General features: G+C 39.4%; 10 protein-coding genes, 2 long non-coding RNA genes, 3 other non-coding genes and 2 pseudogenes across 22 annotated transcripts; 6 read left to right on the plus strand and 11 right to left on the minus strand.

The window, feature by feature from the left end:
* Positions 1-3,054: 3,054 nt before the first annotated feature.
* Positions 3,055-4,205, minus strand: LOC132676095 (trace amine-associated receptor 6-like). The gene has a single exon (XM_060628261.2). It carries the CDS (start codon positions 4,148-4,150, stop codon positions 3,122-3,124), a length of 1,029 nt encoding a protein of 342 aa, XP_060484244.2. The 5' UTR covers positions 4,151-4,205; the 3' UTR covers positions 3,055-3,121.
* Positions 4,206-9,354: 5,149 nt separating this feature from the next.
* On the plus strand, positions 9,355-12,295 carry LOC132668025 (trace amine-associated receptor 6-like; annotated as a pseudogene).
* Positions 12,296-15,862: 3,567 nt separating this feature from the next.
* Positions 15,863-18,297, minus strand: TAAR5 (trace amine associated receptor 5). The gene has a single exon (XM_060614536.3). It carries the CDS (start codon positions 17,933-17,935, stop codon positions 16,922-16,924), a length of 1,014 nt encoding a protein of 337 aa, XP_060470519.2. The 5' UTR covers positions 17,936-18,297; the 3' UTR covers positions 15,863-16,921.
* Positions 18,298-24,948: 6,651 nt separating this feature from the next.
* Positions 24,949-29,805, minus strand: LOC132667643 (trace amine-associated receptor 4). 2 transcript variants are annotated; one of them, XM_060616693.3, is made up of 3 exons: positions 29,762-29,805; positions 27,574-27,691; positions 24,949-26,630 (listed from the first exon to the last, which is right to left on the minus strand). In XM_060616693.3, exon 3 carries the CDS (start codon positions 26,570-26,572, stop codon positions 25,529-25,531), a length of 1,044 nt encoding a protein of 347 aa, XP_060472676.3. In that variant the 5' UTR covers positions 26,573-26,630; positions 27,574-27,691; positions 29,762-29,805; the 3' UTR covers positions 24,949-25,528. The 2 variants fall into 2 exon arrangements, with proteins under 2 accessions (XP_060472676.3, XP_060472677.3); XM_060616694.3 differs by lacking the exon at positions 29,762-29,805 and adding an exon at positions 29,416-29,460.
* Positions 29,806-40,811: 11,006 nt separating this feature from the next.
* Positions 40,812-41,843, minus strand: LOC132666493 (trace amine-associated receptor 3). Its single transcript, XM_060614537.1, has one exon. The coding sequence runs from the start codon at positions 41,841-41,843 to the stop codon at positions 40,812-40,814; it is 1,032 nt and encodes a 343-aa protein (XP_060470520.1).
* An 11,942-nt stretch (positions 41,844-53,785) lies between these two features.
* Positions 53,786-54,767, minus strand: TAAR2 (trace amine associated receptor 2). The gene has a single exon (XM_060614538.2). The coding sequence runs from the start codon at positions 54,704-54,706 to the stop codon at positions 53,786-53,788; it is 921 nt and encodes a 306-aa protein (XP_060470521.2). The 5' UTR covers positions 54,707-54,767.
* A 24,305-nt stretch (positions 54,768-79,072) lies between these two features.
* Positions 79,073-81,457, minus strand: TAAR1 (trace amine associated receptor 1). Its single transcript, XM_060616702.3, has one exon. It carries the CDS (start codon positions 81,455-81,457, stop codon positions 80,453-80,455), a length of 1,005 nt encoding a protein of 334 aa, XP_060472685.1. The 3' UTR covers positions 79,073-80,452.
* Positions 81,458-81,459: 2 nt separating this feature from the next.
* Positions 81,460-171,921, minus strand: VNN1 (vanin 1). Of its 5 annotated transcripts, XM_078447324.2 has the most exons (11): positions 170,453-171,421; positions 155,515-155,626; positions 144,870-145,013; positions 135,608-135,857; positions 134,158-134,288; positions 120,386-120,578; positions 119,418-119,709; positions 118,612-118,973; positions 110,775-110,945; positions 109,518-109,696; positions 106,500-106,840 (listed from the first exon to the last, which is right to left on the minus strand). In XM_078447324.2, the coding sequence occupies exons 4-11, from the start codon at positions 135,818-135,820 to the stop codon at positions 106,825-106,827; spliced, it is 1,557 nt and encodes a 518-aa protein (XP_078303450.2). In that variant the 5' UTR covers positions 135,821-135,857; positions 144,870-145,013; positions 155,515-155,626; positions 170,453-171,421; the 3' UTR covers positions 106,500-106,824. The 5 variants fall into 5 exon arrangements, with proteins under 5 accessions (XP_060472680.3, XP_078303450.2, XP_078303451.2 ...); XM_060616697.3 differs by lacking the exons at positions 106,500-106,840; positions 155,515-155,626 and adding an exon at positions 81,460-81,572; XM_078447325.2 differs by lacking the exons at positions 155,515-155,626; positions 170,453-171,421 and adding an exon at positions 171,810-171,921.
* LOC132667645 (vascular non-inflammatory molecule 3-like) lies at positions 171,531-181,756 on the minus strand. Its single transcript, XM_060616698.3, has 7 exons — positions 181,464-181,756; positions 181,219-181,349; positions 176,954-177,146; positions 175,451-175,742; positions 174,275-174,648; positions 172,839-173,012; positions 171,531-172,169 (listed from the first exon to the last, which is right to left on the minus strand). Exons 1-7 carry the CDS (start codon positions 181,674-181,676, stop codon positions 172,041-172,043), a joined length of 1,506 nt encoding a protein of 501 aa, XP_060472681.2. The 5' UTR covers positions 181,677-181,756; the 3' UTR covers positions 171,531-172,040.
* Positions 181,757-193,649: 11,893 nt separating this feature from the next.
* On the minus strand, positions 193,650-200,481 carry LOC132675334 (uncharacterized). Its single transcript, XR_013555770.1, has 5 exons — positions 200,214-200,481; positions 199,954-200,042; positions 199,351-199,520; positions 197,066-197,506; positions 193,650-194,301 (listed from the first exon to the last, which is right to left on the minus strand). It is a non-coding gene; the product is annotated as an uncharacterized LOC132675334 (long non-coding RNA).
* A 1,022-nt stretch (positions 200,482-201,503) lies between these two features.
* Positions 201,504-204,497, plus strand: LOC132668026 (splicing regulator RBM11 pseudogene; annotated as a pseudogene).
* Positions 204,498-208,519: 4,022 nt separating this feature from the next.
* SLC18B1 (solute carrier family 18 member B1) lies at positions 208,520-235,448 on the minus strand. Of its 3 annotated transcripts, none has more exons than XM_060616699.3 (14): positions 235,213-235,448; positions 233,909-234,048; positions 230,026-230,121; positions 229,004-229,077; positions 227,587-227,734; positions 224,598-224,754; positions 220,028-220,164; positions 216,683-216,784; positions 214,602-214,693; positions 213,379-213,474; positions 210,585-210,659; positions 209,805-209,898; positions 209,664-209,713; positions 208,520-208,975 (listed from the first exon to the last, which is right to left on the minus strand). In XM_060616699.3, the coding sequence occupies exons 1-14, from the start codon at positions 235,253-235,255 to the stop codon at positions 208,909-208,911; spliced, it is 1,371 nt and encodes a 456-aa protein (XP_060472682.1). In that variant the 5' UTR covers positions 235,256-235,448; the 3' UTR covers positions 208,520-208,908. The 3 variants fall into 3 exon arrangements, with proteins under 3 accessions (XP_060472682.1, XP_060472683.1, XP_060472684.1); XM_060616700.3 differs by lacking the exon at positions 235,213-235,448 and adding an exon at positions 234,939-235,132; XM_060616701.3 differs by lacking the exons at positions 227,587-227,734; positions 229,004-229,077.
* Positions 235,449-243,896: 8,448 nt separating this feature from the next.
* Positions 243,897-245,869, minus strand: LOC132667649 (uncharacterized). Its single transcript, XR_009605282.3, has 2 exons — positions 245,659-245,869; positions 243,897-245,538 (listed from the first exon to the last, which is right to left on the minus strand). It is a non-coding gene; the product is annotated as an uncharacterized LOC132667649 (long non-coding RNA).
* Positions 245,870-246,081: 212 nt separating this feature from the next.
* Positions 246,082-248,873, plus strand: RPS12 (ribosomal protein S12). The gene is made up of 6 exons (XM_060616703.2): positions 246,082-246,204; positions 246,327-246,377; positions 246,562-246,678; positions 247,734-247,836; positions 248,263-248,364; positions 248,784-248,873. The coding sequence occupies exons 2-6, from the start codon at positions 246,364-246,366 to the stop codon at positions 248,844-248,846; spliced, it is 399 nt and encodes a 132-aa protein (XP_060472686.1). The 5' UTR covers positions 246,082-246,204; positions 246,327-246,363; the 3' UTR covers positions 248,847-248,873.
* LOC132668130 (small nucleolar RNA SNORD101) lies at positions 246,906-246,978 on the plus strand. The gene has a single exon (XR_009605488.1). It is a non-coding gene; the product is annotated as a small nucleolar RNA SNORD101 (small nucleolar RNA).
* Positions 248,093-248,169, plus strand: LOC132668147 (small nucleolar RNA SNORD100). The gene has a single exon (XR_009605506.1). It is a non-coding gene; the product is annotated as a small nucleolar RNA SNORD100 (small nucleolar RNA).
* LOC132668142 (small nucleolar RNA SNORA33) lies at positions 248,529-248,658 on the plus strand. Its single transcript, XR_009605501.1, has one exon. It is a non-coding gene; the product is annotated as a small nucleolar RNA SNORA33 (small nucleolar RNA).
* Positions 248,874-288,358: the final 39,485 nt, after the last annotated feature.

Genomic DNA, 288,358 nt, shown 5'->3' on the forward strand with positions numbered 1-288,358 from the left:
AATCAAGTGCCTACAGAAGATGAGACTCTGGTGACCAAGGATTTGCTGCCATACCACATTTTAGTTAAAATAGAAGTGTAATACATTGGCTAGTTTCTTTTAACTGCTCTGGAGAACCTGGGGAAAGAAAATGATGAGCTTGAGAGTCTTTGAATTCTTTGCTCAAGGCCCATATGAAGGATTGGAACATTCCCTGAATACTTTGAAAGAGTCCCCTCTCTGCCATAGCCATAGGACTGAGTTTCTGAGAACCAAGCCCCAGGCCCAATTCTATAGCTGGCTGAATTACCATGCAAGCTGAATTCTCAAACTCCCAGAGCATCTTTTGCTAAAATTCTGGCATTGGTTAGGAAATAAAGATTCTAGATATTAGAATGTTGACCTATGGCAGGTCCTGATAAAACTGATTACCCCTGCCCTCTAATTCTCACAAGCCTTTCTCTGCTGGAAGAGGCAGCTGGTCCACTTCTGCCTGAGGAGGTCACTCTCCTTTGTTTCAAAAAGCTATAATGGCCTTCCCTGGGGAAATTGCCTTACGGTCCACCACTGACCCTCCTCAGGACTTCCCCTAACACCTTTTCTTGCCTCCAAGAAATATTAAAAATATTTTGATAACATTAAGATGTAACTCTTAAGATACTTTAACCACTTTTAAGAGGTACTTCCTAAAATATACCAATGTAGCTACAATTCAGTTTCCTTACGTAAGACAAAATATGCTAGGGATATATACTCGAAGAAAATCCTCATTTGATTAAAACAAGCAAACAGACAAACCTGACTCAGTACTCAAGTAAAACAGATGTTGTGAAATAGTAATGTCAATTTTGATACGTTAATTTTTCATCACAAACACCGCAATGATAAAGATAAATGACACAGTAATCCCTCCATATATACACACATTCTCCATTATACATAAAGTTAGACTTTAAAAGAGCATATGGAAATATACATATGTAGGGGCCATATTACTTATACTGTTATGTAATCTGGGGTTTTACAATCAGGGTGTTTGGGTTTTGTTTTATTTTTATTTTATTTTATTTTATTTTTAATGGTTTTTTTTTTTTTTTTTTTTTTTTTTTTTTTTTTTTTTTGAGACAGAGAGAGACAGAGCATGAACGGGGGAGGGTCAGAGAGAGGGAGACACAGAATCTGAAACAGGCTCCAGGCTCTGAGCTGTCAGCACAGAGCCCGACGCGGGGCTCGAACTCACGGACCGCGAGATCATGACCTGAGCCGAAGTCGGCCTCTTAACCGACTGAGCCACCTAGGCGCCCCTGTTTTATTTTGATTTTAGTCAAAAAATATATTGTGGTTGTTTTTCCATGTCAATTTACACAGAACTCATTAGCACTTTTTAACAGTTTCATAATGTTCCATTACATAGGTGGAGCATAATTTATTTAATTTATCCCATATTGACCTTGGCTTTTCCCAGGTAATAATTAAAAGTTATACAATGAACGTTATTGTCATGTTTGCTTTATGGGCTGGCTCTTTTCTTAAGATTACTTTCTAGAAATGGAGCTATAGAGTCAAGTGACATGTATGTTTTAATTTTTTTTTTAATTTTTTTAATGTTTCTTTTGAGACAGAGAGAGAGAGAGAAAAAGAGAGAGAGAGAGGGAGTGCAAGCAGGGGAGGGGCAGAGAGAGAGAGGGAGACACAGAATCTGAAGCAGGCTCCAGGCTCTGAGGGGTCAGCACAGAGCCCAGCCGTGGGGCTGGAACTCATGAGCCGTGAGATCATGACATGAGCTGAAGTTGGATGCTCAATCGACTGAGCCACCCAGGCACCCCTTAAATTTTTAATTCCCCTCAGAAAGGAGATACTAAGTTATAGTCTCCCAAGATGTATGTAATTATAATCTACTTGCATGAAAGTATCCAATTTCCCATACTCTAATATCGGGTATTATAGAAACTTCAAATATTTGCCAAATTGGTATATTATGCCATATCACACATTCATTAGCATTTAAAAGTTATTTTTAGATTTGCATTTTAATGTGTTTATTAAACATTCGTATATTTTTTCTCTGTGGAATCACCAGTCATATGCCCAGTCAGGTGTTAACCTTGTCTTACTGTTTTGTTAAAGCCTTTACATGTTTAAATCTATTAACCTTCACCATGTGTGCTGCCCAGACTTTTCCAAGTGTAACTTTTTAATTTTTCCCGAACTAGGCTTCGTTTCCTTTGAATTAAAAAAAAAATTAAATTGAGTGCTTGAATCTATACAGATGTTCAGTCATGATTTCTACCATGAAAAATTCTAAAAACACTAGTTTTTTTTAACATCTGGAAATACTAGTTTTGATTTTGTTCATGATATGAGGCAAGATGCTTAACATTCTTTTCAAAAAGCTGTATGCCACACCATCACTTCTTAAATAATCCATTCTTTCTCCATAACTTGCAATGCATTGTTATTTTTGTCATCAACAATGTACTACTTTGGATATTTTTTATAGAAAAAAAAATGCCAGAAAAATGCCCTCCACAACAGCAGAAAGGTGAAATAGCTCACCGCGCAGGGTGAGAAAACGGTCCCATGAAAGAACAATCACCAGTGTGGAAATTGCATCATCTGTTCAGAATTATTCCGTAAAATATGCCCCAAAATATAAAACACGAGTCCATTTCGGAGTCTGAAATAAGCCTCAGAGAACTATAGGAGCTACAGAAAAAGACCAGACCCAAGAAACAAGCTGCTTAAAATGGAAGTCAAGTGCTCAGAGTCCAGAGATGACAGGGACAGCAAGACTTTCACAGGGAACATGGAACCAGGCAACCTTTGAAGGTGACACAAGGGTAAGCCTAACGAGAGGCCTTGAAAAGGAAAATAATTAACAACTGACAAAGCAGGGAATGCACAGATTTGAAGACACTAGAAAATATGAACTTATGTCAGCCGTTTTTTAGTAAACATATTTCTTTCAAATGCTTAAAGGTGTTCACTGAGAAAGTAAAAACATAAAATTATGCTCCTGAAACTGTGGCATTATTTCTCCTCTGCAGTTTGATGGGTCATCTTCATACAGCGTGATTCATGCCACAGTTCTGGGGAATTTCGCACTCGAGCAACAGATTCCTCGATTTGAAATTTAGGATCATTAAGAAAACAGGCTTATGGTTGAGGAACTGTCTTTTAATACTTGACCACTTATAATGAGTTTTACTGCTCTCCTAAACCAAGGGTAAAATAAAGCATAGATCAAAGGATTTACAGCAGAGTTATAATAAGCGAACCAGCAAAGTATCTCATAGACATAAGAAGGTGTTATAAACCCCCCAAAAGAATCAATGAATGAATCAATCATGTACGGTAACCAGGAGATCAAAAATGCTACCACCGTGATACCCAGGGTTTTAGCTGCTTTTCTCTCTCTCTTACTCACCCTGGTTTTGTATGTCCCTGATGCTTCTGTTTTGCTACTAATGTTTTCAATCTTTATAGCCTGTTTTCTAGCCACAAGAAAAATGTTACTGTACAGCATCATCATTACAAAAGTAGGTGTGAAAAATAATAGCAAATCTATCAAAATCCAAAACTGATTTATAAGTGGCCGACAACCGCCTACGCAGCTGAGGGCACTTACTAATTCCTCCAGCCCGTCATCATGAACACCTGTGAAGAACACGGCACCGCTGTATACAAGGGGCAGGATCCAGGAGATGCCGATGCATGTCCCCGACACGGACACCGTGAACTTGGTAGGATAGACCAGAGGCTCAGTAACAGCGATGTACCTGTCGATGGAGATGAAACACAGATGGAAGAGAGAAGAGTAACAAAACGCCACATCGAAGCAACTGTGCAGGCTACAAAAGCTGGCCCCAAAGTACCAGCAGCCCTCCACAGACCTGACCATGCTGAAGGGCATGACGGTCACCCCCACCAGAAAGTCAGCACAGGCCAGAGAGGCGATGAGAAAATTGGTTGGCGAGTGCAGCTGCTTGAAATGCAGGATTGAAATCACCACCAGGAGGTTTCCAAAAGCGGCCAGCACAGCCCCCAAGCTGAACAGTGTGTAGAGAATGAGCCGGGGTCCGGGCGAGTAGGGGGCTTTCGCGCAGGATCCGGTCACGTTCTGGTAGCAGAGCTGCTCGGATGCAGCGGGGGGGGACGGGTTGGTGCTCATGGTGCTGCTGCAAACAGCTTGTAAACGTGGAGAAGTTCTGCCCTTGGCCAGTCGCACCAAGCAGAGCGGTTTCTTATTTCCTAAGGCGGAGAAAAGATCTTTTTAACTGATACCCCTGTTGTAGTTATCAGATATTATCACTGTGCCCTGTCATATGCATTTTATTTTAAGCTCACAACATATAAAATAGTACTATGTTCAATTTAAATGCTCAGTAAATCTTAGCTATTAGTATCGTTTTTATTTTTACTCTTTGGCATGTAGTAATTGGCATGTAGAGCCAATTTTTTTAATCCAATACGAATTTTACTTCACGTAAGACTGTGGCAAATTTGCTTTTGCCACAAAAGATTTTGTTTATCTTGCAACTTATCGAACGTCTTTTATTACCTGCTCTTGATATAGGGGATATTCCTTTTTGCCAGTTAGCGATAATTGTGTGACTTGTGTTTTATTAGTTACCTTTTACTGCCACCCCCCACAAAACTGTCTGTGACGTTAATGACAAAAAAGATCCCAAGAAGCACCACCAAATCCCATGTCTCAAGTCATCGCAAATCAACTGGAGTCCCTGTAGTGCAAGGTGTGAATAGAGAGCAGAAACTTAATATTCTCCACTTAAAATTCATATTTTGACATAGAATAGCCTCCATACTAAAACCCAACAGAGACTATGTGAAAAACATAAACGAAAGGACACCTCACTCATATAAATAAATGCAAAAATCCTGAACAGAAGTTTAACAAACCAAACCTAGAAATATATGAAATGACAATGCATCATGATTGGAGTCGATACAAAGAAGGGAAGTTTGCCTTAACATTAGAAAGTAAAATAATACAATTCTCCATTTTAACATATCTGAAGGAGGAAAGCAAATTATATAAAGTTCAACACTTATTCATTACTGAAAAAATTCTTAGCGGAGAGCCAGGGTGGCTCAATTGGTTAAGCATCCGACTTCGGCTCAGGTCGTGATTTCATGGTTCATGGGTTCAAGCCCCACGTCGGGCTCTGCGCTGACAGCTTGGAGCCTGGAGCTTGCTTCAGATTCTGTGTCTCCCTCTCTCTCTTTCTGCCCCTCCCCTATTTGTGCTTCTCTCTCTCTCAAAAATAAATAAATAAACATTTAAAAAATTTTAGCAAAATAAAAATACAAGAAATCTTTGTAGGTATAAAGGTCTCTACTGAAAATGCCTATTACATATAATATACTCCAAAATGCTATTTGAGAGCATTCTCTTTGAGTGACAAGGCAAAGATGCTTCCATAATCACAAGATTCAGAGGGTAAGTCCTCCCACAATACCCATAAATTCATGTGCAGTCCAATCATTCATGCATGCATTGTTCATGCTTATTTATTTAGCATCTATTTGTATCAGGGTCTTGAAGATACAAGAATAAGCAAGGAATATGTCCTGCACTTCGGGGGGGTATCCATGTTAATATGAGAGACAGACGTATAACAGTAACAGTTCACTGCGCTCTGAGTTAAAGTTGACACATGTAAAAAGGGTAAAGTGAAAAATGACATCAGCAACTAATAGAATTGGGTGAATACATAGAATTCACTGGGGGTATAGATTGAGAGCCAGATCTAGAAGGCTCTTAATACCTTCCAGGAAGGTATTAATGTAAAGAACAGGGAAAGTTTCAAAACTCTGCACAGCTTTGAACACCCCAATGATCATTTTAGATTTTATCCTATGACTAGTGCATGCAGGTAAAGAAAACATATTTATTAGCAGGTGAAGATCTCAACTACCACAGAAGGTAATTTTCTTGATTTTTCTGTAACTTATCTTTACCTCTCTTAAAAACCCCCATGTCATGGAATGCAGTAGACTTAAGTTCAGTCAATTTGGGTTTCCCACTCTCTTCTCCCAGAGTAGGTATGTAGTCTGCCTCATTTCCATACGAATCGATTAGGATTGTGTCTGTAGGTGTCTTCTAGGATGAAATGGCCATCTATCTCCAAATGGAAAAATGAATGTATACGCAACCCGAAACTCTGCATAATGTGCTTAACAATAGCCACCTCTAGACTATGAATCCGATGTCTCTTCTGTGTGTTCCAGACCACCCACGTGTGGCACAGTGAGGGGCATGCTGCTTTAGCTTTTTCAGATTTCACAGCCAATGTACCCTCATCAGTCTTTCCTCTATCTCCAAGAAAAATGCCACTTTTGTTGAAATTGAGATATTAATTGGGGGTCTTAGTTCTCTGCCTTCAAGGCCTTCCTTTTTGGCGCCCTCAGCTAAGACTTGGAGATTTGAGTTATGTCAGAGTAGTCTGTCATTTTCTCTCTAGTTTTCCTCCCCTCCTTCCATCATCTCTCCCCTCCCCTCAGCCTCTGCTAATTACTTTCAGGATATTGAAAACATGCTGAAGTTCTCTTTCAACTCTGTCTCATCATAGCAATCAGGTATTTCTCAGCCTACTATAACTGCAGAGCACCTACCTAACGTCTTTGTATGAACATTCTTACAATTCGGATAATAGCTCATTATCAGATTGTTATGGCTTTTAACAATCTGTTTTACAGAAATCCTTCCTAAAACATTACAGAAATGCCGGAAAAACCCACAAGTATCTTCGTGAATCACAGGGCACAGATTCAGGTATGCAAAACATGCTACCGTATTGTTAAGGCGACTATCACTATAACAGTAGCAAACAGCTTTTGAACACTTGCTATATCTAAGTGTTTTATACGTATTAAATCATTAAATTGTCACAGCAAGAACACATGAAGTCATCATGGCTATTTTACTGAAACACTACAAGTTAATCATGTGCCCAGGGTAAACGTCTAGTAAATGGTGAGCTGGGGATTTGCATCCAAGCAATTTAGCTCCAGATTTTGTGTTCTCTGTGCTCTACAATTATAAATTTACCTCATTTCTGAGCCAAGCTCCCTAACCTCCAGGTGATAGAAACTTCCTGTCAATCTGGGTTTTCTCTACCTTCCCTACTCTGTCAGTCACCCATCAACAGTGATTCTGTGGATTAGAGATCTGATCTGGGTGACCATCTACCTACAATGATGTCCAATAAGATGCCCTTCCTGGTCTCTGGACTTTGGTGCTCTTCTGTCACAGAGTAGTCATTCCTCATATCTGACAGCAAGGCTCCTTTAATTCTTACTTTTATCGGCCAATTCCAGTGCCTTTCTCAGAAGAATTCAGCTACGCTTGTGGCATCACAGGCAGTCAAACATTTGGTGGGGTTTCGAGGACCTGTCATGACTCCATGGCACCCTCAGGGGCTCAGGAATTTTTACTGTCCTTGTACCATGGAGAGCAGTGGGGTGCTCTGTGGTGCTGTCTCAAGCTGTATGCTCACACAGCCTATGTAGCCATTTCTGCCCCGTGAGCTCTGCACAAGGAAGGAGAATGAGTTTCCCTTGCACTTGGATCTTTTCCCCTTAAACCTACCTGACTATATTAGTTTCCTGTGGTTACTGTAACAAATTACCACTGCCCCTGATGGTTTAACACAACACAAATTTATTCTCTTAGAATTCTGGAGGGCAGAAACATGGAGTCAGTTGTACTGAACCAAAATCAATGTGCCTACATAGTCTCACGCCCTCTGGAGGGTCTGGAGGAGAATCCATCCTGGCCTCTTCCGGCTTCCGCTGGCTGCTGGCACTCCTTTGCTTCTGGCCCCAACACTCCAATCTCTACCTGTGTGGTCACACTGCCTTCTTGGTGTGTGTCAGCTCCCTGTGCTTCTTTCTTATAAGGACACTTGAGATAGCATTTAGGGCCCTCCCAGTTAATCCAGGATGATTCTTCCATGTCAAGATTTTTAATTTAGTCACATCTGCAAAAATATTTTTTTCCAAACAGGATTAACAGTGGCAGGTTCCAAGTATTAGGATATGGATCTCTTTCAAGGGGCCATTATTCAACCAACTGCACTGGCATGTCAATTTTTGCCCTTTCTCAACCCTCTCCCAGAGAGGGAGATATGGGCACTCCTGTCTCAGAGATCCCCACTACTTTCTCCCTTATTTTGGCCATCCAATTATCTTTCCTACTCTTATTCTGGAATACAGGGAAATTTTGATAGTGTGCATAACTTCCTCAAATCTAGTGACTATCAGCTCTTTCTTTTCTGAACAGGGCTTTGGCTTTTAAGGTTAAAGTGCTTGGGAAAAAAAAAATCTGTCTTGCTCATTTCAACTAAATCAATTAGAGCACAATAGATGTTCCAAAGAGTTTTTTCCAAGTTTATCTTTTCTAAACTTTATTATATGGAAATTTTAAGTTTATGTTAAATCTTCCAAAATTTTCCATTTGAAACTATGAAAGTATTCAGTATTTTTTCTAAATTTTTATGGTTTTGAATTAAAAAAAATTTTTTTAATGTTTATTTTTGAGACAGAGAGAGAGAGAGAGAGACAGAATACGAGTGGGGGAGGGGCAGAGAGAGAAAGAGACACAGAATCTGAAGCAGGCTCCAGGCTCTGAGCTGTCAGCACAGAGCCCAATGTGGGGCTCAAACCCACAAGCTGTGAGATCATGACCTGAGCTAAAGTTGAATGCTTAACCAACTGAGCCACCCAGGCACCCCTATGGTTTTGTATTTTATACTCAGATCTGTCCCAGGGGAACATCTATCTATTTAGATACAGATATAAATATAGATATAGATATAGATATAGATGATATAGATATAGATATATAGATATAGATATAGATATTCAAGTGTTTGTAGAGGAAGGATATAACTTTTTTCCTCCAAGGTAAATGTCCAAACATAATTTGTTGAATATATCATCTTCTATAAATATATGACATTGTAAGTTTGCATTATAACCAACAGTGACAATATTTATAATATGTTATGACAGGCAACTATTCCCACATGATGTTGAAGAAGTGAAGTGAAATAAACATGTTGTAAAGATAGTTATTGTTATAAATAAATCATTTTGTCAATTTCACAATGGAGAGATGTCCTAAGGAGAATGTCCCTTAAACATCAAATCTCAGGCTTGAGTCAGATCTGAATTGGATGTCTGATTCCCTTGCTGTTGGAAGAGCATTGGCGAACAAGAGGAACTCAGCTCCTCGCTAGAGCATGAAACAGAGGGAGCTGAGGAGATTTAAGACAAGAACTCCAGCAAAAGAAAATGTTGGAATGAAAGTTGGTCGGAAAACACAAGAGTCTAGGGGAAGGCCAAGAGCACATGACATTAATAGAGAAGAGGAAGAAGAAAATGAGCATTGAAAGTAACAGGGAGGTAACTGTGAAAGGTGAAAATACCAAGAAATCACACCCCCAGAAGGCTGGGAAGTGGAAAAGTGACAGGACAAGAAGTGGGCAGAATCACCAGTAGGAAGTAGGTCTGTTCACCACGTCAGTAAATCTGTCTATGGCAGATGCTTGGAAAAGCTCACTTTAAGCAATGTTTGATTAAATCTGAGGAAGACTTTTTTCAAATTTGATGTCATATTCATACACCGTATCCCATGTCATAAAACACGGAAAATTCCCAACATCTCACAAATACCTCAATTTTAAGTTTAGGCTGATCTTGAAAACACATTTGTGGTGGACAAGCTACCCTGTAGTTCCTGAGCAGTTAGGTTGTTTGACTTCTCTCCAAATCTCAGGGTAAATAAAACCAAAGATTTGGTCCTGAAGTTTGAAATCCAGGTCTAAAAGTTTGTTACCAATTTGAACGAGTCTTCTCCTATTTTATTATAATCATTGATGCATTTGAGTTTAAGTCAACTATCTTAGTATTTTTCTTCATTCTTCACATTTTGTCTTTGTTCTTTTATCATTCTGGACTCATTTTAAATTATTATTTTTATTATTCACTCTTTCTCCTATGAAATTATAAATTGGACTAACATATTATTCTGTTGGAATCCTGGAGTTTTAATATGTATCCCTGATTAATTAAATTCTCCAAAAAGTTAATAATTTTGCCAAGTCAGGGCAATGCAAAAGCTTGCCAGGAATTTCAATATATACTTTAACTCCATTTGTCTTGGCCATTTTATTGATACTGCGGTCATTTATTTTAATTCTGCGTATAATTTAAGTCAAAAAGACATTTATTTTTACTTTTAGCATTCATTTTATTTTCTGATATTGACACTCTGTGGCACACTTCGTTACTTCCCACACTACAGTGTTTCCTCTGGGATTGTTTTTTTTCTGCCTTGAAAACTCCTTTAGCTTCTTCCTTTTGTGTGGGTATGCTGGCAATGGAGATTCTTGGGTTTTGTTTATCTAAAAATATTTTTATTTTGCATTCAATTTTGAAAGGTATTTATGCTAATTTCAGAATTCAAGGTTGTCAGTTATTTGTTATAAAGGCTTTAATGATCAGGGCACCTGGGTGTGTAAGTCAGTTAAGGGTCCAACTCTTGATTTAGGCTCAGGTCATGATCTCAGGGTTCGGTTCCTGAGACGGAGCCCAGCGCTGGGCTCTGTGCTGACAGCGTAGAGCCTGCTTGGGATTCTCTCCCTCTCCCTCTCTCTCTGCCCCTCTCCCTCTCATGCACACACACACACACACACACACACACACTCAAATTAATAAAGAAAACATGAAAAAAGAAAAGAAAAACATTCTTAAAAATCACTGTCAAAAATAACCTACCAAGTTCACACACCTTATGCTATAGGGATTCCATGCAGGGATTTTCCCGTTGATGGCATTTATTTATCTGGAAGGACTACATGTCCTAGTAAAGCAATGCTGAGATAAGGATAAGAAGAGGTGATCCTTCAGTCCCAGAGTTACATACCGTGTCAATGACTGTTGCAAAGAGAAATGCTAAAGGTAGAAAATAAAGATATTTATGACTAAAAGGAAATTTTATCAAATTAAGGCAACCAAATGTTTTTTAATTGACATCAACCCCTCAGTAATCTTTTATTATATAATTTTAATTTTATTATAGAAATCAAAAGATTTACCATAAAAATGGGAGATTGAAAAATATAATAAACATCCTATCTGATCATTCCTTTAGACATCCTTGTGGATTTTTTCCCAGATGTGTTGAGAAGTAAAATCCCACTTCCTCTGTGAAAATGAAGAAACACAGAATTCTCCACATGTAAACAGCAGCATCAGGAGCGGCACCTGTCCTCACCTGCAGCCCAGAGCTCTGCTACCAGAACATGACTCTGACCAGATCCTGCGTGAAAGCCCCCTACTCGCCCGGACCCCGGCTCATTCTCTACACACTGTTCAGCTTGGGGGCTATGCTGGCTGTTTTTGTAAACCCTCTGGTGGTGATTTCAATCCTGCATTTCAAGCAGCTGCACTCGCCAAACAATTTTCTCATCGCCTCTCTGGCCTGTGCTGACTTTCTGGTGGGGGTGACCGTCATGCCCTTCAGCATGGTCAGGTCTGTGGAGGGCTGCTGGTACTTTGGGCCAAGTTTCTGTACCTTCCACATGGGCTGTGATGTGGCATTTTGTTATTGTTCTATCTTCCACTTGTGCTTCATCTCCATCGACAGGTACATCGCTGTTACTGAGCCTCTTGTCTATCCTACCAAGTTCACGGTGTCTGTGTCAGGGGCATGCATCGGCATCTCCTGGATCCTGCCTCTTGTATACAGTGGTGCTGTGTTCTACACAGGTGCTTATGATGATGGGCTGGAGGAATTATCTAGTGCCCTCAACTGTGTAGGAGGTTGTCAGACTGTTGTAAATCAAAACTGGGTGTTGATAGGTTTTCTATCTTGCTTCATACCTATTCATAATAACTCTTTATAGCAATATTTTTCTTATGGGTAGACAACTGGATAAAAAGGTTGAAGATACTGGGGGCAAAATAGAATTTTCATCAGCTAGTTGATTTATATCCAGAGTGGCCAAGAGAGAGTGAAAAGTAATGAAAACCCTGGGTATCACTGTGGTAGCATTTATGACTTCATGGTCACCATATAGTGTTGACTCATTGATTGATTCTTTTATAGGCCTCATAACCCCTCCCAAAACTTATGAGATTTGCTATTGGTGCGCTTGTTATAACTCAGACATGAACCCTTTATGTTTTATTTTACCCATGGTTTCGGAAAGCCATAAAAGTTGTTGTGAATGGTTGACTTTTCAAGGACAGTTCAGCTACCGTGAATTTGCTCTCTGAACAAACGTAAACAATTGGACTGGGAAGTTAAAGAAATCTTTACAATTTCTAAATGAAACGAGTTTTAAAAATCAACTAAGGCCATTAATGAGGAGAAAACAAATTACTCTTCAAATGTAATAGGGTAAATGTATTTATGAGTAAAAGGAAATTTTTTTTCCACTCGTTAAAATGTGAACTTCCTTGTCACTTCTCCAAAAGCATGTACTTTATTAATAAGTGTTAAATTTTTATTTACTAACTACCTCAGAGCTCAGCATATCCCACTTTCTAAAAAGATTTTTCTCCCTCATTTCTTTCAGTTCACTGACTCTTCCCTTTGTTCTGATACGTCATCTATAAACATCTTCATTCTTTGATTCACTTTCCTCTTTTCTAAAAAGCTTTTTTAACTCTAGCAACCAGTCAAAACTTTCACCTGTGAATTGCATCCCAAGGTTCTTGCTGTCTTTTGGTTTGTTTCATTTCCTGAGGGAGCTTTTGGGGAGCAGTTACATGTCTTGTGCTTAATGTCTGAGGAGAGAGATCTGAAATATTTATCTATAAATTGTGTGTAGACTAACACAGCCACTGTGTCTGATTTAGAATTAGTGGAGATCTCTTGGGGGTTGGGGGGCATTTGCAAGCATAGATATCGTTTTGACCAAGCTGTTGTGATGGCCAGACAGATTACTGTCATCTTGTGTAATTATTTCCTCCCCCAATGTAGGAAGCAGAAGCCACTGTACTTCCCGAAACGATGATAGGATGATTATTTCTCTGCTCTTCTCGCTACTGCTGTTACAACTCAGAACTGTGTAAATGGTTGGTATGGATAGGACTGTATGCTATGCTCTTGTGTTTAAACACATTGAACATTACTTTCCCATTCAGGGTAATTCGTTTTTGAAAGCAGTCTTTAGTTCTTTCTTTTCTATAACAAAACTTAATTTCAACAGAAAATTTGCTAGTTTTAGGAGATAAGTGATATATACATCAATAAAGACTGACATATTCACCTTGTTTTTCATTTTTGACATATGAACCACATGCCCACATTGTACCAAGTCAGTGCTAGATTATGTAGAAATGGTTATGTTTCAGAATCTGTAACTCTGGCAAGAAGCAATGTTGTTAACTGTGAAAATTTTAAAAGGATAAACACTAGTTCAACTAGATCAAGATTAACATCGATAGTGACAAGTCATGTTGATAGCAGTGTGCCCTTGTCATGATGTGATGAGAATGGCATGTTATTTCAATGTTTTTTCCCCCAAAAAACCTATAACCTCAGTGGAATCATGAGAAAAATCATTACACAAACCCTCATAGAGGATCATCCTACAAAATGCCTGACTAGTGCTCCTGAAAACTGTCAAGGTCATAACAAATAAGGGATAAAAGAAACTGTCAAGGTCTACAGGAGCCTAAGGAGACATAACAACTAAATGTAACGTAGTGTCCTAAAGGGGAACTAGAACAGAGGAAGGACATAAGGAAAACCTAAGGCAATCTGAACCATGTATGGACTTCTTACTGATACATTAATAATACTATATCAATGTTGGTTCATTAATTGTAAGAAATTTATGATACTAATCTAAATTGTTAATAATAGGAGAAATGGGGTGTAAGGTATAGAAACTCTGTACTATCTTTGCAGCTTTCCTGTAAATTTAAAATATTCTAAAATAAAATGTTTATTTTTAAAATATAGGGCACACAATTATGTGAGGACAGTGAGCATTGATCCTTATACTACTGATTCATTGATCCATTTCACAAATACCTTTGAAAACTTAGCATTCTGGGTTCTGGTTCAGAGCTTTAGGAATACAAAACAAAAACCTTAGACTATCTTGTAGAAAAAAATGGTATATCAACAATTTTTATGGTTTGGAATGCATGGAAGTTTAAATGATAAAAGATGTGTTTGAGAAGCACGAAAGAAAGGAGAACTTGGCTTCTGGAAGGAAGATCAGGGAGACTTATTAAAGAAGTGGCACTTAAGCTGGGCCTTATGAGATTCAGAGTTTTTGCAGGAGGGAAAGGATGGAAATGGATTTTCAGGCTGAAGGAATGGCATGACCAAAGAAACTGAGAAAGTGCACAGAGTATTCAGGAAATATGGAGATAAAGCAGCTAAACAACTACCAAGGGAGTCGTCACCCTTTTGACCTCCCTGAGGTTGGCATTCAAGCCCCTCCACCTCTTCCTCTCCCTCCATCTTCCCAGGCATCCCCCACTTTAATTTGGAGGCATTCTTACCTCCACTGCTTTGCTCAGGTTTTGACTCCTCTGATTCTCATTGTCTTCTGAGCCAACATTTTCCAAATCCAAATGAGGTTTTATCAGACAGTCATCCTCCGAAATGCTCCAGGGGAAATTCCTGCATCCCCAACATTTTGGAATTGCTGCATACAATAGCCTGCTCTTGGAGAATAACACTAGACATGACATAGTAAAGACTCCGAGAAGTCCTGTTTCAACAAAAACCTGTTTAACGTCTTTTAAATATGCACATAAAAATTATTTATGCAGAGTTCCACCTTGTGATATAGCAGGGCTTCCTTCTAGGACAGACAGTGCCATACTCAGTGGATTGTGAAGAGGTGTGGATTTCTCTCTAAGAAGAGGAAAATGTGTTTTTAAATTTTTTTTTAAATTTATTTTTGAGAGAAAGAGAGAGAGACCGAGAGAGACAGAGAGAGAGACAAGAGTATGAGTGGGGAAGGGGCAGAGAGAGAGGGAGACACAGAATCGGAAACAGGTTCCAGACTCTGAGCCATCAGCACAGAGCCTGACATGGGGCTCGACCTCATGAACTGCAAGATTATGACCTGAGCTGAAGTCGGACACTTAACCACCTGAGCCACCCAGGTGCCCTGAAAATGTGTTTTTTAAAGTAATGACTGATTTATACTTTGCAATTTTTATTTATTCCTATATCTAAGGCACAGTGTTCCTTGATATCTCAAAATTGCATATATTAGAATAAATTTTAATTTATACTTCTTTTTAAATTTAATTATGTGATAATACCAAAAAGTTAATTGGAAAAGAAAGAATAATTACTTCGAAAGAAAAAAGAAGCATTAAAAAATACATCGAAAAATATGTTTATAATAAATAATTGTTTTGAGAGAGAAAGAGAGAGCATGAGTGGGGGAGAGGGGCAGAAGGAGAGAGAGAGAGAGAAAGAGAGAGAGAGAGAGAGAAAGAGAGAGAATCTTAAACAGTCTCCACACTTAGCATGAAGTCTGACTGGAGACTCCACTCAAGGATCATGACCTTAGATGAAATCAAGAGTCAGATACTCGATCGACTGAGCAACCCAAGTGTCCCTACAATAAATAATTTTTTAATTAAGAAAAACAATAAAGTCAATAAAAGTTATCTCTCTAGCCAGAAACAAAGGAAGGAAGGAAGGAAGGAAGGAAGGAAGGAAGGAAGGAAGGAAAGAAGGAAGGAAAGGAAATGAATTCATTTCAGCTAACTTCCATGACAAAATAAAACATTAATTTTTTTATTTATGGAGATTGATTGATTTATGTTCGTATATATATTACATCTATCTATATGTTTGTACTTTGGAGACCTCAAATTAACTTACAAATAAGTTTTCCAAATCAGCAATTATTAATTTGAAAAATAGTCAGTAAGAAATGTGGGAGTTATTAGAGACCTGTAGGAAAAGATTTAGGAAGAAAAAAGAGGCAAAATGTACATAGAAGATGTCAGTACCTTTACTAGTAATAGGTCCTAAGAAACACTTGGTTCAGTGTTGAAAAAGCATGTGGCTTAAGTACTTGTATTTCCAAAGAAAATCATATACTGGTGTCCCTGGAAAGATAGTAGATCTAACTTAGGTAATTTTTTTTTTTTAAAGGAAAAATATTACAATGGCCAGATGTGGATCATTATCACTTTACAAACATTTCACCATTTCCAAGTTTTAATAATTAAAGAAAAGCGAGAAAATATTCCTTCAAGAATACAATACATTTACTCAGTGATCATTGAAATGGACAAACGTAGTTTACAATCCTGTTTAGGGAGACAGGGATTCTAAAGAGGAGATTTTGAAAAAGAAACACTCCCAACACTTGACTACAATTATGAAAAGTGATGTCAAACAGCGTTTTCCAAAGTTAAATTATTATACAATATTTGAGCTTCAGGTTACCTGAACAAACAGTACAAAACCCTAATTTTCCAGCTGCAACTCTGAGATGGGGAGAAATTCAAAGGTTGTCAAAATAGTCTCACCCAAGCACTGCCAGGAGGCAGAACCAGTATGAGAACTCAGAAATCTCCACCTCACGCTCTTTTCTCTCCACCTCTGTATCTCAGTCTCAAGGAAGTGATAACAAGGAGCCAAATATTTTCACAGAAGTTCAACGCAGCCAATAAATACTTGGTTGATTTCATTCCCTCCTTTTCTACAGAAACATTGAATAAAGAGAGTGCTACATTCTACTACAGAAACATTGAATTAAGAGAGTACTATATTTCTTTTCAAATTAAGAGGTTGTTTTTTCTCCTCCACTTAAACCATGGTGCCCTAAAAGCATGCCCACAAACTCATGACACCGCCCCTGCCACAGAGCACTCATACTTCCTGCAGGGACCTACCCCTCGCCTGCATTCAAAGAAGTCACTCTTGGTACAAGTCAATAGTGGGTGTCCGAGGTGAGAAGATCTCTCGACTCAGGCAGAGTTTCAGTGCCTTTCTGAACCACCGGTAGGAGAAGACATAGATGATAGGGTTGCAGGCCGAGTTGAAGTAAGCAAACCAAATAAAGATGTCAAAGACCAGTGGTGGTGTGACGAAGTTAAGGAGGCTGTCAACCAGCGTGTCAATGGTGAAGGGAAGCCAGCACAAGAGGTATATGCCCACGGCAATGCCGAGGGTCTTGGCAGCTTTTCTTTCACGTTTGGCAGCCCCAGCCAGATTTTTGCTCAAGGTGCTGATCTGCTGAGCCTGCCTGATGGCAACCACAAAAATCTTCACGTACAAGCTGATCATGATGAGGCAGGGGAAGAAGAACATAGGAAAATTTAACCAGCCCCAAAACTTATTGAAGAGCAGTTGGCAACTGCCCACACAAGGCATCTCTTCCAGCCACTGACTGAGCGCATTCTCTACCACATCTGTGTAGAGGAAGAAAGCTGTATAAGCTGCTGGAATCCCCCACCCTGCCAGGATGTACCTGATGGCCACCCTGACTGTGAACTTGGAGGGATAGATCAAGGGCTCACAGATGGCACAGTGGCGGTCTATGGAAATGAAACAGAGGTGGAAGATGGAGGTGAGGCAGAAGAGGGTATCCAGATAGGTATGCAGGCGGCAGAGGAAGTCTCCAAGGAACCAGCAGCTCTCCACGGAGCGAATGGTACTGAGAGGCAGCACTAACAGACCCAGAAACATGTCAGCCAGGGCCAAGGAAAGCAGCAAGAAGTTAGTGGGGGTGTGAAGCACTTTGAAGTAGGACACAGCAAACACCACAAACAAATTTCCTAGGACCGTAATCAACATGCCTACTGCACCGGCCAGGTAGATGGCCAACCGGATGCCCAGAGGATGGACTGTCCTGGGGCAAGATCCATTCACCTGGTAGCAGAATGCTGCGGGGTGTTCTTCAGCACCTTGGTTGAGGACAGCACTCATTTATGATTCCTACTCTTCCTTTCTCTCTGGGAACTGGCCACCTGTACCACCCAAAAAACAAACAAACAAAAAAACAACCCCCCCCAAAAAAACCACAAAACAAAACAAACAAACAAACAAACAAACAAACAAAACAAAACAGAAAGATGTGGAGGAGAAACTGAAGGGCATTTTGTAACCTAGTACAATTTACTTAGGTACTGAAGCTAATATTGCCCAAAAATCAGTATAATGTGAGATTTAAGGTCTCATAAGAGTCACTTCTCTGCTAGCTCTGGTTTCTCTAACTGGGCACTTTTGAAATTAGTGTAGACTGTATCTTTAAGGGCAAAGAAGTAGAATGTAATCTAACTGTTCCCTCAGAGACAAAGCAGGCTTTGCCACGGTAGGTACTATACAATTATTGAGAGGCCATCTCTTCCATTTTGATAAGTTGACCTATTGTCAAACATAAAGGGAGATTTCAAGTTATCAGTCTGAAACAAGGAAGAATTAAGTCTTTGTAATAAATCATTGCTTGGGGAAAGAATAACATCTGGCTCCTCTCTTCAAGAATTAAATAAAGCAACAGTAAAATCAACAGATCGAGCTGTTTAATTACATGCCAACCAAGAAAATAATTCAAAACACAAATAATTAAAAGAGTAGAGAATTACCAATTTCAGTTTGCATGCGGCACAATTCCTAAAGAGAACACACATTGTTCATACATCCTGGAAGAACTATCTGTTGTGAAAAAGTATTTTTCTATCTTAACACCGGTCTGCAATTTTAAACAAGTTCCAGTAAATTGAATTCAAGGTTTCTAAACTACTTACAGAAGTAGGAATCAGGATCACTTCATCAGAAGTCCTTCTTGTAGCAGGTGAACACAGGTATGTAGAATTCTCTTCCATCAGCAAAGACGACAGATGTGCAATCGGTTAATGATTTTATACGCCAAATAGAAACTAGTCCTCAGGGTGGTATGCCATGCAAATGAGTGTTGGAAGTGCTCCAAGGGACCTAGTTTGCACTATTCACAAGTTTCAGTAGTTTGAAGCTTCTTCTCAGCACGAGATCATTTATCTTGCCAATTAATTAGATGAAAATTGAAGACACCAGTTTTATATATCCTTTTGTTTAATTTTATTTTTAGTGAGTTCTGTATATCCTTTCTGCTTTATTTTGTATTAAAATTTTTTTTAATTTGTTCATTTTTGAGAGGCAAAGAGAGACAGAGCATGAGTGGGGGAGGAGCAGAGAGAGAGGGAGACACAGAATCCGAAGCTGGCTCGAGGCTGCTGTCAGCACAGAGCCTAACGTGGGGCCCGAACCCACAGACCACGAGATCATGACCTGAGCCACCTAGGCACCCCACTTGCTTTAGAATTATTCGTGCACAGGGTGTCTCTGTGGCTCAGTTGGTTAAGGGTCTGACTTTGTCTCAGTTCATGATCTCACGGTTTGTGAGTTCGAGCCCTGCATCAAGCTCTGTGCTGACAGGTCAGATCCTGGAGCCTGCTTCGGATTCTGTGTCTCTCTCTTCTCTTTGCCCCTCCCCCACTTGAATTCTGTATCTCTCTCTCTCTCTCTCAAAAATAAATAAACGTTAAATATTAAAAAAAATTATTTGTGCACATTTCTTTCAACAAAATAGTTGAGAATAATTGATCATAAGCCCTTAGGTTCACTTCGTGTTGGTTAAAGAAGTCACAGTAGATGAAACAGTTCCCTGAATACAGCCGAGTTAGATTCTTGTTCTGTTACCCCCTCAGTCATCCCTTACCCTTTTCGTCCCTCTGCCTCCCCATTGGTAAGAGTACCTACAATTAGACTCATATGTCCATACTTTATGTGGATACTACCAAGAAAAATAACACATTCGATTATATTCTGCTCTTTCTGATTTTTGGTACCAAACCTCCAGGGGATGGGATGCCTCTTTATGGCCTTGGAGAGATCATTCCTCAAAATAAATCAAACCGGTGTTGCAAAAACCACATAACTGTAAAGGTGACAAAAGATTACATCTACCAATGGGGCCTGTAGTAGGAAGTATAGGGGTCGAAGGATTGAAATAAAAAAAAAAAAAATGAAGGAGGTTGACAGACACCTCCACCTTCTCCACAAAGCCTGGGCCAAACCCAGTGATCGTCACTGGAAACTTGCACTGTATCCAGTCCACGTGCATAGAAATAGATTTTTAACTCCAGAACTTGATCAGACCAGGAAGGATCCTGCGTTATCACATACCGTGACACCTTTTGATTCATAAATCATAATCCACCCTGCAATTAGGCAGAGATTCCCATGGCTCTAAGTCTAATCTGACCAAGAGTTTGTGAAAAGTAAGGACAAATGTCTTCCAAATAAAAGAAGGCCTAAGAAGGAAACTCTCAAAAAGGGTCTTGTGTTTTGTTTGTTTGGGAGATATATTGCATCAAACCTGAAATGCAATATGCAAGCACATGTGTGATTCCTCTGTCAGAGATTACCTAACCTTCTGTGCCCTGTTTTCTAATCTATTAATTGAATATAATACAATACCTACAACCACAAGTTTGTCATGAAGATGGATGAGTGTTAAGAATGGTTCCTGTCACATGGCAAGCTGGACAGACAAGAGTGGGAATAGATACTAGTCCCGATTCTGTGTTAACCCTCCCAAGTTAGGGCTCTGATTCCCTCTTCCAAACTGACTTTCAGAAATACACTCCAGGTACATAACAACTGGGAGCAAAACTAATTGGGGTTTGGATCCTCTAGATTTTCTTGCTCATCTTGAGATTCATTGATGTTGCATTTGTATAGCTTTCATCAAAGAGGCTTTATATTTTAGAAACAAGACAGAAGAGAAAGTGGAATATTTATAAGGTAGTCAAAAGTGTTGTTTAGATTTAGGATCTTAACAATTAGTTTTGCTATTTAACAATGCTAAAGCTACTAGAGTAAGCTATAAGACAAGAATATTAATGTTCTCCCCTCTCCCCCAAAGCAATGTCTGACTCCCTTGAGATAAGCTGTGAGTGTTGGTCCAGGAGAGATAAAGGTTACTAGGAGATATTCTAGAAAAGAAAATAATCTAACTGATGATACCCGAGGGACTCATAAATGCTAGCAATATTTGAGACAGGCAGTCAGTAAGTTTTTAAGAATTGCTTCTATTCATATTTGCAATCTGAAACAGTAATCACCTTTGATGACTAAGGTCTAAGAAAGTGAGGTTTTTCTTTTTCTTTTTCTTTTTCTTTTTCTTTTTCTTTTTTAACAGAAAGAATAATAAAAGCAATTCCCTTGAGGACACAAATAAAAAAGCAATTGCAGAACAAGATTTCCTGTTTTTCGTAGCCCCTCTGCAATCCAGTCAAGATCAATTAAATGCATATGAAAGGGAAAACCTACGTTAGCAGTAGATGAGGCAAACAAATGTGGGCTTTAACAAGAGATACACCAGGTTTTGAATATTATGATCTTGGAAAAGTTGCCTAATCTCTTGAACAGGGGATTTAAGCTAGAGGTTATAGAGAGTGCTAGGAAGATTAGGTAGTTCAGTGGTAGGAAGCATCTCCTTTACTCAATGTGATGACACATTCCTTCGGCCTAAAATGCAGTCTTCCCTACACCCCAAGCCAGGCAAAATTTTCCTCCTCCATATTCCGTAACTTATTGTGCCTGGCTCTATCATAAGATATATTACCATGCAGGGTAATTGAATGGCTATGTTTCTCCTATTAGACCATGAGCCCCGTAAGGCCAGGATTTCAGCTTTATGTGTCTCTGAACAAAAAACACTCAGAGTAGTACTTGGCACATAGTAGATGCTTAGTAAATGTTTATTGAACTGAGTGGCTTTTAATATAGGCTGTCCATGGCAGCCACCATCCTCCTGGGATAATGGCTGCTCTATTCAACCTCAATACATTCTGGAAAGAAGAGCACTGGGTTTGTAATAATAATGGAATGATTCACTTTTCCTTGGACTAGCCACCTTCCACTAGGGAAGAGAAGGTGGAGCTGTTTTGAGAAACAATTGAGCTGATGTTCATGGACATCCTTTGTAAATTACAGAAGTGCTTTATGAAGGTAGGGAGTGATTATGACTGCAGCAGAAGCTTCCATATGCTCTTTTATTTCTCCTCTATTTAGCTATGCTTTTAGTGGGCAAGAGAAAATGTGGCCTGTGGCCACAGATCCGAGTTCCTTGATACTAAGTCAACCATTTTGTGTAATTCTAATTTTTGTAATGTTTTGTTTATTTTTGAGAGACAGAGAGACAGAGCACGAACTGGGGAGGGGCAGAGAGAGAGGAGACACAGAATCTGAAATAAGCTCCAGGCTCTGAGCTGTCAGCACAGAGCCTGACATGGCACTCAAACTTGTGAACTGTGAGATCATGACCTGAGCCGAAGTCAAATGCTTAATCAACTGAGCTGCCCAGGTGCCCCATCCTTATGCTATGCTGAGGGTCAAATGAGAAAATGCATATATACCGAGTAAATGGCTGTCCTTCTCATTCAGTCTCTCAGTTCTAGCAGTGCAAATAACCTTGTTGAATCCCGAAAAAGGAAGAGAGGCTCATCATGGAAAGCAGATTGTAAAATACTCTTTCCATCATATGGTGCTCTATCTATTGACCCATCTGACCCAGGAAGGAGGTCTATATTGGCCTAAAGACCAAGGAACTCCCCTGTTTCTTTGAGTCTTCAAAAGGAAGGAGTACCATTAGCCTCTGGAATGTCGTGTTTGGGATTAGGGGAAGAAGAAATCTCCTCCTGAAGGATTAAATGACTGTAGTCATTAAAGAATAAATCAATACTTTACCAAGCATCTCAAAACCTAATTCTGATTTCTAATACTGTCCTTTGATGATGATAATAATAATAATAATAATAATTTGCCAAAACATCTCAGGATCTAAATATGCTATATCTAAATTATTAAGGTACAAGTACTGGCCTCAGGAAGCTATAAATATTCAACAGAACATGTAGATGCAGAGAGTATTGGGAATTCTCAACTGAATAGAGATGTTATTAAATGTATTTTGGAATAATGAGTAGTTCCTAAATAGATAGTCTAGAGTGGGGATAGAGTCAAAAAAGCAAAAAGGTTCATAAACAGCATTTAGGATTTATATATATGTATATGGACATTAGATACTTTAAGTATTAAGATGTCCTGCATGGATGTGTGATATCATTTAGCCAGGTCAAAGAATGGAGGGGGTTTGATTAACCAAATATTCTGATATTACTATAAGAATTACTGTAGGGGCACGTGGGTAGCTTAGTCAGTTAAGCGTCTGACTTTGGCTCAGGTCATAATCTCACTGTTTTGTGAGTTCAAGCCCCACATTAGCCTCTCTGCTGTCAGCACAGAACCCACTTCAGAGCCTCTGCCTCACCCCCCCACTCTCAAAAATAAAAGAAAATAAATTACTGCAGTAAAATGCACTTAATATTAAAGCCTATGCTAATGGTAACAAGATTTCTCTTTGCAACATACCAGTGTCTGAAAGTTATGAAAAGCAACCTTACTTCCTGCAAAAATAAGCAAAAGTTATAAATAAATCACATCAGCCACATACAAACTATTTGCAGATATAGTCTATTTGGCTGGAAGAGTCCTTCTATTGAACATCTCCATTTATGAAATTTCCCAATCTGTCAATCCATTAGATAATCAACAATATTTCTACATAAGCAAAACTTTCAGTAAAATACTTCCGCCACTGAGGCATTAGGAAAGGAAGGGAAGATCTGACTTCTATTCTCGGGAATCTCACTATATGAGCATGAAAGCTTCATTTTGAGTGTTGCAAATGTTTCTGAGTCAGTAAGTCCTTTTCCACTATGTGCCTTTTCTGGCTCTGTCCCCCAGTTCCCCAGTACAACATCGTGCACATGTGACCAAAGAAAACAGGAATTAAATTCAGTTCAATTTCTACTTTACAAATAGGCTTTTTCTTCCGTCTTCTTTCCCAAGAGAAGGAGTCCCTACTTGCCTAGAATTCTTTGCTTTGTAGTTGTTTATCTTGGTGGATTTGAGTGACTCCCATGTTCTTCAAAGTTTATATGTTTTAGTTATCCAGTGAACATGTTCAGAGATTTTAATGGGAAAGGAACCATTCCAGGCACTGTGGGATACAAAATGGAAAATATAAAGACATAGTTTCCCACAGAAGAAGCTTATAATCTAATGAGGAACCAACACACCGGTGCATACTCAACTCTGGCACAAAGCAGGAGTCAGAGAAATGGGTTTGGGGTGGTGGGTGTGCATAGAAGGAAGATGCTGGTTACATTGAGTTTGCGATCTTGGTAGAACATTCAAAATGGCAGTCTATTGGTAGTAAGAAATGAGGGGCTTGAGTTTGGAAGAAATAATAGGCTGCAAATAAATATACTTGAAAGATATATAGACATGAATATTGAAGCTGTGAGGTTAACTAAGGTTAAAGCAGGATTTCTTAACCATGAAACTATTGAAGTCTTAGGCCAGATAATCCTTTAGTGTGGGGGATATTCTGTGCATTGTAGACTCTTTAGCAGTGTTCCTTACCCCTACCCTCTAGATGTCAGTAGCATCCCTCCCTGGTTGTAAAAACCAAAAACATCTCCAGACACTGAATGGCCACAAAGGGCAAAACTGCCCCTGATTGAGAACCACCAGATTAGAGAGACAGAGGGATGGTATGAAGGATGAAAAGAAGGTTGTAAAGGACAAAATAAGTTTATGGGGTAGGAGAAGCAAGAGCAAGACAAAAAAAAAAGACATGAAGAGACATGTGCAGCATTAAGTATTATCTTAAAACTATGGGGTAGGGAAAGAACTTCAGTTGTGAATGAAACTCAACCTTAGTGAATAATTAGTATGTACACACAGACACCCAAAGACATGGAAATACCACCTATGTGTATATACACAGGCTGTAAATATATACAGCAAATATAATTACATATTGAGAGGGAGAAAGAATATATTCCTAAACTCTTATTTATTCATTCTTCTCATTCAGTAAGACAGTCCAATTTTACCAATATATTACAAAATTCACTTCAATGCTTTTTGAAGAGGTTTAAGTCAGAACCAAAAAAATTGAAAGTAGCTACAACTGTCTGCTTCCTTCTCCCCTTCCAAGTCAATCACATGCTAAATAATCCAGACTCCCAATGTTCTCAAGCTCTCTCCCAGGCTCCCCTAAGATAGAATAGTCTCAAGAAAGATTTAGATAAACTCTGCATGGCTGTCAATAAGTGTGAAGACCAACTCTGTCTCCTCTTCTGATGTTCATAAGAAAAAAAAAATCTCCATTTGATTTAAGTCAAAGGAGTGAAATTCTAAATCTCTAATTTTGTGAATTCAGGAATCAGCAAGCCATGGGACAGAGTTTTTTTATTGGAGATGCCTTCCCCAGAACTCCAGAAATTAACCACTTTGGTAGCTCTGGTAAACCCAGAACGCTAGATCGATTGCTCCTACTTAGATAGATGTCCATAACACCAGCTGGAAGAATATGCTTATCCAGTAAGTTTATGGCCTTACCTTTGAGGAGGAGCATCCAACAAGATTCCTTACCAGGAAAGAATCTTACAGAATGGAGAGTATTGCCTAAGTGTCTGCAGGATATAGGCTTAGGGTAGAAGAGTCAGGGTGGAAGATGGTTCCCGTGATAATCATCCGCAATGCCTTGCGAAACCAGGGATAAAACATGCCATATATGATGGGATTGAAAGTGGAGTTGAAATAACCCAGCCAGAGGAAGACATTGTACAAATCTTCAGGAGTTGTGAAATTAATGAAAGGGTCTGTGATTGTCAAGATGAAAAAGGGCAGCCAGCACAATACAAACACTCCCATGACTATGCTTAAAGTCTTGGTGGCCTTGCTTTCTTTTTTGGATGATACTTTCATTTTGTTTTCTGACCCAACGTGTTTCCTGGTAGGACCCATGCCAATTTGCTTAGTATGCTTCCTGGCTATGCTGAAAATGTGTATGTAAATCCCCACCATTACAGTCCCAGGTAGGAAGCAGGCTATAAAGGAAGCCAACACCCCCCAGAGCTTGTTAAATATCAACACACACAAACCTGTGCAGTCAATGGCTGCAACAAAGTCTTCTGCACCAACTATGTTTAATTCTGAGAATACCAGGCCAAAGGCAAAAAAAATTGGAATAGACCAACTGATGAGTAGAAAGACCTCTATTACAGGGATGGTAATTTTGGTGACATAATGCAAAGGGTCACAAACAGCATAGTAGCGATCCACTGAGATGAAGCAGAGGTGAAAAATAGAGGTGGTGCAGAGCATGATGTCACAGCAGCTGTGGACTTTGCAAAAGAGGTCTCCAAAATACCAGCAAGACTCAATGGACCTGACCATACTGAAGGGCATGACCACACAGCTCAACAAAAAGTCAGTTGTGGCCATGGAGAGAATCAGGAAGTTGGTTGGGGACTGGAGCTGCTTGAAGTGAGCGATGGAAATGATCACAACCAGGTTGCCCAACATGGTCATCACTATAGCACCAGTCATGACAACATACATGGCACACACACTCAGCACAGACCTCACATTTCTAGGGCATGAATTGTTGACCAAAGCAAAGCAAAATTGGATTTCCGGAGGATTCCAAAGTTCCAGTGAATTCATCGTCTTTGTCCTGTGGGTACTATTAATCTTTTGCAAAATTACTGTGCTCCTCTCCTTTCTGTGAGAGAAAGAAGAAAAACAATGAAAATCCCTGGTGGGCAAATTTTCAGAAAGGCCCAGGTAGCTGCATTTCCAATTCTAAACTGAACTTCCTACCGACCAAGAGCACTGCTTCCCAAACTTTAATGTACATACAAATCACCCAGGGGTCTTTCTAAAATACAGATTCTGTTTCTGGGGTGGAGGTTAAGAGTCTGGCTCTCAGGAGATGCCAATGCTGTTAGTCTAAGGACTATCCCTTAAGTAGGAAGGGACTAAAGACAACTGAATGAATATCCAATGTCTAAGTAACCCAGTTAAAACCACCTAAGTAACCCAGGTAAATGCCCATGTTCTGGGCACTAATATGTAGCCCTTACTTAGGATTCCAAATCTATAGGCAGATCAAGAATTTTCTCTGTCCCACTTATATTAACCAATTTGATGGATAAAACCTGTCAAGAATTACTAGGACTTATGGAACTTTTATTTAATGTTTAGCTTCAAAAATAATTACAATCTAAAGATTGTGCTTCCCCCCCCCCCCGCCCTTAACTTCTCTTGTGGGTATTTGCAAATGCTTTGGATCCTGTTGATTAATACATACTATTCAGTTAAGGGAATATTTTTCTTTCCAATGTGAAGAATAAGTTTTTAGATTTTTAGAGCAATTTGTGGTCGACTAAAAATGTGCTAAAGTCTACAAAATTATACATGAATAATCTCCAAAAAGGGCAGGGGGATACTGAAATGATAAATTCTGTAAATCTCGTGTGTTACCTCCTTTCATTTAGCAACTCCATCCATGAATTCAAATTTAAGTTGAGGTCTCCTGGTCCACAGATTGCAAGACTTATATTGGGAACAAATTTGACACATGGGCGTGCTCACTGTTTAAACTGTCACGTTACATAATTTATGCTGTTGCCTTTAAAAATGTGAAAATAATGAGACTGACTCACCCAGAGTATGACAGAGGTTGGATTTGTTTTTCCAGTACCCGGACTGGCTGTGTAGTTCTGATGACCAAAGACAAGCATTACTGAGCTCTAAGGCCAGGTAGGTAGAGTGGACTTTGGCCTGAGAAGAAATGAAAACTCACTGGTCCATCGTAAAAACAAACCCACAATCATGTCCTCATGAGATTTACTTGGAAAACACACTAAATGAGAATACAATTACCTTTGAAAATAATATTTACAGTATTTGCTATTATAGCTCAGCCATTTTTTTTTCCAATGTGTACTATTTGAAATTTTAACATCATGGCACATTTTATTTGATCTGGATATAATAAGTTAATTTCTCAAATTAACATTTTTCTTTAGGTACGTTTTAATTTTGTCAGTCAAATATTGTGTAATGGCTTTGAACTTGAGAAACCAAACACAGGTAAGAAGGACAAAGACTTATTCAAATCCTTTTTAAACTGTAGCTTATCAATTTTGGAACATACAGCACAAATTATTTGGTTACTTATCACTTTAGCCATGAAATCTTAAATAATGGAATAATGAAATCTTAAATGCTCAATTAACTTCTTTAACAAATTAACTTTATTCTGCCTTTCATCTTATTTTTGTGAATTTAATTTTTTTCTTTAATTCTTTAAAAAATCATCCTTAAAGATAGCTGACAGGTACCAAAAAGTTTCTTAAGCATTTCACTGCATATCCATAGACAGACAGCATTCTCATACAAAATAGACACTCTTCAATTGTTTATGGTATAATTTTTGGAGTTTGAAGTTTCATTTTTGAAAATTTAATCCCTGAAAGAATTGAAACAACTTAACCTCCTAGGTGTGTAAAGTGAATATCATTTATTTCATCTTATTTATTTACTTTTTGTGGGAGGAAGCAGGGTATGAAACAGCTGTCCAAACTTAATAGCATTATCTCATGTTTCTGATGCATGGTTACCTATATTAGGGAAGTGTTTGAACTTATTTACTTACAAAGTCACTACGCATGTGAATTGTGAAGGTAATGTCAAAGGTAATAATGCTTTAAGCCCCTATCATAAACTCTTGGTCCCAAATTACAAAAGCAAGTAAGCAAATGCAAATATGGCTGCTGGTCTACTGCTTTGTTAAACAAGGAAATTGTCATGAAATCAAGTGCAGTCCGGCTTTTGTTTGTTATTTAAGAACATAACAGAATAGATTCCTTTAGGTTGAAGACTCACTTCCAAAAGATATACAGTAATTTTTAATAAGATTAAATAAAGTTAAGCCCACTAAGACATCTCACTTTCAACATGGGATATTATTATTACACTTCTTTTTCTTTTTACCAGTTACGTTTCCGGGGGCCAAATGCATGACAGCATTGTAAACAATCACCCAATGCAAGCATAGAAAATTGTTAGTTTTTTTCCTAAGAAGTAAAAAGAAACATTTGCAAACAACTCTGGAGAGGAGCAAGCATTGCATTGTCTTTTAGTTCAAATTTAATTATTTAAGGGAAAAGATAACATAATAAGGAAACAAACAAGGACTGAAATAATGATTTCAAAAACACAAAAGTCCCCCAGAATTGCAAAGAAAAAATGAAAAAGGACTCACGTAATAATTTTCCCCAAGCATTAAATACCTAAAATTCTATTAATATATATTTATTTCTCCAAAATAAGAAGGAAAATATTCATCTAGCTCAGTAATGTATTACAAATAAAGTGGAAATTTTAGGAAAGGACATATCAAACCTGTTTAATCAGGCCTGATTTTTCTTCTCTTGCTAGTGACATAGTTCAGCTGCTTTACTTCTGAGACTATTTCTGTGGGGAAAATGATTTTATCTTACCTTGACGTACATCACTTACGCAATAGTTTCCTAGGTAAGGGAGCTAAGAAAGAAAGTTCAAGAAAGAAAGCTAAGTTCAAGAAAGAACTGCTGTGGGTTTTCCTATCATGGCCTGTTTAGAATTTCGGTGATTAAAAAAAAAAAAAAGTGATCTGGCGTTATTTTTTAGACCAGTGTTTTAAGTTTGATTCCTTTCAACATAAATTAAAAAAAGGATGAATGTTTCTGATCTTTTTCTTCTTTTAATATATTCTCCTCTTGTTTACCAGAACTTGTCTGGCTAATTAGGTAATTTGGAGCTAAAGTCACTGTGAGATGAAATATCTGTTGTGCCAAGGTTTCTTACCACACTACTGCTCATTGTGTCTCGCGGCTCTCCTCTCTGCTGACACCCGACCAGAAAAGGCACTTAGGCTCAAGTTCTTATAGGTGGAGCCCTGGCAGGCTATCCTGTCATCAGTGTGTACACACAAAATATGCCTCCTGAGGCTGCATTACCTCCTTCTGTCCTGCTTTTGACAGGCGTGTCCCTTAACAATCTTCCATGCGCTGGGGGCAAAGCCATTACAGCAGGTCACCAGAGAATTGGCTCTGGGAGGGCGAATCAGTGTCCTATTGTCCCTTTGGCTTCAGAGGAACAGCATGGAATAGGCTAGCACAAGGCCAAAGTGGAGACAAATGAGAAAAAGTGAAAAGAAGGGAGGAAGGGGGGGGGATAAGGAAGCAAAGAAGAAAGAGTGAGAAAGGAGAGAATTTGGTTAAAATCTAAAAAACTGCTCACTCCACTTATTACCAAATGACAGGTGTTTTGAAGCACTGAGTTCTTTAATCCCTTAGTGAAAAGTTGACTCATTTATACTGTTGCAGGATTTCTGACCTCAGTACTGGGGATTCCTTGTCTAGTCTCTTCGAAGAATGAAGAAGGGGGCACAAAATGAGCCGCAGGCAAAAGCTTATTAGAGTATGAGATCAGTAAGGAAGAATAGTTTCGTAAAGAGAGCTTTCATAGCTCTGTTTAAAGAGAGGGGACATTGGAAAGTGAATGCCTGACGACTATAGGCAAGAGTCCTTGTAAGGTTCTGGTCACCCCTGCTTCCCTTCCCCCATATTTCTTCTCAGGTTCTATGCTTATTGGCTTGGTAATTAGGTGCTGGGTTGTCCATTCTTGATTGGCTCATTTCCATTGTCTGAGGGATGGTCTATGGCCATACCATTCTTTGTGAGTCATACGTTTTATGGTCTACTTATTTTGAGTTTACTTATCTTTGCTCAAATTCCTGAGGGAAACCTGAGGGGGAGTAGGTGGGGTCTGTTACATTCTTAAGAGGACCCTTACGCCTGAGGGGGTTCGCTGTGGTCAGACCTGCCAGCATTGCTCCAAAAAATGTGTTTTTCCCCACCGGGACCTCAGGTCCTATCCTTTCCCTCTCTCTCTGCCTACGGAATCCTATCTTTTCCTATCAGTATTTTTTCCTTATGCTACCATGCACGGGTCAGTGATATTCATACTGCAATGAAGTCCATAATTTTCCAAATGAGGATCCTAACCACGCAAAAAGCAAGAAGAACCATTGCTTCAAACCAACCAAACGAAAAGCGAAAACTTCTTTCACCATGTGGGTATTTTCATGATCCCTGGAGGAAGGTGCTTCTATTAGGGCACCATAGTTATAAACACTAAGCTTCAAGTCGTTTACATGGATAATTTTATCACCCATCAGGGACATAAAACTGTTATATCTAAATACTCAATGCTTTAGAGAGCATCAGAGTTTAGGTATTTAGAAAACATTGAATCAAATTATTCATATTTAGAACTAGCAAAAACTAACTTTATTCCATCCTCTGGGGATTTTTCTTTATAAAATGAAAACCCTTGGTGAATGGGGACAGTTAGAAGATGTTGGGTTTTCCTTCAATGCTCATCTGGGTTTATAAAACTTCTCTTTCCAAATGTCTTCCTAGGTATAGAACTAATAACTTCATGGCACATTTTTATAAATTTTCATTCTATCGGGCAGGGTCCATTCAGGAAAGTAGAAAGGTACATTGTTGTTTTAACAGAGAGAAATCAACTGTGAAGTTGTTTTAAGAGCTAGTGGAGGGCTTATGACCTATTGGTGGCTTTAAGAGTTTGTCCAGGTGAGGGGCGCCTAGGTGGCTCAGTCGGTGAAGCGGCCAACTCTTGATTTCAGCTCAGGTCATGATCTTAGAGTTCGTGAGATTGAGCCTGGCTTCAGGCTCTGCATGGACAATGCAGAGCCTGCTTGAGATTCTCTCTCTTTCTCTCTCTCTCTCTCTCTCTGCCCTCCCCTGATTGCTCTCTCTCTCTCAAAATAAATAAATAAACATTAAAAGAACAATAACAACAACAGTTTGTCCAGGCTCAAACCAAGACTCGAATGCTTCAATGGCGTTTGACTAAGCAAGATTATTTATCATGAAGATTACTCCTCAGTGAGCTTCTGAGATGATGAAGCATAAAGCACACACTTAGCTGCTACAGTCAGATTCTGAGCTGTCCGATCCATCATCCCAGCTCTCCTGGGGCACAGGGACTTTTGGAGCCCCAGAACTTAATTATTACTAAAAGAGCTTAATTTGCAAAAGGAAAAACAATTGCATCCTTTTGACCTTAAGAAGATCTTTTCTTTCCTTGGCATTAATCTACCAGCAGCCCACTCTCAGTGGCTTATCCCCCAAGTTGAATAAAGTAATATAGGATAAAGTATAAATAAGAATAAAGTAAGTAAAATAAAAGAAATAAGAATCAAGTTATAGACAATAAAATAAAGATCAAAGAATAAAGTAAAAAAGAAAAAAGAATGGAAGTAAGGAAGGAAAAGACAAACCAGATCAACAGGTACCTATAAATTGCACACTTGAATTTTCAGAAGGATTTCCTTCATACACTAAATAACTAATAGATCTAAATTAAACACAAGATTTACATGGTTCAGGTCAGGTATATTATACTTGAAAAACTTTGCAAAATATGTGTTCATCTGCCCTATGTTTTCTTTTCCCTAGGATTCAAATTTCCAGAGGACAGGGTTTAGTTCTAGCTTATCACTATGTTCTGTTCTGTATCCCTCTGGGTAGACATTGATAACTAAGCACTGTATTGAACCACAAAGGGAGAAGTGATATAATGCAGTCATGGAAATGCAGTAAAATAAACATCAAAAAGCAAACAACTAAGGTGTTTGCTGATATACTCAATAAATAGATATGTGCTTACATGGATATTTATTGCAGCATGATTTGTTACCACAGAAATCAGAAACAGTAGAAATCCAGTTACATACATTATGATACTTCCAAATAATGGAATATTTTTTAGAGCTTTTGAAAAATTAGGAAAAACTGTTTCCTGATAGAGAATGAGTCCCTAATATTACTAAGTGAAACAATCAAGTTGCAGAACAGCATGTATAGTATTTTGCCATCTTCAAAAAAAAAGTACGTGAGAACAATGTGTACATACATGATTGTGGATGCGCCTGTGTATTTCTAGAAAGATACACAGGAAAGTAATTGCCTCTGAAAAAGCAGTCTGTAAGCTGAAAGGACAGACTGGAGGGAAATTTATTTTTTAGTGCACAGTTCTTGCTTCCTTTTGCATTTTTAAATATGCACACAGTCTCTTTAAAATTTTTTCAAAAGATTTAAAAAAAAATTTAATGTTCATTTATTTTTGAGAGAGAGAGAGAGAGAGTGCAAGCAGGGAAGGGGCAGAGAGAGAGGGAGACACAGAATCTGAAGCAGGTTCCAGGCTCTGAGCTGTCAGCACAGAGCCTGACATGGGGCCCGAACTCACAAACTGTGAGATCATGACCTGAGTCAAAGTCGGAGGCTCAACCGACTGAGCCATCCAGGCGCCCCTCAAAAGATTCTTTTAAAGTTTTTCTTTATATCATTTAAATTTATTATTTATTTATTTTTATCATTTATATTTATTTTATTTATATCATTTAAATTTATTAATTAAAATTTTGCATATAAAAACCCTTATATTCATGTTTGTGAAGGATCTGTAATTCAAATTCGTAGTATTAATATAGTTTACATTCGGTTTCAAAGTAATATTTGTATATGTGTCATTTTCAGTATTTGTAATGTTTAAAAGAATTTAGTATGTTAGGGCATTTATCACCATAGCTTTGTGATTCCCACTTAAAATGTGTTTTTATTTTTTTTCTTTTTATATTCTTAAAACTTTTTATTGTAGTACAACACAAACCCAGTAAATGCACAAATATCAAGCATACAGCTTATGAGATTTTGAATACATATAGACCTGTATAGCCACAATCCAGGAGAGACCTAGAATATTTCCAGTATGTAGATGGTTCTCTTGTGCCCCTTTCTTTTTTTTTTTTTAATTTTTTTTTAAATTTTTTTTAATTTTTTATTTTTTAATATATGAAATTTACTGTCAAATTGGTTTCCATACAACACCCAGTGCTCATCCCAAACGGTGCCCTCCTCAATACCCATCACCCACCCTGCCCTCCCTCCCACCCCCATCAACCCTCAGTTTGTTCTCAGTTTTTAAGAGTCTCTTATGCTTTGGCTCTCTCCCACTCTAACCTCTTTTTTTTTTTTTTCCCCTTCCCCTCCCCCATGGGTTTCTGTTAAGTTTCTCAGGATCCACATAAGAGTGAAACCATATGGTATCTGTCTTTCTCTGTATGGCTTATTTCACTTAGCATCACACTCTCCAGTTCCATCCACGTTGCTACAAAAGGCCATATTTCATTTTTTCTCATTGCCACGTAGTATTCCATTGTGTATATAAACCACAATTTCTTTATCCATTCATCAGTTGATGGCCATTTAGGCTCTTTCCATAATCTGGCTATTGTTGAGAGTGCTGCTATAAACATTGGGGTACAAGTGCCCCTAGGCATCAGTACTCCTGTATCCCTTGGATAAATTCCTAGCAGTGCTATTGCTGGGTCATAGGGTAGGTCTATTTTTAATTTTCTGAGGAACCTCCACACTGCTTTCCAGAGAGGCTGCACCAATTTGCATTCCCACCAACAGTGCAAGAGGGTTCCTGTTTCTCCACATCCTCTCCAGCATCTATAGTCTCCTGATTTGTTCATTTTGGCCACTCTGACTGGCGTGAGGTGATACCTGAGTGTGGTTTTGATTTGTATTTCCCTGATAAGGAACGATGTTGAACATCTTTTCATGTGCCTGTTGGCCATCCGGATGTCTTCTTTAGAGAAGTGTCATTTCATGTTTTCTGCCCATTTCTTCACTGGGTTATTTGTTTTTTGGGTGTGGAGTTTGATGAGCTCTTTATAGATTTTGGATACTAGCCCTTTGTCCGATATGTCATTTGCAAATATCTTTTCCCATTCCGTTGGTTGCCTTTTAGTTTTGTTGGCTGTTTCCTTTGCTGTGCAGAAGCTTTTTATCTTCATAAGGTCCCAGTAATTCACTTTTGCTTTTAATTCCCTTGCCTTTGGGGATGTGCCGAGTAAGAGATTGCTACGGCTGAGGTCAGAGAGGTCTTTTCCTGCTTTCTCCTCTAAGGTTTTGATGGTTTCCTGTCTCACATTCAGGTCCTTTATCCATTTTGAGTTTATTTTTGTGAATGGTGTGAGAAAGTGGTCTAGTTTCAACCTTCTGCATGTTGCTGTCCAGTTCTCCCAGCACCATTTGTTAAAGAGACTGTCTTTTTTCCATTGGATGTTCTTTCCTGCTTTGTCAAAGATGAGTTGGCCATACGTTTGTGGGTCTAGTTCTGGGGTTTCTATTCTATTCCATTGGTCTATGTGTCTGTTTTTATGCCAATACCATGCTGTCTTGATGATGACAGCTTTGTAGTAGAGGCTAAAGTCTGGGATTGTGATGCCTCCTGCTTTGGTCTTCTTCTTCAAAATTACTTTGGCTATTCGGGGCCTTTTGTGGTTCCATATGAATTTTAGGATTGCTTGTTCTAGTTTTGAGAAGAATGCTGGTGCAATTTTGATTGGGATTGCATTGAATGTGTAGATAGCTTTGGGTAGTATTGACATTTTGACAATATTTATTCTTCCAATCCATGAGCAGGGAATGTCTTTCCATTTCTTTATATCTTCTTCAATTACCTTCTTGTGCCCCTTTCTAGTCACCTCTTCCCGTATGGGTAACCACTATTCTGACTTTTCTTCATCAAAAATTAGTTTTTCCTGTTCTTGCAATTTTTTTAAAAGTGTCTTTCTTTATTTATTTAGTAATCATTACACCCAATGGGGTTTGAACTCAATACCCCAAGATCAAGAGTCATATGCTCCTCTCACTGAACCAGCCAGACGCCCCTCCTGCTCTTGCTATTTTTATAAATGGAATCACAGTATATATAAATGCAGCGGTGCCTTGATCTTATATCAGGTAACCAAATATATATGGAACTGGTTCTGGGCTTTCTATTCCGTTCTATCCTTTCACCGTTATAACACTGTCTTACTTACTATAGCTTTGTAGTAGTAATCAATATTTGGTAGTGGAAGGTCCTCTTTGTTCTTCTTCAAGATTTTTTTCTATATCTTATGCATTTCCACATGAACATTTTACAATCAGCCCTTCAACATACACACACACACACACACACACACACACACACACACATCTTGATGGGCTTTTGATTGGGATCGCATTTAACCTATACATCGACAGGGAGCACTGTCATCTTCAATCCATATTGAGAATTTAAATCCATTAGTATGGAACATTTTCCTACTTCTTTAGGGCTTTTTCATTAAGTGTTTAAATATTAATTCAGTGTAGTCGAAATATAGTGTTATTTTTGTCTCAGGTAGATAATACAGGGATTCAGCAATTCCATACATTACTCAGTGCTCATCGTGATAAGTGAACTCTTTAATCCCCATCACCTATTTCACCCATTCCCTCACCACCTACCTCCTCTCTGGTAATCACCAGTTTGTTCTCTATTGTTAACAGTCCGTTTCTTGGTTTGTCTCTCTTTCTTTCTCTTCTTGTTTTGTCTTTGTTTTGTGTCTTAAATTCTGTATATGAGCGAAATCATATAGCTTTTGTATTTCTCTGACTGAATTATTTTGCTTAGCATTATACTCTGTCGCTGTCCATCCATGTCGTTGCAAATTAAAAAGATTTCATTCCTTTCAATGGCTGAATAATATTGATATACATGTATATTCCACCTCTTCTTTATCCATTCATGGACACTTGGGCCGCTTCCATAATTTGGCAATTACAAATAATGCTGCAATAAACAGGGATGCATGTATCCCTTTGAATTAGTGGTTTTGTATTTTTTGAGTAAATACCCAGTAGTGAGAATACTGGATCATAGAGTACTTCTGTTTTTAACTTTTTGAGGAAAAGCCATACTGTTTTCCAGACTGCCTGCGGCAGTTTGCATTCCCACCAACAATGCTCAAGAGGGTTCTTTTTTCTCTACATCCTTGCCAACATTTGTTCTTTCTTCTGTTTTTTTTTTTTTCTTTTTTTGATTTTAGCCATTCTAAAAGGTGTGAGGTATATCTCACTGTGGTTCTGATTTGCATTTCCCGGACGATGAATGATGTTGAGCATCTAGTCGTGTGTCTGTTGTCCATCTGGATGTCTTCTTTGGAAAAATGTCTGTTCGTGTCTTCTGCCTATTTTTTAATTGGATTATTTGTTTTTGGCTGTTGAGTCGTGTAAGTTCTTTAAACATTTTTGATACTAACCTTTTATAGGATAGGTCATTTGCAAGTATAATCTCCCATTCAGTAGGTTGTCTTTTAGTTTTGTTGATTGTTTTCCTTTGCTGTACAGAAGCCTCTTATTTTGTTTTATGAAATCTGTTATTAAATAATTAATTTAGCCATGATTTTTAAGTTGAAAGGCCAAGAAAAGTTTGTTAGGTCTATAAATGGTATTATAATTGCTAAGAATCTTAAATTACCGGATCGCTTGGGTGGCTCAGTCAATTGAACATCTGACTCTTGATTTTAACTCAGGTCATGATCCCAGGTCATGAGATTGAGCCTTGTGTCAGGCTTCATACTGAGCGTGGAACCTGCTTGGGATGCTCTCACTCTCTTTCTCTCTGCCCCTTCCCCTGCTCATGGTCTCTTTTTCTCTTTGAAATAAAAAAATAATAAAATAAAACAAAAGAATCTTAAAATTACCATATTTGTAAGTCATTAAGTCTACAAGAGTTTCTAAGTACTAGGAAAAGTTTTATGCATTAGTCTGACAAATTTTCGAAAGGGAAATTAAGGGGTGCTCTTGGCTAATTCAGTTGGTAGAGCATGGAACTCTTAATCTTGGGGTCGTGAGTTTAAGCTCCATGTTGGGCATGGAGACTACTTAAAATAAAATTAAATAAAACTAAAAAAATTAAAAAAAATTAAAAACTACAAAAAGAGAAGTTGAACATTTTGATAAATACAAATAAAATATTAAGATAATTCAATTAAATAGGCTGTATTTGCCCCTTAAAGATGTTAGAAGTTACTAACTGTGGAAATAGAGTAACTATATTCTGTTTATAAATTATAGTTTATATGTTACTATTAAATAAAAGTTATAAGTTAAATAAGATTTTTAAGGAAGAGCTACGTTTTTCAATATTATTATTTTGTAAGTGAAAGATTAATTTTAGAAGCCAAAATTACCTCAAATAATCTTTTCTTTTTTTTTTTTAAAATTTTTTTTTAATCTTTTTATTTATTTTTGAGAGAGAGAGAGAGAGAGACAGTGTGCAAACAGTGGAGGGGCAGAGAGAGAAGGAGACACAGAATCCGAAGCAGGCTTCAGGCTCTGAACTCTGAACGGGGCTCGAACTCACAAGCTGTGAGATCATGACCTGAGCCGAAGTCAGACGCTTAACTGACTGAGCCACCCAGGTGCCCCTCAAATAATCTTTTCTATACACAAAGAGGACACCATAAATCTCACATTGATGACTGATCCTAAAAATAAAAAGTTTGTCAGGTAGAGGAGGAAGGCAAATTGCCCCCAGGTAGGACTAACAGAAGAATGATTTATTGGACACCAACAATCCCTTCAGAGAAGTGACTAAATGTGAAAACACAAAGAAAGGCCAAGTTGGGTTTGGACAGACTTGATGTTTTTGAGAAGAATTTCAAAACTTTGTCTTAGAGCAATGAAAGCTACACTCACCATGTGTCTAGCAGGAAACAGATGGCACAATCAACCTGGGTGATTGAGGAGAGTTTAATAAAGGCACTATTTACAATGATGTGGGCAGCATTAAGAAAACCAGCAAGAAACAGCCTAGTATCCGGGGGCAGCAATAACATACAGTCACCACCCTGTGGGGCCCTAAGTGACAGCGAGAGGGAGTGGCTATGGGAACTTGAGAGAATAGTTGTATGGAGAGGGACTCCACATGTCCTTTCTTGTATGAAGTCAGCCAACTCCAGGGCAATGTGACAGAGAGGTTATCTGCGTTACCCTGATTTCAACTTCTGTCCATCCTTCGATCTCTTGCGGGTGCTTCTCATTGGTACAATGCCATTGGACACCCCACAGCAAGGGACCACCTTAATCCTAATCTTAATCTGTGCTCCCCACTAGTGTAAATAGAGGGAATCTAGCATAGAAACAATGGAAGATATTTAAGAAGAAAGTTGTTAACTTCAGAAAACTGTGTAGAGTAGATCAGAAAGCTGTGAAACCTGAGGCAAGAACACTAGTTAACACAGATGGGAGGGAAGGCATATGATGAATATTTATATCCTTTATTGAGGACTCAATATCTATATCAATGAGTAGAGACAGTTTTCCTATAGTCTTAGAGCTATTACATGCATTGCCTAGCTGAATCTATTCCAATAGATTATTCCATTTATATTTAGAATAGATTTCTATCTACAGTCAGCAAGTCAGTTGTAAGGTCTTCATCTGTGATAATTTTTTTAAAGTAATCTTTACACTCAATATGGGGTTCAAACTCAGGATCCCGAGATCAGGAGTCATATGCTTTACCGACTGAGCCAGCCAGGCCCCCTGGTCGTCAACTGTGAGGGAAGAGGTATACTTGGGTGGTGTCCACAGTCTTTTGGGACTCTCAGGAAGAAGGAGCCAGGCAGTGCTACTCATACCCAATCTCTCTCCCTCTCGTCTCAAGACGAGCAGTTGCACTGCATTAGTAAATATTTTGGCAGGCATTCAATTATGCATTTATTACACCCCTTTGCTTTTCTACCAACAAGTACAGGGAATGAAAACTGTAATGATGGTGAAGAGGAATCATCCTTATGGAATCATGTTGTCCTTCAAGGCACAAGTGGAGCCCAATGATTGTCCATAGCTGGACCTAGAACATGGATGTCAGGGTATGGGGAGAGAAGGGCTTAGAAGAGAGTCGGGAAAAAGCCAGAATTAAATTTGCCTATTCAAATTCTGAGTCTGACCTAAAGCTGAACTTGAGCAATCTGCCCTCCTTCTGCTTCTCCTCTTTTCCATCCCACAACTTAATCCAACGTAGGACAGGATGTGCACATGGTACATCCTGGTATCAGATAAAAGGAAGTTTCTGTTTTTTCTTAATGTTTCACGGAAGAATCACTGGAAGGATTCTCACCAAACATTAATGATCTGACTTAAATCATAGGCATTGTGGTGTGGATGAAATTTATTTGGCAGGAAGGCAGGGCAACTTACAGAGAAAATGATTCAAACGAGTACAGGGAGAGGCTTTGTGATTGCTGGCAGGTGGTGTAGACACAGCATGCAGAGGAAGAAGGTGGGGACAAAGAAACAGGAAGTCATTTCAAATATAAACCACGGAGTGAGAAATCACAAGGATAAAAGCTCAAATTGCATATGATGATTTGTAATCAACTGCTTCTCCAATGGGCAGCTCTTTGTAGTAAGCTTCGGGGTGTCAGGAAATGACTGAATAATTCATATAATGATGGTTAATAATTCTCCCAAGCCAAACAATAAAGGAGACTGACTGCTAGTTGGTAGTATAGACCAACCTTATGTCACACTTTCTCCATGGGTCCGCAGGCCTCAATAATCTATTTTCTGAATTCCTAGAGTGGAGTCAGCAACCAAAACCATTAGCACTTTATTTTCTTTATTCTTACATTGATTCTTTTATGGGTTTATAATTGTCTCATGTGTGTAAGTAGAGGCCAACCTATTCCAAAATGTTTTATTCTTCTTTTGTGTATTTTCCCCCAGTCAGATGGGAGTGTTGATTAGATAGAGTTCACAGTTAATACACGGCTGATGCCTGATGGGTCAAAGATACTGAAGGTAACTGTTGCGCACGTTCTGAGACACTTATCCGGATTACTGAAATTTAATAGTATCATTAATGCGAGGCATGAGGCCAAAATGATAAGTCTCATTTTCAATACTCTCTTCACTTTTGTAATAGCTTTTTTTTATTAATGTGCCTCAGGAAATAGGTTTGCAGTTCCTGAGTGAGAGCTAAATATTTTGCCTGACAATATGTACTTAAGAGCTTTCCGAAACCATGGGTAAAAAAACCCATGAATGAGGGGGTTGCAAGTAGAGTTGAAGTACCCAAGCCACACTAAAAGGTCAAGTACTATTATGGGAGTGGAATAGTCTAAGTATGGGTCTATCAAGACAGCAAGAAAGCAAGGCAGCCAGCATGCTAAAAACACCCCCATTACTATTCCCAGGGTCTTAGCTGCTTTCCTGTCCTTTTTCTTAGATAAGTTTTTTTTCACTTCCACCTTTGTGTTTTCAGGCATGTTGCTGATAACTTGAGCATGTCGTTTGGAAACAAGAAAGATTTTGCCATAAATACCAACCATGATGGAGCCAGGAGTAAAAAAACATGTAGTGAACAATATCGTCCCCCAAAATTTGTTGAACGTAAGTGCACAGAAATGGAAACAAGCAACAAGAATCTCGTAGCTCTGCATACCGGCAACGTTGGCCTCGGATAGAACTAAACTGAATGAAAAAAGAGCAGGTGCCGACCAGCAAAATGCTAACAGTCGCTTTATCATGGAGGTGGTCATTGTGGTCGCATAATGTAAAGGGTAACACACGGCATAAAATCGATCAATAGCAATGGAACAGAGGTGGAAAATGGAGGTTAGGCTAAGCATCATGTCAAAGCTTGCATGGAATTTACAAAAGCCATCCCCAAAATACCAGCAGCTCTCCACTGATCGCACCATGCTGTATGGCATGATGACAAAACCCAGAAGGAAGTCGGTGGTTGCCATGGAGAGGATCAGAAAGTTTGTGGGAGAGTGAAGCTGTTTGAAATGTGATATGGAGATCATTATAACCAAGTTTCCGAAGATAGTGATAAACATGGCTGCAGTCATAATTGAATACATTATCACTCGGACATGCAAAGAGCGGTTTACGGGAGGACAAGATTTATTCCCAAATTTTGGACAACCGGATAAGTCTTCAGGAATATAAATTGGATCCATAGTGCTTTATCACTTAAAAGTCCCTTTTCTAGGAAGATGAGTCTGTGTTTCCTCTCCTCTTAAAAATGATTCCAGGAAACTTCAGCTCCTAATTGCACACAAAAAAAGCATTAACTGCATAAAAAAGACATCTGTTATGAATTCATTTTAATTTCCATTTATTTAAATATTTAAAATTATGCCAATTGTGGTTGCGCTCTGAGTTATTTGCTGCATCAGGGCAGGAAAAGTTTCAACTACTTATTCTTTCCTGTTCTATTTTATTCTATTCCACTCATCCATTTGTTCATTCAACCTGGGTTTATCTATTGATTGCTCTGTTCTTTTTAAGGTATTGAGAGCTTCTTAAGAGTTTATTCCACTTGTATAGGGATCTGTAATAGTCAAACCCATGAAGCAGAGAATACAATAGTGGTTACCAGTATGGGGCAAGTGGGGAGTTATTGTTCAATGGATACAAAGTTTTAGTTATGCTACATGAATAAATTCTAGAGGTCTGTTGTACACCAGAGTGCCTATAGTTAATAATATGGTATTGTGTACTTCAAAATATGTTAAGAGGGTAAATCTCACATAAGTGTTCTTAACACTCACATGCACACACACACACACACGCACACAACTAAAACTAAAAAGAAAGGGCCAGAACTTGTTGGGTATGTCCGTTACCTTGACTATGGTGATGGTATCACAGGTGTTTGATGTCCAAACTAATCAAATTGTGCAGTTCTTTGTCTATCAATATACCTCTCAATAAAGCTGTTTAAGAAAAAAGAATTTATGGTCAACTTTTACCTTGAGCAACCACTTTTCTAGAAACTCCTTTGAACTACGAGTTAACATCTCTCATCATAAAAATACTTAATACACAAAAGCTAAGTGAAATCGCGGTGTTTTTCTTTAGGTATTCTTTCAATAATTTAAACTCTTCGTTTTAAAGAGTCTGCAGATGTTGTAAGAGTTATAAATGGCATATAGCTGTTGAAATACAAGGAAAACCACGTACCTATGGGTCAAACCATGCACCTGGGCTAACGCTTCAAAGTTTCTCTACTCTCTACTCCCTTCCTCTCCTCCCCTCTGTCCTTCTCTTCTGCCCTTCCTTCTTTGTTCCCCTCCCCTGTATTTCTTGAGTGTTGTCATTCATCTGAAATTCTAACTACTGGACATATATGCCATCCCCGAGTGACTCAGAAGTATCGCAAATTTCATATTCACAGACTTGGGTGAGTCAAACCTCACGTAACTGCTGTTGGTCACAGCGGGCTGAATAAGAGATGATGGACAAATTGCGTAAGTCCAACCTCTCAGTAAGTTATTGCACCTCCCTGCTCTTTACTTTGGGACGCCACCATGAAAAACCACTGGCTGGTTCTGGAGAAGCTAGACACCGTGCCTCTCACAAAGCATCAAGTCTACTTAGTGAGCTACAGAAAGGCAAGTCCAATCTTGTCCGAGTCAGACACAAGAGACACTCTTGCCCTACGTCAGGTTCTTCCAAGCCACAGAGATTCAACCATAGTGTACATTTGGCAAGTTCATCTACCTAGGCAGACTCAACTTAGTTTTGCCTTTAGAACCCTAAGGAAGAGCAGCACGAAGGGTCCCTTACTGGTCTCAAAGTGTCAGAAGTTTCTTTCATTCCTTCTGATTCTGTCTCTCTTTCCTGATTGACAGGGAAAAGTAAAGGAACCTGGTCATGACAGAAAAACCTGTTCGATGTGAGTTGGAGAAGCATCTTTTCCCAAGTCTCAGGAAGGTTTCTCTTCAGAAAGTCTTAGGGGGACCCTTCTTGAGCTGACTGCTCCATGTGGCTCTCCTGTTTGCTCTGGGTTAGGGACGTACTTACTTCCAAAGGAAAGGGGGCAAAATATCCTTGGATTAGGGGTTCTTCTTCTAGTGTGAGTGTTACCTCTCACTAGCTGTGAGCTCCCGGGAAAAGGAGGTGTGCTAGAATAGATGGCCTTTCAGAGGCTCTGAAAATCTGTGAATGATTGGTACCCGAAAGGTCCTTGGTTTTAAATTATCTTCTCCGAAAAAAAATAGAAAGTGGAAAAACAGAGAAACAAGATGAAAGGAAAACATAGAATAAAGGATGTGGCTCAATGCAGGAATTCATTGAATAGTACTTTCAGTCCTGAGGCACATCTGACCAAGATCACGGATTTGTTTCTCTCCACTGTAGACGCTCCTCCACTCCTCATTGCCCCTCTTTCTTCTTTGGTTTTCACCAAGGAAAGGTTGTGAGCATCTAACCTGGGCCCCATTTTAGCATATAAGTGATAGCAGTCGATAAACAGTTGTTGAATGTATTATCTGTGTTAAAATATACATCAGCTCGCATCTTGTCTTTTCTTGCCTTTGTAATCAACTCTAAGTAACAGCTAAATCTTATCAGACACAATTTTTTTAATATACTACCTTGAGGCAAGGAACCTGTCGGATCTCATTCACCCCTGGATTCTCCGCACCTTGGTTAGTGCTTGTGGCAGACACTAGGTACATATTTTTGAACAAATAAAAGTAAAAATAAATGGCAAATTATGTCTGTTTTAAAAAATATCTGCATTGTTCCAATTAAAGCAGTTGCTTCAATGTGCTTGAAACTCTGCTGTAAAGGAATAGACTAGACCCAGGAGCACAGTTTGTGAACATACCTTCCAGGATTCAATTGCTTCTGATGGTGTTGTAAAATAATCCCTCATTATTTAGACAACGTTTAGACAGGCAGACAGGAGGGATTGCTGTAGACATACTTTATTCATCCCTTAGGCTAGTGATAAGAGGACTAAAGATAGTAAGTTCAGAAAAATACAAAGATGTCAGTAAAAGAAAAAAAAAAAGCTGCTGAGCGTTTTAGTTAAATGCACCTACGAGGTGCTGGTGATGGTGGCATAAAACTCCATTGGTGTTTCATGAACACGTTAAAATGAGGTTATACTGGCCCTTTTCAGCCCCTTTTACAATGTTTAGAACCTTACCTACCGCTGAGGGGAGTTGAAGATTTTCTTCCTGCCGAAACTCACAGACTTTCATAAATTAAATACGATCTGGAAAGCACAGACTCACCATTGACCTTATACAGTATGTAAGTCCATGAAGGCATGAACGCTTAAAGTGTAGTGTTGCCCAAGAAACTCCCTGTCACACCTCAGTTGCCCATGTGACCTTAATGATGACAGCCGTGACATTGAAACAACATCATATGAGAGCTGTATATAAATAACTGCTCCATTTCTTTAAGGATTGAGAGGATTCTAGGAGGTGTTTTAACATGAGATCAAATTTTCCTCTATGCACATTACTATTTATATAAGGGAAACCGCACACACACATTCAGAAGTAGAGACCTCAAATGGAATGTTTACAAAGACATATCATGTGATTTTGTGCATTTGCCAGCTTCCTGGCTATCTTACATCCCACAAGATGACTTTGAAATCAGGTCAACCTTGTTTGATGATTGGCTGTAGCACTTATCAACCATATTACTCTGGACAACTTTTCAGTGTCCCTGAGCCTCAGTTTCCTCTTTTATAAAATGGGAGAGTTGGCTGTGAAGATATTTAAGACCATTAGCGTTATTTTTACCTTCCTCCTTGATTTTCTGCATAAGAATTATGGCATCTCCGCCAAGTTTTCTTTATTTTGTACTCCCATGTAATCTATTATGTTGAACCACACGCCTCTATGAAGTTGCCATTTTTGTAAGTTAAAATGTTAAAATATTAATACTTTTGTATAATTTACATTAGGTACATTACATTAGGGTTTTTTTTTTTCTTTTTTCCCCTTAGGTTTCAGTTCCAAGCACTGACTGATAACAAGGTTGGCATATCTCCAGTCACATACATGTGCAGGATGTCAGATTTTCTGTGCAAGATTATATCATGGAGTTAAAGCTTCTTGAAGAAAATCTTCATGTGAACACATGATTTTAGTCGGAGGAAAAAGTGGTCCAACACAAAATTTAGGTTCAGAATCTAATTTTCATAGCCTTAAAATATGAATATCATATAAGATGTAGTAGAAAATGGGCATTTATAATCCATGGTTCTAATAGAAGGAGACATACATTTGCATATGCTATTAACAAAGCACCAACTAACATAAGTACATAAGTGTCACCATTGCTAGAAAACACATTCTCTTCCGGAACCTAACTATTTGGTAAAGAACTTAAAATTGCTATCGCCTCCTATGTATATATGTCTGTGTACATATACATAAATTAACCCCAATTAAGGTTTTTCTCATTTTTAATTGTTGAAAAATGTCAGGTATAAAGGATCAACAAAGGAAGATATGAGCCAGTATTATTGTTCTGTAATACTCTGAGTCAAATTAAGTGTAATAAGGAGATTTTAAAGTTTCTCTCTTACTTGCACACAAATGTGGATGATGATCATGAATAATGTGCTTTCTTTTTCTCCTTTGAATTCTGATCGCCCTGGAGTTTAAGGCTGAAGTCTAAAGTATTTCAGCTGATCACCTAACTGCTTGAGAGAACCACGGAAAATTTCAAACTAGCCTCTCAAACCATAGGCTCTTCTGAATGCCTGCTCATGGTGTGCCAGTTAAGACAGCCTCTTATCAAAACGAGCACCAATTGGAAGGCCTAGAACTGACACTAAAAATGACTATTTCATTTCTCTTGCCACAAGTTAGAAAATAACGTCAATTTTCATATAATCTTCCAAGAAATTGGTCCTAAACTGCAAAGTCTCAGATATAAATTCCGTTTTTAAAGCTCCAAAATCATTCTTGGCCTAAAACCAAATTCCACCCGAAGAGCAGATTTGTGTTAATTTTCTATTAAACTTGTTAAATCAAGAGAGCAGGGCATAAATAGTGTACATAGTGTAACAGAAAAAAATAAGCCAAGGTTTGAAATTTATGAATTCATGATATTGGATCTTTTCTGGTTAATTCTTTAATATCTAACATAGACTACAATGAATATTTAAAGACTACAATCACAAAGACTCTTTGGAAGACGTTTCAGGGATGATAATAAGTAGGCTATATTCAAATGTAACACTGAAAACAAAACAAACAGAAGAAAAAGATTATTTTTTCTGTAAATCGACTTTACAACTATCTCTAGTAGTTTACACATCATGACATCAAAAAGTAAAAATGGTACCTAGCGTGTAAATGACTGGTTGACCCCAAGTGGCTCACGGTTCTTAAGTAAGCCTTATAACACCACGTAGCAGCTGGCAACGGGCAGAGATGACATCTTGAAAATGTTGTCTTCTCAAAGGCAGCTGGGATCAGGAAACATTTTAAATGACAGTAAACACACATGGAGAACAGACAGAACACCTTTCATTTCAGAGAGCAGGGGCAGAAAGAAGAGTGAAAACTAAGAGCAAAGGAAAACATCTTTCTTATAATTAGCTATAAATGATGGCATGTTTGAAAACCAGCAGAACAGAGGAAGTTTTACTAAAACTATGCATCAGAAAATGTGTCAGAAGTAGACAGCCCAAGAGGAATTGATCTAAATACACCTTTTATCAAGATCACGTGTACATTTTTCAGTGGATACAAGGGAAAAAGTCAGAGACAACATACCTTGGCATAATCCTGCATGCCATAAATTTACACTTTCAGCATCTGTCTGTCACCTGCCCCCCCTTCAGTCTGCAATAGTGTAGTCACTTTTGCCTACAGTTGTCTCCATGTTGCCCTACAAAGGCCCATTCCGTGGCTTGGCCAACCCCATTTCCTGATTGCCCATCCCTTCATCTCTGAGCACTTCAAGGCTCTACAAAAATATCATTTCCTTCCAGGAACCTATTTTTGATTCTCCCAGTTGGAGTTAATCTCATGAAATTCCAGACCATTGGGGTGGCCAAAGATCATAGAGATAAGTGGTTCCAATTCCTCTTCTCACAGCTGACTTCGAGTTCAAATACTTTTGTTTCCTTTTTCAGCAAAGTTCTTTTTTCTTTTAAGTTTTTTAAATAAAATTTCTAGTTAGCTAACAGTGAATATTGGTTTCAGGAGTACAATTCAGTGATTCATCCCTTACATACCACACCCAGTGCTCCCAACAAGTGACACAACTGTTTTTTTAAAATGACTTCACCCTGACTGTAAAAATTTTTCAACCCATTCTGTTAACCTTCCTACTCTTGCAACACTCAATACAGAGCTGTGTGTTTGGGGACTGTGCAGTAACAGCTTGTTGGATTAAATGCAAAGAAATTAATCCCAACACATGATGTTACCTGGTTAATAAGCATCTCCTCTCATGGTGTTAGAGACCTCTGGTTTGGGAAAGTTTAAAACATTAGGAAAACAATAAATGTTGTTTATACCCAAATAAACAGTATTCTAAATGAAACCTAGCTGACAATTAAAATTTTGGGTGCCTTAAAGTTTCTAAATTACTTGAAAGCCACATTCCCCCTATAACTAAGACCTTGAGGTAGATATTGCCACTAAATGCTGAAAAACAACATTATAATCTAGGTCTTTAGGCCCCTGTCTAGGGAACCTCCTACCACCTCTTACTTTCCCTAATTATGGCAACAAGTCATTTCTGACCTATGGAGAGCAAGAAAATCTACAGCGTCGTCTGCTCATAGTTTCTCCTACTAGGCCTCACCAATCAAAATATGGTCCCCAGACCAGCCACATCATCATCTCCTGGGAATATTTTGGGAAAGGAAATATCTTAAGCCATCCCAAAATGTACATCTTAGCAAGATACCTATGTTATTTGTATGCCCAACGAATTCTAGAAGAACAATTCCAGACAATAGAGAAACTGCATTTTTAGTTCGGACACTGTTTGTATCCGAAATGAATGAATAATTTTGAGGAGCAAAAAGCAACTGAATACCTTAAGTAAATGCTGCTGGCAAGAGAAAAATACCAAAAATGAAATATGTAGTGAATTAAGTAGTAGCAGTGAATTAAGTAGTATACAACAGGATTTGCTTCTTAAAATATAATATTAAAGAGGAGAAAGCATTTTAACATTATTGAAACATAGATGTACCTTACATTTATTGAATCATGCTTGGAATAATTCTAGAATTTCACAAAAACATTTCTTTATAGGCCACCACATAAAAATTTACAAAACTTGCCAGACAAAACTTAACGGAAAATGTAAGAAGTTTCGTTCACTTAAATGTCATAATAATTATCATTTTCCAGTTAGGAAACTACCTTACCTTTTTTATGGCAACAATTTCTGGTTTTCCACCAAATTGAGTTCTCTCTGTTCAATTATTTTGAAAAAGCAAACAAATTAGCAATATTTAAAAAAACAATGGTACATTTCCAATTCTTTTTATTGACTCAGTACCTTCCATCTCCTGAAAAGTTAGTTGTGAATCACTGAGTCTTTTCTGGTGACTTGGCAGGTATGAGGTCAGAAAGTTCTAGAAAGTGTAGCGTTGAGGATGGAAATATCTGATTCATATAAGTTTGCCTCTGCTCTCAAGAGACTTGGAGTGGGGAGCTCAGATCCAGGAGCTCTGAGAGAGTAGCTAACTGCAGAGCCCCAGTGGAATTGTTCTTCTAACTCTCTTTCTTGGAGGATATCAAAATATTCTGTGTATTTTTAATGTCCCGAGTATTTTCAGTTTCCTTTTTTTCCAAACGAAGGACTATTTCATATCAATTTCATGGTCCTTTGGGCTTCATTCTGTCAAGATAAGGTACCAAAGATAAGGTATCCTTTCTGTATATTAAAAACACATAAATATGTGTAGGCTAAATTAAACATTAGCTGATATCCAAAGGAGGGACAATTGACTCTGAAAAGGTTGCTGTTTACAGTTTGACTCCTGAATGTAATAAGATATTGGGGTAAGAGGGAAGTATTTATTTTTGCTTTAGTGATTTATATTAGTCTGACTAAAATCCTTAATAAAAAAAAAAAGAAGAAGAAAATCCAGCTAAGGTGCCACAAATCTTGAAAAAATCAGTTCAGCCAACAAAGAACATTGAATGAGAAGTCAGTAGAGCTGGGTTCTAGTTCCGGTTTTCATACTTAGCTGTAAAATTCAGGGCAAATCATTTAATATCTCTGGGTTCAGTTTTCTCATTTGCTGCCTACCGTCAAATCCTGGGTGTGGAAAGGAGGCTATTTTACTAACTCTGGGAAATGATGGAAGGTGGACAGTAGGTAGGAGGCTGGATCACTTTCTTCCACAGCAAACAAGTCAGGATGACTACATTCTGAAACGAACAAGTGCCATGAAAACCTATAGAGAAAATTATCTGTTTCAATGAAAGGGGACTAACTGAGCAGAGCTTTACACGGGGCTATTTGATGTTTTCAAATACGAATAGGATCTAGTAGAAGAAGGAAAAAGTATTAGAAGGAACTATATGGTGTAGGGCTACTAACATTTTCTTGCATCTGTAAGCACTAGCATGAACAAGAACCACCATCACAAACATTATCCTTTGGCCAAAAAAAAAAAAAAAAAAAAAAAAAAGCAATGTCTAACCCTCTCCACCGAATTTGTTGTAAGTTTGTCGACAAACTTACATCAAGATATTTAGTTTTCTTTTCTAAAGTCATACGTTAAGGAATTGGGAGGAAATTTAATACAAATTAATTCAAGATACTTCTACTTTCCAGTAAAACTAAATTCGATTTTACTTATTTTTTTTAGCAATTGGTCTTTTAAATAAAAACAGAACATCTGCGTGTGTGTGTGTGTGTGGGGGGGGGGGTGTTCAAATACCAAAGCAGCATAAACATCAGTACAGTAAAACCTTGGATCGTAACTTGCTCTGTGAGTGATCCGCAAGATGAGCAAACATTTCTAATAAATTTTAACTTGATAAATGAGCCGATGTCTTGCAACACAAGTAATACATGATGCCGAATATGACATGGTCACAACTGAGCCGGTGGTTCGTCTCTCACAATACACACTGTAGGATTGTGGGTGATCATCTCCCATGCTCAGACGCTCGGTCTCAGGCTGTGGTGTTTGGCAGAAATCAGTGATTTTTCAGAACGTTGGAAGCTGCCCACAACTGGCACTAGTGAATTTTTTGTCACTTCAAAGCACCTCTGGACAGTCCTTTGCTTTTCCATACAAGAATCAGCTTAGGAACGCTTTGCTTCATTCTAGGTCAGGTGGCCTGCAGATACAGACCCTTTCTTCTGCTGCCTTGTCAGTTACATTAAATACAGTATATGACAAGAGTTTATGAATACTGGATTGTGGTCAACATCCGTGCTAGCATACACAATGGCCCCCGTGCGGAAAAAGGTTAAAAAGAAAGGCAGTTATAAGGAGATGATCACAGTGGAAGTTAAGATGGAAATCACTGAGAAGTACAAACGACGTATGCAGGTTGCCGAAATTGCAAGATGTTATAAGAAGTCTATGTCTGCATCTTGTTTGCAGAGGAGGAGGAGACAAAGGAGGAGGAGAGGAATCGCTCGCTTCAAATGAGATTAGGGAGATGTGTAAAATGTGTGAAACAGCACAAAATTTTGTGGAAAAGCACCACCTGTACAAGTCTGTAGCAGTGCGAGGGATGAATCAGTTGAATGACCATGCAATGTCACAGTTCCCCGAAATCCTCCAAAGGAGGCAAAACCAAGTGTCACTGGATAGGTCCCTTGTTAAAATTGCATGAAAAGAAAAAGATTCCCTTGAGCCAATAGATAGCAGTGATTACGTTAGTGATAGTGAAAGTCGTCCTACACAATAACCCTCCTCTCTCTTGTTTCCCTCACACCAGCCATGAAGGTTTTCAGAGGTAAATGCAGACTAATTTGCTTACTTTTCTTTATATTTTGTACTTTTTTTATAATTTTGTACTATGTTACAGTATTGCAATCATTTTTATATGAATATTTTTGGGTTGTGGAACGAATCATCTGAGTTTCCATTATTTCTTTCGGGGAGACTTGCTTTGATATACAAGTGCTTTGGATTACAAGCATGTTTCTGGACGAAATTATGCTCACAAACCAAGGTTTTACTGTATTTCATTAAAAAGAATTGCCAAAAAGCCACAATAGCATCCAACACACCATATTAGCTCTCATCATTGCACCTGGCTTTAATTCCTCTCTTCTTGGAAAATCAGTGTTTCCACTTATTTTGTACTTGCAATCTCTTTCACCATCCCAAAGAATCTCCACCATTTCTCCTCTACTCTAAGGCTACGGGGAGGCACCAACCTATCAGCACGCTAGCAGGGATGGAAGGTCTAGACAATATGTGGCAGGGCCATCTTTGGGCAGGTAGACAAAACTAATATTTCAGCTGACAACAGAATGGTCACTGCTTAATTGTGATTTGTGCAATTAACTAAGATCAAAGTAAATTTACGGGCAATGATGTAAGCTTTTCCATAAAGAGGAAAAATTGCTAATTTGTTCATCAATATCGTTCATCAATTTCTAAATAAAGAAATTAGGGGCACCTGGGTGGCTCAGTTGGTTGAGTGTCCAACTTCATCTCAGGTTATGATCTCATGGTTCGTGGGTTTGAGCCCCGTGTCAGGCTCTATGCTGACAGCTCAGAGCCTGGAACCTGCTTCAGATTATGTGTCTCCCTTTCTCTCTGACCCTCCCCCGCTTGCACTCTGTCTCTCTCAAAAATAAATAAAGATTAAAAAAAAAAGAAATGAACCACAAAAAATTTTAGTGGAACGCAGTTCACTTACACACACACTCACATAACTAAAATTAAAACATTATAAGGCATTACTTACCCTCAATGCAAGCAACGTATTCTGAGACGATTTATTTTCTTCTGTTTGTTTTTCATGAAAAATGCTGTTTGCAGCCAGTGGTGTATTGGCACCTCTCATGCCCACTGACAAGAACAGGTTAACTTTTCAGGACTTCTGAGAGCCAGTTGACATCACATTTATAGCTTGATTTCAGCTAAATGAACAATATATATTCATTCTGCTAAATAAATATGTGTGTGTGTGTGTGTGTGTGTGTGTGTGTGTGTGTGTGTGTGTACTGGAATCATAATTTTCATACATATATATATATAATCTCTCTCTCTATATATGTTGAGTTTATATGTATATTTATAGTCAAATTCTGCAAATCAAGGCTTTTTTCTTCCTTTTCAGAGTCAAGTGTCAAACACTTAGCAGCACACCCCTGGTTGCAGACCACTAACTTCACTTCACAAGTTACTAATGGGCCTCAACTTATAGTTAAAAAGACGCTGAATAAAAACCTCATGGCTCATGAGTTCGGGTCCCGTGTTGGGCTCTGCACTGACAGTGCACAGCTTGCTTGGGATTCTCTCTCTCCCTCTCTCTGCCCCTCCTCTGCTCTCTCTCTCTCTCAAAATAAATAAACTTTACTTAAAAAAAAAAGAAAGAAAGATTTAACCTCACAATAGTAAATTCTAGTAAAGGTTTAACTCTCAGCTAACCAGTGACTGGTTCCTGACAGAATATGCATGTTTGAAATTATTTCTGTATTTATTTGCCTATAATTATTAGCTGTTGACATTTCAAACTACATCCGGTCAGACAAGAAAGAACAAAAAGCGAATGGAAGAATCACACAAAGTGCTCGTGGTGGTAAGAGGCAGCAGGAGTTTTTGAACTCAGTTTATGCTCTGATCCCTTCCAAATAGTATCAAGGTTGTGTGTTCTTTTCACACCATTCCTGGCTTTTCCTCGTCTTCTCTTTATCCTTCCAAGTTCCTTCCTCTTTTCTCCATAGAAGTAATAGGTATATGAAGTATTCTGAAGAAGAGGGATTTGGGTTCCAAGAGAAGACTTTTTTTTTCCCTCAAGTCTTAGAAACTAAAAGCTTGCCTTGGTAGCCAAAATCACGCACACACCTACACGCACGTATACACACATGCACACACATATACGCACATGCACACACATATACACATGCTTTAAGTGACTTTATTCTTCTACATTCCTGTGCTTTTGCCTCATTTCACTCATACACAAGTCTATTCAGTTTCTTTTTGGGTAAACAGATCAGTAGTATGGAAACGTGAGCTGAAAATTTTACCTAGTAAAATGCACTTCAGCGCTCTGCGAAACCAGGGATAGAAGAAACCGTATATTAACAGATTACACGTGGAGTTAAAATAGCCAAACCATGTCAAGGCATCAAACAGAACTACAGGAGTAGAGAAGTTCAAAAAGGGATCCAATAAAATTGTGAAAAAACAGGGAAACCAACATAGTAAGAAAACGCCCATCACTATTCCTAAAGTTTTGGCCGCTTTTTTGTCTTTCCTCATTTGATTATTTTGATTTTCGGGCAATCTATTGATTGCACGAGCATGTTTTCTTGATACCGCAAAAATCTTGCCATAAATCCCCACCATCACAGACCCAGGAGTGAAGAATCCTGCCATGAACAAGGTGGTCCCCCATAACTTGTTGAACATCACTGGACAGGAACTGGAACAGGCCACCAGTATATCGTAGCCCTCAATCCCGTCGGCATAGGCCTCCGAGAAGACCACCCCAAAAGCAAATGCTCCGGGAACCGACCAGCAGAGAAATAGCAACCGCTTGATGAGGGGAATCGTCATTTTCGTGGAATAACGTAAAGGGTAGCAGATAGCATAAAATCTGTCAATAGCCACAGAGCAAAGATGGAAAATGGACGTTATGCTAAGCATCAGGTCAAAACTGTAATGAATCTTGCAAAATGTAAGCCCGAAATACCAGCAAGTCTCCACCGATCTGACCATACTGTAGGGCATGATGGTGAGCCCCAGGAGGAAGTCAGTGACTGCCATGGAGAGGATGAGGAAGTTGGTTGGTGTGTGAAGCTGCTTGAAGAAAGAAATGGATATTATCATGGCGAGGTTGCCAAACACCGTGATGAATATGGTTGCGGCCATAAATGAATACATAGCAGCTCGGACACCCAGTGGCCTTTCATTTTCCGGGCAAGATCCATTTCCATATCCAGAGCAATCCAATATTTCCTTCAGAAAAAGCAAGAACACATGAAATTTTGTCAGATATTAATCAAATATTCTATATTTTATGTAAGGTTTCACAGAAGAACTCAAGAAAAATATAGAAGACTCAAGGAAGATAATTAATTTATGCTCAAATATTAATTACAATCTTTCTCATTTATTTATCTTAACTTTCATTTGCAACTTCACAGAATTTTAACCTGGGTTTAAATGATTTATTTGCTTTATACTTTCCTGGATTCAAATTATACCACCAACATTTAGTAAGCTCTTATTTTATTCCAGGGCCAGAAATGAAAAAGAAGGAAGAGAGAAGGAAGAGAGAGAGAACTGGGAGGTGAAAGGAGGGGAAGAGAAGAAGCAACAAGTTCATTATCTACTTTATTATAATTGATGCTCCTTATGTTCATAGAAAGAATGGATATATATTAGACAATACATTCACTTCTTCCTCAAATAAGTCCGGAACACTTAATCAGCTTTTATTTGAGTACAGTCTACTGCCTTGTGGGACCAGGATGTTATTATTATTTGAAAATTGTTTCATTCATGTGTTGTATTATTTTCATGGTGTTTTGATTTTGTTCATGCCAAGGTTGTTTAAAAGGGGAAGAATCATTTAAGGATGTCTAATGACCGGGTAGAATCATTTTCAGACAGTCATGGAGCCCTGACAAGCATCTCACCAGCCAGAGCAGCTGAATCAGACATGGGCAGAGGGCAGAATTGGACCACCCTCACTTCTTTGGGAAGAACAAGTACACCTCCATGGTGCTTTTCCTCAGAGCCTCGGGCAACGCGTATCACGCAAAATGAAAGCCGAATAAGTTTCAGTGTGTGGGTCGCAGAGAAAGCTATAGGAGCAGGTGGTTAGCGAGCTTCAGGACAGCTAGGCATCTCCACTCCTTCCTTGTGTTGGCCCAGTATCTTCATTTTGCATATAAAAATCTGCATGATGCCATTTCCATGTATATTTGGAAGGTAACATGTTCATGAATTAGGATAACTTTCCTTTTTTTTTAAAGTACGTTGGGGGAGAAAACACTAATACAAAAAGAATAGCTGTTAATACTGCCGAGAGTCTGTGGCCATCAAGGACTTCACACATATCAGACCTGGCCAGTTACTAACAGATAAACCAATAAATTCTCAGCCCCTGTGAGCACCATCAGACACTGAGCCACAACTGTTTACAGAGTGCCCACAACAAGCAAGACACAATGAAAGGAACAAGAAAGCTTGAGCCTCAGAGATTCTACAAAACAACTGAAGAGGCAGAACTTAAAACCTAAATGACTCTGCACCACGGATAAAAACCAACTGTGGAGATTAACTGATCTAAAAGGAGTCTAAGCAAAATGTGCAAAGGTAAAAGAAATGGGTGAGGGAATTTCAGGCTGGGGTAGACAAGAATGCTCCGGTGAGGTTGGGACTTTCCATTTGGTTCTCAGTGGGTGAGTGGGATTTAAACAGAAGAAAGAAAGCCGGTCATAAGCAGAAGAAAGGGTGAAGGAAGAGCTCAAGGTTGGTTGAAGATTTTTGAAAGTCATTCTCAGGGTCTCCAGAACATAACAGAGAAAATAGAGGGTTGGAGAGAGGATAGAGTGGGAGGCGAGAGGGTGTCTAGTTTCACTGTTGCCCCCAAGCCAGTGGTCTTAGCCAGTAGATAGTCAAGGAGCTTTCCCATTTTTATCAAAGTTAAGCAGTGATTTTAAAAAGAAAAAATAAAGAAAGCAATTAAGATAGCTGCAAGGAGGAGAATGAGTGCAGATCTGAAATTAAAAGCGTTCTCCAACTGATTCTCTTTTTGTTGAAGAATAACTGACATACAAGACTCTATTAGTTTCAGGTGTAGTGATTTGATATTTATATATTATAAAATGGTCACTACAATAAGTCTAGTTATCATCTGTCACCAGGCAAAGTTGCTACAATGTTGTTGAGTATATTTCCTATGCTGTGCATTATATCCCCATGTCTTATTTATTTTATAACTGGAAGATTGTACTTCCTAATTCCATTCACCAAGTTTGTCCATTCCACCCATCTCCCTTCTGATGACCATCAGTTTGTTTTCTGTAGCTGTGAATCGGTTTCTGTTTTGTTTATTCGTTCACTTGTTTTGGTTTTTACGTTCCACATATAAATGAAACCATATGGTATTTGTCTGGCTCTGCCTGACTTATTTCACTTAGCATAATACCCTCAAGGTCTATCCAAGTTGTTGCAAATCGCAAGATTCTTTCTCTTTTAAGGATGAATAATATTTCAATGTAAATATAAGGACCACGTCATTATCCATTCATCTATCAATGGACATTTAGATTGTTTTCATATCTTAAATATTGTAAATAATGCTGCGGTGAACATAGGAGTGCATATGTCTTTACAGATTAAAGTTTTTTTTTTTTTTTTTCTTCAGGTAAATACCTGGAAGGACAATTACTAGATCATATGGTAGTTTTGTTTTTAATTTTTTGAGGAAACTCCGTACTATTTTCTGTAGTGGCTACACCAGTTGACATTCCCACCACCGGTGCACAAGGGTTCCCTTCTTTCCACATCCTTGTCAACACTTGTCATTTCTTATCTTTTTGATAATGACCATTCTCACAGGTGTGAGATGATATCTCATTGTGGTTTTGATTTGTATTTCCTTTAGTGATGGTGAGCATTTTTTCATGTGCCTGTCGGCCATCTGTATGTTGTTTTCTTGGGGGAAAACAAAAAGTCTATTCGAGTCCTCGGCCCATTTTTTTATATTATTTTGTTTTGTTTATTTTTTTATTCTCTAGTTAGTTAACATGCAGTGTAGTCTTAGCTTCAGGAGTAGAATCCAGCCATTCATCTCTTACATATGATACCCAGTGCTCTGCCCATTTTTTTAGTTAGATTGGGCTTGTTGTTGTTGTTGTTGTTGTTTTTCTTTCTGTTTGTTTGTTTGTTTGTTTGTTTTGATATTGAGTTGTATGAGTTGGCTGTTCACCTTCCAACTGATATTCTGGATGTTAATTCTAAGTGTTGAATCCAACGCAATTTTATCCTACTTATCCTTCCTACTCTGGGGTTCTATCTCCCCCTATACAGAACGAATAGCCTAACTGTGAGATGGGACACATTTTAGCAATGGAGCTAAAGTTAGAGAAGGAGGAACACGACTGTTTACAACCACAGAGGAACACTACCAAACTGCACTTGGGGTCTCTGCCAGCTAATGCCCTAACGACTATTTACAGAAACGACAGACTTATTCTTGAAAGACAGTTTTGCCAAAACATTTTCATCCCCAAATTTTTAAAATGTGTACCACTGGTTCACAAGTTACACTCAGTTTTAGCAGCTACTGTAGCAGTTTCTATTACGTATGTAACATTCATCCTGACATTCTCATAGGAAAGAAGGTAGAAGGAAAAACAATAGGCAAGGAATTTCCCCCCCTTTTGGTACCAAGTTTTTTTAACCAATTACTTTAGTCACCCACGTGCTTACCAGTTAAGTATCAGCACAGAAGAAAATACTTTAACAATGCAGGCTTGAACTGCACAGATGGATTTACCTATATGTAGATTGTTTTCAGTAGTTAGTCTAAACGTAGTCTTTCTTTTTAATGATGTTCTTTTCTGTTTAATTTTTAATTTTTATTTTTGACAAAGAGAGAGAGAAGGGAGAGAGGGGCAGAGAGAGAGGGAGACACAGAATCCAAAGCAGGCTCCAGGCTCCAAGCTGTCAGCACAGAGCCCAAAGCTGGGCTCAAACTCAAGATCATGACCTGAGCTGAAGTCAGACACTTAACTGACTGAGCCACCCAGGCTCCCCTTGAATGATTTTCTTAATAGCATTTTCTTTTCTCTGGCTTACTTCATTATAAGAATACAGCATATATACATATCACATATAAAACATGTGTTAATCAACTGTTCATGTTACCAGTAAGGCTTCCAGTCAATGTAGGCTATTAGTAGTTAAGTTTTGGGGGAGTCAAAAGTTATACATGTATTCTTGAGTAGGGGTGCTTGGTGCCCATAACTCCCAAGTTGTTCAAGGGTCAACTGTACTATGAAATAGAAAGGAAAGTTCTATTTTGTTGGCTTATTTTTAAGCCACTTTACTTCTTAGAAAGGAAAGCTAAGAGAAATAAATAATTTCATTTTAATGAAAATGGCACACACACACACACACACACACACACACACACACCACAGAGTATTCTTGTGCTAAAGGCAACTCCATGACAATACATTTTAGGATTTAATTGCAAACTTTTTGTGTTCCTGGTTTAGTGACTTTCCTATTATAATCAGCTTACTGTCCATTTTTGAAAGTCATACTCAATCCTTTTAAGCTTCAGATCATAGGGCGCAGAGCTTACCTCCCTTTAATATTCAGGAAACTTACATAGCCAACAAGCTTTAGGAACCTTAATAAAGTTCTTTGAAATGCAGAGCATGATGTGTATGTTAGTATACGTCATGAAGGGTGTTCCTCATACCCCTGCCACAGAGCAGAAAGGGGCACAGTGGATGACTATTTGATGACTTCATCAAATAGGACTTTTAAGTAACTTCCCTCTAAGCATCATTGTCCTGTATGGTGTATTTGGAACGTTTCTTGCGTGTGACATCCATCAACAATTCAAACATTTCAATGGTCACATCTTTCACATCTTTTACAGTGATAGTCTGTGAATGCTAAATGCATAAAACAATTCTTTCAGGACTATATTCTTCAAGTATCATTAAACTTTTTTTAAACCAGGGCACCTGGGTGGCTCAGTCAGCTGAGTGTCCAACTCTTGATTTAGACTCAGGTCATGATCTCATGGTTCGTGGGTTCAAGCCTCATGTCAGGCTCTGTGCTGTCAGCATGGAGCCTGCTTGGGATTCTGTCTCTCCCTCTCTCTCTACCCCTCCCCCACTGGAGCATGTTCTCTCTCTCTCTTTCTCTCTCTCTCTCAAAATGAATTAAAAAAATTTTAAACCTGTTAATATAAGCATATATAGCTACATGGATGTTAATAGAATTAAAGCATAATCTTTTCTCCATTGTTGGTATATCTACAGGAAGAACAAAAACTAAAGATGCAGAACACAATGAATTGCTTGCACATTCATGAATAATTAATAAATACCATGCCTAAAATTTATTCCACTGTATTGTTAAAAATAAAAGTATTTTCTACACTCCTGAGAAAGTGATTAAATTGCAAGACCATGTCTGCAATAATAAAGTATTTTCTGATTTTTCTAATGCAATCTCTTGTCTCTTTACCTTATTAAATTGGTAAGTGCTTCCATATTAAACATTCCTCTGCTTTAGCAACCATTTTTTCAACTTTTAACAGACTTTAAAAGTCCTTCTTCCTGCCAATCATTCTTTCTACCTTTCTGGAATTATTCTGCCCTTATCCAAGCTTTTGTTTTCTTTCAGTTTTTCAATTTCTATCAAATATTCAATGGTAATGAATCTTAACATATTAAATAACACACATGAACAGCTTAGCACAATGCCTGACGTACAAAGAACACTATCAAGATGACTTTCTTTTCATCTTTCTTCCTTCTTTGTTGGGATGAACATTCAAGAATATATTTCACCAGAAAATATTTTTCCTACAAAAATAAAGGATTGGGGTTGTATGTAAAATCTGAGGTCTGCTTTAATCCTCTGCTTCACTTAGGTTAATGACAGTGATAATTTACTCAGCCATTTGTGAAGAGGTAACACTTTCCAGGATTCTATATCTTCTTCCCAAGAAACGTATTATACTGCAGAGCAACCTATTATCCCGTTCACATAATAAAAAGACTCTGCCTTTTATTAAAAATTCATACTGAATTGTACACCTACTATCTTTTATATTCCTACACATTCTCTCTGCACATGACAAAAATGCAAAAAAGAAGAATCAGGTCATGAATAATGCTGTTGCATAATACGAATGACAGTTTACTTCCTAACAAAACCTCAGGAAAGAGAAAACACATAGGTCTGTCCTTAATCCCTTCTCCACATACCTGTTGTATTGTAGATGAGGCCATTGTTAATCAAACTCCATCTAGCAGGACCTTTATTTCCTTGTTTCTTTTCTAACCACTGTGAATGTTTATACGGAACTAGAAGACCTGCACTATGTGAATGGTGCTATTCTAGAATTTACCAATTAATCTCAAGGGAATTGGGACTGAAATACTTAAGAGAGGGGGAAAAAAGCAAAAACAAACCCTTGCTTTCTAAAGTCTAACAGCTTAATAAGCCTAAACCACTCCTCTATCCTCTCAGGAGTCTCTGCTGCCTAAGTTGTCATCATCTGAACCTTTGGTCCCTAAGTCCGCTATTGCATAATGACTATAAAAACGCAGCTGACCTGTTGCATTTCAGGTGGCCCTAAGGAAGCTGATCCCAACCACACAATGATTCCAGTAGAAAAATGGACATGTGTCCTCCAACTCTTTAGGAAAATCTGAGATCGTCACAGTTCGTATTTGTCTCACATTCCAGCCACTGAGAAGAGGCCTTATCATCCATTGTTTTTCTTTTTCTTTTTTTCCCTAGCAAAAATGTGATTAGAAGAAAAATTCTCATCAACCCTCTTAGACCAGGAAGAATGGGGCAACTTGCTGAATTCTCTTATTATTTTAAAAGTTTCTCTGTGGATTTTTGTGGGTTTTCTATGTGGTTAATAATACTATCTATAAGTAACTATGGTTTTGTTTCCTCCTTTTCAATCCTTTAGGCTTTCAGTTCCTTATTCTTAACATATTGTGCTAAGACCTCTAGAACAGTGTTGATTAAGGTACAATTACAAAATGATGAAGCAGCTTTTAAAAAAAACTCATACTTGTTATGACTGTTAAAAGTCTTCTGTTCTTTTTCTAAGTTTTATTTAAATTCTAGTTACTTAACATATAGTGTAATATTAGTTTCGGAAGTAGGACTTAGTGATTCATCACTTACATATAAAACACCTATATAACTTCTCATCACGAGTGCCCTCCTTAATACCCATCACCCACTTAGCCCATCCTTTGCCCACTTCCCTTCCAGCAAACCTCAGTTTGTTCCCTAGAGTTAAGGTCTTTATGGTTTGCCACTCTCTTTTTTTTCCCCTTTCCCCTATGTTCACCTGTTTTGTTTTTTAATTCCACACATGAGTGAAATCATGTGGTATTTGTCTTTCTCTGACTGACTTATTTTGCTTATCATAATATACTCTAGCTCCATTCATGTGATTGCAAATGAAAAGATTTCATTCTTTTTGATGGCTGAGTAATATTCCATTATATATATATATATATATATATATATACACACACACACACACACACACCATATCTTCTTTATCATTCATCAGTCTATGGACGTTTGGGCTCTTTTCATAGATTGGCTACTGTTGATAATGCTCCTATAAGCATTGGGGTGCATGTGCCCCTTCGAATCAGTATTTTTGTATGCTTTGAGAAACACTGAGTAGTGCAATTGCTGGGTCATAAGGTAGTTTTATTTTTAACTTTTTGAGGAACCTCCATACTGTTTTCCAGAGTGGCTATTTCCAAGTTTTCGATCCCACCAGCAGTGCAAGAGGATTCCCCTTTCTCCACATCCTCACCAAATATGTTGTTTCCTGTGTTGTTAATTTTAGCCATTCTAATAGTGTGAGGTGATAGCTTATCATGGTTTTGATTTGTATTTCCCTGATGATGAATGATGTTAAGCATCTTTTCATGTGCCTGTTAGCCACCTGGATGTCTTCTTTGAAAAAATGTCTATTCATGTCTTCTGTCCATTTCTTAACTGGATTATTTGTTTTTTGGGTGTTGTTTGATAAGTTCTTTATAGATTTTGGATACTAACCCTTTATCAGATATGTCATTTGCAAATATCTTCTCCTATTCCATAGGTTGTCTTTAAACGTTGTTGATTGCTTTCTTTTGCTGTGCAGAAGATTTTTATCTTGATGAAGTCCCAATTATTCATGTCTGCTTTTGTTTTCCTTGCCTCTGGAAACATGTCTAGTAAGAAGTTGTTACTGCCAAGGTCAAAGAAGTGGCTGCCTGTGTTCTCTTCTATGATTTTGATGGTTTCCTGTCTCACATTTAGCTCTTTCATCCATTTTGAATTTATTTATTTTTAATTTTTTTGATATTTATTTATTTTTGAGACAGAGAGAGAGCATGAACAGGGGAGGGTCAGAGAGAGAGGGAGACACAGAATCTGAAACAGGCTCCAGGCTCTGAGCTGTCAGCACAGAGCCCGATGCGGGGCTCGAACTCACGCCCCGCGAGATCATGACCTGAGCCGAAGTCGGCCGCTTAACCGACTGAGCCACCCAGGCACCCCTTGAGTTAATTTTTGTGTATGGTGTAAGAAAGTGGTCCAGTTTCCTTCTTTTGTATGTTGCTGTCCAGTTTTCCCAACACCATTTGTTGAAGAGGCTTTTTTCCATTGGATGTTCTTTTTTGGATATTCTTGGATATATCTTTTTTCCATTGGATATTCTTTCCTGCTTTGTCAAAGATTAGTTGGCCATACATTTGTGGGGGTTCTCTATTCTGTTCCATTCATCTATGTGTCTGTTTTTGTGCCAGTACCACACTGTCTTGATGATTACAGCTTTGTAATATAGACTGAAGTCCAGAATCATGATGTCTCTTGCTTTGCTTTTCCTTTTCAAAATTGCTTTGGCTCTTTGGGGTCTTTTGTGGTTCCATACAAATTTTAGGATTGTGTGTTCTAGCTCTGTGAAAAATGCTGATGGTATTTTGATAGGCATTGCATTAAATATGTAGATTGCTTTGGGTAGTATAGACATTTTAACAATGTTTGTTCTTCTGATCCATAAGAATGGAATGCTTTATCACTTCTTTGTGCCCTCTTCAATTTCCTTCATTAACTATTCTATAGTTTTCAGAGTACAGATCTTCTACCTCTTTAGTTATTCCTAGATAACTTATGGGTTTTGGTGAGATTGTAAATGGGGTTAAATTTCTTTATTTCACTTTCTGCTGCTTCATTATTGGTGTATAGAAATACAACAGATTTCTGTATATTGCTTTTGTATCCTGTGACCTTGTTGAATTCATGCATCAGTTCTAGCAATTTTTTTTTGGTGGAGTCTTCCGGGTTTTCTACATAGAGATTATGTCATCAGCGAAGAGTGAATGCTTGACTTCTTCCATGATGATTTGGATGCCTTTTATTTCTTTTTATTGTCTGATTGCTGAAGCTAGGACTTCCAGTACTATGCTAAATAACAATGGTGAGAGTGGACAACCCTGTCACATTCCTTGACTGTAAAGAAACACCTCTCATCCTCCATTAAGGATGATATTAGCTGTGGATCCTTCATATATGGCCTTCATATATGATGTTGAGGTATGTTCCATCTATCTTTACTTTGTTGAGGGTTTTATCAAGAATGGATGCTGTACTTTGTCCAATGTTTTCTGCATCTCTTGAGAAGATCATATGGTTCTTATCCTTTCTTTTATTAATATGGTATATCAGCTTGATTGATTTGTGAATATTGAACCACTCTGGCAGTTTGGCAGCCCAGGAATAAATCCTACTTGATCATGATGAATAATTCTTTTTTTCATTTTTTAAGCTTATTTAGAGAGAGAGAAAGAGAGAGAGTGCCAGCAGGGAAGGGGCAGAGAGAATAAGAGACAGAATCCCAAGCAGGCTCCACGCTGGCAGCCCAGAGCCTGATACAGGGCCCAAACTCACAAACTGTGAAATCATGACCTGAGCTGAGATCAAGAGTTAGACGTTTAACCAGCTGAGCCACCCCGGCACTGCCTGCATGGTAAATAATTCTTTTAATGTGCTGTTGAATTTGATTGGATAGTATCTTGTTGAGAATTTTTGCTGCCATGTTCCTGAGAGATACTGGCTTGTATTTCTCCTTTTTAGTGGGGTCTTTGTCTGGTTTTGGAATCAAGGTAATGCTGGCTTTGTAGAATAAGTTTGGAATTTTTTCTTCCATTTCTATTTTTTGGAACAGTTTCAGGAGAACAGGTATTAACTCTTCTTAGATGTCTGGTACAATTCCCTTGGGAAGCCATCTGGCCCTAGACTTTTGTTTATTAGGAGGTTTTTGATTACTGATTCATTTTCTTTACTGGTTATGGGTCTGTTCAAATTTTCTATTTTTTCCTGTTTAAGTTTTGGTAGTTTATATGTTCCTAGGAACTCAAAGATCTTTTAGAGATGATATGGTTCCAAACTGTTTGGGAACTCCTGATTGTCTTTTATTCAGACACAAAAAGTAGCCTTACGGTAGTTAGTATTCATTTTTAGAAAATAAATACCATAGTTTATTACTTAGTCAAATCACTGAGACTTTGCTTTAATGGTTTCTTACTGTTTCTGAAAATCCAAATTCATATTAAAGATTTTTACAAATATATGTGTATTTAATCCGCAAAAAATAGGATTAGCTTTACTTTAGTCTGATAATGACTTCTCACTACTCTGAATTAGTAAAGCTCTCATTGCGGCAACTTGTCACTCACATGCTTTGTATTGAAAGTGTCAGTGTATATTGCACTGCTGTACTCTGTTTCCAGTTTATTCCTTATCCTTCCCCAACCCAAACATGTGCCAGCAAAGTAGATTTTAAACAAATAATTTTTTATACGACAAAAGAGAAAGGAATTAAAGGAAGGAAGAAAGGAAGGAAGGAAGGAAAGAAGGAAGGAGGAAGGAAGGAGGAAGGAAGGAAGGAAGGGAGGAAGGAAGGGAGGAAGGAAGGAAAGAAGGAAGGAAAGAAGGAGGAAGGAAGGGAGGAAGGAAGGAAAGAAGGAAGGAAGGAAGGAGGAAGGAAGGAAGGCAGGAAGGAAGGAAGGAAGGAAGGAGGAGGAAAAGAAATGAGAGAGGCATGAAAGGAGAAAGACACCCACGATACACTCATGCTCAAAACTCCCCAGCGGTTTCCTTTCTTAGAATAACATTCAAAGACCTAATTTTAGCTTAAAAGGTCAGCCATTCTGGCCATCTATTTGGTCTCATCTTCTGTAATTTTCCTTCTTAAAAAAAAAGGATCAGATATTTGAGAAACAAATCCAACTATGAGCTGTTTTTGAAGAGATGCATTGAAAACATACGGATAGAGACATTTTGAAATTAAAACAAAAATTAGAAAAAAATATTCCAAACAAATATAAATCAAAATAAAACTTGTGTAAAACAGATGAACATAAGGGAAGGGAAACAAAAATAATATAAAAACAGGGAGGGGGACAAAACAAAAGAGACTTATAAACATGGAGAACAAACTGAGGGTTCCTGGAGGGTTTGTGGGATGGGGGATGGGCTAAATGGGTAAGCGGCATTAAGGAATCTACTGAAATCATTTCTTCACTATATACTAATTTGGATGTAAATTTTAAAAAATAAAAAATAAAGTTAAATCAAAAAAAAACTTGTGTAGTTATATTAATATAAGACCATATATATGTTAAGGGCAAAAGCATTACTAATGAAAAGGATACATAACAAAAAAGAGTTCCGTTTACCAAGATGATGTAATGCATGTAAATTCAATCAGTCTACAAATCCATAAAGAAAAAAACTAACCAAACTACAAAGAAAAACAGACAAAATCCACAATCTTTGTGGGATCTTTTAACACATGTCTATCAATAAATGAAAGGATAAGTACCAGGAGCACCTGGCTGGCTCAGTTGGTCCAGCACGTGACTCTTGATCTCAGGGTCAGGATTGTGAACCAAGCGTTGAGCATGGAGCCTACTTAGAAAAAGAAAAAGAAAAAAACATTGTAAGGAGAAAAAGGATAAATACAAATATCAGTAAGATTTTAAATAAGTAAATAAGTACAATACAACAAAACAACTGCAGAACACATGGTCTTCTCAGGCATACACAAAACATTTATAAAAATTGATAAAATACTGGGATATAACATGAAGTCTCAACTAATTTCAAGGGACTGACATTGTATGTGCCAAGTTGTCAAAACACAGAGCAATTAAGCCAGAAACAAGCAACTAAGGAAACCCCTTGTCTTAGGATATTAAAAACATACTTCTAAATCACACATTGACTAAAAAGGAATCAAACATTGAAATTGGAACTTATTTTGAGCTAATCAATGAAAACAATGTATTAAGGCTTGAAAGAGTCATCTAAAAATAAAACTGAATGGGATAAATTTTCCCTTAATTGCTAATATAAAAGAAGAGAGACTGAAAATTAGCTAAATAATCATCCATATTAAGAAGTTAGAAAAAGAGCAGCAGAGAGGCTCAGTTGGTTAAGCGTCTGCGTCTTGATTTGGGCTCAGGTCATGATCTCACGGTCTGTGAGTTCAAGCCCTGCGTTGGGCTCCGTGCTGTCAGCGTGGAGCCTGCTTGGGATTCTCCTTCTCTCTCTCTCTTTCTCCCTCTCTCTCTCTCTCTGTCCCTCCTTTGCTCATACTCTCTCTCTCAAAAGGAATAAATAAAAACTTAAAAAGAAAGAAAAAGAACAGTGGAATACAGAGAGAAAAGGAAGGAAAAAATAATAAAATAACAGCAGCAATTGATACAGGAAACCAACATACAATAATAGAAAGGCTAAATAAAGCCTAGCTATTTTTGAGAAAGAGAAAGAGAAAATAAATAATATCAGAAATAAAAGGCATATGAATATGTGTAACTATATATTCAGCAAATATTTAAAAAGGTCATAGGACATCATGAACAACTTTACACCAAAAATCTGAAAACCCTTGTGAAACAAACTCCTGGAAAAATATGGCTTATAAAAACTGACTCAAGGAGAAAAGGAAGACAGTCTGTTCTACAGTGTGTGTTTCCAGAATACACATGAGCTCATATCCGACTGATCCGTAGTAAGATGATGTCAGCATAATTCAGAATTATATTTTGATTCTTATGTGATCTTTCCCAACACATGAAAGTTTTGAAATAATTATGACAGGCTTCCTTGCAACTAGAAAAAAAAAAGTCTTAGCAATATATAGAGGTCTTAGGGATCTTCCTGAAGCGAGAGGTAGCGGTTTTGGTGGTTTTGAAAACGGCTCTTAGCCACAGCTCTAATCCCTCTGGGGAAGCCGAGGGTACATATGAAAAGGCAGCAGTTATTTCCTCTGATGTTAACTTTTTTTTTTTCTAATTAATGATCCATAGCATGCCCAAGGTTAGATTTTTAATTTTATTTTGTTGTTAAACGGATCTCTATTGGAAACAAATGCGCTCACGGATCCAGAATTCAAAAGAGCGAGCAGAAGCCCCATCAGAGAAGTTCACTGTGAAGCTGAGTGCAGATTCCAGTGGAAATTTACTCTACTGATGTTTTTGTTAGGATTATATTTGCTTTTGTTAGGGCCCCAGTTCCAGTGCTACATGGGACTTGGGTGGTCTGCCAGTAATCCTATTTTTCCCATTAGCTCTATTATTCACAGAGCACAATTTTAATAACATCGGTTTCTCAGGTACCCACACATTGCATTAAAACAGAAACATCTGTGACTAAACAGTCTGTGACCATTAAAATGAATAGTTGGAAATGTTCTCATAAAGAATGTTTCAGGTCCAGATGGTTTTAATAGCAAGCTCTACTGAACATTCAAGGACCCAATGATTCCTGTCTTACACAAACTATCTAGAATACAGAAAACAGTCAGTTTGCGAGTTGATTTTATGAGGTTAGCATAAACTTCATATGAGGATGCCAAATCCTCACAAGGATATGCTGGATAGGAAAATCAAAGCTTATTCTTACTCGTAAACACAAATGTAACAGTCTATAGAGTTCTGAGTTATTTTTTTAAATTTTAATGTTTATTTATTTTTGAGAGAGAGAGAGAGAGAGAGAGAGCACAAGCAGGGGAGAGACAGACAGAGAGGGAGACACAGAATCTGAAGCAGGCTCCAGGCTCCGAGCTATCAGCACAGAACCCAACGTGGGGCCCGATGCAGGGCTCGAACTCACAAACTGCAAGATCATGACCTGAGCCAAAATTGGACCATGTAAGCATGGTTTGACGTTTTGACATTAGACATGACTTGCAGTCATTCACTACCATGTCAGAATAAGAGTGGATGATCCTTTTGTTATCTTAATAGACACATGATAAAATTAAAATCTACTTATTATTTTAAAAAATAACTTGCAGCAGACCAGGCGGAAAAGTGATTTCCTTAACCCAATTAAGGGTATCTCTGCAAAAAATGAAAAGTTTTCAAGAGACATCTTACTGATGAGACATGATTCTCTTGAGGATGAGGCAGACCTCCTGAAAACACTCCAAAATCATTTCATTTCCTTCTTTTGCTGAAGACTTTGGCCATGCAGAAAAGCAGAGGAAAAATGTATAAAGATTAGAAACAGGAAAAACTGTTATTATTGACAAATGATACAAATATCTCTGTAAAATATTCAAAATATATGTTTACATTTTTACAATCAATAAAAGAGGTTAACAAAGTTTGCTATATTTTTTAAAAAACCAGTGTACAGAAATATTGCTTCCTAACATCAAAAAAGGAGTAAAAATCATAACTTTTTATAAGTTTACCTTTACAACATAATCAAAAAATATATATAAAATACCTTGAGAAATAGATGTGAAAGTTCTTTATGGAAAAAGTTTTCAATTTTATTTAAAGGCATAAATGAAGCCCTAAATAAATGAAGAACCATACCGTATTCTGGGATTAGAAGAATTATTGTAATAAAGGTACTAATTTTCCACAAAATGATCTATAGAGTTAATACATTCTCTATTAAAATCTCAGAGGGTGTGCAAGTGCGTGTGTGTGTGTGTATGCAACTTGACAAGTTGTCTCAATAATGTATAAGAAATTATGAAGGTCCTCATAAACCTAAAGTCTCCAGATGAAGAAAAAGAAAAAGCAAGAAGAGAAGGAGGAAAAAAATGGGATGAAGGGAATTTTCCTTTATCTCATTCAAAGACTTAATATAAAGTTATAGTAATTAAGACAATGTGGTGTTGGTATAGGTAAATGAAGGCTTCAAAGAGCCCAAAAACATATGGCTTCCTATATATATATATATATATATATATATATATATATATATGGAAATGTGAGTTATGATACTGCTCACAACAGATTAATGGAGAATGGTTAGAGGTGCTAGGACAATTAGTTACACAGAAAAGATAAATGAGTGGTGCCTGGGTGGCTCAGTTTGTTGAGCCACTGACTTCGGCTCAGGTCATGATCTCACGGTTGGTGGGTTTGAGTCCTACATTTGGCTCTGTGCTGACAGCTCGGAGCCTGGAGTCTGCTTCCGATTCTGTGTCTCCCTCCCCCCACCGCCTTTCTCAAACATAAATAAACATTAAAAAAATTTTTTTTTAATTTCCCAGACTTTGAAAAAGAAAAGATGAATGAAATTGGGCCTTGTCTCAACCACACACAGCAATCAATTCCAGAATTAAGGTGAATTAAAAACCTAAATATGAAAGACAAAGCTACAAAACTCTTAGAAGGCAGAGGGGCTCAGGTGTCTTAGTTGAGGGTCCAATTCTTGATTTCAGCTCAGGTAATGATCCCAGGGTCGTGGGGTAGAGCCCTACGGCAGACTCCATGCTGAATGTGGAGTCTGCTTAAGACTCTTTCTCTCTCCCTCTGCCCCCCTCCACCACCCATGCTCTCTCTCTCTCTCTCTCAAATTAAAAAAAAAAAATGCTTAGAAGACATATAGGAAAATGTCTTTATGCTTTCATTGTATAAAAGGATTACCGCTGTCACCAAAAAAGGACAAAAAATAAATGCTTAATGAATCTGACTACATGAGGATAAAGAATTTGTTCAATACGTCATCAGAAAAAAAGCTGAAAAAATAAGCTAATAATTGGGGGAAGACATTTGTCACACGTGTACCTGGCAAAGAGTTAGCAACAAGAATATGCAAAGAACTACAAATCAATGGAATTTTTAAAAATAATGTTATTTTTCCTAAAGTGAGAATTAAGCTGTGTGCATGCTCTTAGTGATTTTTATGCCTAATATTTGTACCTTACATATACTGTGTCAAATATTCTGCGCAATATTGATTAAAAACTAATTTGCTTGTACAGACAGATCATTACACTGCAATGCGTTACATGTCGTAATAGAACTATGCCTGAGTGTCTTTTGGAGATCAGAGAAGAAAGTAGCACCTGGGTCTGAGGCGTTATCAGTTGAGCTTTAGCAAAAAAGTTCTGCTGTGGGAAGGCCTTGAGAATGAGGACATAAACAATTTGATGAAGGGCATTCTGAATAGCAGAAATCGAGTGTTCAAAGCCTGGGTTTTGAAAAGCCTGGTTCCAAAAAGACACAGAATTTTCAGGAAATGTAGGTAGCCTGGTGTGGCTGATATATAATATGCTTATAAGAGGGGTAGGAAATACAGATAGAAAAGTAGGCGGGACAGACAACAGACGGTCTTTTATGTTAGCCAGGAACTTGGGCGTTGTGGGGCAAATAATATAAAAAGTACTACAAAACACTTAAAGATGTTCAACAGCAGAAAGACATTTCGACAAGGGGCCAAACATGGGTTTTAGAGGAATCGGTGGCTGCTGCGCTGAGAGGCTACTGGACTAGAGAGGTCAAGACTTGAGGAATGGAACCAGTTGTGGGATTTATCCAGAGTCCATGGAGAGAAAGTTGCGTCCGGAATTACAATGCGTGGCCCATACTTGACAGGAAGTGGGGTGTAAGGATGAGGAAGAGCCAAGGATTCCTCCCAGACTCTCAGCTTGAGCAATTGCAAGGATAGCAGGTGTCTTTCAATGGAGAACATAGGAGAAGATGGGATAATGGAACAACTTAGTTTAATTAGGCACATACAGAATTTTGGCACCTGCTGAAGGGGAGCTTCCCAATAGACAAAGACACCAGTGTGTTTTATGTAAGTTGGCCAGACAAGAACAGAAACGAGGAGGGGGCAGCGAGAGTATAATCACAATGACTTTGAGGCTTTGTTATATCAGCTAAACAGAAAGAGATCTGAGCTCAAAATGGATAGTCGGGGATATATTTTTAAATTCTCTCTGCAGCATGGACGAGGCTGACAATGCCTAAGTGAATTGGAAATCATAATCATAATCATAATAACCAACTTGTTGACTGTGTGATATGAACCATGTACTGTACGTCGTGCCAATGTGTGATAAAATACAATCTCATTTCATTTCCAAAACCTGCATTTTATCTCCACAAAGATTCCAGAGGGACAGGGAACGTGTTGGCCTTGTTCCCGTCTGTACCCTTAGCAGGCAGCTAACACAATGGGCTCTAACAGGTGCTTAATAATTCATACTTGTTATATGAATGGATATATATAACAGGTGCTCAATAATTGGATATATATAAAACAGGAGCTCAATAATTCATACTGTTATATGAATGGATAAGAGATTTAAAATGAAAAAAATCTTCACAATACACTGAAAGTTACATACTACCCCTTTGTCAATAACAAAAATGAAATTTAAAGAGGTTTAGCAAATTGCTCTCTGCTGTTGAACATTGCTAAACAGTTGATAATCAACAGTATTTGAATATAAACTCAGGCTAATATGCTTCCAATGACATCACAAACCATGATTCTGGTCTCTTTTGGTTATGGTTTTATTTGATGATGCAAACAGGAACCAGGAAGAAGAGTTTAGGGGACTCACCTACCCAGGTCATGACTACCATTTTTCACTTTATCTTTTTCTATAGAACTAACCTGTCACATTGCTGTCCATGATCAAATGTAGCCTTGTGGTAATTCCGTATGTAGTCTACTACCTGGTAGTAAAATAGGGGTCACTGCCCTGTTTTGTTTTGTTGTGTTTTATTTTATTATTCCTTGTAATATGAACCGTGGAAGGAAAACCAATGGATGTTTTATGGGCTTTTCCTTATTCCCCAAACTTTCATAGTTTTCTATGCTTAGGACAATATACAGACAAGATGAAACCCTAAACCATTTAAAAAATAAAGCTAACGTATTTCAAGCATATGATATCACTGTTTGGAAACTCTTCTGTTTGTTCAAAGTCTTATGAGAATTGCTAATAATAGTAATTAAATGTGTTGATTGGATACTTACCAATGCCCACCGCAATTCATTTACAGTTTGACACTCTAAAGGTTCAATCTGAGTCCACAGTCCAAAGAGACAAGTGTAAGCAGCATCTCTTTTACTTTGTTTTCCTTTGCCAAACTTCCAGGTAAATAGAGACCAGAGGGCATCATTAACACATCTACTGTTCTGCCTTGGTCATGATGGGAAATAATTTCACACTGTAAGTCATTAGGGAAGCAGTTGTACTTAGTAGAGATAGGAAAACATTTATCAGAGAACTTTATTTGAGGAACCAAATGTTTGGGGAATTCTCAGACTATTAAGCAAAGGCAAAGTGTAAATCTGAGGAAGAAAACTTTAGTCGATGCAAGAAAGCAAAACAGTGACTTCTACCTTAGTCTATTTTCTTATTTGACGTAAATATGTTTACAGAGCTGGCATAATGAGCAAAAAAAAAAAAAAAAAAAAAATCCAAAAAACAAAGAATCACCGTCTGGAAGATTTCACAAGTCTCAGGAAAACCATTCAACTAACATCACACCTCAGCCAACCAGAGCTGAGGTGGGGTTAGTAACCGGGCAGAATAGTGGGTTTGGAAATTTCATAAATAAAAAGTTTTAAAAACATGGGGGTAATTGTCAGGTTGTCAAATAGTCATTTTAAAAACCTCCATCTATTATTATCATATTTTCATAAAAGAAAAGAAACATCTTAATCCTGAACATTTAGCAAGGCCATGATCTTAGATGAAAGAAAATCTATTAAGTTGAATAAGCATTCCAAAATGAAAAACTCACTACCTTGTTATTTTCTTATTTCACAATGATCTGTAAAATGTTTGTCATATCCAGCACTAATCCACAGACTGAGAGGACTTGGGAAGTCCTGAGTCAGACTGCCAAGGCACCGTTACTTTGAGAAAATGACATTAAAATGCCTAAATTTGGGGGCACCTGGGTGGCTCAGTCGATTAAACGTCCGACTTCAGCTCAGGTCATGATCTCGCCGTCTGTACTGACAGCTCAGAGCCTGGTACCTGCTTTGAATTCTGTCTCCCTCTCTCTCTCTGCCCCTCCCTTGCTCTTGCTCTGTCCCCCCCTCTCTCTCTCAAAAAATAAATAAACATTAAAAAATAATAAATAAATAAATAAAATAAAATTCCTAAATTTCAAAAGATAACTTGAGAAATAATCTTTCTTGCTGCTTTAAAAATGCCACATTCTAATCACTTATCTTTCTTCTCTCCTGTCCTTGAACAAACTTTCCTGGGGCAACCACCCTGTACCAAGGCCCTGTGGCAGGTGCTGGAGATGAACACACCAGGGTTTCTGAGCTCCTTTTAAAACATGGTATAGTATTTATTATCTCTCTAAGTTTTCACTGTACTATATGAACTGAAAAATTCAGAATACCTTTATCTTAAGGATCCAAGTCCATGGTTGTTAGAAGAAATGTAGCTCAAAGGACCTAGGTTGCTAGTTGAAACTAAAGATTTCTCAGTCTCAGTCCAAACATGCCCCAAAACTTCCAGGGTGGTTAGGGCTTCAAACATTGCCTTAGGTAGTAGCTGTAAGCTAAACGTAGTTAGTTTCAGAATACAAGTTTTAATAACTTAACTCTTCAAATCATTTCTATTCACAATGAATATGCATTTATTACCCAAATTAAACCCATCTAGGCACATCTGCTTAGAGTTGACTGGAGATAAAACTATGAGTCCTTGGGGGCGCCTGGGTGGCTCAGTCGGTTAAGCGTCCGGCTTTGGCTCAGGTCATGATCTTGCGGTCTGTGGGTTCGAGCCCCGCGTCAGGCTCTGTGCTGACAGCTCAGAGCCTGGAGCCTGTTTCAGATTCTATGTCTCCCTCTTCCTCTGACCCTCCCCTGTTCATGCTCACTCTCTCTCTCTCTGTCTCAAAAATAAATAAATGTGGGGCGCCTGGGTGGCTCGGTCGGTTAAGTGTCCGACTTCGGCTCAGGTCTTGATCTCGCAGTCTGTGGGTTCGAGCCCCGCGTCAGGCTCTGTGCTGACAGCTCAGAGCCTGGAGCCTGTTTCGGATTCTCTGTATCCCTCTCTCTCTGCCCCTCCCCTGTTCACGCTCTGTCTCTCTCTGTCTCAAAAATAAATAAAACGTTAAAAAAAATTTTTTTTTAAATAAATAAATAAATGTTAAAAAAATTTTTTTTTTTTTTAAAAACTATGAGTCCTTATAGTTTCCCTATAGTTGGCTCCACTCTCTGAAATAGGTTTCCTGGAAGGTGGAGTTTGTAGCCAGACAGACTGGGGCTCAAATCTGTCTCTAACTTTTATAAGCTTGATCCCCTTGGATACCTAATCATCCCGTCTTCATTTACTCCCTCTTAAAAACATGCATAGAGTGGCTTGTCTGTGCCAGGCACTGTGCTAAGCACAGGGTACAATGATGACTAAAACATACTCTCTTACTTCAGCAATTCAAAGTTCTCTGGGGCAAAGGACATCTTAACACAAGTAATAAGTGCACCAACAAGGAAGTGCGTAGGGTATTTGGGAGTTCAGGGAAAAACACTTACCTGATCTGGAAGGATTAAAGATGGCTTCCTGGAGAGGTTCCCCTCAAGATGAGTCCTTTAAAATGAGTAAATGTCAGCCAGTAAAGGGAGGTGGAGTTAGGGAGGAGGCATTCCAGGCATCAGGGGCTGCAGAAGCAAAGGCACAAAGGAGACAAAGCACAGGGACTACAAAGAGAGCTAGGATTTGAACCCAGGTTTGCCCGATTCCAGAGCCTGAAGACACCCCCATGTGTGGGGTGCTGTAGGACTCTGTTTTACGCCAATGTGTACCAGAGCTTACACAAAGTATCCATTCAAACTTATTAGATAGGCAGATAATAGTTATTTTGCAAATATCAGTATCATATATGTATATATAAATACATAGGTATGATACACACACACATTTTTATATAAATTATTTTCTAAAGAAATAAAAATCCCCATAGCCTCTCAAACATACTGTATGCCAAACATCGACACGCCACAGACCAGCAATCTAAAAATGTAAACACCAGGTTCAACTTCCTTCTGTGTATAGACCTGGAAATAAATCTTCTGCTATTCTGTGGCATAATTGTAATTTTGAAATTTATTAGGAACGAGGATGATGTAATTCTGCACTACCTTAAAAAAAAAACCCCACAAAACAACCTGCTATGGACTGTTTGCCTGTGTCAACTTCTCTGTGTACATTGCCTGAGCATATTCTGAGCGAGCATCACCGTAGCATATGCCAATAAAATGACAAGGATAATACTAATAATGTATGTTTGCTGAGCATTTTCGTGAAAGGCCCCATGTTCACCCAGTAATCAACAGTCAGTGGGGTGGGTGCTACCACTGGCCTCCTTTTGTAGGTGAGTGAACTAAAGAACTAAAGCTTAGAGTTTTTAAATAACTTTGTCCAAATAATAGCTGATAAATAGGGCTCCAGAATATAAACCCATAGTGGCTGGCTTCTAAGCTTTCCCTTTCCACCGCAGATCGTTTTCTTGGCATAGGACCCGAGTATCCACACTACTTATTTTACATTATTGCTCCCTGAGCAGCAGCCAGGGTTGAGAGGCTCTACTTTTTAACACATCGCATAGTGAAGACATTGACCAATAAACAAATCTTAGAGTTTATCATCTATCTATTATTGTTTATCTGACTTGTATATTTAGAAAGAAGACAGTTTACCATTGATAAACCATTGTGAGTGGCTTCACTTCAAGCTTCAAAGTCACTTAAGTTGATATATACGCTAAGAACTTTTAATTTGTATGAGTCAAGGATTTCTCTCTCCCAGGAAAAATCAAAGACAGAAACAAATTACATGCTGATATTTGTTATGACTTCACAGGAGAACCAGCCTCAACCAAGTTAAAATGGTGTATAAAATCACTGGGGGTGTAATGACTTGGGAAAGGGGTTTCAGGAGAAGGAGTGATGCAGAAAAGATGGTCGGGACCTGGCAAAGATAAATTTATGTCCTTTGAATACTTTTTACTGCTGACCATATACTCAATAACCTGTGTTGGAAAATGCACATATACCTTATCTTAAAAAAAACAAAACACTTCGATCTGATTCTTATGTCATCTAGATTATTTGAGTGCAGCATTCAAAATATCTCTTTGGAGAGTTATTTTATTAGTACACTTTATAGTCTGCTAAATTTAAAAACAAATCATTCTTCATACATCTTTACACACTGAAGTTAAAGTTCAAGTTCTTGTTGACAATGTTCAACTAAACAGAAACTATGACTCACCAGAATCTGCAATGGGTTAGAGTTCATATGGTTTGCCTTATGTTTTTGGCAAGTATTTATGACGCTTCAAAGACTGGATTATTGAGTTTAAGAATCAAGTTTAAATGGGAATGGGTCTTCTAGTCTATTGATCTCTTAAGATGGCTTTATTATTATCAATAATAAATAAGTTCCAACACACTTCCTTGCTAATGTGTCTATTTTTATCTCTTCCTTTGTGGTACTTTATAAAAATTCTCCTCTTTGAGAGGAGAGTGGAAAAGGAGACTGTTTTGATTGGAAATTGGCTGGACTTGAGGAAAGGAATGTTATGCCATTGCAGTCATTTTCTTGGCCTTTACCATAACACAGTATATCAAGTTAAGGTTCTTTCCGTGGATGCAACCAAGAATTATTCTCAAAGAGGATTTATCAGATGATTATCTGGGATTCATGGAATACACGAGAGACTGGAGAAGTTAATTTGAAAATGGACAGTGAGGCAGCTCCAGGGTCTGGTAAGCAAGAGCCCCAGCAAGACCAAGAGCAGTCTGATCATGATTTTACCATGTAGATGTCATGGAAATCCACATGTTTTCACTGTTTTCTACTAACGATTCTGCTAAAGATCACTGTATTTCTCACTCTGGTAAAGGTCCAAATTCCAAAGAAAGGCTTTCTGAAAATCTTAGCTTGGTTTACCAACCTGTCTATTTAGCTAGGGGGAACAGCAGGGGTCTATCTTTTCCCTATAGTTCCCACAAACTATATCCAGAACTATGGATCCCCATAACGATGTCGGAATGCTACATTTCTCAAAAGCTAATTGAATACCAGTTGGGAAATGGATTCTGGACAGCTAAAAGACAAAAATGCTTTCTTCATGACAGAGTGAAAGCTGGAGTAAAGCTGGAAATATGGAAAGACAAAATGAGTCTTTCTTCTTGTTTCACTGAGAGGGTGGGTTATGGGCTATCTTTTATTATGAGTATTAAAAACATAGGCTATGAGGCCATAATGTTGAGTAAAAAAGGTAGAATTATCTGAGTCATGAACTTGTCCCAAGAAAAATGTGGAATCAATATTAAAACCTGAGTATTAATTTAAAATAGATGTAAGACAAGGATGACTCTTATTACCACTATCAGTATTTCTTTGGAAATTCTGACTAATAAAGTATAACAAAGAATATAAATAAAAATCATAACTATTGGACAGGAGATAAAATTTAGCATTGTTTGAGGATAATATGACTATAGTGTAGAAGCCCAAACAAATCAACGGAAAAGCTAAAATCAAATTTACTGCATGCCAGCAATATTGGGTACCAGAAAACATAGTGGCTTAAAAAAAGATTTATTCACAATAGGCAAAACACACATACACAAAAGTACAAAATGTCTAGGAATAATTTTAAGAGGATTGTGTGGGAGCAAATGGAGAACACCACAGAAACTTGCTATAATGTACAGAAAGCCGTCTAAATGCTTTTGTTCCCTTCTTAGAATCTGACAGAATCGTCTCAGCTAAAAAAAAGTCAAGGTAATTTTTGACAGTAGGAGTAAATAATGACAATTTGTCTTATCATACACTCAATGAAAAGGTAACTTGTGTTTTTTAAATGTACCAGAACAAAACTCTAGTGAGATCAATGAAACAGAACATGTAGTCTTGAAACAGACTGTGAGAGCTAGAAGGATTTAACATATCCTCGGAGATCATCAAGTTTGTGAACACACATTTGCATGCAAGAAGGTGTGTTTTAATTTCATTTAAAATTAGCTGCCTTACCCTAACGTACTCATGAGCATAAGTCACTTTTATTAAATAAATAAATCCGAATCCCTAAGGTTACTCCCCATGCAACAGACTGCTTGAAGCCTGTATGAGAAACAGTTCAACTGGAAATCAGTGCTTGTAATTTAGAATGGTTGCCCACTCCTGTTAGGGAATCTTATTTGAAACTATCATTTGTTCTTTTTTTCTTTTTCTTTTTTTTTTTTTTTAACATTTATTTATTTTTGAGACAGAGAGAGACAGAGCACGAACGGGGGAGGGGCAGAAAGAGAGGGAGACACAGAATCGGAAGCAGGCTCCAGGCTCTGAGCCATCAGCCCAGAGCCCGACACGGGACTCGAACTCACAGACTGCGAGATCGTGACCTGAGCTGAAGTCGGACGCTCAACCGACTGAGCCACCCAGGCGCCCCTTTCTTTTTTTTTTTTAATGTTTATTCCTGAGAGAGAAAGAGGCAGAGCATGAGTTGGGGAAGAGAGAGAGGGCAGAGAGAGAGAGGGAGACACAGAGCCCGACGCGGGGCTCAAACTCACAAGCTGTGAGATCATGACCTGAGCCGAAGCCAGAGGCTCAACCGACGGAGCCACCAGGCGCCCCTGTTCCTTTTTTTCTTTGTGTGGATGCCATCTGTTTCTCTTTCGATGCAGCCTGGAACCCAACAAGTGGATTTGTCTTCCTAGAGCTTGTATTTTGAGTCCTGCCATACCAGGCACAACCTTTGAAATACAGTGAAATCCTTTCAGACACTTTCCTAACTTTCAGTAGCAGGTGACAGACAGAAACTTGGTTTCATTTCCATTATTAAAAAACAAAACAAAAAAAAGAAACTGAAGTCTAAGCGGTCAACAGAGAAATGGTCTAAAAAAATCTTTGTGCATCCATACAATGTAACATTATACAGTTACCAAAAAATTATGTTGTCAAGAATTTTAAGTTTTTTCAGGAGGTGAACTATGAGTGATATCTTTATTTTCATTTTGTTTCTATACGATATTTTATTTTTATTTTTTCCTTATTTTCCAAATTTCTGCAAGTATGAGAATCAAGAAAGCATATTATAAAAAGATGAAAATCAAAATATTTTAAAAGTGGAATATATATTAATAAGAATTCATGATAAATAGCAAATTATGTATAAAAAGTATTTAATATCATTTAATGTGTACTTTATTTGATCTTACAAAAAGACATATATATTCGAGCAAATGGATGACAAAGTAATTCTAATTTGCATATCCAATTGCGGCCCCATAATTTCCAGCATTGAACAATTGTCAATTCATGGCAGTTCAGCTAAGGGCAAGAAAGGCTCTTAACGTAGGGCCTTAAATTCTGGACTTGCAAAGCTTCTATGTAATAGTAAGCATGGCAAGGATTACACCCACTGTGTCCCAAAAAGGAAGTGAAATAAAAGCATTATATGTCACTATCCATTCTCTGGCTCAAACATTTGATGAAAGACCCCGCAATTGGTGCATGTGGTTAATTATGTTGTGTTCAAAATTGTGATCACCAGCTGTTTTGCAAAGCAGTAAACAGTAAATATAATAATTCTATGGATGTGACTCTAAAAATAGTTTATGCCTACAAGAGTCTTTTTGGAAAATTTTACCACATAGAATCATCTTCAGTGCTTTTCTGAACCAGGGGTAGAAAAATGCATAAACCATTGGATTGAAAGTAGAGTTCAGGTAGCCACACCAGACCAATGCATCATTTAAGGTGGGTGGAATAGCATAGTCCAGGAAAGGGTCCATGACCATGCAGACAAAGAAGGGACACCAGCATATTAGGAAAACTCCCACCACAATCCCTAAAGTCTTTGCAGCTTTCCTTTCTTTGTTTTGTGACATTCCATTTTTCTCTTCCAATCCAATTGCATCATTAATTGATCTGGCCTGTCCTTGAGCTATGAAGTATATTCTGGAATAGACACACAACATAATAGATCCAGGTATATAGAAAGAAGTCATAAAGGCCAGTACCCCAGATGTTTTGCTAAAGAAGACAGAGCAACCTCCTATGCAGTGAATGTACTTGTAATATACCTCTTCAGCTCCTTTGAAGTTGAGCTCCAGAAAGATCATTCCAAATGCAAAAAGAGCGGGGACACTCCAACTAATGAAGATCATCACAAAAATAACCAAGATACTGATCTTGGCTTTGTATCTCAGTGGGTCACACACGGCATAGTAGCGGTCAATGGAAATGAAGGACAAGTGGAAAATGGACGCCGAGCTCAGCATAATGTCAGTGCTGGTGTGAATTTTACAGAAGACTTCTCCAAAGTACCAGCCATGCTCAACAGATCTCACCATACTATAAGGCATGACCAGGCACCCCAGCAGAAAATCCGCGGTCGCCATGGAATGAATGAGCCAATTCGTTGGGGTATGAAGTTGCCTGAAGTGTGATATGGAAATAATGACTATCAGATTGCCAATGAGTGTGGTCAGAATTATGAGCACCATTAAGCTGTACAGGGAAGCACGGACATCATTTGACCAGCTGCTTTTCACACAAGAAATATTAATGACATTGTGGCAAAAGGACATCATTTCTGAGGGCTATCCACCAGCTTATTTCTTCCTTTGCATGTTGAGGAATCTTTCTTCAAAATCCATACTCAGGTTAGAGTTTCTTCTTTGCTTTCCGTAAACCTATTCCAGAAACCTGGGAGGGGAAAAAAAAAAAAGAGAGAGCGAATCATTGGCAATTTGATTCTTTTAACTTCTAACACATTTACCTATTACTTCTTGCTAAAAAACTAATTCTTTTTTTAAAATTTGTTTATTGTTTATTATTTTTGAGAGAGACAGAGAGACAGAAAGCAAGCAGGGAAGGGGCAGAGAGAGAGGGAGACACAGAATCTGAAGCAGGCTCCAGGCTCTGAGCTCTCAGGACAGAGCCCAACGCAGGACTCAACTCACAGACCGTGAGATCATGACCTGAGCTGTAGATGGCCGCCCAACCGACTGAACCACCCAGGTGCCCCCCCACCAAAATAGTTATTTTATTTATTTTTTTTAATGTTTATTTATTTTTGAGACAGAGAGAGACAGAGCATGAACAGGGGAGGGTCAGAGAGAGAGAGGGAGACACAGAATCTGAAATAGGCTCCAGGCTCCGAGCTGTCAGCACAGAGCCCGAAGCGGGGCTTGAACTCACGAACTGTGAGATCATGACCTGAGCCGAAGTCGGACGCTTAACCAACTGAGCCACCCAGGCGCCCCACCAAAATAGTTATTTTAGAAAGAGCTTTCATTTCTAAGCTTAATTCAATGGTTCAGTTCAATAATTTTTTTTAAACATCTACTTGATGTCGGATACTGTGCTAGAAATGAAAAGTTGAATTATTAGGTTAAAGTATATGAAACGGCACCTTTTTGAGGCCAGAGAAGGTCAAATGATGAATTCTTTATATGCTTAATCTATGGAAATAGTCTTTGTTCAAAAGACAGTCTTGAGGGAGAGCTTTATATTCTAAAGGGTAGATACAAGTTCCCAGAAATTTTAGAATTAAAATTTTAGAAATTTTAGAAGAAAAAGTGAAATATTTTACGTGTGCCTCTTGTACACAGGTAATATCCCCTAGTGCCTCCTTTTGCACTTGATAATATATAAGTTCTTTCTTTTTTTTTAATGTTTGTTTTTTTTTATTTTTGAGAAAGAGAGAGACCGAGCATGAATAGGGGAGGGGCACAGAGAGAGAGGGAGACACAGAATCTGAAGCAAGATCCAGGCTCTGAACTGTCAGCACAGAGTCCGATGCAGGGCTCGAACCCACCACCTGTGAGATCATGACCTGTGCTGAAGCTGGATGCTTAACCGACTGAGCCACCCAGGTGCCCCATATAAGTCATTTCTAATTACAGAATGAATTGCAATGGAAAGAAGCTTATATACCTTTACTTCCAGTTTGCAAAGCACTGAGATATAATATTCCAAGTGTTACTTCATTTAACATTTCACATCTACAGTGTAAACACTGTTCCTTATAAGGAGGACATGACACGTTTTGTAAGTGTAATTATACTGGCAAGAAATCGAGGCTTAGTTCACGAAACCATTAAAGCTGGAATATGATCTGAGGTCTCAATTACTTGTACAGTTTCATCGTTACCAATCCATATTTTCTTTCCACGGCAGAAAGCACCAACACAGATGAATTATTTTCAAGAATATTAAGCTTTTAGTTTTCATGTGAGGACATAGGCTGTCTTGAAAAGTGGTACCCGCCAGTGAAGTACTATATTGTGGTCCAAAGTATTAAGGATTTTAAGTATACGGACCAAAGTTATGGTAAGAAATGATGTGGCCCAGAGAAAAGACGGCTGAGGTGAGAAACCCAGGGAAACTGAGCTTCGGTGTGGGCTGTGGGCACAGCACTGGAGCCTGTTTTGGTTTTTTCTTTAAATCTCTGAAACTGATTAAAACAAAATTTTTTTCATGCAATCCCGATTTATAAAACAAATAAAAGTAAAATCTTGTTAAAACAGAGATGGCACTTCCTTCTTCCTCATGCCTCATTAAAAACCCAAGTCTCCATGAGACCGAGTTTAAAAATGTCCCTCTGTTTCTATATGATTCTGCAATTCTCAGCTAAATTCTGGAATTTTCAATATATTTTGAAAATATATGTATATATGTAGTATATATATACACAAATATGTGTGTGTGTGTATATGTATACACACACATACATATACACAGAGAGAGGGAGAGAGAGAGAGAGGGAGAAGAATGTGAATTTCTGCTGTCAATGAACAAACTGTCACTAGGTTGAAATGCTAGAAAACAGCAACAAGCCTGAGAATTCCAGGAGTCTGTCATCGTTTCCATCTCCTGCATTTCCCTCTGGGCTGACAGTTTAGATCAAGACTACATAGAAATCTAAATGCATCCAGGGGTGCCTGGGTGGCTCAGTTGGTTAAGCACCTGACTTTGGTTCGGTTCAGATCATGATCTCGCAGTTTGCAGGTTTGAGTCCTGTGCCAAGCTCTGTGCTGACAGCTCAGAGCCTGAAGCCTGTTTCAGATTCTGTGTCTCCCTCTCTCTCTGCCCCTCCTCTCCTTGTGCGCACTTTGTCTCTCTCTCTGTCTCTGTCTCTCTCTCTCTCTCAAAACGAAATAAAAAAACCTAAATGTATCCAGAACTAGAATTGGAGGAATAAAATATTTAGGTACTAAAATGCATATTTTAATAAATTTGAAACACCTCTCCCCAGTTCCTTCCTGCTCTCTATTCCTGGAAAGAAACATATTTATGCCAAATGAATCTGTAAGATGCATTTCCACAGACACCCAGGCCTCTTCCATGACAGAACAAATAGCAAGTTACAACTAGTTAGGTTATTTGAACTCAGTAACATTTGAATTATAATTCAGATTTCACGAAAAGAATGATGGGTTTTTTACTATGTAATTTAAATGTGCACCCAAATATACCCTATCACTTAAGTTATAAATCTTCTACATAGACTTTTTGTCTATTTCCCCCTTTTCCTTCCTTCTTTTACGTATGCTTTTGACATATTAAAGGAATCAAGCAACACACGCTAATCACTGTTTAGGAATGTTTGCTAATTAATTTCTGTCAGTCAAAATCACATCCTTACCTGGTATGCTAAATACGGATTCAGAGTCCAAAAAGAAGTAAGGGGAGGTGGGGGGGGGGGTGCAGGGGGAACAAACTTGCTGTTCAGTTTTTGAATATGAAATTCATAGAGGATGGGAAAGTCATCTGACAACTCTGTATACTTTGTTCTTTGTGAATCAAAATATTCGGTTCCTAGATAAAAAACAAAGGACTCAGAGGCTTTCTTCTCATAGTTGTACATACTGGTTTCAGAGAAATAGTGTTAAGCACAATATCTTGGAAATTGTTGATAAATTAATGACACTTGAATAGAAAAATTTTCCTGTGGGGCGCCTGGGTGGCTCAGTCAACGGTTAGGCATCTGACTCTTGGTTTGGGCACAGGTCAGGATCTCACAGTTCGTGAGTTCAGGCCCCACATCAGGCTTTGCGCTGACAGTACAGATTCTCTCTCTCCCTCTCTCTGACCTTCCCCCACTCGTGCTGTCTCTGTCTGTCTCCAAATAAATGAAAAATAAAAAAATAAAAGAGCTGTGCTGACAGTTCGGAGCCTGGAGCCTGCTTCAGATTCTGTGTCTCCCTCTCCCTCTGCCCCTCCCCCACTCGTGCCCCCTCTCTCTCTCTCACTCTCTCTCTCTCAAAAATAAATAAACATTGAAAAACACTTAAAACTTTTTCCTGCTTATCTTAAAGAATATTACACATAATTTATAGCAAGTATTGATTAAAGTGTTATAATTTGCTTTTAAACAGATTTAATTGCTTAAATAAATGGCGTATGATGATATTATGCGTTAAATGCTTACCTAAGAACATGACATAATAGTACTTTTGTTTCTTTTCTTCCAGCTCTAAGAATTTAGCTAACTAGAAATAATCATTACTTGTATATATAAATAATGCAAGATTGTAATATGGAAAGTTAATGAATCTCTTTGATCAGCTCGCTAAACAACCGATTCTGTACAAACGATCTGATCACCTAATGTTTGAAAATGGCATATGAATTAAAAATATACTGATAGGAGTTGTAGTTTAAAATAGATCTGTCTGACATGATAGGAACTCAGTGGTCGAGTGTTCCCACTTCCCGGTAAAAGACCATCAGCGCTAATCTCACCATGCCCTTGGTCCCTGGTTCCACCTCTAACGGCTCAGTCTCTGTTCTGTACAACTCCCTAATCTGCACCTATCTGCCATTACTCACAAAACCCTTCCAAGTGTGCCTTCTGGAGCTTGGGTCATCACCCTACTCCTCAAACTCCTCAAACTCCTCCCAAATATTTCCCTTACGTTGTTCCAACCAAAACCATCTCTCCCCTGAGTACACCTCATCACCTGGAGCCTTGTCAAAGGTGGCTGTTCTCTCTCCTGCATCCTTACTCCCCTTTGTACCATACAGCTTAGAAGAAAAGTAGATTCCCCTTGTATCGACTGCCACTGCAGATCGTTGTGCCACCATCCTTCCTAACCAATACCCCTTGAAAGTTTGAAGTTCTGTGTTCAAACTACACCTCCTTCATTTGTAGACATCTACAGACTCCCAAGTCATTTCTCTTTATTTCTTGCAAAGGTTAGCTCCTGACCTACCGCCACTCTCTCCAAGTTTACTCCTGCCAAAACTCTTGATAATTTTAATGTCACATAATGATCCAGGAATGAGCTTTCAGCTCCTTGACCCTTTGTCTTCCAATAAGTATGACCCCCATTCTATTTTATCTCAAACTCCCATGGCCATGCCCTGGAATTTGTCTTCATCAGTAATGCAATCATTTCAAAATATTAACTTCAAGCTCCACACTTTGTCTTCCTAATCCATGCTACTAGTGCTCTTCTTTTAACACTTTTTCAACCCCCTTGAAGCCCTTCATTCATTTATTTTATCATCTTTTCACTATTCCTCATTCCCTCAGGCTCATCTCGTTTTTTTTTTTTTTAATTTTGTTTTAACGTTTATTCATTTTTTGATAGAGAGAGACAGAACCTGAGTGCGGGAGGGGCAGAGAGAGAAGGAGACACAGAATCCGAAGCAGGCTCCAGGCTCTGAACTGACAGCACAGAGCCTGACGTGGGGCTCGAACTCACAGACCGTGGGATCGTGACCTGAGCTGAAGTCAGACGCTCAACCGACTGAGCCACCCAGGCACCCCTGTTTACCCAGTTAGATTCCAATAGTTTTTGACATTATCTTACAACTCCTCATTAACAAACTTTCCTAGCAAAACCTGAACCTTTGTCCAATCCAGTTCTCCTCTTGCTCTCCTCCTGCATTCATGCAGCTGAGTGTGGTGGAGAAAAACACACAAGGGGCCTCCTGTTAAATTCATGACAAGTATTGGCCACTAGAACTGCTCAAGGATCCTACCCCTCCTTCTATTACTTTTGTTCTCCTACTCTCTGAGATGACTGTTTCACACCTGCTCCCTCTTTCTATCTCAGATACCTTCTCTCTCATCTTCATTCTCTGATGGCCTTGATCCTGTTTCACTGAAAAAACACACCCGATCAGAAGAAAATGTCCACACTGTATCTCTTCACTTACCTCCCAGCCTACATCTGTTTGTATACTTAATCCTCTGTCTTATTAATGCAAATAACCAACCATGTCTCATTGCACATGCCCAGTAAACATCTCTTTGTACCTGTTCAAGGACATAACCTACAATTCTCCTCTCTTCCCTGGCTCTTTAGTATTTCCCTTGTAAATAATTACCTGCAGTACTCAAATATGTAGTACTCTTCCATAAAAAGAATAAATTCCACAAAAAGCAATTATTTTTAAATTCACTTCGAAAAACAAAACTTCTTCAAAAGAGTAATTTTCACTCCCTGTCTTCCTTTCTTCTCCTACTAACCTGTTTTCATTATTATTTGAGAGAAAACGGGGTGGGGAGAGGGGCAGAGGGAGAGACAGAGAATCTTAAGCAGGCTCCATACTCAGTGCAGAGCCCCTGATGCTGGGATCATGACCTGAGCCGAAAATCAAGAGTCTAAAACTCAAGTAACTGAACCACCCGGGTGCCCCTCTTACTAACCCTTTGAATACACTCCAAAGAGACTTTTATTGTCAGCACTTCATTAAAAGCTTTTTTCTTCAGCTAAGACAGCAGAAGAGATGATTTATTTTACATGTGTTACATTCAGCCACAGATGAAAACAGAATGAGTCCTGGAAGTCAAGGCTCCTTGGCAAAGGATCAAAAGGGACTGTTTTGGTATGAGAAAGGTGGGTTTCTCAAAGGTGGTCATTATGATCAAATGATGATGGATGTCTAGATCCACTGGATCAAGTTCTAGAAAGTAGGCGTGCAGTCCAACAATTTGTACAAACATCCCTGACCTCTGGCTTTCTTTATTTCTGTTCCTGTGACTTCCATGGGTGCACAAGCTGGCAGTTTACTTGGACCTCTGCCTCATCTTTCTTCTTTTTCGCTTCAGCCTGTTCATCCACTGCTTCTTCCACTTGGCTCTGTGGCACAGAGGTTTCCCAGAAGATGGCACTGATGCTGAGAGTGCAAAACAATTTTTAATCATGTTGTCCTCTGTTCTAAACCCAGTGATAAATGCTCAGACTTCATCTACTCATCATGCTCCGTATCTCAAGGTACTTCTTGAAACGATTTCTTTTCTTGGCTCCTAGGTCACCACTCTTAAAGCTCTGATACCTCACTGGTTGCTCTTTTCAGTCTTCGTTGCTAGTTCGTCCTTAAGTCACTTGCCCTAAGGCAAGTCTTTGATTCTCTTCTCTACTTAGAACAGCTCCCTACGTGATTTCTTAGACTCCTGGCTTTAGGCTAATCTGTATGCTGATGGGTCTCAAATAAATACCTCCAGCCATGGCTTCCTGCTTGTACTCTGGACAAACATCTCCTGCTGCCTAGAGGATATAACCACTGACCATGTTTAAAGCCTCAAATCTTCACAACATGTGTCCAGCTCCTCTTCCTTCCTACACATCTAGAAAATGGCAACTCATTCTTGAAAATCCTCAGTCCTAGTCCTTGAAGTAATCATTGACTACTCTTTCTTACACTCAACAATATAGCCAACCCATCAGTAGATATTTTGACACTTCATTGAAAATATATCCATAATGGAGCAGTTCTCATGGTCCGAGCCACCAAAACTGTCAAATTAGTAGCTCCTAGCTGGCTTCCCTGATTCTTTTCTTTTTTCCCTTCCTTTCTGTTTTACTTGAATACATAGCTTCTAAGCCAAGGAGTGGATTGGTTTCTTCCTCACCACTCTTTCGTAAAAGGTAAAGAATATGAGTGAATTATGTGAAAGGAATGGAAAGTATGTCTGACAGACAATGTTAAGCAGAAGAGAAATTCATTCTGTTTGCCATCGGTTGTAATAATTAGTTATAAAGTGAAAGGAAAGGAGGCCCACTGTGCCCCTTCAAAAGATAATCACGGAGAATAGAGTGGAAAAGTCATAGCTTTTAAAAATAAAACTGTTGGGGAGCCTGGGTGGCTCAGTTGGCTAAGGATCCAACTTCAGCTCAGGTCATGATCTCATGGTTCGTGGGTTTGAGCCCCACATTGGGCTCTGTGCTAATAGCTCAGAGCCTGGAGCCTGCTTCAGATTCTGTGTCTCCCTCTCTCTCTGCCCCTTCCCCACTTGCACTCTGTCTCTCTCTCAAAGATATATAACAAACATTAAAAAAATTCTTTTAATAAAGCTGCAATCACTGGTGAACAGAACCAGGGAGAAGCAGAAGTTACACAAGCTTAGATAAGGAATTTCTCAGCACTCCCAAACACTACAGGAAAAAGTCACCTGATTCCAAGGCACATTTAGAGAGATATCAAGACCTTTTGCCCCAAGGGAACTGGCAGCTATTCAAGGAAACAATAGTAAAATGAATGGCCTGGAGTTACAACAGTGCAGAATCTTCTGGTATGTCCTTAGCAAAATGCACAAATGTAGAAATGTACAAAATGTAGAAATACAAAAGCAGTTTCCAAGGAGGAAATGTAGAGCAGTTAAATTACCAGGGAATTCAAGGCAAGGACTGCTTGATACCTTAAAGGAAACTAAGAATAAATAGCTGTCCTTGGCCTAGATAGAAGCCAGTCTCAATGCTTTGTTGGCTTCTTTGGATTCATTTAAGTGACTTTCCATTTCTTCTAGATGGTGACTTTGTAGTTAATACATAATGCAAAATTCGGAATAGAGATATAAAACCTTGTAACCCAGGATTTCATTTTTTGTTCTAGAACTATCCATGGCTATTTATAAGAGAAACTTTGAGGTATATAGTACTCTGACTGATGTGAGGGAGGGAATTTTTAAAAAGTAATACGGACCTGGGGCATCTGGGTGGATCAGTAGGTTAAGCATCCGACTCTTGATTTTGGCTCAGATCCTGATCTCATAGTTTGTGAGTTTGAGCCCCACGTTGGGCTGCATGCTGACAGTGCAGAGCCTGCTTGGGATCCTCTTTCTCCCTCTCTCTCTGTCCCTCTCACGCTTGCTCTCTCTCTCTCTCTCTCTCTTTCTCCATAAATAAATAAACATTTGAATTAAAAAAGAAAAGAAAAGAGAAAACTACTCTAGAGGCAGAAAAATGAGAGCTTTAAACAAAATTTAGCAAAAGCACCCAAGAAGATCAAATTAGAGCACGGAAAAAGGTTCTGAAAGCAAAAGAAATTATCTCGGGTATTTTTAAAATCCGTAAAGAAGTTATAAAAGAGAATAGTCACAACTGAAGACCAAATCACTGACCTTGTGAATCAAGTGGAAGAACATGACATACATTAAGCTAAAATACAAAGAAATAGAAATTCACACATCCTTTTTCATAAATATTGGGTAAATGCCTTCCCTCTGTCAGATACCAGGTACTAGGGTGAAAAGACATAACAAAACTTCCTGCCCTTCAGGAACTTACATTCAGGTGTGGGTTGGGGGACACTTCATGTTCTCAATAAACATGAAATTAGATTGCAATAGTTACTAAGGAGAAAAAAATAGAGCAAAGAAGAGAGAACTGCAAGGTTTGGGGAGAGGATTGAGCTTCAGGATAAGGTAGCCATGGAAAACTTAAATAAAAAGCTGACTGAATAATATATATATATCTGAAGGAACCGAGAAGCTAACCACATGGATATGTAGGGGAAGCACAATCCAGGGAGGGGATATAGCAGACTCCAAAGTCTTGAGATGGGAACATGCTCAGTGTGTTTGCAAAATTAGCAGATGTCAATGGGGATAGCACAAAGCCAGCAACACAGAGAAAAAATAGATGGGGAAGCCACGGAAGCTGTACAGAGCTACACTGAATAGGGCCTTTTGGGTCACAGTAAGAATTTTAGCTTTGTTTGCCCTTGAGTGAAAAAAGGAAGTCACTGGAGGGTTTTGAACCCAGCAACATGAGTTGACAGGTTCTGACAGATCCACCCTGGCTACTGTGCTGAGAACAGAGGCAGAGGGTAAGGACAAAGATGAGATGATTAGGACGTTGTCACTATAACCTGGTGAGGGAAGATGATGGTTTGGACATAGCAGGGGCAGTGAGTGTGGAGAGTAGTGGTCAAGTTTGGAAATGTTCTAAAGATACAGCAGGCAGAACTTGCACATCGACTGAGTGTGGGCTGGGAGGAAGTTATCAAGGGAAATAGCAAGACTTTTGTTTTGAGCAGCTTGAAGGTGGAGGGTCCCGTTTAAGGAGATGAAAAAGATGGTGATTGGAGAAGGGCAAGAAACAGGAAGAAATCAGGAGTTGGGTTTTGAATTTATGAGGTTGGAGCTGTGTGCTGAAGAGTGTGGCCTTTCAAGTCCAGGCAGGTCTGGCCATTCACCTATTCTGTGCCCTTGGACAGGCTACCCAAACTCTTGGGCCTATAGTTTTCTTATGCAATAAATAAATAAATTAATTAATAAATTAAAAATCTATTTCTTGAGGTTTTATGAGGCTGGAATGAGTTAACATTTGTAAAGTGTTTACTTACAATAGTATCCTGTGCATAGTTTATCAAATAAGTAAACATCCAAGAAGAATGTTATAGACATGTTAAGGGAATATATAAAAAAGCATCAGGAAACTCTTACAAGAATACACATATATTTAAATCAACATTAAAAAGGTACATTCTAAAAGGTCACTATAGGGGCGCCTGGGTGGCTCAGTCGGTTAAGCGGCCGACTTCAGCTCAGGTCACGATCTCACGGTCCGTGAGTTCGAGTCCCGCGTCAGGGTCTGGGCTGACAGCTCAGAGCCTGGAGCCTGCTTCAGATTCTGTGTCTCCCTCTCTCTCTGCTCCTCCTCTGTTCATGCTCTGTCTCTCTCTGTCTCAAAAATAAATAAAACGTTAAAAAAAAAATTTTTAAGGTCACTATAGGCAGAGGGAAAGCAATGAGAAAAGGGGGATGAACAGGGAAAAATCAAGATGAAATGAATCAAAGAAGGGAGTATGTCATAAGGGAATGGACTGTTTTATTCATTGCTATAGCCCCAGTGCCTGGGAAATGTCTAGAACATTGAGCACAAAAATGAATAAAGGATTGAATGAATGAACAAATGAACTAAGGAGTTCATTAGTTCATTTCTGTGCCCCCTGGGGCCATTATAAAGTAGGGCACATACACTTAGCTTGGTTCTGATTTCAAAGATAAAGAAGAAAATCTTCTAGCCATCCAGTTAGAAATTCCTTCATTGTACATGTTAAATGTGTATGGTTCTTTGCATATCAATTATATCTCAACAATGCTGCTTAAACACACACACACACACACACACACACACACACACACACACACACATTTGTATAGGCATGGAAAATAGGTATGGAATGGTATACTCTAAATGCTTAATATCATTAACTCAGAGGTGGTAAGATTGAAACTCAAAAAAAAAAAAAAAATTAAACAACAGCAAATAAGAAAAATAATACCAAATTTTACCAACAAAATTTCCTGGGTGGTGAAAGAATAGGAAGGTTTTACTTTCTTCTCTATGTTTTCTACATATTCCAAGTTTTCTACTATAAGAATGTTTTACTTTCATAACCAGAAAAAAGTATTTAATAAAATTAAATGTATTGTCTATGAATTGCTTCAAACAAAACTTTAACCATACTTTAAAAAAAAAAACTTCTTGGTGAGTAATTATTAAGAAATTATACAATTTGTGCTTTTTGTGCTTATATAATTCTTTACATGAGTTATTTATCCACATTAGTCTTATATTAAAATTAAAGTTTTGCTAAATGCCCTAAAGTTTCTGAAATGCCCTCATATCCTGTTTTTGTTCTATACAGATTTAGAAATAAAACTAGAAATAAACTTGATAATAATTTTATTCTAAAAATAGGTTTGCAGCTCTCTAATTTATCCACTATTCTTTATTACAATACCAAAAGTGTTTTGTAAAACACTTATTTTATTTTTATTTTTTTCAATATATGAAGTTTATTGTCAAATTGGTTTCCATACAACACCCAGTGCTCATCCCAAAAGGTGCCCTCCTCAATACCTATCACCCACCCTCCCCTCCCTCCCACCCCCATCAACCCTCAGTTTGTTCTCAGTTTTTAAGTGTCTCTTATGCTTTGGCTCTCTTCCACTCTAACCTCTTTTTTTTTTCCTTCCCCTCCCCCATGGATTTCTGTTAAGTTTCTCAGGATCCACATAAGAGTGAAACCATATGGTATCTGTCTTTCTCTGTATGGCTTATTTCACTTAGCATCACACTCTCCAGTTCCATCCATGTTGCTACAAAGGGCCATATTTCATTCTTTCTCATTGCCACGTAGTACTCCATTGTGTATATAAACCACAATTTCTTTTTTTTTTTTTTTAATTTTTACTGTTTATTTGTTTTTGACAGAGAGAGGCAGAGCATGAGCGGGGGAGGGGCAGAGAGAGAGGGAGACACAGAATCCGAAACAGGCTCCATTCTTTATCCATTCGTCAGTTGATGGACATTTAAGCTCTTTCCATAATTTGGTTATTGTTGAGAGTGCTGCTATAAACATTGGGGTACAAGTGCCCCTATGCATCAGTACTCCTGTATCCCTTGGGTAAATTCCTAGCAGTGCTATTGCTGGGTCGTAGGGTAGGTCTATTTTTAATTTTTTGAGGAACCTCCACACTTTTCCAGAGTGGCTGCACCAGTTTGCATTCCCACCAACAGTGCGAGAGGGTTCCCGTTTCTCCACATCCTCTCCAGCATCTATAGTCTCCTGATTTGTTCATTTTGGCCACTCTGACTGGCGTGAGATGATACCTGAGTGTGGTTTTGATTTGTATTTCCCTGATAAGGAACGATGTTGAACATCTTTTCATGTGCCTGTTGGCCATCCGGATGTCTTCTTTAGAGAAATGTCTATTCATGTTTTCTGCCCATTTCTTCACTGGGTTATTTGCTTTTTGGGTGTGGAGTTTGGTGAGCTCTTTATATATTTTGGATACTAGCCCTTTGTCCGATATGTCATTTGCAAAGATCTTTTCCCATTCATTGGTTGCCTTTTAGTTTTGTTGGTTGTTTCCTTTGCTGTGCAGAAGCTTTTTATCTTAAGGTCCCAGTAGTTCATTTTTGCTTTTAATTCCCTTGCCTTTGGGGATGTGTCAAGTAAGAAATTGCTACAGCTGAGGTCAGAGAGGTCTTTTCCTGCTTTCTCCTCTAGGGTAAAACACTTATTTTAAAAAAGAGAAAGAAAGAAGGGGTAGGAGAAACAACTTTTTCAAATATTTAAGTCATGAGTCTTGAGAAGGTGATATCACTGGAAGCAATCTTTTCCATCTTAAAGAAACAGGAAGCATGGCAAATTCCATTCGTTTGCTTATCCATCAACCCATTCCAATTGAAAAGAGAAAAAAGAATCTTCAGCAATATTATGAGCAGGTAAATCAACTATACTGGAAAATTTTTCTGGTATGTAGACTTGCATAAGATGATATGTATCAAATTTAGGTCATCATAACTAAAAACTTCCTAATCTAATCAATCTAATATACGGCACGTAAACAGACACACACACACACACACACACACACACACACACGCTAAAGAGTGAAGTCATTTGGCAAAGGGCCAGGATTTTTCCCACTAAATAATACTTGTGCAAATAAGATTTTAGTTTTGTAATTGAGCAAATAGTAACAATAACATGCGATTTAATTTTAAAATGTATAAAAATCTCTGTGGGGATCGTTTTTATAATGCTAACACTAGCCAACATACACAGAAGGAATTTCCTTCATTTACGAGAAATGGAGATAAAAAATCATGTTTCAACTTTTCAGGTTTCCTAGGTCCTCATAGGTGAATTTTTAATAAACGTGAAACATTTTAAAAGCACAGGTAAAGCATGCTATTTAAAAATATGTCACTATTTTTTACCTTCTCTTACTAACTCAGGTTTTATGAAACTAAATTACAGAAACCTTGTTAACTTTTCTATTAAATAATTCTAAATTTTAATGTATTAGTAAGTACCAAACCATTTATAACTTTCCTGGCTGTCAGCATTTTCTCAGTGAAAGATTACCTAGGCCCTCGGGCTAGTCCCTATGAGCATTCAGACCTACCTTCTCAGGTAAGAGTGACCAGAGAGGGGACAAGCCGGCTGCAGAAACACTGCCTTTGGGGAGGAGGCCCCCTCCGCATGTGTCCCCTGGACAGCTACTGACTAGAGCCACTGCTGTGTTACCATAGGCCACAGTTCACCTAGACAGATGACGCAAATATTGAAATCTGGAAAAGATAAGCTGATAATAAATCTTTCTGAAGCAAGGTAACAGTATTATTATTGATACATATAACTGGGAAGTGCTTTTATTCTAAACCAGCATCAGGAAGCTGGCAATGAGCAAGCTAAATAGAGAAGGTAAATATTACCATTACTTTTAAAATAATCTCAAACATGGGCCACCAGTAACCACAGTCATGGGTGTTACCAGCATATATATAAAAACACGTGTCCATTAAAACGGCCTTAATTGTTGATTGATTTGAAAGAAAAGTACTCCTGTATTAGATATCTTTACAAAGGAAAAAACGAGCACTGAAAAAACGGTTCAGTTTCAAAACAGATGACACGCCTGCCCAAGGACTATTTTGAAAAATTAGAATGTACTTAAACCCAATAACATCTTACAGATAGAAAATAAGTTAGAACAACGGCTTTCCCAAGCTTTGTTTTAACCACAATAGGAAGAAACGTATTTTGTATCATGACTCAGTACACATGTAAGTATGCCTCCATAACAGAAGCAAACGTTTTCATTAAACAAAATGCTTACTTCATTCAACCCACTCTGATATTTTCTATTTTATCTCTTTGTTTAATTAGTGGGATTTATCCCCCCAATAATGTTACTAATCGCAATTACAGAAACACCGGTTTTGAGGGTAGGTGGTCACATACGTTCGGTCCATCAATTTTTTAATTCCTCTGTATAAAACTCCCAAAATGGAGCCAGATCCTTCAGTAGAGCAAAATGACTATCTTAAGTACAATTTCTCATCCATTTCTGTTTGTTACTCAGCCATAGTAAATCATAGGATTATTGTGATAGGCTACTGTTGGTCCCAGTTCTCCACTCTCCTGGCATCTACACTTGTGTCTTTTCTTCTCTGAGAATGGAAGCTACTACCCTGTCCTTAGAACTTGAGCTTTGCTACTTTACTTGTTTTAGCCAAAAAAATATGGACAGAAATAAAAGTGTGCCAGTTCTAAGCCGTGTCATTAGGAGAACTCTATATTTATGAATGTCCTCCATGCTTTCCCATGAGAAGACCAAGCCCCAGTGAAGCCCATTGGTCCAATGAGTTTCAGGGTGGTTTGCTATACAGAATTTTCATGGCAATAAATCACTGTGTTAATTGTTTTTCTGAAAGAAGCCACTGAGATCTATTACCCCATTCCCCCACCTTGCAGAAACCCTGACACAGAGAAACACTGATACCACATGATGGGTCACTTGTGATCTAAATAGTCACTAACAAAAACTGTGATAGCAAAAACAGAAACAGCATAAAATGAAAATTATGTTTTACATAAGTGAAGTTGACATTTTACTAGGCGATTATAACTCCTGCTTCAGAAATTTCTAGATATTAAAGGATGGTTCAAGAAATAACACCCAAGTTCACGGCTTATAACAGTGAATAGAAAATATCATCCATCTTTCCAAACATGAGTTCAGAGTTTGCCTCAATAACACATACATCTGTCATTTTGTGAGTGAGTTTTCTTTGCAAGCAAGCACAATGCCTCATGTATGGGAGTTTATGATGCTCTAGGAAATCAGAGATCTTATCTGCTTTGTTCATTACAGTCTCCCCATCACCTAAAATAGTGCCTGTAAATCATTTGCTCAATAAATATTTGTTGGTTGAATGATGTTAAATTACTAATTGACTTCATTTTTCATTTTTAAAGGTTTTTAAATCAGAATATTGCATGAATATGGGATTCTCATAATTTCACTTGTGTTAATTATAAAACTGCACTGAAAAGCCTTCTTTCCATTTTATGTATGTCACATTCTTTCTTTTAACCTGAACATTTATTTAACTGACTGACAATCACTGGTGGTAAGTGTGCAGGATAAAATATAATTACGATTCTTCTTTCCAGGAATATGTAGCCAATGGTGAGTTAGACATGCAAACAGATAAAGTACAATATAGAAAGTGCTGAAGAAAAACAGAAAGGTTGAGTTATGGGAGCACATAAGACAGATCTGGAACCCACACACGGTAGCTAGGAAAGGATTGCCTGCAGGTCGCATATAAACTGAAACAGAAAAGAAGGACTCAGAGCACTTCACAAACAGGCTAAATTTAGAATAGGGAAACATATGCAAAAACTTCATATTTAATCCTAAGAAAATAATTTCATAGCAGACAATTAAAATCTGTTAATCAGTAACAATCATGTTTTACATTTTTATTATCTTATTCCAGCACCTTTTTTTTTTATCAACAGAAGTGTTTTGACTGTGTACTATAGGCATTCAAGTTAGTTTCTAATTCCTTCTTGTTACACACACACACACACACACACACACACACACACACTTAAAAAATAGAAATTAGCAAATGTCTTCATTCTCACTATCAAAGCTCAATGAACTCCAAGTTAATGATTAGCTTTATCCCTCTTGTTTTATTTGCAAAGAACAAAACTAAGGTATCTTTGTTTGTATTGGGAATTACTTAGTATCATTTTTATAAATGGCATGTTTCTGTGGGTATGTTGATATTTTCAAAATATGTTTTTAAAGTTACTTCTATTATATGTAAATAAAACGCATTGAGCACTCATTATGAGTGGAATTATGCTAAGTGCTAAAGTAATATTTTCACTTAACCCTCACAATAACCAAATGGAGTAGATCTCATTATTCCACTTTACAGGTTATGATGAGTCTGGGAGAACTTAAGTAGCTTTTCCAATGTCATATTACTAGCAAATGGCAAAGCCAGAAATCAAACTAATATTTCTTTTTTCATCAGGGAAGAATGTAGTTGGTGCAAATACTCTTTTCCAATATGATGGAAAAAGATGAGTACTAAGGCCAGCTAGCACCATAAATGAATCAAATTTTTAGAAAAGATGATAAGTCATGAAATGTATAGGCAAGGAGTAAAGTGTCTGCTTTTAGATTCATAGAGGTTTTCCTTACCATGTAGGTGAGGAATCAGCAAATTGTTTCTGTAAAAGGCTAGATAGTAAATGCTATACGCTTTGAAGGCCATAGATAAGTGGCAACTATTCAATTCTGTCATTGTAACATGAAAGTAGTCATAGATGATACATAAATGAATGGGTGTATCAGTGTCCAATAAAATTATATTTACAGGAAATAGTTTACTGACCCCTGATATGGACTATAGAAGAGATATTATGGGGGTTCATATCATCAATCAAAGCAAAATAATGGGAATTCAAATCCATTTTACTGGTAAGATCCTTTTCTCCATTCTGCTAAAAATACAGAAGATAACTAGGGTAGAGATATCACTTGCAATGGGGAAAAAATCAGTCTATGGAGGCAAAAATAAGGAAAAGGAAAGACTTTATAATTCCATTTGAGTTTTACATTTGGGGATGTTTTCTACTGACGTAAAAAGAAAGCAAGGTTGTTACAGCAAGAAACTGTAATATAAGCCTCTTTACAAAGTTACCATAGGCATGATTGGTTATTACTTGGAAACTATTCCAGAATGGCCTAGACTTAAGGAGAAATCTCTGATATGCAGAGCCTTCCCCTTTCCTAAGCACCCCTAAATTTTTTACTGTAAATGTAGCAAAGATTTTTTTCTGATGGTTTCATTATTCTCAGATGCCCTCCCTCTTCTTTCCATTTTAGAACCCATCTTTCCAGTGAATGGTCATCAATGACCCCAACTTTTCAACAGCAAAACAAATATGGCTATGCCCAGAGATGCTTCCATTGAAAGAACTTAAACAAACCAGGTCTTCAATGCATAAAAGAATGTCTCAACTTATGGAATTTGGGGCAGATGGGACAAAGATCTTGGTATAAAGAATGTGGCTTCAAGCCCCTGAAATCACAGGATAGCCCTGGCATTGTCTAGGACGAAGCCTTTCCTTACATGGGACATGTATATGGTCAGGTAGGCAATACTCCTTCTATTGTGAAAGAAAACTGACCCAGCAAACTATCATGGCCTCCTGAAAAATATTCCACATGAATACAAATGTCTTTTACTATAATTTTTAATTGATTTTTAGCAAGCAAACCTATATGTATTACAGTTGACTCTTGAACAATGCAGGTGTTATGGGTGCTGACCTCTCATACAGTTGAAAATCTGTGTATAACTTTTGAGTCTCCAGAAACTTAACTATGAATAGCCTATGTTGACTGGAAGCCTTATTGATAACACAATTAACATATATTTTGCATGTTACATGTATTACATATTGTGTTCTCAAAATAAGCTAGAGAAAAGAAAATCTTATTAAGAAAATTTTGGAGAATAGAAAATACATTTACAGTTCTGTACTGTATTTATTTAAAAAATATGAGTATAAGTGGACCCACACAGTTCAAACTTGTGTTGTTCAAGGATCAATTGTATTTGGGTTTCCCAAGCAAGCTTTATATCATGAAAGATGCTGCTGTTCTGACATGAGTATCCAACTGGTTTGGTAAGACGCAGTCAATGATTTATGGAGTGCTTCCTGGATGCCAGACACGTACTGTCCTATTGCCTTTAAAAAGACTGATGCTCAAGGCAACTAAGGAATTTGGTCTCATAGCAGAAAGTGGCAAAGCCAGGAATCAAAGGAAGGTCTAACTCTGAAGTTCCATTTCTCTCTGCTGTCATTTTATTTCTCCCGTTTACAGACAACTAGACACACTCCGATTTATAAATTGTCTTTGGTGAGTTTAGTTAAAGTGGCTCAGTTTCCCAGAGGCTGATCATTTCTGGTGACACTGAGACTGAGTTTTAGAGCTTACAGTATAGAGAACAGACAGGGAATAGAACCGTCTCCCTTCCAAAAAAGGGCAACTTTGTACAATATCAATCTCTTGACTATATTTTCAGACAGTGTATAAGTACAGGATATGACCATGATACCTTGTGAAAGCATGAGGCCATCCAAGGGCATGGAATCCAGTAGCAACTGAAGCAAGTGACTCTACAGAAAATTCCATGCAAATCTCTACATTAGGGCTGAATATTCTATCTGAGGCCACTTCTATCTAAATACCTTAGTGTATCTGCATCATTTATATATTTTTTTAATGTTTATTTTTGAGTGAGAGAGAGAAAGAGAAGGAGAGGATGTGAGTGGGGGAGGGGCAGAGAGAGAAAGGGAGACACACAATAGAAAGCAGGCTCCAGACTCTGAGCTGTCAGCACAGAGCCCCACGTGTGACTCGAACTCGTGAACCACTTGTGAACTGGGAGATCATGACCTGAGCCGAAGTCCCACATTTAACCTACTGAGCCACCCAGGTGCCCCTGAAGCATTTATATCTTAAGGGCCTAGTACAGCCTCTGGGGTCTAGAAACCCAGTAAGTAATAGTTCTGGAAACTAATAATAATAAGGAGGCTAAATAGCAAGTGATGCTTCAAAAACTGTGTTCAGTTCGGAGTCCTGAGGATAGACCAAATGCTAGCAAGTCTCATAAATCTCTTAAAACCACTTTCAGAAAATAGGTTGACAGATAAATAAAATCATCCTGATGCCATAAACCCTGAATATTTTCATGAGTTTTAGAGGATTGTCTGTATATCTATTCTTTGGCCACTACAAAGAGAAGAATGGAATGTAAGGGGCATTCAGCTTATATATTTGAGGAAGGATATTTTCTCTTTTTGAACCTATCCTAAGACATGTCACCTTGAATGTTAGTTTCTTATTTATATATTTTAGGAAGGATATTTTCTCTTTTTGAACCTATCCTAAGACATGTCACCTTGAATGTTAGTTTCTTATTGAACTTGAATCTCTGAGCCAGATATTATATTCACTTGAACCTATAGAAGGCAGCCTTTGGGTTTTTATATCAGATCTCTACTCCTCAGGGCCCCAGAATGGAGAGACCCAGTATAAAGTAACTTCATCTCTTTCACCTTTTTTGTTTGTTTTCCCCATTGGAGGCGAGAGGAGGAATAAAGTAGGGCAGCAATTTAAAATAGTGAATTCCCCCACAGTGTGCTGCTCAGAACCTTTTCTCACATTTTAGGATCTTGAAGACAGAACCTGAACATACTGCTCGTGTGGGCACAGCCAATGCTTGGTTCATGTCAATAGTAATAAAGAGAAATTATAAGGAGGATGAGAAGGGTAAAGAGCAGTGGTGAAGGAGGAAGAGAAAGAAGAGGAGGGAACATAGGAGGAGGAGGAAAAAAAGAGAAAGAGGAAGAGAAGAGAAAGGGAGGGGGAAAAACTTACTGAACTTAGACCAGTCACTGGGCAAAAGGCATTACATGAAATCTCTCTGGTTTATTCCCAATACCCTCCAAATAGCTGGATAGGGAAAACTGAGATAATTACTACCTTAATGAAAATTTCAGCTAACATCCATCTATGGATCGGTGGGTTGGGGAATCTTATTAATTACAAGCTAAGCAAGGTGAAGTTATAACAAACTAAATAGTAGTATCAGAACATTTTCAAAATAGTATTTGTAATTGTCTTAATAACATCATTGTAATATATTTTTATCAACAGTCTCTGAAGATAATGCTCACATCTTTATTTCAGTTAAAATTAAATTATATATGTACTTAAGGAATAATTTCAGTGTTTAGATTTTATTTTATTTTTTTGCCATAGTGCTTTCATAATCTACCTCTAGAACAACTACTTTCCTATAACTAGGTACACAGTGGCAGGCAGGCTTTTCAATCAATTTTTATTCATATTGCAACAGCAAATAAACCCTCAGTAATTGTCTTTGATAGAACAAGATGAAATTTTATCATAGACAGAAAGAAAAAAATCAGCTGGTTCACAATGAATTTCAGTTAAGTCAACATTGCAATCTGTTAAAAGAGTATTTTGTTTTACTAATATTTTCACAACTCAATTCAAAGTTTATCCAATAAACATGTCTACAAAGCACATTGCCCAAACATTAACTTTTTATTAGGTAATCTACCACCATACTGACAGGTGGGCCTTATTTGCCTTGGCAGGAGTTCAAAGTTTCTAGAAGGTATTGATAGCTGAATAGCTACTAACACTGATAAGAGCTCTTACCATATTTCTGTGGCTAGACCACCATATGCAACTAATTTCAAAATAGAAAGATTAAAAGAGCTCACTCTACTGTTAACACCTAGTCATTGATGCTTCTAAACTTACCTCTCAAGACTGAAAAATTCCCACTCTTCATTTTGATAATCTTCTCCTAATTTTTCAAGGCAAATTTTTATTCTCCATGCCACGTCAACAAATATGACCAACTAAGTTCAATCTTTGTTCCAGGAGATATATATGCTTTAATATTAATCGTGTACTTTCACCTTAGCTCTCATCCTGCATTCTGTCAAAGTCTGAGCTATTAAAGCTATGAGACTATGTAGAATGTGGCATATCTTTCCTGTAAAGGTAAGGATGCAATTAAAATCTGGCTTTAATAATCACTAAGCAAAGGGGTGCCTGGGTGGCTTAGTTGGTTAAGCTTCCAACTCTTGATTTTGACTCAGGTCATGATCTCACAATTCGTGAATTTGAACCCACATCAGGCTCTATGCTGACAGCATGGAACCTGCTTGGGATTCTCTCTCTCCCTCTCTCCTTGTCCCTCTCCTGCTCTCTCTCTCTCTCTCTGTCTCTCTCTCAAAAGTAAGTAAACATTAAAAAATTTAAAAAAATATTCTTAAAAATATAATAATAATCCTAAGCAAATAATCAGTGTCCAGCTCACTAAGCAAATAATCAGTATCCAGCATTTGAATCAACAAGATTAACACTGAGTCTTTCAGAAAGCCACAGTCTAGTGTGTAAGAAACCATTAGTAACCTGTAATACTAGAAAAAGCATTGGACATAAAATTAAAAGATTCCCCTTTGAGGATCTGATACACCTAAGTAAGAAGAGCAGAAAACAACACTTTTCTCTCTAAGGTAAAAAATGGAAGAAGAAAAAAAAAGTACCTACTTTGTGAAATAATAGAAAATGTATCTGAAAATGTTTTGTAAACTATGAAACACCATATGTAAGACATTAGTGATGTCTTTGCATACTCTGGGTAAGAAGACACAGGCGAAGTTGCCTTCAGATTAATGGGAAGGGCAAGTAAAGTCTGAAGGAAGTGGTCATCTTGGTTTGCAACTTGCAGGCACATGGGGCTGTCAACAAAGTATGGGGTAGGAGGCAAGGATTATAGTCTCACTATACATTGGAAAATAAATGAGAAATAGCAGTGCTGGTGACTCATGGCAGACATTTATTGGGTGGAAATAAATGGAAGTGGAAAAAGAACGTAAGATGCATGCCTTTGAAGACTTTCATTAAATGATAGATATTACTAGTGCTAACCAATATTTATGAATCCCTTCCCTTTCCTGGACACACAGGGAAATTATGCGTTCTGTGCATTTCAATTTGGCAAGTCCATAGGACTTGCTTTGGCCAAGAAAATACGAATGGGAATGACAAGTATCACTAGATGAAAGCCTTTTTTAAAAATGTTTATTCATTTTTGAGAGAGAGAAAGAGCACACATAGCAGGGGAAGGGCAGGGTAGGGGGGACAGAAGATCTGAAGTGGACTCCACACTGACAGCACAGAGCCCAATGTGGGGCTCAAACTCACAGAGCACAAGATCATGACCTGAGCTGGGTTCAGATGCCCAACCAACTGAGCCACCCGGTCGCTCCTAGATGAAAGCATTTAAAAGACAGTGTGCAATTTCTCCATATTCTTCTGTCATGCTCCAGAAATTATGGGAGCATTGGTAATAAGGAAACAACACATAATGAAAAAGCCTGAGGTTCTGAGCTTTGACACAGAGGCTAGCTGCCCTGGAGTAGCCTTTGAGTGAGAAATGAATTTTCATCTTATTTAGCCAGGAGATTTTTGGTTTTATTTGTTACTACGCCACAAGCTAGCCTATCCTAATACACACGATAAAGAAAAAGTATAGCAGAGTGAAAGAAATTTGGTTTTGTAGTGTCTGTACTTAAAACACTAAACCTTGCGATTATGGCAGCATGCTACAGTATTACTCGTGGATATAGGTATTTTCCCCATCCAAGACTCGGTGATTACAAAAGCAAAATTAAGGTAATGCATTTGGAATACACTCAAGACATCCAGAATAGAGAATTGGAAGAATGTGGGGAATGCAAGGTTAATTTTTGATGTAAGAGCCAAGTGATAGATTTCAGTGCAGCTTTTGACATTGATAATGACTTTCTAGTTGATTGTTGCCATATTCAGAACACTTCAATTGTTATTTTCCATTTGTTTTATATTTTTATAGATTAGTAGAAAAAAATCCTTGCTGATTCAAAAAGAAAAAAAAAACAGTTAATATGTTGATGTTCTTAAGACCCTTTTTCCTAGTAGTGTCATTTCATGAATTAATGATTCTGGAACTTATGCTGTTTATTCTATGTTACTTGTTTATTAAGCTTTGTTTATTTTTGAGAGACAGAGAGAGAGACAGAGAGAGACAGAGAGAGAGAGAGAGAGAGAGAGAGAGAGCATGAGCGGGGGAGGAGCAGAGAGAGGGAGACAGAATCCAAAGCAGGCTCCAGGCTCTGAGCTGTCAGCACAGAGCCCAATTTGGGGCTTGAACTCATGAACCGCGTGATCATGACCTGAGCCGAAGTCAGACGCCCAACCGACTGAGCCACCCAGGCACCCCTATTCTATGTTACTTTTTAATGTGTATTCTTTTATAAAGTAGACTTCTAAGAAGTGAATGTAAAAGTCACAGGTGTGTATCAGGAGAAGATGATGTCACCACAAATGAGTTAATCCAACCAATTTAAATTTTACCAAGAGCAGAAATCATTAAATTATTTAATCTTTAGCATAGAAAATAATTGTAGAAAGTCCTTTGGCACAATACTTTTCATATGTAAATATTGGGAGTATATTTTGAAAGACATATTACATATATAGCAAAAAGAAAAGGAAATGGTCCTATGTTTTAAAATTATATAGAAATACATATAAATATAAATACATACTTATCATAATAGCCAGCATCCCAATTGATCTGCAAAGATCCTTATCTCTTGATATTCTTACCTTTGTGTGATTCTCTCCCACATTGTACCACTGTTGGTCTGTGTGACAAATAGCGTATGGCAGAAGTGACGTCACTTCCAAAATTAGGCTATAAAAGACTGAAATATCCACACCCTTCTATATATAGATATAGATATAGATGATATAGATATCAATGATATAGATAGATATAGATATAGATGTAGATATAGATATAGATACAGATAGAGATAGATATATTTGTCTATCTCATCACTCACTCTTGGAGACGCCAGTTGCTTTTTTGTGAAAAATTTCAGGTAGCCCATGCATAAGGAAAAAGGCCACAGCCAGCTTCCAGCAAGGAGCTGAGGACCATCAACAACCATGTGAGTGATCTTAACAGTGGAGTCTTCAGGCCCAGAGGAACTTAAGATGATTGTAACCCTGGGGACAGGTTTATTACGTTAAGGGAGACCTTAAGCCAGAAAACCCATTTAAGCCATTCCCAGATCCTGACTCCTAGAAACTGTGTCAGATAATAAATGTTTGCCGTTTTAAGCTGTTACATTACCAGTAATTTGCTGTGCTACAATGGATATGTGATATATTTGCCAAAATAGAATAGCAAAGAAGCCCTTAGGGTTTATTGAAGGCTTTAATATTTTAAACTTAACACTGTTACAACAATTTTCTTCTTTAAATTAAAATTGTATGAAGTATTGAGGCTTGCCATGATGATTGCAGTCCCTAAATACATAGGGGGTTATTTTCTAATGGGCCCTTTTTAAAAGGTAGTTAATATCACCCAAAAGTATAAGATGAATTTTACTCAAATATTATTGGATGAGATAGTATTTTTTTTAAAGTATCTACCACAAAAATGTTTATTTCAAAATGATATATTACTGGTATGGATCATGCTCTCCTTTGCAGAAGGGCATGCTTCGTATAGTGTGGGGCTGATCTCAGGGCTATGTGGATAGTCTACCGGTTGAGAGATGTTTTTGACTTAAACGATGTCCTTTGTTTCACTAAGTTGTATCAACAGATTCTTTTGTTACTAAAAAAGAATATTTAAGGACAGATCAATTACATGATTTCATCTGTGTGACTTTCTGCTTTCCCAGCATCCAGATGGTCTGATGGTTTCAGCATCAATTCATCAGCAATGCTTCTCTGAGAGTATCTAGTTGAGTCTCACGGAACCAGGCTAGCTGGATCTTCTTAACTAGGTAACCATTCTGTTTAAGCTTCAATTTGTGGTAGAAATGGAGAGGAGAGGGGATTAGAATTTGTACCGGTTTTCTAGGGCTGCCATTATAAAGTACCACGGATTAGTTTAAACAACAGAAATTTATTTTCTCAAGATTCGGGAGGCCAGAAATCCAAATCAAACTGTCAACAGGGTTGATTTCTTCTGAGGGCCTTTCTCCTTGGCTTGTAGATGGCCATCTTCCTTTGTGTCTTCACATAGTTTCACATAGTTTCCATAGTGTCTATGTCCTAATCTTCTCTTCTTATAAGAATACCAGTCATATTGGATTAGGGCCCACCCTAATGCCATCATTTTACCTCTTAAAAGACTTTATCTTCAAATGCAATCACATTCTGAGGTATGGAATTCAGACTTCAATATGTGAATTTGAGGGGGGACATAATTCAACCTATAGGAGACCTGAAATAGATTGTTTTGATAAAAAAACTAAAAGACCAAATAAGTAAAATCAATAGAACACTTAAGCAGAGCTGAATAACAGATATGTTATAACACAAGTAAGAATGAATTCATATTTATTATAAGTGACAAGGCTCAGAAGCCATATAAAAATTAATATAAGAATCAGTAACAACAAAACAATTAATCGTGGAGAATTTCTCCATGGAGCCTGGGTGGGAATCACTGGGGACCAGCTTGGAAAAAGGCTACTACAGTGAGAGAGGAAGTGGTTACATCATCATCATGAAGTTGATAACAAATGATATTTTTAAATGAGGAAGTATCAAAAATTGCTCTCTGGACCATTCAGAGGAGATCGGGTGCGTTCAGGGTGGTATGGCCATAGACAGGACCATTCAAATTGATGCAGGTATAAAGAGATTAAGGAACATATATTTGAGCATTGGTCTTTTTTGGAATTGGGTTGTTTGTATTAAAAGAGTATTACAAATGTTTTACGCAGAAGAAAAAAAAATCACAGTTAAAAAGCACATCAAAACTATTGTAAAATACGTACGTATGTGTTAAAGAAATGCAGAGCGAAAAAGTAATCAGATCTGGGTATGGCTGTTGTAAATACCATTTTTAAAAAAGTAAATTCATTGCCTGTAATGTTTAATTTTAAGAAAAATCATTCTAAGACAAGCTGGTGGGTTTGCTGAAGTTAAAATACCAGATAGTGTATTCATATGAATAGTTCTTAGTTGATCTCCAGGAAAAATTTGAAAATAAAAACTAATGTGCTTTCTCCCAGGAATTTGAGAACATACCAAATCCATCAAAAGGCTTTGTGATGTGGTATCTTACAGTGAATGGATATCAACCATGTTTATAAAAATGATCTTATTTGGGGTATTAATCTACTTAGCACATTTGGCCATACGTTAATCAAGGTAATCTTTGCACATGTGTGTGTGTGATGGTATATAATACAAAGCAAATAAAGATATTCTATTTCTCTTTTTTATGAAAGACAGAGGCAATTTGCCCACTGAATTTCTTTAAAGGCTTTTAATACTAACATCTGTAGTTATTTAATACTTCAGAGCAGGAGTTAACAAACTTTTTGTGGAAAGGGCCAAGCAGTAAATATTTGCAGCTTTTCTGGCCATCACTGGCCATAACTGGCCATAACAGCTTTTCTGTGTCATAACTACCCAACTTTGTCACCATAGCATAAAAATAGTCATCAGCAGGGGCGCCTGGGTGGCTCAGTCGGTTAAGCGTCCGACTTCAGCTCAGGTCACGATCTCGCGGTCCGTGAGTTCGAGCCCCGCGTCAGGCTCTGGGCTGATGGCTCAGAGCCTGGAGCCTGCTTTCGATTCTGTGTCTCCCTCTCTCTCTGCCCCTCCCCCCATTCATGCTCTGTCTCTCTCTGTCTCAAAAATAAATAAACGTTAAAAAAAATTTTTTTTTTTAAAAATTAAAAACAGTCATCAGCAATACTGCCCCTCCCCCATTCATGCTCTGTCTCTCTCTGTCTCAAAAATAAATAAACGTTAAAAAAAATTTTTTTTTTTAAATTAAAAACAGTCATCAGCAATACTTAAACAAACGTGGCTGTGTTCAATAAAACTTTAGGTATTAAGACTAAAATTTGAACTTCAGATCGTTTTCATGTATCACAAAATATTCTTCTTCTTGGGATTCTTCCTCTTTTTCAACCATTTAGAAACATAAAACCCTTTCTTAGCTAACGGGCTATGCAAAAATAGATCACAAGCCAGATTTGGTAAATGTCTTAGAGCCTCCTTATTACTATACTTATAGGCTGACAAGGTAGACAAAACACTAAAGAGACGCTGAAAACCACAAAAAACATGAAGGCCTTCTAACAAGTTCCTAGGTGGAAGCCCAGCTGCCTTCTAGAATACCTCATTGCTAGGTACGAAGCCAAAGCCAATTAGCTGATGTTGAATTCATTGAGAGACACGCTCTGAGAGACAGAGCATGAGTGGGGAAGGGGCAGAGAGAGAGAGGGAGACACAGAATCTGAAGCAGGCTCCAGGCTCTGAGCTGTCAGCACAGAGTGCAGTAACGGGGCTTGAACTCATGGACTTTGAGATCATGACCTGAGCTCAAGTCAGATGCTTAACCGACTAAGCCACCCAGGCACCCCGAATTCACTGATTTTCTAACTGAAATATGCAGGGTGACTGAACCATTGGAAAATGTTTGCACTTTAGACAATTAGAGTGATACAGTTTTAGCAGTCAATGTATCGTGCATGGTTTTCCTGTGACAGCCATTCACAGTTGTGATAGTTAGCACACGTGCAGTCCTTCCCATGATCCAGTAACTGGTCTAAGGACTTTAAGTGTATTTTTTTTTCCTCACCAAAAATCCCTAAAATGTAGGTATAATTGTTATTTTCATTTTATGGATTTTTACCTTTCAAAATTATGTCACTGTGTATCTGGCTTCTATTATCTGGTGTCTCTGTGTGTGTGTGTGTGTGTGTGTGTGTGTGTGTGTGTATGCGTCTAAAAACCGAGAAATATATATGTATAAATAATTGTATTCACTTGTACAAAAGACCATGACCACTCTTATCAAAAGCCCACATCCATGCTTCTGTTGTCACCCATCATTTTTTAAATCATGCAAAATAAAAAGGGAAATAGAACTATTTTACCAACTGAATGAGCACACAGTCAGTGCTGTAACTACGAGCATTACTCCCGGTGCTTGTGCCCTGAGGTCGGATGAAGCCTTTAATATCCAGTCCTTCTCATACAACCTCCCAAACAGAGTTACGGTCAAGACAGGTCCAGATGGCGGCTTCACGCTAAACAAGCGTCCATCACGTAACACCTAATGAAAGCACAGAGAAGTTAACCGGGTCTCCCTGGAAGTTCTACAACCCCACCACACACTTTTAAAATTCAGTGCAACTGGATGAAGAAACAGTAAAAACAATGGCTACCTTCTGTCAGAAATTTTGAAATGGTACAGATCACGGGAAAAATTGGAGGTGTGGAATTGGCATGGATTCATTTATTATTGAAATGGCTATAATCGATATCTTATAATTGACTTATCTGAGGAAGCATTCCATGAGGAAACAAGCATAAAGCAATGGGTTTGGGAAATCTAATGCTCTCAGACAAAATAGGCTCTTCCAAGTGGACAGAAGGGACTGACTGAGGGGGTTGAGCTGAGCCTCCGTCAACCCTGTCACTCGCTCACCACAGCCCCCCAACATGTTCATTGACCCAATGCCCCACAGTAGCTGTTCCTACAAGGAATACAGAGTAAGAGCAGAACCTGCAGGAAAGCCAGGGGAAGAATGTGGCTGGGCAGAGCTTATACAGTAAGGAACTATTTCCGGCCTTTAAAAAAAAAAAAAAAGTGTTTTGTTTCTTGACAATTTCAGCTACCATCAGATTCTCTCTCCTTAGCTTTTCCTTCTTTTTCCTCCTGTGATCACAGAAGGTCTTTACACAACAATGAAAGGAATTCCCTTTAATTTTGCTAGGCTATCACTGCTCTTCATGTGAAGGGGTTCCCTCTGGTGGGACTGGTCCTAAAACCCTTCTGGAGTCTTCTTCCTACTCAGGGGATCCGAAACAGCCAGCCTCCTCCCAGTAGTCTCCATAATATATATATGTATATATGTATACATAATATATATACATATATATATTATGTACATAATATATATATGTATATACATATATATATATTATTCTCAAGGACACTAATTATTATAGTAAGAATTTCCAGACAAAAAATTCAACCTGCTCAGTGCGCTTCCTGATTCCTAAGAACAATTTTATCCTTTCCAAATGGTGATTTTTGTGATATTTGTAAACACTTGAGTCGGTTTCATACTCAAAAAGTGCTCCCTCTTACATGAAATGAATTGTCAATATTCAGCAAAGATTCTTACCTGAAATTCCCCAGGTGCAAGCTGACTGTCACTCAGCAACACCTCAGGGAAGACATATTGGGTTCCAAAAGTGCCACTGAGGGAAAACATTTCAAACCTGGTGGAAGCAGATTCAACCGCATCACCACAAGTGCGTAAGTCTGGTGTTTTACACTTCAGCAGAGTACAAATCTAGGAAAGTAAATGCAAACCAGTGAGTCCTAAGAAAGCCAACTGATGCACCCTTCTGACCTACAAATATTGCCTCTGCTATGCCTAGTCTCTTTTGTTTGATAAAATAATGTTATTTTTCCATTCGATTAATTCAATTCATTGATGGATAGCTAATTCAACTAGTAATAAAAATAAACGACTTCAGACCCTAATGCTTTCTGCATCACGGTCAAACAGATTAAATCTCATGAAGAAACAATCAGACCCTTGGTCTATAGCGATGAACAACTATACCCTCATTGTTCTCAAGCTGGCAATGCTTTTAATCATTGACTTCCATTTTTTTTCCAAAAGGTTAAATCTAGTTTCATCTCTGCATTTTTGCCTATTTCCCGCAATAAAAGAAATTTAAAGTTGTAATGAACCCGAGAGTTGATCTAGAGGCAATCCCTGTGAATGGGAAAAGTCACACACTTTATATCTGAGCAAGAACTGAAATAGTTCTCACTGTACTACACAGTTATATTCTACTCTACTCTACTACATAATAATGTAAATGTAATGTACATGCAAATGTAAATGTAAAATCTAAGTATAGGAATCATCTCACTATGCAGATGCAAAGTCCCCAAAAGGAAGATCCATATTCATTGAACCTGTACTGCATCTTCCAAACCTTATTTCAAGCCACCTTACCTCCTGCCTGACTAAAACAACAGCTTTAACTGGTCTCCCTGTTTCTACTTTTGAAGTCAGAGAGTAAGAGCTTTAGAGCAAGTATGTTAAGATGGGATACAAATAGCTTTCAGATAAAGGAACAATGAATACATGCGTCTGTTTTATTCCCTATATCTTACCTAAGCCAAACTTAGTTTGTTTGTTTAAGACATGAACCCATAAGGATAGGAAAACAGGAGGCTAGAGCATGGCTTAATGTTGGAAGTTGGGACGGTTGATGCAAAAGTAGTGGCTGATTTCCCAAGCCTCAGGAAAGCCAAGTCCTAATCTGGCAATAAGAGAGCCACAAATCAACCCTATCTACATGGCAGAATACTCAGAAGATTCCACCCCTGGGAGCACCAGGTACCTCAGGAACTGGTAAAGTTGTGGTGGCTAATGTAAGGAAAATTGGTAGGAATTTGTTAAGGATGCCTCAGATTCTGAGTCCCCCACCATGGATGGGCAACTCTCCTTCCTCTATTCCAGTAAAAGATGGGGCATTTATTCCCAGAGAGGGTAAGGCAGACGATTTTTAGTAAAGGTTTGAAAAAACCTGGTTGAAGGGGATTACATGAATGAAATTTTGTTGAGATCATCCCCCTCCACCATGGATGCATCCAGCAAGGTCATTGCTCCCAACTGGTTCTCTAAACGCTGTCAGCAATGAATTTACCCTTCAGAAATAAAATTACCAGATAAATATAGGACAGGAGCCCAATTTAAATTTGAAGTTTAAATATACTAATAGTATCAAAAATGGTTTTTAGTGTGTAAGTATGTCTCAAATATTGAATGGGACAATCTTATATTTTTTAAATATTTTTTGTTTATCCAAACTTTGAATTTACTAGGGCACCCTGTATTTCAATTTGCTAAATTAGATAACATTATTCAGGAAGAGAATTAGAAGAATTTTAAAGACTGAGAAACCTGACCCATCCCAAGAGGAAGTCTCCAAATATACTTACTCAGGGTTTCCCCTAACAAAATGCCTGGTTAGATCACCCTACTTTGGAGTTTAAATGGGCAAATATCACTCATGCTCAGCCTTTCACTTAGTTTTTGGTAAGGTTAAAGGGTTGCTATATTTATGAGGAAAGCTTCTAACATGAAAGAGAGAGCAGAACAGGTAGATAAAAGAAACTTTAGGGAAAAAGAGACTATTTAAGGAGAAGAAGCTTCAAGAAAAAATTTTCTGTGGGGCACCTGGGTGACTCAGTCAGTTAAGTCTCTAAATCTTGATTTTGACTCAAGTTGTGATCTCACAGCTCTGGAGATTGAGCCCCCTTTCAAACTCTGCACTGGCAGTGCAGCGTCCGCTTGGAATTCTCTCTCTCCCATCTCTCTGTGCCTCCCCCACTCATCCTTATTGTCTGTCTCTCTCTCTCTCTCTCTCTCTCTCTCAAAATAAATTAATAAACATTTAAAAGAAAGAAAAAAAGAAAAAAATTCCTTATTAGTCTCAGAGAGATAAAATACTGGATCCACAAAACAACATCAACAGAAAAAAATTCATAAAGCAAAAAAAAATAGTTCTTGAAAAATAAAAACATGTCAACAAAAATAAGTGATTCAATGTAAGGCTTGAAAGATCAAGAGGAGTAAATGAAAAAAGAGAGAAAGAAAAAAAGAAAGAAAGAAAGAGAAAGCAAGAAAGAAAGAAAGAAAGAAAGAAAAGAAGAAAAGAAAGAAAGAAAGAAAGAAAGAAAGAAAGAAAGAAAGAAAACAAAGAAAAGATACAAAAATATTAGAGGACAAACCCAAAAAACACATGATTCCAAAAATAAGAGTTCCAAAAGAGGAAACCATGGAGGGGAGGAAATTCTATAAGGTTTCTGAGCAAACAGTAGGAAGAGGGATACACATACAAAGCAGAAGGAATCAAAATAACTCAAGAATTCTCAGTAGCAATACAATGACCTTGAATTTTATACCTAGGGAAATCCTCCATCAAATATGAAAGGAAAGGCATTTTCAGACTTTATATATATATAAGAAATATATATATATATATATATGTATGTATATATATATGAAATATATATTTGGTCTTTTTCTAGTGCCTGGCAAGAAGAGCTCTAAAATCCTTGGAATTTCCTTAGTGATGAGAGGTGAAATGTGAAAAGAGGGGCTTTTGTTACTAATAACAAGCCTCTTTCAACCACGACTGAGTTCATGTTAATGAGGAGATTTTTGGAGAGCCTTAAATAACCACAGGATGGAAACTGGTGACCAGGGAAACCAACCACCTGGTTAGAGAGTTGGAATTTTCAGTGTCGCCATCCCCACCCCTATATCTGCGGAGGGAAGAGGAGCTGGAGGCTAAATTAAGCACCAATGGTCAATAACTTGAATCAATCATGTCCATGAAATTAAGCCTCTATGAAAATCCCTAAAGTATGGAGTTCAGAGAGAATCCAGGTTGGTGAACAAGAATGCCGTATCTACATGATGGGAAGGTGGCATACCGCAAACTCCATGGGACAGAAACTCCTATGCTTGGGATACTCCCAGACCTTGCCATATGTGTCTCTTCATCTGGCTGTTCATTTGTATTCTGTGAAATGTCCTCTGTAATAAATTGTTAGTAGTACATAAAGCACTTTCCTAGGTTCTATGAGCCATTCCAGAAAATTAGCAAACCCAAGGCAGAGATCGCGGGAGCCCCTGATTTACTGTCAGTCAGGTCAGAAGCATGGGTGACAACCTGGACTTGTGATTGGAGTCTCAAATGGGGAGGGGACCAGTCTTGTGGGACTGAGCCCTGAGTCTGTGGACTCCGCATTAGCTCCTGGTAGATGATGTCAGACGAGTAAATTTCAGAAGAAACAGTTAAAAGATTCAAAAGTGTTTGCCTTCAGAAAGAAGGACAGGATGGATTAGGGAAGAAACCGGTGTTTCACAAGATTTTAGTGCTGTCTTCTTAGGTGTGCCCATGCATTACTTTTATTAAAATGAAGAAAGACGTGATAGAGGCAATCCAGGTGGTAGGAAGGGAGAGAACATCTGGCATATGACAAGGACTCAAGAAACAAAGGAGTTGACTCAGGAGCTGCTTGCAATGCAGCCAGTGTTCACGTGAGCAAACCTGGTCGTATAGGTCTGACAGTTAAAAGAAAAGTTTGTTACTTTTTTTAGCAGCAGCAACAACAACAATAAAAGTTAACATTCATTGAGGACTTTTTATGTGTAGGCACGGTGCTGAATTCTTTACATTTATTTGTTAGTTTATATATTTACTTATTTTTAATGTTTATTTCTTTACTTTGATCGGGGGGGTGGGGGGCAGGGAGAGAGAGAGATTGAGCACAAGCAGGGGAGAGGTAGAGAGAAAGGAAGGCAGTGCGGAGCCAGACGTGGGGCTCAAATTCACAAACTATGAAAGCATGACCTGAGCCAAAATGAAGAGTTAGACGCTTAACTGACTGAGCCACCCGGGTGTCCCTGTTTACATTTATTTATGAAATCAATGTTCCCCCAAATGCCATAAATAATAATAATAGCTATTATTATTATTATTGTCATCATTCTTCTCTCCTAGGATTAAGTTAGGTCCTCCAGTTGTATGGTTTAATTGTCCGTGGTACTTTCCTTTGGTAACATTTGTCCCAGCTAAAATCAACTAGTGATTTCCTTAGTTTTCTCTTCAATGCCTGTGTCCCCACCAGCATTAAGCTCTATGAAGACAGTGACAGTATCTGTCTTGCTCATCTTAATGTCCTCAGGCTGTACCAAGTGCTTGCACACAGAAAGCATTACATAAATATTTGGTGAATGAAAATGAATCCACATGTTACAGATGAGGAACGAGGGATTTAAAGAGGTTGGCCCAGAGCCAGGTGGCCACTATACAGTTAAGAAGCGATTTACCCAGAATTTCTGACTCCAGAATCTATGTTCTCACCATGTCATATCCCTAATTTCTTACCCTGTTGGGAAATAGTTTTACATTCTAGAAGAGACAGGCTGGTGATTTGGATGACTCTTACCTTGGTGGGAGGAAATGGAGAGGACAAAGGGTACAGAAAATAATCTCAAGAGGAAGATCTCCCAGGTTATATGGGGTAAAGGGAATGAACTTTTGTTTAGTTTATTCCTTCTTTATTAATTGATTTACTCAATGATTCTTTAAAATATGTAGGCTGCTTCTCCCACTCTCCTATAACCACTGCTATAAATTTTTACCCAATCTTTTACCATCCTCTACTCTAGAAAATTCTACAAGCACCTTCTTTCCCTATGTCCTTAAAATTCACTATAGAACATTTGGAAAATCTCCGTGGCAAGATGCAGAGTTATTGTACCCTTATTTCCTTTTTTTTTTTTTTTTTGTCTTCTCAGTTAAGAACTAGATGTTGGTGTTATAGAGATTTTTCTGGCATTAATTATCGTCACAGACTATGAAAGATTATGAATATAATCCAATTCCCAAATCCCTCATTCTTAATTCCAAGGCCAAACTTCTCTGAAAATAAAGGATTTTGTAGCACATTGGACATTGAAACCTAACTTGAACTAATATAAAGCTATCCTGTTTTTATTTAAGTTATTTAGGGTGCATAATCCCACGTTTTCCAGCAGACACATGAACACGTTTTATCTGGGGTGCTGCTCCAGACTCTGCTGGTGATGTCAGGTACCAGGGCTCCAGCTGAATGTCCCATAAATACTTTGAAACCAGAATATCCAAAGCTGAACTGAGCATCTCTCCACTGCCAGCCTGCTCCCCTCCTAACATCCTGAAACATACATTCACCCAGCTACTCTTGTCGGAAACCTGGCATTCTAGCCCCTTCATTCTGCTTTCCTGTTCTGTATCCAATTAGCTACTAAGTTTAGTCTTCTACATATTGCCAGGCTCCACACCCTGCTCTTACTCCTACTGACATAATCTTGATACAGGTTTTAATAGGACTATTTTTTAAATCTAACCAGTCTTTGTGCCCTCGCTCCCCCCTCCACAGTGCTGCCACAGCGATCTAACTCAACAGCAGATCTGATCACATCATTCCCTGGCTGAACACCTTCCCACGGAAGACTGGCACCCAGAGAATAAAGCCCAAACCTTAGGAATGACGGGTAAGATCCTGCCAAACGTGATCCTGCCTCTAAGCCCATCTTCCACCAATCCTTGCTTCTTACGTTATGCCTTAGTGACACTGACCCATATACCCTACTTCTTGACATGTCCTCACCCTTGCTCACACTCTCCACTCCACCTAGAATTTCCTCCCACTCTTTTTCATCTGGAGAATAGCATAAGCATTAGCTCATACATCATGTCTCCAGAAACCTCCCTGAATCCCCAAATCAGGCTAGGTATAGCTCCTTAGTATTTCCTACAACAAAACGTGCACTCTATGTTCTATCACATGCCGATTTGTACTGACATTACCTGGTCCTATGTCTTTCCCCCCTGCTAAATTCTTCAAGAGGAGGGGCGTGGCTTATTCGTCTTCATATCATTAGCACTGAATATATACACCTACTATGCAGTAGGCACTCAACAAGTGTCCAGGTAAAGATGCATTAAGACGGTGCTTATCACACAGCAAACAACATTTTGCACATTGGGTACAGTTCCAGCACTTATGCACAAGTATGTGCATCATTTCACATAATATGTCCTTAATAAAGCTGAGCGTAGGATGCCTGAGGTACCTAGCTCGGGTGGGGAGGTGGGCTTGGTGCTACAGGAAGTGTCAGGGCAGCCCTCGGGGTGAAGATAACACCCGAAAAGCACCATGAATGGTGAGGAGGTGGGGCCATCATAGATAAAGGAGACAACCTGTGCAAACATCCAGAGGTTCTGCAGATGCCGGCACATTGGGGATGAAGAAATGCCTCAACATGAGAGGAGCCCAGGGCACATGTGGGTAGAAGTGAGAGAAGAGAACAGAGAGTAGGAAGAGGTACATGTCAAGCATTTCTGAGTAGCTTTTTGGTGAGGAAGTTGATTTGCCAATGAGAAGACAGTGAGGCCTTTTAAGCAAGGCAGGGAAATAATCAGAAATGGCTTTTAGTAATTGGTATAATTAGAGTATGGGAAGTGGATGGGATGGAGCTGAAACTGTCAACAGGAAGCCCTGTTCAGATGTTGCACAGTGTGGGTGACATAGGATAGGAGCCAGATCAAGGAAGAGGAGAGCAGAATGAGAGGAACATGAAAGTTGCTTGTTGCAACTCACCATAGCTCTTCCTCTGATGTTGAGGGCTGCGAGATACCAAGTCTCTGCACCAGTAAACTACTCTACTGCATGTCTCAGAGGTCAACCCTAGATGTCTCCAGGACATACTTAGTGTCAAGTTCTTAAGTAAAAAAAAAAAGAGGGGGGGCAGGGGGCTGGGTGGCTCAGTCAGTTGAGCGTCCGACTTCGGCTCGGGTCATGATCTCGCACTTTGTGAGTTTGAGCCCCGTGTTGGGCTCTGTGCTGACAGCCTAGAGCTTGGAGCCTGCTTCAGATTCTGTGCGTCTCTCTCTCTCTCTCTCTGCCCCTCCCCACTCACGCTCTGTCTCTCCTGCTCTCGAAAATAAATATTGAAAAAAATTAAAAATAAAAATAAAAAGCTTTAGCGAACATATCAAGAAAATGGGTATGTTTGTTCAGGGAAGAACTATCACAGGTTAATCATCCTTTAAAATCATCTGTAATTTGATTACTGTATCATTTTAAATGCGGGTACTGTAAATAAATCTTCTGCCTTTTTCCAGCCAGTTTAAAATTGGACATCTAGGATTGCAAGTTTTGGCAAATAAGAATTCAGGATGCCCAACTAAGTTTGAATTTCAGGTAAATAACAAAATTTTTAGCGTGCATATATCCTCAAAAGTGGGACCCATTTTTTTTTCTTGAAGTGGGACACACTTACAATGAAACAATTCATTGTTTATCTGAGAGTCAAATTCAACTGGGTGTCCTATATTTTGCCTGGTTAATGCCCCTGCCAGCAAAACAAGCATTACCTGTAGATAATAACTCCCTTCGACAATATGTAGTCCATCAAATGCCCCTAGGGCATAAACTTCATCTGGTTTCTTCTCAGACATCTTGTAGCTTAGATGGCAGCAGAGTTCTTTCTGACAAACTGTGTAATTTCCTGTGACTCTTGTGAGCTCCAAGAAGGTGAATTCATCAAAAAACACAGTACTTTTAAATTCCTGATTTCCTGTGGAGAATGCTTTTATACTACTGGCATAAGAAGCCCAATTTACCACTCCAGGGTCGTATGAAGAAGAATTCAGTCGTGAGATGAGGAGTTTTCCCTCCTTTGTCTTCATGTCATAATGAAATGCTCTTGGAGAGTCAGGTGCATAGATGCCGCTTCCTGAAAGTGATGTTGGAAATGGCATTTGAAATAGAGAAGTGAAAAGGGATTGCATGATTGCTACTGCTATTTTAAAGTCACATTAACATTTAGTCTGGCTAAGCTAACTATTTCAGTAATTTCAGTAAAATATACTGACAAGGAAACAGGTGAGAGGAAATCCAACAGGGTTTGCTACTGAGAAGCCAATAAGAGAAACTTTCGGGTCAGAAGTGGTCAATCTTGAGGGGGGAAAAAAAGTGTGCCTGTAAGTTGAATAGAACTAAATAAATCTACAAAACAATTTAGACTGAGATGGCTTCTACGGTATGTCACCAGCCAGAGGTGCAAAAAATAAGAGTTGGAAAACATTATATTAAGGAGTACACGTTAGCTAGAAGAAATCATTATTTTGCTTTTTTGGTTATGGCATAAAGTTTGTACATCTTAGAGATTACACATTACCTGTCATCCTCTTGTGGGGGTGGTGTATGTTGGCTGCAAGGAAGTTAACCCCCATGCCCACTGCCCACGCCGAGTGGAATTCAATAGCTGATAAATGTGGCAAGACGTTCATCCACGCTGTTGGGAAAACTATGGTATCCACATGGAAATCTTTCACCAGAGTAACAGCGGGATCATGGAAAAGTATATCGAAGCATGTGAAAATGCCAAATCTTCCAAAGATGGTGTCGAAAGTCACAACCTCAGGCTTCTTTGGTACATTGAATTGATTCTCACCCATGAAAAGGTTGTACTGCAATAAACAGAAGATGAAGTGGGTAAAAGTCTCTTTTCAGAAGTTGGCCTGGGTGTCAATGTGTCTGAAAAAGTGCAAGCCAACATCTCTTAGTGCCAATTTCATCCATAACCACCGTCCTCACAGGGAAAAAGTGTTAGAGAATCAGAGATTACTATGGCTGATAGGAGCCTTTGGTTCAATCTCTACATTTTAGAGATCTGTAGAAGGGAATCCTTATGTATTAAGACCCTACTGAATCTTACAAGACCTAAGAGTGAAATAGGTAACTTCTATTTGCCAAGAACACCTAAATATTTTCTGTAGACAAAATTGCTCCTTTCTCTTCAAAACCAAGTCTATCTGGTAGGTAGTTTTTTTGTTCTAGTCTTGACCCATTGCCAGGGCATGTCCTTAAAAAGACAAAGTCTAAAAGGCAACATTATATTTCAGTGCAGGTACCTCCTGCTGATTCTCACATACTTCCAAAGATACATTCCTGTGCTCCTAAATGCATAGAAAACCTCTTGAGCCTCTTTATAGGAGCTTACCACGCCTAATCATCGTTTTCTATGCTTTGTCTCTACTCTGCTTCTAAAGTATGCTTCTTATAAACATTAATGTTTTTTCCCCTTTTTTCCCACTTTATTTTGTAAAACATTCAGTATCTGAACTGTGTGCAAATTAATTTTACCTTATGGTAGCGTGCCACCAGTTTTCCCTGAGAATCAAACACCACATCAGTGTTGTACTGGTAACGGCCATCGGGGGGACACTGAGGGTCACTGGCATTGCATGGCTTCTTGTCCCCAATATTTGCCACAACGTAGATAGAGTTGTGCTTGGCCAGGCAGCTGAGTCTCTCTTGCACTGGGGTGTGGCCAAACCTAATATGTGTTCATTGGAAGAGGAAAACAAAAATCAAGCTTACCTCTTAATAAAATTCAGCGTTATATTGCCTGAAGCTATTATGTGACATACACAAAACTAAATTCTAAATAACATAATAGAAGGGAAGGATTAAAACGAGAATAGACTGGAGGAAGTACACACTTGTGGGAATTTGGTTGTAGAAAACTGTTCTAGGATAAGATTCTAGGTCATGTATCTTTTTTCTTCACAGCATTTATCATCATCTATAATCAGTATTCATTATGTGTTTATCTTATGATCCGTGTCATATCTCATAGATATTTTGGGCAAAGATATACATCTTCTGTTCATTAACCCTGGCAGAAAAGAAGCATTAAAAAAATATTTCAATTGAAATAAGAACAACTTGGAATTAAGAGAATTTGGGGAAGATGGCTGAGTACAAAGCACCAGGAATCCATCCTTCCACGTAAATGATATTTGTGTTGGCAGAATCTAACTGAAATTTTGGAGTCTATTCCAAGGGTTGTGAGTTCCAGGGGGGAAGGCTTGGAAGGTACATAGATGCCGCTTCCTGAAAGTGATGTTGGAAATGGCATTTGAAATAGAGAAGTGAAAAGGGATTGCATGATTGCTATTGCTATTTTAAACTCACATTAACATTTAGTCTGTCTAAGCTAACTATTTCAGTAATTTCACTAAATTTCAGTTAGTTTCAGTCAATTTCAGCTCTTATCTCAGTAGTGGCTACCCATGCTCTACCCCACCCCAAGCCCCACGGCAGGCAGCCATGCAAGTGTTCCTGCAATACTGTGTAGGTAGTTTATGGGATCAGGTTAGACAATAGAAACCCTGTCCTCTAAATATCAGGAAACTATATTCTGATCACTGATAACTGCTTCTTATCCTGGAGGTGCAGACACAGGGACAGGTAGCCATTGTTGCATCTCCACCACTATAATGTTGTCAGTCCTTCCCCCACTAACTGAGGTAATTTCTAGAGGATTTAAAAAGCCAGAGTCTTCTTCTCTCCCCCTTCCTTAATTTTGCTTTTTTTTTTTTTTTCTTTCTTTTGGGAACCAGACATTGAAGGACTAGGATATACAAAAGCAATCATATATATATAGGAGATTTTAAAAAGTCGCCACATATGCTCAGGGTAAAATAAAAGCTAAGACAAGGCTTCAAAAGATTTTATACCTCAAGCTTATGCCTAGCACAGAAACACCTACAGCAATCAAAACAGTTTAACAAACAAAAGGCAGTAAACCCTGGGGAAGGGGGAAAATTTGATTTCCAAAATTATCACATTTTAAGATTCAAATACCAACTTGTCAACAAAAAAATCATAAGGTATACAAATAAAGAGGAAAGTGTGTCCCCATTCCAAGGAAAATAAGAATAAACCTACAGAAACTATCCTTGAGTACGACCAGATGGCAAACTTCCTGGACAAAGACAAAAACAACGGTTTTAAAGATGCTCAAAGAACTAAAAGCAAATGCAGAGGAAGTCAAGAAAATGATGTATGAACAAAAAGGAAATATCAATAAAAAAGATGGAAAACCTAAAATAAACCAAAAAGAAATTCTGGAGCTGAAAATTACAATGTTTAAAATAAGAAAATTTACTAAAGGGATTCAGAGATGGATTTGAGTTGGCAGAAGAAAGAATCAATAAACTTAAAGGTAATGCAATTGAAATGATCGAGTTGAAAGAATGAAAAGAGAAAAAGACTGATGTGAACAAGGCCTAAGGGAGCTGTAGGACACCACCAAGTGGACGAATATACACATTCTAGGAGTTCAAGAAGAGTGAGATAAAGGAACAGAGAGATTATTTGAAGAAATAATGTCCAAAAACTTTCCAAATTTGAATAAAGACATGACTATAAAGATCCAAGAAGTTAAATGATCTCCAAGAAGGATGAACTCAAAGACACCCATATCAACACACATTCTAATCAAATTATCAAAAGCCAAAGACAAAATAAGAATGTTGAAGGCCACAAGAGATAAGTGATTGATAACATACAACCAATCCTCAGTAAGATTATCACAGTTTTTAATCAGACACTGTAGAGGCCAGAAAGCAGGGGGCCAATATATTTAAAGCACTGAAAGAAAAAAACTTTCAACTAAAAATCCTATATTCAGCAACACTGTCCTTCAAATGTGAGGGGGAAATTAAGATATTCTATGCTAATATCTGACATAATTGACTTTAAATTAAAAAAAAGATTATAAGAGACAGAGAAGAGCATTGTATATTAATATTCACAATACAACAGAGAACTCTTAAAATTCAACAACAAAAACCATGATTTAAAAATGGGCAAAAGACTGGAATAGACTTTTCTCAAAAAAAAAAAAAAAAAAAAAAAGGCCATACAAATGGCCAATATTACTGGTAGGTCAGTTCTTTTTTTGATAAAAACCCTCAAGAAAGTAGGGATAGAAGGACCATACCTCAAGATCTTAAAACCATATATGAAAGACCCACAGCTAATATCATCTTCAATGAGGAAAAATTGAGAGCTTTCCCCTTAACATCCGGAACACGACAGGGATGTCCACTCTCACTACTGTTATTCAACATAGTGTTGGAAGTCCTGGCCTCAGCAACCAGACAACACAAAGGAATAAAAGGCATCCAAATCGGCAAAGAGGAAGTCAGACTTTTACTCTTTGCAGCTAACATGATACTCTACCTGAAAAACCCAAAAGATTCCACCAAAAAACTGCTAGAACTGATCCATGAATTCAGCAAAGTCACAGGACATAAAATCAACGCACAGAAATCAGTTGCATTCCTATAAACCAATAATGAAGCAACAGAAAGAGAAATCAAGGATTCGATCCCATTTATAATTGCACCAAAACCATAAAATACCTAGGAATAAACCTAACCAAAGAGGTGAAAAATCTATACACTGAGAACTATAGAAACTTTATGAAAGAAATTGAAGAAGACACACACAAAAAAGGAAAAATATTCCGTGCTCATGGATTGGAAAAACAAATATTGTTAAAGTGTTGATACTACGCAAAGCAATGTATATATTCAATGCAATCCCTATCAAAATAACACCAGCATTCTTCACAGAGCTAGAACAAACAATCTTAAAATTTGTATGGAACCAGAAAAGACCCCATATAGCCAAAGCAATCCCGAAAAAGAAAACCAAAGATGGAGGCATCACAATCCTGGACTTCAAGCTGTATTCCAAAGCTGTAATTATCAAGACAGTATGGTACTGGAACAAAAACAGATACATAGATCAATGGAACATAATAGAGAACCCAGAAATGGACCCACAAACGTATGGCCATCTAATCTTTGACAAAGCAGGAAACAACAATCAATGGAATATAGACAGTCTCTTCAGTAAATTACTGGGAAAACTGGATAGAGACAGGCAGAAGAATGAACCTGGGCCACTTTCTTACACCATATACAAAAATAAACTCAAAATGGATGAAAGACCTAAACTTGAGACAGGAAGCCATCAAAATCCTAGAGGAGAAAGCAGGCAAAAACCTCTGACCTCAGCTGCAGCAACTTCTTACACAACATGTCTCCAGAGGCAAGAGAAACAAAAGAAAACATGAACTATTGGGACCTCATCAAGATAAAAAGCTTCTGCACCTTGAAGGAAACAATCAACAAAACTAAAAGACAACCAATGGAATGGGAGAAGATATTTGCAAATGACATATCAGATAAAGCATTAGTATCCAAAATCTATAAAGAACTTATCATACTCAACACCCAAAAACAAATAGTCCAATGAAGAAATGGGCAAAAGATGTGAATAGACACTTTTCCAAAGAAGGCATCCAGATAGCTAACAGACACATGAAAATATGCTCAACATCATTCATCATTAGGGAAATACAAATTAAAACCTCACATCTGTCAGAATGACTAAAATTAACAACGCAGGCAACTACAATGTTGGTGAGGATGTGGAGAAAGAGGATCTCTTTTGCACTGCTGATGGTGCAGCCACTCTCAAAAACAGTGTGGAGGTTCCTCAAAAAATTAGAACTAGAACTACCCTACGATCCAGCAATTGCACTACTAGGTATTTATCCAAGGGATACAGGTGTGTGTTTCGAAGGGGTACATGCACCCCAATGTTTATAGCAACACTATCGACAATAGCTGAAGTATGGAAAGTGCCCAAATGTCCACTGACTGATGAATGGATAAAGAAGATGTGGTATATACAATGGAGTATTACTTGGCAATCAAAAAGAATGAAATCTTGCCATTTGCAACTACATGGATGGAACCAGAGGGTTTTATGCTAAGCGAAATTAGTCAGAGAAAGACAAATATCATATGAGTTCACTCAGATGTGGAGTTTAAGAAACAAAACAGATGAACATAAGAGAAGGGAAGCAAAAATAATATAACAACAGAGAGGGAGACAAACCATAAGAGACTCTTCTATACAGAGAACAAACTGACGGTTGCTGGCAGGGTGTTGGGTAGGGGGTTAAATGGGCTAAATGGGTAAGGGACATTAAGGAAGACCCTTGGGATGGGCACTGGGTGTTACACATAGAGGGTGGATCACTGGAATCTACTCCTGAAATCTTTATTGCACTATATGCTAACTAACTTGGATGTAAATTAAACAATCAATCAATCAATAAAAAAATTTTTAAGGGAATAAAAAAAGGATGTTATATTTTGTCAAAAGCTTTTTTCCGCATCTATTGAGAGGATAATGTGGTTCTTATCCTTTCTTTTATTAATGTGATGTATCACATTGATTGATTTGCAGATATTGAACCAGCCCTACATCCCATAAATAAATCCCACCAGATCGTGGTGAATAATTCTTTTAGTGTATTGTTTGATGTGGTTTGCTAGGACCTTATTGAGAATTTTTGCATACGTGTTCATGTAAAAATGTTGGTGGGGTCTTTGTCTGGTTTTGGAATCAAGGTAATGCTGGCCTTGTAGAAACAGTTTGGAAGTTTTCCTTCTGTTTCTATTTTTTGGGACAGCTTCAAAAGAATAGGTGTTAACTCTTTAGATGTTTGATAGAATTCCCCTGGAAAGCCTTCCGGCTCTGGACTCTTGTTTCTTGGGAGATTTTTGATTACCGATTCACTTTCTTTACTGGTTATGGATCTGTTCAAATTTTCTATTTTTCCCTGTTTCAATTTGTCAGTTTATGTTTCTAGGAATTTGTACATTTCTTCCAGATTGTCCAATTTGTTGGCATATAATTGTTCATGACATTCTATTATTGTTTGCATTCCTGTGGTGTTGGTTGTGATCTCTCCTCTTTCATTCATGATTTTTAAAAAAACTTTTAATGTTTATTTACTTTTGAGAGAGAGAGACAGAGCACAAGCAGGGAAGAGGCAGAGAGAGAGGGAGACACAGAATCTGAAGCAGGCTCCAGGCTCTGAGCTGTCAGCCACGGAGCCCGATGCGAGGCTTGAACTCACAAGCCGTGAGATCATGACCTGAGCTGAAGTTGGATGCTTAACTGAGTGAGACACCCAGGCACCCATATTCGTGATTTTATGAATTTGGGTCCTTTCCTTTTTCTTTTTGATCAGTCTGGCTAGGGGGTTATCAATTTATTAATTCTTTCTAATAATCAGCTCCTGGTTTCATTGATCTGTTCTACTGTTGTTGCTTTTCCTCGATATCATTGATGTCTGCTCTATGCTTTACTATTTCCCTTCTACTGCTGGTTTTGGGCTTAATTTGCTCTTCTTTTTCCAAATGTTTTAGGTGTAAGGTTAGGTTGTGTATTTGAGACCTTTCTTCCTTCTTTAGAAAGGCCTCGGTTGCTATATACTTCCCTCTTATAACCATCTTTGCTGCATTCCAGAGGTTTTGGACTGTCATGTTTTCATTTTCATTGGCTTCCATGTACTTTTTAATTTCCTCTTTAATTTCTTGGTTAATTCATTCATTCTTTAGTAGGATGTTCTTTAATCTCCAAGTATTCAGGGTCTTTCCAAATTTTTTCTTGTGGTTGATTTCAAGTTTCATAGTGTTGTGGTTTGAAAATATGCAAGGTATGATCCCAATTTTTTTATACTTGTTGAGGGCTGATTTGTGTCCCAGTAAGTGATCTATACTGGAGAATGTTCCACGTGCACTTGAGAAGAATGTGTATTCTTCTGCTTTAGGATGAAATGTTCCAAATATATCTGTTAAGTCCATCTGGTTGAGTGTGTCATTCAAAGCCATTGTTTCCTTGTTGATTTTCTGTCTATGTGGTCTGTCCATTGCTGTAAGTGAGGTGTTGAAGTCCCCTACCATTATGGTATTATTATCAATGAGTTTCTTTATGTTTGTGATTAACTGATTTATATATTTGGGTGGCTGCATATTGGAGGCATAAACATTTACAATCATTATATCTTATTGGTGGATAGACCCCTTAATTATAATATAATGCCCTTCTTTATCTCTTGTTACAGTCTTTATTTTAAAATCTAGTTTGTCTGATATAAGTATGGCTACCCCAGCTTTCTTTTGATGACCATTAGCATGATAGATGGTTCTCCATCTCCTTACTTCCACTCTGCAGGTGTCTTTAGGTCTATAATGAGTCTTTTGTAGGCAACATATAGATGGGTCTTGTTTTCTTATGCATTCTGATACCCTATGTCTTTTGATTGGAGAATTTAGTCCATTGACATTTACAGCGAGTACTGCAAGATGTGAATTTAGTGCCATTGTGTTCCCTGTAGCATTGGTGTTTCTGGTAATGTTCTCTGGTCCTTTCTAGTCTTTGTTGCTTTTGGTAATTTTTGTTTTGTTTGGTCTTTTCTCCACTCACAGAGTCCCCCTTAAAATTTCTTGCAGGGCTGGTTTAGTGGTAACAAACTCCTTTAGTTTTTGTTTGTCTGGGAAACTCTTTATCTCTCCTATTTTGAATGACAGCTTTGCTGGATAAAGAATTCTTGGCTGCGTATATCCTGCAACACATTGAATATATCCTGTCACTCCTTTCTGGACTGCCAAGTTTCTGTGGATAGGTCTGCTGTGCACCTGATCTGTCTTCCTTTATAGGTTAAGGACGTTTTTTCCCTGGCCACTTTCATAATTCTTTCCTCGTCTATGTTATTTTGTGAATTTGACTGTGATAGGTCTTGGTGATGGTTGGTTTTTGCTGAATCTAATGGGAGTTCTCTGTGCTTCTTGGATTTTGATCTGTGAACTTCCTCAGATTAAGGAAAGTTTTCCACTATAATTTGCTCACATAAATCTTCTGCTTCTTCTTCTCTCTATTCATCTTCTGGGACTCCTATGATTTGGATGCTATTCCTTGTTGACAAGTCACTGAGTTCTCTAATTGTATCATGATCTTTTGTCTTTGTTTCCCTCCTTTTTTTCTGCTTCATTATCCTCCATAATTTTATCTTCTCTACCATGGATTCGCTGCTCTGCTCTGCCCATCCTTGCCATCGTGGCATCATTCAAGATTGCATCTTGGTTATAGCATTTTTAATCTCATCCCGACTAGATTTTATTTCTTTTATCTCCACAGAGAGGGACTCTATGCTTTCTTCAAAAGCAGCTAATATTCCTATTATTGTGGCTATAAATCCTAGTTCATACATCTTTCTTATATCTGTATTGACTAAGCCCCTGGCTGTCATTTCCTCCTGTTCTTTATTTTGGGGTAAATTCCTTCATTTTTTCATTTTGGAGGAAGAAAAAAATTAATAAGATTAAAAATTAAAATTAAAAAATTAAACACAAAACAAAAAATCAAATAAAGGAAGCTAGATCCTAGCTGTTTTGTGTGTTTTAGTCTGCTTGTTGAAAGAAGCTTGATATAATAGAGTAAAAAAAGGAAAGAAAAAAAGGTAAGAAAAAATTTTAAATAAAATATTTTATATAATAAAATAAAATGAAATAGAATAAAAATTTTTTAAATAAAAAATAATGTAAAAAAGAAATAAAAATAAATGTTTCTCTTTCTGTATCCAAGAAAGAGGATGGAAAGAAAGAAAAAAGAAAACAATTTAAGCAAAAACAGATGGAAAGAAAAGGAACAAACAAATGAATCAGCAAACAGAGTGAACTCTGGATGAAGTTACATCCAGTTTCCTCTAGAACTGAAACTATGAAGCCTTCTATAGTCCATACACTAAACAGGTGGAGTGGTTTGTGCTGGTCTTCTAGGGGATGTGCTTGGAGGGTGCAGTTGGGCAGGGCTTGGTGTAATAGTTCCATTCGTCACTAGGTGGTGCTGCTTAGCTTACTGGGGTGGATCAGTGTGGCATGCATGTGCATGTGCACTTGCATGTGTGTGGGAAAGGTGGAAATGGCTTCACCCAGCTCCCTAATCTCTAAAACAGGAACTCTGTGCTCTTACCGACTTACAATCAAGCACCACTCCTTTGTCTGAGGCCTCTGTCCACTCCCCACCTCTACCTTGTCTGTGTCCAAGCTGTCCACCTGCCAGGTGACATCTCTTTCCAGAGTTTTATCTCAGATGGGGTTGTGTTTCAAAATCCCACACTTCAGAGACCCCCGTGGGTTGGACCCATCTGACTCTCTGGGGAAGGGTCTCGCTGAGCAATGGCCAGGTGTTGGCTTGCCCCAGAAAACATTTGTGCAATCGTTCAATAGCACAGATTCAGAGATTATGGCAAATTACAACACACAGCCAGTGCCAGATTTCACTGCACTCTGGAGTCTTTGTCCCAATACCAGCAAACGTGGCCACTCTCCAGCGTCTGCTGGGACCTTTGCCTATGGGGAGAATGTATGGCCTTTACCAAATGCTTTCCAAGCAAGGGAACTGCTTCCCCTGTGTGGCACATGGACCCCTCAGACCCCACTGCCTGCTCCTGGGAATTCACACTACTTCCTCACCAGAGTACCACCAGGCATTGAGCTCAGAAACTTCACACTCTGCACTCCAGTGTTTATAGAATCCTGGTGGTGATCCTCTCCTTTCTTCCCATCAACGGTTTTGGGGAACAGATTTCTTGATCAGGCCCCTGCAAGTATTTTCACTCTTTCCCTCTCTTTCTCTCCAGCTACTTTTGGGGGAGTACTTTTCTTGCACAATCTGATGTGCTGCACTCTCCCCCTTTCTCTTTCTCTGTCCTCTCTCTGCAAAAACAGCTCCCTAGCCTCTGTGGCTTTTCTCTCCCCCTGTTCACCTTTCCATGCCATGTACCTGCCGAGTTTTGTGGCTCAAGTTATGCAGATTGTTGTGTTAATCCTCAGATCAGTTTCTTAGGTGTTCAAAATGGTTTGGAGCTGATCTACCTGTGTTTCAGAAGTGAAACAAGCTCAGGGTCTCGATGCTGCTCCTGTGATTTGATTTTCTTTCTTTCTTTTTTTTTTAAGTTTATTTATTTTTGAGACAGAGAGAGACAGAGCGTGAACGGGGGAGGGTCAGAGAGAGATGGAGACACAGAATCCGAAGCAGGCTCCAGGCTCTGAGCTGTCAGCACAGAGCCCGACGTGGGGCTCGAACTCACGGACTGTGAGATCATGACCTGAGCCAAAGTCGGATGCTTAACCGACTGAGCCACCCAGGTGCCCCTCCTATGATTTGATTTTCATCAGAGGTGCTTGGCCAGATTATTATTTCCCTTTGTATTTCAGAGACTTGTTACAAGATGCAGAGCTTCTACTTGTTTCAAGGATGAGAACCTAGTTATGGCCAACAGGACCTGTCCTTTTATGGGCCTGCCTGGTCTTCACTGAGCTTTTTCTCTCAGGAAGTTTCTGCCCCTGGCAATACCAATTTCAAGGAGATTATCCCCCATGTTTTCTTCTAGGATTTTTATTGTTTAGGTCTTATATTTAAGTCTTTAACCCCTTTTGAGTTAATTTTTGTGAATGGTATAAGATAAAGGTTCAATTTTACTCTTTTGCATGTGAATATACAGTTTTCCCAACACCATTTATTGAACAGACTGTCCTCTCCCCATTGAGTATTCCTGGCTCTTTAGTCAACTGTTCATTGACCATATACACATGGTTTATTTCTGGGCTCTCGAGTCTGTTCAACTGGTCTATGTGTTTCTTTTTCTTGCCTAATTGCTCTGGCTAAGACTTCCAGTACTAATTAAATAGAGTACTGATACTGTCTTTTCTTGATCTTAGAGAGAAAATCTTCAAATTTCATCACTGAATATGATGTTAGCTGTGGGCTTGCTATTTATGGCCTTCATTATGTTGAGGTATGTTCCTTTTATACCCATTTTGTTGAAAGTTTCTAAAATGAAAGGATGTTGAATTTCGTCAAATGATTTTTCTGTATCTATTGAAATGATATGATTTTTATATTTCATTCTATTAATGTGGTGTATCATATGCTTCGATTACATGCGTTGAAACATTCTTGCATCCCAGGAACAAATTCCACTTAACCATGGTCTATGATCCTTTTAATATGCTGTTGAATTTGGTTTGCTAGTATTTTGGTAAGAATTTTTATATCTATATTCATCAGAGATATTGGGCTGTAGTTTTATTTTATTGTGGTATCCTTACCTAACTCTGGCATTAAGGTAATGTTGGCCTCATAAAATAAGTTTGGGACTATTCTCTCCTCTTAAATTTTTTGGATGAGTTTGAGATTAACTGGAATTAATTATTCTTTAAAAGTTTGATAGAATTTATCTGTGAACCATCTGGTTCTGGGCTTTCCTTTGTTGAGAGTTTTTTGATTACTGATCCAATATCCTTACTCATTATCGGTGTGTTCAGATTTTCTATTTCTTCATGATTTGGTCTTGGTAGGTTGCCTGTTTCTAGAAATCTATGAATTTCTTCTAAGTTGTCCAATTTGTCGGCATATAATTGTTCAGAGTAGTGTCTTATGATCTGTAGTACTTCTGTGATATCATGTAAACATAATGTCTCCTCTTTCATTTCTAAAAATATGGCGTGCTTCAGGAATTTGCATGTTATCCTTGTGCAAGGGCCACAAGGTTTTGTGTTTTGCTAGATAAAAAAGAGTTCTGGAGGTGGATGAGAGTGATAGTCGAACAACAACATAAACAGACTTAATACTACTGACTGCACATTTAAAAAGGGTTAAGATGGTAAATTTTATGTTATGTGTATTTTACCCCAGTAAAGAATATTAGAAAAAAGTAACCTTTTGTAGGCTAAGAAAAGGGAAATCTTGTTCAGGGAACTAGTCAATCTGGCTGGTGCAGAGGCATCCTTAAGGAAGAAAAGGGAAGAGGAAATTTAAAAAGATGCATTTGGGGGTCATAAAAGATAGAGCTCAGCACAAGAAGCTAAAAAGCTTATTTTAAATTTAATAGATAGAAAAGTACCATTAAAGGTTTTAAAGACAGAAGTAACATGATCTCAATTATTTTTCAGATAATAGGGCATTAGGGTATAGAATGTACGAGAATGGTGAGAGACTAAATGTAGGGAATTGTTGGGAAACTGTTGGAATAGTTCAAGTTAAAAGCAACAAGGGTTGGGCTAGGGCGATGCCAGACAGTATGGAAAACTGGAAATATTGGAACATTTGTTAATGTTTGATTTCTTTATTCTTTATCATGTTACCAAGTTGTCCCAGTAAATCAACTAAAATACAATCTTCAGAAGTGAGACCTCAGAATATATAACATATAGCCATATGTACTCTACTGGCACAATCCTTAAATATTAAATGGTTAATACTAGGTTATTGAAGAATAGCTGAGAAGGGTAAAATTACTGTTGAATGAATGGGATATTGGTGCCATCTGCTAGAGCTTTCTTTGAGTATCAAATCTATACCGTTAGATCTACAAATCGGTAAAATTAACATAAGCAATTATCTACAAAACATATCCTTGAAAAAGACCGATGAGGATGATAAACCACATGTAAAAATTATTATTTTAATGCATTTATATAAAGAACAACTATTTGATAGTTGTTCTCCCTGTTTTCTTCAATTAATTCCTGAACGACATAGATGTAAACACAACACATTGAACCACTTGAAACATATTTAGCCCAAGTCTTTTCAGATCTCCACAAATGGTAGAATAGTATATTGAGATAGAAGCCTGGTGTTTGGGATTTCTTAAACAGTCCCGATTACATATTTCCCTCCTGTCTATTAATCTTGAAAGTACATCAGATATTCTAATATATTTACATTTAAACCACATTTTTCAGACTGTTTACTCTATCCAGGAAAGGCTCCAAAATGCTTTGTTAGAAAATACACCCATATTACCTACTCACTCACTTCTTCCAAGTCTCTGTTTACATGTTACCATGGAGTCGACTGATGACCAAAAATTTAAGCCCCATGCTTTCCGCCGTATTCACCGGTCCTGCTTTTGTTTTTCTGTGTAACATTTACCTTTGCTACATGGCATAGAGCAGTAGATAGATAACAGATAGCTAAATAGATATTATCTTTTTTTCATTGACTATCTCCCCACAGTAGAATATAAGCTCCAGGAAGACAGAGATTTTTAATCTATTTTGTCTACTCTACTGTCCAGAATAGTGAGTGCCTGAACATAATAAGTACACACACAAAAAAAATGTTGAATAAATGAGTGAAGGCAAGGAATGGAGATGTCATTAGTTGATGGAAAAAAAGAAGGGCAACCAGATTTCTTGAAATGAGATGTCTGGAAGGGTCTGGTGGGGATTTCCAGGAGACCCTTGGAAATGTGGTTCTGGGAAAAGGTCATTCAGAAGCAAGTGACGTCAATGCCTAATGGAAGTGAACACAGTGTTGCCCTTTAACAGCCGAAAATCTGGCATGAGAGGTGGTCAAATAAAAAATAATTATGATACAATGAAATATGAAGATAGTAGACGATTAAGATAAATAATACTGAACTGTGTCAAAATCAAGGTGCCTCCATACGCAGTTACAGTGGTTAGTTTGCATGGTTTTGAGAGCATTTCCAAAACGGGAGTTCCTAATGATGTTAGCAATAGCACGTTTGGAAAGAAGTGAGTTAACAGAGATAATTCTCTTAAATCTATAAGGTATTGCTTTGCTTACGTTAAAAAAAAATAGTGCTGCTTTCATCATACATTGTATTTCTTTAGTTTACGCCAGACTTAAACCACTCACACAGTTCTAGGACACCAATAATTACCTTAAGCTCTCAGGATTTCATTCACATTAACCTCATTTAGCTATCTTATTGATGTAAAAGGGAAATTTTTAATCTCAAACTAACATATGACTCTATTTTGCCATTTTCTCGCAGTTTTCAGATTACAGTGCCCGCATGGGGAAACAATTTTTTGTTCACTGGTAAGAAGTCAGAGACTAGAGTTTGATTCTGGTTCTCCCACTAACCAACTACCCCCGTAAACCATAAGCAAGTTACGCTATTGTCTTCCAGATTCATTCTCTCAACGAAAATATATTCACCATTTGGTGGTTTCTATGAGACCTTCCAACACTGATCTCTGTGATTTCACAGTTCGTATTTGCTTCCCTAATAAATGTACCCGTAGGAGGTGAAAAACAATAAAATCATCTTGAGCTTCGAGTTGATAGTGAATCTTATGCACTGATCTTCTACAAAGTTCTCCCAGGTACAGTAAGTTCATGTTCATGATTGAATTGTCCACCATCTGTTTCTTTACCTGTTGGGATAATTACAAGGGATCCAGTTCACTCGAGGGTCTGGGATATCCTCCAAGTATGGATAGATAGTTTCTCTGTTAAAATTCCAGCCATAGATACCATCTTCTGGAGTCACAATAATATGTGCACCCTGTGAAAAATGTAGCTTAATTGAAATATTTCTCAATTGAGGAAACGATCCAAGAAGGGTTTATAAGAGGACCTGAGCAACTGAGTGGATGAGAAACAACGATCCAGGCTTTCTTTTTTTTTCCCCCTTTCAATCCTAATCCTTTGTTTTCACTATTTTTAGAATTTATTTTCTTGGCCCAGCCATTTTTATTGTCTAATCCCACCGTCGCCATTTCTATACAACTTTTCCATTCTTCCATAAACATCAATAGCCTTACATGTTTTCCATCCACTGCCGTTAACTGTAAACCCTGGTCTTCTCAAAATCACTTCCCTTTTCTGGACTTCAGTCAGATGTTGTGTCTGAGTGTCACCGGGTTGATTTATACTCAAAGTCTTAGTTTTACTTCCTCCTCCGTTCCAGCCTTCCCTGCTCCGTATCCTGCAAAAGTGACTCTGGCTTCTCAGAAGGAGGGCACTCAGACCCTGGTTCCCTGAAGTGTGCCAAGCCCAGAGGTACACCCCACGCTAACCAGGGCACCTTCAGACAGGGGAATCACCCTGAAAGCTACTGTAGCCTTTGAGAAAATGGCTGGACTAAGGGTGAAAAAGAACCTCAGAATTCTTGTAGCCTTTAAAATGTTCGCAAGTATGTATAAGAACGTGTGCTGATGAAGTGTGAGATGTGATGTGTACGTTATACGTATGTATTCACGACTCATCACACTTTACATATCCCTCCTCTACACCTGATCTACAAATGCCTTATTTAAACCATACCCATTCAGACCACGCACTTAAACTTAACCCTTCATTGAACTCAAGGACTTACTATGCATCAACATATACTTTTATCCTGTAATTAGAATGAAGTAGGAAGTACATAATGCATATTAATTTGCAACTTACTAACTTTATTTTGGTGTTATGAACTAATCTGAAAACCTGCACCCACTTAAGAGCACAAAAGTATACCAAGGCTGCTAACACTCTAAAGCACAGCACCTGGTCCTGACCCATTTATCTTCCACCCTTTATGTGCAGCAAAAGGACGGGAGCAAAGTTGTGGAATTCACAGCAAGTTCCTCAAAGGCCTGCTGAGCCTTAATGATGAGGAAGCCATTCTTTTCCTCACTTGGTCTCACTCAGGGAGGCATAATAGTGTCCTTGCTGTAATAATTTTGAGAAGGAGGTAGGACTCTGATTGTACAGCAAAAGTTGTTGGCTACCCTGACACTTACGTCATCCAAAAGTATAACTGAACTTTCCAGTGACCCTGTCTCCTAAGACCCCCAACTCTTCCTCTATATGGAATCTAGCACACTCGAGAGATGGTACCTGTTTTGCTGCTGAAGTGATCGCTCCCTCCAAAAGATCCAGATTTCGGTTCATTAACACCAATGCCTCTTCACGGGACACTGGTATTAGGGTGGTATTAGGCAATATCACGGCGTGTTCATAAACAGCTGCAATGAAGGTATCCAGGGAGCTGACTTTTAAGATACAGGAAACTGAAATTGCCACATAAGCCAGCAACTGGGGAGTAATCATGCTGAAGTCCAATGACTGCTGATAAACAGAGCAAGTCCTGATATGTACAGAGAGAAAACACAATAAATCATGTGATTCCCAGGACTTAGTACCTTACAAGTAAATTAAAATCTACTATAAGCAAGGCGTGTGGTTTTACATCATAGAGATGCGAACAAATCTTACATAACAAAGGACTCTTATTGTAGGGATTTGTGAGGATCCGATGAGGAAAGGTATGTTTCAGTTTGCCAAGCTTGTCATAATAAAGGACCAGAAACTGGGGAGTTTAAGCAACAGAAGCTTATTTTCTCACAGCTCTGGAGGCAAGAGGTTTCAGAGGAAAACAGATCTGGTTCCTCTTGAGGGCTACAAGGGAAGGCAAGGCCTCTCTCTGTGTAGACGGCTATCTTCTCCCTGTGTCTACACATGATATTCTCCCTCTGTCTACTCATGGATTCCTCCTGTGCGCACGTCTGAATCAAAACTTCCCTTTTTGACGAGGACAGGAGCATTAGATTTAGTGCCCACCTTACTCCCTAATGACCTCATCTTAACTTATATCTGAAACAATCTTATTCCCAAATGAGGTCACATTCTAAGGTACAGGTGGTTGGAGCCAGAATTGGTATGATCACATTAACTGTCATTGACTAATTGCCAGATGCTCCGGCAAATAACCAAGGCAGGCAGTTTTCCTACTTTTTAGACAATGAGACAATAAACCTGTGAGAAACTGACAGGACAAAGAACGCTTCGGGAGCTTCAATTAGTAAGGGCTTCCAGAATCTGGGCTAGAGTTGTAAATTAAACAAAAAGTAACAAGGGCTGTTCATACAGTCTTTTTGGCTCTAAATTTCCTATCTTTGGTAATGAGGATCTCTCTACCTCCTGGTACAGAGAGGTTACCTTTCACAAGGGAGATGTATTTCTTGTTTTATGGAGGTGAAGATGGGGGGTGCCAGAGCTGGTTTTGTTTTGTTTTGTTTTGTTTTGTTTTGTTTTGCCTTGGTTGTTTCTTAAGTCACTTTTGTTTAAAATAATCAACATGGGGCGCCTGGGTGGCGCAGTCGGTTAAGTGTCCGATTCAGCTCAGGTCACGATCTCGCGGTCCGTGAGTTCGAGCCCCGCGTCAGGCTCTGGGCTGATGGCTCAGAGCCTGGAGCCTGCTTCCGATTCTGTGTCTCCTTCTCTCTCTGCCCCTCCCCCCCTTCATGCTCTGTCTCTCTCTGTCTCAACAATAAATAAAAACGTCAAAAAAAAAATTTTTTTTTTAAATAAAAAATAAAATAAAATAAAATAAAATAATCAACATGCCGGGGAAAATGAGTGATGGGTGTTGAGAAGTGCACTTGTTTGGATAAGTGCTGGGTGTTGGATGTAAGCGATGAACTACGGGAATCTACCCCCAAAATCAAGAGCACACTTTACACACTGGATGTTAGCCAATTTGATGATAAATTATATTTAAAAAAAATAAATAAATAATAAAAATTGGAAAAAGATAGCAAAGAAAATAAAAATAAATAGATAAAATAATCAATATGCCAAAGTGGTCACGTTTTGGGGTGGCCTGTCCTTGGTCCCTATAGTTTCCTCCTCGGAAACTTCCCTAGAAGTTTCGCACATTCAAAGTTGAGCTGGCAGATTGTTTTATGTCACTAAACAGTATTTTAGTTGTAACAATGGGTTAGTGTAAATTAAATGAACTTTAGAAGGCTGTGCTGCTTGTGTATTTTCAGAGTGAAGCCGATGGTTCAAATAATCATATACTAGATACGAAGCATTTTTATGGAAACAAATAAAAAAACACAATGGTTAAGATTAGATACATTATAAAACTGGTTTTGAGTTCTGAGAGTAGCCAGTTAAAAAGATTTCTAGTTAACTGAGCCACCCAGGCACCCCATGGATCTAGTCTCATTTATAATGAACTGTTTTAGAATCTAATATCTATAAAGATGTGTTACTGAAACATAATTTTCTTTTTATAAGCACCCTCATTTTACCAAAGGTAGTCAAATTAAGACTGATTTGTTTATAAAATAAACGTAGTTTAAAAATATTGGCCTTGGGGGCGCCTGGGTGGCGCAGTCGGTTAAGCGTCCGACTTCAGCCAGGTCACGATCTCGCGGTCTGTGAGTTCGAGCCCCGCGTCAGGCTCTGGGCTGATGGCTCGGAGCCTGGAGCCTGTTTCCGATTCTGTGTCTCCCTCTCTCTCTGCCCCTCCCCCGTTCATGCTCTGTCTCTCTCTGTCCCAAAAATAAAAATAAAAAACGTTGAAAAAAAAAAATTAAAAAAAAAAATAAATAAAAAAAAAATAAAAATATTGGCCTGATTCTTTATAAAAGTTCAGCAAGAATAGCATTTGATCATACAGACTCTTTTAAATCTGCTTTGCTGGAATTTTTTATAAAGAACCTCTAGACTCAACTTTTAACAGGCTCTGAAGGCCAGAAGCCAAGTCACATCCTTGCCATCAGACTTTGCCTTTAATATTTATAGATTTAGGTTAATTCTTCTCTTCTTGAAGTCCTCAAAACATCCTGGGGTTCCTGCACCTGCCAAGAAGTGACCTTCTTTACCTGTAAGGTTGCTAGCAACCCCATAAGCAAGGTATTGGGCTGTTTTCCCAAGGAGCTTTATTGGCTCCCTGTCATTAATACTAGTTCCTTAAAGCTGTCTGGTAATATCTAAGTTTTTGCAGGTCTCCCTCAAATATAACATTCCAGTCAAAGCCTCAGTAGTACAGTCAATGTTTCCAATTATGTTCTGTTACAGGAACCGGTTCTTACTGAACTTATGCAAGTGGATACATTGCCATGAAAATATAAGAATATTCACTGAAAATTCTGAAGGGATCAGATAGAAGAAAAAGGTATATGTTTTAATTTGTTGAAAAGTTTTATTTTGTCAAATTGCTATAGGTCATAGTTAGCTTAAGAGAAAGTTAGTTAAATCTGGAAAAGCAAGACCTTAAAAGATCAGCAAAGTTTCAAACAAAAAAAGTCATAAAAAGTATAATCATCCTCAGTTCATTTAGTCTCAGGATATTAATTTGTGTTCTGCTTGAATCCAATTTCCCCACTAAACCAAGTTTAGTTTTAACGTCTTAGGGTTGTTAAAACAACCTGGTGGTGCCTGGGTGGCTCAGTCAATGAAATATCTGACTTCGGCTCAGGTTCTGATCTCATGGTCCATGAGTTTGAGCCCTGCATCGGGTTCTGGGCTGACAGCTCAGAGCCTGGAGCCTGCTTAGGATTCTGTGTCTCCCTCTATTTGCCCCTCCCCCAGTCTATCTCTCTCTCAAAAAGAAACAAACATTAAAAAAATTAAACAAAAAGCTTTAAAAACAATAAACCTATACTCAGAGTTCTTTCCATGAGTCTCACCGGAAATAAAACACATGTGCAGGAAACTGTTGTAAAAGCATCTGAGAAAAAGTATAACGGTCTGTAAATGATAAAGGACCTTAAAAATCCATGATTAAAGATGTGATTAGAAATCATTACAATGTAATTGGTAAGGAAATTTGGTTATTTTTCTGGTACATAACATTTTAAGATAATAACATACCAGGACATATCAGATTTCTAGGCGTTTCATACAATTTCCAGAGTACTGACTTTAGTAACATATATCTACACAAATACAAGACAGTTTAGTATTACTTATTTGATAATACCTCCTATGTAATTTAACATACCAAGAACGCCTAAGTAGTTTAATATCTCTCTTTTATGATGAGAAATAGAATCATCGAACTATTCCAGGGGCCCTCTGGAACATTTCAATTAGCTTGTAGTCAAAACACTATTTTACAGCTCAATTTTGGCGGGTGCCTGGCTGGTTCAGTTGGAAGAGTGTGTGACTCTTGATCTCAGGGTAGTGAGTTCAAGCCCCATGTTGGGTGTAGAGATAACTTAAAAATAAAGTCTTAAAAAAAATTTGATTTTGGGAAGGTCATCAAAAAATATCAAAAGTTTCAAACATTTAATTAAAGAATGATCATAGATCATTATAAAACTACTTATCAGTTTAAACAAAGTGACAATAAAAGATTTTTAAATTTTTTTTTAATGTTTATTTATTCTTTGAGAGAGAAAGAGAGAGAGCATGAGAGGGGGAGGGGCAGGGAGAGAGGGAGACACAGAATCCAAAACAGGCTCCAGGCTATCAGCACAGAGCCCGACTTGGGGCTGAAACTCATGAACCGCAAGACCATGACCTGAGCCAAAGTCAAATGCCTAACCAACTGAGCCACCCAGGCACCCTCTGACAACAGAAAATTTTAAAGGCACATATAGAGGATTACGTAGTTATAAACAAATCTTAGCTCTTTTAATATTAAGAAGACTCGGTTCTTGAATGATCAAAGATTTGATTAAAACAAAACACAAAATCTTTTTCTAGGCAGATTACATTAGAGGTAAAGAAATTTTTTATTACAATTTCTAATAAAAAGCAAACAAATCACCTAAGAAAGCTTTTTTCTTTTAACAGAGGAAAAAACCAAATTCTAATTTTCTTTCCATGAGTGTACTTGTGATACAAAAACTTATTCTTAAATAAATGTATTCTAATCTTAGCCATTTACAATTTTTTTTAAGTTTATTTATTTGAGAGAGAGAGAGAAAGAGAGAGTAGGGGAGGCACAGAGAAAGAGGGAAAGAGAGAATCCCAAGCAGGCTCTACACTGTCAATGCCAAGCTGGATACCTGGTTTGATCTCACAGTTCGTGAGATCATGACCTCAGCCGAAATCAGGAGTCTGACACTTAACCACTGAGCCACCCCAGTGCCCTAATTTTTAACAGCTTTAATCACATGCATTAATCACAACTTTTAACCCTTAGAAACTAATTTCTAGTGAAAACTAAGTAGTAAAAAATGTGAATTGTCTGTTTCTCCAGCATTTTTTAGATTGGCAATTTTCTGAATATATTTCATAGCTTCTAGAAACATGTCTTTCTTCATAGTGCAATCTTTTAATAAAGCACAAAACATGGTTGCTAACAGATCCAAATTTATTTTTAGTTTCTCTATAATAAGGAAATTATAAGCAGATAAACCTATGCTTAGTATTTAATGTTTATTATTTTATCTTATTTGGAAATGACCCAGATAGTCAATGAATTCAACCTAACTTATCACTTAGCAAAACGTCAAGGTTTCAACTTGCCAAAAAGATTTGGGAACGCTACTCAAAAAAAATTTTTGAATGTTTATTATTTATTTTTGAGAGAGAGACAGAGTGTGAGTAGGGAGGGGCAGAGAGAGAGGGAGACACAGAATCCAAAGTAGTCTCCAGGCTCTGAGCTGTCAGCACAGAACCCAACATAGGGCTCAAACTCATGGACCATGAGATCATGACCCCAGCCAAAGTTGGTTGCTTAAGTGACAGAGCCACCCAGGTGTCCCTGGAGAAACTACTTTAAAAGTTTACCTAAAAACCTTTTAAAAGTTATATCTCTTCAATTTACTTGTTCTTAACAGTCATGCGTAGGTTACCAATAAAAACTACATGAGACATTAAAATCTTCCCAAGCTAATTATATTTTTAAAACATTTTACAACAGAGGTAGTATCCACTTATTTGACTTGAACTAAACTGAGGCAGAATAAAAGTTTTAGTTTTAACGGTGATAATTTTAAAACATGTCTATTTTAATTAAACCAACCACCTTAAATTACCTTTAACACTGAATATTTTCCCAGATCATATGAACTTGAAAATAAGCGCTTGCCTTTAAACCAACTAAATAGGGCTCTTTTACAAATTAATTTTAGTAATACCATCCAGATGTAGGGAAAAAATCTCACACTTACAACATATGTGTTGTTAAAAGGAAAACCACAGGCCTAAAATGGAATTACTTAGGTTAAGGCTCCAAGTCTGTAAGCCACGACTAAATACCTGAACTAACTGCAATTTCAATTCCCCAGGAATGCAACCTTTAACCAGTCAACATGGAATTTCCTGGTCAGCACAAGAAGTTTATTGATAGACCTCTTCCATTTCCCTTAGGAGGGCAACCAAGCCTACAACAATGGATGCTTTGCTAGAAACTATCTTTTTCCACTCCACCTCTGCTTTCAAAAACAGTTCCTTTTCTGTAGCACTTTGCAGTTCCTTTCTAATTGTTAGATGGGACGCTCCCAATTCATGAATTGATTAATAAAGCCGATTAGATCTTTAAAATTTACTCTGTTGGATTTTCGTTGATTTAACAGTATGGACATACATACAAACATACTTACAGATGTAAACAAAGATCTTATCGTTTTTGTTTTGTGGAGAGAACATCATGGGTCTGATTTTGACATACCTTTTCTCTCTCTCTCTGTCTTCCTTCTGATGAGAAACTTTTTTTTTTTAGAGTTTGTATTTCAAAGGATGGCTTTTCGGTAGAAAATTGATATCACAAAGACATAGAGAAAGCATCCAAGTTTTCTCCAACGTGGACTTTTGGGGACATATTGTCCTCTTATCAGAGATGTTAGAGCCTGGGCACAAGAGCCATTTTAGTAGTTTGTATTTTTAAAAGACCTTTTCTCTTCTCTGCCTTTTTCCTTCAGTCTCAGGCAATTGTGGGCTGTGTTTACATTTCAAAGGTATGATAAAAATTTATAATTTTAAGGGACAGAGAAAGAATGCAAGTTTGTTTTGTTTTGTTTTGTTTTTTAAAGAAATGTGGGCTAATTGCTATTTAAAATTTATTTCTGTTCTTAGGACAATTTTGCTCCAATATCCTGATCTTTTATAATATCTATAAGCATTTTGAGAGGAATAGGAAAGATTGTGAGATTTGAGATTAGTAAAGATCGGTGGGTGTGACTTGCTTTTAGAGTTTTGTAGAGATTTATAAGATAAAGACACTTGTTTTTAATTCCCCCAAAGATTTGGATTGCACCCTGAATATCAAGGGATTGACCTGCCTCTTTTTTTTTTTTTTTTTTTTTTTTTTTTTTGAGAGATTGAGTGAGAGAGAGACAGCACAAATGAGTGAGGGGCAGAAAGAGAGAGAGAGAGAGGGAGAATCCCACGATGGGCAGAGAAAGAAGGAGAAGAGAGAGGGGGGGAGAGAAAGAAGCAGGACTCAAACTCATGAACTGTGAGATCACACCCTGAGCTGAAGTTAGATGCTTAACCAACTGAGCCACCCAGACGCCCATCCTGCCTTTTTAGCTAAACATTATATATTTATACCAGGGAGATGATTAACGAAAATAGGAATCAAAACCTTTATGCCTGTGTAAACTCTATATAAAGCACTCTAATAAAAGCCTTTTTCCCCCCCTAAGTACAAAATTTAACCTTGAGCTTTTATTATATTAAGCCTTGAGAATCAGCCTTCCACTGATTAATTGAAGGAGGGCCTAGGAGAAATTTTGGTCTTCTGCTTCCTCTATGAAGGGGGGCAGAGTTCCAGGGGGCCTTCTGTCATGCCTAATAACCATATATATAATCATGAGCTCAAAGAAACTTCCCTTAGCAACCAGTCAAGTTCTCTGTGAGTGAGGCTGTGACTAGCCATTAAGCCAATTCCACTAAATTAGGTAGGATCTTTTCTTTGAAATATTAGTAGGTTTCATGCCCAGGGTGGAGCCCCATGCAGGGTTTGAACTCATGACCATGAGATCAAGACCTGAGCTGAGATCAAGAGTTGGATGCTTAGCCGACTTAATCCAAGCTGGTAGGGTCTTTTGAAAGTGGAGGAAAAGGGGCATTCTAACTTAAAAAATCTGCTGCTGTTCAAAGTACATGAATACTCTATGGTTGTTGGGGGCAGGGTCATTGCATAGAAATGCCTAAAGGTGGCAGAGCCTGATTAGAGCAAAGCAAGCCCTACTGCCTGTCTCAGGTGCTTCTGCTAAATTTACTTTTTGGCTTTCAGCATTTATGAGTAATTTGTATACTTTGAACTTGAGATTAAGCTGGAATGCTGTCTACAAATCTTGTACGGAGTGGAAAGTTTAATTTCTGTTCTTTGTCTTGTTAAGCGAGTCCCTAAGGCTAGCCTTATACTAATAAGACAATTCAGAGCTTTCTATAAAGATTTTTTTTAATATAGCTAATTTAAAAGATTCATCTTCTGGTCATTGATGAGTAAGATCTTACTATTAATAGTGACTCAAACCAGTAAGTCTTTTCATGGCTTAACCAAAGATACAAAAGGCATCCCTAGAGAGGGCATAGTTGATGAAGTTCCCATGATCCAAAAGTCTACTCTCAAGAATAGCCTAAGAAAGCAAAGGCCTTGGGGGACAGTAGGGAAGAGTGATGTGGTATATCCTGTGTCTCCAGCCTCCCACAAAAGGTGCAAAGCTTCCTGACCCACTAATTTGTGTCAGCAGGCAGGTGCTGCCAGAATGGGATTTTTCTAGCACTTAACAAGCAATGAAAGTTGAGAGGACAAAGGTCCTTATGGTCTAGACATAAGACATTTTCTTATGACAAATTCCCCTGAGAGCTGGCACAGCTGGAGAAAGAGAGGGCTCCTCGTCCGTGGGTGTCTCAGATCCCCACTGTATTCAACTGGCCACTGAAGTGCACCCCAGTAAATGCACCCTCCGAATGCCAGACAGAATGTTCTCACTGATCACAAAGCCAAGCTCTTACCACATAGAACAACATGAAAGGAAAACCCTCATCCAGTTATGACACAGGGGATTCACAGCAAAGTACGTCCGAACTGACACTGTCTGATGAGAAACTGTGAACTCATCACTCAGTGGGATCAGCTTGCACAGCAGGCTGGTAGGGTCTATGCTTGAGTTCTTCTCTACAATAATCCCTTTTAAGGAAAAATAACACAAAAGACACAGACCAAGGGGGAAAAAAAAAGACCACCTCTGGGAGGAAAGGGATCACTAACCAAACAGTACTCTACCAAATTTTTACCGAGAGTCACTAAGCCAAAGAAACTAGTTCCAGAAATATTTTCTCTTACTAATCCAATCTGAGAGAGAGAAAGAGAGAGAGACAGAGAGAGAGAGAAACGCTGTCATCACTCTCACTCCACCAGACCTCACAGATTCCAGGAGGCTGGCATGGTAAGAAATCTTACCTTCTGCCGGCTGTACGTCAGATCTCCCAAGACCTCAAAGCTGCAGAATCTTCGGAGCAAATATCCAGCGGAAGTTGATCCAGCTGGCCACGCCAACCATAGGGGAGGAACAACTTCCTCTGCTTTCAAAGATTTCCAGCTGGTCTAAGAATTAAATGAACATGAGACAGATTAACGGGGAGGGGTGGAGGGGGGGGAGCCAAAGCTTTAATACGTGCACACAGAGTCCCAATAATGAAATTGAGTCCTAAAGAAATTACCAAGGCAGACAGTTTCTCAACTTTTTAGACAAAGGGGAAGTAAATCTGTGGTGAGGAATTGACAGGACAAAGAAACATAACTTTGGAAACTTCAATGAGTCAGGAATTCTAAACAGAATTTAGGGACTACGGTAGTAAATTAAATAAAAAGTAATAGCCTTTTTGGTTCTAAATGTCCTATCTCTGGTGATAAGAATCTATTTACCTCCAGGCACAGAGAGACTACCTTTTTACACAAGAGATTTGCCCTCTTGTTTTCTCACGACAAGGAGGAGTCAGACTGTTCTTTTTGCATTGGCTGTTTCTTAAGTAATTTTTATTTAAAATAATATGCCAAAGTGGCACACTTTGGAGTGGCCTGCCCTTGGTCTGAACAAAACTTATTTTTTTAAGTTTATTTATTTAAAAAAAATTTTTTTAATTTTTATCTACTTTTGAGAGAGACAGAGACAGAATGTGAGTGGGTTAGGGGCAGAGAGAGAGGGAGACACAGATCTGAAGCAGGATCCAGGCTCTGAGCTGTCAGCAGAGAGCCCGATGCGGGGCTCAAACTTACAGGCTGTGAGATCATGACTTGAGCTGAAGTCGGCCGCTCAACTGACTGAGCCACCCAGGCGCCCCTAAGTTTATTTATTTATTTTGAGAGAGAGAGAGAGAGAGAGAGAGAGAGAGGAGAGAATGAGCATGAGCAGGGGAGGGACAGAGAATCCTGAGCAGACTCCATAGGGACCAGGGGCTTGAACTCACAAATCGTTAGATCATGACTTGAGTCCACATCAAGAGTTGGACGCTTAACTGACTGAGCCACCCAGGCACCACTTTCCTCCCCAACCCCAACAAATCTTTTAGGTAGAGAGAAATCTTAATTAATACCACCAGACATCCAACCAAACCTGCAAGGATAGAGATGATTACCCGCTGAGAGGGAATATGTAACATCCCACTGCCTGGTGTTGGAATAAGACCTCCAGCATCTGGGGTTTCCCTGACAGCAACCCAGGTAGCAAACCCCAAAAGGAACTCAGCAGCACATCTTGCCCAGCCCAAGTGGAAAGAACCAGAAACAGGAGAAAGGAGAGGAGAACAAAGACCGAATGGGGTGGGTACTGCCTGTTGCATTTCTCTATGTACCCAATACCCAGCACAATACCTGGTACACAAAAGACCTAACAAATGTGCCATTTAAGGGATCACCCCAGGACTGCCACCAGCTTTCGATAGAACTTTGGATAATTTACTTCCCTCATTGGTTATCTGTTCAGTTGTTGCAGCTAATCCAGTTGTTCCGGATGATCTAAGGGAGGTCAATGCAAGAGAACCATGATTTAATCATGAGTGCCTATGTAATGAAGGGGTTTGGAGAGCTTTGGGGTTGACGAACACATGGAAGTATGGGGAGAGCAGCACGCTTGGAGAGGGCATGGAAACTCTGTGCCCCTTCCCCATACCTTGCCCTGTGCATCCTTTCCATGTATCCTTTTTAATGAAACTAATATTAAAAAGAAAGCCACAGGCCCCAAAATGGCATCACTTAGGGCCCCAAGTCAGTAAACCAAGACTTAATACCTAACCTGTATATAATTGCAACACCCCAAGGATGTGACCATTCACCAGCCAACACGGAATTTCCTGGTCAATTCTAGAAAATTTACTGATAGGCCCCTACCACTACCCTTAGGAAGACAACCTTGCCTAAACAATGCATTCCTTGGTAATAAATTCCTTTTTTCTTTCTTTTTTTTTTATGCTTTCTCTCTCCCTTCAAAAACTGTTACCTGCAAGACCCCCAAGACCTGACCCTCACTCCCCACTTGCTTGTACTCACCAACCTTTGTCCCACATCTTTCCGTAAGCTCTTCTTTCCAGCTTATCTCCTAACTCAGACAAATAAAAACCAAAAGCACTCCTCAGGCCCTGACAAGACCTCCAGCCAGCCCAGACCAACAAGACCAGTTTGAGCTTAACTTCTGACTTGCACCTGCACAGGAGGACCATAGAGTGACCTCCAGAATGACCAAAAACTACCTTTACCTCATTATAATACTAAAATCTCTGCCCAAGGAAGAGCACAGACCTCATTGACATAACACACAATGCACGTATAGGCATGTTTCTCTAAGGCATGTGCATGACCTTATGACTACCTCTACATACAAAGGGGAGGCTTCCTAATCTAAATATTCACCCTGAATCTAAGTAAAGAGAATCCATTCACCCTTGCTTGGAGAGTCACTGCATTGGAAGCCATTCCCTGTAATGTCCTTATTTACTGCAAATAAATCTTTCTTTGTGTGCCAACTCAACCCAGTTCAATTTCTGACTCACCAAGGAGCAAACTTAACGTTGGTTCAGTTACAAAACCTGCCTCTTGTTTAGCTCAAGGGAGCTCCCGTCTATTTGCTAGATGGAATGCTGCCTGATTCATGAATCATTTAATAAAGCTAGTTAGATCTTCAAATATACTCAGCTGAATTGTTTTGTCTTGTTTTGTTTTGTTTTAACAGATTTGGGGGCACTGTCAGGATCTGAAGCACAATTCTGACTGTATTTGGGAGCAATGAGAAACACAGGTATAATGCTCTGTGAACACTTCTGAGTTCACTGTCTTGCTTCTTCTGAGGGCCATTGGTAAGTCCCTCTCAGTTAAGCTCTGCTGTTTTTGCATTCGAGCTCCTGACCTAATTGGCTTTCCAGTCCATGGTCAACAGGTCGGTCTAGACAGATAGGAAGCTTTAATGGAGTGCCAGTCCTAAGCCCTTTGATCAGTCTGCAATTCCACATTGGGATTCCTTCTTAACTTCCACACTGAAGTCCCCATTTACTGGGGTTTCCCGGTTTAGTCCTTTCCCCAGTTCCCGTCTGCAGTCTCCATAATGAATTCTGCTGGCTTAGTCCACAGTGGGAATTGCTAGTGGTGGGCACAGCCTTCCCTTGGCCAGTCCACAGTGACAACTTTTGTTTACCGCTGGTGCATTAAGGTGCCCATGTTTGTTTGTCTTGTGTCCTGTGAACAAACACTTAGCTAATGGGATTCTTAAAATCAGAAGAGTCAAGCATGTCACCTTCTGGAACACCCGCTTATTTTATGTCTAAAAACTATGGTGCTGGGGGCTGTGATTATCTACAGAAATGGTAAAACTTTAATCAAAACAACATAGAATTATGATGGCCATGATGCAGAACGTTTCAATTAGGTAAGGCCATCTAAGGAGTACACTTGAAAGTAAAGGTTCCCAAAGTAAACAGAATGGGATACCTGTTTTAATTGGCAAGCAGACGCCTGCAAAAAGTTTCAAAATTTCAAAATAGTTTCATTGGAAGATCCACTGCAAAAGGATAATGAAAAATTAAATTTAGATGAGCTACCTGCCGGGGCCAAGGGCAGGCTGCCCCAAGATGGGCCACTTTGGCATGAACATTATTTTGAGTTAAAAGCAAAAGACCCAACAGATTCAGGAAAACTCTTTATCTCCTCCTCCACTGCCTGCATCAGGAAAACAGGTATTAACAGAGATTTCTCTCTACCTAATAAATCTATCAGCACAATAGGCAAGCATTGTTTTCCAAACATGTCCTCAGCTTCCTGCTGATGATCTTTCTTCCCTTTGTATCTTTAGGAATTTCATGCCTGTGTGGATTCCCTGTATGTATGAAATTAAATTTGATTTTCTCCTGTCATTCGTCTCATATCCATTTGATTCTTAGTCCAGCTAGAAGGACCTTGAATAGCAGAGGAAATTCTTCCTCCTCAACACATCTTTGTAAGTACAGTAAAATCTTGGTTTCTGAGCATAATTCATTCAGGGAATATGCTTGTAATCCAACGCGTGAGTATATCAAAGCGAATTTCCCCATAAGAAGTAATGGAAACTCAGATGATTTTTTCCACAACCCAAAAATATTCATATAAAAATAATTACAATTCTGTAATATAATACAAAATAATAAAATACAAAATATAAAGAAAAATAAACAAATTAACCTGCACTTACCTTTGAAAACCCTAGTGACTGGTGTGAGGGAGACAAGAGAGAAGAGGGTTATTGTATAGGATGATTTTCACTTTCACTGGATGTTGACTACAGTACAGTGTCATATACTGTATTTAATGTAACTGGCAATAAGGCAGCAGAGGAAAGGGTCTATATCTGCAAGCAGCCTGACCTAGAATGAAGCAAAGCGTTCCTAAGCTTACTCTTGTATGGAAAAGTAGAGGACTGCCCATAGTTGCTATGAAGTGATAAAAAACACACTAGTGCCAGTTATGGGCACTTTCTAATGTTCTGAAAAACCACTGATTTCTGCCAAACACCGTGGCCTGAGACTGAGCATCCAAGCATGGGAGACCATCACCCATAATCGCACAGTGAGAGAGAGAGAGAGAGAGAAAGAGAGAGAGAGAAGAACCATTGGCTCACTTATGATCATGTGGCATTCAGCATCATGTGCTACTCATATTGTAAGACATTTCTCTTTTATCAACTTAAAATGTAAGATAAAAAGATAATGTAAATGTAAAAATGTAAAAAAAATGTAAAAAAAAGATAAGCAAATATTATCTTGCGGAGCACTCACGAGCAAGTTACTCGCAACACGAGGTTTTACTGTATTGGATTTTAATACTGCTTCTTATAAACTGGACCAGATTCTGATTTCTTCTAGTGTTCTCCAATGCCTGGTTATGACTCTCCAAACTAACATTTTTTTTCTCTCACCTTTCTGACTTGAAATCGTTTAAAAACTAAAACTGCCTTTATTTCTGAAGCTCTACAAATAATATGAACAACTTGGTATAAATTTTAGAGAAATCACCACCATAGCTCATGTATAAACAATCTTCAGGCCTCTTGCTCTGTGGACCGCTCAAAAAGATAGCCTGACGGGCTCCTGGGTGGCTCAGTTGGTTAAGCATCTGACTTTGACTCAGGTCACGATCACGCTCACACGCTGTCTCTGCCTCTTTCAAAAATAAGTAAACATTAAAAAAATTTAAAAAAAAAAAGATAGCCTGACATATAAAAATCTTCTTGATTGGCTACCCTCAAAACTCAGAAATTGCTCTATAATTTGATACAAACCTTAACCATTGTTTTCTTTTGTTTCCATAAAAATGTCTCTTATTTAATATCTGGTTGTTTATACCAAAGGCCAAACTTTGAGAATATACCTTTATCATGACCTCCTGAAATGAGTTTAACTAAATTGACCTGTTGTCAGGACTAAGAGACTGGTTTGAAAATATGAAATCATCTACCAACTCAATTTATTAATGTGTGAAACTTCAGGGAAGTTTCAGACAAAGGGACTGTAGGGCAAAAGGGAGGCTGTCCCAAGAAGGGCCATTTTGGCATGAAGGTTACTTTGAGCTAAAGACACATCCAAATTGAAAGTGAGATGATACAGCACCACCTATCATGCTAATGGACATCAACAGAAAGCTGGAGTAGCCATACCATACTTATATCAGACAAACTATATTTTAAACAGAACTGTAGCAAGAGATAAAGTCACTATATCATAATAAATGGGTCTATCCAACAAGATCTAACAATTGTAAATATATGTGCCCCCCATGTGGTGACACCCAAATATATAAATCACCTAATCACAAACATAAAGAAATTCATTGATAACGATACAATAATAGTAAGAGACTTTAACACCCCACTTACAACAAAGGACAGATCATCTTAAAAGAAAATCAACAAGGGAACAATGGCTTTGAATGCCACATTGAATCAGATGGACTTATAATTATATTCAAAACATTTCACCCTCAAGCAGCAGAATACACATCCTTTTTGAGTGAACATGGAGCATTCTCCAGAATAGATCACATACAGACTCACAAATCAGGCCTCAGCAAGTACAAAAAGATTGAAGTCATACCATGCATATTTTCAGACCACAATGCTATGAAACATGAAATCAAACACAAGAAAAAATTTGGAAAGACCACAAATACATGGAGGTTAAAGAACATCTTACCAAATAATGAATGGGTTAACCAGAAAATTGAAGAAAAAATAAAAAAAAAAAACACATAGAAGCAAATGAAAATGAAAATATGACAGTTCAGAACCTTTCAGATGCAGCAAAGGAGGTCACAAAAGAGAACTATATAGCAATCCAGGCTTACCTCATAAAGCCTAAAGCCAGCAAAAGAAGGGACATAATAAAACATAGAGCAGAAATAAATTATATAGAAACAAACAAAAAAATCAGTAGAAAAGATCAATGGAACAAAGAGCTGGTTCTTTGAAAGAATTAATAAAACTGATGAACCCCTGGCCAGACTTAATCAGAAAGAAAAGAGGAAAAACCAAGAAAACAAAATCACAAACTAAAGAGGAGAGATCACAACCAACACCACAGAAATACAAACAAGTACAAGAAAATATTATGAACAGTTATATGCCAACAAATTGGGCAATCTGGAAGACATGGGTAAATTCCAGGAAACATACAAACTACCAAAGCTGAAACAGGAAGAAATAGAAAATTTGAACAGATCCATTACCAGCAAAGAAAGTGAGTCAGTAATCACAAATCTCGCAATAAACAAAAGTCCAGGGCCAGATGGCTTACCAGGAGAATTCTACCAGATATTTAAGAAGAGTTCATATCTACTCTTCTCAAACTGTTTCAAAAGAATAGAAATGGAAGGAAAACTTCCAAACTCAATCTACAAGGCCAAAATTACCTTTATTCCAAAACCAAAAACCCCACTAAAAAGGAGAATTATGGGCAGCAAAAATTCTCAACAAGATACTAGCAAATCAAATCCAGCAGTACACTAAAAGAATTATTATTCACTACGATCAGGTAGGATTGGTTTCTGGGCAGCAGGGGTGGTTCAATATTCACAAATTGATCAACGTGATACACCCCATTAATAAAAGAAAGGATAAGTACCATAGGATCCCCTCAATAGATGCAGTAAGAGTGTTTGACAAAATACAGCATCCATTCTTGATAAAGACCCTCAACAACATAGGGATAGACGGAACACACTTCAACATCATAAAGGCCATATATGAAAGACCCACAGCTAATACCATCCTCAATGAGGAAAAACTGAGAGGTTTTCCTTTGTAGTCAGGAACAAGACAGGGATGCCCACTCTTACCATATTTAACAAAGTATTGGAAGTCTTAGCCTCAGCAATCAGACAACAAAAAGAAATAAAAGGCATTCGAATCAGCAAGGAAGAAATCAAACTTTCACTATTTGCAAATGACATGGTATTCTATGAAGAAAGATCAAAGACTCCGCCAAAAAATTGTTAGAACTAATACATTAATTCAGCAAAGTCTCAGAACATACAATCAATGCACAGAAATCTGTTGTATTCAACGTGGATGGAACTGGAGGGTATTATGCTAAGTGAAATAAATCAGTCAGAGAAAGACAGATATCATATGATTTCACTCATATATCAAATTTGAAAAGCGTATTAGAAGACCATAAGGGAAGGGAAGGGAAGGAAAAATAAGATACAGAGGGAGGCGAACCATAAAAGACTCTTAAATACAGAGAACAAACTGAGGGTTGATGGGGTTGGGAGTTGGGAGTGGGGAAAATGGGTGATGGGCATTGAGGAGGGGACTTGTTGGGATGAGCACTGAGTGTTGCATGTAAGTGATGAATCATGGGAATCTACTCCTGAAGCCAACGCCACACTGTATGTTAGCTAACTTGACAATAAAACAAAAAAAGAAAGAAAAAAGTCTGTTGCATTGCTACAGACCAATAATGAAGGAGCAGAAAAAGAAATCAAGGAATCGATCCCATTTACAATTACACCAAAAACCATAAGATACCTAGGAAAAACTTAACGTGGTGAAAGATCTGTACTCTGAAAACTATAGAACACTTACGAAAGAAATTGAAGAGGTCACAAGAAATGGAAAAACTTCCCATGCTTATGGATTAGAAGAACAAACATGGTTAAAATGTTTATACTAGCCAAAGCAATCTACATATTTAATGTAATGCGTATGAAAATACCACCAGATTTTTTTACGGGCTGGAAAATAAACCCTAAGATTTGTATGAACCACAAAAGACCCCAAAGAGCAAAAGCAATTTTGAAAAAGCAAAGCAAAGCAGAAGGCATCATAATTCTGGACTTCAAGCTGTATGACAAAGCTGTAATCATCAAGACAGTATGCACAAAAACAGACACATAGATCAATGGAACAGAATACAAAGCCCAGAAATATTGTTGACCCACAACTGTATGGTCAATTAATCCTTGACAAAGCAGGAAGAATATCCAATGGAAGAAAGGCAGTCTCTTCAACAAGTGGTATTAAAACTAGACAGCAATGTGCAGAAGAATGAACCTGGACCACTTTCTTACCATACACAAAAAATAAATTCAAAATGGATGAAAGACCTAAATGTGAGACAGGAAACCATCAAAATCCTAGAGGAGAACATAGGCAGCAACTTCTTCAACCTTGGCCATAGCAACTTCTTACTAGACACGTCTCCAGAGGCAAAAGGAAACAAAAGCAGACATGAACTACTGGGACTTCATCAAGATAAAAAGCCTCTGCAGAGCGAAGGAGACAACAAAACTAAAAGGCAGCCTTTGGAATGGGAGAAGATATTTGCAAATGACATATCTTATAAAGGGTTAATATCTAAAATCTATAAAAGACTTATCAAACTCAACAGCCAAAAACCAAATAATCCAATTAAGAAATGGGAAGAAGACATGAATAGACACTTTTCCAAAGAAGACATCCAGATGGCTAACAGACACAAGGAAAGATGTGGATAAATCTTCAGCCACAGAATGGCTAAAATTAACACCACAAGAAACAACAGGTGTTGGCGTGGATGTGGATAAAGGGAACCCTCTTACACTGTTGGTGGAAATGCAAACCGGTGCAGTATGGAGAACAGTATGGAGGTTCCTCAAGAAACTAAAAATAGATCTACCCTACCATCCAGCAATTGCACTATTAGATATATATCCAAAGGATACAAAAACACAGATTCAAAGGGGTACATGACCCTGATATTTATAAAAGCATTATCAAGAATAACCAAACTATGGAAAGATCCCAATTGTCCATTGACTGATGAATGGATAAAGAAGATGTGGTATATAGGTACAATGGAATATTACTCAGCCATCAAAAAGAATGAAATCTTGCCATTTGCAGTGACGTAGATGGAGCTAGACTGTATTATGCTAAGTGGAATAAGTCAGCCAGAGAAAGACAAATACCATAGGATCTCACTCATATGTAGAATTTAAGAAACAAGACAGATAAACATAGGGAAAAGAGGAAAAAAAGAGAAAGGGGGAGGCAAACCATAGAGACTCTTAACTATAGAGAAGAAACTAAGGGTTGCTGGAAGGGAGGTGTTCCGTGGGATGGGCTAGATGGGGAATGGGTATTAAGGAGGACACTTGCTGGGATGAGCACTGGATGTTGTATGCAAGCGATAAATCACTCAGTTCTACTCCTGAAGCCAACATTACGCTATATGTTAGCTAACTAGAATTTAATAAAAATTTGATGAAAGGAAAGTAATCAAAATCCAGCAAATTCAGGAAAAGCTCTTTACCTCCTCCACAACTGCCTGAAAAGAATTTAGATAGAGGATCTGCTCCAGGACGTGAGCTATCACCTTAGATAACTATGTTTTGACATGAACTAGGTGTGGCAGACAGGAAGAAACCCAGCAAGACTTGTTTCATCAAAGTCCTGTTTGTCTCACATTTCCTGAGAGGCCTAGCAAACATTTGTTTACCCACCATTTACTCTTTCTTATCTCCCTGTGAATTTCATTCCTTCCCTCTGAAGTCCCAGGCCCCACCCTCTTCTCCTTACTTCACAGTGACAGATATACTTCATTTTGCCTGATATCTTTGGAATTTCCGTGTGCATGTGGATTCCCAGTACATACGAAATCAAATTCAATTTTCTCCTGTTAATTTGTCTCATGTCAGTTTGATTCCTAATCTGGCTAGATGGGCCTTGAGAGGAAAAGGAAATTCGTGCTCCCTGATATACCTACAGCAAAAGACAATTAGACTGTTGTAACTCTCATGGCTCATCTCTATCCTCTTCTGAGTACTCCATTCTACTAATCCTCTGTCTAAATTGTTCTCCCGCTCTGGAAAGACTACATAATTAAAAGCAAAAGTCTGCCAATTTAATGCTTTTACAGACACTCCTGTAACTACCTTCAGAGAAGGGCCCCCATGGGGCCCCCTCCCAGAGTTGAAGAAACTGAGGAATTTTCTTGTAAACTGCTATATTCTTCCCTTAAACAGCTAAGAGGGAACTGGCGTATATCAGAGCCTGCAGACAGGATTCTGGAAAAACTGTCAAAGGCCAGTGAAAGATGAAAATTCTTACCAGAATCAGTTCTTCTGAATCTCTGTCTGTGATGCCCAGTCCAGAGAGGAAAATGAAATCTCACTGTTGTCCCTTCATTTCCAAATGCAAACCCATTGTGTATTGTTCTTTTCTCTCCAAGGGATAGGAATTGCCTTCTTACTTGTCTCCTTTTGCATGAATAGGCTAGGCTTTCTGCCTGCCTGGTACCTGCAAGTTGTTTCTTTCTTTTGGCTGTCTGTGGGAGTGACTCTGGATTTGAGAAAGATAGGATCTTTTGCACCCTCTTTGGGGGCCTGCTGGACACCCATGAGATGTTATGCAATACTGCCAGAAATATTTAAAATTAAAACTATGTACCCATGCAGCATTACTTACAATAGCCAAATTATGGAAGCAATCCAAGTGTCCATCGATTGATGAATCGATAAGGAAGTGAGATACACACACACACACACACACACACACACACACACAATAAATGTAACTCAGCCATAAGAAAAGAATGACATTTGCAGCAAAATGGATGAATCTACAGGGTATAATGCTAACTGAAATAAGTCAGTCAGAGGAAGACAAATAGTATGTCATTTCATCATGTGGAATTTAAGAAACAAAACAAACCAACAAAGAAAAAAAAAAGAGACAAAAAAAAAAAAGAGTCATAAATACGGAGAACAAACTTATGGTTACCAGAGGGGAGATCTGTGGGGAGATGGGTGAAATAGATAAAGGGGATTGAGAGTACACTTATCACGATGAGCACTGAGTAATGTATATACAATTGTTGAATCACTATACTCTACACATGGAACAAATATAACACTGTATGCTAATTATACTGGGATTAAAAAAACAACAAAGCTATGTATCCAGAGGGAAAGAAAAAAAAAAAAAAAGAGGATAATGTAGTAGGATAGATGGATTAACCTATAAAGTCATTTAATTTATAACCCAGTTCTTTGAGGAATTAAAAACAACGTTCTTATAAATCTTTTACAAAACAAAAGTCAGTCTACAGGCTATTCAAATTCGCCTATTCTTTTACCAATCCCAAAACTTCTCTTCTTTACCTGAAAAACCCTGTAAATCATTGGCCTTAGAAAACCAAAGTCCTTCTTGGGAGAACTCCCTTTTTTTCTCTTTCCCTTAAAGTTACACATCTTAACATGTCTTTGCAATGTAAATATAGCCCCAAACTACCTGAGACTGAAGGGGAAAAAAAGAAAGAAAAAGAGTCTTTTTTAAAATAAACTGCCAGGGCCCCTGGGTGGCTCAGTTGGTTAAGCGTCCAACTCTTGATTTCGACTCAGGTCGTGACCTCACGGTTTGTGAATTGGAGCCCCATGTCAGAATACGACATGTGTATGTCTCACAGAATGTGGAAATGTGTGGCCTGCTTGGGATTCTTTCTCTCTCCCTCTCAAAAAATAAATAAATAAATAAATAAAAGTAACTGCTAAAAGGGCTCTTGTGCCCAGACCCCAACACAACTTTCTTAAGATTAATTTAGGAACAAATACAAATGTTAAAAATCTCCACAAATATTTGTAGCAAAATTAATTTTCAAAAGAGCTCTATTTAGTTGGTTTGAAGACCAGTGCTAATAAGGACTGACCATTCTAAACCTCCAAAAAAGATAGAAACTAACCCAAGTGTTTTTTTTTCAAGTTCATGTGATCCAGGAAAATATTTGATATGAAAGCTGGTTTAAGGTTGTTGGTTTGATTAAAATAAACATGCCTTCAGAGCTATCAGCAATAAAATTAAAACTTTTATTCTGCCTGGGTTTACTTAAAGTCCTATAAATCACTATTATCTCTGTTACAGAATATTAAAAAAAAAAATAGCTTGGAGGAGCGCCTGGGTGGCTCAGTTGGGTGGGCATCAGACTCTTGGTTTCAGCTTAGGTCATGATCCCAGGGTCATGGAATCAAGCCCCGTGTCAGGTTCCATGTTGAGGATGCAGCCTACTTAAGATTATCTCTCTCACTCTCCCTCCGCCCTTCTCCCCGATTGTGCTCTCTCTCTCTCTCAAAGAATAAAAAATAAAATAAAATAATTAACAAAAAAGAAAAATAACTTGGAAGACAGACTTTGATGTATCGCAAAGTTTTTATGAGTAACCTAAGCATAAATTGTTGAGAACAAGTAAATTGAATAAGCATAACTAAAATAAAAAAATAAATAAACTAAACTTTTAAATAATTTTCCTAAATCTTACTGGTCACCTAGAACCTTAAAAAGTTGCTGAGTTAGGTTAAACGATGAGTTCAGTTAAATTTGTTAAATATCGGGGCACCCAGGTAGCTCAGTCCAAAAAGTGTCTGACTCTTGATCTCACCTCAGGTCTTGATCTCGGGGTCACGCGTTCAAGCTCCACACTGAGCTCCATGCTGGGTATGGAGAATACATACGTACATATATACATACATACATAAATTCATTAAATATCTAGATCACTTCCAAATAAAACAAGATACTAAAACATTAATTACTAAACGTAGGTTTATGTATTTTTGACTTCTAGTTACAGAGAAACTAAAAGATGTCCTGATCTGTTCATGCTCCACTGGAAAATTTAAAAAGGTATATGCTTCTAAAAATTATGAAATATATTCATAAATGTGCAAATCTGAAGAATTGTGCTAAGACAAACAGTTCACAATCACTACTTAATGTTCACTAGAAATGAAGGTTTCTAAGACTTCAAAATTCTAATGAATGTAATGTATTAGACCACCGGAAATAATAAGGGAAAAAGCTTTGTATGTAAAGAAAATAAGATGGATGTTTTCAGTGAAAAAAAATTGTGAGATACAGAGATGCATTCTTGTTGAGGGAAAATAAAGTAATTTTGTCCTAAAGTGAGGCTGGTTATTTAAAGAGGGAAAACCTAGGACAAATCTGAGTTAAAGAAAGAAAATTATAGAAGGTTTATAGAAAAAAAAAGGAATTTGGAAAGAACTTTCAATATGTGATCAAGTTGGCTTCCGTGACAAGGCTGCAGCAACAGAATCTATAATGATTATAGCACAGCTGGATGAGGTCCATTCTGCTTCTGCAAAAATGGTTTCTCATTGCCAGGCTGTTGTCATCCTGATATCCGTATAACATGGCAACAGTCTGCCCCTGAATCAGAGAAATTGAGGTGGGTAGACAATGGCTGTAAATTAAATGGCTGTAAATAGTTGGGGCCATCGGAAACCCAAGATGGTTGCTTCGTTTTTGCCAGGTCCTTGACAAACCCCGTTTTTTGATTTTTGTGTTCCTTCGACCACTGTAGTGCATTTAAGATGACTCAAATTATACATAGACATTAGTGGGAAAGCCTCTCTAAAATTGCAAAAACAGTCTACCAAAATGTCTAACATGTCAGACCCATAATCCTGAAAAAAACTGATTTTTGTCTACAGTGTCCTCAGACCATCTCCTTGTAGACTCTTTGAACCCCTACCTACAGCTAGACTTCATTCAATGGCCACTTAGTAGGGGTTACCAATATGGCCTTGTTATTGTATGCATGTTTCCCAGATGAGTCGAAGCTCTCATGGGATGGGGGTGGGATGCTGCTGAAAACTGTGTTTCCCACTTTGAGTATACTTTCTTTAATCTCCAGTGATCAAGGCACCCGCTTCACTGGGTGAAGCATCTGAGCCTTAATGAAAACCTTGCAAACTTCTTGAATTCTATCAATATATAACCTTTTGCTGATTCCTTGCTGTCTCATGCTATTATGGCCACTACTACTGTAAGTCTCTAATGCCTTATGCTCAAGCCTGTCATCAACAGGGTAAAGAAGCCTTCCTGGGTCCCAATTCAAAGGATCCCGTTGGTCCCAGTTTAGAGCCCCGTGATTGGGTATTCTGAATATGTCATCAGAGCAAGACCTCCGGCCCCGTTAGAAAGAAGCTTACCAGGTGTTCCTGACCACTGACACGGCTACAAAACTAGAAGGTGTAGAGCCTTGGGTACATATTGCACAGGTGAAGAAGACTCAATCTGACCCCTGGTCCTGGAGACACTGGAGAGCTCTGAATCAAAGTGACAGGGAAGAGAAGTAGCTGAGGGAGACTGTTTCCACCCAAGATGCCAGATCGACTTCCTCCTTTAATTGAACATGAAACCCCTTGTCCTTCTTCACTCTTCTTCACTTCTTCCCCTTCCTTCACTCTGGAATTGGCTGGGAAAAATAACCCCCTCATCTTTATCTCCCAGGCCATTTCTGAGATGGTTAACCTCTGGAATTGAGAACAACAACCTTTTATTTCAGGCTAGGAAGCTGAAATCTAAATGACCCCCTACATCTCGTTGGTTGACTCCCCTGAATTTATATCATCAAGTTAGAAAAGGCCTACCAGGAGGCTCTCGTGATTCAGGACTCACTCCTTTGGCAGGTTCCGACTTCTCTGGCAAGGGATAAATATAAATGAGGCTGTGATCAGCAGCTCCTCTTTAATTCTTGAAATTGTTGCAGAATCCACTGCAAAAGCAATAGCTTCCCAACAAAGATCCTTAGACGGTCTGGCTAAAGTTGTTCTTGATAACAGGATAGCCCTTGATCATCTGTTGGCTGAGCAAGGAGGTGTCTGCTGTAACCAATTTCTCCTGCTATACCTGGATTAACACTTCTGCAGAAGTTAAAACTCCGTTACATAAGGTCACAAAGCGATCCATTTGGATTAAAAAGGTGACTCCTTCTGTGAGGTCTTTTTATTTGGTTTTGATTAGATTGGGCCTAGGGGACTGATGAGGAACACAAAGGCAAGAGAAATGTAGATAAAGTTAAATTTCCTTACAACCTGCAGCCCACTGATAAATACTTGAGACCTGCAGAGTGTGACATTCCTTAAGGAACTCACAAACTGCCTTAATGTTAATGCTTTGCTAGAGACGAAAAGCAACCTTAGCTTGACAATAGCCAGATCTCCAGGATCCTAGAAGGTTTCTTTAACATCCAGAAATACTTTTAGAGACTTCCATTATCTCTACCACCCCAACTCCAAAATATATAATCAGTCATGCCTCACAACCCCAGTGCAGCTCTTTCAATACCCACAGGTCCTGTCCCTGCGCTTTAACGAAAGCACCTTTTTATGCCAGATATTTATCCAGATATTTGATGCCCTCTCTTCATTCCTATTCTTATACAAAGCTGTCTTTCTTGGGCACAGGACAGTCACCTAAGTCACTAAGATGGTTGCCAATCTTAAGACTCCAATATCAGTTTTCCTCCTCATTGGTCACTGCAATCCCCTCCACATCTCTAGTCTAGTCACTTCTGGCCAAAAGACCTCTGCTTAGAGCCAGCTGAAACCAGTACGCAACTGAATTTAAAACCGTTGCAACCAGGGAGTGTTACGTGGGGAAGTCAGTTTTAAAGACTACATGTGTCGGAATGTTGCTTAGACCGTGATGGATTTCCACTTTATTATTCCTCATCAATGTCCCCTACTGAGTACTTAAGTTGTAATATTAGGTACTTCTGCTCTTGCAAATTCTTAGCATCTCCATGGGTTAAAATGGCAGTCTGTCTTTGGTCCATCTACTGGCACCTATTGTGTCCCGGAAAAAAAAAAAATAGGGAAGCAAAGAGACGTCAACATCACTTCAGTAAACAAGCTGGTGTTCGAAACAGCTTTTCGAGGGATGCCTCTGGTTGCTTTGAACACCAGGAACCCTCGACATTATTCTGAATGGGATGCAACCCAGGAACCAGGGGAGGGGAGGCAATTATGGTAACGAACTTATGCACTTTTATAGGAACATAAGATTTCCCTCTTTTTTTTTTTTCTTTTAAGGTTTACTCTTGACATATTGGATAATGATTGTGTAAATAGGCCCCCTCCTCCTAACAAACCTGGGCTACTGGAGGAATCACCGGCCAGTTCAAACAAGGAGAACATTGGCTCTGTTATTATCCCTCCTCCTTACAAACCCTAAAGACTCTCCTGCTCCCAGCCTGGCTGGACATAACAGGAGCAGAATCCCCCATCTTCCAGGAGCTTCTCCTACATCTGGCCTATATCCCCTTAGGGACGTTGTTAATGGAGAAATGGGCACTATTAGAACCCGCATCCCATTCTTCATGGAAGACTTGACTCATACAAAACAATTAGGATGATATTCTGAAAACTCTTCTCAATTTATTGAGGGTTTTCAACAAGTTTCTATTATGTTTCACTTGACCTGGCAAGATTGACATATATATATCAATATATAATGTGATATATATATATCACATTAGCTCATGGCTGCACCCCTCAGGAAAAGAACCTTCTGGGCAAGAGCTCAAGAATTTGCTGATGAGCTAGCACCCAGAGATAAAGATCATTATGTAGTAGGGTAATGCTGGCCCAAATACCAAACCACATTGGAATTACCAGGAGGGTAGGATGAGAAGGAAAACATGAGACCATATGATCACTTGTTCAATAGTAGGAATGAAAAAAAGGATTCTCTAAACCTGTAAACTTTGCTAAAATTCAGAAAATTACTCCAGGAGCTGATGAAAATCCAGCTCTATTTCGGGGTCATTTGGAGAAGCCATACTTAAATATATAAATCTGGACCCAACCTCACCTGAGTGAACAACTACATTAAACGTACATTTTATAAAAAATCAGTTGGTACCTGACATCTGTCAAAAATTGACTAAAGTGGCTTTAGGGCCTCAAACCCCCACCCAGTGTCTACTAGAGGTACCTCCTGGAGTTTTTTGTTTTAATTTTGTTTGTTTGTTCGTTTTGCTTTCGTTTTTTTGTTTGTTTGTTTTAGTTTTCCGGGGGGGGAAGGGTAAATTTTATTTTTTTATTTTTTTCTCCAATTTTAAAAAAAAAATCTACTTAGTTAACATGTAGTGTGATATTGGTTTCAGGAGTAGAATTTAGTGATTCATCACTTACATATAACACCCAGTGCTCAACAAGACAAGCGCCTTCCTTAATGCCCATCCCCCCTTTAGCCCATCCCCCACCCACATCCCTCCAACCACCCTCAGTTTGTTCTCTATTCTAAGAGTCTCTTTTGGTTTGTTTCCCTGATGGACTTATTTCCCTTAGCATAATACACTCTAGCTGCATCCACATTACAGCAAATGGCAAGATTTCCTTCTTTTTGATAGCTGAGTAATATTGCATTATATATGTATATACCACATCTTCTTTATTAATTCATCACTCAATGGACATTTGGGTTCTTTCCATAGTTTGGTTATTCTTGATAATGCTGCTATAAAAATCAGGGTGCATGTACCCCTTCAAATCTGTATTTTTGTACCCTTTGGATAAACACTTAGTAGTGCAATTGCTGGATGGTAAAGTAGTTCTATTTTTACTTTCTTGAGGGACATCCTACTGTTTTCCAGAGTGGCTGCCCCAGTTTGCACTCCCACCAACAGTGCAAGAGAGTTCCCCTTTCTCTGCATCCTCGCTAACACCTGTGGTTTCTTGGGTTGTTAAGTTTAGCCATTCTGACAGGTGTGAGGTGGTATCTCATCAGGGTGGTTTTGATTTGCATTTCCCTGATGATAAGTGGCGTTGAGCATCTTTTTATGTGCCTGTTAGCCATCTGGATGTCTTCTTTGGAAAAGTGTCTATTCATGTCTTCTTCCCATTTCTTAATTGGATTATTTGGTTTTTGGCTATTGAGTTTGATAAGTCCTTTATAGATTTTGGATACAAACCCTTTATCGGATATGTCATTTGCAAATATCTTCTCCCATTCCATAGGCTGCCTTTCAGTTTTGTTGATTGTCTCCTTCACTCTGCAGAGGCTTTTTATCTTGATGAAGTCCCAGTAGTTCACGTCTGCTTTTGTTTCCCTTTGTCTCTGGAGACATGTCTAGTAAGAAGTTGCTATGGCCAAGGTCAAAGAGGTTGCTGCCTATGTTCTCCTCTAGGATTTTGATGGTTTCCTGTCTCACATTTAGGTCTTTCATCCATTTTAAACTTATTTTTGTGTATAGTGTAAGAAAATGGCCCAGTTTCATTCTTCTGCATGTTGCTATCTAGTTTTCCCAACACCACTTGTTGAAGAGACTGTCATTCTTCCATTGGATATTCCTGTTTTGTCAAAGATTAGTTGACCATATAGCTGTAGGTCCATTTCTGGGTTTTGTATTCTGTTCCATTGATCTATGTGTCTGTTTTTGTGCCAGTACCATACTATCTTGATGATTACAGCTTTGTTATATAGCTTGAAGTCCAGAATCATGATGCCTCCAACTTTGCTTTGTCTGGTTTTGGAATCAAATAAAGTTGGCCTCTTATAATGAGGTTGGAACAAAGGTTTTCCTTCCATTTCTATTTTTTGGAACAGTTTAAGAAAAATTAACTCTTCTTAAAATGTCCGGTAGAATTCTCCTAGGAAACCATCTGGCCTTGAACTTTTGTTTCTTGGGAGATTTTTGATTACTCATTCACTTTCATTTCTGGTAACGGATCTGTTCTATTTAGAATAAATAGAATAAATAGAATAAACTTTCTATTTATTCCTGTTTGGGAAATTTGTATGTTTCTTGGAATTTATCCATTTCTTCCAGATTGCTCAATTTGTTGGCACATAACTTTTCATAATATTTTGTTATAATTGTGTGTATTTCTGTGGTGTTGGTTGTGATCTCTCCTCTTTCATTCATGATTTTATTTATTTGGGTCCTTCCTCTTTTCTTTTTGATAGTCTGGCTAGGGGGTTATCAATTTTGTTAACTCTTTCAAAGAACCAGTTCCTAGTTTTGCTGATTTGTTCTACTGGGCTTTTTGTTGTTGTTTTTGTTTCTATATCATTTATTTCCACTCTAATCTTTATTAGTTCCTTTCTGCTGAGTTTCCTCAGCATTCCTTTTTGCTGTTCCTTTTCTAGCTCCTAGGTGTAAGGTTAAGCTGTGTATATGAGAATTTTCTTGCTTCTTGAGGTAGGACTACTGGAATTTTTAATAATAGCAGTATGGTTTTAAGACAAGAAAAGGACTGAAGAGCTAAATTGCAGGGACAAATACAGGCTCAAATATTGGCTGCCACTATCACAGATTCGCCACAATGCCAGACTAACCAGGAGCCAAAGAAAAAGCAGGTATCAAACAAAGGACAAGGTAAGATCCCATGCTAGAGGTGTGGCCATCAGATATTGGAGCAAGGTAGAGAAAGCTAATCATACTTCAGTTTTTAAAAATATTTATTTATTTTTATTTTTATTTTTATTTTTTAAGAGAGAGAAAGAGAGAGCATGAGCAGGGGTGGTGCAGAATGAAAGAGGTTGAGAGAGAGAATCCCAAGCAGGCTCCATGCTGTCAGTGCAGAGCTGATAGGGAGCTCGATCTTGCAAACCTTGAGACATGACCGGAGCCGAAATCAAGAGTCAGATGCTCAACCAACAAAGCCCCTCAGGTGCCCCAAGCTAATCATACCTGAAAACAACACTTTACTAAACTTAGTCTGGAGATCCAAGAAAATTGGGTTACTTTCTTACCAATAAGACATCTCAGAATGAGGACTGCTCCAAAACAACTTATAGGACTAAGCTGTTTTGAGTTATTATATGGAAAACCATTTTACAGTGGACCTGTTATTAGATAAAGATTATAATACTTTATTAAATTATTCACTTGAAGCCAGGTTAATTCATAAATTACTTCATATACCGAACGTATGCTCCAAATCTAATTTAACTATAACTGAAAGCTTACCCCATGCAAGCCCTGGAGGCATGGCTTATTTAAAATATTGGAAGTCAAGGAGTACTGATGCATAGGGGCACTTGTACCCCCATGTTTATAGCAGCACTCTCAACAATAGCCAAATTATGGAAAGAGCCTAAATGTCCATCAGCTGATGAATGGATAAAGAAATTGTGGTTTATATACACAATGGAATACTACGTGGCAATGAGAAAGAATGAAATATGGCCTTTTGTAGCAACGTGGATGGAACTGGAGAGTGTGATGCTAAGTGAAATAAGCCATACAGAGAAAGACAGATACCATATGGTTTCACTCTTATGTGGATCCTGAGAAACTTAACAGAAACCCATGGGGGAGGGGAAGAAAAAAAAAAAAAAGAGGTTAGAGTGGGAGAGAGCCAAAGCATAAGAGACTCTTAAAAACTGAGAACAAACTGAGGGTTGATGGGGGGTGGGAGGGACGGGGGGTGGGTGATGGGTATTGAGGAGGGCACCTGTTGGGATGAGCACTGGGTGTTGTATGGAAACCAATTTGACAATAAAATTCATATATTAAAAAAAAAAGAAGAAAAAAATAAATAAAATATTGGAAGTCAAATATAGTGGAGGGCTTAAACCCCAAGTCCATATCAGGCCATATTATGTACTCCCACTGCAATAAAATTAAAGGGACACTCTTCCTGGACTCATATATCTAGAATAAAACCGGTAACTCCTTCATAGGAAACAATGAACAAACTAATGTGACTTCTTACTCTTGTGGACCTGTAGAAGATGTCAAATGACGATGTAGGTTGTATAATTTCTTTTCATTCTCCGTGCACCCATTTTAATAGACAATTCTTTTCTACAATGGGCACAACATTATACTGGACTTCAGAATCAAATAGATTGTTGGATATGTGGAGTTTTGCCCATGTCACGTATGTCTGGGTTACCCTGATGTGTTTCTCCTTTACAAGGCACTGCTAAGTACTGCTTATGCACTTATGTTTTAGATATAATACATAATCCTAACACTAGCATGTATTGTGATAATTCTATCATTAGACATAATGTTTTTTCTTGGCCCATGATCAGTATGACTTGGAACTTTCCAGGTCATAACCAGACTTTTTCATACCCTCCAACTACTAAGGTTTTAATTGAATTCACAAGCCCACTAGTTAATGCCCATCAAGGAGTGCCTAGATCATAAAACTCTACTTATCAATTTACCCAGGACAATATACATACCAAATCTGGGATTAATATTTATGGCTCACACCCCTTCATTGGACAACTCAGTCAAAAGGCATTTTTACACTGGAAACAAAGAAACCATATATATGATACCTGGACAAACAGCACACGACATTTGGGCTGGCTATCTCTAGAAATCTGTTCTCAAACCATTGTATTCCAGACTACTGATTGGTTTACTTCTGATTGGTTTGCTACTGATTGGACAGGGTAGCCCAGAATTGGATGGGTAGCTCCAAACGGGATCCAATGGTTATGTGGATCTAACCTATGGCCCTGGCTTCCTCCAGGATGGATAATAGGTCATTGCCCCTTGAGTCTTGCTTGGACTTATGGGTGTATTATCAAAACCATGACAACCCTGACTAATCTTCCAAATTTAAAACAACAATGGACACGATCAATACTTCACCGATATGATCACTTAATGTCCATCTTTGTTCCATCAATGGGACTAGAGAATGTCATTTGGCATATGGAAGCCCTTAATCAATAAACTGTAAAAGCACTAAATGACTCACAAAGCAGTATTTCCTTACTCAGTGCTGACATTAAGCAGATATGTAAAGCAGTTCTACAAAATTAAATGACCTTACCTGCTTTAACAGCTGCACAAGTAGTTACCTGTGCCATTATCAAAACGGAATGTAGTGTATATATTCCAGAATATTTAAAAGATATATTCCAGATTATCACAGACACATAACAAGATTGCTAAAAGATATGAATCCCCAAATTGGCACTTTACATCATCCTTCTCTCTCCCTTAATGATTGGTTAAACTCCTGGACGGAAGGAAAATTTCAGTCCAACTACCACAGGTCTCTTTATTAGGCTTCTTTTTCTCATAATAATATTGATCTTAATTTGTGGTCTCTTCCAGTGTCTCCCTGCCTGGTGCCTAAGCTCCTTCACTTCCATGACTTCAAGCTGACAGATGAAAGAGATTCATGTATGTTGTCTGTCTTGGATTTGACTGCCTCTGCCTTTCGTAACTCCTTTATATAAATTCCCCAACTGACCAATGTTGACCCATAGGTAGGGACATCTCTACATAGGAAAAGGTTACAGAAGACAAGACCTTCCACCTCAGCAATCTCAAAGATTTAAGGGTCAAAATTGTTGGGGGGGGTGTGGAGAGTGGGGGTGGGAAGAGAATAATGAAGAGACCAAAGGCAAAAAAATGCAAATAAAATTTCCTTACAACCTGCAGCCCATTGATAAATACTTGAGACCTGCAGAGTGTGACATTCCTTAAGGAACTCACAAACTGCCTTAATGTTAATGCTTTGCTAGAGACGAAAAGCAACCTTAGCTTGACAATAGCCAGACCTCCGGGATCCTAGAAGTTTTCTTTAACATACAGAAATCCCTGCGTGTTAAACCCCAAAATATATAATCAGTCACACCTCACCATCACAAGTGCAGCTCTTTCTGCCCCTGGGTCCTGTCCCTGGCTTTAATAAAAGCACCTTTTTTGCACCAAAAATGTTTCAAGGTTTCTTTCTTGACTGTTGCGCTCAACGACCCAACAGCAGGGACTATGACTTCAAAGTACACTCCAAACGTCGGGAATTATCCCACTTATAGTAATCATAATAGCCTTCCTGGTACCTGATATTCTTTCAAAATTTTTAAATGCATCAGCAAAGGAACCAAGGATGACTGACTTACAGGGTGCAAACCTAAACTCATAATCCGCAGATATCACAGAGGTAAAGAAAAAAGTCATGACCTGTGAACGCCACACAAAGAATCAACAAAAGCTTCAAGAACTTCAGAGCAGTGGCATTACTGCCTTAAATTTTGATCACATCTCTCAGGTAAGTTGAAAGTCTGATCAAAAGGAGGGGATTGTTAAAAAGAAAATCACAGACCCAAAATGGCATCACTTAGGTTAAGGCCCCAAATCAAGTAGGATGAGGGAGCCTGGGGCAAGCTGAGGGCAAAGTACAGGCTAACAGAACCCCCTGCCATCACTAGGTGGGATATGCGTGATATTTCTCAGACACCCCTGGCTGCCCAAGAACAGGGGAAAGGAAAGAAAGCAAATGGTTGACTGATAGAGATCACAGTCATGCAGGACAGGAGTCGCCTTCAGTTTACAGATAACTTAGTAAACTGCAAGAAAAAAGCAATCTTATCCGTAGCTTAATCTCCAGAAACCTATAGACTCTGTTTCCTGGAGCCCTACTATCACCCTCATCAAGATGGAAGGGGGTTTAAGTACTTGCCATGATGATGTGGGAAACAAAGGCAAATGAAAAAGTAAATCCCCTTACTGCCTATGGCCCATCGACAAGTCCTTGAAACAGACAGAGTGACCTCCCTCTAGGAGCTCAGCTGCCTCAAGGCCCTGAAAACCTTGCTTCCAAAATACCTTAGAGACTTACTCTATCCCTGACCCCCTCCCAGCCTGATGGTATATAATCAGTTACCCGTCACAATCCCAGTGCAGCTGTTTCTGCCCACGGGCCCTGTCCCCGTGCTTTCATAAAATCACCTTTTTGCACCAAAGACGTCTTCAAGAATTCTTCCTTGGCCATTGGCTCTGGACCAACCCATCATCACCCCAAAACCCCATCAAGTAAACCAAGACTTACTACCTAACCTACTGCAATTGCAACACCCCAAATGTTACCCCATGTAACCTGTAACCAGTCAACATCAAATTTCCTGGTCAATTCTAGACCACTTAGAAGGGCAACTTGGCCTAAACAATGCATTCCTTGCTAATAAATTCCTTTCTTCTCCTTCTCCTTCTTCTTCTTTTTTATTTTATTTTATTTTATTTTATTTTATTTTATTTTATTTTATTTTATTTCATTTCATTTCATTTCATTTTATTTTATTTTACTTTATTTTTCTACTTATTTCTTTTTATGCCCTTTCTCTGCCTTTAAATACCTTTTTCTTGTTTAGCTCCGGGGAGCTCCCCTCCACTTGCAGTGGGAGGCTGCCTGCCTGACTCATGAATCATTTCCAAAGACAATTAGATCTTCAAATTTACTCGGTTGAATTTTGTTTTTTTTACACTAGTAATCCAGTAAGTAAAATGTTTCTGAGTTCTAGTGAGCCACTAGGGCAAATTAACCAAACCGAAGGAGGGGGTCCTTGGACCCTCCTTTGTATAACCAGTCAGTCAGAAGCACAGGTGACCATCTGGGCTTGACGTCTAAAGTGGGGAGAGGGCAGTTTTGTGGGGCTAAGCCCCTCAACTGTGGGACCCAGCACTGTCTCTAGGTATATAGTATCAGAATTGAGTTGAATTGTAGGACCTCCAGCTGGTGTCAGACAATTGCTTAATGGTGTGGGACCCTCCTCCCCCACCTCAGAATTGGGTGTCAGAATTGTAGGTGGTGATCAGAAGTGGGATCGGAGTCAGAGTTATAGTATGTTATGTATGATAAAAGATAAGAAATCTGCCTCTGTGTTGCTACTGAATATATATGCCTAGATATTAATATTGTTAAAAAGAAGACAGCAGTTCCAAAATGGAGTCACTTATTCTAAACCCCGCCAAGACTTAATACCTAACCTAATTGGCAGCTTCAGCTTCTCCCAGAAATGTGAACTTTAACCAGACAACCTGAAATTTCCTGGGCTGTACTAGAACTTAATCCTTAAGCTCCCCGTAGGAGAGCCACCTGGAATAAAATAATGCATTGTTTGATAATAATTTTTCTTTTTCCACTCCCTCTCTGCCTTTAAAAACCTTCCTTTTTCTAAACCTCAATGGAGTTTTGTTTTTGTTTTTTCCCCCCTAGATGAAATGCTGCTGGACTCATAAATCACTGAATGAAGCCAATTTGGTCTTTAAATTTACTCAGTTGAATTCTTGTTATTTAATACTTACTGACTAGAACACTTTCAACTTTCTACAGACGTGAATCTGATTGGTACAGTTATTTACATTGTAAGAATGTATATATTTTTGCCACAGAACTTAATAAAACATTTATTTTTTTAACTATCAGTCCTAACCATTGTTCTGTGGCCAAACTGGCTCCCATAAGAAGAAAAAAACATTTTTGCTCACCTGTAGATTATACTCTGCTGACTCAGGAATACTAGCTGAAGCCAAAAGAAGGATTTCACTCTCCAAAGAAAGAATTTAGATGAGGAAGTCGCTGCTCTGAGGAGTGAGTCTATCAGAGCTCCTCATTTATAAGTCATGGTAAATAAAGTGGGGGGGGGGGGGAGATAGGAGAGAGACTAAAGAGGTCAAAGAAATAAAAATCATGTGGTATTAAAAGATAAGGATCAAAACAACTTCCAGAGAGACAGCTTGTTTGTTGAGTCATCGCGAGTAGGAGTGGAGAAACTCACAGGATCTGGTGATTCTGTAGTCTCCTCATGCTAGAGAAAGGGGGCAGAGGTCGCTTACATAACATGCATGGGGTGAAGGGTGGTGAGGAGGCTGGGGCCACCAGGTACTAATGCTGTCACCAGACAAATGTCTCGGAAAGAGAGGGAAGAATTCTAGAAAAAGCCAGCACAAGACCATCAGGACAGAAGATGCCCATGTCCCGCATGGAAGAGTCCGGGGCACTGGTACAATCTTGGGATCTGAATGTCATAGCCCCTGGAGAGGAAATCCAGACCTGACGGGAGCAGAGATCAAGGGGATTGTCTGCTGCTCAGAACATCTCCAGCCTCCTGGAACTGGGTTGAACTAAATGGAATGGAAATAAGCATCTGGGAGAAGCCTAGGAGAACAACTGTCATCGTCTGTGTGAAAAAGATGTCCCCAGCCCAGAGTGATCCCCACCCACTCCCGCATGAACCAGAGAGCTCCCTGCTCTCCTGTGTGTCTCTTCCCAGTGTTAATCAGTGACCACCTGGAAAAAAAAGAGCTCAGGGGTAACAGGGCTGAGAGACCAATGGTAACTGGGGGAAAGGTGACAGGGTGGCCCTTTCTAAGGAAGCTCCCAGTGTAACACAGACTGCAACAAATCTGAGGATCCAGGGGGCTTAATCAGGATTGGATAAATTTTAGGATAGAATATTTCCAGAAGGAGACAGGGTGTGGTCTGAGGGAGATCATTTTTTCTTTTTTGTTTCCGTCCTAAGGATCTGATTTCCATACAATTAGAACTTAAGAGTATAATAAACAGATAATAGAAGAATTTTAATCAGTTAACAAGTTGCTCAAAATTTTTTGAAAAGTTACTCATAATTACTTTAGGAGATGCCTTTGTTTTTTTACTTCCTATATCGTGATCAACGAGGATCCAAAGCCCTCTGCATACTTAATTAAGGTGCCCCCTGTGTATTTACAAATGATAGAAAAACATTCACATATATCAGAGTAGTTAACACAAAAGGAGTTTTCTAAGTCCCCCTCCATTTAACTGCATGTTCTGCTACACACACATATACTCACATATACTTACATTGCACCTACACGGATCCCACATGCAGCTCCCATAAATGAGTTGGTGCTATATATCAAATACGGAAAACGTAAAACATATAAAACCCATCCACTGCTTTTCACGTTTTAAGTTTGTTGTTCCGGCCAATTTGTGACATCTCTTCTAAACAGACATGAAGCTTTTTTTTTTTTTTTTTTCCTTTCCCTTTCTTTGCCAGGGTAATCCTGAAAGTGTGCCGGCGGAAAGGGATCATTCTAATCTCCGGGGTCCTTGCCCCAAGCGCGGAGGGTCTTTGTCAAACACTCTTCCGTACAGGGCCAAAACTAAGACAGGCAGAGGGGTTCTGCTTCGGCTCCTCAGACGTCCGTCTCTCAAGACCTGATCAAAGAGAGCAAAGGATTAACTCCAATGCAGAGCTTTGGTTTCCAGCCCAGAGGCCTTCTCAGACAGCATCATTCTAAAATAGTAACAGACAGGCACACGGGACTTGGTGTCAGAAGACCTGTGTGTCAGATCTAAAGGTCGAAGGGTAGAGAGATTTGGGTGAAAGTGCAGCAAATAAACTACCACACAGGTAGTTTAAAAAGATGACGTATAAAAAAAATTCTTTTAACTCATGAAGCACCGCCATTATTACTCTCATTATTGCTATCATTATAACAACTTCTCAAAATAACATACCCATGAAATAAGCTGTAGGTGCATTGCTTAATGTGTTTAACTTGGGCCTTCCACACCATTAAGAAAAAATTTATTTACTTATGCAAATAAAGAGAACATTAGCTGCCGTCGTCCATAACCCTACTGTTGCCTTGGATCTCAGCATCGCATTTATGTAGAAAAAGTGAACCCCAAATTCTCTGTCACAGCCTAAAGACATCTAGAACCACAATTTCTCTTCCATGTTAAAGCTTCCCGTGTCTTTAAAGCTCTGCCTGTATAATGTGAACCACAGCACTGCAACACTGTGTCACAATCTCAAAGATTTCCATGGTGCTAGTTTACCCCATCTGTTCCAAGAAATTGACCATCCTGAATTCCTCCTACCTCATAATACCTTTCAGGAGCAAGCTGACTTCCACTGAGAATGATCTGTGGGAAAACATAACGTGTTGCAAATGTGCCGCTGAGGGAGAATTCTTCCAACTTGGTGAAAGCTGACCCCACGGGCTCCCCACAAGTTCGCAGGTCACTGATTTGACACTTCAGTAATGTGCATATCTGTGTAGGCGAAGGAGAGAGAAGTAGTCAGAGATCTTGGAAATAGTTTCTCCATGAAAGACACAATCTCAAGGAATAGAGGAAGATTTGTTAGGTCGCATCTGTCAGGGAGGAAGAATTTCCTGTCCCCGTCAAGGTCCTTCTGGCCAGACTAAGAATTGAATGGACACGAGACAGATTAACAGGAGAACGTCAAATTGAATTTTGTACATTTGGGAATCCACACAGACATGGCAATTCCCAAGACAGGCAAAATGAGGTGCGCATATCGTTCTGGAATAAGGAGGAGGGCGTAGGGGTCTGGGACTTCAAAGGGAAGGAATGCAATTTACAGTAAGATGAGAAAGAATAAACATTTGGTACACAAATATTTGCCGGGCCTCTTAGAAACGTTGGAATGTGGAGGCCTTTGATCCAACAGGCCCTGTGAGGCTCCTCCCTGTTTGCCACACCTGGTTCCTGTCCTCACATCCTTACTTACCTTGATAGCTCCCTTTCTGAAGCAGATCCTCTACCTAAATTCTTGTAGGCAGTTGTGGGGGAGGTAAAGAGCTTTTTCTGAATCTTCTGGCTTTTAATTGCTTTTTTAATTCACAATAATCTTCATGCCCAAATGGCTCCTCTTGGGATGGCCTGCCTTTATCCCCTACACCTCTTAAGCAGTCTTTTCAAACTGGAGGTCAGAGGCTATTAGTGAATCCGAAAATCAGTTCAACAGGTCAGGACTAACTCCCTCCCTCTCTCTCTCCCTCTCTCTCTCTCTCTCTGTCTCTTTTAAATAAAGTGAAATGCAATAAATTGGATTTTAAAAGTCAGACTGCTATTGCTCATAATTATGGCTACTTCTAATTCTAATTGAAGTAATAAATAAAATATTTGTTTCAATTACCATCATGCATCTTGACCGCACAGCATCGTAACATGAAACGGACTTCTGATTCTGGACTCCTGTTGAAGACAGTTCGAAAAGCACTGTTCTAAAGTAACCTGACACAAAACGAGAAGGCATGGAGGTTGCAGCCTTTCAACTTGAATCCAGCTGGCTGAGAGCTCATCAACTCGCTTTATGTTTTACCTTGCAGCCAAGAGAAGACATTCTGTTCTTGCTAAGACTAAACAAAGTGTTCTGGGGGAAAACTTCAGTGATGACTGTAACGGGCTACCAAGTAACTGAATCCAGCACGATTTTTAAAGAAATGCAGCGATGATCCAGAAGAAAAACTAATAAACAATCCATTCTAACTTACGTCACTATTGTTTACCTGTAGGTAATATTGACCTTCTACTCTGTGCAGTCCATCAAAAGCACCTAGTGCGTAAACCTCGTCCGTTCGTTTCTCCGACATCTTGTAAGTTAAGTGACAGCACAGGTCTTTCTGGCAAACTGTGTAATTTCCTGTGTTTCTCTTAAGCTCAATGAAGGTGAGCTCATCAAAATAAATCATCCCCGGAAAATTCGACTGTTCAGACAAGAATGGCTTGACACTTCTGGCATAAGCACTCCAGTCAACAGCTGCAGGATAGGTGGGTTCACTTCGCGGCCAGGACTTCAGTTCGGACAGCATCAGCTGGCCACTCTCTGTTTCCATGTCATAGTGATACACTTTGACCGCTTCCGGTGCGTAGATTCCACTCCCTATGGCGACACAAGGCAACGCAAATATTGGTTCCGAATTTTGCATGGTTACAAACTCATAAAATCATCCCCCAGAGAAATTCGATATGGCTTTATGAAAGCATAAGCACTTTCAGGATAGTTAAGGAGATAGCTTGTTAGCCTGGCATTGTTCCCATTTGCCTCTGTGTCCTCCATTAGGTTCTGCTTACACTGAAATTATCAATTGACTTGGGTCAATTGACTTTTTTACTTAAACTACCTCTTTTTTAACCAACTTAACAAACAACTAGAAAATTCCCCAACACGAAGAATAATCTGAGCTCTCTGCTGACCTGTCTAATTTATTTGTGTTTAAGTTTCTTCATCTGGATCAATGAATAACCCAAGCAGTCAAGAGGGGAGCTTGTATTACCTTGAACATGGATGCAATGAAGGATAAACTCTGGTTAAGTCTAAAATCATTTTATCACCTTAACCACAAAGATTTATTTCACTATTACTGATGGATGCGGGCAGCAAAGTTCTTTAGATCTGGCTTTGTTTTTCTTTTTTTGCTTGTTTTTGTTTGTTTGTTCATGCGACTTGACTTCTCTTTAACTCCAATGTTCCCTCATGTGAAATTGAGATAATAGCGTTTACCTCCTTCCGTACTCATAGGGATAATGGGCCTTAAAACATATGGGCACTGAAAGCCAGGCTATTATTAATTTTGTGACATTAGAATTAATAAAGGAATTATTAAAGACAAGTGTGGCTTGGAAATCAATGAAGACTGTCTAAGACTATCATGGCCAGTCGGTGCAGGACACGTGTGAGTTACCTGTCATGTGCATGCTGGTGTTGTGGGTATTCGCAGCAAGCAAGTTGACTCTCATGGCTCTGGCCCACGCAGAGTGGAAGGGAACAGCCGACAGAAGGGGCAGTGTGTTGTACCACGCCACCGGGTAGAGAACGCTGTCCACTTGAAACTCATCCACCACCACCACAGCTGGGGTGTGAGAAAAAATGTCAAAGCAAGTGAAAATGCCAAACTTCCCAAAAGGAGTCTCAAAAGTCACAGATTCTGAATCCTTGGGGAAATCAAATTGAATTTCAGGCGCAAAAAGATTGTACTGTTAACAAAAAGCAAAGAAGGGGGAAATTCATGAGAAAACTACCAAAGAGAGGTGTTTCATACCCATCAAATTTTTTTCCCAGCCATGTTGACATGCATATTTAAAACTATTGCACATACATTTGCAGAAATCAAACCCAGTATACCACTGTCTAGGAGTTTTATTACGACGGTGCTGGTCAGAAAACTCCACCTTTCCACAACTAACGAACGAAATCATATCTAAAAACGATATTTGAAAGGTGACTATTTCTCTTAACATCACAGGTTGAAAATCTGAATCTTATAAACTTCAGATTTTTTGTCACTGTATTCTTTAAATACCAACAACACTGCCAGTGTGAAACCTAGCATGTAGTAATAAAATTAACTTTGTCATATCTCCCTTCGATACGGCTAGGTTTATAGAAGTGAAGTACATTTGAAGTTAGGCAAGGTAATAGCTCACACTTGTTAATCAGTGAGCCATTGGTAATTTTTTTCCAGCTTGATTATTGCTCCCCAATTCCACTTTGCCCCGGGTCAAGAGTACTTGCTCAGATACTATGTACCATGAGGCTTGATGTGTACATATTTGTGCTCTGACAACACCCCCTCCCCTTCAGTGAGGGTCACTTGCTCCTCTACCCTACACGCAGGTGGAAGCTTGTCCTTCGTCCTGCAGGGATCGGCTCAAGGAAGGCACGTAGCCTAACTGGAGTCAAGGCATGATGACGAGGTCTACAAGGCAGGACAAAAATACACTCTTCCTCTGGATTTTGCTCCTACAGAATGTGAGCTTTATGTTGAGCACCATGGGGTCTCTAAAAGCACAGCTCGAGTAAAAGCTGTAACACAAGTTAAGAGAGCTAGAGGAATAGCTGACGTCTTTTGAGCCTCTGAGGGACAGACTACATCTGATAAAGCTTAGTCATGCTATGAGTGTCAATGAATTGAGCCAAAACACTAACCAGGGTATAACAGCATTTCTCCTTCTTTCTCAGAGACTATTAACATCTTTGTGAGACTATGATCACATTCAATATTCTGCCAAATTCTACTCCATGCTTAATTCAAACTCAGAACCCTTATATGAGACCAGAGTAAATGAAACCCCCTTTTCAACTAAAGCGTAATAATCAAGAGACGCGTTCGTAACAGTTCTTTCGGCCATGTTCAAGAAATGAATGTACATATATACCACAAACAAACACAAGAAGATATTCTTACCTTATGGTAGCGTGCCACCAGCCTACCCTCAGAATCAAACACCACATCAGTGTTGTACTGGTAACGGCCATCGGGGGGACACTGAGGGTCGCTGGCATTGCATGGCTTCTTGTCCCCAATATTTGCCACAACGTAGATGGAGTTGTCTTTGGCCAGGCAGCTGAGCCTTTGTTGCACTGGGGTGTAGCCAAACCTGATTTAATAGATATGGCCTTAAACTTACTGTACTTGAGTGATTTCTAATCTTCCAGAACATACTTTATTTGCCTGTTACTTAGAACACAAGCTCTAGGTTAGGAATCAAATCAGAAAAGATCTAAAATTCCACATGCAACATAGTCTTCATATTTACGAAAGCTAACCTAGTTTACCTTGTTTATTTTTTACTGAAGTATAGTTGACACATTGTTACATTAGTTCTAGATGTACAGTCTAATGATTCGACAGTCCTCGATGTCGTGCTATGCTCACTACCAGTGTAGCTATCATCTGTCACCACACAACACTATGACGATACCATGGACTACATTTGCTATACTGTGCCTTTTAGTCCATGACTAATTCATTCCATAACGGGAATCCTGTATCTCCCACTCCCCTTTGCCCATCTTGCCCATCCCCCCGCCTCCCCTGAAGGCTAACCTATTTTAATGTGCCAGACTCTTAGTTGCAGTGTGAGACAGAAACACTGGAAAGATGGTGGAGGAAGAGGAGAAAGAAGAGAAGGAAAGCTTTCTCTTATAAAGTGCTTCTAGGCGGGCAAAGGAAGGGCTTGAAATGTAATACACTCTTTTAATGGGGAGGGCCTTTTCTATAATTCTAGCCATACTCTTACTAGGAAGCAGTAAATAGTTGCTCCTATGTCAATCGTCTTCTATAGAGAACAAATGCATCATTATGTACTTGAAATATTTCAGGAAGGAAGGGAGGGAAGGAGGGAGGAAGGGAGGGAGGGAGGAAGGAAGGGAGGGAGGAAGGAGAAAGAAAAGAAAGGAAGAGAGAAAGAAAAGGAAAAAGGAGAGAAAGAAAAAGAAAGAGAGAGAAAGAAAGAAAGAAGAAGGAAAGAAAGAAAGAAAGAAAGAAAGAAAGAAAGAAAGAAAGAAAGGTGGGAGGGAGGGAGGGAGGAAGGAAGGGACTTCACTGTGTTGGCTCAGTTTCCTTATCTGTCAGTATAACATAATTGCTTTCTGCCTGCCTGCAAGGGTGTTCACAAGAAACCCTGAGATAAATACAGACTATGAAATTGCTTCTCAAAGTATTGCCAAATCCATCTACATTGGGGACATTAACCAAGAAATAAGAAGAGATTGAGGTGACAAAATAGGTGGAATGATAGGTGGCTTCAAATATTTGAAAGGCTCTAATCTGAAGGAGGTGAGTCATATATATACAATGATAATATATAAAGTAATAAAGGCAGTACAAAGACTAACGTTATAGAGAGACAGATATGCAGAGGAGAAAAAAAATTTGGCAACCAGAACATTCTGTCAAAGGAGTGGATTCACTGGTCACTGGTGATTTCAAATACAATATGGTGCATCCAGGTGCTCCAAGTCTACCAGTTATCAGGGCTCAGATGGAAATGGCTGGCTTTGATTTCCTGCCATGTTAATTACCAATATGAGACCGTAAGCCTCCTTTTTTCCCTGATATGAAAAATAGAAATAGTTGTACCTGTCACATAAAGTGAATGAGACAATATGTCTAGTGTACCAGGTACAATTCCTGGAACCACGTAGATGCTCCATGAAGAAATAATGGCCATTATGGACTTTGTAACTACAGGGGGACAACCCAGGAAACTGATGGATTTACTGCTTCTAGAAGCCATTTGGGTTCTCTCCAGCATCTCTCAGCCTCTCTACAGTTGATGTGGACTTAATCTTTGAAGAGAAAGGGCAAATTTATGACAGTGATTGATTTATGATTTATGATTTATGACTACTGTTTCAGATCATTTCTTTTCTTTTTTTTTTTTTTTTTTTTTTTGCCCTCAGGAAAAACACGGCAACATTGTTAACATTGATATTCTTTAAAACTTTCAATAAAACTATCACCTATTTTCTTTTTTCTTTCTTTCTCTCTTTCCTTTCTTTCTGTTTCTTTCTTTCTCTCTCTCTTTCTTTCTCTCTTTCTTTCTTTCTTTCTTTCTTTCTTTCTTTCTTTCTTCCTGCTAAATAATTAGGGCATTTTAATATCTTCTATTACTCCTCATGGGTAATGCTCAAGGAAGCATGGGACAGGTCAGTATTGTCAATGATAGTATTTAAATACACACGGATAACCAGGTGGCCCTCTATTATCACCTTTAAGTATAAATATTACTAGGGAAGAAATGGTGGCTTTTTTTAAAACCAATATTACCGTCTTATTAAATATCGGATTTCTGTTTTTGTAAGTCAGGCTGAAAGCTTACCATTTGAGTAAATGTCTGCAACCCTCAATAATGTTGAAGTTTCATCAGTCATCTACCTTCCCAACTTAAAATAATTCATCTGAGATTAATTATCAGGATTCAGGACCTCTTTCCCCTAGGAAAGTCAGTATTATCAGCCCAGGCAAATAAAGTGAATTTTAGAATCAGCCTCTTGGATTATTGCAGATAATGAGTCCTTCCTGCTCTGGGGGAAAAAAAACAAACCTCATGATCAAGTAAACATTGAGTTATAGTTAATGCGGTTACTGTAAACATAGACGATGCAACACTTAGATTATTTTTTCAAAGGTGAAACTCCTGGGCGAAACTGACCCACACAGTAGAATTCCCATGTTGCAACGTTGGACTTGACCCCCCCCCCCCCACCCCAGTCAATTTCAAATGTTAAAATTATTGAAGACATTCTTTTTCTTGTACAATAGATACAGTTCGGAACAGATGCCTGCAAGTTTAAAATTAGCAAATTAAATTTTTTTTTAATGCATAGATTTTGCCTTTTAAAGGAATTACATATAAACTATTTTTAAAAGTAAATACATCTAAAATAATTTCATAAATCTGTCTTATGTTTTATACAGATGTTCCCTAAGAAAGTTATGCTTAAACGAAGTGCCTGGGTGGCTCAGTTGGTTGAGTGTCCGACTTTAGCTCAGGTCACGATCTTGCAGTTTGTGAGGTCAAGCCCCGCATCAGGCTCTGTGTTGACAGCTTGGAGCCTGGAGCCTGGAGCCTGCTTTGGATTCTGTGTCTCCCTCTCTCTCTGCCCCCCCCCCCCCCCCATGCTCTGTCTCTCTGTCTCTCAAAAATAAAATAAACATTGAAAAGTTATGCTTAAACTACAGCTATTAATAATTGCTTACATTTCTCAAAGACAAGAAAACAAAGAAGTTCAGATCCAATTATCCTTTATTTTTACTTTTTTTTTAATCGTTATTTATTTTTGAGAGAGAGAGAGAGAGAGACTGAGTGCGAGTGGGGGAGGAACCGAGAGAGGGAGACAGAATCCGAAGCAGGTTCCAGGCTCTGAGCTGTCAGCACAGAGCCCAATGTGGAGCTGGAACTCACAAACCGTGAGATCATGACCTGAGCCGAAGCGGGACGCTTAACCGACTGAGCCCCCCAGGCGCCCCCAGATCCAATTATTTTTGTGGAAAAAAAAAAAAGGAATCGTGACAGCTAACGTTGGAGGCAGCACAACTGTGTTTAGATTCTACGTGTATCACTTCAGTAGACACTCTTGTCTACTCTGTAAAGGAAGTAGGACAGGAAATTTTACTATCGCTGTTTCGTGGATAAAGAAACGGAGATGTGAAGTATTTAGGTGATCTGCCGCCCATCACACAGCTAGGAGGTGGTATTGTCTTGGAAACGATGTTTCCTTTTTCAAGTCCTGTGCAGTTTCCACCTGCCATCCTCATCACAGGGCAAATGAGAGTGATATCAGAGCTCTTTGGAAACATAAATTCATTTATCTTTTCACCATTCCTGCAAAGGAGGCAGGTATTCATGGGTGAGCTTACTTTATTTGGGGACAGAAGTCCCAGCTAGTACAACTTTTTCACTTTGTTGAAACCCCATGGAGTGTATTTATTATAAAAACTATGTACACACAGGCCGTTCATTAAAGGAAGCCACAATAAATAACCAACCAAGAATCATCATCTCAAGCCATGCCAGACGGCACACAGTATGAAGAGGCTCGTGGGTCCAGAGCCATAAATCGATTGCCAGAAAAGAGAACGAGTCAAGTTTAATGGATTTGTTATTTGTATTTTTGCAATATCACAATTTTTTTTGTTCAAAAATCAAAGGGTAATGACATTACCTCTGGGGATCTGTACATGGAATCCAGTTCACCTCTGGGTCTGGGATATCTTCCAGATAGGGGTAAATGGTCTCTCTTGTGAAAACCCAGCCATAAATTCCATCTTCTGGGGTAACAATGATATGTGCACCCTGCTCAAAACAAGTATGAGCAAAACAGTCTTTCACAAATTCCAAATACCCACGCTCTTTCCAAGTTTCAAATTTCCTCTACAATATCCCAGCCAGCGTAAGAAAGGACAATACCTGCCTGGCTGCCAGCTTAACTGCGTTCTCCAAAACATCTATGTTCTTGTTCATCAGGAGCAAAGCTTCTTCTTTGGAAACTGGTGTCTCTGTTCTGTTTGGTAATATGACAGCGTGTTCATACACTGCAGCAATGAAAGTGTCCAGTGCACCGACACATAGGACACAGATGGCAAATAGTGCCACATATTTTGGAAAATATGATGTAATCATAGCTAGAAGTTGGTGATCTTCGGTAAACTCAGATTCTCATATTTGGTATCACTGGAGAAAGTTTTAGGGTAAAACCCGGCTCGCTTCCGGGTATTTATATTTTCACAGAAGTAACATTACACAACACATTAAGAAAGAATGTTGTGCAAGAAAACTGACAGCCAGGAGTACAAAATGACATTGACTCAAGTGGGCAATGTTCTTGTTGACAGTGGTTCAAGGGTTATTCACCTCTAGAAGTGAAATTAGTGAGTGAATCAGATGAGTTCAAGCCAAAAACCACTGGCTGTTGAACTCCTTTTTTAAAGTTTATTTATTAATTCTGGGATACAGAGAGCACATGCATGAGTGGGGGAAGGGAGAGAGACAGAGAGAGAGAGAGAGAGAGAGAGAGAGAGTCAGCACAGAGCCCAATGCAGGGCTCGAGCTCATGAGCCGTGAGATCATGACCTGAGTAGAAGTCTGATGCTTGGCCAACTGAGCCGCCCAGGCACCCCTGTTGAACTCTTTTTTAAAATAAAATATATTTTCCTGGTAGCTCAATGGTTCCATTAATAAGGCCAATACTGAATTCTCTTCTAGAAGGCACCCAGCATAACAACAATGTGCTAAGAACTTATACATGTGGCTGTAGCAGACACAGAACAGAGCGTAAGACAAGCTCCAGTTTCAACAGAGCTCATAAAATGCCAAAGGAGAATAGATATACCTGCTTATGATTGGGTTCATAACCAGTGGCCCTCAATTTTTGCATTATAAAAGGATTTCAGCAGGAACCACAGTTGCTGGTTTCCCTCCGAAAGACTGTAAAATAGTCTGAAATGTAGGAAGTTTCTCTGACCACTTTGCAAAACACAGATTATAACCTGGTCAATAAGTTAATGAGTGCCCACTGAGTTGAGTCTCTGGGCATCTCCAGAATCTGGCTACTGCTGTAGAGCTCATGTGTTGAAAACCAAGAAGTTAGGCTTCAGATCATACAATTTCTTCATCTTTATAGAATTGGCCCATTTAAAACAAAATTTTTTAATGTTTATTTATTTTTGAGAGAGACAGAGTGTGAGTGGGGGAGGGTCACAGAGAGAGGGAGACACATATTCAAAGCAGGCTCCCGGCTCTGAGCTATCAGCGCAGAGCCCGACACGGGGCTTGAACTCATGAACCGCAAGATCATGACTTGAGCCAAAGTCAGACGGCCGACTGACTGACTGCGCCCAGGCGCCCCAAATCTGCCCATTTTTTTAAGTGAAGTCCTCTTCCCTAAATACTTGTACTATTACATCATCCAAAATCTCATTTTCAGGAAATGATTTCCTTGTGCCTCTAAAGAGCTGAACATCTTTAAAATATTAGATATAGGTGTCATCCATTTAACTGGACTCTCAGACATTTTCCTCTCCCGTTGCTCCCACATCTAATTCATTGTAAAGTTTCTTTTAAACATCTCTTCCTGCCCTGGGGCACCTGAGTGACCCAGTCAGTTGAGAATCCAACTTCGGCTCAGGTCATGATCTCATGGTCAGTGAGTTTGAGCCCCTCGTGCACGCTGTGCTGACAGCTCAGAGCCTGGAGCCTGCTTCAGATTCTGTGTCTCCCTCTCTCTCTGCCCGCCCCTCCCACACTCATGCTCTCTCTCTCTCAAATATAAACATTAAATAAATAAATAAATAAATAAATAAATAAATAAAAATATCTCTTCCTGTCCTGATTGTTTATGCTAAAGCAGGTCCTGCTTTTTAATTGATCTTCCTACCGCCCACAATGGCCAAAGTTGTTCATTCGACACATAGCCACCAGATGAATTTTCTCCGAAATCCAGCTCCTGTTATGTCACTTAAATTCCATTATCTAAAGCGTGATTTGCCATTATTTAAAACGTTAATTCTCCAAACGTGGTCCATGCTCCGTGAGGGGAAAGCAGGTTGATTTTGCAAGATATACAGATAAATACTTTTAATAGTTACAGATTAACTATCATGTTTATTAGATAATTTAAGACTCTTAAACCCATGGACAGTAGAGTTTAGGATGAGGCAACACAAAAGATGTCCATCCGTCTTAAAAGATTACCAAGTAAGTAAAATGGTATATGGTTAGTACGAAAATCATAAAGATAATGGCATAATGACATGATTTCCTGAAATGTGGGAAAAGCTGACATTGTTCAAGTTCTCCTACAACCTGGATTTATCTCTACAGCTGCCTTTATGAACACTTTATTCAGTGAAGTTGAATCATTCCCTGATCTCTGAACACGCCATGCACTACTCCACCTAGATGATTCTCTGCCCAATTCTCCCTGAAATGTCCTGGCTCGCTGTCTAAGCTCTAACTCCGTGTACGGTTCTCTCAAACCTACCCCTACTCCTAAGCAATATTTCTGAGCCATCAGAGCACATTTTTCTTGTCCTGGTGAATGCCACTCACCGCTTGCTGTTGTCTTGACCTTCAATTTAAATCCGATTCCGATATTTTGTTCTGTATATGTATGTCTTGTCTTCTTAAAAGATATTAAAAAAGAATCTTGTTGTATCTTTCCAGAACATCCATAATTATCTATAGATGATGCGTCCCAAGGTTGTGACTCCAGGAGGATAAGAAAGCGTCTTGCTGACTGATGAACCTCATCACTCCAGCCCACATGTGTAATAGGTAAGGAAGCCCGATACATGAATGATTGTTGAATGAAATCCGCTACCTGAAACTTCAGTCTGTTTCATGTTTGAACACTGCAAATTTTTAGAACACCCTTTCTTGCACTGAGATTTACATCATGTATCTTCTACAGTTTAGAACAATAAATCCAATCCTGCTTCTTGCTTCCTACTTCCAGACTATTAGATAATTCAAAGAGAGTTCTAAATTGTCTCTTAATTCTTTTATTTTTCTGATGCATTATCCTTATAAATTCCTTAAGAATGGGGCCACATTTTGATTCTCTCTGCTGCTTTTGTGGAGGTTTGTACTGTGCTAAGCTCTGTAAATGTTTTCTGATTTGTTAAACTCAATTTCCTGTCCTAGTTTTGGAATGAATCCCCTTTTTTGAAAGTGAGTTCATGTAAAGGAATTTTTTTTAAGATTTACATCTCTGATTCTAGAATCATTAATACTGGTACTTGCTCTCTCTCTCCGGGATTCTTTCTAATCATCTGACATAGAGAAACCAATAGGTTTTGGAGATTAATGCCTCTCATTTGTTTGGTTGGTTGGTTCTAGAGTTCAAAATCTTTCCATTCCAGTAACCGTTTTCCATTATCTGAATACTCCTTTCTTCTCCCAGTTTCCCCAGTGAGTTTCCATGTGTCCTTATACGCTAAAATGATGTTCATTAGATGCAAATTTTCATTTTGGCAAAAAAAAAAAAATGAAAGTGACATAGAAATTCTGTAAAACTAATGGATTGCTTTGTAATGAGAAAAAGGAAACTATTTTCATATTTCAAATTGAAATTCTATTGTCTTGGTTCACCTGACTGTGTGAATAGAACCAAAAGAAAACATATGAGAATTTCCCTTTACTCTCCAGTACCCAATTCCAGGAAATGTACCAACTTTTATTATATTGAAATCAACAGAAACCCGGATTAAATGTTATCAAATGTGGTTAGCAATGGCTTTGCCTCATATGTGTATAAAGAATAGGGATTGTGGGTGTAAGTTATTTAAACAAGGTGTTTCTATGTAACCTGAATGACAGTTTGAAATTCTTGCAGGATTAGGGAGAGTTTTGTATTAAAATAAATATAATTCTGCTTTAAAATATGTAAAGCACAAATTTTCAAGGGGAAAAGCACCCTAGAACAAAATCTCTAAGAATTTGTTTGCCCTCCCCAAGTCTTTATTTCTAATATCCATTGTTAATCTTCCTCCCCATTCCCATTATCAGAGTCCTAACTCTGTGGCCAAGCATTCCTCATACTTACAGGGTTGATCCCACCCCTGACACGTTAATCTTCAATCAGTATTGCAAACCATTTAAGTTCCCTTAACCATTGCTCCCACTAACTAAAATTCTTCCTATATGTATAGCAAATCAAGGCAGACAACCAGAACTTTCTCCCACTTGGTGCCATTTTCTCTCTCCTGTTCTTAGCTCAGACCACTCTTCTTATGATCCTTTTTAATACACTCGCTACTGCTCTGATCCTGGAATGATGTCTCGCTAAATCCTGCCCCTTTGACTCAAGTCTTGTCATTCTTTGTTGCTCATTTCTTCTCTGAACTTTTAATGTGCTTATGGTCAGAAGCCACATTTTGTTAGTTGGTGTTTTCATGCCATATTCGACTGTCTCTTCCCCATAGCAGATCTTTTCTATTGCATAGCTTCGACTACCTGTTATGCTGTCTCTACCTTTAGCTCAAACTTTTCTCCTGAACTCCAGGCCTGTTTATCCAACAAGACAGAGACTTCCCTAAGTTCCCAGCAAGCATCAGCCCACTTGCCAGCATCTTAGCCTATCAACTCTGCCTCTCCTCCTGTCACTGTAAATGACTGCCCACGCCCCTTTCCGTCCTTGTGCAGCGGATCCCAAAGATATATCTTTAGGAATCCTTCTCGCTTACTCAGCATCAATTTCTGCCTATTGGGTGGTTATAATCAGCATGCAAATACCCCATTATATCACCTATCTTAAAAAGGAACTCTCCTGATCTGACATTCCCTTACGGTTCCTGCCCCATTTCCCCGCTCCATTTTACAACGAAACTCCTTTACGGGCTTGTGCCCATTCTGTTTTAATTCCTTTCCTCCCACCGAGATTTTGCCCCCATGATTCCACCATCTCACCAAGCTCATCGTTGATCATCACGTGACTAAATCCATCGGTCAGTTTTCGGTCCCATCTGACTTGACTTATTAGCACACTTGCCATTACCTCATTCTCAATCTGCTTTCTCTCCCCAGGCTCTTCTGGGTTTCCTTTTCCTTCCTCCTTCTCAGTTTCTGCGCTTGTTTACTTTGGATGTTTTTGTGGATCTATTTGTCGTTTTCTAGTTGCTTCTTACCGCCTCAGACCTCTTAACATTAGTGCGTCCCGATCCCAATTTTTGGAAGTCTTCTGTTCCTATCTGCACTCGCTGCCTGGGTGATTACCTTCATTTCATGGCTTTCAACACCATAAATATATTTCAGTGATTCACGGATTTATAACTTTTCGCTCAGACTTCTCCCCTGGACTCCAGATGCCCATGGCCCACAATGTCTGCTCAAAACCTGCATTTGGCTGCATAGACACATCAAATCAACACAAACAAAATTGAGCTTTTAGCCTTCCCCTCCTGCCGCTCCTACAATCTTTCGGATCTCAGTTAATGGCTTTTCGTCCTCTAGTTTTTCAGGCCAAAGCCTTTGGGGTTCTCCTTACTTCTCTCTTGGTCTCTCACTGTACACATGTTGCATCAGGAGACCTTTTGCTATTGCAACCCCGGCCTGAGCCGCCATCATCTCTGGCCTGGATTACCCCAATAACTTCCTACCTGGTTTTGGTGTCTCTGCTTCTACTTCTGCTCGATAGCAATCCTATTAAAATGTAAAAACAACTGTGTCGGTCCTCTGCTCAAAATCCTTCAATGGCATCTCACTTCGTTCAGAGCAAAAAGCCAAGTTCTTGCCATGCTTACAAGCCCCACTATGATCCGGGCTCCTGTTACTCCTAACATCAACTCCTACTAACTTCCCCCAGGTTCCTGTGGCTCCAATTGTATTGGTCCCCTTGCTGCTCCTCAAGCATGTCGCGATGGGCTATTCTGCCGCCACTACCCTGAGAATTGTCTCCTACACGGCCACGCTGCATTTAGAATTTCTCTCTACTCCTTTCTACTCCATCCTGCAAACCGCTATCAATGATTTAAAGACTCTCTAGCTCACCATAATATTAGACTCTAAAATCTTTCAATGGGTTTTCTCTTAGCCTCAGGATACAGTCTACATTTTATTTGTGCTTCAGTGATCTGGTCCTTGGCTCATGTTCTTATTGTTTCCCCTTCCTCTTCCTCCTTTACCTGCCCACCCCACCCCTCCAAATCTATTGGACTCTTTTTGCAACATGCTATTCTCCCATGTCTTTGTATGCATGGCTAAGTCTACCTGAATGCCGTTACTGACTTGCCCAGCTGGTCTCAGTCACCTTTCTTGTCTTCCAAGGTAAAATGGACTCCTTCCTGGCCCTGATATTGGTCACAGCATTATCATATTCTATGGCTTTTATTATAGCATTAAACGAGATGCTTGAAAATGCTTTAGCCCAGTGTGAAGCATTTTCTAAGTGTTCAAATTTGATTATGACTCTGCTAAAGAAAGACAGTGATGATAGTGATGTTCTGTTTCCTCTCCCCGACTGTGATCCTTAAGAAAAAAACTTTTGTTCTATCATCACCATCCAGCACAAGGCCTCCCTGACAGATAGTAAGCATCCAAAAAGCTCTTTGGCTTAAGATCAAAGAGACACATACAAGGACGTTCAGAGAAACTACTTAAAATAGGAATTAATAGTGGTAATAACTGTAATAAATAAATAAAAAAAAATTCGAAAACCGAAGCATCTGTTGAACAAGCTAAACCACAGAAACAAGTTCAGGGACAAAGACTATTGAAAAATGATGACTCAGAGTGAGCTAAGGTTGCTTCTTGGTTCAGCTTGTTACTAAGAAATCACATAATCACTTGCTTGCATGTGGCCGCAAAGCCTGTGTTCTCACAGATGTGCACCCAAAGTTCATGGCTCCCACAGACCTTGTGAAGTAAAGAACACAGCAGATCAGAGGAAGCCAGACAATGGGCCTATTGCTTTTTTACTGGTGGCTGGGGGAGCGGTCCTGACAGCATGCGTGGAACCACCACTGCCCCACTTCTGCACATTTTGTTTGTTGCTACATCATGGAGTTTACCCAAGATGTTAGTGCAGTCAGCCGGGCCGTGCTTGCCCTATTTATCAATAAGAGAAAGGACACATGAAGATTGTTTCCATCCAGGCACCAGACAAGGTGCAACCAGGGAAACAGAATCCACACCAGTTATTTTCAGAGAACATAAGGATTCGGTTAAAGAGGTATTTGATGATTGAAGCACATGAAAGGAACACCTAGGTAACAAAGCAACTGCAAAAAGCAGCTACCACTCCTAGTGTTGGGGGGACAGAGGGAAGACAAGGTGTTAGGGGTGAGAAGCTTTCCAGAGGAGCCTGTGTTGCCGAGGCTCCAACCCCTGAGAAGGGTGTTCTCTCCAGCTGGAGCAGAGGAACAGATCCTGAGAGGACTGTCCCCAGGGAGCTAGAACTCACCTCTCTTGAGGGGACAAGGGCTGGTGCTGGTAGTTTGGAAGAAAGGCAATGACACTGGTTCTGAAAGAATGGGAACGAATTGAAAACTGGAAGCACCTGCTATCGGAACAAACTACTGGTCTGCTGCCAGGCAGATGGGACAACACTGACTGGTGAGCAAACAGAAGGAGGTCCTGTCGGCCCTCCTCCAACCTTCTGTATTCCTTTAGCTCCCCCTCTGGGCAGAATCTAATAGAGAGCCAGGCGGCCAAGGAGAAACATACTTGCCTAGTCCTAGCCCAGCATCACAAAGAAGAATACTGAAGGGTAGGTTTAGAGCTGAAAGACAATAGCTCAATAACGAACACATTCACGTAACTGTACACCATACAGCAGTGAAAATGGGTGAAATTAGACTGATGCTTATTTACATGGATTAAGCTCGCAGTTTCTTATATAGAAATCAGAAATATGCAATACATTTGCATGCAATAAATCTGCATATATACAAAGTTCAAAAAGATGCAAAAAGTACCAAGTAGGAATAAGTACGTGTGTAATAAACAACCAGGATGTCCTGGGAATGATCTAGAAAAATCTTAAGGTAGTTATGTCCCAAGAAAGGACCAGAATGTGATTGGAAGGGAATATAAGGGGTGCCTTCTTCGTGACACAAACTGAACAGCAGATCCACAGGTGATTGCTATGCAATCCTTTATACACCTCTGTGTGTCACATTGTCGTGGTTCTTAAATAACTTGCAATATGCGTTTGTTTTTTTTTAATAAGTGAATGTGTCCAGGGGCGCCTGGGTGGCTCAGGTCATGGTCTCACGGTTTGTGAGTTCGAGCCCCACGTCGGGCTCTGTGCTGACAGCTCAGAGCCTGGAGCCTGCTCAGATTCTGTGTCTCCCTCTCTCTCTGACCCTCCCCTGCTAGCGCGCATGCTCTCTCTCTCTCTCTCTCCCAAGAATAAATAAACATTAAAAAATTAAAAAAAAAAATCTATGGCTTCCAAAAGGAAGATCTTTCCCAACTCTGCTCCCATATCATAATGGTAAACTTTAGGAGAGGATGGTGCATAGATACCACCGACTGTGAATAGAAATCTTCCAAAAACAGGGGCGCCTGGGTGGCTCAGTCGGTTGAGCCTCCGACTTCGGCTCAGGTCACGATCTCGCGTGAGTTCGAGCCCCGCGTCGGGCTCTGGGCTGACGGCTCAGAGCCTGGAGCCTGCTTCCGATTCTGTGTCTCCCTCTCTCTCTGACCCTCCCCTGTTCATGCTGTGTCTCTCTCTGTCTCAAAAATAAATAAACTTAAAAAAATAAAAAAATTAAAAAAAAAAAAAAGAAATCTTCTAAAAACAAAAATGAAACCAACGCTGCCAGATTCCCCATCAGAACTGAGCATGTGATCATGTCACCATATTAGTTACATTGAGATAGCACACAGGCTTCTAGTTACGCTGAATACTCAAGCACTTTCCCTATGCTCTACTGGAGAAAATTACAAAGGTCTCATTTCAAGGGAACTTTGAATATAATGGAATTATTTGTTACCATTGTGAATAATTAAACCAAATATAAAAATCTTTGTATTTGGTAGTTTCTGGAAGGTAGGCTGACATGACTTGTGTTGGTCACAAGAAAATGAATCCCCATTCCCACAGCCTAAGCCACATGGAATTCAATAGCTGTCCAATGGGACAAGACATTCATCCAAACTATGGGAAACAGTATGGTATCCACATGAAAATCTTCCACCAGGGTCACAGCAGAATCATGGAAAACTATACTAAAGCATATGAAAATACCACCCTTCAAAGATGGTGTCGAAAGTCACTATCTCTGACATTTTAGGGGCATCAAACAGGCTCAGAATAGAGGTGGTACTGTTACAAAGCTAAAGGACAAAGTCAGAAAAACCTTGTTTCTTGAAGGCATAATTCACAGAAACCCTCCAAAGTTAGTAATAAGTTTGGCTATAGTCAATGGTAGGCACCCTATAGGAAGTGTATGAATCTGGTGATTGGAAGTAGATTTCCAAGGAAAACAGGGGAAAATGCAGTTTCTCTCTTTCTGTCTCTGTTTCTGTCCCATGCCCCCCACCTTATCCTTACTCCTTCCTCCCAGTTAGGAGCCAAACACCCTCCTATGAATCCTGAAGATTATGAGCTTCTTGAAACCTGAAGAACCTTTTTTATGTTTCCAGGTATCAGGGATTCAAAGAAGAATAGTGCACGTTATTGTCCTGAACAGTAAGTATCTGCTAATCAGATGAGGGATAACACCTCCCTCTTTACCATATGTTCCATCCAAAGTAATTTTAGAGACTCTTATCCAGCTTTCAAAATTGCTCTTGAAACTAAACATTTTATTCAACTCTCTTTTATTCCTTCCAGGTAAACTTCAAAAACTAACCTAGTTTAACACAGTAGTCAGGGTCAACAGTTTAATAAAATGGTCTGCAACGTAGGGAATGCCAAAGGTTAGGAATGAGACTATTAAAATGTCTCCCTACATTTATTGTCTATATAAAAAAATATAAAAAGAAAGTGAAATTTACTAGCATTTTAAGAATTGATGGACAAAGGTACTCTTAATAGGTCCATGTGTCAGAGGTCATGGGTCACAAATGGTCTCCAAGGTACCCTGAGGGGAGAACGATCCTTAATTTACACAGGATGACTGCAGATTCCTCACTAGCTCGTCCACATTCACTGCACTGTGCCATCCTGCAGTTTACATGGGCCCGGTTAAGTGGCTTAACCAACTAGGCTACCATTTTAACTAAATCAACATTTACAGAATAGAAGAATAGCTTAAAATGATTCTTGCAAAGAAAGTGCGTTAAAAAATGATACTAATGCGAACAGTCTCAAAAAAAAAAAAAAAAAAAAAAGAACAGCTGACATTTCTATTCCTGGTATGAGACACATTTTTGAGGAGAATATGAAAGTTTACTTGTATATGAAAAGAAATTGTCAAAACCCACAAAGCTATGAGGAAAGGTTTTGGAAGTTTTGTATTTTACTTATAAATGCAAAAATAAATAAATATATACATACCGAGGACTCATTAAAAAATTTTCTTTTTCCAGTAGGGATATATGATCAAAACATTTGAAAATCATTGGTTCAATATCACTCCTTTTGGCTGATATCTACATTTTAACTGGAACTTCCAGGAGACAATTTCTCTACTCAAAAGATTCCGAGGCTACAATTTAAGATGCTTAGAAAAAATATAGGGAGGAAGAAGGCCGTTCACACTGATATGTACATCACATCGCCATTGAAGTATAAAATGTAGTATACTTCCCTACCCCCATTTAGTATAAAATTATGCCATAGGGTTATTTTAGTCTTGAAACTCAGACTTTAACGTAGAAATTTTAGGATTTGACCTTAAACCTGTAAAAGGGTAATTAAATGAACTGGTATAGAAAATAAACAGAAAGATGATTTTTGTGATTTGAAAGATAATAAGGAATTTAACTTCTATGAAACTGATTCATACAGTTTGGAAACATCTTTGTATCCTTTTGATATTAAGTTGTATCCAGATTATAGTCAACTTACTGTCTTTTGTATCAATATTAAAATGATTTGTTTTCTTATATGCCAAAAAAATCTCAATCCTGGAATATTACACCTTTCTAATAGATCTTTGCCTACATTTTGTTCCCGAGTACTTTTTTTCTAAAATGCTATTTTCTTTAATTGCTCACTTAAAAAAAAAATCTCTAGCATTGTCGTATTATAGAGGTAATGAAGATCAAACTTTTTTTAATGTTTATTTATTTTTGAGAGGGAGATTGAGAATGAGCAGGGGAGGGGCAGAGAGAGAGGGAGACATAGAATCCAAAGCAGGCTCCAGGCTCTGAGCTGTCAGCACAATGCCCGATGCAGGGTTCGAACTCAAGAACCGCGAGATCATGACCTGAGTCGAAGTCAGATGCTTAACCGACTGAGCCACCCAGGTGCCCCAAGATCAAACTCAAACACAGCACTGACCACTCTCACAGCAGGGCTCCATTTTACATATCCCCTCCCTATTACTTATGGTCATGTGCCACCAAGTCCCCCCTCAGGAGGACATGTGGAGTCATGGGGACTACATGACTTTTTGTTCCCAATATTTGCCAAGACATAGAATTGTTCTTGGCCAGGTCGATGAGTCTTGCTTGTACTGGTGTGTGACCAAATCTAAATGAAATTTTAATTGAAACATTTCAATAAGTTAGACAGAGACAGATAAATACTGTATGATAGCACTTATATGTGGAATCTAGCAAAGCTGAACTCATAAAAGAAGAAGAAGAATGGTGATCACCGGGGGCTTGGGGGAAGGAGGAATTGGGGATACCATTTAGGGGTGCAGAGTTGCAGCTAGCAGATAAATATGTCCTGGAGATTCAACGCACTGCATAGTGATTAGAGTTAACAACATAACCTAAAAGAGTATTTTTTTCAGTTCATCCAGAAACAAACAGTAGTGAGAATCGAAGTGCGAGTCAATTTACAAGCCAATATAAAAACGATTCATGAAAAAGATCATCATTAAAAGCCATAAGTTAAACTTCATGATTTTTTTTTTTTACATCGGAGCTACTGCTCTGGCAATTCCTTATTCACTCTCCTGGGTCATTGGCTGTCTCCTCTCTACTGGATCATTCCACTGGCATGCAAATGTGCTCTAGTACTTAAAAAATAATAATAATAATTAAAAACCTCTCCTGAATCCACATGTCCCTCTAAATACTGCTCCATTGCTCAGCTCCCTCTTCTAGCAAAGCTCATAGAAAGAGTTGTCCATCTGGCTGTTTCCAGCTTGTTCTCTCTCATTCTTTCTTGAGGCATTCAAATCAGCTTCCGTTTCTATCATCCCACCTGACAACTCTTAACCGATGCCAACGATGACCTCCACATCTTACCTGATGTCATCCTACTTGTCTGCAACACTTGACACAGTTAATGACACCCTCTTCCCAGAAACACTTCACCCTGCTGATTGGACCCCGCTCTCTCCTTCTCCTGCTCAATGGCTGCTCTTCTCACACTCCTTTGCTGGTTCTTCCTCACCCCTTCTGAGTCTAAACATCGGAGTTTCCTAGATCTCAAGCCTTAGGTCTCTTCCCTTCTGTAACTCACTCCATAGGTGAACCATCATGGTGCTAAAAATCATCTGTGTGCTGACCCTGGGTTTTCTATCTCAGTCCTGACTTTGTCCTTCCATGCCAGACTTGTATATGCAACTGGCAGGCTTACATCTCCGCCTGGATGTTGAAAGGGCAGCTTACACGTAAGGTGCACAAAATTGGCTTCCTAATTGGCATCCCAGACTTGCTGTTCCTTCAGTGCTCTGTATATCTGTAAATGGCAATTCCGTGTCTCCGTTTGCTCAGGCCGAAAATGGGAGTCACCCCTGACGCTTGCCTTTCTCTCATACCCCCACAACAAATCCGGCAACAAATCCTGGCACCTTGACATCTAAAATATATCTATTCTGATCACCACACAACATTCTAAATAGTAATAGTCTGTTTACCTCTACCTTCTCTCGCTAAATATGCATAAGTCATGGGGGGGGGGGGCATAACCTTCATTTACTAAGCGCTGTATCTCCTATTTCTAGAATAATATCTGGCACATCATAGATGCTCGATAAATAATGGCTGAATGAGTGAAAATTAAGTGTATTCAATGTGACTATGCTGGATGACGATGCAAACCCATTTTCTGTCAAAATGCATTCCTTCTACTGTAGGGCTGTGACAGAGCTTTTTACCAACCATACGTAACATCCTTTCCCCCAAACTTCACTAGTTTCCATAGCTATTGTGATCTTTGAGTAGTCCATAACTTTACAACATGTGTTGTTGTTTTTAATTTTTTTTATGTTTATTTATTTTTGAGAGGGAGAGAGAGCACAAGCAGGGGAGGGGCAGAGAGAGTATGAGCTGTCAGCGCAGAGCCCTATGCGGGGCTCGAACTCACGCACCACGAGTTCGTGACCAGAGCTGAAGTCAGACGCTTAACCGACTGAGCCATCCAGATGCCCCCAATAACATGTAGTTGTTGTTGTTGTTTTCTATTTTTTTTTAACACTTATTTATTCTTGAGAGACAGAGAGAGACAAAGCACGAGTGGGGGAGGGGCAGAGAGAGAGGGAGACAAAGAATCTGAAGCAGGATCAAAGCTCTGAGCTGTCAGCATGTAGCAGGATACTCCCAGGGAGCCGTGACATGCAACACGGAGGCTTTTCTTTCCAGGAAGCAACTTTATTCCCTGCCGGCATGACTCAGTGGGGTTCCCACGGAGGAACTGAGCCCAGAATGACACATGGCATAGTTTTCTATATATTTTTTGCTACTCTGTCTCCCATATATGGTAACACACAAAAGTGCAGTTTGATCAGGTCTTGTTACAAGGTTGTGAGGAATGTTATGTATGAGGATAGCCAAGTTGCCTTGAGTTGTTTTTTTTTTTTCCTTTCCTTAGGGAGGGGACCCTACCACAAGCACAGAGCCCCATATGGGGCTTGAACCCAGGAACCATGAAAACATGACCTGAGCTGAAGTGGGATGCTTTAACCAACTGAACCACCCAGGCACCCCCAACGTATGTTGTTATTAACAGGAAACCCAGAACTTAACCCTACTGTGAGTTGAAAAACAAAGGAGTTGTCCCAATTTTCAAAACTTCTATGCAGAAAGACTGTCTAGCTATTGACCTCTTTTCTGGAACAAAAGAAAATTTACAAACACCATAGACAGCATCAACTCAGGACAAGAAGGATGGAGAGATTAACTGTCTTTAATCATGTCACCCAATATTTTCTTCTTTGTGTCTCTTTAGAGCTAAGAAAAGCTGTTTTCTGGTAACCCTTATATAAATGTCAGAAGAGCCAGGCATCCTAAAAAAAAGTATGGTATTCATAATCCTCTTGTAAAACCAAAAAAATGGCGGATAAATGTTTAATAAACTTAATCTGAGGTAAAAGAGGGAGAAAAAGTATGAGAGAGTAAGAGAGAGGATTTGACAGGAGAGAGAGAGTGCCAAAATAGAAATGTGTGACCTGTACCTCAGTAATTTAATTTTCAAGTCTTATTAGACAGTAAGATTCATACATTAAATATGCACTTATATATATTAAATATTTTATATTAGAAAGTCTCTAGATTATTTTTCCTCAAGAAAATTAGCTTTATGAGCCTAGGAAAACACTAAGTTTCAAAGCATAAGGTCTTATGATTCACGAGAATGTACATAGTAAGCTCTTTCTGCCTGAGAAGTAGATTCTGGAACAGAAAGTCTCCATAAGATTGAAGTTTCATAATTCCTTTTTTAATGTTTATTCATTTTTTGAGAGAGAGAGAGAGAGAGGCAGAGAGAGGGAGACACAGAAACTGAAGCAGCCTCCAGGATCTGAACTCTCAGCACCGAGCTCAATGCGGGGCCCGAACTCAAACCATGAGATCATGACCTGAGCCGAAGTGGGACGCTTAACCAACTGAGCCACCCAGATGCCCCCAAAGTATGGTACTTTCAATGGAGACCTTGGGCTACTTCCCAAATACAACCCACTGTCTACTTCAGAAATTAATTTATTACTTGACTCCATGAGATTCTCTTCCCCTTAGCTTCTAATCCTAGCAATAAATATCTTGTTTACATATTTTCTCCAAATTTAATAAAACTATTCATTTATAAATGATTATTAAATGGTATCTAAGCACAAATTTTTTAAGCAAATGCCAAGATAAAAATAACAATATCGTATGCCACATCTGTGATAATTCAGGATTTATCATGTCGCTGTGGTGAACATGCGCATTTTAGAGAATTGCAGCATTTTTTGCACAAACAATGAGGATATTTAAAATATCTTCCTGGGCACCTCGGTGGCTCAGTTGGTTAAGCGTCCAACTCTCGGTCTTGGCTCAGGTCATGATCTCACGGTGGGTGGGATTAAGTGCTGCGGTGGGCTTCGTGCTGACAGCATGGAACCTGCTTGGGATTCCCTCTCCCTCTCTCTCTGCCCCTCCGCTGTTCCCGTGCATACGTGCTCATGCTCTAAATAAATAAATAAATAAATAAATAAACATTTTTTTTAAGTTTAATAAATATATACCTCTGGGTGTTTTGACATGTAATCCAATTCACCTGAGGGGCTGGGATATCCTTCAGATAAAGAGAAATGGTTTCCCTGGAAAATTTCCATCCATAAAGCACATCTTCTGGAGTCACAGTCATTTGAGCATTCCGCTTAAAATAAGCGAAATCAAAATTATTTCTTCATATGTCACATAGTTCAACACTCCATTCTTCTACTCGCTCTCCTTACCTGCTTAGCTGAGTGCTTAATTGTTCTGTCTAGAAACCTATATTCTCGTTCATAAGGAACAGGGCATTGTCCTGGGAAACAAGCGTTTCTGTCTTATTTGGCAATATAACAGCGTGTTCATATACAGCGACTGGAAAAGCATCCAAGGCACTGATGTGCAGGATGATTAGGGCAAAAATTGCCACGGAGATTTGAAGAGAAGTGATCGTAGCCAACATCTAGTGAGCTCTGAAAGTGAAAGCAACATTCATTCAGTACTTCTAGAGAGGGAAGCATTTATATCACATAAAACTAACTTCCAGCTAACAGACTTTTCTTTTATAATCTTAGGAATATTATACCTAGCTACTTTTGTGGGAAAAAAAAACACATTTCAGTTCAATGAATACAATCAGAAACTATTACAAGGATTGCACAATATGTACTATTGATAAGATTTGATATCGAATTAAAAAAAAACACAAAATTCAAATATAAGCCCACTGTACCCTTTTATTGATAGAAAGAAAATAAATTAACTCTCGTGAAAAATCATAATACGATAAACATTTCATTTATTAAATTACAAAACCTTTTTTTTCTGCTCTATTAAATGATTTACATCATGTATATTTTTAGAAGAGGAGAACAATTTTAAAATATTTGCTACTAGGAAAATGCACTACGGTACAACATCGGGAAGAAAATTCACCCAAATTGACACTCTGGCTTACTTATTAAAGACTAAGAATGTGTGCTCCATAAAAGCATGATTTTGTGTCTATTTTATTCACTGCCAAATCCTCAGTGCCCAAAGCGTGAATTGTGTAGGTGAGGTTCTCTGGTGTTAGGCCAGAGGAGAAATCAAGGTCACTGCTTAGCTGGACCCAGCCCTAGGAGAACTAAACTTACTTCTTCCTTGCCTCCCTCTCTCTTTCCATTCTGCCCTCCCTCCCTTCTGTCCCCCCTTCCTATTTCCTTCCTTCCTCCCTCTCTCCTTCCCTTCCTCCCTCCCTTCCTCCCCCCCCAACCTTCCTTCCTTCACCTCCTTCCTCGCTCCTTTCCTCTTTCCCTCCCTCCCTCCCTCCCTTCCTTCCCTCCTTCCAAAGTACATACAAGGGAAGAAGTATCTCAGGCCAGTCATCATAAAGATAATCTCTGTTATAACTCAGAGAAGACATAACTTTCATTTTCTCAAAGATAAATTAATCACATAATAGAGTTTTAAGAATATGCTTTTCCTAGGACATCCATATTCTCACTCCCCTGCTCCCAATTCTACCATGCAAGAGGTTTTTCCAGTTGTTTTAGGGTTTGTTGTTGTTGTTGTTGTTGTTGTTGTTGTTGTTGTTTTAAAAAATCTGGGCCTCTTAGTAAAAGCCATTCAAATATTTTTGTAGAGTAGCAACAAATAAATTATTCTGTGCTTTCCCTCATATGGAGATAAAATTCTTGGTAAAGGAAAGGCCTAAGGGCTATAAACAAGTCTGCTCATATTTTCTGCTTTGAATAGAATTTTCTATTTAAGAAATAACTTCTTAAATAGAACAATACAAATAATTTTGAGAAAAATGGTCAAGCCCTTTAGTGGACAATGTGAAGGGAGAGATATGTTTGTGAATTTTTAGCAGATTGTACAATAGATTACTAGTATGTGATTGTACTGTATATATAGTTTGTCCACAGTTATTATATTAATATAGGTAATTGGTATATACTCTATCTCTATACAGTAGATTTTGAGTGCCTTTAGAGTTTAGAGAGCATATAAACCAAATGCCCACACTTTATAGGACAAGAATCTGAGGCACAGAGAAGCAGAGTAACTTAGAGACGGGTGTGCAACTTCTCATTCCTGATTCCAGAATCTTCTCCTTATATCCAAGAGATCATGCGTGGGACTGTGCTCTGATTTAATGTCTGCATCCCAGGGTCTGAGCCCCAGAGCCTTTTAAAGAACTCAATTCAAAGTGATCGCCTTAAGGAAATCTCACATGAATCTGCTAAGTGCTAGATGGGCACTTGTGGTCAATGCCTAGTGAAGACCCTTAAGCTTTTCCATCTCTCCAAGAACTATTGGGATCATGACCTACCTTCATGTGACTGAACTCACTAACTAATAATATTTCATTATCTCCTTTGCTTAGAAGTAGTCAGGTAAGCTGGCAAAGATAAGCTACAACCTTTTCTTTTTGAGGCTAGGAGCAGAAACAGCCATATCTGTCTTTCACCCCAGTTTCCTGGACGATGTTCTTCTTTGTGGCTATGCGAGAGAGAAATGGTGTTAAATAGGGCTTTCGGCTGCAGGGGGAAAGGGGCAACGGCTTCTGATGTGAAGCCGAGAGGATGACCGAGTTGCCTCTTTTCTCTGCAGCCTTTCAAAATTGTCTCATTACAATTGAGGTGTAACAAAAGCAAAGGCATGGAAAACAGCAATTAAAACATAGAAAGATCCTTGAGATAGAAAGGAAAAGTGAATCATCTTTACAAACATTTGCTATCGAGACAGTTGCTATTGCTTGAAATCTTCAGAAGTAAAAGATTCAAGACATAGAACTTCCAGAGTTCCCATTTTCATGTTCATTAAAGTGATTGATTAAATAAAGCTTAACTTCTTTAGTTTAGCTCAGTTATAAAATAACGTTACCTGTCACAGGAGCACGGATGAATCATAATTTACTGCTAAGAGTGCCTACCTTCTGATTTACCATTTTGTGATTAACGGTCTTAGTTGCAAGGGTGAAAAGTTACAATCGATTCAAAATTATTTGGTCAAGGAGTCACTCTAAAAAAACATGCAAAAAATAATTGTGAATCTGGTTGTCTCTAAGAACGGTGCTCAGTTGGGGCTAGGTTTCGCATCTGTAATAAGGGAAAAGAATCGAAGCGCAGTTTCTGCTTTGCACTCCCCTTCTTTGAACCTCTGTCTCTCACCTAAGAGTTCAGGTCATCATACCTGCTCTATCGCCTTTCACAAGGTTATTCGGAGAGCCAAAGACACAGGAAAGTCCTCCGTAAGATTACGATGGGATCACAAGCATTAACAAAAAGGAGCGCCAATGTAGCAATGCAAGGATCCTGACTGCTCAATGTTCTTTATTAAGTTCACAGAGCTACTGCTGTTCAGTTAAACGCATCTATGCCGTTCAGGGTGCTGTGCTGGGAAACAGCTGGGAACAGGTTGTGGACAGAATATCAAGCCAAGGCAGGAACAGCAGATGCACAACGGGGGGGGGGGGAGGGGAGGGGGGAGGAGGGAGGCGGCGGGGAGGGGGGTCGTCAGAGGCACAGCAAAGGCACCAAGACAGGAAGGAGGGAGCAGCTCTGGGCTCTGACACGGGCTACAGGACTGGTCTGGCCTCTCTCCCAGATACGAGATGATAATAAGTGAGTTAAGAAATAAAGGGTTGGAAACAGCATGTACAATTTTTGACAGCATTTCCTCCTAGGCAGCCTGGATGACACATCAAAATAGGAAGCAAGAAAAACAGAAAACTCGGGCCCTTCTTGTAAAACGATTTTCTCTGGATAGCGCATGCCAAAAAAAGAAGACGACAAAGATCCCGTACCCCCAAAAAAGGAACATGGAGTTAAAGAACGTTTCTGTCCTGCCCCCCACCCCCACTCCACCCCCTGGATTCTTGGCCCGCGTCCTTTGCAAGACAGTTTGAATCAGCCTCCGTGAAAGGGAAGGTCTTTTTTTGAGCAGAACCAGCCTGAACTTGACCAGAGCCGGTCTGAACTTCAACCGGTGCTCCTCTGCCCTGGCCTGGCGTGGGCGTTCTCTTCAGCCCAGCAATGCAACTGAAGCCAAGACAGGATCTGAGATCATAATGACGCACGACAGCCTCCTGCTCCCCGCATGCCCTGCTGGTTGGACAGAGCTAAACCACAGGAAGGTGCCACTAGCCAACTGGTTTTGGCCTACAACAGCAGCCTGCCCGGCTCCTTTCTGTTCTCGGAAGTTTAGGATGGAGGTGTGCTGAGCCGCAGAGAATAGGTAGCATGCTCCCATTCGGAGGGCCCCGACTTCCTCAGAAGAAAAACAGGACTGAGCTCTCTTATTGATGTCACTTGCAGATTGCTAACTTTTGCTATGATCCAACTCTGCCAAAAGTTCATCGCATTCACCAGCAGAGACCTGTAAAAACTCTTTGGTTGGTGCTATAGGCTGAATGTCTGTGTGCCCCCCCCCCACTCCCCCCTGCCTCCCACATTCATATGTGGAATCTTGATCCCCAGTACGATGGTGGTAGGGGGTGGAACCTTTGGGAGGTGATTGCATCATGAGGGTGAAGTCCTCACCAATGGGAGGTCTGCGGTTATAAAAGAGACCCCAGAGAGCTCCCTTGCCCCTTCTGCCCTGTGAGGACACGGTGAGAAGTTGGCAGTTTGCAGCCAGGAAGCAGGTTCTCACCAGACCTGAAATCTGCGGGGGCCTTGTTCTTGGACTTCCCGGCCTCCGGAACTGTGAGAAATAAATTTCTGTTGCTTATAAGGCATCCAGTCTACCGTATTCTGTTACAGCAGCCTGAACTGACCAACACAGCTGGATTCAAGGTCAGGGTGACCACTGCAAATCCAAAGGAAATGGATCAAAGTCATTTGTTTAATTGATGAGGCAGGTGAAGAAGCATGCATTTAAAAGGATATGATATTTGGGGTGCCTGGGTGGCTCAGTTGGTTGAGCGCCCAACTTTGGCTCTGGTCACGATCTCGATCTCGTGTTCATGGGCTGGAGCCCCTGCATCAGGCTCTGTGCTGACAGCTCAGAGCCTGGGGCCTGCTTTGGATTCTGCGTCCCCAACCTCTTTCTGCCCCTCCCCTGCTCAAGCTCTCTCTCTCTCTGTCTCTCAAAAAATAAAATAAAATGTTAAAAAAAAATTTTTTTAAGAAAGAAAGGATATGATACAAAAACAAAAGTGAAATCTCAGACACTTGCAGAGGAAAAAGATAGATGAAAAGAGAAAACTGTCCATCAAGCTGCAGTACATTTATCGTTTTGTTGAGTCATATGAAAGCACCACACTAATCTATCATAATTCGCCTTGTTGTTCTTTTTCAGTGAGCAAAGACATAGAAAAGCATGTCGGAGGGGCGCCTGGATGGCTTGGTCGGTTAAGCATCCGACTTCGGCGCAGGTCATGATCTCACGGTCCATGAGTTCGAGCCCCGCGTCGGGCTCTCTGCTGACAGCTCAGAGCCTAGAGCCTGTTTCAGATTCTGTGTCTTCCTCTCTCTCCGCCCCTCCCCTGTTCATGCTCTGTCTCTCTCTGTCTCAAAAATAAATAAAAATGTTAAAAAAAAAAAAAAGAAAAGAAAAGAAAAGCATGTCTGAGGCCCAAGATAACTAGTTACAGGTTCTGTCGAAGTGAAGCCCTCTGTTCCCCTGGATCCCATCTGCTTCTTTTTTTCCAAAGCCGGTGGTTCCTCCAATCACCCCTTTCAGTTTTGTTTTACTTTCCAGAGGATTCTGCCCTCCTACTCAGGGACCAGGAGAGGGAGTATTTGTTTTATCTAGCCTGGCAACTCTGATTCTGGGGTTTTCTTTCAAGCCATCGGAGGCCAGGTTTACACTGGCAAGATGGGACTGCATGATTTCTACTGAACGAAGGCCAAATGGCCAGGAGAAGCAACAGGGCAACAGCAGCTGGGAATTTCTCTCTCTGGGCCTAAGCTGACTCTTAAGTTCATGTCATATTCTTTTTTTTTAGCACATTATTCTTCTATTATCACACAGATCTACTCTAGAACTTTCCTCGGGGTGGAGATGACTACATTCTGTATGGTCCTGCGTCTAATTACTGCTAACTTCGGTGACGTGAATTTTCCTCACTACAGTTATGAGTCGTGATGGTATTGAGTAACGGTTAAGGAAGCCAGAGGCTTGAGTCACTTTCTAGCTGTGCAACCGTGAGCAAGTTATGTGCCACAGTTTTCTTCATCTGCAAAATAGTGATGGACTAAGTGATTTTTGCTGTTATTATTACTGCCTCAGGTCTACAAGACAGAGGCTTCATTCTGAGGGCAAGGCCCAGCGCATCTATGACCCACATCTTTAACTCTTGCTGATCAGTGGGCCACCTATCCCTGACTAATAACTGGTTAAAAGAACATGAACTAATCCACATTCTCTATTTTCTCATTGTTCCGTCTCTTTCCACAAAGTCCTTCTTTGTTCCATCTCTTCTGCGTCAGCCTGACCAGAATGGTTTCTCCTGAACTGATTCAAGTCTATTCCTACTAGATAATCTGGATGGCTTTCCTTCTAACACGACCAGAGACTCTCCCTCTGATCAATAGCCCTCTATGCCTCATTCTTTTGTTTAAACCTCACACGCAGAGAGAAAAACAGCTTACCAACAAGCTGGATTACTCAGGCGTCGCTGTGGGGAATTGGAAAATGGCCCCGCCACTCTAGAAAACAGGTTGGCAGTTTCTTAAAAAGAAACTATCCACTGCCTGGCCCCCTCTGGGATGACAGGCAAATCAGGGAGGCGGGGCAGGGTCACTGTGCCTCCTCTAGCCTCGTGTTCCCTGCTCTGGAAAAGGAGACAGGACAGCGTGGAGAATTTAGAGACCCCGATTTAGAAATGCTTTAGGAGATGTTTCTTCAGTTTCTTATGGGCCACACCAGTAACTAAAGTGACCCTGTGCCAAGACAGAGAAAAAAAAGCTGCAGGTTTGTGTTTGTCTGCTTTGAACACCCAGAATCCCAATCTTATGTCATAGCCCTGCTACACGGAATTCATTTACATGGGTGATCAATTAATGTGCAATATCTGCTTGGGAGTTCTCGCTCTTCTGAACCCACTAAACGTGGTCTTGAAAGCCGTGTGAAGATAAATTCACTAGCTACAGAAATGAAGACGTTGTCAGCAGATCTTACTGTTCTAGGCAGGTTTTGTGTTTTTTTTTTTTCCAATTAATAATGCTGCTTTACCTTAAGAATATGTTTTCTTTAAAAAAATGTGCAGCGGCATGCATGTAATCCAATGTGGCAGCCACCTTACCATGAGATGACCGGGTTGCTTCCTCACAGACATCCTTGTTGCCTCCCCACCATGTTCTGGATCCGGGGAATGGATCTCTTAGGAATGCATCGACAACCAAGTGACTCTGATTTTTATCACACAAATAGAAGAGGCAAAAGCCAACCAGTAACAGTGATAGAACAGAAAACAATAGAGGAAATGAGTATAGTCCAAAGTTCTCCAAGTGTACAAAGAAAAGGTATTAAGTTTCTCAGGATCCACATAAGAGCGAAAACATATGGTATCTGTCTTTCTCCGTATGACTTATTTCACTTAGCATAACACTCTTTCCAGTTCCATCCACGTTGCTACAAAAGGCCATATTTCATGGGGGAGGGGAAGGGAAAGAAAAGTTAGAGAGGGAGGGAGGCAAACCATAAGAGACTCTTAAAAACTGAGAACAAACTGAGGGTTGATGGGGGTGGGATGGAGGGGAGGGTGGGTGATGGGTACTGAGGAGGGCACTTTTTGGGATGAGCACTGGGTGTTGTATGGAAATCAATTTGATAATAAATTTCATATAAAAAAAATAAAAGAAAAGGTATTAGTATTATGTTTAAATGAAGTATTTATCTACACTGGTTTTCTCTTAAAAGCAAAAAGAAAGCTCTATCTGAATTCATCCAACAACTGATCTTGTATCCGTCACTTTTAAAATACATAATAATGTGACAGCTAATTTGGTATTCAAATTTATCTTGAATGACAAAAACTTAAAACCGATTGTTTTTGTATTTGTATTTGTCACACTATTGTTGAACCATTGTCAACAAGAAATACACTTTGTTTTACTACTGATGACGAAATCACACTAAACTGTAAATCAAAAGTTATTATCATGCTTCCCTAGATCATTCCCTATAACTCAAACTGTAAATACGCTGGGATTAGAAGTGAAGCTGTGAATTTTCTGAAGGAAACTAGGGCAAATATTTCAAAGTTGCAAGTTTTCCTAATGAAGACTAAATAAGCAGACTTCAGTTTCTTTTCATACCTTAGACAGGTATTTTTTCAGTCTAACTATGTTGTTTCTGAGATGTACTCTTCTGTGCATGTATCTCATAAACTGAGGACATATGACAGTGATACCAAAGGAAAGGTAACTGTCATAGTAGTCATTTTTGGATCATTCCCTTTTGATACGATTGTATGTAAATAGAGATACCTGCTTCTTTATTTCTCATTTATTAACTGTATTTAATAAAAATTAGTTGGCTATGCAGTATTATTACCCACTTCTTTTGCCACCTAGATTTAAGAGGGTATATTTAACATATTGAATCTCGATAAATTAATAAACAAGTAAATAGAATATTACATTAAGGTATGATATTTAACATGTATTGTCTAAATCAAATTTCCTATGTAAATAAGCGGGTTATTTGGGGCAAAAATGAAGTATCATACAACCCAGCAGTTGTATTCCTGGGCATTTATCCCAGAGACGTAAAGATTTGTGTTCACAAAAAAGAACCCTGCAAGTGAATGTTCATAGCATAGTTTATTTGTGTTTATAATCATAAAATGGAAACAATCCAGATGTTCTTAAGTGGATGAGTAAACATACTGCATATCCATACCATGGAATGCTACTCATCAATATACAGAAATTAACCACCAATATGTACACGATCTAAAGAGCATTTGGCTGAATGAGAAAAAACAATCCCAAAAGGTAACATACTATAGGATTCCATTTGAACACGTTCTTGAAATGATGAAATTATAGAACTGGGGAACAGAGTAGTGCTTGCCTAGGATTAAGGAGGGGGTGAGGGTGAGAAGGAAGCGGATATGCCTATAAAAGGACAACATGAAGGATGGGACTGTTGTGTATCTTGACCGCATCTTGGTTTTAATATTGTACCGTCCTGTTGCAAGATGTCACCACTGGGGGAACCTGGGTATGGAGCAAACCTGGTCTCCGTATTATTTCTGTGTATTATTTCAACCGCATGTGAACCAGCAATTATCAAGGCGAAAAAAAAAAAGTTTCAGAAAAACGATTTGTGAATTTTTATTTGCCCTTCTTATTTTATTTTCCATTTGGATTAATTTGCATGTCTATATGTATATATGATACCTTTTATTTATTATTCTACATTCGGTCTCATTTAAAAAAAAAAAAAAAGGTTTCTTTTAAGCTGGGTGTCTTTGTTACATTTAGAGGCATACAGATCTATAAAAATATAAACACACAGTGATTTCCCTGAGAGTTTTGACCCACTTTTTCATCAAAGTTCCTCTCTCTTTTCTCATGGTTTTAAATTTTTGTCATCTATTTTAGCATCTGCAAAATCATAAAATGAGGAAGTAGCAAAGGTGTTTTTGCACAAAGTGTCTGTAAATACACAGGTAGACGGCGGCAGGTATTGGAAGCATCGTGTTTGGGAAGGGGGGCAGAAACCTCTCGCCAGAAAGCCTGGAATCTTTGCGGTGACGGTCAACAGCGCTGGTGGCCCGGAGCCATGTGGCATGCGAGCCCCGCGAGCCCGGTCGCAGCGCCCCAGCTGGGAGCTGCAGGATCCATCGCCACAGTGATTTAATAGCGGCCCCGTGCGGCAGCGGCGGGAACTGCAGGTGTTCCGCGGCAAACTGGGCCCCTGGGCCCACTCTGGGGTGCAGCGGGTCAGGGGCACACTCCATCCCTGTTCCACTCCGGGAAGTGGGGCACAGGGGGCTGGGTGACCGGCTACTCCTTCTCACATGCACTGGACCACCCTCTGGAGTGCCCACAACGGAGGACTTCGGGGGAGAAGGGCAATGAAGATTTCCGCAATGAAAGCCAATTTTCCAACACGTGGTTGCTCTCCATCATCCCCATCTCCATCATCCTCTTAATTTTCTTTTCTTTTTTTTTTTTCGCTCTGGTGGTGTTGTTACAGGGCATCCCACCCTGGGTTATTTTTCCCCTTCAGGATTTGATTTGCTCCTATTCTTCCCCATCTCACTAAGAGGCACTCTCATCCACCCACATACATCCTCAAGCCAAAACCTTGAGTCACCCCTAAATTCCTCTCTCCCCTCCTTCTACATGAGCAGGTCCTGTTGGCTCCCCTTCCAAACACATCTTTTATGCTATATCTCCACCACCACCTCCATGGTCCAAACTACTCATGTCTCTCTCTCTCTCTGTCTCCAAGCTCCCGTAGATCTCCCTCCATCGTTGCTAGACAATGGCCCTCCTGAAACATGAATCAAATTCTGGCATCCCCTGTTGAGAAGCTAGTTCCTTCCTACCTTCCTAACATCCTCTGTTTACTAGATTTCAGCCACATGGGCCACAGTGTCATCTTTGACCATGACAAACCCTTTGGCACGGGCTAGGGAAGGCTCTCCCTCGGGATGACTGCCTTATTCTCATCCTTCGGGTCTCAGTTCAAATGTCTCACCTCCATGGAGAGGCCTTATCTAAATTAGAACCCCACACCTAATGACTCCAGCCACTTTCTCTTTCCTATCACCATGTTTTCCCCTTAATAGCAACTCTGTAAGATAACAGGAGAGTCTGGTATTTATTTATATGTTGTCCATCCATCAAGTTCCAAAAAGCAGAGATTGTGTTTATTTTGATCACAGTTCAATTCCTAGCACGTCACAGACTGTCAGTTTAGAGAAGTCATTCAATAAATATTTTTGAATTAATACACTTCTTCTATTTAAAAAATGGGGGGTGAAGGGATAAACGTGGCTACTACACCATGGAAACACAGCAGAAGGTATGAGAACTACACAGTAGGGATTCATCCACTTCAAGCAACAGCACGGATTTTACGTGAAGTCAGACAAAACCCTTCCCTGAAATATAGTAAGCAATCCTGTGGGCTTACTTGCTTGGGAATGGGATACATCTACCAGAAGTAGGTTTAAAAACAAAAAACAAAAAACAAAAAAACAAAAAACAGATGACAGAACTGAAATACAGACATTAAGGGAAATGAGTAATGTTATACTAAGTATTGTTTATAAATCCAGATCATAATTCATAAAGTACGTTACAAAAGGGAAAATCTAAAGTAAGGTTGTTCTTGTACCTCTCACACAAACGAAACTTCTAGAAGAGCTGAGGGCCTGGGAATACTATGCAACTTTTGCATGGGAGGAAGGAATTTTGCCTTTTGAAAAGAACAAAACTCTTAGGACCCAGATAAAGCATGCCTTTTAAAAACTGATTTCACAGTAACTATTCTATACATTTTGAGAAATCTTGGTACTACTTCGAGGCATATCAAATTAATTCATTTATTTCCCTGTTAATAAAGAAAAGGTATATTCACAGAATTAGTGGATTTAGAATAAAAAGTAAACAGAGGAATCAGGAGACCTGGAGTCAATAACCTCTTGACGGACAAATTCGATCACCTAAAAACACAAACTTGCTGATTCTCAACCGCTCTTCTCACACTTAATGTTTCACACATGGCTGGTTCAACGGGCCAGCTTTTCAGGAAAGCCCAACACAGGATTCTCCAAAAATATGTTGAGACTTTCAGGATGGTGGTGTAGGTAGGGTCTGTGTGGTTTTACGTGTAATAGTAAGAAAACCCCTTTCAACTTTGATGTTCAAGGCCAGGAGCCATCAGTCTCCCCACGGGTATCCATCCAGGATTCTTAGGGCTAGATTTCATCAGGTAAGAGAGCAGTTTGCTCTTCCTCTGTGCCGAGGATATTTTGGAGTTTCGATCTGCGTTGAAGGGAAAAAGAGGAGTACCTTACTATTTCTCATCTTAAAAAGACCCAGTACCTACACCTCTGCCTTCCCCCTTAAATGCCATCTACCAAGTGATGAGGCTTACAGTGCCCAGAAATCTTCTGCCTGAAGGAAGGGTGTAAAATGGCTATTTCTTTTCCACTGCCCTGGGCTGACTTTTCTTTTTTTAATGTTTACTTTTTTTTTTTTTTTAATGTTTTTGTAATGTTTATTTATGCTTGAGAGAGAGTCAGAGAGAGACAGAGCGTGAGAGGTGGAGGGGCAGAGTGAGAAGGAGTCACAGAATCCGAAGCAGGCTCCAGGCTCTGAGCTGCCAGCACAGAGCCCGACGAGGGGCTCAAACCCATGGTCTGTGAGATCATGACCAGAGCTGACGTTGGATGCCTAACCGACTGAGCCACCCAGGAGCCCCTAATGTTTACTTATTTTGAGAGAGAGAGAGAGAGAGAGCACATGATCAGGGGAGGGTCGGGGGGGGGGGGATCCCAAATAGGCTCCACGAGTCAGTGCAGAGCACATGAGGGGCTCCAACCCACGAACCCAACTGTGAGATCATGACCTGAGCCGAGATCAAGATCTCATGGGTAACCAGCTGAGCCACCCAGGTGCTTCGAGGGCTGATTTTTAAAGGGGAAAAAATAAGCCCAAGAACCGACCATACCTTCTTCTCTGTGCGTGCTCCCACAGGTAAAACAAGCCCATCGCCAATCCCTTTAACACAATGAAAGGGGCAGTTAATGCCAATGCTCCAAATCACACTTCTCTGCAAATGCCAGGAAGATGAAAACAAAAGGCTACTCACACTTGTCAGAGCCCAAAGACCTTGCACAGCAGCTGCCCATTCAAAGCCAATTTTCTCATAAAGAAATCCACCCAGCGTGGGTCCTATAAAAGCACTAAGAAAAGAAGAAAGTGTATTCAATAGTGTAAAAAAAAAAAAAAAAAAAAGAATTATTTCCTAAAGGCCGCATGATCCCTCAATCATAGATCTTCATTAAATTGGAACTGTAAGTACTGAAGACAGAAGCCAATTCCTGGACGGAGCACTGGGTGCGACAAAACCAATTCTACCCGATAATGATGATGTTTAACGCTTTTTAAACAATTCTAAAATTATAACTGCTTCTAAAAAGTTGGTGCCTTACATAAACATTTTAAAAACGTGACATGCACGCAAAAGAACCCTTATATGATTCTCTCTATTGTTCTCAATAATTGTATTTAAAATAACTCAAGTCTGGACATATTTATTGAGATATTCTACAGTTCCAGCATACATTTATTCCTCAGGAATAGCAAAGAATAAAAACAAAACAAATGAAGAATACTGAGACATGACCTGTTAAAGGAACTTAGAAAGGTCACTTAAGACAAAGTATATGGGGACCATTTTGATTAGGTGTTAAACTGCTGGTATAAACCAGTGATCTTGGAGTCAGAGGGTGTGGGGTTAGGACTCCAACTCTGCCCTAAATGAATTAAGTGCCTTTGGGCACCTCATCAGACCTCTCGGTGTCAGTTTCTTCAGGCAAATGCAGATAGTATTTTCCATCTTGCAGGTGTGAACGAAATGGCTACTCACCCAACTGACCACATGGCACTGAAGAGCCCCGACACAAGTCCCAAGGTACTTAATCCTTCTTCAAATCCATTTTCGCTGCAAAGAGACAAGAGTAGATCTGTTATGGACAGGGAAACCTGCGTGAAAGCAAAGAACAGTGTGTGACAAATAAATTAAGAGACTGGGAATAATCTGGGGGCACCTGGGTGACTCACTGGGGTAAGCATTCGACTTTGGCTCAGGTCACGATCTCCTGGATAGTGGGTTAAACCCCTGTGCTGGGCTCTATGTGGACAGCTCAGAGCCTGGAGCCTGCTTCGGATTCTGTGTCTCCCTCTCTCTGCCCCTCCCCTGTTCACACTTTGTCTCTCAAAAATGAATAAACGTTAAAAAAAAATTTTTTTTAAAGAGACTGGGAATAATCTGAACAAAACCAACAGACAGAACACTCCATCTCTAAGATAAAAGCGAATCTAATCTGAAGGAATTTTCATAGTTACATCTACTCCATGGTTTTCTAAAAATAATTTTACTGCATATCTAAAACATGATATTAAGAATCATGACCCATTTGCATGAAGTCTCATAAAAATACATAATTAAGAAATTCTTTTTTTTAATGTTCTATTTATTTTTGAGAGAGAGAGGGTGAGCAGGAGAGGGCCAGAGAGAGAGGGGGACAGAGGCTCAGAGGTGGGCCCCCTGCTGACAGCAGCAAGCCCATGTGCGGCTCGAACCCGCGAACCCGTGAGATCATGACCGGAGCAAAAGTCAGACGCTCAACCGACTGAGCCACCCAGGCGCCCCTAAGAAATTCTTAAAATGAGATGAACATGCAAAGAGAATAACGGGCAACTTTTAGAAAACACGGAGGCAACTCATTATTCCTCAGAGAATACTGAGTCAACCCAGTGGATCTCCTCCCTGCTCTAGTTCACGTGGTGTTCTTTACCATCATGCCTAGTAAACAACACCGATGGCCAAGTGACAAATACCCGGCGCGACACTGTGATTCATAATAAGAAATATATATCTGGTCTCCCTCCTGTTTGCAGCATAGAACCCATAACACCCTTGGAATTTCCTAAGTGATTAAAACAATTTCAAGTACCTTTTTTGTTATGTTCATGTGGTGGCTTTTAGGGGACTGGTTGCCCAGAGAGTCAACCATGTGATTAGAGGGGTTAGAACTTCCAACCCCAAGACCAGAACCCCCCACCTCTGAGAGGGGCCAGGCTGGAGATGGAATCAATGGCCAATGGTGAGTGATTTAACCAATCAGCAGTACGTAAGCGTCCACAAAAATCCCAAAAGGACAGGGCGAGAGAGCTGCTGAGTTGGTAAACCAGACCCTTTCCACATGCCAGTGTGCCAGGGCTCCAAAACCCACAAGGACAGAAGTTCCTTTGTTCAGGTTACTCTTTGTGTCTTTTCGTCTGGTTGTTGATTTGTATCCTCTAATCTCTTTTGTAACAAATCACTGAATCTAACAAGTACGCTGGATTCCTGAGTTCTGTGAGTCACTCTAGCAGATTAATTGAATCTAAGGAGGTTGTCAAGGGAACCTCTGATGCACGGGCCAGTCAGTCGGAAGCACATGTGAACTTGTAACTAGCACCTGAAGCAGAGGGCAATCTGTGGGACGGAGTCCCTCACCTGTGGGATCTGATGATATCACCAGACGGATAGTGTCAGAACGGAGTTGCATTGTAGGACACCTAGCTGGTTTGGGAGAATTGCTTGGTGGTGTGGGAGCTGCCCCCTCTCCCGACCCCGCACTGGAAATGGGACTAGAATCATTTTACCTGGTCATTGTGTGCCCTTGTATGAACCTTCTCCATGAGAAGGAAACAATGCTGAGGGCTTTCCGTTGTGCTTTAGCTTTTCAAAAGTGTTTCTGTTCCTAGGCATCAACCAAGCCAAGCCTCCATCCACAACTCATTTTACCTATCATTGTATAATATTACCATATATTACCTATCATTGTATAATATTACCATATACGGTAAAACCTTGCATTGCAAGTAACTTGTTCTACGAGTGTTCTGTAAGACGGGCAAACATTTCTCACAAATTTTAACTTGATAAATGAGCGACTGTCTTGCAACAAGAGTAGCATGTGACCATGAATGGGACAGGATCACAACTGAGGCAATGATTCTTCTCTCTCACTGCAAGACTGTGGGCGATCATCAATGCAATGTCACATTTCCTCAAAATCCTCAAAAAGAGGCAAAGGCGAGCGAGTGTCATTGGATAGGTTCCTTGTTAAAGTTGCACGAAAAAAAAAAAAAACAACAAGATTCCATTGAGCCAGTAGATAGCAGAGATTCCATTAGTGATAGTGAAAGTCATTCTACACAATAACCTTCCTCTCTCGTCTCCCTCACACCAGCCATGAAGGTTTTCAAAGGTACGTGCAGGTTAATTTGTTTATCTTTCTTTATATTTTGTGCTTTATTATTTTGTATTATATTATAGTATATAATCATTTTTATATGAATATTTTTGGGTTGTGGAGCGAATCATCTGAATTTCCATCATTTCTTAAGGGGAAATTTGATTTGATATACACAAGTGCTTTGGATTATAAGCATGTTTCTGGTCACAAACCAAGGTTTTACTGTATTTTCATTTCACTTACAGTATTATTGCATGCAGTATTTATATCAGAATATTGTGTGACATAAAATCATGAAGATTTGGTCTTGTGGAAAAAAAAAATCCAACATCCTACAAAATTGAGAAATTCAAGAAAGCCTGTGATGCTCACTGCTATTTGCAACACAGCTCCGCAAGCACAGAGGTAACTTACTATGCACAACTGAGAATCTCCGGGAAGGTTGGAATGATACTCATTCCAGCAGAGACGCCATTCAAGACTAATATCAGCACCAGCAGCCAGAGCTGACTGCAAAAGAGTTTTGGAAAAAGAAACAAAACAAAACAACATGAGCATGTTGATAGACACAGGGCTCAAGTTAAGGAGGGCAGGCTGAATCCCAGAGAAGCATGCTTCTGAGATGGCATCACTAGTCGGCCTCATTCTCATCTGATCCCACTTCATTCAGAGACAGCACCCTCTGGCTCCTCCCACTTTGAGGGGGGGTGGCGAATCAATTCACCACGATACCTCAATTTCTTTGGTCACATATATCACATGCCCTCTTATCACCATACGGAATCTTTTCAAAATTGGTTAAATGTTAACGCTGCTCCTTCAATCACTTGGCTTTGAAATTCAATGGACAGAAAAAAATGGCATAGAAGGGAACTGGTAAAGAAGGGCAGGAAACTAATTTGCTCGGCTTCCCACACTGAATGGCTTAACATCCATTACCCCCATTGAATCCTTGCAGCAATATTCTGCCAAGTAAGCACCATCATCAGCTCCTTTTTGGAGATAAGAACACTAAGGCTCTTGGAAGCTAAATGATTTGCCGGAGTTCACACACCTAGTAAGTGGCAAAGCAAAATGCAAACCCAAATGTGAAGGACTCTGAAATCTTTGCCCTTTCCATGTCACACTTGATCCCAGAAGCAGCTGAAAGCTCTAAGCTCCCTTTATTTTAGCAAATACATTACCCTTAACAAGCTCCAATGAGCCGGTACCACATGCTAAGAATAATACAGAAACAAACAAACAAAAAAAAGACTTGATCCCAGACTCAAGGATTGAGAAAGAGTAGGGGAAAAAAAAACACGTTTTAACAGCTATCAACCAAAGGGAGGCAGCAACAAATGCTATTTTCAAAATAAAGTACAAATAAGCGTGCAATTGAAACACAAAGGGAGAAGCGTTTTTCGCATTTGATCCAGATGTGATGATGCATTTTCTATCTGCTTGTAGCAGTGCCACCTTCTGGTAAGGTAGAATACTGCCAGTCCAACCCAACAATTCAATAGAGTCTTAAATCAAGGTAGTTATTTAAATAATAAGGTTCAAAATACGAAACCATACCAGCAGCACACAAAAAATTTCTGTAGTAATTCTTAATGTTATTCAGCCAAAAATACAGAAGAAGGAAAAAACATTACCTTTGAATGTGCAAGACCGGGATAGGTCCCAAGAGCATGTAGCATCCGGCTGTGATTATGTTTCCCAAAACCAGAAACCATTTCCTGAGATGCTGGTAAAGAGAAGGAGAGTCCGAAAAACCCCTGAGAGGTAAAGCCCCTCCACAATCAAAGGATATACACAAAAATCACTGAAGAACACAAGCCCTGACATTGAAAAATCCAAATACATCGAAGAAAATGAAACTTTACATTTAAGAGAAAATAGGTAGATGGTAAACAGAAAAGCGAGACAATATACCCCAAGATAGGGAGTTTCTAAGGACAAGGATTCCTTGGGAAGGGAGTGTATTGTAGATTTTACACATGATGAACTATCCCCAAAGTAACAATTTAAAAAGCAGCCATCCTGGGGCGCCTAGATGGCTCAGTCGGTTAGGCATCTGACTTAGGCTCAGGTTCATGAGTTCAAGCTCCATGTCGGGCTCTGTGCTGACAGCTCAGAGTCTGGTACCTGTTTTGGATTCTTTGTCTCCCTCTCTCCCTCTGCCCTCTCTTACTTGCTCTCTCTCTGTCTCTCTCTCTCAAAAAATGAATAAACATTTAAAAAAATAAATAAAATTGGGGCGCCTGGGTGGCTCAGCCGGTTGAGCGTCCAACTTCGGTTCAGGTCATGATCTCACAGTTGACGAGCTTGAGCCCCGCATTGGGCTCTGTGCTGACAGCTCAGAGCCTGGATGGAGCCTGCTTTGGATTCTGTGTCTCCCTCTCTCTCTGCCCCTCCCCTGCTCATGCTCTGTCCCTGTCTCAAAAATAAATATAAACATTTTTTTAAATAAAAATAAAAACACAGTCATCACAAGGAACCACCTAGTAGATACAGTACCTGAAAAATTCACACTATTTAAAAAGCACCCAATAAAATTACTCCTTTTAAACTACTTGAATGCAGGCTGAAAATTCTAGGAGTTAAATAGCTGCTCAGTTAAATAAGACTGTCTTAAAACAAGCTCCAATCACTGTTTAAGACACTTGCTTTTTGTCACCTGGGTTACTAAGTAATCTCTATGTAATTTAGGTTGTGATAAATGTTTATGCAAGTTTAACAAAGAGAGGAAATGCAAACAAGTAAAAAGCACTAAAGCCACAGAAGCTTGGTATTTGGTTAACAGTACTTACTAGTACTGTTTACCAGCATCTGGAGTGAATGGTTTAGACCTAAGCAAAGGAGAACAGAAGGGAATTTCTATCAGGATAGCTACAGGATAAGCAATGTACATTTATGTAGCTACTCCTTTCATTCCCACAGAAAAAAACTAAATTTTAATCTCCTCTCAGTCTGACCGAGCCCTAATTAGGGACTCTGCCCTAATTACTTTATTTTTTTAAATGCTTATTTATTTTTGAGAGAGAGCGTGAGTGGGGCAAGGGCAGAGAGAGAATCCCAAGCAGGCTCCGCACTGTCAGTGCAGAGCCCGATGTGGGGCTTGAACTCACCATCCGCGAGATCATGACCTGAGCTGAAATCAAGAATCGAACGTTCCACTGACTGAGCCACCCAGGAGCCCCCTGCCCTAATTATTAAGGCCAATCCGTGTATTTTGCATCAAGTGAGTTTCATCCTTTAGAGAGTCTAATCCAATAGTTTTTCAATAGCCTTGTTAGCACAGACCCCTTTTCCCCAGAAGAAGCAATTAAAAGTGAATGTTCTCTGAGTGATGGCAGGTTGGAAGACATGGGAACCTCTCCATCAACTCCAAAAATTGAATATAGTACAATTTAAGTGTTCTCGCCCCCTCAAGTAAAAAAAAAAAAAAAAAAAAAAAAAAAAACCAGAGAGATAATACGGAGGTGATGGCTGTGTTAATTAACTTGACAGAGGACATCCTTTCACAATGTATTTGGATCCCGAATCACCATGATGCACACTTTAAATATCTTACAATTTTACTTCTCAATTAAACAGTAATAAGCTAATTTTTAAAAAAAATTTGAATGTCAATTCTAATCAATGGACCTCTAGAGTTCCAGAAGTACAGCTGGAAAGCTCACCAATCTAAATACACAAAGGTGTTTCTCAAACGTAGGTTAAGTGTACGTACTGGTATTTTATCACTCAGTAAACCAAACAGCGGTGAAGAAATGGCGTAGGATAGTGCCAAACCCAGGAATACCAGTCCCACATAGCCAGCTGGTAAATTAAACTGTAAAAGAAATTTTTTATTAGAGTTACACCATTAAGTCATTTTTTACATAAACAAAAATCTTTTCTTTATTTATTTTTTTAATTTTTTTTAACGTTTATTTATTTTTTGAGACAGAGAGAGACAGAGCATGAATGGGGGAGGGTCAGAGAGAGGGAGACACAGAATCTGAAACAGACTCCAGGCTCTGAGCTGTCAGCACAGAGCCCGATGCGGGGCTCGAACTCACGGACCGTGAGATCATGACCTGAGTTGAAGTCGGCCGCTTAACCGACTGAGCCACCCAGGCGCCCCAATCTTTTCTTTTTTTTTAAAAAAAAAAAAGTTGATTTATTTACTTTGAGACAGAGAGAGAGAATGAATGGGCAGGGAAGGGCAGAGAGAGAGGGAGAGAGAGAATCTCAAGGAGGCTCCGTGCTATCAGTGCAGAGCCTGATGCAGAGCTCAAACTCATGAACCGTGAGATCATGACCTGAGCCAAAATCAAGAGCTGGACACTTAAGCGACTGAGCCACCCAAGTGCCCCACACATAAATCTTTTCTACACACTTCTTCAGCTCTTGTTATCTACCATGAGCCCACTATTAACACTTAGCATCCTCCCTAATTTTGGTCTTACTTTTTTAAATGGATTACTTTTTCTTTACGAGGGGGGAAAAAATCTAATCAGAGGTCAAAAGTCCTAGATATCTTGTTTTGTAGCATTTGATATTGTACGTATAAATTTGTTTCTATGAACCATAGTATTTTCACATATATTTTGACGTTTAAACCAGTGCTGCATAAACTTTATGTGCATCAGAATTACCCAGAGAACTTTTTTTTAATGTTTGTTTACTTATTTTGAGGGAGTGAGCATGAGAGCAGGGGAGGTACAGAGAGAGAGGGAGAGAGAGAGAGAATCCCAAGCAGCACAGAGCCAGACACAGGGCTTGAACCTTGAGATCATGACCTGAACAGAAATCAACAGTCGGTCCCTTAACTGACTGAGCCACCGAGGCACCTCCCAGAGAACCTGTTAAAAGGGTTTCTTAGTTGGATCCAAGGGCTAACATGCTTTGGTTCAAGGGATGGAAAAAAACAAAAAGGTTCTTAGGCTTCAGACCTAGAATTTCTGATTCAAAAGGTATGAGATGGGACCAGAGAATCTGATTTGTAATAAGCAACTAGGCGATGCTTACTGTCCACGGACTGCAGTATACTGATGTGAAAAACCCAGAGGATAATATCTATTCTATCCATTTCAAAGGGATGTTAATATCTAATTTAAAGAATCACACAGTATGACACTTTACAAAAGGCTTTTAAAACAGTAAGTTAACCACATCACTCTGTGATATTGTTACTATTACCAGCATGATACAAACACCTTTCTTTGGTTAACTGAGTTGTTTTCATTTCCTTAATTTCCTTAACTGATTTTCTTAAGTAAGCACATGAGATTTATAGAGGAGTCCATGTACATTTCAACAACTTTATGACAAATTAGTCCCTGAAAGATACGAGGAGGAAGAAAAAAGTCAGAGATGTCTTCTTCCGGTTTTACAACTGGTCAAGACAGCATGGAGCCCTCGCAGCCTAAAAGGCTGGGTCACCAGTAACTGGACAGTGAACTGTCAATTCAAACAATGATGTAAAGTCAGAAGAATGGCAATAGGATAAAAAAACTTTCTATAAAAAAACAGGAAAACTCAAAGATGTATTTTTTTTTAATTTTTTTTTAATGTGTTATTTATTTTTGAGACAGAGAGAAACAGAGCATGAGCAGAGGAGGGGCAGAGAGAGAGGGAGACACAGAATCAGAAGCAGGCTCCAGGCTCTGAGCCATCAGCACAGAGCCTGAGGCGGGGCTCAAACCCACGAACCGTGAGATCATGACCTGAGCCGAAATCGGACGCTCAGCCGACTGAGCCACCCAGGTGCCCCTCAAAGATGTATTTCTCAGTGTATTTAGAAAATGACACTTGTAAAGATTTTTTATGAAATAGACATGCGCAACTGGGATTTACCAGACATTGGCTAAGATATTTTTTCCTCGTGTGGGCAGAAATTCTTAAGAAGATACAAAAATGACTCCTGGAGAGATACACTCTTGATGTGACTGGAATGTGTCCTCATAAACACAAAATATGTTTCTTGTTACCTTATGGATGCTCACTGCTTAAACAAGATATTATATTATTTTCTAAGCCTTGGGCAAGGCACCAAAATGACAGTGTCCACGTTTATCTTTTTGGATATTTCACAAACACAAAACCGTCCCTAGTGCCGTTGAGGAGTTGTGTTTCTGGTAACTGCTTTTTTAATTCCAGTACCTCACATAAAGTCAGCATGGGCCACAATTAGATTTCTGCCTCGATAAACACATGTTAATCCTTCAGTATAATTAACTACCAGAGTTGGTCATATACTTTATCACATCATTGATAATCCTTTTTTCAGAAATATCTAAGAGTGGGGTGCCTGGGTGGCTCAGCCGGTTAAGCCTCCGACTCTAGCTCAGATCATTATCCCATGGTCATGGGATCGAACCCCACACTGGGCCCCACTTCAGGCTATGCACTGAGGACAGAAACTGCTAAAGATTCTCTCCCTCCCTCAGCCCTTCTCCCTCACTTGTGCTCTAACCTCTCTCTCTAAATTAAAAAAAGAAGAGAAGGAAAAGAAATATCTAAGAGCAAATCTCTACAACAACCCTTTACATTCAGAATTTATTTTCCAGTACTAAAAAAGAAGAAGAAGAAGAAGAAGAAGAAGAAGAAGAAGAAGAAGAAGAAGTCATCTCGGTTCCTTTCTACCATCCCAGATTAATATATTCCATAGTCATTCAATTATACGTAACAGCTTAAAAAGTAAGTGGACCCACAGGGGACCTGTTAGTGAAGAACATTAAATGAGCTACGGAGTACCCCAGATGCTTCACTGGAATTCAAACAAGTAGAGGAAAAGTGTCCTTGTCAAGCACTCAGGATAATTCCCAAGCCAGACATGTGATGACTCAAGCAAGACCTTGAAAAGGAGACCAATGTTTGGGCCACTCAGTGAAAAGCTTCTTTCACTTGCCCTGAGTCAGACCCCTGGTGAAAGGGATGTCACAGAGGGAGGGGACAGGCTGTGTTGGGGTGTAGATCTCATTCTGTCTCCTCACAGCCACTCGGAGTCTTTCTACAGAGTGGGGCCCCAGAGCAAGCAAGTGCACCCACCTTCTACAGTGCAGAGCTCTCTGACAAGCAGGCTACTCACCTTCTCCAGAACAAAGAGAGACAGAGTAGGATCAAGGAAGCCAAAACACGAGCTGAGGGAGTTGATGACGAAGGCTATAAGTGCAATCTTGGGTAACGTGATGAGTTTCCAGAACGAGTGTTCACCTGGATCAGAGTCTAAGGGTAAAAAATCCAAAAAAGAGTAATTAAAATTCTAACCTATTTGGAAAAGTGAAATTGGTAAGGCCATCTTTTATCTGGTAATCAAAATAACTGCACCTCTGAGTTTGCCTAAAATTGCATATTGTGTGCATTTGCGTATAAATTTTTCACACCTAGAAGCCACATTCAGTCTTCTTAAAGACAATTTCTCAAATTGATAAAGAATCCACTGGAATCAGAGTGTGAGGAGAAGAGGGGGTCTTCGGTTATAGGTTATAACTCTGAAGCAAGTTGAGGCCTTCCCCCCAATGAGATAGAGACTATATGAAGTTAGATTTGGTGCATGGGAAGAGCCAGAAGCTTTATCAAGGAAGGGAGAAATCTGAGTTCATCAAAGGGCACAGACAACTTTTTTTTTTTCCTGATGGCAAAGAAAACACCAGATTGAGAAGGGTGTTACTGAATCATGCATAAAGCACATGGGCATTCAAGGTCAACTGAGCACGGACCTCACTTCTAGCATCCCCCTTGCAGTAACCCAGATTCTTTACTGTTCCCAGCAACAGGAACTGTTGTATCCAAGCCTCCAGTCACATGCTATGATTCCTTTCTTTTTCTCCTGCTAATTTTTCAAATTCTATTCACTCTGTGAGGTCTGGCTCTGGCCTTAATCATTCCACAAATCTTACCTTCCTCTGTTTCCTACTGCACTTCTGCTCTGTACCCTACCTTTTAGCAACTAAACCACATTTCATTTTACATTGTTTACTATTGTCTGGTGATTTTCCTGTCTTCCCGTTAATTTACTGAGCCATATCTTTGCTGAGTCAGGTACCATGCAAAATGCTGGGCAGACAAAGACAAAGAAGACAAGCTCAGACCCTGTTCTCACAGAGAAGTTACAGTAAAGAGTGGAGAGAAAAAGGATGGAACTAGGAGGGAATCTTTCAAAGCACAGCAGATAGTTGGCTAAAATAAAACAAAAACAAAAACAAACAACAACAATAACAACAACAAAAACAGAGAAAGCCATATAAAGAAGGCTTTCCTCAAGTAGTAATATCTAAGTTGGTGCCCAAAGCATGAGCTTAAGATGAGCAAGCAAAGAAGGAGGAAAGAATAATTCAGGCATATTATTCCAGGAATGGTACATTCCAAGACTCAGCAGTGAGGAAAACTATTCTGAGTTTGAAGGAAATGAAAGAAGAGAAGCAAAGCTAGAGGATGGAGATTAGAGTAGGGGACACCAGCATGGTGGAGAGAGAGATCAGACTGCAGAAGCATGTTATGCAAGACTTTGTAAAACATGCTAACAGGCCTGAGAAATCACTACGGATTCTAACCGAGGGGTAGGAGTGAGATCTGTGGTTTAAAGAGACCTCTCTGTGGCCTTGTGGAGAATGGAGACAAGAGGACCAGTTAGGAGGCTGTTGGAGTGCCAGGCCAGAGATGATACTGGCCAGGTCTGGGTAAGGAAGATCTTTGAGGGTGAGGATTAGCCCCTGTTATGCTCTCATTTCTCCAAAAACACCCACCACGCTTCATTACTTAATTCTTGGTGAATAATGATCTAGCATGGAACAAATTCAAAGAAACACAAAGACCGGTTCAAGTATTTTAAGTGCTACATTTAGACTTTGTCAGGATACAAGGGATAAAGGTTAAACCATGATGTCAGTTTCTTAATTATTAGCCAAATATTCAATGCTAAACACAGTCCACGACGCTCAACCACAGAAAGTGCACAGACTTAGAAAGGGGACAAGCACTAGCATATGGCTCGGTGCAGTAGGGCCAGCAAGGAGACTCCATTTGGTGAGTATTTTGAACTGTTTATTAAAGATGTTCATTAGTCACCTTTAAGATATAAATTATAAAAGACCAACTTTAATTGGTCATATTTACTTGCATATAAAAGGTATTATGGATTTATGCTATAAGATAAATTATTATGGCAGAAATGGTCCCCTTCTCTAAATCCAAAGTGGGAAAGATGAGAAATCATAATGAGAGTACATAAGAACGTCCATAGCAACAAATACATAATGAGTTTAATTAAACTGTTGCAGAAGCCCAAGTAATGAAAACCTAGGCTGATCATCTGCTTTAAGAGACAGATGAGGAGCTTTTCCAAGCTACTCAATTACTCTCTCTGCTCCCCACAATTCTGACATATTCTTTGAGAGAGACATGCCCCCCTGGTTGACCTGGCCTGCCACAGGAAGCTACTGGTAGAGGCGAGGAAGCAGGGGAGGGAAATAGGGAACCCCTCAGGTGTGAAGGGGCAGGAAGCATGCTGATCACTGCAGCACTACTTACTGAGCATTTATTCCAATGACCGAGAAGCTTCAGAAGGATTTCCCAGAAGAGGTAATACCAGTTAAGTTTTGAAGGATGAGGAGGGATTAGAGTGGATGCGAAAGGGACAAGTTTCAGATCATGTGACTCCTCTACTAGGATCTCACAACAGCTTCCTCACAGCTTTCAGGATAGGGCTCACATTTCATAGATTTACAGATTTTTAATAAGAGGATTGGCACGTCCATGACTGTGCTTTAGAAATATTTCTTTAGAGCAGTACAGGAGAGGGGACTTGATGCACAGATACAAAGGATGAGAGAGAGGGAGGGACCAAAGTTGACTCTAGAATCATGTTGGCTACGAGTCTAGAATGCGGTAAAGGAGTGGGGTAGAGCTTGTAGGACACAAAATTCTACCAATATCATCAAAATAAAAGACAATTTAATTGTCGGGCTTCTCTCCATAAGCTCTCCCAAAACACTAATTTTATTTAACTTTTTTATTTTTTTAATGAACCATTTTTAAAAATATTTACGTATTCATTTTTGAGAGAGAGAAAGAGAGTGCATGTGTGAATCGGGAAGGGGCAGAGAAAGAAAGGGAGAGAGAATCCGAAGCAGGCTCTGCGCTCAGAGTGGAGCCCGATGTAGGGCTCGATCCCACACCCTGGGATCACGACCTGAGCCGACATCAAGAGTTGGGCTCTCAACTAACTGAGCCACCCAGGTGCCTCCCAAAACACTAATTATAAAAAGTACTCCTTAATGAGAACACCTAAATCTATACTTACATGCTTTTCATTATCAATCTCAGAAATCTTTTTATTAATACCAGTTTTTTCCATTCAATCTAAATAGAAGGTCCTTCCATAGATAACCAGAGTGTTTGCCAAAAAGTTTGTTCATAAAAATATAGCTAACTGGGACTTTGTTGAGTTCAATGAAAATGCCGGGAGATTTTAGTTGAGGATTAACAGAAATGAAGAGAAGTGACCATCAAGTAACTAGGCTGGTGGCAACCAGAGGGGGCCGCAAAAGATTGTCGGGGGAGGGAGGAGGCGAGGGGAACAGGCCAGGACTCCAGGAGAAACAGATATCGGGGCCGGTCCAGTGCCTAATCACACAAGTTCTAAATACCCTGCCCTACCATTAATTAATAAACACAGTCTTTCCCCCATACAGTGTGGTAAAGGGCGAACGTGACTCTTTTCCCTGCTCCATGACAATGTGACCTGGTGTCAGTGTCTTGATTATCGGTCCATTGTTCATCTGTGAACCAAGCAACCAGGACGCTCAACCACAGAAACCACAGTAGAAGAAGTAGTTGTACTTCTCACAAGTAGAAACCACCGTCTTACGTGTTTCAGCACGGTGGTGCCTCTCTAGAAACATTCTCTGGCTCTCTCCTCTCTAGCCTTCAAGTTAGCTCTCTAGCTCTGTTCCCTTCGTCATCGGATAAGTGTAAAATGCCAGCTATGTCACTAGGCAATCTTGCTTACAGTGAGAATAACCCTTGCCTGGTACAGAAGAAACTGTACATGAACCTGCACACCATGATTTGTGCCTCCCTGAGTGTTCTGACTCTTGTACCCGGCGCGTCCCTCGTGGTGATCCTGAGAGCTATGTCCAGGGAGTTGTTACAGGACAGGCTGACTCTTACGGGGTGTGAAGGTTTGAAGCCAGAGTGACCCCCATTACTGCCTGATGTGGCCCTGTGTCCTTGTACTTGGGCTGTGCTGCACAGGCAGCTGGGAGGACCACTGGGGAGAAGGTCAGGCCTTGCCCTCCCGTCTGGTGGCCTTCCAGGAAGACAGTGCCATGTGTGGCCCTTGGTAACTCGTCATTCTGAAATATTTAATTAGGTCCAAGAACACCTCTGGTGGACACTTTATATGGTGATGTTTTATGACAAGGAATTAAATAGTCGTTAGTTCTAAAGGTCAGAAAAAAATTGCAATATATAGAAATTCACATAAACTGCCTACAGCAACATTTCTCAAAAGAGAATCAGCTCTTTCAGGATACTCTAGAACTAATCTACCATGGAGCATACAAGATGAAAGTGAGTATTGTTAACTTGGTCCCCTATACATGTATAAAAATACTTCAATTTAAGATTCTTAAAGTGAGTAATAAATGCAGTCTTACCATAATTAGGTAAAATGTACATGTTGAGTGGTACCATCAGCAGAACTATGCATCCCAGAAAGATAAAAGGCACCTCATAGCCAAAGGATTGATACAAGAAGCCACCTAAAGGGGGCCCTAACACTAGTCCCAGGCCAGAAAAAATCTCAAGACTTCCCTAAAAATGGGGGAAAAAAAGAGAATTGAGTCAATACAGTTGGTTTGAAGAATTCACAAATAAAGATGTAATGGACGCTAATTGAAAAAAAGGCTATCCACTTCACAATTTACACACCCAAACCCACACAAACCCAAGATGAACCAAAACTTTAAACATGCATCTTGAAACCACAGAAGTACTAGAAAAATAAAATATGGGAGGAGGTTTTGTTTTTTTTTTTTATGGTGGGGAAGTTTTTCTAATTATGACATAAAACTCAGAAGACACAGAAGAATCATAAATCTGATTACATGAAAATGTGAAAAAACTATGGATGTTAAGCACATAAAAAAGACAAATGAAGAATAGTAAAAAAAAAAAAAAAAATATTGACAAAGGACTAATTTCCCCAAATATATCAAAAGAGCTAATACTAGTCAATGGGGGAAAAATGAACAACCCAATAGGAAAATGAGCAAATGCTACAAACAGACTATTGACGCGTGAAAGAAAATGCAAACACGTCTCAGGCATGTAAAAGAAAGCTCACCCTCATTTTAAAAAAACAAGTAAACGGTTAAACCACAAGATAACAATTTTTACCCATCACCCATCAAACACTCCGCTGGCAGGAAAGTGAGAAAAGAAGCACGTTTGGACACGGCTGGTGAGTGAACACAGGAGGGTAATTTGGCAAATCTATCAATATTACAAACGCACATACTCTCTGGCCCAGAATGCCATTCTGGGAATTGAATTTATATGGGGAACCGTAAAGATGTGACATGGTGCATGCACAAGCTTGTGTGTTATAGCACTGTTTGCACCAGGAAAATACGTAGACAATCTCAATATTCATCGACAATTTGAAGGAACTATGGATGTATGTTACCTCCATCTAGTGAAGTACCGTATACTGCTACTAAAGGGAGGTAAAGAGTAAGAAACTCTTCACCCATAGGCATAGAAAGATCTCCAAGATGGTTTCATTGTTAGCATATCAGCCAGGTTCTGAACAGCATAGAGAGTATGCGACCACGAGTGTAAAGAAAACAAAGGGGGAAGGAATCATGCCCTGCGTGTGTGTGTGCACTTGTGTGAGCGTGTACATACATGTTCATACACACATGGAATCACTCTAGAAGGAACCGATAATCCCTGTTGCCTTCTGGGAGAACGATGTTGGACTGGATGCCTGGACAACAGGTGGGTCTATGAAGCTTGAGGAAAAGTAACATATAGAATACATTCACTATATCCTCTATTTCCTTTTATAACTTTTGAATTTTGTACCATGTAGAAGGCGTTTATTAAAATTAAAATAAACAAAACGGTGTTATGGAAAATATTTTACCATTAAAAAACTCTTACAGAAATTGCGCCATTTTAAATCAATGTAGTCTTTAGGGGTGTTAAACAGAGACTGTGGTTTGCAACCTCACATCCTCCCTCAGACCTCAGAGAGGACACGAAAGTACTCCATTGGTAACTTTCAATTTCCTAAAGAATACAGGAATTCTCCATGTAATCACCATGAAGCCATCCAGAACAACCACCGTGTTAGGGTGTCAGTTTTTGGCCACAGTTTTTATACAGAAACTCAGTACGGCAACATTAATTTCCCCTGTCGACCAGAAAATCAAATGGACTCTTGTCGTCATCACAGGAGTTTCTTGGGCAGCACCTTCCAGAGTGTTCCACAGAACGGCAGCTCTTTAAGAGTTAAAAAGTGTGGCCATAGTCAAATTGAGTTGGGGAAAATATCTTTACTACAGGATTTCTCAGAGTCTTAATACACTCCCGTGAACTGGATGTTTCTAAGTTGGAAGGGACATATGCTCCAAACATTTTACCCACAAAACCTTATTTTACAGAGCATGTCAATGGGCTCATGTTCTCCAGAACCCTTTCTGAGAAATGTTGTTTCTGGGAAACGTAAGCAGTACACCTATCACAGTGGCCACCGCTGCGTGCCACAGGGCTGTACAACCCAAAATAAACCTAAGCAGGTAGCTAGCCGGCCGTAGATATAGATATTTAATTAAAATGGGAGTAAATAACGATCTCCACAGCAAATACTGTACTTAATGGCCAAAGCTATAGTATTAATATGGGCAAAGGAGGAAATTCTTGGTACTAAGCCGATGAGGCCCTGAAGTCTCAAGGACAATTATTTGTTGGGAGGGCTGCATTTGGTCTACTATGCAAACCACACGTCCTTCAGAAATGCATGGGTCCAGAGGAGACAGGCAGGAGAGAGCCTGCTTGGGGTGAAGGAGGCAGTAGCCAAGAGCTGGGACAGAAATCTGGTACGTCACCAATGCCAGGCGTCCAGGCACCTAGCCAACATATTATGTTAATACAATGCTACCAAGTTCTGGGTTGGGGGGAAAATAAGAAAGCACTCGGCAAACGGCACAGAGGCAGGGAAAGGCTTTAAGATCTCTAAGATTCCTTCCATGAATCTGGGAAGAGTAGAGGAAGGACATTAGTATATACTCAAGTGGCCACTAGGGATGACTTTTCTAAAGCAAAGGAATGCCTCCGGCAGCTCAGCCACAATCTGGGCTACGGAGAGACAACAAAATACTACTGGGCAGGTGTTGTTCTTTTAAGTGGTAGACTCTAAACCTAGGAAGAGACCTAAATAAGACTAATGGTATGTTCAGTGACAGCCCGCTGCTAGAAGCAGTAATTGGGGTAAAAGGTAACCAAAACACAGAAAATAGAAAAGAAAAAAAAAAAAAAAGGCAGGTCTAGAAGAATGGATTTCAGCTTTAACTTGGAAGGGCAAACAAATACTTTAGCCTACGCTAAAAGGAAAACAGGAAAAACGCGCAAAATACATACCAACACCGTGGCCACACTGTTTGGAAAAGCCTTTGCAAGAATAGAAAAAGACGCAGTTATTGCTGCCGCAAAGCTGACTGCGTCTGCTATTCTCACTAGAAAACACATAGCGGTAAATACTGGTCCTTCTGGAACTTGGTCCAACACACTAAAAAAGAACAAGACAATTCTCAAATGCCAAGTTGGTTTGTCGTTGTTGTTGCTATTTTTTCCTTTTTACCGCTACTCACTGAAAAGAGTAGTATCTCACACAGTTATTATAATAAATCTCTTCAGAATATGAATGTTTTCAATTGCTTTATTATACAAAGGGAAGTCTCTTTTTGGGGGGGAGATGGGTAACCATTTGATTCATAATGACAGTTTAGTCGCCCTTTTCTGATGCAATTGGCCGTTTAAATGATAACACTAAATTAGTTTCTCTGAGATATGTAGAATCACTCTGACCAGAACATATACAAAAGAAAGACTTCTTAGTTTCAGGTATCCCTCAGTGGTAGGATTCAAACCTTGGTGGGGAAAAAGGGGGGTGGGGCAGAAAATAGAAGACCATGCCCCTTCCCCTGCCAAAAAATAGAAAAAGGAAAAGGGAAAAAAAAAAAAAAACCACTTAGTTTGACACGAAGGCTTCCTAGCTTACTTCATCATAATCTTACAGCACTCTTCCTTCTCCTATGTTCCCCAAGAAGCTGTGTAGGCTCATCTATATTATTTGCCACTAGGCTGCTGATTTAAGGATTCTTAAGCTTAAGAATTTCCACAGCTATTTTGCCTCTATTTTCCCTTTTCCTGGAAATAGCAACGGAGGGAACCATTCTGAAGTGAGCATATGACTCAAGCCTGGCCAATCAGAGTACCCCTTCCCCTGCATTAACCTTGATGCAGGGATAGGTCACCAACAAAGATCAAGCCAGGGGCTCCATCCTGTGAATCTCCTGGAATTCCAGGAAAAGTGGCATTCTCTTCCTCTGGGAGCTGCTGGAGAATTCTTGCCACCACAAGCAGACAGCTTGTCCATGAACAAAGCACAAGAAGAGGAAAGCAAAACTGGGAGCTTGAGATAGATTTCCGAAGGCAGTATTTTAATATGTGTGTCCTGATGTTCTCTAGCTGATTCTTTATTGCACTTTCTCTGCTCGAGGCAAAATGTATCTGTGACTCCGAAAAGTGGGTTAAGTTTCTGTCACTCCCACTCATAGTAGTCCTAATGAACAGATTCAGAAGCCACTTAATGCTCAGTCCTTAGAAGACTCTGTCCTTCATTAGTCCCATCCTCTAAATCACCCAATAGCTACACGCTGAGCCCTCAACAGATAATCAATGGGACGGACTGATTTAAAGAATTCATTAACATTTTAAGCTGAAGATAAATTATGAAATCTGTTCAAGCTCCCAAACAGATCAGAGCATGACTTACCCAAAGAGAACTGTAACTCCTCCTGAGACAAACATTCCTGCCACAAACATAAATTTTGCTCCAATATGTACAAGCTATAATAAATGTCAGAGAAGAGTCGGTAAATCGACGACTGTTACAAGTCTACATCCAGATAAACACAAACCCACTGTATCAGGAAATATACAAGATTTGGGAAACATATGTTTGGGAAATATAGTTAATGTAATATTATAATAATTCTTTTTCTTTTTTAATTTTTTTTCACATTTATTTTATTTTTGAGACAGAGAGAGACAGAGCATGAATGGGGGAGGGTCAGAGAGAGGGAGACACAGAATCTGAAACAGGCATCAGGCTCTGGGCTGTCAGCACAGAGCCCGACGCGGGGCTTGAACTCACGGACCGCGAGATCATGACCTGAGCCGAAGTCGGACGCTTAACCGACTGAGCCACCCAGGCGCCCCTATTATAATAATTCTTTAGTGGAATGGCAACACACATTGCTTAAAAACATGGAAGAAGCAAAAAAATCAATCAACCCATTACGATAAGCAAAATAAGTCAGTCAGAGAAAGATAAATACCATATGATTTCACCCATCTGTGGAATTTAAGAAACAAAACAAATGAGCAAAGAGAAAAAAAAGAAAAGAAGCAAACCACACAACAGCCTCTTACTATAGAGAACAAATTGATGGTTACCAGAACGAGGTGGGGGCGGGGGGGGGGGGGGGAATGTGTGAAATAGGTGAAGGGGACTAAGGAGGGCACTTGTTGTGATGAGCCCAAGGGGTTATATAGAAGTGTTGAATCACCCCACTGCACACCTGAAACTAATATTACACTGATGTCAACTGAAATTCAAATAAAAACAAAAAAAAAATCAATCAACCCTATGAACGGAGTTATCAACAGGAGCGTATTTCATAAAATATAATGGTGGTTATTTCTGAATCAATGGAAATTCGAGGCCTATAGATTAGAATAGGTCATTACACAACTTTCAAAACTTAAAATGTTCCCATGAACTTTAATACTCACGTATTTTCCAAATACCAAAGATGCCAGCAAGTCAAATAAAGCATAACATCCAAAGATCATACCGGTAACTGTATTGCTGGCTCCTTTCTTTTCAGCCTTTAAAGAAACGAAAAAGGAAACAAAGTTTGACAGACAAATTAGCATCAGTGAGGAAAAATGGAGCTATCAGATCAGAGCATTGTTTTCTTATAACCTTTACCTGTGTAGCAATTTTCAAAGATTATTATTTTAAAATAAGCTGGATGGGGAAGGAAGGGAAACTATGGTAAAACCTAGTCTCTGACATGGAAACTATTCACTCAACACACCCCTAAAGAACTGTTAGCTTTACAATCTTGAGAAAGGAAAACAAAGCTGGCAGCAACGTACTTTGTGATTTCAAAAATAAATTGCAAAGCTGAAGTAATTAAAACAGCATAAATACAAACATATGAAACAGATTAGAGACCTTAGAAATAAACCCACACATATATGATCATTGATCTTCCACAAGGTGTCAAGGACACACAACGAAGAAAGGATAGTCTCTTTGACAAATGGCGCTGGGCAAACGAGACATGCACCAACAAAAGAATGAAGCCAGACCCCCATCTTACACCACTCACAAAATCAACTCAAAAAGACTTAAACGTAAGACCTGAAACTGTCAAACTCCCCAGAGAAAATATGGGGGAGGAGGTGCTTCTTGACATTGGTCTTGGCGATGGTTTCTTGGATTGGACACCAAGAGCTCGGGCAATAAAACCAAAAGTAGACAGATGGGATGAGAAGTCAGCTATCCATAAGCCAAGGAGAGAAGCGGGAACAGACTCTTCCCTCACAGTCCTCAGGAGGAACTAACCCCGTGAACACCTTCATCCCAGACTGGTGGCTCCAGAAGCCACCCAGTTTGTGGTACTTTGTTATGGCAGCACCAGCAAACTAAAACAGGTACCTCAGAGGGAAGGTATCATCGAAGGAGTCAATAAAGATGTAGAAAGAGCACTCATGGGTCAAGCCACATTATCCACGTTCTTTGCTTAATAGATATGATAAGTATTCTAGAGTTTGACATTACTTATATAATGGCCTCACAACTAACATTTACTGGCCCCCACTATGAGCCAGAATCTCCATTATTAAGCACTGTTTTACATGGTTTCTACCAACAATGAAATAAAGGATATATTTTTAGTGGGCCCCATTTTATAGATGAGGGTACAGACTTGCAAAGTTTATAGGGTCACAGAAGCCATGACAGTTTCCATCTTGAGCAGGTTCCCATGTTCACCATAGAGACGGGGATGGTGACTTCAGATATCCTAGAATCACATTCCACGGCAGCAGCTAAATATGACTTTTGGAATGTGGATCCTGCTTCACATCAGTAAGCAAGAAGAGCTATTAAAAGCAATTTCTGGTTCACATGTTATCCTGTGACAACAAAAGAGGATGCCAGAAAAAGGAGGACTAGAAATAGGAATCTTACTCTAGAATTTAAGAAGGGCCCTGTTTTTCCTTTGCCTAATTAGCTCTGGCTAGAAGGAAGGAAAACAGAGCATGCAGGAGGAAGGGTAAGTTTTTCCAGTGCATTTGTCAACCACAGGGTTCTAATAAGAAACAAAAAGGAAGAGCCCACTCTTTGTATCTAGACCTTTTAAAATTAGAGCGCTCTCTCCCTGCCTCTGTTTTCTTTCCTTCAGCCTTCCCTCTTGTAAGCAAAAAAACTAAATCAAAAACTTAAAAGTATAGCATAGGGAATATAGTCAATAATACTGTAATAACTTTGAGGATACCTGGGTGGCTTAGTTAAGCATCCGACTTTGGCTCAGGTTGTGATCTCGCTGTTCCGGAGTTCCAGCCCTGCATCGGGTACCCCACTGAAAGTGTGGAGCCTGCCTGTCATTCTCTCTCTCTCCCTCTCTCTCTCTGCACCCCCCCCCCACCGCCGCTCACTCATTCTCTCTCTCTCTCAAAATAAATAACTAAACTTAAAAGATACTGTAATAACTTTGTATGTTGACAGATGGTAACTACACTTACCGTGGTGAGCACTGCATAATACACAGAATTGTGTATTTGCTATGTTGTAGACGTGAAACTAACACGGTACGTCAACATTTTGTCAATTTTTTTTAAAAGGGATTGGAAACATTATTAACAAAATCAAAAGACACACATCTGTAATCTGGTGTTCCTTTGTGTGCATTCCACTAAGCAGAAGCTAACATTAGTTGCTCTAGTGCCCTGAAGTTTGAGCCAGCTGCCCAGTTTTCAGCCAGGAAATGCCCTGCTAACTGGGCATCATTCTACTTCCTCCAGCTCCTCTCTGCCGTAACTCTGCAGGCTCCACCCATCATTATATTTTCCAAATCCCAAAACTGATCAGTCTCGTCTATCTTGTTCTGATAACTTCTCACCGACTAATGTCTCCAGCATACGTGTAAGGACCCCTGCATTCTAGCTCTGTCTCCTCCCCAGACCTGCTGCCTCTTGGACCTCACTCCACCTCAGGCTCAAGCCACATCAAGTTGTCTGCTTTCCCGGAGAACGTGCTATTCCCTGTGCTAATCCCATGACTATCTCAAGTGATTTCTTTCCTAGAACACCCCTGCCTCTGTGGTTCACCTTGGGAGCTACCTTGCTGAAGACCAATGTTTTTTCATATTGTCTGACTCCCAACTGGCAGACAAGAGAGGGATATTTTCCCGATCTTTTTTCTGTCCTAATGCATCCAGTGCCTGCACACTCTAGAGTGGGAGACAGTTACCCCTCCCACTCCCACTCAGTAAATAGAACTGAATTGAGCCAGTCGCTGAACTTCTGAGTCTTGTCTTCATTGACAACATGATGGATGGCGTTCTCACTATGCTGCCTTAGGGAGTAGCTGCAAAGACCAAATGGGATAAATGTGTGGGAAATCACACTGAAAACTAAAAAGCACTGTATGGGTACAGAGTCACATTGTTCCTTTGGCAGAGAAACCATATCCATTCTCCTTGGTAACACGAAGAATGGCGGATGGGGCACCTGGATGGTTCAGTCGGTTAAGTGTCTGACTCTTGATTTTGGCTCAGGTCATGATCTCACAATTGGGGGATCAAGCCACTTGTTGAGCTCTGTGCTGAGCATGGAGCCTGCTCGAGATTCTCTCTCCCTTTCTCTCTGCCTCTCCCCTGCTCGCTCTCTCTAAATAAATAAACAAACATTCTAAACAATAGAAAAGAACACATGGGTATATCATCTCCATGCAACCAAGCCAGTTGCAAGCCATAATTTCATGCTCTGTCCCACTTACCTCCAGATTCCAGGTGGATTCTCTAGGGGTTAATTCCCTGTGAGTCTGTGCCATGAACTATAAACCCTAACACCACATAAAAGGCAATGATTACAAAGAGCTAATCAGTATTAACCAGAATTCTTCCTTGGGACAAACCATTGCCATTAGATACCATCAGAAATTCAAGTCAGAAAAAGGGAATTTAGTGGATCATGTCTTCCTAATTCCAAAAATATTAATAAGCAAAAAACTCCAGGAGACAGACTTCCTGTCTCAGCACAGACCTTTTGCAGTAACACTCAAATCTCAGTTACTCAAAGCACCCCCTTTGTTTCAGTTGCAGAAACCAAACAAAGATTTATAAAACTACATGGTAAGCAAAGCAATCCTCAGAAGGTCAGTTATATTTAGGTGAGTTATTTCCCTAGAGGATATTCTTTCTGACTGGATTGTTTTTATATCTGGTGTCAAATATTCTGTCAGAAGTCTTTCTGTTTACTGAAGTTCTATGCATCATCTTTACTAAATGCAGAGTTTCACATTTCACATATTGTAAAATGAAATAATGCAAAGGGCTTTTTTTTAAAAAAAAATAGAGTTCATAACAATATTAAAATGTCTCACCTCCTTGGGGAAAAAGGGTCCAAGGATAGAATAGCACATCATAGAACCCAAGTTAATGGAAGCTGCCGATATCAGCACAAAAAGCTGTTCTCTTGAAAGCTGTCTGGATGTCTCTCTTGTACCTCCTGGAGGGCCATCACCTTAAATGCAAACATGCTACAGTCACAGGCATGTAATTGGGACTGCTGATTGAGGTTGACACATGTCACTTCTGTGCCATGTGAAGATAACATATGCTGAGCTAAGGGCTATTTTGAACATACCACATTTGATAAAACGTCACACAAAATCTGGTACAACACTGTCATTTTGAAAACACCTCATTTTCAGGGCAGAATTTATCAAACCATCTGAAATCTGTTTTGCCTTCACTATTTCTTCCACCTTTGGTAAATTCCTTCAAGAAGGATGAGGCAACAAGGTGATATCCAAAGGGTGCTACTCTCTAAAGTATAAGGTAACTATAATGAAGTTACCAGCCTCATACGTTCCATGGACTTAACAGTGTTCTAAACATGTCACCTTAGCTGTTGGTTAAGCATTCTGGAGTAGTGTAGAAGTCAAGTGAAGTGTAAGGGGGAGAAAACAAGCTAAAATATTCAATTGGCAAATGACATCTTACAATGGTAATGCTCCTGGAGAGACAAGTCCCATAAATCGGTAAATCAATACACATTTTACACTAATAACTGGCCTTTTGCAACGATCATTTTCATACTTATTCCCAAGGCTAAATCTTCATCTAACTTAAAGACAACAGGTCAATTACTCAGTTTCAAATATTCAGCGAATCTATCAGTCATTTTTAAGTTCAATGGTTTGGAAAAAAAAAAGAAATTTAAGGAAGAAGACTATACTTGGTTTGCTCTACTTTTCAGAGGTTGTCATTGCGGTCCAAGAAAAAAAAAGAAAGAAAGAAAGGAAATCTGTGCAAGATGAGGAAGTCTCAAGAATCTTTGTAAAACTTCTGGAGTAGATGAGGAAGGGAAGTGAAAGTTAAAAGGGGAGGAACAACAATGGAATGTTTTACCTTTGTCTAATGGCATACTAATTTGAATGCATTTCCAATCACATGGTAATTTATAAAAGCAGCGCTACAGAGCAAAGTCTTGAGAGAACTCTCTCTCCCGGGCCCTGCACTTTAACCCCTTGCAGAGAGAGAAGCTCTAACCCGAACCCCACCCTCAGGCCCCAGGCTTTTCGAATCTCTCCGAAACAAACCAAGCTAAAGCTAATTCAATCGTGGGTAAAGGGGACAGGACCCACGCCACCGAGAGGTGTCCGTCCGTGCCGCTATCGGTCACCTCCGGGGAGGCGTGGGCCCTCGCAGTCCCCCGACGCGTCCATGCGCGGTGCGCGATGCGCGGTGCACGGTGCACGGACTCTGGCGCCGGGGCTCCTGGGTCCAAGCCCGCTCCTCGGACTCGACCTCGCACGGGCAGACGAGCCGGCGGCGCCTGTTCAGCCCGACCCAGGCATCGTCGCTTCCCAACGGGCAGCTCTGGGCCGGGAGCTGCTGGCAGCCGGGGCGGACACCTAGGGGCTCTGGGAGGCGGGGCGGGGGCGGGGCGGGGCGGAGGCGGGGGGCGGGGCGGGGTGGAGCACCGCCTTTTTTTTTTTTTTTTTTTTTTTTTCCCCTAAAAACTCAGGCTACCTTAGTAATTCACGACCTTGGATATGTTTGGGGTGGGGTGGGAAAGAGCTAATCTACATTCCAGGTAGCTGAACCCCCAAGTTTAAAATGAGTAAAATGTATTTCTACTAGCAGTAAGAAAGGAAGCGTATATAGGCACAGAAGAGCTACAGTGCCTGAACTGAAAGGTGCTAATGTGAATTAAGAAAATTAGTCCTCATGGGGCGCCTGAGTGGCTCAGTGGGTTAAGCTTCCGACATGGGCTCAGGTCAGTCCGACGTGGGCTCAGGCCATGATCTCACAAGTTTGTGAGCTCGAGCCCCGCGTGGGGCTCTGTGCTGACAGCTCAAGAGCTTGGATCCTGCTTCAGATTCTGTGTCTCCTTCTCTCTCTGCCCCTCCCCCTGCTTGCGTTCTGTCTCTCTCTCTCTCTCTCTCTCTCTCTCAGAAATAGATAACCATTAAGAGAAAAAAAGAAAATTAGTCCTCATCAACCCCGAACACACGGTATTTATAAAAGCAGTGCTACAGAGGAGAAAAGTCTTGAGAGAACTCTCCCAGGCCCTGAACTTGAACCCCTTGCAGAGGGAGAAGAAGCTCTAACCCGAAGCCCACCCTCAGGCCCCAGCCGTTTTGAATCTCTCTGAAACAAACCAAGCTAAAGCCAATTCAATCGTGGGTAAAGGGGACAGGACGCACGCCACCGAGAGGTGTCTGTCCGCACTGCTCTTGGTCACTTCCGGGTGAGTAAACGACGTAGTGGTTGTAATCCCTTAAATCATACGCGAGTAAACTTGAAATGAGTTGACTGGATTAACTGATGTGAAGCACCCAGAGTAGAAAAATATTTGCAAGAATTATGGTGAATGTCGAGGAAGCATAGCTGGGAGTACACCTGTCGAGGCAAATGGCCTGAGTTCCAAGACAAGGCACTTTCTTTCTGTTGGTGACTTTGGAGGACAAGGTCAATTTCTCCACGTGCACAATTGGGGCACTGATGCCTGGCTTGAGGGTGGCTGTGAGCACTGGTGATAAGGTCTGTAAAGTGCTTGGAGCTGGACCACAAAAGCCGCCACCTTACTGTCACCATAGCAACACTCCCTGCTGGCACCACACCCCACCTACACACACACTGAGGCTTCACTTATCTTCACCTTATTTACTACTTGGGAGAGCTAACTATCTGGGAAATTCTTGATTTGGGGCCAAGATAAAATTTAAAAGACTATCCAATGACGACCTTGTTCCAGGCATGGTGAATTTAAAGATGAGTAAGCCCCAACCAGCCTCAAGTAGCATACTTCCATCTAGCAGGTAAAACAGACATCTATTAATAATTTCTTATGATACAATGAACTCTGTAATAGAAGCATATTGGCAGAACTATTTACTTTGGCTCAACCAGTCCAGGGTGGCTTCCTGAGGAAGAGAGGTTACCTTGGGTCTTGAAGTTTGTGCAAAAATTCCTGGGTAGGTAAGGAGAGCCTCAGAGCCATACTAAACAGAAGGATTAGCATTAGCAAGGTTCCTTCCAGTGGCTTTCTAGAATCTTTATGATCTAACCCCTGCTGGCTTCTCCAATCTATGTTCCCTCTCCAATCTAACACCAAACTGTAAAGGAGATTTTTTTTTTTTTGCATTATTTTTTTGATGATTACATTTCCTTTTCTGTTCTCTTTCCAGACTGGCCCTCTTATTTATTTATTCTCTTCTACTTTTGATCTCTTACTGTTCTTGGTCCACCTGATAGGAGTTTCCCCCTACTTTATCTTCCAATCTTTCAGCTGGATTTTTCATTTCTGTTGCCATTTATTTCTATCTCCATTCCTTTTCCTCTCCCCTCCATCAGCAATCATTTTTGCATCCTTTAAGATTTTATCTTTAAGTAATTTCTACACCCTACATGGAGATTGAATTTACAACCTGAGATTGAGAGTCCCATGCTCTACCGACTGAGCCCGCCAGGTACCCCATTCTTATATGTTTAATACAGCTCTTTTTTTGTTGGTATATATTTTCACAAAATGTGTATTCTTTTTTTTTTTAATTTTTTAAAAATGTTTATTTATTTTTGAGAGAGAGCGGGAGCAGGGGAGGGGCAGAGAGCGAGGGAGACACAGAATTTGAGCTGTCAGCACAGAGCCTGACACGGGGCTCGAACCCATAAACCGTGAGATCATGACCTGAACCAAAGTCTGACACCCAACCGACTGAGCCACCCAGGCACCCCCCATAAAATGTGTATTCTTATTTTGCATCCATCTACCTTTCATTTATATAAAGTGTATTGTCGCATATATTCATATTCCTAACTTTCTCTTCACTTCTAATCTCTACTTCCTACCTTCCCTCCACACGGTCAGTATTACAGGTTAACATATCATATTAGTGTTCCATGGTTGCTGTCACAAATTACTACAAACTTGGTGGCTTAAAACAACAACATAGTCCTGTAGGCCAGAAGTTCAACACTAATTTCGCTGAGCCAAAGTCCAAAGTGCTCTCATCTCAATACCTTTAACTGAATCACATCTTCATGGACCTTTTTTTTTTTTTTTTTTTTTTTTTTTTTTTACAAATGAGGTAACATTTACAAGTTCCAGAGATTAAGATGTGGACACATCTTTGGGAGCCATTTATTAGTCTACCACAAGTATCCACTCAATTTTTTTTTATACTCATCATAAACATATGGACACATATGGAACTTTTTTTTTTTTTTTTTACAAACTAAAATGGAGTATTTTATTCCATTGGAATGCTATTCCCCCAGATAAATTCATTCTTGGAGGATCTTTTTATTGGATATAGAAATATGAGGAGAAAGTTGTTATCTTTTAGCCTCTTCAGGACATGTTTCTACTGCTTTCGGTCCCCATAATTTCTCAAGAGAAATCGGTATAATTTTGCATGTTACGTACCTTTTTCTTTTCCTGGCTGCTTTTTGGAATTTTCTCTTTGCGTTTCAGTAGTTCCCCTATATATGTCTAGATATGTGTCTATTTGTATTTATACTTCTATTTATTTATACTTCACTGAGCTTCTTGAATCTGTAAATGTGTGTGTTTCATAAAATTTGGGAAGGTTTGGGTCATTATTTTTTCAAATGTTTTTGTCTGTCTCATTCTTTTGCTTCCTGGAACTCCAATTGTATATGTGTTAGAAATATGCATTTAGTTATATAAATGTTAGCCTTTCAGATTTTGTCCCACAGATCATTACAGCTGTATTTAGTTTTTCTCTCTGTTCTTCAAGTTGGATGATTTCAGACTGATCTAGCTGAAAATTCATTGAGTCCTGCTTTTGTCATCTTCAGTCGACTGCTAGCCCTTCCGGTAAATGTCTCACATGTTATTTTTCAATTCTCAAATTTCTATTTGATCCTCTTTTGTAGTTTATACTTTTCCTATTTGCTCATTCACTGTGAAAATTATTATTTTTTTACATTCTGGAGCACCTTTTTAATAGATGCTTTAAAATGCTTGTCTGATATTTTAACATTTTGGTTATTTTGTTTGGTTGGTTGTTTTTGCTCCGTGCCAGCACAGAGCCCAACGTGGGATGTGAACTCACAACCCTGAGATTAAGACCTGAGCTGATATCAAGAGTCAGACACATAACCGACCGAGCCACCCAGGTGCCCTGGCATTTTGATTATTTTGGATTCAGTCTCCATATTGCCTTTTTTCTTATGTATGAGTCATATTTTCCTGTTTCTTAGTATATGTAATAACTTTGTATCATAGCAAGGACATCATGAGTAATATGTCACAGGGACTCTGGATTCTGTTGTATTCTTTCCAATAATATTGATTTTTTAAAAAATTTCACTAAGAGTTCACCTGCCTTGACTCAAACCTTGTATCTGTTTCCCTAGTGGGAAGCAGCTGAAATTGCCATGCATTTTGTTTGTCCCTGGCTGTGATTCTAGGAGTCTGCCCCATGCATGTGTAGTTCAAAAGCCAGCCAGAGATTTAGGCAGAATATTGGCCTCCACCTTTCTGAGTCTCTCTGGGATTTTCCCCTCCTCTCCATTTCCAGTAGCTGTGGTTGTTCTAAACTCTGCCCTCTGGGTTTTCAGGAAGCAAAACTGACAAATCTGGGCTATTAGTTGCCCCATAGGGCACTGACTGGGTCTGCCCTTATACTAGAAGTCATAAAAAAGGGAATTTAGCCACTGCTATTCTTTTTTTCAAGTGTTGATCACCACGATCCTCACCACCCCCCCACCCCCACCCCCAGTTCTGTCTACCTTTGGTTACTGTTCAGTGTCTTTAGGTAGCTGTTTAAAAAAATTTTAGGCTTACATTTGTTATCTGCAAGGTGGTTAGTCTTGCAGAACCTCCTAGTAGTTATGCTGTATTTTATTAAGCTAATAACCTGTGATGTATTGGGTGAAAAATCTCCCATACAGTCAGTTCGTTTGAAAAGCACTGCCTTTGAGACTTTTCATGAGTTCTTAGAACCAAGATCCCTAGAACCACCCTGTGTCTGGCATTCCTCAAATCTGATTGCTCAGCAAACCCTTTAATTCTCTGAGCCATCCAATAGCTTACCAGTAAATTCATTTTTTTTTTTAAATGTTGGCCATAGGTCATTCGGTTGTACCCAAATTACCATAATTGGTACAGTATTATCCAAATTTTCTACAATGAACACGCTTTGTTGTCCTAATACAGAAACAACAACAACAACAACAACAACAACCAATAACCGTCATTTACAAATAAAGACATCATCTATAACTTGGATACAGAGGAGGGAAGCTGGCATCAGCTATAGCTCAGTGTCATGTCATGAAGTCATATGATTTCAGAAAATGAATACAGCAGACCACATAAACGTTCGACATTTGTTCGAAGTTAAATTATTGTTTCAAGATGATGACATAGAATGTCCAAACCAAAAGTCTTAAGAACATCTCATTCTATTACATTTTGCAGCTGAGGTACTTGAGGATCAGAGACTAAAAGTATTTTGATCAAAGCTACAGACTCAGAAAATGATAGAGAGGAGAATCAGGGTCTGCTCTCTTGGCCACTGCTCTTTTTCATTTACAAATTACCTGTGTTGTTGGGTACATAATTAGATTATTCATAAACTTTAAGTATTATCTCTATTTATCTTCCTCAGTATGTTTAGTTTCCACAATCCTGCATCAGCCCTGTAGCAAGCAGCTATAGCACCCAACCAAGTCTGGGGAACAATAAAAATAAGGACTGAGAAAACATTCTTAGTAACACTTAGGAAAAGTTCGATGAGAATCACACAAAACCTTCCAAATATACAACCTCGTCACATAGGCTTCCTAGTTAGCGTTTCAATCACCTCACCCCCTTCTCCCCTATCACCATTTTCCCCCTTAATAAACTAGGTTTTCCAATTAAAGGCCTCAGAGATTAACTTTACAAGCTACTACCTACAGTCTTTATTAATTCATTCCATTCTTACTCGTCTAGTTCCTTATTTTCTTTCTTATTCTCTTCCCTCTTGCCAACCTTTCTTTCTCCTTTGATTTTACCCTTGATATGCTGGGATTCTATCCTCTTTGGCCCAAACCTCTCTTCAGCTACAACTAATTTTCTGCAGTATGTTTAAAACCATATGCTATGTAAGCCAAGACTAGACCTATATGTTCCCGAGCTGCAGCGGGATGATGGTTCCTGAGTTTTCTCCTATTTCTTAGCTCCCATTTCCATCCTTTGGGCTTTTTTTCTAGCCCCAAAGGTGGGGACATTTTTAAAGTTTTCGAATTAATAGTGGTTTCCTGGGATGCCCTAAGCCTCCAGCTAAGTCCTAAGAGATGTTAATTTATGCCTGCCGTTCTCCACGTGGCTTTCTTTTAGGTATGTCATCTACACAGTTGCTTCTTGAAACTTATTTCATTCGATGTGTTCATTTCAGGACACATTAGTTTACTGATTCCAACACGCAAATCATTCTACTAAGCGCTGTGTGGTTTAGGACAGGAGAAAGTAATAGTTAAGAACCTTTCCATATACAGTTATTTTCATACGAAGTTCTCTATAAGATAATAACTACAGGGGTAAACGCTTTAAGCAACCATTCCATGTAATCCTCGTAACAATATCACAGTATTATCACAATTTGGCTGGCTCACAAAAGGAAGTAATTTGCCCAAGGCTACAAAGTGAGCTGAAATTTGGACTCCGCTCAGCTAGCTGGTCCCCACCTCTCCAAGATGTAAAATCTTTAACGTGCCTTGGCCCAGCTTCTCTTCCCAGCTCTTGTTTTCCAAGGAAGCTTGTTGAAGTTCAACTCCAAGATCTTTTCTAGCATTTAATCTGTCCTACATCTCTTCCTTCTTTGACATCTGTTACAGGCTGAATTGTGTTCCCTCAGAATACACATGTTCAAGTCCTAATCACGTCAAGACCCTATTTGGAAACAGGGCTGTTCTAGATGTAATTTGTTAAGATGAGGTCATACTAGAATAGGGTGGGCCCTTAATTCAAGATAACTAGTAGCCTTAAAAAATGAAAAATTGGGGGAGGCACCCAGGTGGCTCAGTCGGTTAAGCATCTGACTCTTAATTTCAGTCCAGGTCTTGATCCCAGGGTCGTGAGTTCAAGCCCTGCATTGGGCTCCACACTAGTTATGAAGCCTACTTTGAAAAACAAAAGAAAAATTTGGACACAGACATAGATAAGGAGACCATCACGTGAATACTGGTGTTTCATACTGCCATAGCAGAACACCAAGATTTCTGGCAAGCCTCCAGAACCCAGGAGAAAGGCATGAACAGATTTCCCCTCACAGCTTTAGAAGGAGGCAACCCTGGAGACACCTGATTTCAGACCGCTTGCCTTCAGAACTGTGAGATAATAACTTTCTGTTAAGTCACCCAGCTTTCGATATTTTGTTATGGCAGCTGTAGCAAACTAATACATCTACACCTAGATCAAGAACCTAAATTTCTACTGCTCTTTTTCTGCCTTAAACTGCAATATTCCCTTTCTCCGTCTATCCAACTTTTTAGCATGATGAAGTAGAACCAGTCACATTGTTCCCAACTTGAGAGGTGAAGGGTCATCGCTGAATTCTGTGACCTCTCATCCACATCTGGGCAATCATCTGAATGGATGTAGGGTTGGAAGCATGAGCTTTGAAGTCCACTGGGCTCAAATACCAGCTTCAATATTTACCAGCTGTGTGATCTTCAGCAACTCTCTGAGCTTGCTTTGTTACTTTGTTAACGGGGGCTAAATAGACCACTGCCACATAGGCTCTCAAGGACGATCAAGGGAGAAAATACATGATAATTTAGCACACTACTTGGCATATAGAAAGTGCTAAACAAAATTACTTATTGTTTATTGTTCCTAAAGCAAACTTCAGAATTTAACTTTCATGTGTATTTCAGATGCACACTGGGGTACAGTCTAGAAGTATTATAATCAGTAACTGGCCTTTAGTCTCTATGTAACCATTGTCTTCCAACTGTTGGCAATATCTAAAGTTGAAAGGAGGTAAACTTAAACAAGTGAACTAGGAGAATTTATATTAAAGATTCCTTGAATCACCAGTGTGTCCTTTAAGCTCATTCCTGGGATTAGAAACAGCTATATTACTAGAACTTTAAAAAACAAAAAAAAAATTGTAGCTCTGGTTTTAAGGAGAGAGGTTTATAACTGATAGAAAAGGTATTTATAAGGTGAAATATTAAGGCATAGACCCATGATATTTTAGACTACCAGCTTCTAGAAGACAGAAACCAACAACATAAGCTAAAAGGTACTTGTTTTCCCCCTATGTAAATACATTGTTTGGGAATGATTATTTTCCCCTTTTAAGTATCTTGAGTTTTTACCAAATTCTCACATTCTAAGATTTGTTTTTAGGGGCGCCTCTGTGGCTCAGTTGGTTAAGCGTCTGACTTCGGCTCAGGCTCAGGTCATTATCTCACAGTTCATGAGTTCAAACCCCACATCTGGCTCTCTGCTGTCAGTGTGGAGCCCACGTCACATCCTCTGTCCCCCCCCCCCCCCCACCCTCGTGCACGTGCGTGCACACTCTCTCTCGAAAATAAACATAAAAAAAAAAGATTTAGGGGCACCTGGGTGGCTTAGTTGGTTGGGCATGGGATTTTGGCTCAGGTCACAATCTCACAGTTCGTGGGTTCAAGCCCTGCATTGGGCTCTGTGCTGACAGCTCAGAGCCTGGAGCCTGCTTTGGATTCTGTGTCTCTGCCTCGCTCTCTCTCTCTCTCTCTCTCTCTGTGCTCCTCCCTCACTCTCTCTGTCTCTCAAAAATGAATAAAAAGTTAAACTTTTTTTTTTTTTTTCCAATTTGGGTTTTGGGGGGGAGGGGAAGACATCTAATATGAAACCTAATGCTTAGCATATTAACTTTTATTAACTTTAATCACACATTTGCTGAAACTACCGCATTCTCTTTCAAAGATACAAATGCGGTATGATAACTTCCAAAACAGCCAAGGAGACATCTGTGCCTCTGCCCTTACTCTCCATTTCCTTCATCTTCCCTGTTTGGGATGCTTTTAATTGTTCTTGTTGTGTTTTCCTGTTTCAAATGTTGCCACAGCCTTCAATCCTTTGTCTTTCCACATCATCCCCACTCTCTGACCCCCATGCTGCTTTGTACCTTCCCTGTGGCCTTTAGGTATTCTAATCTTCGGTTCAAATCTTAATCCGGCCACAAACACGAGAGTGGCAGGAATAAATCTCACCCTTAAAAATCCTGCAGCCTTTTTTTTTTTTTTTTTAAGCAAAAGTTAACTAGGTAACTAAATCACCAACTAAGTGAGCAGCATCCTTTTAGGAGGAGTTATGAGTAGAAAACAGCAGCTCAACACTTTTAAAATGGAAATTTGAAAGCACACACAAAGCTAAAAAGAACTATATAAATGTATTAAACTTCCAGTCTCTCTCTGTTCTGGTTAACTCTGCCCCGCACCCATGTTACCCATTTTTGTTTTCTTCAAAGACTTGGGGAGTCTCACATTATCTGCTCACTGTATCCATGGTGCTGGCACTTATCAAACACCTAATAATTGCTGACAGTGATAGGCAAAAGATAGGATACAAGAGGCAGAGAGGGAAAGATTAAGACCTAAGGTCCCTGGGTGGGGAAAAACACAAGTTTTGGAACAATGCAGAGTGTAGGCCCACAGCGAACCCCCTCAGGCACAAGGGTCCTCTTAAGAATCTAACAGACACTACCCACCCCCCAGATTTCCCTCAGAAATCTGACAAAAGGCCTGACTAAAAAAACGAGACCACAACACTGTGTGACCCACCAGGAAGGGTTTGGCCATAGAGCACCCCTCATACAATGGAAACGAGCCAATCAGGAATGGACAACCCAGCGCCTAGTTATCAAGCCAATATGGGTAGGAGCAGAGAAAGAACCAGGGGGAAGGGAGGGCAACCAGAAGCTCATAAAGCAAGTACCCTTGCCTAGGGTCCTGGGCATTCACTTTCGAATGCCACCTCTCTGAAAGGAGGGCTTCCATACTTTTCTTCCTTTCTTACATTCTAATAAACTTTTGCCTGCTGCTCATTTTATTTTGTTTCCACCTCTTCATTCTTCAAAGCCGCAAGACAATGATGAACCCCGGGTATTGACGTAAAAAAAAATCCTGCAACAACAGGCTTGGGGGCTTATCAGGAGAGGAAGTTCAAAAAAAAAAAAAAAGGCAAAAGGACTACTGACTATATGCGGCCGTACTTCATATGTTTGCGTTTTGAAATGGGGACAGGAGAATGACCAATCAATGCAAAATTCAAAATGTTGCTTCCAGTAAAAGTCAGTTTCAGGGATCTCAGATTCCACTCCTAACTCTTCCAGGTCTGTACGGCGAAACTCATGCCGGATTTCTCAAAGACTACGTTCTCTCTTTACTATATCCCGAACCCAGTTCCTGTGTCTGGCGCGTCGTAGGCGTTTTAAATGCACCTAATAAAATGCACCTACTGAATCCCGATCTGCGCGGGTTTACGAATTTCGGGAACAATCTGGCGTTAAAAACAAAACAAAACAATTTTAGAACCAACTGCATTTAGGAACTGTAACCAACCACCTAACCAGAGGTTCCACTTTAGTCACACAACGCCGGTAAAGAATTTGCGGCGTACTTAGCAGTGAAGACGTGCCGGCTTTCGTTTCACAACAAAACACGCACAAAACGACACACTCGCAGACGTCTAGAGTAACTGAGAAGTAATGCGAAAGCGGGCCGTGCAGGAAGGCCCAGTTAATGGGTTCGACAGGAAATTACAAGGTACTGACTTAACGAGGAAGACAAGGAACCAGGGAGCTAAGACCACGCAGACGCGCGCTTGGCCCTTCTCGCGCTCCGTAGAACCCACTCTCTGGGCCTCCGTAGGCCACGCCCCTGGCGAGGAAGGATGATGTGAGGCTGCCCGCGTTGGTGCCTGTTGCGCGTAACAGTGACCGGCAGCGGAGAGTCGGAAGACTAAGAGTAATCTTGCCTCGGATTGGCCTCAATCCGGAAATAGAAATTCTCGAAGCCCGGCACCACCAGAGCCACCTCTTTCGTGAAAGGGAGTGCACATGCGCCTAGGGGGTGGGGGTCCTGGGAAGCCCTTAAATACCGTCATGCGGGCGCGCACGACCTCTTTCCCTGCCGCCGCCGAGTCGCGCGGAGGCGGAGGCTCGGGGTGAGTTGAACGGTACTGGGGTGGTGGTTGTGGTGCTTTTGGCCGGGATTGGGTTTGCGCGGGGTTGTTTGTTCAACTGGTGTCTTAATTTTTTAATCTTTTTTTCTTTCTTTGCATTACAGTGCGGTCAAGATTCGGCTCCATCCGTAACCCACCGCCATGGCCGAGGAAGGGTGAGTCCAGGGTCGGAACTGTGGGGGCGGGGAAGGGCATGGGCAGCGAGCCTGTTGTCGGGTCTCAGGGTCAGCCGCGGCCTCCTAAGGGCGCCTGCTGTGCCTCGTTTGTGATTTTTGAGTCCCAAGCCGTCCGGTGGTGCGTGGGGAGTTTAGTGATGGTTTTGACTTGCTCCGTTTTCAGCATTGCTGCTGGAGGTGTAATGGACGTTAATACTGCTTTACAAGAGGTGCTGAAGACCGCCCTCATCCACGATGGCCTGGCACGTGGAATTCGCGAAGCTGCCAAAGCCTTAGACAAGTACGTGTATCAGTCTCAATACTGTGGGTTGTTGGAACCGGAACAAAACTGCAGCCAAGGAGAGGAAGCGTGAAGTTCATGGTGTTAGCACAAAAGTTCTGAATGGCATCCGTCCTACAGGAAACCTAGGAAAAGGTATCAGAACTCAGATCTGTGTGGCCCACCTAAAGTATGTGGGTTCGTTTGGAGTGGGGATGAGCGCTTTATTCTTAAAGCAAGACTACAGTGTTTGAATGATGACATAAGTTGTCGGATACCCCTTCACTCTTTCTGTGAGTGAAACCTAACAGTCTGACAAACCTGTAGGTTGTGGGGCTGATTTCACATTAGGGGGCAGATAGGTATCCTCGAGTGAAACTAGAGGATTTCAAGCTAACGTTGCAGAAGCAACTGGACTTAAAAACGAGTTCAGAAAGTGGTAGCCGTAGAAACCCACGTAAGTACGAAATATTTGTAAAAACACCCGTTTAGGTTTTCAGTTATTTAAGTGGGCAAGACAACTGTGTGTGTTCACTATTGGAGTGGAGCATCCTTGCCCTTTAGGAATTTCTTACAGCCGGGTTATATTTTAAGATCTCTTAGTTCGCCTTGGTGTAGAGTGGCTTCTTGAACCCAGCGAAGTCGCACTCTGCCGGAAGCCCTTCAGGTCCTGGCGTGAAGCCCCTGCGCTGTTTGTACAATGGTAGTGCTGGGCAGTATTAAGTTTTTAGGCCGGTAGCCGGTAACGACTCCGGTATCGTAGTTCGTTTCTCATACCGCCTTTTAAACGTGTAAGTGGCTCTCAGGAAAGGATTTTTCTTTGGCCACAGATGGGTAAACCGGTTGTATGTGAAGTTGGTATTTTTAGGGAATCACTGCAGGCCTGGTAGTTCTAAAGACGTGTGAATATATATGCTTTTTGACCGGCTTCTCAAACTGAGGCAGTTATGTTGTTCTCCAGTGGGGGTGCTGCTTGTGTTCCCCCAGTGTAGCCATTGCCAAGATAATTCTCGTAAAGGGTCGGTAGTAGTAGGCTCAGATTCGAGTTGCGGTTTCTGTTGGATTGTGCATTTCAGGCGCCAAGCCCACCTTTGTGTGCTTGCATCCAACTGCGATGAGCCTATGTATGTCAAGTTGGTGGAGGCCCTTTGTGCTGAGCACCAGATCAACCTAATTAAGGTAAGCTGTCCATTTTTTTGAGTTGAGAGATGCTTTAGCGTCGTGAAAATAGAGCCAGTTAGGGTCATGTTTGGGTTAAAGCTATTATACCGGAGCAAGTTCTGTATAAAGATGGGTCATTTCTGATGCTGTGAAAAACATGGCTTAAACTTGGTATTTTGGGCTAGTTTATGGGAATGCTTCATTCGTGCAGAATGAGTTGCTAATTTGGGTATTGGTACAGAAAAAAGTGGCAGTGCTTCTGGGTGATTTTGGTGCTGTACATGATGACAACTGGCTCCCTCTACTGAACTGCTATGAGGAAACTGCCATGTCACCCTATCTGACTACAGCTACCGTCTCTGTTTGACTTACTGTCCTTATAGTATTAATGTCTGCTGATATGGTGATCTTTTTTTTTTTCCCCTCTTAATTCCGTCCCAATAGGTTGATGACAACAAGAAACTAGGGGAATGGGTCGGCCTCTGTAAAATTGACAGGGAGGGAAAACCCCGTAAAGTGGTTGGTTGCAGTTGTGTGGTGGTTAAGGTAAGTCCGTTTTTATCTCTGGGTTGAAGGTTGTGCTGGGAAACTGCATAATTCTGTACTCAGTTTTAATTGTTAAAGTCCAGAACTTCAACGAAAAAGATGTGTGATTTTCAACATTCGGAGTCCGTTTTCAGCTTTTCAGAAAAGGAAAATAGGCTGTAATGAAGCCGGCCAATGAATCTGCTTAGCTGAATGTGTTTCTGCAGAAATTTAAAAAACGCTGGCAATAGGAACGCCATGTTACGAGCCTTAAAGACATTGAAGTCATTAAGGTCCCTGAAAATGGCTACAAGAAATTTTAGTGATGGGAAACATTTTCATAAGACACGAACTAGTTTTATAAAGCTTCACCATAACTAATGCTAACAACTTGGTAGAGTTATTAATGTTAGTTAAAAAAATTGCTTTTTATTTTTTAGGACTATGGCAAAGAGTCTCAGGCCAAGGATGTCATCGAGGAATACTTCAAATGCAAGAAATGAACAAATAAACTTGACTCTTGTTCCTCACCTGTTTTTTTTAATTTTTATTTTATTGGGGGCAGTAAAATAAGATCTCTGTTAGCAAAAGACAAAAGATAATCATTGTAAAATTAGCCAAATTACTAGAAGCAGGTTATTTGTCTCCTGGTGTCTAAATGAAGGCCTACTCCAACCAGTAAGTAACTTCGGTGTTGACAACTGAAAACAGAATGACCTGAGTAAAGTTGGCTTTGCAGTGATCAGTTCGTGACAGCCAGGGCTTCTTGGGTGGGTGCACATTCACCACAACTGAGGGTAGAACAGCCTAGGACCTGGAGTAATGGGCTGAGGCTGGTCAAGGGTGGGTGTGTCTTTGCAACTTGTGACAGCAGACTGAAGGTCACACTAAAGTATTAAAGCTCAGAAGCGGGATACTCAAGTCACAATCTGGGGGGGGAATTAGTGATGACCCATGTATTTCAATAAGCCTGGAACGAGTTGATTATATTGGTTTGAGCATGAATTACTGAGCTAGGTAGGATTCGTGGAAATGTCATCACAATTTCATGTAAATTGGGGATACTTTTGAGTTTATCTCGTGTAGTTTCCCAGTATTGCCATGCAGTTATGGGAGCACATGTGAAACAACTGGAGCCAGATGGGTTTGTAAGTTTAGGAGACAAGCAGGAGAGGGCAGAAAATCCCTTGCAGGCTCTGCACTGTTGGGCTCTAAGCCACCCAGCTGCTCCAGGTGTGTTGAATGCTCAGTTGCATGGTGTTCTTCTGCATGTTGGGAATTTACAGGGTTAAGCCCTTGTCTAAGACCTACTTTAGGTTTTATAGCCATCTCGGGTATAGCTGAAGGCTAGTTGTCCTCCATGTGGTATCTACAGTGGTGGAGTGAATGGCCTCAAATGAAATTTGAGCTAATTATAACTCAAAGCATCATGGGTAGTTCGCTTAGATAATGTAGCATGGGGTCAATCTGCTAACATTAAAGCAACCAGACCCAGCTGGTATTTAAGGGGATGGGTTTGTATTTACTTTGAATTCTGGTTTATGCCAACATCTGAAACACTTATTCTGCATCTGGCACTGTTGGAGCTGTTGATGCAGTAGGAAAAACCCTATCTTTCAAAAGTAGGTTTGGTGGTTTATGTGAAATGTAGTTAGTGTGAAGGAAAACGGCTGTGAGTATAGAGCTTTGCATTTGATTTTTTCGCTGATGCTAATCTGAATATTCCCTCCCACTGACTTGTTAGCATTTTTTTTTTTTTTTTTGATTACCAGATTTACTGTTCCTTCAGCTGCAAAACATAGTCAAAACTCTTAAGGAATATTCTACCCTTGATCCTACATCTTCCTCTAAGTACTACCTTGGTATGGCACTTCTTCAAAATCCTACTAGAGATGGTTTCCATCTTTTTCTACTTCATTGTTCTTTTTTTGTCTTCTGTCCTCAGGTAAAATGTCAGTGTAGTCACCAAGACCTCTTTCTGGTCAAATCCAGTAGCTTCACAGCCTTCCTCTTTACCTCTTGGTGGCATTTTCTAGAATAATTTTGTCTGTACTTTAACTTTGGCCAGATTCAGTCCTCAGCCCCTTTTGCTGCTTTGTAACAATTTGGCTGTGGTCCTGTTTACTTCTGTGCAGCCTTCGTGGCCTGGGACATCCTACTCCTGTAGCTTCTACTCTAGATTTCCTTTCCTTTCCAATTTGAGTTCTCTGTTTCGGTTTTGATTCACTCTAGATAAATGGTGTGCACTAGGGGGTATCCCGTGAACACCCATTTGTAGCTCAAGTTTTGTATGCCTCAAAGTGAACATCTTCAAATGTTTCCGGTTAGAATGTAGCATTCTTGAATATCTAGTGTGTATCAAGCGCTGCACCAAGCGTTGACCTCTACTTTGTACCAACTTAAGGCAGAGGCCTGGGGCATCCTCAGCTCCAGCCTCTACCTTGTATAGCTGTGGCAGACTCTTCAAGGGATTGTGGTGGCCCCTCGGCTAACTGCTGTGAGTCACGGCTCGGTTCAGTCAGTCCACACAGCTCTTTGTAATTCATCTGTGAGCTCATTCTGCCTCAAGTGCAGTTTTCTCTACCTGGCAGTCTTCTACTCATCCTTCAAAACCCAGTTTAAACCCAACAGTTGGGATTTGTCTGTAGCTTCTGTGGGGTTCGCAAAGGAGCTCAACCATGGTGAGGTGCCAGGGTAGAAGCAGACGTCTTGTCTTCATTTTTCACCGGGGAAAAGGGTAGTTTTGTGAAACCAGTTGCTATGTGCACTTAATCTTGAGGACTAACCTCATGGACCCAAACAGATCCCTGAGCTAAGCACTTTATACTGTTTTCTTGCCCTTGTGGTCAGTGACACTCACTCCTGTTCACTTTGGCAATAAGAAACCTCAAAGCCGAATATTCCATTTTCTTTGTCCTTAGCTTATTTTTTATTTTTGCCTGGTCCTGATTTTATTAAAACTTCTATTACATGTATTCTTGGTAAGCTAAATGCTTTTAAAAAATGAACCAGGACATCACAGAGGAATTGTAAAAGCCGAATTAAGTTGGGATGTGTTAAAAACAGGAATTTGTTCATTTTCAGCTGGATCGTAGAGGCAATGGAACCATTATTTGGGCAGAGGTGTTACAAGTCCTAAAAAAGTGGAAATACCATTTAGGGCTAATGTCCTTAAGTTGGCGGTAATTTTTTTTTTTTTCCTTTTTAGGTAAGTATACAGAGTTAGGTTCAAGGGATATGTTAAGCACAAGCAAGCTTTTAGTTTCTCTTCCTGTACTCCTGAGACCCTTGGAAGGAGGAGGTGAGGCTATTTAGCCAAGGAGAGGAAACGAGCACAGCTTTCAACGCTCCAGACTGAATATAGGACAGGCTGAGAAGGATAAGACATTGTCTTCCCAGCCAGGGTCCTCAGCTCCATCCACAAGCCAGAAGAGAACTTCCTAGTAGTAAGTTCCAGCAAGAGCAATGGGGGCACGATGGCTAGGCTAAGGAGGTGTCCCAACACCGAGGCCATCAGACTCTCATCTTCCTGTATGGAACCTGTTGAGTGAAGCCTGACTCCCTATTGGGGGCAGAGGGGTCTCACTTCTTTCAGAGGGTGATGTGGTATTTGGGACTTTGGCCACATATTAATGCATCAGAGTGTTCAGAGAGATTCAGACTGGTGCTTGCTCCCCAGGCAAAAATAATAATTGTTGAGTCCTTTTTAAAAAAACATGGTTTACTCTTCAAGTAGCATAAGCACACCTAAATTCAAACTGCTTTATCCCAAGCAAGGTGTTGAAGCCAGCTTTTTATCTAAAACCTGCACAATCTAACTGAAGTCTGCTGCTTGAACTTGCAGTACAATCTGGCTTTTCCTTGGAAACTTTCAAAAATGAGGGAGCAGGGGTGCTTGAGGATTCTATATCTACCCAAAAAGGGCAATCTTCTCAATTCCCTCCTGGTTTGCACGAAGCATGTGTTAAGAGTATTCCTCTGCTTTTCTTTGGCTCCGTGGTCACTGACCATCATCCTCACATTCCTAATTTCATTTCTATGGCAAACTGGCTTTGGAAAGGGAAAGTGCCAGAGAGGAGACAGAGAAGTACTTTTATAGGTAGAAACTCAATCTCTTTCAGATCTCTTTATGAACTCAACAAGATTGTGAAATGTGCAAAGGTAGAGGCACTGGTGATCATCCTGTGACCCTGCCAACCCAAGAGGTCCCATCAACTCTTCGGGTTTTTGATGATAAAGGGAGAGAAAAAATGTAAACATAATTCAGAATGTCCTTAGTTATGGACACACATTTATTGACCACTTACAAAGGAACGAGTGATTATAGCTATTAGTATGTTTATGACAGGACTATTGGAAATAGTTTTGTGGGTTGAACTAGGGGAATGATTAAGTAAAATGTGTTTCAATTACATAACGGGATATGATGATGCCACAAAAATGGACAGTACAGAAGGACATTTGTTACTATATTTTAAAGCAATATTAAAAGTATGATAGGGCCACATTTTGTAAAAAAAAATAATATATAAATACACATCGAGATTTTAGTGGTTGTTTCTTACAAGGTGGGTATGTGGGCTTTTTGCTTATTTTTTTTTTTTTCATTCGACATATGTTGCTTTTGTAGTAAGAAAACATATTTAAAGAAAGGAAATGATGGTATAGGGCTCTCTCAGGGTTAACATTAAGTATCACAAATATAAAAGTTTTTTAAAAAATTAATGTTCTGTGAACAAGTGCCTTTATTGACTCGTCTAGTAAAATAGTTGGGTAAAGCACAAAAAAGGCTGACCTCAGACTTAACCAGCAGAGGGCAGTAAGAAGCTGGCGCCTGGTGAGGGACGGATGGGGGAACAAGCCCGATAGGCACTAACCAGCGTGCTCGCTTCGGCAGCACACTGACTGAAGTTGGAACAACCCAGAGACGAGCGCTGACCCCTGTACGGGGATGACACATCAGTTCGGGAAGCGGCGCTAAGTACCGCAGGCTCCTCATAGGAAAAGGTTCTTCTCCCACTCTTGGAAGATCAGTGGGCTTTAGTTTACTACTGGCTGCATTTGCTCTTTGCCTTGCTATTGCAGAATCCACAGCCCCTAGCAGGGAGGTCATGATGTGCCGGCAGGCTGTCAGGAGAGGCGACCGTGGTTATTTTATGTACAACCGAGAAACGGAAACTCTTGCCACCGTTCCCAGAGGAAAAGGTTTGGGTCCATAATTGTATGCTTTTGTTAGACTCCTTTCTCTTCCACTACACTGAGCTTTGTGGAGAGCTGCCTGTCCCAGAGCGGGCCTGTTTCAGGCCTGTTTTGGAAAATGGGCATCGTTTGGAGAGTATCAGGGCAGTGGAGGTATTTTGGAGATTACAGAACACAGAGTCACTCCGTGGAAGCATTGACTTTGTTCCGCGCTGTATCGCTGGGACCTTGCTTGCTCTGATAGGCCCTCCAATATTTTTTGTTGGATGAACAGATTTGACCTTTCAATCTACTTAGCGAGGGACGGAGGGAGGTAGGTAGTGGGGTTTCTTCTCAAGGCTTACACTCCCCAGCCTCTTTTGACACATGAATTTCTCATGTTCCTTTTTTTCTAGCAACAGTAGTCAATCTCTCAAGCGGGGCCTCTTTTAGACTAGAACGGTGCCAAGCTGTCTCAGCCTGCCTTCGCTCCAGCTCCACTCTAGGGAGCAGGGCAGAGAAATGTATCCTATCACAATATGGGGTACAGAGCTCTAAGAGTCTGAGAAATCACTTTAAAAGCCACTTTGAGACCTGGGAACAGTAAAAAGCATGTGAGTTCGATGAAACTATTTTTACATTGCAATGATTTCTTTTTGAAGCCTATTTATTAAGACACATGCCAACAGCACGGTATTGTACAGGCGATGTGAACGAAACCTTACACAAATGTAGTATTTGTCTTTTTATTTTCCCTTCTCTCAACTCAGCTGCCCCCGACTAAAATTTACAAATGGATATAAAAATCCTGTTTGTACCTGGTTGGCTTGTTAGACAAACACTGAGTGAAAGGCCTGTGACATTTCATAGCACTGCCACCAGATTAACAGGAGCAAAATGCACGTAAAGAAAGAAATAGCTATGGGATTCATAAGGGGGAAATAAAATATTAACATACAAGAGGCTACAAATTAAAAGCCCTGTCTTCGCTTTCGGCTCCGATGCTCGGATGTACTCGGTGAGTTGCAGGGGTCAGCAGATGTTCTGCTAGGTGGGCGCAAGTTGTGAGTCGCTGGGAGGTGCTTCCCCACACGTGGATTATAAAATGATGCAGTTATGCCAGTATTTCAGAAGGGAGTCCCCATGTCATTTTTAAGAAGAAGTTAGAACCTTCCCTACTCTGACCCACAAGCTGCATTTCGGAAGGCAGCAATGCTCACTGCACCACCAGCACCACGCCACGAGCTGAATTCGGGAATCATCCCGTCCGAAATCTCATATTCTAAATTTCCGTCCTGTAAAGAATCTGGAAATTTTACTCTAAAACATGAAAATGATAGCACACATCATGTGGGCCATGCTGAAGGGCAGGCGGAGGATTCAGAACTTTGTCTGGAGAGCGATCGAGGTTTATTAAAGCTTGCAGGTTTTTAAGTAGCTGTGATCAAGGCATAAAACTCACACTTGTTATGACCTTGATTGTTGCCTACGGTTGTCACGTGAAGCGCGCCTCCTTCAAAGCATTCCAGGTAGCATGGCGGCCATCTGGAGGGCTGTTGGCAATAGAGTGCAGGACAGATGTAGGTTTGGCTAACATTCAGTTACAGTTTGCAACTATCGGGTTGGGTGGCAGTAAAAATAAAACAGGTAAGAAACGAGCTGGTCTTCAAAGAGGCTTCTCTGTTTTAGTAACACCGCTCACTGCGTTTCCCCTGTCGTAGCTTGAGAACAACGGGCAGGGGTTCCTGTCATGAAGCAGAAACCGGCCCGAACAAGGACACCCAGTACTTTCTCGCATAAGGACAACTTGAAAGGAGGTGTTCCGTTTATTTGTGGCAAGTGAAGGTGACGTTGTGAAAGCAAGCTGTATTTCGGTGGGGGTGGGGTGCGAGTAGAGAAGAAGAAAGAGGAAGGTGCGGGGTGGGGGGGGGGGAACAGGGGAAAAGAGACAGAAGAAAAGAGGAGAAAGAGGTGTAGGGGCCAGGGGCAGACTGCCTCAAGATGGAACACTTTGGCATGAAGATTATTTTGAGTTAAAGGCCATCAAAACCTAGTAGATTCAGGGAAAAGCTCTTTACCTCCCCAACAACTGTCTAAACGGATGGAGGTCTTGCTTGGTCCAGAAGGAGAGCTGTCACCACAGAGAACTACCTTATGTGATAAGAACTAGGTACGATAAACAGGGAGGAAACTGGCAAGGCCTGTTTGATCAAAGTCCTTTGTGTCCCATTGTTTCCGAGTGGCCCAACAAACAGTCGTTTACCAAACATTTAGTCTTTTTCATCTTCCTGTGCATTTCATTTCTTCCCTTTGGAGTCCGGGCCCCTACCCCCTTCTCTTTAGTTCAGGATGACATATACCCCTCATTTTGCCTGTGTTTTGAATTTCCATGTCTGTATGGATTTCCTGTACATAAGAAATTAAATTTGATTTTCTCTTGTTAACCTGTCTTTGGCTAATTTGATTCTTGGTCCAGCCAAAGGACGTTGATGGGCAGAAGAAATTCTTCCTCCCAGACAGAGGGAAGGAAGAAAGTAGAGAGAGGGAGGAGAAAAGGAAGAAGGAAGAGGAGGAGGAGGAGAACAAGAAGCAGGAGGAGGGGAGAAAGGAAGAAGGAGAGGGAGGGAGGAGTGGGAGAGAAATACATGTTCATGTTGTTATATCGTAGTAGGAAGAATTTATAAATTTTTTTTTTTTAATTTTACTTCTGAGAGAGAGAGACAGAGCGTGAGCAGGGGAGGAGCAGAGAGAGAGGGAGACACAGAATCTGAAGCAGGCTCCAGGCTCTGAGCTGTTAGCCCAGAGCCCGATGCGGGGCTCAAACTCACGAACCGTGAGATCATGACCCGAGTGGAAGTCGGACGCTTAACCGACTGAGCCACCCAGGCGCCCCTGGCAAGAATTTATTAGTTTACTCCACACGTTATTTTCTTCAGTGACAAAAATGAGAAAATGTCGACATTCGCCTTTGATTTTGGAAGGTCAGCAATCACTTAACGTTGTAAGTCATTAGTTGAAAATACGTATACATGAGCTGAATATCAGCTGACCAGTCCCACTCGCATTGCATTGGCTAGAGGTCCAGTACTTGTCTTTCCTGGTGATCACAGTCTCAACTTCAGTGGTCTTTTATTGAAATGGAAGTGCTCGCAATCATTGCCGGTCTCCACCCTTGTACTTGTGTGCTAAAAATTCTTCTCAGCAAAATAAAACATTATAGCCTACCTATATGGTTAACTCCATCTTCCTTGTAAGGCAAATTTGGAAATTAACTGCCAGTTTGGATGAGTGATACAAACCCTTACTTAAGGAGAAAATACATTTAATAATATTTATATTACTTTATTTAAACCGGCACACAAATAACCAAGCACAGTCTTCCCAACACACAAATAATATAGAACAAAAACAAACCCCATATGTAGAGTTGAGTGGGCGAGCATGTAAATTGTTCCTTTCAGCCTTTAATTCTGATTCTTTGTTGGCTTGATGCCTTGATGAGAGTTCAACTGTGCAGAGAAAGAATAGACCTTTCTTTTATTCTATCATTTTGTCATCTTAGGCAATCCGCAAATTGCTGCGTGTCTGATTTGAGTCCTTTGAAGAGAGACTACCAGGAAGGGGTTCTTACATAATTCTGGGCTCTATTTAAGAATAATCATTTAGTGCAAAAAAAAAAAAAAAAAAAGTGTATTTCTATCATACTTATCATGATCACCTCCCAAAGTTAGCTTATTGCTAAATGGTACAGAATTTAGGGAATTTTAGTATTTTATATAATGACACAAGTGCCTTCTTTAATATTGCCATCTAAAGTAATCATAATGGCAATTGTGGTAAATTGTTTTCTCACGGTAGCTACCTTGCCTCTATTACCATTACTGGTTGTGTTATTTTATTGAGGTAACTCTGTGGGCTGACTAAAATGTGACCTTGCTATTTTCTTCCTATATTTCTGGAGAAGATGCTTTCTCTTGCCCAGAGAGAATTAGGTCTGGAGTTTAGGCCTGAAGTGGCTACATTTTCCCATGGCAGACTCCACTTTGCAGTTAGAATCTGAATTTTTCCGATGGAAGGACCTGAGAAACGTTTTTGTTTGTTTGTTTGTTTGTTTGATTCCTTCCTTTTCCAGCTGAGAAGACACAGTCCCAAATCCCAGGGCATGCCCCAAGAAGCCTTTGGATATGTGAATAAACTAAGAGATTACAGGATTTGTCACTTTGTTGAAGATGAAACTGTTCTGTACTTAATATGTAGAGGGATTATATTTGTAAATTGCTATGTGTAAGTGAAAAATATCAGTGATGAGAACCGCAAATATACTATAAGTCCATAAACACATTTTACTGCCTGAAAAATAAGTTAATGATGGCAATTTAGTTGGCTCCCGCAAGAGGAACGTACAGATGTGGAAGATTGTTTATACAAAACTAAAATGTGCATGCATAATCTTCCACAGGCCATCCCTTTACAATGCTCTGCACTTGGAGTTTGGCTGTGCGGTATTTTTCTGACCTGCACTTGTTCCATATTATCCAGGCCAACAACGATACAGAGTAGTGAAGGTTCCCAAACTAGAGATCTACAGTGGACACCCTTGTTGGGCCCTCGATATACAGGTGAACTAACCGATTCAAAGACGTGTCTTTAAAAAAAAAAAAAAAAAAAAAAGGAAGATAAGGGGAGATATTTGTCCAGAAAACAGTGATTTGAAGAAACCTTGTCTCAAAGTGAATAATGACGATGCATTTTACAAATGGTTTCAGCTAGCTGCTTTATCTTGCCATTAAATAAAGTAAATAAATTTGCCTCACTTTTCAGAAGCGGTTATAAATGACTTTAAAGGAGGAAGGAGCATTACCATCTATAACCGATTGGTAGGAGACTTGGACTTTTTCTTTTAAAAATGGTTCTGGATTAGATATCCAGTCTTCAATATACTGTTGGCAGATGTTGCTAATGTTTGTCAAGAAGAGCCTACCTCTTAATGATCTCTTTGAGTTACAAGCATGAGATGTGGATTCTTACCCTAGGCCAGAATGCAGTTCCCATCCACACAAATCTGAGGAGACAATTGCATTCAAACATCAGTGTTCATGGTTTGTGAGCAAAAATAAATAAATAAATAAATAACTTTTGAAAATATGGAACTCTCTGGTGAGTATGCTTTTAGATCCTAAAAGTTAACATTGAATAGAAACTTTTGAAACGTTTATTTGCTCACTTGTCTCTGTACCTTGGTAAAATTCCACAATAAAACTGTAATTTTTGTCACCATTGAACTTGCCTTCCACCAGCTCTCTGCCCGGTGAGTGTTTCTAAATTCGGAATCGTTGAAGAGAAATCAATTTCTTGAAAACACTTTCGCTACCATTAAAATTCAACACATACAATTGTTATTTTTAAAGTTTTAAAATGCTTTGTTTATGTTTCGTTTGAAAAAAAAACTAAGTAATTGATAATGGAAGCAGTATTTAGAAAAATCAGAACTACCACCTTAACGTCTCGATAAACACTCCCAAACTCCTACAGTAGCTTCTCTCTAAAGCATATCTAATTTAAAACAAAATTATTGTGGCGTTGCCATTTTGAATAAAATTGGCCTTAATCTACTGGATGAGCGAAGTTAGGAGAGAGCCAGCATTCTCTAGTTGGTCGTTTTTATCCATTCCATTCCTTTGTGTTCCTTTGGAGGGTGATTTCGTTACATTCTGTGCCATGAACAGAAGATGGCAGCATTACTTCAGACGTTCTGGAAAAGGCGGCTGCTAATCCCTTCTGAAAAGAGAAGGTTGGGAGCCGAAGGAGAGTAGAGTTAGAGTAGCAGGTGCTACCGTGTGTCTATCAAGCAGGATACACAGGAAACAAATGTGAAATAAAACTGTTTAATGCCTCTGAATGCTGCAGATTTTTACGCATATTTTCCAGTGTGGTAGTCCCTTCCTTTGTAAAAATGAAATGGGTCAGATGTTGAGATTTTTATGGGATTTAGGAAGCTGTACATGCCTAACAAAGAACTTGGCCCTACAGCTGTGGGATTTTCAATCTGGTTTTTTTTTTTGTTTTTTTTTGTTTTTTTTTTTTATGGAGAAGTAATTTTCTAAGAACACTAAACACGTATCTGCTTTCTTTCTTCTCAAATTTCTAAACAGACTTTAATAATAAAGAACAAGGAAACTGGATTTCAGATCAATAAAAATGCATGTATGCACCAACACTAGAAGTACTACTAACTGCTTTGTTAAATGTTAATGTGGGAGAAAGTGATTAGATTAGTAAATCCGCGGGCCTCCACGTCTCTGAACCTCTGCTTCTTTTCAGTATTGTTTGGTACCTTTCTTGGCGGACGCAATTTCAAGGAATACAAACATGTAACGTGCAACCTGGATATATTTTGCTGCAATCCTGAAAAAGATACATATCCGTAAATCAATCTACATGCACTCTATGTGTGATGAACTTGGCATAGTCTTTCTCAGCTTCCTTTGGGAATTTTAACCAGCTATTAGAAGAGTACCTGGAGAATCAAAATTTATTGGCTTTACAAAAAAAAAAAAAAAAAAAAAAGGAGAAAACAAAGACCTAAATAGAGAAGGGTTTTTTTTGCTACTTATGGTAGGTCTTTACCCTGGTTAAGAAAGAAAAGATTCCAAGGATTGTTTTATTGTATTTTATTATTATATTTTAATGTTTGTTTCTTTTGAGAGAGAGAGGGAGACAATGTGACCAGGGAAGGCGCAGAGAGAGAGGGAGAGGGAGAATCCCAAGCGGCACAGAAGCAGACACCAGGCTTTAACCTTGAGATCGTGACCTGAGCTGAAATCAAGAGTTGGATGCTTAACTGATGAGCCACCCAGGAGCCCCTCCAAGGATTAATTTAAACTGGAGAATTGCATTCCAGCCTTTACCTTCATTTTAAAATTCTACATATTTAGATGTCTTATTTAAAACATTTTAAAAAACTCTACCTTTAAATATGGATTTCTATTTCTCATTTTCATAAACCTATGAGCTTTGATTTCCTCATGTCTTCATAGAGTCTGCTTCGTAGAGTTATGCTTGTTGTTTTTTGTTTTGCTTTGGTTTTTTTTTGTTTTGTTTTGTTTTTGTTTTTTTTTTTGTGTTTGTTTTATTTTTAGAAAGCAAGCCTCCCACAATGGCATCAATTTGACTTCTGTGTACTAAACAGAACGTTTTATTAATAAGCCAACTCTTTTTCCATTAAAATCCAGGGTTAACAAATACATAAATATAGCTTTTATGGGTTGACCAGAGATTCAAAGGTGAACTTGAAATTTAGTCCACGACTTGGCAGCTTATATCACTGACAGGGTTACTATATCAGAAATAATGGCTTGAGCGTGAGTCTGAATAAATGAAAACCATAGATGTTTAATCATAACTCAGTAAGAGCTTTATCCTAGCCTCCATATGTAGTAGGAAGGGAATATCTAATCTTAAAACCTGTTCCACCTTTCTTTTTCAATGTGCTTTCTTTCACATTGTGAAGAAAGGGACTGCTAGTTTTCATCCCTTTTGACATACTAAAGACTTTAAAATGAGATTTGACAGAGGTTTTTGGTAGGTTTGGAGGACCAACCAGTGGGCATCAGATTTGTTAGTAGAAGTTGTGGTGTTCATAATCAAGTCATTTGGAAAGTGATAAGTCAAGCAAACACAATGGCTTCCAGTGTGTGTGCACATGGGCACACACGTGTACTGGTTGTTTCAGCCCACAGTGACTTGGGTATGAATCCTGGCTTTGCCAATTAGTGACCGTAGGACCTTACAGAAGTCATTTAGGTTCTATAAACCCCAATCCTTTTTCTCTAAAATAGGAATACTAATAATATCTTATAGCTTTTTTTTTTTTAAATGAAGATTAATTAAAACGGTATGTGTCAACTGCTTAGCCCAGTGTTCAGAACATAAATGGTGGTGGTTATTATTATGATGATACAGAATTATCACAGCAGATTTAAATAAATATACGTGTATATAAAATACAATTAGATCACTTTTGTCTTTGCAAAGCCCCAGGCTATATCAAGATAGTTTTAAAATCTGTTAAAAACTTGGATATCCCTTAAGGAATAGGTTTATACCTTTTAGTTACATAGTGCTTGAAACAATATATTTGTGTAACCTTCTCAGAAAAGTTTTATAAATAGCTTTCGAAGGCCATGAACTTTATTAGGGTCCCGGTCCTAAGGGGTTCATAGAAGCTGGTCTGAAGATTATTTAGAAAGATTATAGAAAACTGTTCTGCCCAGTGGGAGTTTATGTCTGTTCAGATTCCTGCTCTTGACTTCAGCCCTCAACTCTGGCTTTGTGCTTCTGTAGATAGTATGCGTGTTAAGAGCATTGGCTGTGGCTGTGTGGAGACATTTCTCTGAACGGCGTTTCTCAAACGGGACATCCATTCTTGCACACTACTTGCATACTGGATGTTTAACACAATGTCTTACTTTTTATTTGTGTAGAATTTTTTTTTTTTGTTTCCTAGGGAACAAAACAAATTTAAATATTTCCAAAATCTAAGCCTTCTGCCTTGAATGCTCCTTGATTGTTGGGTTTGTTGTGCTTTTTTGTTGGTGTTGTTGTTGTTGTGTTTTCTTTCAATGACAGTTTAGGTCTTTGAACAATGAGGTCAGATAATCTTATCCCTGATTCTGCATGCTTCTCTCCCTGCACTTTCTTACCTGCTCTAAACCCTCATTTGCACACCTACGCTAGCTTAGAGATTGCATCCTTGATTAAGACTCTCTTGAAGGTAGGAGGCATTCTTCTATGCGTTCCCCGATGCCTAATGTGATGGTTTATTTAAAAGGTATTTAAGAAATGAGAACATGAATATGAACTGTGGTCATATTTTGTGTATTGGGGATACAAGCACTGCCAAATATGATTAGGATAATATGGAGGTTCTTCATTATGGAAAGATGACAGTTGAATTCTATGACAGGGGTCATGTGTGGTGCAGACTGAGCAAACACACTCTTTTCACCATTATAATTTAGGCTAATCTATGAAAGAATTACACAGAAAGCTACTTTGCATATTGAGGAGATACCATGTTACTCTAAGGGTGATAGAGGCCAAAAAGAGTAAGTTTGAATAAGTGTAGAGGCAAAATGTAAAACGAATAGTGAAAGGAAGCCACAAGTTTTGAGTAAATCCCTAAACATTAGAATTAACGTGAGCTGTCGCCATCTTGTTTCTGCCAAGATTGAGCAGTTCTATTGAACAGGCAGAGCCCAGCCTTGGACAGCAGGGCAGTTCTTATGCTCTCGGGGGCCGTAAAGAATGGAAGGTATCACCGTTACAATTTTATAATTATTTTGTCCTTGTCCCCAGCACCCTTCATCATCCTCACATAGCAAAACCACAACCTTGGCTATTACAATACTGTTAATACAATACTGGTTAATACTATACGAGTGAACCTATTCCGTCCCTACGCCCACACAGCTGGACACCATTGCAGAAAAAGCATGCAACCAAATCAACTGGGTTCATGTTGCAGACTGGAGGTTAGAAATTGTGGTGGCAAGTTGATGTTCCTCCCTGATTATTTTTGTTTCTCTCATTGAAACAAGGAAGCAAGGTCACCAGCCAGAATCAAGATGAGGGAGGAGGTGATGGAAATTTGAGGTGAGAGGAGACATCAGGAGAGAGAAAGAGTGAATGGGCAAAGTATATGTTCCTACATCCTTTTGTAGCTACTGTCCCCATTTCTCAATTCCCATTTATAGCAAAACTATCCAAAAGAGTTGTCTGTACTCCCTGTTTTCAGTTCTCCTTCCAGGTCATCTCAAAACCACTCCAATCAGTATTCATTCAAAATTCCCCTGAAACTTCTCTTCCCAGGGTCACCAGTGAATTATGTTATTAAATTTCATGTTCAATTCTCAATCCTTACCTTTCTTGACTTCTTGGTAGCACTTGAGAGTTGATCACTGTCTCTTCTGTGAAACACTTCCTTTACTTGTCTTTTGTTTTTGATTGCTTCCTTGACTCCTCCTTCTTGGTCCATATTACCAGTTCGTTGTTCTGTCTCTGACCTAAATATTGGAGAAAGCAGGTTTCATTTCCTGGATCTCTTCTCTATTCACACCCAGTCTCTTGGTGGTCTCATCCATAGTTTTGTGGATGGCTTCTAAATTTATCTCTCTCTCTCTTTTTTTTTTTTTTTGGAGAGAGAGAGAGAGAGAATGAGTGGGGGAGAGGGGCAAAGGGAAAGAGAGAGAGAGAGAGAGAGAGAGAGAGAGAGAGAGAGAGAGAGAGAATCTCAAGCAGGATCCATGCTCAGTGCAGATCCCAACTCGAGGCTCAATGCCATGGCCTTGGGATCATGACCTGAGCCAAAATCGAGAGTTGGATGTTCAACTGACTGAGCCTCCCAGGCTCCCCTAAATCTACATCTTTTTAATAGAACTTTCCTCTGAACTCCAAATAGCATATACCCAACAGCTCACTTAACATCTCCACTTGGATGTCTAAAAGGCTTCTCAACCAAGCTTCTCATCTTTCCTCCAAAAACTCCCTCCATTCCCGATTCCTCCCCATTGTGGTTAATCACAACTCTATCCTCTTAATGGCTCAAGTCAAAAACGTGGGAGTCATCCTTGCCTTCTCTCTTTTATACTCCACTTTCAATTCTGTCAGCAAATCCTGTTGTTTTTAACTTCAAGATATAGTCAACATGAGGTAATCTCTTACGACCTTCATTGCTTTCATTCTGGTACAAGTCAGTATTATGTCCCACCTGGATAGCTGCAGGAGTCTTCTAATCAGGGTCCCTGCTTCCACCCTTGACCCCAACAGTCTATTCTCCCCAGTAGCAGCTGCAGCGAGCCTTTGAAAACTTACATTAGATCATTTCCCTTCTCTGCTTGAAGTCCTTTGTGGATTTTCATCTCACTCAGAGTAAAAGACAGTCCTTACAATACCTACAAGGCCCTACATTGTCTGATTCTGCTTTCTCTATGATCTTTCTCTATTTTCTCATTGACTTCACTTTAGCCACACTAAGGAGAGGCACCAGCAGGGTGGGAAGGGGATGAGGCTGGGGTGTTTAAACTGGGGCTTCTTGGTGGTTCACCCCACCCCTATAGGGCAATAGCGTTGTCCCCACTCTCTCCAGGGGTAGTGACAGCTTTCTGGTCTTACTTGTCCTAGGATCCTATATCACTCCTTACTGTTTCCCCAAATGTGCTTACTCTTTTTTATAAATAATCTCTTTTTAAGCTATTCTCACTTAGACTATCTGAGTATGCCATTTATTTCCCACTGGGACCCGGACCGATACAAGGACACAGGATACTCTAACAGTAATTTTAAGGAGCTAAAGAAGACAAGGGGGATTATAGACCATTCTGTGGAATTTGTGCAGAGACCCAAAGACATGTGAGGGGACGGAGGTTCAGTGTAAAACACCCAACAGAGAACACTTTCACTCACTGAAATTAGACATCTGCAAATAGGGAATAAAGCAGCCTGAGGTCAAATGGCCAAGTCCATGATGATCATCACAAAGATAGAAAAATGAATTAGGATACATTCTGAAGAAGGTAACAGACCGGTGATGCCCTTTCCTCAGTATTACGCTCTAGCCAAGCAGAGGTTCACAGAAAGGTGATGATACTTGCTCACTTTTTCTGTTTCCTTGTCATCTACACCCTCTAACCTTGATATCCCTTTGTTGTTACATGTATTTAACATGTCCTGTGATTCTTGTGTGATACTGATTTGTAAAATAAAAGGCCATCACCAGTTTACCTGTGTCAAAATAGCTCTAAAGGGAAAGATATCTGTGGAGGATAAGTGAGAGGGCACTTAGGTGGCCAGAGGAACCCAAAATAAAGAGAAGGATGAAAATAAACATGAGACGGTGCAGTTTGGGAAGCAATTTATATACCAATGTGACCGTGGTAGAGAGACTTTCAGGAGAAAATCTGACATTCATCTATCTTGGGGACAACAGTGACTGGGCGCTCAGGATATCAAAAGGCATAATGTTTCCTATGTGCGTTCATTGATCTTCAGTTGTATTTGTGAGTATGCACAGTGCTCGTAAAGTGAACATAAAGAACAGATTATTATTTTTTTACTATTAGCTTAACTCAGCGCAGCACCTAACAGAGGGCTTTGTATATTGAAAATGCAAGGATTAGTTGACTGAATAAGTAAATATCGATCTACTGAAAAATGGGCACAAACCACTGGCATATTAATAAATCAACACTTCTCTTTTTAGTGTAATGTTTGGTCATTTAGCTGATTGTTGTTTTGTTTGGGATTAACTGACTATGGCCAATTAATAGTCAGTTATCAAACTTATCAAAGAAATACAGTGAGTGTCTGTTTACTTGGCTAAAAGCTTAATTGCTGTGATTTCAAACATCTTTTAGATCTCTGCCTAAAGGAGTTAATTCTTTAATCTATTAATAATATTATCTATTAATTATTTAATCATTAATATACAGCCATTGTGACTTGTGTGTATGAGTATGGAAACTAAATGTCCATGTTGTCAAGTTACTATTTATTTCTAGTTTGAATCCTGAGTTTCCTTGGCCACTTTTTTTTAATGTTTATTTATTTTTGAGAGACAGATACAGAGTGAGAGCAGCAGGGGAGGGGCAGAGAGAGAGGGAGACACAGAATGTGAAGCAAGCTCCAGGCTCTGAGCTGTCAGCACAGAGTCCAACGCGGGGCTCAAACCTCTGAACCGTGAGATCATGACCTGAGCTGAAGTGGGACACTTAACCGACTGTGCCACCCAGGCACCCCTCCTTGACCATTTTTAATCTGAGCAAAAGTATCACGTGACAGAGCAGTGAAAACCCAGTACTTCTGCGGGATGAATGAGTAAAAAAATGTATCCCCCGATGGAGCATCACTACATCCTTACGTATTTATGAATCTGCATATGAAAGAGTTTGGTTTTAAATTGAATTCTTAGAATTTTATAAATACTCTATACTTTCTTCAAAAGCTGATTTTGTGCCATCTGATTCATCAGGTAAGAGGAAAATGAGAAAACGTATTTCATATGTGAGATTCAAATACATTTAAATGTTGGTGCAGTGTTAGGCTTGAGACAAAACACTGGGCTACTATAGAATTTTTTTACATACTGTATAATAAAAGTCTGTAATCTGATACCTCACACATCTCCATTAACCTCTGACATTGAATTTGTTCTATTCTGATTGTTTTTTCATTGATACAAGTGTTGGTGAGGAATTAAGGAGCTTTCCTTCAAAAATGTTTTGTTTGATTTACAGCGTTTTGGGCTGTGATATTCCTGGTTAGAATACTTTACTGCTGAAATCCTTAAAAAAAAAATTAGTTGAATTCCCAAAGGATAATGTGCATCAGTTCTATGTTAAGCTCTTTGTTCGGACTTATTATTTCAGCCTCCAAAATGTGTTTTCACTAACATAATAGCGTGATAAATGCAAAAAGTGTGTGCACAGCTTAAAACATTTGGAAATGCTTCTGCAAGTTGCTTTATACTGGGCAGTTTACTTTTTCTATAAAGGCATTTCTATTCCATACTCTACTGTCCCCCAGGTTTCTGAAGTGTGAACATGGACTCTGTGGGAATTTTATTTTTGGATTAAAAAAAAAAATGAGTAGCACAGTAGATGGCTTTCACTCTTGTCTAATTGAGCGTTTTCTCCTTTCTGCCTTCGTGGGTACGTGGACATCAGTTTCACTTGTTTCCCTTTGACTATTTATGTGTACTCCCTTGATGTACAGGACACGAAGCTTCCAAGAACCATATTGTCGTATTCATATACGACATATGTCGTATTCATACAACCATATTGTTGTATTTTCCATGCTGTTTCATTATCTTTCTTTTGACCCTCCTAATCACTTCTTCTCCTTAAGGGCTTTGTAGTTGTGAGCCATCCAAATCTATTACCATCATCAAGACAACCCACATCACTAAGGTGGTTTTCCCCTTTACCCTCTGTATCTGCTCTTCCCAATATGGCAGCCTATAGGAGTGTGTGGCTGTTGAACTCTTGCACTGGGGCTAGTCCAAATCGAGATGCGCTATAAACATAAATCACGCACTGGATTTCACTTAGTAGAAATAAAAAGGATGTAAGACATCTTATTAATGATTTTCATGTTGATTACATGTTGGAAAGGTAATATCTGGGGTTCATTGTATTAAATAAAATGTTTTGTTAAGAAATTTAAAAGTGTTAGTAAGACTTTTTTTTTTCTTTTTTGAGTGAGGCCGCTAGAAAACTTTGAAATGGGACTACCAGAAAATGTGGGTCACATTTGTGTCATGCATTATATGGAGATTAGACTGTACTGGTCAATGTCAATCTTTTTCAGATCTGGTTATCCATCAGAAGCCTCTAGCAAACTTTTAAAATCCCCACAGTTTTCTGGGTCTTACTCCAGACCTGAATACTGGACATGAGTCTTAGGAATCTGTACTCTCAGAAAACTCTCCTGATAATTTCGAGGCTGCTAGTTAGTGGAGAAGCACCGGAGAACTTCTATTCTATATGGTCTCTTTTGCTACCTCATGCAACACTTTTTGGTCCTGGGTGGGTCCCGTGCTATTTTGTATGACTGATTATGGTTGTGGGTAAAGCACAAAACAAACCCATAACTGCTTCCCTCAGCTTATTTATTTAGCCCCCTCTAAGAAGGGGCTTAATGAGTAAGCGTATTTGCATAACACTATTGAAACTCTTTTATCTGATTCAGATGGGACCAGCAATGGTCATTTACTTTTCTTCTTAAACATTTTTTTTTAAAGTAGTTTTAGGTTCACAACAAAATTGAGAGGAAAGTACAAAGACTTCCCCATATAGGTCTCCCACCCCACATGCCTAGCCTCCCTTACCACCAGCACCTTCCATCAGAGTAGGACGTTTGTTACAACTGATGTACGTATCACATCTGACACATCGTCATAATCCAGGTGTACAATTTATGTTAGGGTTCACTTTTGGTGTTGTGTTTTGTTTGTTTGTTTGTTTTGGTGGAAGTCTATTTTACTTTACTTTACTTTTATTTTATTTTATTATTTTATGTTAGTTAACATACAGTGCAATATTAGTTTCAGGAGTAGAATTCAGTGATTCATCACTTACATGCAACACCCCATGCTCATCCCATCAAGTGTTCTCCTTAATGCCTATCATGTCTGTCCCCCACTCACCTCCCTCCATCAGCTCTCAGTTTGTTCTCTGTCGTTAAGAGTCTCATGTGGTTTATTTCCCTTTCTTCTCTTTTCCCAATGTGCTCCCCTGTTTTGTTTATAAGTGAAATTATATGGTATTTGTCTTTCCCTGATGGACTTATTTGGCTTAGCATAATACATTCTAGCTCGACCCATGTCATTGTAAATGGCAAGATTTCATTCTTTTTGGTGGCTCAGAAATATTCCATTGTATATCTACACCACATCTTCTTTATCCATTCATCAGTTGATGGGCATTTGGGCTCTCTCCGCGGTTTGGCTGTTGTTGGCAAAACCACAATGAGATACTACCGCACATCTGCCAGAATGGCTAACATGAACAACTCAGGCAACAACAGATGTTGGCGAGGATGCGGAGAAAGAGGATCTCTTTTGCATTGTTGCTGGGAATGCAAGCTGGTGCGGCCACTCTGGAAAACAGTGTGGAGGTTCCTCAAACAACTAAAAATAGAACCAGCCTACGACCCAACAATTGCATGATTAGGTATTTACCCAAAGGATACAAAAACACAGATTTGAAGGGGTACATGCACCCCAATATTTATAGCAGCCTTATCAGCATTAGCCAAGCTATGTAGAATGATCTTAAATATACTTATGAGTGATCTACGTGCAGTGCTGTCTAGCTTATTGCGATTTTTTTCTTAACCTGTGATTTTGTCACTTAATTTGGCAGAAATCATTTTTCCATCTATCCTTCCAAGGAGTTTAACTTAGTTTCCACAGAGAACAATATTTTTGCTCTTATGTTTCATACATTTACATACTATTTTTTAAATATAAAAAGGCAATAACAATTCCAACTGTCACAGTCAGATGTGGGAATAAACCAATCTGACTTAGGTTAAGCGTAAAACTCAACTGGCAGGAGCAGGACTTCTTAGGTGTAATCTGTTGACAACATTTAGAATGCCATGGGCATCAGTCTATATGCTTAACAGAAGGAATGGATAGCATGGTGAATTAATCTGGCCAATCAGTTAATTGAAAATCATTAAGAGATGCTCTACTATAAAAAAATAATATAGGGGCACCTGGGTGGCTCAGTAGGTTGAACGTCCGACTTCGGCTCAGGTCATGATCTCACGGTTTGTGGGTTTGAGCCCCATGTCGGGCTCTGTGCTGACAGCTCGGATCCTGGAGCCTGCTTTGGATTCTGTGTCTTCCCTTCTCTCTGCCCTTCGCATGCTCATGCTCTGTATCTCTGTTTCTCAATAATAATAAATAAACGTTAAAAAATTTATTAAAAAACTCTTCAAAAAATAATATAATAATAGTAATAGTAACTGATATTTATTGAACACTTACTATGTGCCAGACATAAACACTTTATGCATAATACGTCCCATTTGACTCACAAACATCCTTTGAGGCATGATTTAAAATTAGCTTCATTTTACGCATGAGGAAATTGAAGCCTCCAGAGGTTAAGTCACTTAAGGTCACACAAGTTTAAGTTTGGAGATAAAATTCAAACCCAAGTCAGTCTGATGGAAGAATCTCAGACCAACTTTAAGTTCGAAAGCCTAACCTTGACAAAGAGGGTTCATGCTGTCCCTTGCTGGAGACCTCACTCGTCCTGACATTGATCTATGGGACTGGGTCAAGGGCAGACACTCTGCAAAGCAAGCAATCACCATAACAAATAACTTGCATGTGTGTCCTAGATTAGAAGACAACTCTATAAACCTTTTTAGAATATGACAAAGCATAATGTAATTAATATATCTAATGTCTTAAACCAATGAATAGATTGGGTGTTTTGAAGCAAACTTTGCTGAGAATATTATTTGAGCTACAGCCCAGGCTCCAAAGAAATAAATAAATTCTTACCCTCATTTCTGGACACTCTATCATGGGACCCTGAAACCAGGTATTTATCATGCTGTCTCCTCTGTGGCGCTTTTCCTTGGTGTGATGAATGTGGCTTCCTGGAAAGGTTGCTTTACGCCAGCCTTGAGGCAGAGACCTTTTAGCTCAAAGAAAAATAAATTGGCTTCAGGGAAAAAAAAAAAAAAATCACTGTCAAGCTTTTTAATCCTTCATTTTCCATCTTCTTTTTCCTGACTATGGTACCATGCATAGTTCAGTCTTCAGGGATCCATTGTTCATTTCTAAAAGAGCATCAGGTGACCCAGACATGTACTTTGAGTGCCTTTTATATGCTTTGTCACACCCATATTTGTATGCAATAATTAATCACCCAAGGATCAATCACCTAAAATACTGCCCCAGGCTCGCTTTGACCCCGCCACAATCTTCCTCCCACAGGAAAGAGGGTGGGTAGCTTTGCCCATGTGTCATTTGGTAATAAAATATTTTGCCAAGTAGTTTTCTAGTGAGCTATGAAGCTCTTAAAGCAATTTACACCTATTTTCCTGTCTTTGCAAGTGAATAATGGTATTTACTTGCTTTGAAGTGTAATTATGTCCAAAAAAGTCATTCCATTTATTTGGTGGTTCTAGATTTTCTAAGACTTTACTTTTGAACCTGCCACATTTGAACTATTTTTTTTCCCCTAATGATTATTTTGATCTGGATGTTAAAAAAAATTAAGCTGCAAAGCTTCCTTTTGCCATGCCTTTTGCTTTTGGAAGAGCAATTAAAATTATTCTGTGAAGTTTTCAGTTCATAAAAACTTGCTTCCAGGGAAGTAAGCAACCTTGTTAGAACCTGAAACTCAATGGGACATAGATTGGCTGTGCTGTGTCATTTGTAATTAAAGATGTCTGGCTGCCAGAAAATAAGCAGCTGCCGTGAGTGAGTAGGTCCAGAGAGTACAGGAATCCTGAAATTTCTTTTATTTGAGGCCTGTCTTGGGTGTCTATGAAGCAATATTAAATGTGAGTTTCACTTGATTTCAAAAAAGTGAGCCTTATGATGAAATCAGCTCCTTGGTGAGAAGAGATTCTGTCTTTGGTTTTTGCTAGAAGGCCTGCATTTTAGGATGGAAAATCAAATTGAATATCAAGAGTGGATGGGAACCTTTGACATGCTTTGATAGATGGACAAACTCAAATAATTTGCAGAGGGTGCTGCAATGTGGATAATGGCTCACATGTGCCTTTTAAAATAAATACTGTTTCTGTATGGAGCAGTGGTTCTCAAACTGTGGTCCCCAGACCTCCAGCAACAGCAGCAGCATCACCTTCATCTAAAAGAGGCAAATTCTCAACCCTTTTAAATCAAAAACTTCGTGTGTGTGTGTGTGTGTGTGTGTGTGGGTGTGGGTGGGTGTGTATGGGGGGGACGGTGCAGCAATATGGGTTTAAACAATCCCTCAGGTGATCCTGTATACTGATGTTTAAGAACCACTGCTATACAGGGGGGCCTGGGTGTCTCAGTTGGTTAAGCGGCGGATTCTTGATTTTGGCTCAGGTCATGATCTCACGGTTCGTGAGTTCAAGCCCCACATCGGACTCTGCACTGACAGCATGGAACCTGCTTGGGATTCTCTCTCTCCCTCTTTCCCACTCGTGGTCTCTCTCTCAAAATATATAAACTTAAAGAAAAATTAAAAAAAAAAACACTGCTGTACACAATTATTTTAGGTGGAAGGAAATTTTGGCATCTTCTCTCCAAACTCATCACTTAATACATGAAGATTTGAGGCTCAGAGAAATTACATGATTCAACTAAGGTCTTAGTTTGTTCCAGGTTGCAAGGAACAAAATCAAACAAATAACTTTATACTTAATAGAAAGTTTTTAAAAAAAATTTTAACGTCTATTCATTTTTCAGAGATGGAGAGAGACAGAGCATGAGCAGGGGAGGGGCAGAGAGAGAGGGAGACACAGAATCTGAAGAGGCTTCAGGCTCTGAGCCGGCAGCACAGAGCCCAGTGTGGGGCTCGAACCCACGGACTGCGAGATCATGACCTGAGCCGAAGTCAGAAGCTCAACTGCCTGAGCCACCCAGGTGCCCCTAGAAAGTTTTTAAAAGGATGTGTAGGGTATCACTAGTACTGGGTCTTAACTCTATTAGTATGTGGACTCAGTTGTCTGTCTCTCTTTCATGGTTTCTGTTATTTCTGATACTTCTCTCTTTCTACCTCATGGCTTCTGTTTACTTACAACTTTTGTTGCTTCCTTGCTTTCACTTCATATCTTTTCTCTCCGTTAGCAGTTTTGTTTCGTCTTGTTTTTCAGTTTCTACACCAACCCACAGCTTGTATCCCCCTCTGTGTCTTACTATATAAAGTCCCCAAGAGAGAAGATCTGGTATAAAATACGGAGTTCTCCTGTTAGGCAGAACTCAAATGCCAGACCGTCTCATTCACTCATTCACCAGACAGCTCTTTACCAGGACTTCGCATGTTTTATTATTCTAGGCTTTAGAGACACAGTGAAGAAGGTAAACAAAACAATTAGGTCTCCATGGCTCCCAGATCCGAGCTGGGAGGATGGAAAGAATACAGACAAGGAACGAACATGTACAGGCCCTCAATCTCTTATCTGTGGTCCTGAAATTCAAAAAGCTCTTCAGACTGAAAGGTCTTCTCTAATGCAGTTGGCAGCAAGACCTGACCTGGAGAAAAGTGAAGCTAGTCGTAGTCTTTGCTTATCTCTCTTCGCATGAATCCCCATGTGCTGCATGGAAGAAATATTAGTGTTTGATTATGGGGAGCTGTCACAGACCCTGATGGAAGTATGCCATAAGGTCTTTATAAAAAAATTTTTTTTCAAGTTGAATTCTCAAACACAAGCAGTCCTAAGGGTTTCGGATAAGGGTTGCAGACATGTAATAAGAGTTGTTAAGTGATACAAGGAAAAGACGATCAAGGTAAGAGGACAGAGAAAGTGGAAAATGCTATATACGTCCTAAACACTGATGACTGCTGTTATTCTTCTCAGCCTGCACCCAACTCTGCGAGCAGGTGCTAACATGTAGGGATGAGAGATATAATAACCAGTAGAAGATAGAGAGATGCCTGCAAATATGTCATTCCAAATTTAATCATTTAAAGGCTTCTAACCAATCCTCACCAAGTAGTTCTTTAAATACGTTAAATTTTTAAATATTAAATAAATTAGAAAATCTTATTAAAATTATGGCCTGATGTAAGAGGACATTAAAAATTTTAATTTTCTCTGCAATATTAGTGACAGCATCAGCCTTGCCAATTTCAGATTCTGTGCCCCTGTGTATATTTAATTTTTTTTTCTCATGCCATACTGCATATAATATTTCTTCACCTGCTACGAAATATTATTGGTAGGCTGTTATCAACATGTTTAAAAAAATATAAGCAGTGTCTGACTCTATTGCCTTATTATTTTATCTTAAGTGTATAATTTGTGATCATATTTAGGGTGCACTGAACTGTGTCATAAACCCAGGCTAAACATAATGAATATTAAAGACTGGATATGCATCTTGACATATGCAGGATTTACATTTTTAAGTGATTTCTGGCTTTTTGATCTCCAAAATTTTTAAATAAAGTGTTATGTTTGGCAAAGAATCATACATTGAGATCCACAAAATCAGTGCTGGGTGAAAAGTTAAGAATAATTTCATCATCCCCCTTGGCACACCATCATACCATTTCTGCTTGCACGCTTGTGCTAATAACCCTGTCTATTTCTTTTTACCACTTTATTTTGCTCTGTGCGGGGTGAAATACTGTATTAGCAAATGTTGATTGTATTTTCTGAAATTACGGAAGCTAGACTCTTCTTCCGATCTTTGACATATACTACCATAGTCTACCCTCCTCTTTTCTTTCCCAGGTTCTTACAACAATTAGTTTTGGCAAATGTCTTCATAGTTCATGTTTTCTAAACCAAGCAGTTTTCAGTAGACACTGTCTTATTTGGTATTGTCCATTTGAAAATGTAACACCCAGAAACAGTTGAGGTTATCTGGCAGTGTTCTGACCAATATAGAATATAATGACAATAAAGCTTCCTAAATCTGGAACCATGCTGTTAGTTTGCGATCCTATCATATATTTTCTACTTATTTGTTGTTTTTTTCACTCAGAACTGTTGTCTTTGGTACTTTTCTGGTATCTCTGACACTTTGCTTGGGCTACTCTGGATCTTAGATTTTTACAGATCGTCCGTCCTACATTCATGGTTGGTTGTATCTGTGTTATGCAGAAACAGACTATTTACTAGTAAATTGATAGGTTGATGTGAAGGCTGCACATGGGAATAGTTCAAGATAACCAGAAAAACTCTGATGACGTTAATCGGAGTTTTAAAAGCAGAGTTTTCGTTTTGTTTTAAAGTTTGAGGTATAACTCAATTGTTAATCCTACTGTTAACAATATTCTTATTACTTTGTGCCTTATACTTACTGATTTCAGAAAATGTCGGTGAGGTTCATGTTCAGATATGGAGCCCAGAAGTAACAAGTAATAGCTTCAAGTAGTATTGTTGAATATAAAGTTTTTGGAGAAACAAAACAAAACAAAACAAAACACCTTATCTTGGTATTTGTTTTCTAGAATTGACCATAAGGATGTTATAGTTTCTTTCTTTCTTTCTTTCTTTCTTTCTTTCTTTCTTTCTTTCTTTTTCTTTCTTTCTTTCTTTCTTTTCTTCTTCTTCTTCTTCTTCTTCTTCTTCTTTTTAACTTATGTGGGTAGAAGAATGAGTTACAGTGTTGATTACAGATCTTCATTGCAGACCTTCAGCTTATGAGGTTAGGGGAGTGATTTATAATGTTGACTATAGGTCAGATTGTCTTTGAGAAAGCTGTGCTTTCAACACCACAGGATTAAAAGGGAAAACCGAAAGGAAAATCACTATATTAAAAACAACCCTCCTCCCCGCTCTCATTCTCAACCCCCTCTCTCCCCAATATCCTGGTTTATAAACCAGTGTAAAATTGATACTGGTGACTGATTGTCTTTGCCTCCATGTGTCGACTTTCTTACTGTTTTACTTTTCCCCAGCTTCCCTGTCTGTGCTCATTACTTTCACTCACTCTAGTTCTATCAGGATTATTAAACTCGTTGAGTCCTGCTTTGTGGTCTCTTTGAAAGGAAACTCATAGCTACAGCCAAAGACAATGGAGGAAATTTCACTTTCCTGGTTTTAGCATCGTATTGCTAAGGGAGTTACACTGTGTCATGAAAAATTGGTTGGTTACCAGATTTCCAAGACCTCACTCATGGATGTAACCCTTATAAAATATAAATAAAGGCAAGAATCCAAGAAAGCCATACTAAACTTCCCAGAGGGAATTATATTTTCAAGATAGTAAACTTTTAAATGTATTATGCATGATCCTTTTAAATATTATAACTGATTTCCTGATTATAGAGAGTAAAGTGGCCAATAACACAAGGAAAAATATACAAAATAATAGCTCTGAAAAGCTGCCATTTAAGTATCCATGCTGGATGTGGCAATAATGCATATTGCATATTTTTTTTTCATAAGTTAGCTAAACACTTATTTTGGATTTTAAGTGGTCTTACATTTAATCTTTTATTCCAACTTCTTTCCTCATTCTAGAATTTTCACATTGACAAAAACTTTCTTAATTGCACCTCTATCTAACATGGATAACTTAGAAATGAGAAGTTCTGATTCATCTGTTATCTTAACAGAATCAAGTTATTAACATAAATGTTTGATAGTATTTTCCATAAAGATTATTCTCTTAGGAAAAAAACCTATTGACAATGATAAACTGCCCAGACTTTATTCTTATAGTGGGTAACATAATCAGAATGTCTTTGGGGAGTCAATTCACTAAGAAATGTAAAATATTTCATTGGAGGAGTGTAATTATTGACAAATTATAAGTCTTCAAATGTGTCCCCCCACCCCCACACATATAGACTAAAGTTCCATTGAACTTGCCTAATGACCTTGTAAATTAGAAAAGCAAAAGTTGAATGGTTTATCAATGTCAACAACACTCTAGCTAGATGAAACTCGAGTCACATAAGCAGTCTTTGAGTGTATATGTTTTTCATTACAATAATTTGCTTTTTAAAAGTCGTATTCATATTAAATGTGTATGTCTTCTGAATGTAGAATTGTCTTCTGAAAAGGGATAACCAAATACTGAAGTGTAAGCCAGGGAAAATTTTGAGACATAGACTCCTGTTGATAGAGGACATTACAGGAAAGGCCAATCACCAGAAAACCAAAGTGACATTTGGGATTATCATTGACTGTCTTTCCAACCAGTTTTTAGTTTCTCTGGTTCATTGGATAGCACTGAATGTTTTTGATTTAGAGCAGGGAGAGAAAATCTGTGGCAACTCAAACATGGAATACATTTCAGCTAATCTTTGCTCTTTATGAACAACGAACTGATTAAAAACAGTGAACAGGATTATAATGGAAATGTGTGTTTTGGAATCAGACTAAAAATCTTGTAGCTATCTAAGGAACTTCTCCAGATTGTCACTGTGCTACTTAAAAGTCTTCCCTAGTTTTTCCATTCATTGAACGCTACACTTTCTTAGTTCTAAAAGCAATGCAACCCATTCTTAAAAACAAAAACAAAACAAAAGAAAATTCTGTAATTTTGATATTTTCTTATGCCAGTTTAAGTCACTAATTTCAATTATTCCTAATATTCTAAATCTCTATTTGTTCACTCTTTTTTTTTTTAAATTAAAAAAAGTCGAATTTTATCTTAATTCCTGTATAGTTCACATACAGTGTTACACCTGAGTTTCAGGTGTACAACCCAGTGATTCAATAATTCTACACGGCACTCCGTGCTCAAAATGGTACATGTTCTCTTAATCTCCTTCACTTACTTCACCCATCCCCCCCACCCACCTACTCTCTGGTAACCACCGGTTTGTTCTCTGTAGTTAAGGGTCTGAGTTTTGGTTTGTCTCTAGATCTCTGTCTAGATTGGCTCTGCTCCTTCCCATCACTGCCTTGGACCTCAGTTCTGGGTGGCACAGACACCAAAGCTCGATGTAAACAAATGGCAGAGATGGAGATGGGCAGCTGATAGTGGGTGATGGAGGTGCTGAAATGGGGTTAATCAGAAGTTAATAGGCTCTCAGGTCACAGTGAAGTTAAGAAAGTGAGTTCTCTCACTTTGACTTCTGCAAACCTCTTCTCTCCCTGTTTCCCCACCCTGGGAGAGTGCCAATTATAAGACCAAGTCCAAATAGGAACCAGATAATATACTCCAGTCCAGTCCAGCCATGGAAAATCTCAGAGGCCTAGGACGGGAGCTGTCCAGGATTAAGGTGAGATGTAGTCAGAGTATTGGAGGCAGAGCTGGATCCTTGAAGCATTTCTTCTGGAAACTGAGGGGAAAAAACAGAACAGAGCCTAATCTCAAAGATTCACAACTTGGATAACAATGTGGGAACCATGGGGCAAAATTTGGATGGAATGGGAAAGAATGTGGTTTCCCTGCATCATTGGAAGAACATACAATAACATTTAAACTTTATCAAAACTTGGGGTGCCTGGGTGGCTTGGTCGGTTAAGCGTCTGACTGGCTCAGGTCATGATCTTGTGGTTCGTGAGTTCGAGCCCCGCGTCGGGCTCTGTGCTGACAGCTCAGAGCCTGGAGCCTGTTTCCGATTCTGTGTCTCCCTCTCTCTCTGCTCCTCACCTGTTCATGCTCTGTCTCTCTCTGTCTCAAAAATAAATAAACGTTAAAAAAAAAATTTTAAACTTTATCAAAACTCCTGACTGTGGTGCATGGATAGTGCCTCCCCTACCACGTCTCCCTACAATCCCCAAAACCTCACACCCATCCACTGCCCTTCATCCTAAACTAAATTAGCATGGTTTTATTCTCCAACATTTATAGACAGCCTGTTATAGATCAGATTAACCCCCGTGGGCATCATAGTGTAATGAAGAAGTCGGATAACTAGACTTAGCGATTAAAGAAAGTTCTCAGACATACCATGATAGGTGCCGTGTAGGATAGGGCTCTGGGGCCAGATCGTTTGAAATCTAGCTCTGCTACTCACTGGCTGTGTGACATTGGGCAGGTCACAACATCTCTCGTGTCTCAGTTCTGTCATCCCTAAGTGAAAATAATAGCACCTAACCTAGAAGATTATTTTGAAAGTTAATTGAGGTAATAGAAGACAAGTATGTAAAACAATAGCTGACACAAAGGAAGTGCTCAGTAAATATCAGCCAGAATATTCCAGCCCAGGGGAAGGGCAGACACGATGAAACAGAGCACAGGGACAGCTGACTATTGTTAGTACACTCCAGTACATGTGACAGATTGGTAGCCGGAGTCCTCTCTGATTGGTTGCCGCACATTTCTGATTGGCTGCTATGTCCATTTTGATTGGTTGATGACTGTGCTATATGGGTCATTATTTTTTTGTATCATTCCAAAGTCATTGGTTTTGAAACTTTATGATATGTATAGAATGCTTGCTAAAAATGTAGTTCCTCGGACCTTAGCCCAGAGAATTAATTCAGTGAATAGAGCGTGAGCCCTAAATACTTTAAACAAGCACTGCAGGTCAGCCTTCTGAGGAACTCTGTGATATAGAGAGTCAGGGAAGGTTGTCTGGAAGAGGTAGCGTTTAAACAAAGACCTGGAATTCTAGTACCTTCAGGCAAGAAGGTGGGGAGAGCAGAATGGGGCAGGAGATTGCTCTTCTCATAGGGAATAGCATGGGCAAATGCACAGGAGTTAGAGGGGAGAAGTTAGTTCAGAATGGCTGGAGTTTTGACTACAGAGGTGGAAAGCAGGGAGCAGTGGAAAAGTCTCTGATAGACATTTTATGCTGTGGTTTTTTATCTCCAGGACAATGAATGGGAAGTCACTTAAAATATTTTAAGGATGGGTGACAGGATCACATTTACACATGGGGAAAGCTCTGGTCTTGTGCAAAGGGGGAAAGGACAAGCAAGTCAAAGGCAGGAGGCTGGCCAATGGGTGTTCTAGTGAAGCCGTTCCCGTGGTGGCCTATTATCTATTCTTACTCTTGCACTTGGCACTCTCTCTGACTCCCTCACTGCTTGACGTCTGGACCTCTCCCGACTTAGCCACTCAGGCCTTATTATCTTTCTTCTGGTCAGGTGTGGCTTCCCTGCCCTGGGCTCTGACAATTCAGGAAGAGCAAACATGCTCTGGCCTCAGTGCTTGGCCACAAAGCTAAGGAAGAGGAGAAAGAGGGGGGGGGGGTGCGGTGCCTGGAATGTAAGATATGGGGAGACATGGCTCTGTCTTGTCCATCTCTCTATGGCTACAGAAATGGCAACAAGGGTAGCAAGAGTGCCTAGGGGAGTAGTACATACTACGTGCTCAGTAAATACGTCCTGAAAGATGAGAGCTCTGTCTCCAACAGTGGACCTACCCATAAATACCAGAGGGCAATTCTAACTTCCACAGAGAGCATGGACTGATCTAGAATGACCCACCCTGTCATTGTCAGTTAGGAGTCATTTTAATTCATCCTGTTGGTCATCCTTCCTTCTTCTTTTTTCCCTTCTTATTCTTTGCATATTTCCTAACAGGGAAAGTGGGACGGACATCATTTTTTAAATTAGTTAACCTCAAAACATTGTATTTCAGCTATACAGACTATGCTGCTGTTGTATCTTTGGCTTATTTGGAATTGCCTTGCCAAAGCAGAGAAAGTACAAATCCTAGAAACCTGCTACACTCTCTAAACTCACTTCATAAACCCATCCAGAGTAATTTTCCACACTGAGATTGAAAAAGAAAGAAGAACAGGCAGTAATCAACTGTAGCACTTACCAGCTTACCCCTCAGATCTTACCCTCTGCCAGCTCTTTGGGGCAGGATCCCAGAAAGGCAGGAAGTAGAGAAAGGGGTTGAATAAGCTTCTAAAATGGTCATAGTTTTCCAAAGGCCATGTTTTAAAACCCTGGGATTAGTCCCCGGAAAACCATTTATTCAATTATTAAAACAAAGTTATGGACGATGCTCTTTCCTCCACAAGCTGACTGGCTGTTTGTTAAAGCTGGGTTGTACTTATTGATAATGGGGATTAGAAAGGGTTCGCTCTTAAGTGCCAACTGCGTGTTTAATTGTTACTGCAAGAAAAATATAACCTACTGGTTAACTGTGCAGAATTTTAAACAAAGTACCCTTTTTTTCTTTTGAAGGAATGTGGATGCTAACCAAATGTGTCCGCATGGTTTCAATTAAGCAGAGGAATGTTAAATGTAAAGCTAAATTGATGAAAATAACCAAACTTTCTGACAAACCAATAAATTGGAGTCTAGAACTCATTGCCCATACTGTATGGCAGCCAGAGAAACATTGCTAGATCATCAATTTTTACCTAATTTTTTGAGTTAGTTTATACTTAAAAAGAAAGAAGGAATGCTAGGAAAGTCATTTAAATTCTTCCCAGCTATCAACAGTGAATATGCACAGTGGATATAGACCTTATTCTTCACAGTATGCAATAGAGCTAATTGTTTATTCTTTCAGCAATTTCCCCGGTGACATTTTTGGAAACCTAAGACAAAGTTTTGAGGGAACTGTCATGTCAACATTTTGGCAAATGATCTGGCAAAATCCTAGTCATTGGACTATTTTTCTAAACTCCTCCGAACGATTCCATGGCCGTCCTTATTCTTTTAAAATAATGTTTTAATTTTCCTCCCTTCAAAGTTTGTATTCCTTCATGTTGCTGTCGCACTGAGATGACAATGTACTAGGAAAATTATGAGTTTGGGGAAAATTTTAAATTTCTTGCTGAAAACAGAGGATAAAATTACACAGTTAGAAATCTAACTCTTGGCACGTTTTTGCATATGTCAGATATTTCTATTTTCTAACATAGAAATTGACCTCTGAATAGGTCTTTATATTTTGTGGGGAATGGCAGGAAATAAATCGCTTCAACCCCAAACAAGTGGAAGCTGAAGTTAGCATCTGTATCATTGTGATCTTCATGCGACATGAAAAGCCCTTGCTGGAACGTGGTCCGGGAACTCGCCAACGATAGGCTCAGAGGTCTCCTGAGATCCCCTTGCTTCCATAGTACAGTGGTTTTCACATGCAAAGTGGAGTCTCTTAAGTTTTCAAGTCCCTGCCTCAGGCTCCAAGGGTACCAGATGGCCGCTGTCCTCTAATTTAGTACCTTCCCAGCCAAAGGCCTTTTCAGAACCTATTTATGTTATAATTTTAACAACTCTGGAAAACAATCAATTTTTTTTGAATTAGATGGTTCTTCAGCACATTTTATTCGGTGACCACTTAACCAATGTTGTTCTTTGGAGACAGTCAGGAAACTGCTTCTTTATATGCTTTTAGAAGAGGCTTCAAACCTTTTTTTTTTTAATCAGTATTTTTTCACATTTGCCTAAAATATTAAAGCAGACATAACTAAATACATTACACATTTCCTTAGACTATATTTCAAATTTTCAGTATCTGTGTAAATCGCATCCAGAGGGGACAAATAGTCTTGTCTGAAAGCAGTCAATACAGTTTTCCCGCAAATTACCTTTTTTCTGTTGTTTTTTAGTGGTTCGGACTTTACTCAATATTGCTCCTATAGTTCCCATGAAGTGCTGAATTTAACACGTGTGGTGGTGCCCCATAGATGAACCAGGCGTTACAGCATTTCATGTAATAATAACTATCCTCAAGCTTTGTATCATCTACACATTTGACCAGCTTAAACTTCTACGGTATTCATTCACATCATAGTTAAAAGTATTCCCATCTGAGTTCTGTGGTAAGCCACTAGATATTTTCCTCCAAGTTCAGTTGATCTGAAAACACTTACTATGTATCCTTTGCTCAGTCTTGGGATGCAAAGATAAAGGATATTACATGGTCTCTGCCCTCAGATGCTTTCAATAGAGACTATAGTAATGCATTGATTGATAAATATATTTCATCCAGCTATTAATGTATTTAAGGTAGTATTCACTGGGTTACATTCCTAATTCTTCTAATTTATTAAGTGCCTACTAGATGTCAGGAAATATGATAGGTCTTGGAAACAGATTAAGACACGGTCTGTGATCTTTATTTCAAATTTATCCTGGAAGGCTTAATCAAGAGCTTTTCCTATAATCAAGATCCAACTTGCCTGTTAACTTAGGATAGTGTCAGCTATGTGACTTTACCAAATTCAGACAGGCATAGTGTGTAGGGAGCAAGCTTAATTCTCAAGTTTAGGATGATACCTGTAGTTTTCTGATATTCTGGCTCATTAGTCAGACATCCTTTTTTCTGGGTTTGATTATATTTTTTCTAATTACTTTGTGTTTAGAAAACTCCGTTACATTTTTGTGTTTCACATCCACACAGTGAGTCTTTATCCTCTAGTCTTTCAGAACCCCTGCCCTCCAGTTCTGTCCAGCACTATTCAATTTTCACACCAGTGTTCCGCCTTCAGTCAATTTACTGTCCGTTCCAACCTTAATACTTTCAAAAGATATGGAAGGATATCCAAAACGTGTGTGTGGGACATGATATTTATCAATCATTATACATTATCACTCTCATTACATACATTTGCTTTAAGCGTACCCGAGATCAGTTTCATCTCTAACGCAAAGAAATTAAATCATGTAATATAGGGGGAAAAAAAAAACATTACCCTTTATACCACAACCGCAAAACCTAATAAACGCAATGTTATTATGACAGTGGTGGGGCAGTGTATTTCAAAGTGGGGTTTTCAGGAAAGTCTGTATTCATTACCCTGCACTGGAGAAATACTGTTAAGCATACGTCATCTGATCTGCTCTTTAAGGCCCACCTGGAGTGTGGATGAACCTTTCTATCACAGCACAGAAGTAAATGCAGTCTGGAAGGGTTTCCAAGTGAGTGATGTCCAGCCACTTTATAATCCTTTAATTACAATTCTGTGTTGTCATTTGGTAAAGAAGTGGTAACATTCAGATTCAGCAGTCATTTAGAATTTACTTTTCTTTTTTTGAGAGAGAGAGAGAGACAGAGAGATAGCAAGTGGAGGGAGGGGAAGAGAGAGAGGGAGACAGAATCTTAAGCAGGTTCCACACTCCGTGCAGAGCCTGACTTGGGCCTTAACCCCATGACCCTGGTATCATGACCTGAGCCGGACTTAAGGGTTGGATGCTCAACCAAATGAGCCGCCCAGGTGCCCCAAGGGCCTATGGGCACCTTCACAACAAATTGTTTATTCTTTATTTTAACAAATATATATGCTGAGAACTTATTATGTGCCAGGTGTTCGTACCATATGGAAGATTTGGTATTTGGTCTAAAATCCTAGGGAAAATCCCACCGAACATAAAATATGAAGCGAAAGCCTCTCAGAAAGTTCGTGTTTATTTTACCAAAATAATTGTGAGAAAGTTTCCCATATTCCACAGTCTCCAGATACTGAACAACAACAAAACAAAATGTGAAACTTTGAATATAAGAATACTGTTATTTTTATTTAATTTTCCTAACATAATTCAGAATAAAGCAAAGATCATGTATAGGGGAAATATATATATATTTATATATATATTTATATATATACATTTTTATATATTACATTTATATATATATATATATATTTCTACCTCTGAAAAAAAATTTTTTTTTGCCTTTTTCCTGCTTGGAGTCATAGTAACATATATTGAATATAAGTTTATAATATATTTCATAATTTTGTATTTTACATGAATTTTAATGTAAATACTCAAATTCAAACTGAATGGTTTGGATGAATCCAATTCTTGTATGAACAGCAACTCACATAGTTTTGCTTACCAGGAAACCTGTGTGACCTACTTGTTGGTGAATTCCTTTATTTATTTTTTATATTTTTTATAACGGTTATTCATTTATTTTGAGAGAGACAGAACACAAGCTGGGAGAGGCAGAGAGAGAGAGAGAGAGAGAGAGAGAGAATCTCAAGCAGGCTCCATGCTGTCAATGCAGAGCCCAACGTGGGGCTCGAACCCACAAACTGCGAGATCATGACCTGAGCCGAAATCAAGGTGGACACTTACCCAACTGAGCCACCCAGGTGCCCCTTGGTGGATTCCTTTATCTTTTCCTTTCAGAAGTGTTGACTTGTCAGTGTTGGTTAAGTTCTAAAAAAAAGATCAGAATGGAACTGAGAGTAGTCTCAGAACCCAGAAAAATTTGTCCCTCATTCTTTTTTTTAATAGAGTATTTATTTATTTATTTATTTAGAAATGTTTATTTATTTTTGAGAGTGAGAGTGTGAGCAGGGGAGGGGCAGAGAGAGAGGTGGACAGAGGGTCTGAAGCAGGCTCTGTGCTGCCAGTGCAGGAACCATGAGATCATGACCTGAGCCAAAGTCAGACGCTTCATCGACTGAGCCACCCAGGGGCCCCAATCTGTCCTTCATTCTAATTTAGGCTATGACGTTAGCTGTATACCTTTATTTCTCCATATTTAACACAGGTGCATTTCTATTGAGTAACAATCTTCAGGGATCCACTAAGAATCATTTTAATTTTAAAGGCCATAATAATAATGATGATAGTAAAAACAATAGCAACGTCAAAAACAGTAGCTAGCGTTCATGAGGCCAAGTATTTTATTATTTTTTTTTTAGTGTTTTTATTTATTTTTGAGACAGAGAGAGACAGAGCATGAGCGGGGGAGGGGCAGAGGGAGAGGGAGACACAGAATCCGAAACAGGCTCCAGGCTCCGAGCTGTCAGCACAGAGCCCTTTGCGGGGCTTGAACTCACGGACCGCGAGATCATGACCCGAGCTGAAGTCCGACGCTTTACCGACTGAGCCACCCAGGTGCCCTGAGGCCAAGTATTTTAAACACACCCTCTTTAATCCTTACAAATGTAGGTTCTATTATTGTAAGTTCTATACTGTATATATTGTGGGTTCTATTATTCTTCAGCTGACAGCTCAAAAAACTGAAGTTTCAGGAGGTTAAGTATCTTTTCCAGATCTGCCATGTTCTTAGTGCATATTTCATAGGGTTTCCTTTGGACTTTTTTCCTTTATCATTTGGCATTTGTCTTATGAATATTATGTTGAGAATAGGTATATCTGTAAACCCAAAGTTAGTTCAAAACACCATTGTCTGATAATGTATATATAAAGATAATATAGGCACCTGGGTGGCTCAGTCAGTTTTGCATCTGACTCTTGATTTCGGCTCAGGTCATGATCCCAGGGTCATGGGATCGAGCCTTGTGTTGGGCTCCATGCTGAGCGTGAAGCCTGATTAAGATTCTCTCTCTCTCCCTCTGCCCCTCTCCCCTGCTCATGCTTTCTCTCTAAAATTAAAAAAAAAAAATTAAAGACTATATATATATATACGTGTGTGTGTAATATATAAAGATAATAAAGATGTAATCTAAGGATAATAAAGAAATGCCAAATCTGAGTTTGAGACTTAAGATAATACCCTTCAATTATTAGTAGCATCAGAGAAACATTTGAGTATAACGTACTAGAAGGTTAAGAAAGTAAGAGAGGGGTCACAATGGAATGGCAGTCCCTGAGATTTCGGGAGAAACCAGTAGGGCCCTTGGGGCAGTCTTTAGAAAGTGCTTTTGCTCACTTCTTTTTTCCTTCACTTTTTTTTTTTTTTTTTTTTGCAACTTCTTTTTTCCTTGGGGTTGTAACAAAGGGCATTTTGTTAATGGAGCAGTTTCTGTCAAGTCCCCTTCTGAGCCCAAGAAAACTGGACTTTTGCTTCCAGGTTATATTTCTCTCATCCTTCCAAGGCCAAGGTTTTCAAAAAGCTCTAAAAGCAGGATTCAATAAATACATGAGCTTGCTAGGAATATTTAGCTGCTTGGTCTGGTGACTGTGGCAAATCATTCACTTGAGCAGAGCCCGAAGGGCTTTTATTTCCCGTTATGGGAAATACAATCTGGGCGAGATGGAGAATGTTCTTTAAAGGGAGCTGTTTGTGGGTCACTTCAAAGTTACGTGTGCTCACCTAGGGTTCTCTCCTTGAGGAAACTTTGTTAGCATCAGCATCCGTGTTTCTGTATTTAGTTTAGAATGCACATTTCTCCTGCCCACTCACCCCCCTGTTCCTCTTTTTCTGGTAGCTTTGCAGATTCAAAATGCCTCTCTCAGGACGCAGTGGAGAGAGGCCCGGGATGTGATGCTGAGAAACCAGCTGTAATTTAGAACAATCGAGGCCCCCTGGATGTATTTTCTGCTTTACCAGCAGTTTGATAACTAAGGACTATAAACTTCGAGTGGTGATTCCAAGTCTCTGGAGGCTGCCCTGTTCACAGCCCACCTTCCACGCTATTTTATAGAGTACAACATTGGCTCCTGCCTTTATAAAAAAGTATTTTCTGGTTCTTTGGAAGCACTGAAACGTGATATTTTCCAAATGTTGGGAAACTAAGTCGGAGAAGACTAAGTTGACAGTATTCTTGTGTATAAATTCCTTTTTTTTAGGACGGCCTTTCCTTACGTATTACTTATAGTAGCAAATAATCAGCCCGAGCCAGTTACTTTGGTGTACGTATCCACCACACAAAACCCATTCAAGAACTCTTGGAGTCTTTTTGGTGAAGAGTGAGGATATATTTTCTCATGCAAAAAAAAAAAACAACAAAAAACGGGTTCTGTTTTGATTTTTTAAAATTTAACAAACATTTACTGAGGGTGGCTAAATGCCTTCTACGGCGCTCAATGTCAGAGAATGAGGAACAGAGTTCCTGTAGTCAAGAACCTTCTGGTCTAGAAGAGCTCACTTAAAAAAATCCACCAGGCTACGGATTGCTGTGCTTACTGAGATTACATTAAATATTATAACCAAAAAAGACAGTAATTTTCAAAGTATGTTCTTTAGTTTAAGTTTATTTATTTATTTTTTTTTTTGAGAGAGAGAGAGAGAGAGAGTGAATGGGGGAGAGGCAGAGAGAGAGGGAGAAAGAGAGAGAGAGCGTGAATGGGGGAGGAGCAGAGAGAGAGAGGGAGAGAGAATCCCACAGAGGCTTTGTTTGAATTGGCAGCGCGGAGCCCGACGTGGGGCTGGAGCTCACCAAGCGTGAGATCATGACCAGAACCGAATCAAGAGTCGGGTGCTTCACCGACTGAGCCACCCAGGTGCCCCAAAGGGTGTTCTTAACGTAACTACTATTTCAAGTGCAGTTTGTTAATAGGTAATAGGTAAGAAAGTGTTTTGCAGTCAAATACGTTTGGAGAAAATGCATGGTCAGCGAAGTCAAACAGGATTTTTTTTGGTGATCCTTCAGAAGGAGGGCTGGTGTGTAGCACCCCAAACTTCCTTGAGCTCGGAACCCCTTTTCTTAAGCATTTCCGGGGCAGGGTACTGGAAAACCCAATTTCAGACAAATAACTTTCAGTCGCTTTAAAACCTCATTTTAAGGAGGCTTGCCGGCTAGAAAGTTCCAAGATGACAGTTCGCAACGGAACGGAAAGGTCTGTTTGTTATGTGACAGTTTGCTTTCGTTGTTGCAGAGCATCTAGGGCCTGTAAACCTTTGACCTGACACGCCCACATCAGGAAATGCCAACTCCCGCCTTGCCTTGTTTCCTCAGCCTTCCCACAACAGTCCACCACCTGAGAAGGGATGAGAAGAGTGTGGAGAGAGTAATTAGGAATGTCACGAAGTAGCGGTAGGTGCCCAGGCATGATGGCAGCTGGGCCAGGCATCACCCCACGAATCTCCTGAGGTAATTCAGGGCCGTGACATTGTTATAAAACTGAGCATTTG

Source organism: Panthera onca, chromosome B2 (assembly GCF_046562875.1).
Source record: "Panthera onca isolate mPanOnc1 chromosome B2, mPanOnc1 haplotype 2, whole genome shotgun sequence".
In the NCBI taxonomy this organism is placed as follows: domain Eukaryota; kingdom Metazoa; phylum Chordata; class Mammalia; order Carnivora; family Felidae; genus Panthera; species Panthera onca.

Coding starts and splice junctions, on each gene's coding strand:
- LOC132676095 (XM_060628261.2), bottom strand. CDS start 4,150: ATGAGCACCAACCCGTCCCCCCCCGCTGCATCCGAGCAGCTCTGCTAC.
- TAAR2 (XM_060614538.2), bottom strand. CDS start 54,706: ATGTATTCATTTATGGCCGCAACCATATTCATCACGGTGTTTGGCAAC.
- RPS12 (XM_060616703.2), top strand. Junction 246,679..247,733: donor GCTGCCAAAGCCTTAGACAA/GTACGTGTATCA, acceptor TGTGCATTTCAG/GCGCCAAGCCCACCTTTGTG. Junction 248,365..248,783: donor GCAGTTGTGTGGTGGTTAAG/GTAAGTCCGTTT, acceptor TTTATTTTTTAG/GACTATGGCAAAGAGTCTCA.
- LOC132667645 (XM_060616698.3), bottom strand. CDS start 181,676: ATGATTACATCATATTTTCCAAAATATGTGGCACTATTTGCCATCTGT. Junction 175,743..176,953: donor TGGTGGCACGCTACCATAAG/GTAAGAATATCT, acceptor TTTTGTTAACAG/TACAATCTTTTTGCGCCTGA. Junction 173,013..174,274: donor AAGGTCAATATTACCTACAG/GTAAACAATAGT, acceptor TCGCCTACACAG/ATATGCACATTACTGAAGTG.
- TAAR5 (XM_060614536.3), bottom strand. CDS start 17,935: ATGAGTGCTGTCCTCAACCAAGGTGCTGAAGAACACCCCGCAGCATTC.
- VNN1 (XM_078447325.2), bottom strand. CDS start 135,820: ATGATTACTCCCCAGTTGCTGGCTTATGTGGCAATTTCAGTTTCCTGT. Junction 110,946..118,611: donor AAGGGAGTTATTATCTACAG/GTAATGCTTGTT, acceptor TTACTTTCCTAG/ATTTGTACTCTGCTGAAGTG. Junction 109,697..110,774: donor TTGCACCTGGGGAATTTCAG/GTAAGAATCTTT, acceptor TGCTTTCATTAG/GTGTTACGTGATGGACGCTT.
- LOC132666493 (XM_060614537.1), bottom strand. CDS start 41,843: ATGGATCCAATTTATATTCCTGAAGACTTATCCGGTTGTCCAAAATTT.
- LOC132667643 (XM_060616693.3), bottom strand. CDS start 26,572: ATGAATTCACTGGAACTTTGGAATCCTCCGGAAATCCAATTTTGCTTT.
- SLC18B1 (XM_060616699.3), bottom strand. CDS start 235,255: ATGGACGCGTCGGGGGACTGCGAGGGCCCACGCCTCCCCGGAG. Junction 214,694..216,682: donor TACTGAGTGATAAAATACCA/GTACGTACACTT, acceptor TCTCTTTACCAG/CATCTCAGGAAATGGTTTCT. Junction 208,976..209,663: donor GAGCACGCACAGAGAAGAAG/GTATGGTCGGTT, acceptor CCTTCAACGCAG/ATCGAAACTCCAAAATATCC.
- TAAR1 (XM_060616702.3), bottom strand. CDS start 81,457: ATGATGTCCTTTTGCCACAATGTCATTAATATTTCTTGTGTGAAAAGC.